The sequence below is a fragment of the Leptosomus discolor genome, chromosome 24, assembly GCF_034619465.1.
Source record: "Leptosomus discolor isolate bLepDis1 chromosome 24, bLepDis1.hap2, whole genome shotgun sequence".
NCBI classification, from domain to species: Eukaryota; Metazoa; Chordata; class Aves; order Leptosomiformes; family Leptosomidae; genus Leptosomus; species Leptosomus discolor.
The window spans coordinates 6,461,345-6,702,284 of NC_141414.1; the positions used below are offsets into that span (position 1 = coordinate 6,461,345).

Sequence of the window (240,940 nt, forward strand, 5' to 3'; positions counted from 1 at the left end):
ATTTTACCCTTAAATAGAACAACTTTATTCAACCAAATCCAAGATTATTCCAAAACTATTCCTTAGCATTGGCTTACAGAATTATTTTTGCTATTTTTCCTATTCAAAATCCCTTACACGTTGCTTAGAAAAAAAGCCTTAGCTTTGAAATTTTAATTTAAAAATAATTTTGCTGGAAAAGCAGTGAGAAGGCGAGAATCCCATTGTTTTAACCATCCTTTTCTATTTCTCCAACAAAACTAATGGAATAGTTAAGAAGGTACACAAATACTTTGCTCAACTTTATAAAAAGGAGAATCAAGAATTGCGATTTCCAGGGACCCCAGACAACGGTCAGACACATCCAGAGCCAGGAGTGACAGACGACGCAGTTCTAAGACACTGGTCTTCGGCCACGCTCCGATTCTACCCCGCACACTCTAAGCTGAGCACAACAATTTAAAGTTCTCTTTATTTCAGTAAAGTTGAAATAATTTTACTCTGAAGATTTTGGCTCAGGGGCCTAAAGGCTCAATCCCCCCAGCAGCACGCGAACCGGCACGCACCGTGTCGTGACACGACTGGCTGAGGAGGACGAGCGTGTCCTGTCCCTCCGGCGTGCCAGGGGCTTGCACCGGAGAACAGGCCACGATCCCAGGGCTGTATTTGGAAAGCATTGTAATCGTTGACTTGATCCAAAAGTTACGTTTCCAGCCAAAAGTCTCTTCCAAGTTGACAGGCGTTATTTGTGGATGACTTTCAAGATCCAAATAACCTAGTGGATGCAACAGAAACAAAGTAGATGAGAACCAGGTACACGCGTGAAGAGCCGCACCAGTGCCCTTCCCGCTCGCACCAGTGACGTCTGGCATCGGTTTCGCTCCCCCACATCAGACCACACAGCTGCGTGGCAGGGCAGCGGCCTGCCTGTCTGAACTAAGCCTGTTCTTTCCAGAGACTATTCTCAAAGCTGGTTCCATTCTATTACTTGGTGGGTTTTTTCCCCTCCTAAAATAAACAAACAAACAAACAAACATCCCAAAAGTTAAACTGGAATGCTGACCCAAATGGCGTTTAAGCAGCCCCCAAAAGGGCACGCTGCGTCTGAGGCTAAACGACTTGCACACTGACAGGGGAGGTTTTCCTGCACTACAGGTGCCCACACTAGCAAACACCTGTGAGGTCGACCAACATCTCTTTGAAGGTTGAAATAAGTGAAATGAAAAGGAATTATGGAACAATGGAGTGGGAGAGAAGGAGATCTGAAAAGAAATATAGGTGCAAGAAAAAGCCCAACATCGATGACCTCCTATAAACAGATGACGAGATGCTGCACAGCATTACTTACACAATCATGCAGAACATCATGAAGACGTTCCACAGCGCAATGAAGATGCGAAAATATCTGAGACTCAGCAAGAACTCTCTGATATTGTCACCTAAAAATCAAGAGAAGCAGCCCTTGATGTGAAAAATACCCGATACACCGACAAGTCCCACTTTCAACGCTGCTTGAAAAACACAAAGCAACTCTGACAGAAAAAACCCCAAAAGGTCAGATGACAAAAAACCTGAGAGTTGAAGTTTTAGGTAAATAATCCACAGTACAGCCAGTGCATCCTGTAAGGGCACATGGCAAAATAAACAGTAAGTGGCAACGAGGGGTGACACGGTCGGAAAGGGAAGGACAGCCCTCTGCTGTGGATTCCAGCCTTCCCGTGACCACCGACCAGCAGAGACTCAAGGAGCAACACAGGTGCCTACGCGCCGAGATAGCAACCAGGCGGTAGCAGAGCGTTACCTCTGTGCACAGGCACCTACGTTCAAAAACACAGAAAGAAACACGCATTTTCATATTTCTTCTCAAATCCCCAATGGGGGATCCGCAGGTAGGTTTGTCAGGCCCGTACGTACACGTCACGGCGGAAAATTTTGGGTTGCAATTTAGTAAAGCAGTTATTCCAGCCACAGAGTAATTCACACCCAAACAAAATGGGGTTAAACTCGTAGTCTGACGCCTTGAAAACGCTTTAACCACGAATTTCCTTCAGAAAACGCCCGTTCCTCAACGCATTTAGGGAGCCCCCAGCAGAGGCGCCCCAGCGGCAAGGGCTGCCTGTGCCCGGACCCCGCTCCGCGGCTCCCGGGTCCCCTCCGTTACCGGTCGTGGGTTCCCGCGACTCCTCGCCGAAGCCCTCCGTGTCTCTCTTCCTCCTGCGGGACGGCGAGAGGGGCCGTGTCAGCTCGGGTGAAGCCCCCCCCCCCCCAAACCGGCGCCCCCCCCCCCCCCGCCCGCCCCCTCGCTCACAGCCTGAAGTTGAGGACGGCGCCGGCGTTCATCAGCAGCGTCCTACGGGAGAGACAGAGAGAGCGCGTCAGGCACGGCCGGGCCGTACCGGGCCCCCCCGGGCCCCCCCCCGGGCCCCGTCCCCGCTACCCGCAGAGCAGCAGGTCCCCGATCATGGCGGCGGCTCCGGCGGCGGAAGCGGAAAGGGCGGGCGCTGCTCGCTCCGGTGCGGCGTCTGCGCTCCCCGGGGGCAGCACCGGGACCGGGGGCGGCTTCTCGTCCGGACACCGTCCGGCGGCGGGAGAGAGAACCGCGCCCGCGGGCCTGAGCCGCGCCGGTCACGCCTCCCGCCGCCGCCAAAGCCCCGTTAGAGGCGAGGCCGCGCCCCGGGGCGTCCCTCCGGAGGCGGGGCCGGGGGCGGGCCGGGCCGGGGCGGGCGGCGGGAGCGAGGGCGGGCGGGCGGCGCTGTCCGCTGGTGCCGCGGCGCCATGGAGGCGGCGGAGGCCCTGCAGCTCGGGGAGCTGGCGGCCGCCTTCGCCGCCCTGCCCGTCTTCCCGCTCTTCGACACGGCCTATTTCATCGTCTCCATCCTCTACCTCAAGTACGAGCCAGGTGAGCGCGGCCCCGCGCCCTTCGGCCGCCCGGCCCGGCCCGGGGGAGCCGGCGGCCGCCGGAGAAGGAGCCCCGTCAGTCAGGGCCGGGGGCGGGGCGGGGGGCAGCGCTCGGGGAGGGCGGCGAGCGGGACGGGGCCGTAGGTGCGTGCTGAGGGGCAGCAGTGACGCTGGTGGCGTTTTCTGAGGCAAAAACCTGCGGGTTTTGTGCACGAACGGCTCGTCCCGCCTGTTCGGGACCGCTGGGCTCTGGCCGTGAGCAGCCGCCGTGCGGCGGGTGTGGGGGTGCGGGGCTCGGGGCCTCGCTGCGCTGCGTTCTCAGAGGTTCTGACACGGGTGTCTAAATGTAAGGCAGGAAAAAAACCCCAGAACTAGTCACTCTGCTTTTGAAATTAATCTTGAACTTTATTTAAGACTGCATTCCAGCCACATTGGAGTATTTAAGTCCAGCCACTTCTTTGCTGCTGTCCCAGCAGAACTTGGCGTTACGTTTCCATCCAGGTGCTTGGCTTTTCTATTTTTGTGGCAATACTGTCCCCTATTTATGTACAAACAGGCTGTAAGTAAAACCTTGGGCTTTTCCCACCTCCCAGACCACGCTGTAATCTGTTCTCAGGCACCCTAACTGACCTTGCGTTGTTTGTTCCCTTGGGCTTATCTTGTGACGATCAATAGATCTGCGTCTTAGCTTTCACTTTCCGCACTGTTGCAGTCTGACTGTGCCTTGGTCTTCCCCGAATGCCACCTTCTCTATGTACTTTTGAGAGTGTGTGCACTCTTCATGCTCTTTTGAACGGTTTCAGTGCAACTGCCCGAGGACCGAGGAGAAAAAAAACCAAACCCACGCTTTGGTCTGATTTTGAAATCCTCCAGTTGTGAGATCTCTGTGCTGCACAGCCTACACACTGTCCTGTATGAACTCCATGTAAACCCAAGTGCCGGGTTTTCGAGGCCTGATCGCTTACAGCTGTCTTCCAGCACGATGTCCTGAACAGAACAGTTAACAGGCAGCCCTTATGAAAATAGCTTCTAGAAATATGTAAGCCCAGTCATCCACGTGGCCTGGGTACGGCTGGAGTGTACTTTTCACTAGACTCCTACACAGCTTCATCCCACAGCTCCTAGGCTGAAGACCAGTGTCAGGACCGTAACGTCCTGTTTCCTCCTTGGAGACAGCGTGGCTTCACGGAGCCAAAGCAAAACAAGCGTTACTAAATTTAAGCCTCCAGCTAAACTTCAGGCTCCTATAGAACCAGCTTCATAGCACGGCTGTTGCAGCTGTCTCAGTTCCACTGTGTTTTCAGCTGGTTCAAATGTCTTTGAGGATGGAGGAGTCTGAGCATAGTTTCAGCATGTGCTGATTCACTCACTGCTGTTTAAGGTTGGCCACTGTTGGTAATGCTGACATAACATTTCAGCATTCTCTCCTTTCACTGCCCGTTACTGGCTTACTGAACAGTTTGGTCTCTGAAATGCTGCACAAAGGACTCTGGAGCGGTTTAAGGTGATGGAACAATCTTACAGAATTGATGCTCTTGAGAGATTTCCCTGAAGAAGTAGAGAGGTGGATGGAAATGGCTGGAGGAATAAAAAAAAGGCAATAGAAAGTTGTGGGAGGAGACCATATTGTGCTACCAAGTAGTAACACTGTTTTAATACCTGGTTGTGTTTTTAGAGGGCATTTCCAAACTAGTACAGGAGCAGGGAAGAATCCTCAAATCCTCTTCTTTCAAATAAAGATTAAGAATTACTGTTCTATTTTTACAGGTTATCTTATGAATGAAAGAGCTGAACAGATTGTTCATGAATTCTAGAGGGCACCTAGGTTGAAGCAATGGAGAGAATGGTACTAGTATGCATTTTATTTTCAGACTGTAAATAGACCTTGATTTCAAGGGGAAAATTGTTCTTTCTGGTTGCAGGAAGTAGCAGCAAATATAGGAGATAAACTCTTAGCCAATTGTAATGACTCAGTTCATTTGAAACCTTACGGGGGGGCCTGCAAGATCACACCTATAATTTCTTGACAATACCTGGTACTCGTTCAGGTTTCGCACAACACACGTCTTTGTATGTTGTTTGACAAGCACTTTTCTTTGACGTTTTGTTGGACAACGTGCACCGCAAGCCTCTTTCTTAGAGGGTCTTGAAGTTTCTGCTTAGTTGCTGGATCCGTCTTCTCATGTAGAATTTGCTTCGCAGGAGCCGTGGAGATGTCTCGTAAGAGCCCTTTTGCCTCCTGGCTTTGTGCGATGCTCCACTGCTTTGGAAGTTACATACTGGCTGATCTGTTACTTGGAGAGCCACCTATTCATTACTTCAGTAATAACTCCAGCGTCATCCTGGCCACAGCAGTCTGGTGAGTCTTTTGCACTTCTCCCAGTTGATGAAGCACGAGCTGCCGCTGATGGGAGGTATTCTGTTTGTGTGACACGCGTGTCTTACCTTGCTGGGATTCACTGGGGAAAGAAGAGCTGGGCTGAGGTAGTCTTTTGTGTTCCTAGACCTAGTTTCCAGTTTCTCTGACCAGTTGTCTGATGCTTTGGTTACATGGGTTGGGTCCAGTCCAGTCACAGGGCGTTCCTGTTCACAGCTGTGGCCAACCCGCAAAAGCAGCACGCGCTGCCCCGACACCACACGCAGCAGAGGAAAGGCACACACCGAAGATTTGGGGGCATTTTATTCATCCTGTTAGTGAAATGTGCACAAATTTACCGCGGTTACTCACTCCCAAGTTTTCATTTCCTCAGTGCGTGCGGGTTGTACGCGCTTTTGCACGACAGAACCGGCATTTCCTTCTCCCTGCCGTAATTCTGGCAAATGCCACAGTACTCTTAGTCTGTCCTCTCTATACGTCCCAGATCAGGACGAACAAAGGGGTCCTTAAACTCTCTGTGGTTTTGCTCCAGGTACTTGATATTCTTCTGTCCCATGAACCTCTTCTACAAGTGCGTCAGCTTTCTGCCTATGAAGCTCATCTTTGTGGCAATGAAGGAGGTGGTCAGAGTTCGCAAAATTGCAGCTGGGGTCCACCACGCCCATCACCGTTACCACCACGGCTGGTTCATCATGATGGCTACCGGATGGGTCAAAGGTGAAACGTGAGATACTCTTAATGCGGCAGGGAGGCGCCCAGGGAGGCACCCAGCCCCGCGGGGAGGGACGGGAGAGTCTGTGAGCGAAGCTTAAGGTGACCACGTCGCGCGGCGCTGACCAGCAGGCTGGCTCGTGGATGTGGTCAGCTGGCTTCGATCCGTCAGGCTCCCGAGAGCACAGGTGTTTACTCGTACTCGCAGAACGGTTGTCAGTTGAGTTGTCACCTAACTTCAACGGAGGAGGAGTCACCAGGAAATACGGGTGTAGAATTCAGGAGTTCGTTACTCTTTCTCCTGAGTTCTGCTGTCTCTGGCCTCGCCTGTCTCTTTTCAGTGTTGAAACGGCCCCAGGAGTTTTCCTTTAGCTTTTGTTTGAGCATCAGTAAATGGAGCAGAAGCAAATGCCCTTTCCCTGCATCAGGGAACACTTTATAGAAAGTCTAGAAAGCGTTTGCCCTGCTCTGCTGTTTTTTAGGGTAACTTCTTTTGAACTGGGGAAGAATGTCCCAAACCTTTTGTTCCCCTTAGGTTATCCTTATCCCTTGGGGATCTAGAAAAGACAGCGGAGCTCTCTTCTGGTGTGGCAGTTCTAGCTGTTTGCTTTTACTGTTTCACAGGTTCTGGTGTCGCCTTGATGTCTAACTTTGAGCAACTGCTGCGTGGGGTCTGGAAGCCAGAAACAAACGAAATTCTTCATATGTCCTTGTAAGTAGGTAGCCTGTACATTCTCTGACAGGCCAAAAATGGAATTTAAAGAACCATTCAGGACTGGATGCAAACTGCCTAGAAAACGTCTTTTATTTCTCTTCTAGCCCTACAAAGGCTAGTCTGTATGGCACAGTCCTCTTCACTCTGCAACAAACTCGCTGGCTCCCTATCTCTGAAGCGAACCTCATCTTCTTTTTCACCATGTTCATGATCATTTGCAAGGTAAGTTTACAGCAGCCTTGCTGCTAACGAATCTACACCACCAGAGGAAGGGTACAGACTTAAACTGGGGGTGTCCACCTCCCTAAGCCCCTATTGAAGGCGTTGGCTGTACATACCAGGAAAGATCTGCTCAGGATATTACAGGCTAAATTCTCCATCATAGTAGGGCAGAAGATACTTGTGATATAGCCTTGAGTCGTGTAGCAATGGGACCTTTATCGGGGTAAGCGGAATGCTCCGTACTAGTTAGGGTTTCATAGCTGGTGTACGTGAGCTTTAACTTTAATATTCACTGTCACATGGCAGGTTTTCATGACGGCAACTCACTCTCACGCCTCACCTTTTGCTCCGGTGGAAAGCTTCATCTGCCCAGTTCTCTTTGGCTCCGTTTCCAGTGAACACACCAGTCATCATCATGAGCCGCATGGGGCCTCCCATGAGGTTTCCCATCCTCCGCCTCCTCCTGCAAAGTCAAAAGAGGAGCTAAATGAAGGCACAAGGAAACGGAAAGCAAAAAAAGCTGAATAAAAAAGCAACCACACAGTGAACAGGCCAAGAAAATTCTTCCAGAGCCGAGTCTCAAAGCTACCTGTGACCTCCTTTATCCTCCAGTCCTTCTCTCTCAGACTCCAGAGAAGAGGTGGAAGCCAGGACACTGCCAGGCAGGTCCCTGAATTTCATTTGTGCTCTCTGTGCTGCTGCTTGCTTCTCGGTCTCTGTCTCTCTATTCTGAGTGTATTTTCAGGGATTTGTAGATTTGTGCCAGGATGGTAAGTGGGTGCCAGTGCCCAAGCTGTCAGCGATGATGATGCAGCATTTTCAGTTGATGTAAAATCTTTCACTGTGTGTGTTTATGAATGGAGGTAATGGTTTGTGCTCCTGCAACTCCTAAGTTCTTTTGAGTTTTCATTGACCTTTTTGATGCCTACAAAACCAACAAACTGTTTAGCCACAATCAGTGTGGGAATTGGATTTCATACTCAAGGAAGTTAAATGGTCTCATATGAGCCTGATCTAATTTTTCCTAGATCCCACATCTGCCATATCTCCAATTCATGTGACATTTTATATGCAGTAAGGACATCAACTCTGGTGTCCTGGCCAAACTCTGTTTCTCTCACCTCAGCTCCCTCTGATTCTTAACGGACAGAACATTGTCACTTTCTTAACTCACCCTGTGCTTGCAAGAGCTTTGAAGCTGTGAGATGCTCCCAGTGCTATGTGTGGGTACTGTTAGGATTCTAAACTGTTGTGTGGTGTTGCTGCACGTCGTTAATAACAGTATGTCCCACCTCAAACCTGATCATATTTAGCGAGGGAAGAAGCATGGTTCTGGTTTGTTTGTCATCCTGTGGGAGACAGGAACTGTGTGTGAGTGTAAATAAGTATTTATTACTATTTATTTGTAATTGCCAGGGCACCTAATTCACGGACCTGAAACTGGCTTTTTTAAAACGTTGCATCTTTATAGAGAGAGTTGACTACTTCTAAGTGTGGTCCTAAGCCCACAGCTACATGCTGGTTCGTGCTTGCAGCAGTGCTTTGGGGGTGCTAAAGGACAGCTGGAACACTCCCTGGATGCAGGAAGGAACATTTCCTATATCCTTAAGTTCAGATATAAAGGCTGAAGAAGGGGGTTTCACACCAGCTCATTAAAGCTACTTTAAAGGACTGATAAAAGCACACCGGATGGAAATACCCGCTCTCCTTTGTGAGTCCTTTCGGCCAAACTACTGGTCTGTGAAAGCAGCTTGTGCCCAATGAGTGAAGAAGAACACGAAATGCTGTGCATGGCTCAGGGAGTCTGTTGGGCCGTTCATGTTCTGCCAAGTGAAAACTAACACTAGACTAGTTTTAAGCTGTTCTTGTAACTGATTTTTGTTCTTAAGTGTCATCGTCCAAGGGCTGGGATCACTGCGGTGAAAACGGCGTGCATGGGGATGTAGCACGGGGCTTTCAGTTAAGCATGTTGCCATCCCGAGCAGTAAAGTTTGCTGCTGTCATCTTGCAACTGGGAATATAAATAGGATTTAAGAAAAGCATTTGTGGGTTTTTTTTTTTTTTGTGTGTGTGTGTGTCCCTGTTCAAAACGAAAATTGACGGTTAATTAAAAATAAATTCCTTGTATACAACCAGATGAAAGCCAGTACAAAAGGTCAAATGATTTGTGGGCTTGGGTTTTGACAGTGCCTTAATTTTGTGAGTTTCCCTCCCCTTCAGTAGAAAACAGGAATTGTACCTGACAACTCAACTGTCTGGTTTTGCAGATACTGGTCTACTGAAAGCTGATGTATCACTAGCATGCACAAGACTATAAATGTTTTATGAGATGTCTGATTCAAGGGGAACTTTGTTTTATAAAAGCTGTCAACAAATAAAAATCGTGTAGTGACTCTGATTGTCTACTGGCACTCGAGGAAATACGTGTGTTTCTTTTACCAGTCTCAGAACCCACACGCTGCTTGACCTACTTAAAGTCTCCTTGACCCCATGACAAAATGATTCTAACTGAAGAGATCCGACTTTGATACGTCCTACGAGTATGCCTGAGCATGTTGTAAATGGAAAGAACATGGTAAAAGGTCTGTTGCTTTTGTTCTATTTGTAGTGTTGTCGTCCAAGCAGACTTTCTGAGGTTTCAGGGAGAGAAATAAGGAAACTAATTTCCTATGTGTTTATACCAGTTGTCTGTGTCTTTCCCTTTGTCACAGTGAGAGGAAGGACATCCACCTGGGACAGGTAAATATACACACACATATACACCATACTCAATTCTAGCATATTTATATGGAGTTTCAGTATTTCTATTTGAAACTGAAAAAAATGAAAATGTTTTGAATGAGTGTGAGTATTTATTTAGCAGGTCCCCTTAGCTGCTGCTTTTTTAGTGCCAGAGCCCTTGCTCTTCAAAGTCTTTTGGAGTCAAATCATAGCTGCTAACCAAGAGCAGATAGGAGAAATATTCCAAGAGACGTTAAAGCTCTGCACACCTTCAAAGTACCTTATCTGGAATGGGCTTAGTACTGAGAAGACAACTGCCATAAAGGAGAGTCACAAGTTTCATTTAGTGAAGCCTTTCATAGTGACAGATACGGAACCTTTCTTGAATTTCCCTGGCTCAGCACTGGTTGTCTCTGGTACAATGCCAGCCAGGCATCCTGCACCCCAAGAAGCAAAGAGGGATCTTTCAGAAAGCAGCTGGGAGACAGGGTTCTACAGGGCTGCTTCTACACCCCGGGAAGCCCTGTTTTACCTGTACATATGCTTCTGCCTTAAGAATGTGCTCCAACCAGGATGAAAATGGTAGCTGGGCCTTTCCTAGAGGGCTGGAGTAACTTGCTGCCGTGGCACAGAGGTGGGAGCGATGAGGAAGCACGACGCAGTCGATCTGCCTGGCTCACTAAATGAGGACCTGCAAAGGGCTATTTATTTTCTGAAGGGTTTCACTTGTCTCCCTCCAGATCTAACTCTTTTAAAATATTAATACTCCTTAATTTATCAGAGCAGCTGAGAATATAAGTTGCATTGGAGTGTGGGATTTACAGCCTCTGTATGCCTCCACCAATGGAAAAGAAGGTCAGTGCAAGCCTCATGCATATTTCAAAAAAAACCTCCCGAAAAAAAGCACTAGAAGGTTTCATGTGGTTCAACCACTCTCCTCTCCCATAATGTCCATTTCAGTGTTACCAAAAGTTTTTGCTCGGGACCTGGACGGAACAATAAAGGAGCAGGCTGATGAGAGGAGGTATTTCAAGTGCTTTGAAGAATCCTACGATGTCTCGGGAGTCCCATGTTGTGCTGCTGTGCAGAATGTTCCCGGCGCCAAACTCCGCTGCAGCCCAGGGCAGGAGAGCAGCACGCCAGGGCTTAGACTTCCACGGGACAGACGTCATTCCCTCCAAAGATGTTCTGATCTGATAACTCCTGATACTAACTCTAGTGAGATGTAGCTAAATTTAGCAAGAGGTTTAATCCTCGAAGAGGCCCTGGTTGCCTGATGGAAAAGGCAGTGTTTCAGTTGCTGCTCTCAGCATTTCTTGATGATTGACAGGTTTCCCTTTTCTGTTACATAGAGTGAGCCAAACCCGGGGTCTACAGCCTTCTCATGGTTGCAGATCAGCTTCACAGATAGGGAAAGCTCTACAGCCCTTACTGCGTTTGTAGAAAAAAAAAACCCAAACCTGTAGGATAATTTTACAGAAAACATCAATAATTCTTCACAGTAAATGGCCAGAAGTTAAAAAAAACGGGAGGCCAAAGGAAAGGATTTCTGTAGGGAAGAGCTTATGTGAGAAAGGGCAAAGCCAGTACACCAGAGCATCAAGCTAGAGCGACCAGCGGTCTTGCTTTCCCCTTTTATTAGCAACGACAATGTGGACATGCTTCCGCATTTTGTCCCAAGAGTAACCACATGACATAATCCAGCTAAGCGGCAAGACCCAGAAGAGAAAGATGGATGTCACCTTGGCCATCTCCCGTGCCTTTGAACACTTGCCAGGTGATTAGCCGCCAAATGCCCGCTGCTTCTTCCCGCACCTATTTCATGGCGGTATGGTGCTTTAAAAAGGTAAAGCGCCAGATCAGTGCCGAGGGCGTCAGTCCAAACAGCATGTAGGACGCACAGCAGCATTAAAAATTACAGCTTTATGTATTTCATAGTAGCACAGCTTTATTTGGGCCCTTAGCTGTAATTGTCTACGGTTCTTGTGCTGTTCTTTAAAGGACTTAACTGGCTACAGGAAGACACAAGAAGGAGGATTCTGTGGGAGGCAAGGCTGGTATGGGATGGCATTTCCTATGACCTTAGATACCCAGCTTTTCGCTGCAGCAAAGATTTTTCTCTCAAGGTATTCTAGTCCTCTGCCAAAATGATGAGAAATCAGAATATACATCTATAAAAGATGTTCCAGAAAGCTCACCAAGATAGTTGGGATTTAGTGTGAGCTTCTTCCATCTCTACTAGGGAGACAGGGCACTGACAGGGCAAAGTACTAGCAACGGAGAAAATAAAATACGCTGTTGGTACCAAAGCTGAGACAGCCCCTCTGTACACAGAGGGTTGATATTTGCCCTTTCTGGATGCTCTTACAATTGGCTCCAAGGAGATCTGGTTTGTCCTGTGCGCCCATCCGCTGTAAGGAAAGGCCAATTAAAGGGGCTTGGATTTCATCAGACACCAACGGTGTGGTTCTTACTTGGTAAACACTCACAAAATTGCCTCCCAGCTAAGAATTTAATCCTGCTCTCATGTGGTCTGGAAAGGCAGCAGTCTGTGAGCAAGCTGTTGGGGGATGACAGCTCACGGAAGAGACAGACAGTGAGAAAACAAGTTCCCTGTCATGCCAGAGCCCACGCTGCCATCGTGACTCACAGTTGCTACTCACTTCACCTCTGTGATGACATTTCTGACAAAAAGGAGATGTTGATAGTGCTAAGATCAACATTCCTGAATATCTTTTGAGTCTGGTCTCCTTTACACTTAGGCATTTGCATCTCTCCCTAGAAAAAGGACCAATTATAAAATCTTCTACCGTGACCCTTCTCTGTTTAAAAGATATTATTCAAATCATATTGATTCGAGAGGTCTCACATGTAACCTGTTAGGAAGAATCAATGTAAGATAATGGTTTCATCTTAGCTTTAGGGTACAGGTAGGCTATAGGCGTGGAATGCAGGCAAACAGGTCTGGTATGTTTAGAGGCTTCAACATTTTTATAGCCTGAGGAAATCCAGAAGGTCCCTGGAAAAGATTTGGTTGGGTGATTTTGTTTGGTTTTGATTTGCAAATTACAGAAAGCTCACCAGAACCCAGAGCTGCATTCCTGCAGAAAGCAAGCTGCTGCTTTTCCAATTATCCCAACCCCTGATGCTTCTCAGTCGAGCTGGCAGGTCTTGACTTCACAAAAAAAGCTCTGCTAGTCGGGGACTTCTGGTCCCACTGCAACCAACTGCTTGAATCAGTGAGTGAGCTAATTTTCTTTGATTTGTTAGTGACAAGAATTGGTGTAATCAGCGATGATGACAGGTATACGCAGTGTGAGATGCATACAGCACGTCACAGATTGCAGTGCCTTGAAGAAGTCCAAAAATCCGTGGCTTTAGAGTCCTCATGTTGGCTAAAATTAAATTTGGAATAATGTAGGCTAAACCCTAATGTAGGCTCTCTGCAATGTTTGTCTCTCGAGGTAGGATGCTTCATCTCCCTGCCTGTTTGATTTATGATAGATTAGGATGTTGGTTAATCTCTTCTTATTTGGCTAGATGACTGTGGAGATTAATCAAGTATTGTCTGCAAAAGCAGCTCATAAATACAGATTACTAATTTTTCCTTAATTATTCCTCTGTATGCTAAAGGGATCCAGAGGGGGTACAGATAAGGATAGACACCAGCCTCTTAAATCTCATTTCTTGAGAGAAACAGAAAAAAACCACAGCATCTGCTCTGGCTGATACTGGTTTTCTCTGACATGCTCAGTTCAGTTTCCTGGAAAAGGCAAAAAGCCACAGAAATAACAGATTATGGTCTCCTGTGAGAAAACAGGGAAGCAGAAAGTGGTTCTGAGTGAATGAATCTGCTTGGCGGGTCCAGCACCATCACTGTTTGCACCGGACGTGGAAAAAGCAGCATTTCTTATGTGAAAAGCTGTACTGAACAAATACAGAAAGACATCCTGAGATAAACTGAACCAGCAACGTGCTGTGAATATTGGAAAACAGAGCAGCATGGAAGAAAGCCATTGAAAAGCACGCTGGGTGAACATGAGGTGGAGACACCGATTCTGCTAGGGCCTCTGCACCGGTTACCTTCCCTCCCTGCGCGTTCCAAGGGCATTGGGACAAAGAAATTCCTACTCGTTCTCTGTTGACAGCTGCAGTTTCCTGCCTTTGAGGTCAACAACTGACACAGGGGTGAGCACTGCAGCAGCACACACTGATGCCCTCGGTGGGGGGATTAGCAGGCGGGTCTGGGATGTTGTCCTGCACTATACAACTCAAAACTAGAAGCAACAGCCAAACAGCTTCTGTCGCTGGAGTTCTACTGATAGCTGTAGTATCCCTCGGGAAGTCTTTTTTCTTCTCCGTTTCTGATTTCTACCTACTTGCTGTTTTTTTGTAAATGATTACATTTTTCTCTCTATCTTTTCCCACATGCTGCTCTTTTGGGGATGGTAGCCCAGTCCAAACGTAGCCATGAAGTAGTATTTTTTGTGCACAGGTAAATTCACACCTGCACAGCTTGACAGAAGACAATAGTGACAGCGCACAGGCATACTGCCTGGGTATTAAGAAACCTGCTTTAAATGGCTGAGAGTCCCTGAACCATAAATGATACTAGTACTGGCAGGCTTATGTGATGCTAAAATACAGAGACAATTATTTCTAAGATAGTCAGGGGTAGTGAACAAAGCGACCTCAGGTGTACAGCACCTGATAGGGAGCACATTTAGTGCCTTAGAAAGAGGCGCTGGGGATTCTGCCCAAGTGACAAACACTGGTTGCTATAGAGATATCTGTCCTCTTCAAATCCAGATGAATCGCGCCAGGATGCGGTGAAGTTTCACTGCATCTCGGTGCACACAGTCAACCATTTCCTACTGTTCCTGTCACAGTAGCTGAAATTTTCCCAGGCTTTCCTTAAAAATGGAGCAAGACAGCTTTCTGGAGAGAGGCCCCACAGACTGGTGTTCACTGCCATTAGTCACCTCCCCTCTAATGAGCAGTCTCTGCTGAGGAGAGCTCGGGGAGTCTGGATAGCTGCATGAGCTTCAGTCCAGACACACACCGGGATCTTCTCCACGGGAAGATGGTGCCTTTTCCTTTCCAGGCCTCCAACCTGATCCGAATCTTCATCAGCTCATTTTTTTCCAGGTAAATATACTGAAAAGTCCTGAAGCTCCTGAAAGCATCAGGCACTCTCTCTGCTAGGGTCTGCAAAGCGTTACGATGCAGTGAGCCCACCGTGCTCAGCAGAGAAGCTGTAAGCTCACAGCTTCATTTGAAAGATGCCAATAATCTGCTGTGTTTTATATACAGCTTTAGTCTGTCACACCCAATTTGCACTTAGGACACGTCAGAGATGGCAGAATTCTGCATTAGTCCAGGAACCGCAGCGAAGCCACATTCAGGCTCGGCACTGCTGCGCAAGGGTAGCTCAGGGCAGCGCAGTGCTTGGCTGCGCACAAGACACCGAAGCCTGCAGGCTTTCTCGAAACCCTGGGCTACACACATTTGATTCCCATCCACCACCGTAACAGCAAGAAATATTTGTGAAGAACTTCTCTTCTTGGACAATATCCAAATATTTCTCACTTCCTCTGCCTACTGGGACGCAGTTGCCAGACTGAGCTCCTACAGCGGTAACTGGCGGTGGGTAGCGATGACTCAGATTTTCAGGAATTACAAAACGCAGTTTCCCCTTCTTCTGAAAATCATTCACCGTCTCCATTTTTAAATAAGAAAACACAGGATTAGATAGGCTCCCAATTCCACAAAAAGTGCCTTCCAAAGAGAGAAAATACTGCAGCATCTCCTCTGGTAGGGTGTCATCTGGTAGATGCTGTTTGGACAGCGAGGCATTTCCAGCCTAAGCAGCTCGGTCAGCATTTATAGAAACAGAGAGCGCTGTAGTTTCTGGAAGGAATGTTGGAGAACTGCAGCCAATCTGAACTTAGTGGGCATATAAGGACACAGCTAGTGACCGTACCTACACCACCTGTTGTGATAGAGCTCATGTGTTTTCAGGGACAGTTTTGGGATGAAGGATGCGACACATGACTGGATTTTCACCAAAAGACAGGGTTATAAGTTAAACCCACTCTCTCACTGTAAGGTTTGGAATTCATGTGGGCTGGACTGTAAAGTGAGACAAGGATTTCCCGTAACTCCTGCAACGTTGGTGAGAGCTAATGAATTATTCCAGGGCGTGCTTGCTCCCTGTTGGACAGCAGCGCAGACATGGTAATTCCTAACCCAAGGGAGCTCTCTCCTCCTCTGACACTGGCCCAGACTTCAGTAGTGATCACTTGTCACTCAGAACGGTCCCAAGGAAAGCTGCAGATACAGCCATTCCCCGACCTAATTTTAGCATTCCCTCTTGTACTACTCTATCACATGATGATGAAGTGCTATGAATGTTTACATAATTTCGGGGAGAGAATATTCCAGTTCTGAAGAAATTATAATCACATATGATAAACGTGACTAAGGAGAAAAGCGTCCTTTATATTCCCCTTGTCTTCTACTTTTGCAGGTGTGAAAAGTATCCGTGAATACAGGCGCTGTGAACAGGAGAGGGTGCATGAGTGCGGGCACTGGGAGCGAGCACTATGCTTGTGTTTGCGTGCATACACGCGCTTACTTTTCTTCCTATTTGCTTTTGTCTTCCTCATTTATCTTAAATTTACCTAGTCTGTTGTTTGAATTTAGTGACTATGTCACTTAAAAGGTGTCACAAAGATTTTTCTAGAAAGCGGTAATCTCTCTTGTAAAAAGCACAGCAGGGGAAGCGGCCATAAAAATTTCACAGACCTGACTCTGTATGAAAAGATTCCCTGTGGGCAGAATTGCCTTTTATTGTGGCTATTTATCACTGCTGAGCCGGCCAACAGCGTGGCTGAGTGGTCTTAAAATAGGACGGAAGGTTTGCTGCAGGAAGATGTAAGAAATACATTTTTCTGGATCAATGCTGTATTGTGCTCTATAGCTACGCAATCCAAAATTTCCAGATCTGGAGTTTTCACATTAGCAAATAAAAACAGTGTGACAAGGCAGTACAGAACCTTGAAAATGCACTTGCATTGGTGAGGTAGTAACGTGGGCACAAGCTCCTTGTCCTGAAAAATCACCTTGCTTACTTGGTCATCCATGGTCCAAATCCCTGAGTCTTTCAAAGGAGAAATCCCTACTGAGAGATTTTTAATATCTCGGCATCTTTTGGAGAGTTGCTGTAATTAAATTTGCATACCACTGGTGTTCAGACTGATCTAAAAATTAAATGTGACAGAACAACTTTTTTTTTCCCCCTTTGCTGTTTTTACAGTAGTATTGACCAGTCGAAGAATCTTAAAAAAAAGTCTTTTTGTGCAGATAATTGCCTTGAGATGGGAATTTCTGGGCTTGCAGACCCTGATCATGGAAACACACACCTCACTCTGGAGGAAACTGAAGCCTGTCAGAAACTGTCAGCTGGTCCCACCATCACCGTAAGTGCTAGCACTGCGGTGCACTCTCAGGCCCTACGGCTCACGTGAGACACACAGAGCAGGCCCCACACCCCCTCAGCAGCTCTACCGGCCAAGGAAGGGGGTTTCCAAAGTCATCAGCCTGCCCAGGCAGCTTCACAAATGAGCTGGCTGACGGGGCTGAGGTGTCAGTAACTGCCTGCGGTCCCTAAAAGACAAAAGGAGCCCCGACACGGGCGCGCACACACACAGCCCAGCCCTGAACGCCAAGTCCCGTCAGAGCAGAAGGTAACCGGTTGTGTGTATTAACTAGCAGATGGAAGAGGCAGATGGAGATACACACAAAGCAAGAAGCTCTTGCTTCAAGCTTGCTTCCTGCCCAATACCTCAATATTGAAGCAGCTTTCTCAGTAACTAAGGAATAAAACCAAATTCCCCATGCAGAGAACCAGAAATGAAAATGCCATAGCAACCAGCAGGGACAGAGCAGGGTGTCACACGGCAAGCTGATACCCGTTCCATGCTTGTGCCCAACTCAAATCCCTCCCATTACTCTTTCCAACCACTGAAAGCTCCCCACAGCAGCAGCCCACCTCAGCTGCCTTCAAGCACTTTGGTGACAGCCCCAAACAGAAATCCACACCCTTGCAGAAGGGGAGAGGAGGCTGAGACACCTGCAGAAGTGCCAGGTTGCTTCCTCAGGTTGTTTTGGTTTTAGAAAGGCAGAAAGTTTTGCTGAACAAAGAGAATAAATATGCAGTCCCAGGGGGCATAGTTGAAGCCACAAGTAAATACATAACCAATTAAGTGTTTGTGCAAGTTGTGCCTGATTTCCCTCGAGACACTTCCACCAGAGGCCAGCAACGGAGGGGCAGAGACTATGAGAGCCTCAGCACAGCGTTACTGCCCCCAGGAGCTCACCATCGCTGAGCTCCTGCAGCTCACCCCTCTGTTCACAGCGCCGTATCGCATATGCAGGCAGCACTAGCAGGCACTCAGGCAGCGTCTTCCTCAGACTGGTTCTCAGTGTGTACCTCGAAATCTCAGCAGAGCCAGCCACAAAGGGCTGACTACTCCCTCTTTGCTTTACGCACGCAGAAGGGCACTGCTCAAGGATTACAGTGGGCTCGGAGCTCATTCTGGCTGTTTCCTGACCGGATACGGGATGCTGACCCTTCTCAGGATCTCACTCGTCCCCAGCCTTCAGTCCTAATCTAAAGTCCCCAGACTCAGACCTGTTCCCTTAGTTCTTCTCCACCTCAAAGCCAACCTCACAGATCCATGGGCCAAAGTCCCCAATCCAACGCTTCTGTTTCCGCTGCCTCACCCCCACCACTCTCCCGACACACTGTAAAAGCCTGAGGAGCAGCTGCTGCAGGGCCACCTCTCCCCGACCACGGGGCAGGCTGGGGCTCTGCCTGGTGGTCCCCATCTGACACAGGAGCCACAAGAGCGCTCTATTTACCAGCAAGTTGTCCGAGCAGCCCTCCCTGGCCATCCTGGGCGCTAGGGCAAGCAGCCAGCCCATGTCCCAGCTGCCACTGCAGAAGCACGGCCCGAACGCTGGACCTTTTTTTTGCCTGTTGCAGGGACTGCTGGGGGACCCCTACGGGCACCAGCCTGTGCCTCGGCTCATTGCGGAGAAGGAATTTGAGGCCCTGACTCTGCAGCTGTCAAGGGACTCTGCCCAGCTCCTGACACAGCGGTACTGGGGGGGTGAGAATGCGCTGCCCACTTGCCATGGGCTGCAGCCAGCTGACGGGCAGGCCCGGCACGGCCTGGAGAGCCGCCTGGCCCCAGCGCTGCGCGTGGCAGCCCCGAAGGCAGAGAGGTGTGGGGTGCTCAGCCCGGGGCAGAGGCACGGCTACCACACGTCAGGTGTGTGCTGGCAGGGCTGTAGCGTCCTTCTAACCAGAGCTGTCAGGGAGGGCAGCTGCTGTTTCCAGACAACATCAGACTGTACACACCAGGAAAGATGCAGGGAAGGAACAGACTTGCTAACTACCTGCTGTATCCCGAGGAGGAGGGTTGGTGCTGACCAGCAAACAGTAATACACCAGAGAGGAATGTTTCTCCTTTTCCTCCCCAATCTCCCTGATCACATCCAGGAGTATGCCTAGCTCAGAGGACACAGGAATGCCAACTTGCTAGCATCATGTGGAATCCAGCAGGACCAAGGGAGGCCACGGTAATGTTGCTGCCTGGCTTTTCCTGTGTTCTGTTCTGAAACTGAATGCTCACGGCGCCTCTTTTTTTTTAAGTGATTGAATGGGAGATTGAACAGGGTCTCCTCAAAACCCAGGAGAGCAATCCGGGAGCTTTCATATTCCTCAGAGTGGCTGAGGGTTCCAACAGACAAATTGGGCAAGGGACAAACAGCGAGCTGTTAGAAAAAGAGGACAATCCCTACAGAAGGAGCACAGCTGCTCAGCCACCTTAAAGCAAGAATTGCAAGCCATTATCCCAAACACCTCAAAGTACACACACTGGCATACAGTAAAGATTCTGGGAACCCTCAGGGCAAGGAGAACAATAAATACCTGAAACAACTTTGTGAGCAGTTCACTGTTGTCGTTCATCACCAGGTTTTAGAGGACCTTCAATACCGACTTTGACTGCCTCACCAGGAAGGTGAGGAGTATCAGCAGGCAATTCCATACTCATAAGCTCTGGACCAGTGCTCTGTCTCTCCAGATTGCTGGACAGGGTCTGAAATCAGAAGACAATGGAAATGATAGTAAATGACACTATCCAGTGCTTTCAATAATAACAAAGATATATATATATGTATGTAAATACGTTTTAAACAAGTATCTCCCACCAAGGAGATCTACAGTCATTTACACACTTTGTCATGCAGTCTTCATGTATGTAAAAAGCTACTGCAAGAAGGAAGGAAGTGATTTATCATTCACATCTGCAGAAGGGCAGCCTGCCTTAGATTGTAGCACGAGAAATTTAGAGTAATGAAAAACACTCCCTACCAACAGGAAAACAATGGAAGTCCTGGAGGTGCTGTCTGGCATACCATGAGACAGCACCTAGCACTGAAGTTGTGAAGGCAAACAGGTTAAACCACAAGCCACATCTCCAATCCACTGTTCTGGTTACTCCCAGGTAGCCCCTCAGCCACTCTGGTTCTCTGACACCGCTGCAACTCTGAGGAAGGGGAGTGAATTGCCGTTTCACTTAATGCCGGATGAACTGGAGCTAAAGCGGGATGTGCTGGGCAAGGACTGGGCAAGAGGTGGCATCCAGGGCTCTGCAGAGGCCTGCTTCATGCCTACAGCCAGAGGTAAGAGCCACAACCCTTCTGCACAGTATCAACAATGCCTGTGAGAAGGAAGCTTGAAAAAGAGAAATAAGCTAACTTTCATGAAGGTATTCTAGAATTATCACCACACTTCTTCAGTAGCTAAAAGAAATGATCTAGATCCTCTCAAAGATGAAAATGAAACATATAAAAAAACTACTTGAAAAAAATAGATAGAGCATTTAAGAGCCTAAAGACAGAACTGTGGCATTGGGAGCCCTCCACTTCTTGACAAATGAGCCCTCGTTCTACTGCTAGTGGCTGACAGAGCTGAGGGGCTCTATCCCCTCCTTCCCCAAAATAGCATGCTTTTATTTCGGTCTTTTCAGAGCAACTGTGCTGAAGTTCTCTGCTCTAATAGTATTTCTTTCTGCAGGGAATACGAACTGGATCAGCTGTAAAATAATTGCCTCTGGAATAGAGAGAGTTCGTGATGACTTTGCCATGTGCACTGAATGCATCAGCTGTCCAGAATTACGCCTTGTGCAGGAGACACTTCTCCTTCCGCAGCCTGCAGTCAGCAGTATACACAGCCCTGATGGTAACAGCTCGATCAGTGACAGAGCGTGAGGCAAACGTTTCACCAGAGGAAAGAACTGGAATTTTTTCCTTTCCAAGTAAAAGTACTTTTCTGAGGAATTACAACCAGTGACAAAATTCTCTGTTCTGGGATCCATCAAAAGACTCATAAATGCCTCATTCTGTTAGGGCCTCTACAGAAGCTGAGGTTTCTTCTTTGCCAACAGACATTTTGTCTATTTGATTAGAGCAGTTGACCACAGCCTGTTGCCCCCTGTCTAGCAGAAGTACCTGTTACCTACCTGGGTTCCCTTGCAGCTTTACAGCTACCTAGGGGAGAGGGTGCACAGTGCTGCTCCTCTGCCTGCTCCTCAGAATACCCACTCCTCCCTCAGGGGAAAAATCCTGCCACACTTTTATATTTGCCCATGTTTTACACTGCAGCCTTCCTTATATTATTCAAGTGCCTGGCCAGGTAAGGCCAGCTCAGTTCACTACATAAAATACAACTATGGCAGCTCTCACGGGCCCACCAGGGGCATGTTCTAAAACGCTTTTTTGTCTCTGCGCTCCTAGGAGTGAGCATAACACAGGCAGAAGTGTGGGCCAGGCTTCTTTTCTTCCTGCCTTCTTACCCGGAGGTAACAGAGAAGCTGTGCCAGCAGGGTTGAAGCGGGTGCAGTGTCTCTCCCTATCCGGTTCTCGTTCCTCTCTGCGGATTTCTCCAGCCACCTGGTGGGCCCCTACACACAACACTCACCCGATTCCTCAACGGTAGGATTAGTCCTGGGGACAGACACAGCCCTAGAATATATCTGATCATCCATCTGTTATGAATGAGATCCAAGAAACATAATAAACAAACTGAGCAAGAAGGACAGAACACCTATGTTGGTATCGATACAGTTTTGCCTGTGAGCTCACACAAAGGCAGGACAAAGGTCCACTTGCCTTCGTGCTCCGTCAGGCACCAGTCCCATTCGCAATCGCTTCAACAAATGAGGATAAAGTAGGTCATTTTGTTGTCAGGACAACAAAAGCACACACTGACCTAGATATGTCGGAGGGAACCTAATCTTGCTCTTGGCACAGGCTATGGGGTTCAGACAGTACAGGGGGGTTCCAGCTGGGAAAACACGGCATATTAACCATCTCAAACCACCTCCTTTCTGTCTGTGGTATCAAGAACAGCTTCTCCTCTTTGTGCACCACGGCAGGTGTCACAGTGATGGCACTCAGTTCTGATTACTGGCTGCTGGTGGCAGGTTCCCAGGATGGCTCAATGCTTGTCTGGAATACAGAAGGTTTTGAGATGCTGCACGCCCTTCCTGGGCACTCTGGTAAGCCCTCTCCAGTTTTTACGGTTGGAAAGCTCTTTTCATGTCTGAAAAGAGCTCTGACAGCTCGGCAGTCCTTGAGCTGTAGGCACACAGACACCTCCTAGCTGCCAGCATTCTCCCAATTGCTGAGAGCACCAAGAATCCTTCATTTTGTGAATCCTTGTCTTACTTTATAGCTGAGGTAAGGTGTGTGAAAGTGTGTGGAAAAGGAACCTGTGCTGTTTCAGCTGCCATGGATCACAGCCAGCGCATCTGGAATTTGATTTCTGGCAGAGCAAGGTTTGTTATCCAGGACACACATATCGAAGAACAGCCCTCACAGGACCTTCACATGGATGAGGGGCACACGACTGTATATTCTTCCTCAGATACAAAGGTACAGCCAGTCTTTAACTTAAAGCGTGCTGAAAGAATAAGAACTTTAGAAGTTACTGCCACAATCACGAAGACTGCAGACAGAAAAGCCACCTCAGTCCTCCCTACTCCTGTCTCTCTTGCCACCGCTTTAGGAGGTCAACGCTTGGCACCTGCAGACAGCAGAACTCATCTTCCGGATTTCTGGCGAGGCGTCAGATGTACGGATGTGTTCTGTGGTGGGCGGCCCAAGGCTGGTGGTTATGACTGTGTCTGAGGGAGGAACACGGAGCCTGTGGAACAGCAAGACTGGCGAGCTGAGACCCAAATGTCAGCTATCAGGGCTACAGGAAGAAACACTGACGTCCAGTGTTCTGATCCAGAAGCAAGGGAAGATGATAGCGGGATCTAGCAGGGGATCTCTATCCACGGTACACATCTATCTGTTCAACTTTCTTACAATATTTCTTATGTTTTCTTATAATACCCAGAGGTTTACTGAGCCAGACAACCGAGCTGGTAACCAACAGGCCTCCCTTCTCCCTTGTGAATACAGCATCCTCCTCAGACTTCCATATCCTAGTTCCCAAATGGACAAGCAACACTTTCTATCCTGCTGCACACTACAGCTTTGCCCAACACCATGCAGCCAAATTAAATTTCATGGCTGATCTATTCTCTGTCCTTCATGAGAGAGGCAGCTCAGCTATCCTAGCTTCATGGCTTACTCTTGCCTTACTTTTGCGCAGTTCTCTTCTGATGCAAACAGTCTGCTAGAGAAGCTTCCTGGAAGGGTTTGCTCTGTGATGGTGTCAGAAGATCAGTCCATTCTTGCTGCAGGTTCAATAGCACCCATTCCCAGGGAAAACGTTGGTAATAGCTGCGCTCTCACAACAAGTGTCCTTTAAAAGGGGCCAGCATGTGGAATTTCCCATTAGCCTGACCTTATTTAACTATTGTGCTTAAGGGGATAACAAAGATCGGGTGAAAATCTCTTTGTGAAGAGTCAGAACATTGCCTGCATACCAAGAGGTACCAGGAGCCCTGTCTCAATGGAGTAAGTGAGATGCAAGTAGTGAAAAGGACTTAAGCTGGCATGATTATTTTCTAGGGTTTCTAAGCCACCCTTCGGGCTCACCTTTAAAGAAATATAGGAATTAAATCATATGTGTAAGGACACAGTGTTGAAGGGGGTTAGAGACTTCCTCAGCTCAATAAATCAGTAACTAACATTTCATTGTTTTAGGCTTTGAGGAGTACGAGCGAGGGTACCTGGGAGACCCAAAGGGCTTCCACAGGCTCCTAGAGCAGATCTGGAACATGAAGGAGCGGTTCATAGGGCTGTCACGTCTGCTGTCACCAGCATCATTGTTACTGCTTCTCAGCCTGCATCTGTCTGGGTGGGGAGGAAGGAAGGCTGGGCAACTTCCCAACCAGAAGCTTCGCTTACAAATCCAGCTTGCAGAATAGGCCCCTGAGCCAGTAAAGGGGTCGTCCTGATCCCCAGCAACCTGTCTGGGGGTTGGATCTGCAGTTCAGAACATGTTTCTAGTGCTGCCACACTTCTAGAAAGAAGATGAGCATTGACCCTTCTCTTTATTGCTTCACACCTTTCTGCTCTCCTTTTATTTTTGACACTGAATGGACTTGTCAAATTTTATCAACTTTACCAATTCAGAGGGCCAGCCTCAAGCCAGTGAATACTATTTCATTTCTGAAGTGTTTTAAATTTGAACTCCCAAAAGCTGCCTTGTTACCCATCCGTGAGCAGGAGCCAGATGGAATACACAGCATCTGGAGCACCATCTCTTGCCAAAGAAAGAGGTAAACAGCCAGCACAGTCCAAAACATGCAGGATCTAATTAGGCACCTTTCAGAGCAAAGGAAGCAAGTGGGCTGAATGGCTCCAGGGGCCCCAACCACTTGGTTTAGAGTAAGGAGGCAATGTTTGCTAGCACTAGGATGTTATCCTTTGACCTCACTTACGTTTCTGCGCAAGTCAGTTAAGGCACATTGTTTTACCTCTTAAATAGGACTAAGGAAAAAGTAGCTGAGGAACTGACGGCTTCTCCCCAACCCTGCCCAGATGTGGAGTTTATCAGAGCAGGGGTCGCTGACCGACACACTGGGGGGGCATGGGAGCACCAGTAACACTCCTGGCCCTGTGCAACGGCACTTTGGTTCCTGCCTCCCACAGCACACCGTTTCTAGGAGCGTGGGACCTCATTTACGACCACCAGCAGAAACCCCAGCAGCTGTCCCAAATACAGGCTGTCCCATGGGGGGAGCGATGTCTGTGTTACCCAGCCTGGAGGCACACATAAAGCCGTCGTCTGGAATGCCACAGAAGGTGAACCGTGTCTCAGAAACACGGCATTAAACTAAGCCTGCATAGGGGGTAGGATAGAAACAGAAGGGGGAGCAAAGGTGGGGTTAGCTTTCGCAGCACATGACAAGCACAGCCTGCTCCTTTCTGCTTTTTCTAAGCATGAGATTTAGGAAAATTTGTTTCAGGCTTGGAGAGCTTTTTAATCTCCTCTCCAAAGTTTTTGTCTAGAATAGCTTATAATTATGACATGGGAAAATTTGAAATATGAATAATATGCAAATTATGTCACAAATAAAGAAGCCGCTCCTGAGCCCCATCTGAGGGAAGACACTCTCGTGCAGTTGGAGTAAGAACAGTCTTGCTGATTTCCTGCTGGTTTACAGGCAAAGTGTGTGACACGTTGGACACCTCTGCCCAAGTGAGATGCCCGGAAATAGCCGAGCAAAACGAGCTCCTTTGTATCTGGAACAGTCCTTGTCTTTCCACTGCGCTCCAGGCAGGATACAGCACGTGTCCCACCTCCAGAGTCGCAGAAACCAGTCAGCGACGTGGCAATCAACAAGCAGGAAGAGCAGCTTGCCACGGCACAGGATGATTTCGCCCTTATGCTGGATATTACCCCTGCAGATCCATGCCCAGTGATCGACAGGCCCACCCACGCCTTTAGAACTCAGATCCCTGGCACTCTGATTTCCAGAGCGGCTGTCCTTGCAGATCACAGAGTCCTCTATGGCACAACTAGCAGGGACTTAATTCCTTTATGACCGCCCTCGGGCCCAAGTGTTTCCTTTGCAAGGTCACAAAAGCCAGATCTCTCGTTTGGAAAGCAGCCACAGAGAGCAGCGGGCACCCAACGGATCCAAAGATTCCTCGCAGGGCCTCTGGGACTTGGAGTCCTCTCAGCAGGAACACGGGATGTGCTATTATAAGGCACTACAGCGGTAAGACAGTGTCAATAGTCGCTTACTGCCCTGAGCTGTCAGGGAGGATCCACTGCCAGGATCGATCCCACTGCCAGGATCCCCAGCTCTCAAAGTGAATACCCAAATCCTGCACAGGGCTGCTCAAACTGACAGGCAGCAAGTTATTCTCAGCCTCTAGGGCTGCCTTTAAAGCATCCTGTATCTAGATACACTGTCAAGGTGTGGAAGCTGTCTAAGTGAACGGGTGCTGTTAACACCTTCTGACACTAAACGGAAGTCATGGGAGTTGTTTATCTACAGCTTATTACTGCTCATTTAGCCGGTGTAAGCGAGATGACACAAACCAGTGAAGAGAATGAGATTTTAAGTTAGCAATAGCAACAGAAGGGGAGAATTGGGTCAGCTCAGGAGAATCCAGTAGGGGAAAAAACAGGGATGGAGGAGGTCAGATCAAAGCTGTTACTCTTTCACCACCGACACATCTGAGCTACTCCTTTTCACAGGTGGCATAATGGGCTTTTGTACAAAAGTCACGCTACGCCCTCTTTCCTGCGCAGCTACAGTGCTTCACAAGCTGGGGGCTTTATTTTGCGATACCTCCCATCCTCCTTCCAGGACCACTCTTGTAAAAATCTTTATCTATTACCTCTACTCTTGAGCATTGAATAACCACTGAATACTCTAAGGCACCTTCACTTCAGCCTGTATTTACCAGCATAATAATCTAATCCCAACCATCCATTTTCAGCCCACGTCTCTCCTGAAAGGCATTTGCTGTGCTTGCGCCTCAGAAGATGACAAATACTTGCACACTGGGTCGCTGGACCAGCCTATTCCAGTCTGGGATGGCGCAAGCGGCGAGGGATTGTGAAATGCTGGCAACGACGCCAAAGTCTGTGCTCTCTCCTGTATCAAACAGGCTTGGGGCATCCTTCATGTTGCGAGGGAAACGCACCACACAGCAACAGTTTGTGCCAGCATCAGAAGGGAGGCTGGGATGCTGACCCCAGAGGCAGCGTGTCAGCATCGCGACTGGAAGCTGCAATCGCCAGACTACAGCTGGAGTACTCCAGCCCATGGCAGAGCAAAAATACTGTGTGTTCAAACACCAGCAGCGAGTTTAAGGGCAGAGCAAGAAAGGTTTCTGAAAGTTTCTCTTATGCAAATCATCTATCATGCTCTAAGGAGAAACAAGCAGCAGGGCTTATTTATTTTCCCCTCTCCTCACTCCTCACGTGACCCAGTTTTACTGAGTTCAAACTGTCTGGGGACCACTTGATGGAAGTGGCATATTTTAAGTCCAGTCCTACTGCACGGTAAATGCTTTACTCTGAGCTCGGTGTCCGCAGGTGCCTTGGTGGCTGTACAGTGCGTACACACGACTGCTCACAAACCGAACCAAGTGCAGACGGATTTGCGGCAGTAACAAAAGCTGGTTTTACACAATTCGTGAGAAGTTTCACTGTCCTAAGACCACCTCTCCTCGCTATAAACCTCTCCAGAACATCGTGGCAACGTGTATGGTAAAATCCAGAAAGAAAAACAGGGAAAGCTCAAGCAAGCAACAGGAACAACCGAGGAAATTCTTCCGGGAGCCCGATTCATACCAGCAGCTCTCTCAAATCCCTTCAGCGCTGTAAAAAGCAAAGCCGAACGGGATAACCCAGCACAAACACCCGGGACTGAGCCTGCGGGTTTCCCCTTCTATCCTTTTGCCTCAGTGTCTCAGAATTACAACATTAAACATTAAAAAAAAAAAAAACCAAACAAAAACCCCAAAACCCACCAACCAAAACCGAACCCCGACCCTACACCCCCATTTCCCCCCACCGCACCCGAGCGGGCACCAGAGCTCCGGGCGCCCCCCGGGCCGCAGCCCAGCCGCACAGCACAAGCCGCCAGCGGGCACTCGGCACCGCTTCCCGCCGGGGCCTCCCGTTCCCGCCACGGACGCCCCGGGGATTCGAGGCCGCCGCTATCCCCTCAGGGGCTCGCCTCCAGCCCCGGCACCGCCAGCCCGCTGCCGACCGCCACCCCCGCGCCCCGCCGGCGCCAGGCGCCCGGTGCTCCCCTCCCTCCTCCAGGCCGCTCACCGGGGCCGGGGCCGGGCCCGCGCCGCTCCCCTTCCCGCCGCCGCCTGAGGCGCGGCTCCCGCCACGGCAGTCGAACGGCCGGAAGCCGCGCGCGCGCTCCCGAGCGGCGCCGACGGCGGCCGCGAAGGTTCCGCTCCGGGCTGGGCCGGGCCGGGCCGTGGCGCGCGGGCGGGCCGGCGGCGCCGTGCGCGCTGACGCAGGCGCTCCCTCACGCGCTGACGGGGGGCGCGTTGCTGCCCGACTCCCAACATGGCGGCGGGGGGCGGCGGCGGCCGGGGGGGCAGCGCCCCGCGCTGGGGCGGCGGCGGCGGCCGGGCCGCGGCGCAGGAGAAGCTGCCGGTGCATGTGAGTGCGGCGACCGCCCCGGCGGCTGCCCCCCCCCCCCCCCACCCGCCGGGACCGCCATGATTTCCCCCTTCCCCGCCCCCCCCCCCCCCTTCCCTCGCCCCGGCGAAGGGCCGCTCCCCGCCGCCCTCGACCCCCCCGGGGCGGCCCTGCCCGCCACGCCGTGACCTGCCCCGCCCCGTCCGCGGCGCCGAACCCGCCCCCCGGCGCCTGTCTACCCCCGCCGGTACCGTGGGGTGTCCCGGGGCCTTCTCCCCCCAGTGCCGTGGGGCACCCCCACCCTCCTTCCCCGGTACCGTGGGGTCCCCTAGGGCCTGCGCCCTTTTCCTCGGTACCGTGAAGCCCCCCCGGGCCTGTTGCCCCCTCCTGTATACCGCGCCCCTCCTCCTCAGCCCGTCTGTTCTCTGATACCGCGGTCATCCTCCCCGGGGACCTCGTCCCCTCTCCCCGGTACCGTCTGCCCCGCCGTGCCTTGCCATCCTCCTCCGGCACCGTGAGGTCCACCCTCCCTAGTACGGTGGTGCCCCACCGGGGCCTGCCTTTCTCAGAGCCTCTTCATCTGGTAACGTGTGCCCCTCCCTGGACTGCTCCCCCTTCCCCGGTGCTGTGGGGCTCCCCTCGGGGCCCGTTCCTACCTCCCTCAGTGTCGTGGGGTGCCCCTGCCCCCATTCTGGGGCCGTGGGGTGCCCCAGGGACTGTTGCCCCTTTGTGGGCCTCACCCATGTTCTTGCCCTGCAGGTGGAGGATGCGCTTTCCTACCTGGACCAGGTGAAGATCCGCTTTGGCAGCGACCCCGCCACCTACAATGGCTTCCTGGAGATCATGAAAGAGTTCAAGAGCCAGAGGTAAAGCCCAGGCCCTGCACGCCAGGGCTGCTCCGGGGAGCTCCTCAGCCTTTGTGGGGGTGTCTCTGCCTTTGCAGGGTCCCCCAGCTTTCACACCATCTTTCCACCTCTGCAGTCACGCAGGCTACCCTGCTGGCCTGTTCCCCAGTCGTGCAGTCACTAGACACTGGAGGTGGAGGGTCTCTGTCCATCCCATCATTTTCCAGAGATGAAATCCACAGGAAAAGGCGAATCTATTTTAACTTCCCACTCTGAAATGCAGATCTGGAAAATAAGTGAAGCAGGTTGAGAGCAGAGGCTCTCTGAGACCTGTCAGCCCTAGAGGTGATGGCTGTCTTGCCCGTTTTGGGTAACCTGCACACTCATATGCCCTCTTGGTGGATGACACTCCCAGTCTGAGGCTGCAGTGGTCATTCCCTCTACTTGGGCTAATTTCTAGGTCTGAGCTTCCCAAACTTGCGTGTTAAAAATTGCATCTGTGAGAAGCCGGATGCTTCACAGACCTCTGTAATTTTCTAGGCTTAACTTGTATTTCTCATTTGGATGCAAGTAACAAACTCTTCTCAATTTTAGCATTGACACACCTGGAGTAATCCGACGTGTTTCACAGCTTTTCCATGAGCATCCCGACCTCATTGTAGGATTCAATGCTTTCCTTCCTCTGGGCTACAGGATAGAAATTCCAAAGAACGGGAAGTTAAGTATACAGTCACCTTTGAATAGTCAGGTAGGTTGTAGAGCTCATAGTCCCTAAATAAATGCTGTTACATGTGTCACTATACACTTCTCTCGCATGGTTTAGGCTATGAAGATTTATGTGTTGCATGTTGCTAAAGCTTTTATGTGGTTTTTGAAGTCTATGATAATGTGTGTAATATAAATTGAAATATTTATTCTCAAACCAGTTAGTTTAGCTTACACAAGAATGATATTCCTGCATGAAGTGCTGCTTCAACTCCAAATAGTCAGATTTGAAAACTGAAATTGTAATTGGCTCGTTGTGTTTACATAGATTCTCAATACGTGATGTCTGTAGTGACAAATTTCCAAAAGAGATCCCGGAAGGACTCTGTTTCCAGTCTGCCCTGAGAAACTGGGAAACATGTTTAGGCAACAGGCAAAAAAGACATGTCAGGTATTGCCATGCAGTTGCTAACACCCGGCAGTGAAAGACTGTAGGATGTATTGGCCTCTGCTTCTGTGTTGTTGTTGTTGCTGTGTGGTTGTGGAGGCTCAAACAGAGCTATTACCTGAATTCTGCTGATAAACTTGTGGTTTAAGTCTAATTAGTAGCAGTAGATAATCTTTTAGATCTCAGTTCCCTTAGATCTCTCTGTTGCTAGAAATTTAGCATCTTTAAGAGCCTTATGTTTTAATATGTTTCTTAAAACTGATGGTTCCTCTGAAATAAACCAGTGGTACCAGCAGCTGTGGGGCTGGTGGCTGGTACACCCTCTCCCGTGTCCCAGTGACAGCAGCAGTAATGAGTCGGCTGGTTCATAAGCCAGATAGGACTTAGGGGATTGGTGTTAACTGAGGGTGTTAATAAGCTAGGTAGGGAAATTTATTGGCTAATTAAATCTCTTCTCTTTCTTTTTCACGAGGTGACCTTTTTTATCTAACCAGCTTGAAAATCCTGATGCGAGATTGCTGTGGAACTTGCACCGATGGTTCCGTACAAGTCACTGTCTTGTGTGTCTTATGCCACTAGGTGCCCTCAGAGCCTGTTCCCAGCGCTCTCCCCGGCGGCGGGCTGCTGTTGCATTACTCCCAGGAGAATTCGCACAATCACAGTGACTGTTCCGAGGAGTTCAGGCAACAGCTTCCGTACAAAGATGATAAATCCCAAATTCCTTTGGAGTCTGATTCTGTAGAGTTCAATAATGCCATCAGTTACGTGAATAAGATCAAAACGCGTTTTCTTGACCATCCAGAAATCTACAGATCCTTTTTAGAAATTCTTCATACTTACCAGGTAAAAAGTCTTCCCTATAAGCGACTGTGGGTTTGCGCTGTAGCTGTTTGAGGAGCAGCTGTCAGATGAAATGTCTGCCTTTGAACAGGCTTGTACAGTTCCCAAGCCCTAGCCTTTGCCCAGCGTTGCCTCGTAGATAATCGCGTGAAATGACAAAAGCTTGAGAATTACAGAGCTTCCCAGGGTCTGAGGTGTCCAGGGGTCGTATCTAGATCTGTCTTTCCTAACCTTTGGTTGATCTAGTGATACTCTGTGTGAAGATCTGTGAGAACCTTGGGCTGTCTGGTAGTTATTTCAGGTTTGTGTAGCATAAGGTTTTTGGCTGAGCTGACGAGTTTTCTGGCGTAGCGGGGTGTGGGTTTGACTCTCTTTGACATCTGTGCGTGTCTTTTCAGAAAGAGCAGCTGAACACTAAAGGCCGACCCTTTCGGGGCATGTCGGAGGAAGAAGTGTTTACTGAAGTAGCAAATCTGTTCAGGGGACAGGAGGATCTGCTTTCTGAGTTTGGACAGTTCCTCCCGGAGGCTAAAAGGTCTTTGGTACGTGTGTGCTTAGAAAAAGGCAGATCAGTGGATGCTCTGTCTGTCTGTAGGGAACATAAAGGAGCTTTAGGAATGCAAAACGTTATGGGAAAATGTACAGCCAGTAGCTGGGCTTTGCTCCTCTTTATTGTTTGGAATTTCACAGAGCGGGTGACTTACCTGCAGGCTGCCTGTCCTGCTCAGACGTGTAGGAGTCTTTACGTGCGCCAGTCGGGAAGAGAACGTTGAAATCATTATTTATTTACTTCAGTTCACAGGAAATGGACCCTGTGAAGTGAACAGCGTCCAGAAAACTGAGCATGAGAAGAATCTGGAGCACAGCAAAAAGCGATCCAGACCCCTGCTGTTGCGTCCTGTCTCTGGCCCAGCAAAGGTATCTTTTAGCAAGTGAAAACTTAGAATAACCTGTAGATCAAGGAGTAATGAGTAGCCTTTGGGGTATGCAGGTGTTAGGTAGGAGAAACAAGATTTCAAAGTTATTTTTAAAGTAATTACTGTAGAAAAAGGGCACTTTTAAATTATGCTTAAATGTATGTGGTAACATGTTGCACACTAAATATCAAGATCTTCTGCACTAAGTGTTGGCCCTGGAAAGGGATGATTTATTGCTTCTACAAAGAAACCTTTCTTTGGAATTCTTTCTCAAATAATCCTTTGTTGTTGTTGTTTCTTCTTAGCTGGGAGTCATTTGATAGAGATTGCTGCGGAGGACTTGACGCAGCAGTGCTAGATCACTGTTTGGGAAATTCGGGGTTTCAGCCTTTGCAGAGAGCTGTTGTGTGTCAGCGAAGTGGAACTTGATAGCATTTGAGTCACAACGTTTTAAGTGAAACTGCTTGTTCTTTTAACAGAAGAAAATGAAGCTGCGAGGTACCAAAGATCTGTCAGTAGCGACAGTGGGAAAATACGGAACGCTGCAGGAGTTTTCCTTCTTTGACAAGGTCGGTCTTTGGCCTGTTCTCACTGCTCTGGACTCATTTTCAACCGTTTATGTGGTTATGAATTGATTTGGTTTCTATACAATCTATGTCAGCGCTTAGCAATTGCCAGACTTTTCAGGTGGTAGAGAAAGACAGACCAATAAAAGAGAAGCCAGGTGGGTGTGGAAGATGACTAGAAGCTGATAATTGACCTTTTCCTGCCTGCTTGTCTCTTACACCATTTTCCAGTGATGTTTCCTCCTGGTACCGCCAGTAGTTCCTAGCCTATTGTTTGAAACTGGGCATTTTTGTGGCTGTTCTCTTTCTATGTTGCAGTGTAGACAGAGGTTTGTCACTGCACCCGTGGTTCAGACTACTTAGAATATGAGCTAAATTAAAGTGGTGTTCAGGTGATCTGATCATTTCGCTCCAAACTGTGCTGTAGGTGCGTAGGGTGCTGAAGAGTCAGGAAGTCTACGAAAATTTTCTCCGTTGCATTGCTCTCTTCAACCAGGAGTTGGTCTCTGGCTCTGAGTTGCTCCAGCTAGTTACACCATTTTTAGGGTAAGTTACTGACTACCTTCTCTGCTGTGCCATACCTTTTAGGTCTTGCTCTGTTACTTTTTGGTAGATGTTGTGAGCTTTGATAATAAAGTTTTGGATTTAACTTCAGAAATATCTCCTAGGTAGCAGGCAAGAAATTGAAGGGTAATCCAAAAAGAGGAATAATGAAATCTGAATCTTTTAACATACCTACACAGCTCTTAAAGAGCATTTTGGGGTGGGTGTTTTCCTGTGTCTGTGCATCCAGTTGAGAGCCTCACAAGCAGCTGTTACACTAAATCACTGGGGGCAGAGAATGTTGCGAATTCTGGAAGGTAGTCTCTGTTCACACGCCCTGTTCTAATCTCTCAAGATGTAATACAAGTATAAACATGAAATCTCCAAACAGAGCTGGGAAAAGGATAAGTAGTTCTAGATCTGATGTGAGCCTCTCACGCCGTTTGGCTTCCAAGAGAAGAGGGAGAGTCACGTGGCAAGGATCAGTGACTCCTCAGGCAGTTAAGGGGAGTATTCGTGAAGTTGTGAAGGGAAATTCTTTTCCTGTCTTAAGCCAAAAAAAACCCTAAAGTAGTGCAGAGAGGATGATAACAGGGGTAGAACGTTGGTGAAAGATTTCTCACTGCAACACCAAGTTCGTTTAGATTTTCTCCCTCACTTCTATGACACACATTAGCCACCCTCAAACTGTCAGAGTGAAATAACAAAATCCGCTTACTTGTGTTTTTGAAGGAAATTCCCCGAACTCTTTGCACAGTTCAAGTCCTTTCTTGGTGTGAAAGAGCTTTCGTTTGCTTCTCCACTGAGCGACCGATCTGGGGATGGAATGAGTCGGGAAATTGATTATGCTTCCTGCAAACGCATAGGGTCAAGTTACCGGGCTCTCCCAAAAACCTATCAGCAGCCAAAGTGCAGTGGAAGAACAGCCATTTGCAAGGAGGTACTTTGGGATCAACCTGTTCAATCCCTGAACACACATTGCGCTTACAGAAGTTGAAGTGGGGTAGTTCGTGCTACAGCTTCTGCATGCGGATTCCCCCCTCTCATGCTGATTAGCCAGCTTTAATCCCACAGCGCTTATTCATCCAATTTATCAAAATAAGACTAACCACGTGCATTTTACTGATTTTATCTAAACCCATTTCGAATCGCATCTTTCACTTCAATGTCTTTTGAGTCTGTGTGCGTACGCAAATGTATTCCTATAGACAGAAAAGAATATTGAATAGCTTGACATTAATTTTCTAGCAGTGGCCTAACGTGGCCTTTAGAAACAGCTTTTCTCCCGAAAGAGCCAGGCTCTTAGGCGCTGTTCTCGCTGAGAACAGGCAGCTGCAGCATAGGTGCTCCCAAGGCTCGCTGTGGCTGGCAACGCTCTCTCCTTTACTTACGGTTGCCGATTGCTGCAGAGTGAGCTCTGTGGTTTGTGAGATGATGGGGAAGGTGCTTTTGAGCTTTCTGAGCAGGGCCCTGGCACAGTTCCACGCAGACATCTAATCTTCTGAGTCATGACAGTGAGTTGTGAACTAGGTCTGAAACTGCCAGTAGAAGCTCAGGGGAGAACTGTGCAAAAAGAAACCAGAGAAGTATCAGACCCCACGAGTACAGCTCTGGGCTCATACGGCTCTGCTCAATGTCGTGTCTTTGTGCTGTTGCAGGTGCTAAATGATACCTGGGTTTCATTTCCATCCTGGTCTGAAGACTCCACTTTTGTCAGCTCCAAGAAGACTCCTTATGAGGAGCAGTTGCACCGCTGTGAAGATGAGCGGTTTGAGGTACCTCTGCTACTGAGCTTCCTTCCTTTCTGCCTGCCTGCCTCCTCCGGAAGCGAAACTTCTAGCTAGGAGGATTTTGACTGAATTAATTGGTGGCCAATTACTGAACGTTCTGTTAGTATTTGTTGGTTTGAGCTAGAGTTTGGTGTTTTCCACTTGCTTGGAGTCTAATTGTTTTTTCTGGGCATGAATTCGGTTCTAAAAAGCACGTTACCTTCGGCAGAACTGGGGGAGGTTTATTTTCCAGTGAGAAACCTTGCAGATGCTTCTTAGCTCCACCCAGTGGGGCTGAAATGCATGCCACAAACCTGGCGCTGCTAGTCTCCATTTTCCTGCTATGTCTGTTCTTAACTGTGTCTTTTGTGGACTCTTAACAGTTGGATGTTGTCCTGGAGACCAATTTAGCCACGATACGTGTGCTGGAGAGCGTGCAGAAAAAACTGTCACGACTGACTCAAGAGGATCAGGAGAAATTTCGACTGGATGATTGCTTGGGAGGAACATCAGAGGTGATCCAGCGCAGGGCCATCTATCGCATTTATGGTGATAAAGCACCAGAGATCATTGAAAGTCTTAAAAAAAACCCGGTTACTGCAGTTCCTGTTGTTCTTAAGAGGTAATTCCCATTCCTCTGTGTTCACCTGGGTTCTTTAACAAACTGATAAAGGATTTTTAAAGCATTTTTAAGCAGCTATTTTCTGTAGATGTTGTTTCAAAGGATAGCTGACCTTCAGGGGTGGTGCTTTTTTTTAATTTATTTGTTGCTTCCAGGAATACTGAAAAGCTTCTGGCGCGTCACAGTTGGCTACGTTAGAAATGCTTTGTGTGTATTTCTGTGGTTGTCTGTTTGAACTGAAGTAGATTGTACGTTTATGCAGACTGAAAGCAAAAGAGGAGGAATGGCGGGAGGCCCAGCAGGGCTTCAACAAAATTTGGCGGGAGCAGTATGAGAAAGCCTACTTGAAGTCCCTTGACCACCAGGCCGTCAACTTCAAACAAAACGACACCAAAGCTTTGCGCTCCAAGAGCTTGCTGAATGAAATTGAGAGCGTCTACGATGAGGTGCGTATGCTGGTAGATAATCCATCCTCTATGTCCTTCATTTATCGTGTGACCTGGATGTCTACGTAGCACCTGGCACCTTGTTGAACTGGTGGTGCTCTGTGAACTGGTGGTGCTCTGAAGAGTTCTCAGTCGGTAACGACTGTCCCAAGCGTAGCGTTAATACTGGCTTATTTCTTCTGGCAGGAATGGCTCTTGAGCATGGATTGGAAGGATCTTTATCTATTTGTCTCTTGATTACAGCATCAGGAGCAGCATTCAGAGGGGAGAAGTTCGTCCACAAATGAGCCTCATCTTATCTTTATCTATGAAGATAAGCAGATTTTGGAAGATGCGGCGTCTCTTATCAGCTATTATGTAAAAAGGCAGCCCACCATCCAAAAGGAGGATCAAGCAACCATCCGGCAGATAGTGCATCACTTCATCCCTGAGCTGTTTTTCTCTCAGCCCCCTGAGCACAGTATTTCTGAAGAATCAACAGATGAGGACAGAGAAAACCATCAGGGGCAGAACCTGGATACTCCTGAGCTACGGAAAAAACATGTGCCTGGGCCTCCAAGCAGTCCTTTGGAGGCGAAAGCAACCTTCTGTGATGTCACGGCTGCTGAGCCCCACAACACTCTGGATGATGTTTACAGTCTATTCTTTGTCAATAATAATTGGTATTTCTTCCTCCGCCTTCACCAGACTCTGTGCTCAAGGCTCCTAAAGATTTATCGTCAAGCTCAGAAGCAGCTTCTAGAATATCGGACTGAAAAAGAGAGAGAGAAACTCCTTTGTGAGGGAAGGAAAGAGAAAACCAACGATCCAGCCATGGAACTAAGGCTGAAGCAACCAAGTAAGAATAATCTGGGGCATAATCCATCCTTAACGCTCTTTTGCTAGTGCTGGGTTGTCTATATCTGGGTAACTGAGACCAGCAGGCGGGTCTGTGAGGAATGGAGAGGTACAAAGCTCCACTCTATTTCTGATTTGTGGGTACAGCTAATCTAACAGTAGCTAGTTTGTGATTTATCTTCTGAGAGCTCTCATGCGTAGAGACTTCATGCCACCCCACTGTCGTCAGATGTTCTCAGGTGTCTCGCTGTGTTAATCCGTGGCTTTGATTTAAAATGTAAATGGCTCCACAACAAAACAGTTGATTACACGGGGCAGTCGTGGAAGTGCCCGAGTTAAAACTGTTCGAGGCTGTCAGCGCTCCTTGCAGAGAACTGTCTGTCTGTCTGTCCGCATGTTCTCAGTACCGAATATCACGGTTCTTGAGCAGTGCTGCCCCTTGGACCTCTTGTCTTCACTCTGCCTCTTACGTGCATTAAGTGCCTGCACTTCCCTTCCCAGGTGAGGTGGAGCTGGAGGAGTACTACCCTGCGTTCCTGGATATGGTGAGGAGTCTGCTGGACGGGAATATTGACCCAACGCAGTACGAGGACACTCTGAGGGAGATGTTCACTATCCATGCCTATATTGGCTTTACTATGGACAAACTGGTGCAGAATATCGTCCGCCAGGTAACTGATCTGAGGGCTGTGCTGTGTGTTTGGGGGGCTACACGTCTCCCTTCTATAGACAGGGAGGTGTCTCGCAGTACCCTGCAGTGCCAGGGCTCACTGCACTTCAGGCACATTCATGGAAAAGCTGTGTATGTAGGGAGTTCAGTGAGATAGTTCAGCTTCAGTACAGGGACCACCTTAGGAAAAGAAAATCCATTGGCCTTCTATTTTTTAAGTTCCAGTCTTTTCAAAATTCGGCCATTCCCAAAATACATCTAAGGCCAAAATAAAAGGGTCCATTCTTTTTTACTCAAATCTGTCTTCTAATTGTAGTTGTGTTACAGTTACGGCACATCAGCCCCTCACTGTTCCTTTTATTGCAAAGTAATGAAAAAGAGAGCAAAGTGTGTGAAGTCCCTGGAGTTCAGGCTTTGGTACTTCTGGGGTGTGATGCTGTGCTGAGCTTTGTGCTCCTTTCATAACACACCAGAGTTAAGTCTCGGCCCAGACTTGCTGACTGAATTCCCCCTTTTTTAATGGAAGCTTCACCATCTAGTGAGCGATGACATCTGCTTGAAGGTCGTTGAGCTCTACTTGAACGAAAGGAAGCGAGGTGCCGCTGGAGGTAACTTATCCTCTAGGTGTGTCCGGGCAGCGAAGGAGACCAGCTATCAGTGGAAGGCTGAACGCTGCATGGCAGATGAGAACTGTTTCAAGGTAAGAACTTGCTGCCAGGGAACTTCATAAAGAAACTGTGGCACTTTACCTGGGAGAAATGGGCTTGGAAGCTCCAAGGCCACAATGGTGAGAGAGCGCAGTGTGGAGAGAAGGTACCAGAGCCGGAGTGTAGACAGTACAGTGGCGTTCTGGCTCGCTGAGCAGCCCCGCTGCTGACTTCTCTCCTAGCTCGTATTTGTTGTCCAAACAACTTGTGAATAGACAGCATTTTGTTGTGAACCCATGTGGCCAATATCTTGTAACTTTATTACAGGTAATGTTTCTCCAGCGGAAGGGCCAGGTCATCATGACCATTGAGCTTCTGGATACAGAAGAAACCCAGACGGAAGATCCTGTGGAGGTCCAGGTAATATCACAGTGGCCATGGAGCCTGCTGTACCACAGACAAAGCAGGTGTCTTAAGAATGCTTTCCTGCTTTCTTGTTCCAAACTGTGAGACTTTGCCAGGAGGATGAGTTTACCTGGGAGGTGGGAAGGTTAAATGTGGGGCTGTGGTCATGGACAGAAATGGGTGCAGTAGTAAAAAAGTTTCAACATGAATCAGCTTCATAAAAAGCGGCTGGGAAATAAATTAGTTCTTTTGCAGTGGTGATTGTTTTGATGAGAGCAAAATCTGACTGGAAATGGGTCTCTCTTGTGTAGCACCTGGCTAACTACATGGAGCAGTACGTTGGCGTAGAAGGAGCTCCGAACAACCAGAACGATGGCTTCTTACTGAAACCGGTCTTCCTGCAAAGGTGAGCGTGCTCCCTCCCGAATCACACCTGCAGCAGCTGGTACTGCTTCTTGTGCTGAAGAGAAAATTTATGACCACTGCATTGAGGTTTGTTCATGAAACTGTGTTTAGAAAGGAGTGGGACTGTCTAAGCAGTCCCTTCTGAGAGGAATTTGAGGTCTAATTTATTTCCATTTCACTAAATATTTGTCACAGAGTGCGTGGAGGGAGATCCTGGAGAAAGTCTGAATTTCACACTTGTGCTGTGAGCTCTGCTACCTTAAGGGAGTGGACAACCAAGTGTGACACGTGCTCTGTAATCCTCGTTTTGTTCTAGAAACCTAAAAAAGTTTCGCAAGTGGCAATGTAAGCAAGTGAGAGCTCTGCGTAGCGAAGTGAAGAGCTCCTGGAAGAGGCTGATTGGGGTGGAAAGTGCCTGCAATGTGGACTGCCGGTTCAAGCTCAACACCCACAAAATGATGTTCATCATGAACTCGGAGGATTACATGTACCGGCGGGGAGCGCTCTGCCGAGCCAAGCAGGTGCATCTCCTATTACTCTCTCTGCAGCTCAGGTTGAGGATGTGAGCCAAAAGACAGGTACCGATAAGAAGTCTTGTGGCTGAACTCCTGCAAACTACACCCAGAAGTTACTACTCTGTGTTGGATGAAACATGGAGGAGAGCTGGTAAATGCTCTGTACTTCGGTTTAGTTTAGCAGCCTTTTCTTTACCATGCAAATTTTAAGGGGGAGTGGCAAACGTTAAGAAATAGAGGTCTTTAAATGCAGTGAAAAGGTATGCAGGTATGGAAAGGTATGCAGGTATGGAAAGGTATGCAGGTATGCAGCTTCCTCTTCTACTGTCTGTGTTGTGTTGTAAAGCATGCACATCTCAGACAAAGAGGTGAGGGTTTGGCTTCTCCCCCAGAGACCTCTCAGTGACCTTTACTGTCCTGCTTTCAGGTACAGCCAATGGTGCTGCTGAAGCACCACCAGCAGTTTGAAGAGTGGCACAATAGGTGGCTAGAAGAGAACGTGACCATGGAGGCAGTTGATGTAGTTCAAGACTGGCTAATGGGAGATGAAGATGAGGAGATGGTGCCCTGTAAAACAACTTGTGAGACAGTGAATGTCCACGGGGTCCCGGTGAACAGATACAGAGTCCAGTACAGTCGCCGTCCAGCTTCACCGTGAGCAGAGACTTGTTCCTGGGACCAAGACAAGCAGGAGCGTTGCTGGTGAAACACATTTACTCTGAGAATAGTGGTGGGAATGCAATGTATGTATTAATGATATTTATCCAAACAGCATTTTACTTTGGATTATGATGTATTTTCCATATGGCATAGACTTGTCTCCTTGCAGTGTAATCCTCCAGCCGTCACGAAGAGACTTTTAGAAGCTTTATGGGAAGAGGGCTCTTGGCATCGCCACACACTTTTTTGTAGTTTCCTAGCTTTAGGCCGCTGCTGACCAGCCAGTACTGGAAGGCTGAGTGAGGGGGGTCACGCTCTGGGTGAACTACTACCAGTGGCTTTGTTGGAGAGATGGAGCTGGGCTGGTGTTCGAGCAGATGCTGGCAGCCGCTTCCACTTTGAAGGGTGTAATGTTCCCTCTCTTCCTGAATTTATGCCGTCTCGGAGCCTGCAGAACTCTTCAGCGTAACCTCTGAGTGCCAGTGGGGCTGAGAGCACCTGGCACGGATTGCTAGCCCCGCTACGGGCTGCTTCGTTATCTGTGTGTACTAATAAGGCAATGAATGCAGTATTTGTTACTGGTGCTCTGGGGAGGAAAATGCCAAAACTGAGACAAGGATGAACAGTGTACTAAAGGCTCTAACTCTCACTCATCAACTAAGCATTTTGGAGCATGAACTAAGGGGAAGAAACTCTCTGAGCTGCAGCGCTGGGCAAGAGAGCCGTTTGCGGCGCAAGACAGCGCAGACAGCCTCTGCAGCCGCGCGCCGGCTCCGCGGTGTCGCTTTGTGAACCTACGACCTGCGGCAGGCTCTGCCGTCGCCGATCCGGAGCTGCTTGGAGCGTGTGCGTGGGAAGAATATCCATTGCGAGGTCTGGCCTATTTTTTTTTTTAATTTTTTTTTTTTTTTAATTTGGGGGTTGTTTTTTATTTGATTTTGCATGTTGATGACTGGCAGCCTCTGGAGACTTGGGTTCTCAGGCGCTTCGCTCTCCTTGTGCGTGCCCGGACTCCGTGGTTCTGCTGGGTTGTACCACTGCAATCCCGTCAGCAGACGGAGCTCTTGCCGCGCAGTGGTCGCACCGGACCTGAGGTTTGTCCCAGAGACTTCGCTGTTTCTGCTGGGTCAGCGCAGATGCTGTGTTTGCAGTGACACATGGAAATCCGCAACGGGCAGCATCAGAGCCAGCCGCAGCCATCGTAGACCAGCTTTTCCACCGAACCGTCTGTGCTTCTATCTGAGCTTTTTTGCCGTGAAACCTAACGAAGAGCCTACCCCGAACCACGCAGAACACTATGTCAATTGTCTGACTTAATCTGTTGAAAAATCAAGGTTTAGTTGTGTCTGTCCTGCAACCCCACTGCGACTCCGCTCGTGTTTTTCAGGGGCTGAGGGCAAGCGCGCTCTCCGTGGAGTGTATTACAAACATAATGTCTTGAGGCCGGTCCAGCCTCCTTTCAGCTCTGCTTCCAACTTTACCCTGGCTTTGGGGGGAATAACCCCCCCACCCTGATATTTTCTGTGGCTTTGATTTTTAGGTTAAAATTTCTGCCAGACCTAAGTAGCAGCCTGTAGGATTTGTCCTGGGTTATTTCCACTGTACAACATTTTGGTTTTGCAATTGTCTCACTTGACAGTAGAAGAATTGGCCTTTGGGGTATGTTTAATAGAAAACTGTACTGACTCTTTGTCTTTTTTGCAAACTAATCTGTAGGAGGGGAGGAGGGAGGCCAGTCTCTGGCATTCGTGGCCACTTGCACAACCACTGCCAGCAGAGGACTTTTCATCGAGAACTCATGTTCTTGTTGTCTGGCTCTCTGTTAAATTTTGGTTACTGCAATGATCCGAAGGTTCTTCCCCTGCTCTTGTTGCAGTAAGCGATAAAGGACGCTGACGACATAGCTGTGTGAGGGCTGGGTGGAGGAGCCGGGGGACAAGCCCAGGGCACCATCCCCCTTTGCTTCCAGACAGCTCGACAAACTGCGCCTCAGTCCTGTTCACCTCTCTGCTGCCTTCCAGTGGAGATGACAACTGTGCCAAATTTTATGGTTTTATGATACAGAAAAATGTTTACTAGAAAATAGGTTGCAACTCGTGGCTTAAAGTGCATTTGATCCCAAGTGTACGAAGGTGTAGGAGGGCAACACACCTGTGCACCGTCCTGTTCCATCTCCCCATTTTTAAGTGTACTTCAGGTATTTTTAAGCATCCTTATTTTGTAAACCTTAATTTATAATCTGAACAGATTAAGACTTTTGCCCTTTACAGTGCTATTGTCTCAAAAATGATAGTAGCAAGTGATGTGAATGGAGTAAGCAGGCAGTGCAGGTTTGAGAGTGGCTTGCTAATGTCCAAGAGTTTAAGCTCAACCGCTGTGTATCTGCTAGCACGACCTTGATTCAAGAGTTTGTTCTTCCGTTTTTTTTGAAGGATCTTTGCTTTTGGGCTTGTAATTGCTTTGCCAGCTCTTTGAATGTAGTTTTTTTTTATATTTATTTGCACATTCAAGTAAAATAAAATATTGATTTTAAAAGTCTGCAGCTCTCACTGTTTTAATTAACTTAAACTTTCTGACAGTCCCTGGAGTTGATTGTCTTGCACCTGAAAAAATGTTAAATGGTAGAAAAACGCAGTTGAAAAGGTGGATGAACTTCCCTTGAAGCAGCTGCAGGGCAGGCTGCGGGATGTGATGACTTAGATGCGTGCCAGCTCCCTGCCAGGGGGCCGGCAGGCAGCGAATCTTCAGCCTTACCCCACCGAGAGGTTAGGGCCCAGGAAGCGCAGGTGAGCTGGGGCACCGGCTGCCGGGAAAGGGAAATGAGTTTCCTGCCCGTAGGTGCGGTGGAAGATCCCGTGCGGGAAGGTGGTGCCTGTGGCTCTGCTTCGTGTGTGCTCAAAGGCCTCCCTTGGGGCAAGGGCCCACGAGAGCCTGGCTGAGAGTGCAGGAGCCCGTGGGGTGGCAGAGTTGCTCCGTGCAGAGACGGGTTTCGAAAGGAAACGTTGTGTGGTGCCAGCAAAGCGTTATCTTTTTGCAGGTTGGTTGGTTTTTATTTCTAGCAGCACCTTTGCCGCGAGAGGTGTGGTGCAAAAGCACGGTCCAGGCCTGGCCCCCAAGTCCTCGCACGCTAAATATAACAGACGGTCAAGAAAAGTGACTGATCCAGTTCCGAAAGCTGTGAGCACATCTGCTACAGGTTAAGACAATACAACTGCAACCATGAACATAACCCTCCACCCGCCTTTCCCTCCACCTCCCCGAATTCCTGGGTAATAACATGTTTAACCGTGTTCCCTGTGAGCTCTGCACAGCAAATGAATGTGTAGGTTTTGCAAATTAAGCTGCAGTGATGTGACCCAGATCTGATAGGAGTCTCCTTTACATCATTCTCAACACTTCCGTTGCCATAACAAAAGGCAACTCTGCTTTCTGTGCAGCTCACAGGGAAACAAGCTGTTGTTCTCCTCATAACAATCCTCTGATGCATAAATTGCATGGAATAATTTGATTAAAATGATGGTAGTGGCGTCCCAGAGGACACAGTCCACTTTACACAAGTCTTCTTGCAGAGATCTTGGACTTCTCACAGAGGACATTCCCTGTGCTCAAGGGGAGGGACGGCCAGATCTGACATCACCCAAGAGCAGCTGAGGGTCTCAGCAAGTGGACAGATTTGGCAACGACAAAGAAAGAGAGCTTAAAAATACCTTTCAGGTTTGCAGGGTGGATTAAGAATTAATGGTTTTCTAAATTGAATTAATGGTTTTCTAAATTAAATTAAGAATTGCTAAGGGGATTACCCGAATTCAGCGTTTAATATTTCAGGACTTTTTTGGTTTACTTGTTTCCAGATCACAGTGACGCACAGAGAGAAAGATGAGGCTACAAACCAGTGAGAGGTAACGAGGAGTGTGTGTGTAAACATGAGTTTTTCCTCATGCTTTAGCCACTCCTCTGGATTAGAACTCAGTAACTCAACCTTAATGAAAGTAGAGTACGCTCTACCTTCCACTCATCAAAATTAAACTTAAAAGACTAAATCAAAAGTGCAGCAATTCTAAACCATGCCTGTGCTAAAGGATGATTCCAAAAAGAAGCATCTGAGACCCACTGTCTATCAGGCAAGGTAGCCCCTACCCCATTATCTTGCTGAGAAAGGACCGAAAGAAGCTATTCCAGAACATCTCGTGAGTCGTGATGCTCGTAAACTTCAAATGTTCCTGAAAAATAGCTTCATGTGGACTTCCTACACTCTGAAGTGAAAGCTGCAAGCAAGCAGAAGAGTAATTCTGAAAAATCCCCGTCTCCCCAAAAGTGTTACACCAGCCTGAGTCTTACAAGGGGTGAGGAGAATGTGAGCACAGAAAGTGTGGCATAACCAAGGGAAAAGGTTGGGGGGGATCCCCGTGGGACAGAAGAACTGTGGAACAAGCAGAAAAGGAGAGGCAGGGAAATTCCCTGGAGCTGTGAAGAGTCTCAGGGTGATGTCCAGAGGCCTGACGGAGTGAGAGGAAGGGAGGCTGGTGTGATGGCAAAGTCGGGGAGAGCGCCCGAGGCATGAAGTCGTCTGGTACATGCCAGAGCCTGCAAAGACAAATCTGAGGTGGGGGGAGCCTGGTTCAAAGGACCATCGATTCTGGTTCAAGAGTCAGCGGAAGCTTTCTGTGCCTTGCTGCTCCTGGAGGGCTCAGACACTTGCACACCCAGCAGCTGGGAAAGGCAGGGCCAGCCCTGCGTTCGTGGAAAACGTGAGGTTGTGCTGACACGGGTGGAAATGCTCCGTGCTGCTGGCGCTAAGGCAGCGCTGCTGCCTCCGTGCTCAGCTGCCTCTCGTGCCTGCATCGCAAAAGCGAGCTCAGCCTGGGGCAGGTATTAGCTGCACTCGGATTTCTGCCTTCACACCTGCTGGCTTGCAGCTGAAGAACTCTCTGGAGCCGCTGGAACAGAGCAGAACTAGCAAGTCCCATTATTTGCCTACCAAAGTTTGCTTTTCCAAGCCTTCCAAGATGTCTGGGACAGGCCAGGTGGTGTTTGTACCCTCCCTCTGAGCTTTAAAATCCCTAGCCTGTTTTCCAGCATTACATCTTTTGGGTTCAGAGCCACGGAATAGAAGAGCGCCTTCTCCCAGGAGACGAGCTCTTGCACAACAAATTACTTTAAAACCAAATTGTTACCCCACAGGGCAGGGATCACACGACTTAAAGAGATGTTAACAAGCCGTGACAAACCTCTGGCATTAGAATTTTCAAGCAAGCTGTTCTACATCTAAAGCAGTCACTAAAGATCACACAGCATCTGAAAAATGAAGGATACAGCAAGGAGTAACCTCTCTCTGCTCCACTCCTGAGACCTGGCCGTAGGAAGCAGGGCTGTGATTCGCACACTATCTGAACCTGATTATGTCTAATTTTTTGCATACAGAGCATGGAAAGGATCCTGGCTGAGGCATGGAAAATATGTGGCCACATGAGTCATTCCGTAATGGTTCATAAATCCTGAGAGAATCACAAAAGCAAAACATCTAACATTGCATCTTCCCTGTCCCTGCCAGTGGAACTCCACCTCTCGACACGCTCGGCACAAGGATGTGGGAATATGGTAAAAGCAAAGGAAATAGGATCATTTTCTCCTTGGAATAGAAGAATCTCATCAAACAGCAGCCAGGCTCAGATTTGCAACCTTCACAGAAGAGGCCATTCATAAGCTGAGGAGAAAGAAATGAACTACTCCTCAGGCTGCCAAACCAAATTTACAGTTCCTACTGCCCGGACTCCAGCTTCTGTCTTTACTCCCTTGCAGAGCCAGGCAGGGGACTGGAAAGCAAAAGCCTAAAAACCAGGAGCCTCTCAAGCTGTGACCTCCTGCCCCACTGGCCTACCCACTTGATGACCACTGGGAAGTGGTCGTGCTGGGGCTCTTACACGGGCGATGGAAGAGGATCTGGGACTTTCCCAGCAATGCTGTGCAAGGCAGAGCGCAGAAGGGACTTACACTCTCAAGGAGAAGCGGGGACCAGGCAGTAAAGGATCTTAAAGGTCCGAGGAACATCTGCCAGTCCCTCTTACAACACTAGGTGAGTCCTCCAGCCAGCCAGCAGGTACGTGGCAGCAGCACGCCGCTGCCCCTAGGTGTTAGCTGACACAGAGCGCTCGACCCTCTCGGGGGGTTTACTGGGTGGAGAGTGCACATCTCTGGAAAAACACAGCTCTTCTTGGGCAAGAGCGACTGAAATTCACCATTATCTACCCAACAGCAGAGACTTCCTGCGCACCCTTGTCAGGCCCCTTTCCTGCTGGATGGAGCTGCTCTCCCCGTCCCTGGCAGTTTATCAGCGGACGCACAGCGTCTCTGTCAAGCCGTGAGGCCTCGCCACTGACCCTCTGTACGTTGGGGCACTCCAGGGTGGTGCTAGGGCAGATTCTTCCAAATGCAAACAGCTCCAACCCCCAGGACTTTTAATCGACCTCTGCAGTGAGATTGAGAAGGTGCAGGAGCTTTGTCCCCTGTTTAGCCAGGGAGCAGGAGCAGAAATAAAGAAAGAGAACTCTGAAAGGCCCAGCCTGATCTGGGGGCTGCAAGGCAGACACTAAAAACCTTCAGTTCCCTTCAGCCCTGTGCAATCCCTAGGAGCTGGGGAGGTTAGTCTGGATCTGCAGCTCTCCTGCACTTTGTTTCTGTCTCTGTGAGGGGGTGTTATCTTCTCGGTTTGCACTACCAGAAAGCGTTTTGAATCAGGGTGTGGGGAAAGCCCTTGAATCTCCTGCAGAGCCACTTGGGTCTCTTGGGTGGAAGGATGCTTGACACGGGAGGTCAGAAGTTCAGCTTCCACTCAAAACCAAATTCAAACTGCATCAAATCCGACCACATTTATTATTTCCAGGAATATTCTGGAGCAGGAAGGAGGCCCAAATGAGTCACTCGAGCCATCGTCTAGCTCTGACGATGAAATACGGCCCCAATATGCTGTGGATCTGGATGCGCACGCCCCTCCCCGTCCTGGAGCTAAGCCTCTGCTTGGACAATGCGTACTCGTGCATGTCGTGACAGCCCCCATATGCCTCATCCTTCACGGGATAAGCCTGGTGCTTCCGTGAGTTAAGGACTAGCCGAAGGAAATGCGCAAGCAGGGTGGCTCACACAGCCTTTCCCACGCAGCCCTGAGCGCAGCGGTGCCCTGCTGGATCCTGCACCAGAATGGAGACCCTCGGGAGCGGACGGCTGTCACACAGGCTGGTGCTGTGCTGCGCCTTTTGGGGACTCTGCCTGGCCACTCCAGACTACGATGGTGAGTGTGTAGCTTTGGGTGAAAAATTGCTGCTTCTTAAATTACCGGGTACTCGGTATCTTCACAAGATCCCTGAAAACTCTTTTTTTAAAGCAATCACATGGGAGCACACTCTAATTGAGATTCGTGCACACTGAGGTTGAAGCAGGAGGTGACAGAAGGTGACAAGGAAAAGAAAGAAACTGGGGTGGAAGAAACAGGGAAGAGAAAGAAACTTGAGAGGAGAAGTAATACAGAGCACTTGAAACCAAAATCTTTAGCTAAAAGTTAAGACTCCCACAGCTTTGTCTTCACCCTGGAGTGGCCCCAGATCTTGGGATGCTTTTGAAAGCTGGGCGGAGGAGTTGCTCTCTGGTTCCCCAGTGTGCAACATCACTGCAGTCGTTTGTGAGGCGTGGGAAACCACAAGACAGAGGAATCGTGTAAATTTTCAGTAAGGTTGCTGATGGTGCCTCCTGCACACCTAATCCTGTTAGCCAGCTTTTTCTGCCCATCACACAACAGCATTTTACAGAACACCCTCACTTCTAGGGACTCCAGCATAAACTGCAAACCCGTAGCCGTTGGGGTAAGCGGTATGTCTGCAGCCTGCTCTGCAAAGCACAAGGGTAACCGCACAAACAGCAAGTAACAGGCTGCGTTTATCCAACAGATTACTCCCAGAACAGCACCAACGAGCAGGTGACGACACCAGAGATCACCCCGTGTCCCCGAGCCATCCCTGGGGAGAAGGCAACCATAAACAACGTCACGTACCTGTTGATACACGAGGCCACGCGCTCTCAGCTGGGCAGCGCGGTCACAGTGCGGCTCATCCCCTGCCTCTACACCCTCGTCTTCCTGGTGGGGCTCCCTTCAAACGGGCTGGCCCTGTGGGTCCTGGCCACCAGGGCTGAGAAGCTGACGTCCACCGTCTTTCTGATGAACTTGGCTGCGGCAGACCTGCTGCTCACGTTGGTGCTGCCCTTCAAGATTTTCTACTATTTCCTGGGGAACAACTGGCCCTTTGGGGAGGGGCTGTGCCGGCTCACCACAGCTTTCTTCTACGGGAACATGTACTGCTCGGTGCTGCTGCTCACGTGCGTCAGTGTTGACCGGTACCTGGCCGTGGTGCATCCTTTCTTTTCGCGCTCTTTCCGCACCCCTGCCTTCGCTGCCTGCACCTGCACGGCCGTCTGGCTCTGCGCTGCCGTCCTCACCCTGCCCCTCACTCTGCAGCAGCAGTCGTATCCCCTGTACGGAGCAGACGTCACCCTCTGCCACGATGTCCTCCCCAGGCACGAGGATGACGGGTATTACTTCTACTACTTCATCTGCCTGATCGTCTGCGCTTTCCTGGCTCCTCTGGTGGCGATGCTGTTCAGCTACTGCTCAGTACTGCGAGTCCTCCTGCACAGCGGGAAGCGGTACTCCTACTCTATGAAGCTCACAGCTCTCGTGGTGTTCACGCTTGTGGCCTTCTACACACCCAGCAACGTTCTCCTCCTTGTTCATTACTCCAGCTATAACTGCAAGCTGCAGGGCAGCCTGTACATCACCTACATGGTGAGCCTGGCCATCAGCACCTTTAACAGCTGCGCCGATCCCTTTGTCTACTACTACGTTTCTGAAGACTTCCGCGATAAGGTGAGAAGGAGATTCTTCAGTCACAGCAAAAAAACCACCACATCCCTAAAAACCTCCAAGGAAACACTCCCTCAAAAAAGTTCCAAAGATTCACTGGTATAAGCCTCCATCCCAGCTCGCTGCTCCCAAGGCACTCACAACATACAGCGGGGATGAGATGAAGACAACGTGGGGATTCCACAAGTTTCATCCAGAGCAGCGAGCAGTATTTCCCAGGAGCCAAATCCTTTCTCTTGTCTGCATAGCTAAAACTGAGTAAACCTGGACCACAGGATTCCTTGAGAGCTAGGGGGTCCAGACAAGATGCGGAGCGCTGACCACGTACAGATCTGTTACTGGGACTCCGCACGCAACTTCTCAGCTGGTTGCGTATTGCCAGGGATGCTCTTGCCAAAATACTCAGGTCTGGTTTTGCTAATGCATCTTGCAAGCTGCTTGCTCTCTATCTCTCTTTCTGCTACTGACTTGCTTGCTGTCCTTCAACACTTATTCCCTTCACCTAAAACTGAAAAGACAACAGGCACTTGCAAATCCAAATTTCTAAACATTCCAAAAGTACTAGCAGGTACCGATGTGAAAGGTACTTTCCTGAACTAAAATGTTCTGTCAAGAGAATACAGAGCACCGGCTTTTCTATCAAATACATTCTTGGCTTGATTAGTAAGCAACACCGTAGTAATGTCAGCCCATTGTTGGTAACGAGTGTCAAAATCCCATTCACTAATCCCTTTTTTTTGTAAGTGACCCTCGGCATCCCTCATTTCTTTGGGGCAAAGAGTGTATTAATGGATTTTGAAAAAAAATTACGTCTCTCAAAGGGAAATATTAAAGAAGGAATTGACAAAACCCTCACTCTAGAACTCCACACTTCTTTTGTGTAGCGTACACACAATCAAGAGCTGCCTCCTATGAAACAGGCGACCAAGCTTGTTGCTTATTGGAACCTGTTGCAAATTTGACAAAATGCAGCCAGCTCATCTCTCAGCCACAACCTGGGCAGCAGCAAGGAAGAAAACGAGCAATGAACTCCTCAGAGTTCCTGAACTCTTTAGTTTTACTGGTACAGACGTGACTTCTGTCCTTACCATAACCTATGATCAGACAACATTACAGCCTAGGTTGTGAATAAGAAGAGGCAGACAAGATTGTCTTAAAATCAGTTTTTAATAAAATATTTATCAGAATCTAAAACAAACCCTTTTCTGGACTCAGACTTGCTAAGATTTGTGTGAACAAAACAAAAATGGTCATAGAACTGTTTGTGTGTACATGTAGGGGCGGGGGTGAAATGCAGGTGAAAAACTGGAGCCTGTCTCCCCTGGGTGCAGTGCTGCACCCGCAGAGGATGCGCCAGCTCCCGAACACAGGAGACCTGGGGTACAGCCAGGGCTATTGCCACTCCGTCAGAAATAGCAAGTACTAAAAAACCCCAGTCCCAATATCCCAACCAAGCTGAGGTTCTCTACATAGACGATCTATCCACCATAATGAGAACCAGGTGATTGTGCATAAATGTCAACAGTCAACGTTGGCAAAGCAAGTGCTGTTGTTTCGCTGGTGTTCTCCAAGCAAGCTGAACGTTCTTCTGGTATTTGTTTTCTACTGAGGCTGCTTAAGAAGGAGGGAACGAGGCAAGACCAAAACACTTGGACAAGAAAGAACAAGGGAACTATTGCTTTAAAATAAATACCATGGTAATGATTACTCTGCATAATGTACAGTTACAAATATATAAATATTAATTTCACTGAAGGATTGCAAGCAAAAATCACTGCTAACTAGCACCGCTGCAGCTAGTCAGTAACACCACTTGGTGTAAGTAGGCACCTCTGTGTCTTACAAACCCACTGGCACTTTTCTCCTTTTGCAATGAGGGACCATCAGGAAAAAGGAAAGGAGAAGCATCTCTCTGACAGAGGGAGGCAAACATCTCTAAGCCAGAAACAGCTCAAAGCCCAAAGCAGCAACAGGTCTGTTGTCCTTGCTGGCTTTCCACCACCGAGTTGGTCTCTTCCTTGGTGGAAAAAAAAGAAATTTAAAAAAAAAAAAAAATCAATCCCTTCTCTCCAAACTACAATTGGCTGGTCTTCACAAAGTTTGAGCCCGAGTTTTCAGCACTGAGCTGCCCTTGTGTTCTCAGGGACGGGAGTGTGCCTGGTAAGCTCCAGAGTCAGAACGGGACCAAAGCCTAGGAATAACATCGAGTCTGATAAGGCTCTGCTGTGGCCAGGGGTTCTCGTGGACCTAGTCCTAAAGAGTTTCCATGTTACAAGTAAGATTTTGAGGAGTGGAGGAAAAATAATCTAGGAAACCTGGGTAATAATTAATGATGATTATGAGAAACATGAACAATAAAATCCGGGCCAGGGAAAAGCGACAGAGAGAGGGACCATCAGCTGGCACGGAGAAGAGGGCAGAGACCTGCTCCTTTACTCCTGGGACAGGGGAGAAAAGGCAACCACAGTATAATTGCAGGTTCCTTTATTCAATTCCTTAAATAAAATTACTTTTTTACCTACAGAAAGGAGCTGATTTGGTGTGGCAAGACTGGGGGGAGGTGGAGGCTGCCAAGAGCCGACAGACTAGTGATTTCCCTGAAAGTGCCAGTGCTGTGAAGGAGCACTCAAGGTGAAATCAGGCTCCAGAAACCCTGGCAGATTACCTCACACGCACTGTCCTGCTCTAACTGTCTCTAAGGACACTAAGGCTGCTCTGCCTTTGCCTTCTGAGGGTCCAGGTCTCTCTGACTTTTCTTCTAGTTGTAAAACAGAAGCAAGACTCCTCTGCCTCAAACAGGCGAGTGCCCTGGCACACAAACCCCACAGAACAAGGCCATGATTGATGGGCTGGCATCACCAGGAGGAATTACTGAGCTGGCAGCAACAGGGAGATGTCTGCATCTTGAAATAGTACATGACACGTACCAGAGCCCGAGGAAAGTGAAGAAAGTCCGGTTCAACACTTGGCTGAAACTCCCTACCTTCATCTCCTTGTCCCCAGTGGTGATGCTATCTGACTGCCCAAGGATCTATGAGAGGACCAAGCAATATAAAATGACTTCAAATATCGATCCAGAACCATACAATGAGACAAGGAAACTAAAGGCAGAAAGGGACAGAGGGTAGCAGGCTGAAGAATCCAGAACATAGGTCCCATCTTCTGTGGGAAGCTAGTCACACAGGATGACTAAATGTCTCATTCTCCCAGACTCAAAGCATTAAACAGCTGAGGCTGGAACCAGCAAACAGCAGGGTTTGTATTGTGCAGCTTTGATATTTAGAAAAGGAAAAAAAAAAAAAAACCCAACTCTTGTTGCAGCTCACACTAGGTCTGTTATTTACCCAGGGGATAAATATTGACTCAGTCCTGTGTGTGTACACAATAGCCAGTGTCTGCCAGGCCAGTTGCTTACAGGAGATGGAATTTAGTTTAAAGGCATTTATTTACCTGCCAGACAGGAATGCAGCCACCAGTGGTTCCGCTGTGCTGGGCGGACACCATGAGGACAGGGTCTGTTCGTGCACACTGAAGAGACGTGGCAAAAAAGCCTCTGCTGAGCAGCAGTGGGTGCACACGGGCAGCCGCCACGTCAAGATCCTGTGAGGAGAGCTCAGAGCAGCCATGAAGGAAGGCTTGTAAACCTGCCAACAAAGCAGTTCTGAAATTTCTGGGAACTTCAAGACCCAGACCTTCATCATGTCAACTACATTCTGCAAATATCTGGCCCCAGACAAAAAGGACTGGAAACTACATGTGCCCAGCTTCTGGGATACCTCCTGTTTTGTCCCCATGCGGACATTTTTCTGGAATAAAATTGCCTTTATTCTGGAATGGAATGTCTATACTGGGATATATTCTTGTCATGGTTCCTGTGTAAACAAGCCCTAAAAATGAATGGAGCTGGGCTTTTTCCTGTTTCCATTCACCAATAAACACCCTCAAAAGGAGTTTCCACCCCACTCTGGGTCCTGGTAACAATAGAAGTGGGAAGATAAAATATTAACACTATTTTGCAACAGGCAATTGCATGTAACTCCTCCAACGAGAACAATGCTGCTCCAGGCAGGAAGGGAAACCAAAAAATCTTGGCTCCTGCGCTTTTGGAAACACAAAGCTTTTGTTTTTAGTTTTACCACATCGCTTGGGGCAGGTCAGTCTAAGAGAGTCCAGCCTCTGTGACACCAGTGAGTTGTACTGGCCAGCAGACCCAGGGCCTATGCAGAGATTACCGTATCCAGAACAACCATTGCACGGGGATCCTAGTGGGAGCAGAATAAAAGTGATTGGTGAAGTCAGGCGAGCATTTAAGAGGACTGAGCCTTGGGTCAGCTTTATTTTCATGCCAGGGTTACAAGGAGGAAAGGGGCTGAGAAGGCTGCAAGCAGCCCTTATCAGCACGTAGTGCAACACGAAGAGGACTCACCCACCTAATCCTTGCCACTGCTGTGGCTGGCAAGCTCCCAACCTGAAGCCTGCAGCCACACGGTGGACAGTCAAGCCTTCCAGCCCTGACAGTGGATTTCAGTTTTCTCTGGTAAAATGTACCTCCCAACAATTTCCCTGAACACAGAGCCACTAGGGAAGTTTTTATCTTGTGGGACAGTGTTGTAGGTGCAGCAGACTTGTGGGCTGGGAAGATTATTAGCCTCTTGCTATGTCATAATTAGCAAAACACACTGATTTTTATTATTATAATTTGAGAGAAAACTTCTCAGCCATCTTTCCTCAAACAGCAGTTCAGCTAAGCACAAGGCCTGGACTTAGCTTCTAAATGTAGCTAGGAAATGGCATTTGCAGTACTCTGATAGTAGAGAAAACACTTTGAAATGGTCTATAGGTTTGAATTCCAGTCCCTATTTTTCTCAGCTAGAGGGCACAGCACATTGGTCTCCCATCCTTGGGAGTACTCCAAAGAAGACGCACAAAAGGCAGGAAAATTGACAGAAAAAATAACGCCGAGTGTCCCCCTTAGCGCTCCAGATCCCCCCCATGGGGCAGCAAAGCCTACAGTTCTGAGTGCATCAGGAAGTAGTCATCGTTCGGTTTCTGTTCTGCAGCAGGTCGTCTGTAGGAACAAACTCATAGAGGAGTTGATTCTGGGCCTCTTCTCTTTACTTAAATTACGGATTTCTGTTGAAAAGAGAACATAATGAAGAAAAGTCACTTTCCCATTACATATCTTTGTGAAACATCACTGGGGCTGGGCAGAGAAAAGCTTAAAAGATCCCTTTTTTATTCTGCTAGGGATTCAGGTCATGAAGGCTTTTACCCGCTGCCCTAGCAAGATCTTGTTCTGGTGATTCCTCGCCGAAGAGGTTAGCAAGTCAGTTGTAAGAACGCCGCTTTTGAGGAACTGGGTACATTTGACCCAACGCACAAGTAGTACGTTACATGTTTGCTCTCCAACCAGATTTATGATCCCCCACTCTGACTCACCATTCTACTGTGGTCACTACTTCCTGAATCTTGTCCCCTTCTTTTAACGTGCTTGCTGTTGTCAGGTCTGCCACAATCTCAAACACGTCGGCTTCTGATGCATAGGGGTCTGGGTCATATTCGTAGGAATAGTACGACAGATCCGTCTGTAGAGGAGGGCCTTCCTCTGCTGGAAAGGAAACCAGAGAGTCTCAGGCTGTGCTTTAGCCAAAGAAACTGCATTGCGGCATCACACATCGCATCATAGAGAAGGGGAATGATGTAAGAGGAAAGGAATTTTAATCAGGGAGGCAAATCAGAAGCCAAACGAGTGCCTTAAGTGAGTAAAGGTGCCTGCACACATCAATGGACCTTAGGGTCACGTGCATGGAGAAAAGCTGCTGTAAAACAGAATTTTCAATTTCCCAGTCGGAGACATGAGCACTAGAAAAAAAAATTAAAGGAATCATAGAGGAAAAACAAAAAGGAAAAGAATAAAGGGCCATGCAATTTGAAAAAAATCTCAGTGTCTCATTTTAAAGTGTCTAATTAACTGAGGTGCTCAAGTTAGGAACCAGTTCACCCCAAGACCTGTATACAGTAAGGTAAAGTAAGAGGTATCTTTGGGAGCACCAAAGATGAGTTACCCTGCACCCTGAAGATCCATCTCTCTCCTTTAGCTGGGTCCAAGCCAAGTACCTCAGTGAGGGAGAGACCAGCCCATACGAGGACGTGCGGTGTGCGCGCTCTCTCAAGCACTGTTTTATAAAAGCGAGTTACAAAGCTAGAGGGCAGACTGTGATGGAGCAGGTTACTTGATGCATGTCGTGAAAAAGATCACTGTAAGCAGCGAGATTTCTCTTCAGCCCAACAAGAACGAAGATTTTTGGCACAGCAGGCCAAGTGCCTACATCAAAACCGTGCGCTTCGCCCTCAGCCTGAACTAGCAGTAGCTGAGAGACATCTGCTTCGGCACAGCCACATGCCACTGAGAAAGTTCCCTGGTTGAAGACAGGAGGAGACACATCACAGGCAGAAACACGTATTTATCCTCCTTGCACTCACTCCAGTCTCTACTAAGACACTGTGCCGCTCTGTGGTGGGCAATTGCTCACTGTCCAGAGGGTAAGACCGCAAGATAAAACTCCAAGGAATATCAATAGATCCCTGTTTTCTAAACTGTTCCTCGAGCCAGCTGAGCTGTCCATCTTTCCCATCTGCTTTCTCTACACATTGCTCTAATTCAAACCAAAGCAATCACTGAAACATAGTTGTTGCAGGGAGGAAAAGTCCCCCTTCTCTGCCCCCACCCTGCCAAGTTGGCTTTATCTAAGGAGAACAGTCATCAAGGCTTTTGAAAATGTTTGTTCTCTAGAAATAAAATATCTGAAGGCTCTTCCCTGTTGCCTCCCACATCCTCCCAGCAACAGGCTCAGCCCTAGGCAAGGGAACGCTTGCCTGAAAGCAGAGTTAGTCTCTGTGTTCACTTCTTCTTGGCCTTCTCCATGGAAGAACCTGCCAGATCATGAGCTTGTTCTATGAATGGATGATTGCTGTCCACCAGGGACAGAATTAACATCACAGACCTCACTCTTCCCAGGAATGCAGCCCTGGAGTCAAAGCAAAGACGAAAGGCCGACATTTCCTGTTGCATACAAACCACTCCCCCATCTCCAAATGTTTGTGCCTAAGCCAACGTTTGCTGAACACTGATGGGGTGAAAGGAAAAACGGCCCATTGCCAGTTCAATCAATCCTAAAAAGAACAGCAGTCCTGTGAATAATGCGCCTGCCAGGGAGTGTTGCGAGATGACTCCACCTGGAAGCAGAGTTCGCTCTGGTGTTCCTGTCAGGAGCTAGCGATGGGTGATGGCATTTATTTTTTTTTAAAAAAAAATAACACCCCCACCAAATAAAGGTATCATAACTCCACCTCGAATTTTCTTCCAGCTGACTGGCCCTTCTAACTGCTAGAGCAGAACTGTCCAAATAACACGGCGCCAGCCGCGGGGAGAAGGTGGGGGGGGGGTCAGACGGCACGAAGCTGGGTGGGCTGCCTGCTCAGAGCAGCACGGGGTACACCACCACAGCAGCACTGATACCACTGAGCACTGCTGCCCCACGCTCTGGTATCACTTTTCCAGCAAATACACTTAGAACCACACCGTTATCGCGATAACGGCACACCGTCTTCCAACATCAGTGACTATACACTTGGCACTTCCAGCAGAGGAGATTGAGGCAACTTCAGAAGAGCGTTAATGATCTATGGAACCAATCAAAGCACCACTTCATCAGAGATGGTATCAGAGCTACTGAGGATCCCTGAGGCTCTGAAATCCACCCCTGTTTCTGTAGCCTAGTGTGACAATGACGTTAGGAAAGCCACAGAGAGGCACTCAAGATGCCAATACTCCGGTTAGCAACCAAAATCCTGCTCCAGGAGCTTTCAGTCCAATTACAGCTGGAGCAGGCTCCGAAAGCACACTAGCAGAGCTTCAATGCTCCTCATCAAAAACCTGTTCCATCCCTCTGAGCCTCAGTAATTCGCCTGTGAGAAAAAGCAGCTAAGGAAGGGGGTTCAGACACGAGTGCCCCTCCTCGGCTTCCATTTCAGCTGAGTCCTGTCAACCTGCACACTTCCCTCTCAACCAAGAGAATATCTCTGAAGATGCGAAGAGGATCTACCCACCTGTACAAAAAGAGGCCACAGTTTTAAGATCAAACCTCAGCCATTCTGCCTCGCTTGCTGCAACATCTGCTGCAGACTTTTGAAAGGCATTTTAAAGTGCTTTGACAACAGCTAGGTGCTGCAAGCAGCACTGCATCCCGATTTTTCAGGACCATCTATATACATTTGCTTATCTGGAATAGCATAACTCAAAAGCTGTTGTTTATTCTAGCAAACTCACTGGTGTGTATGGAACTACGCTGCAAGGCTGTGTGTGCCAGAGGGAGCCCGAACGCATTATGAAGTTCCCCACTGTTTGCTGGAAGGAAGCTGGCGCTCGTTGTTTCCATTGCTGGGGTAACACAGACAAGAGCTAACAATGAAAGCATCAATCAAACCAAGCTGAGCCTGCACAAGTCATATGGCAAATACAGAAGGATTTCAGACATTATAAACACCACGCGGTTCTCCAAGAAAATGGTATTTCCTGCAGATTAACACACTGAGGCAGTTTCACCAACCTGCCCTAAGCTTGATTTGGCTCCTGGAGTTTTGCATCCTTTTAGGAAATCACAGATTTAGACATGGCTCATCAGAACTTTCACTAGAAACCCAGAGCACCTGAGCCGACTTAAACCAATCACATGCTTCAATGCTAACAAACCAGTGAGTCCAAATGAGACCCGTGTACAAGGAGGGATTCATTCATTTGTTAAACTTTGATTCATGCACCGTGTGGTTGACCTGAGAGGAGCCCAGAGGATTAATGAAAATCACATGCTGGGCGCTTTTCCTGATGCAGGATTTAGTCAGTTTTATTTCTGAATGCTCACTCTGCCATGGCTGTTCAGGCAGCTCAGTTCAGAAGAGTACCTGCCTTCCAGGAGACTCTCAACTTGGACACTCACAGATCCTAGAAAAAGGCCAGCTCTAAATGCTTGTGCTTTGACAAACACGTCCTTACAGCGTGCAGGTTTGTTCATCTAACATCTGTACAGAAATGACACACACACAAAAATAAAAGCAGCATTTCCACTTTTGCTCTTATTAGTAGCCTATTGAGCCAACATTGGTCTTGTCTGTTTAGAACAGAAATCAGAGGGTTAATTATCTCAGGCAGATAATTTGATGCAATCATTTCAGAAACAGTGTTCTGAAAATTTTTGGGCTGTGGACTACCAAAAAATTCCACAATTTTTTTCCCCAGGTAGCCATATTTTTACTATCAAATTTTTACTTGAAAATAATGTAACTGTAGTCCCATTTTGTAGACCAGCAGCGAAACACTTCATATGGCCCTGCCTACCAGCAGTGCCCTACAGAGCAGTTTGGGAATGCTGCTTTAAAGGGTCCAGACTGCAAACAAGAGTTTCCATGCTGAGGACATAGCATTTGCACAGATCAAAAGGCAACAAGCATTCATCTCAGTTATTCCAACAGACAGCAATCTGAGATATATATATATATATCTATGTGTGTATTTTCATTCACTGTAAGTGCAGAAAAAAAGGGTGGGAAAACAGGAGAGACATTAAATGCTGTAAGATGGAATGACCTATACAAATAAGTCATAAGGGAATATCGACCATGCTTGTGCACCTCAGTAACAAAACAGTCCATCAACTTTTGTAGAGCCAAGGAAGGGCAGAGAACAGGACGATGTCTCATGTTGGACACATGCTGGTCTGAACTCCGGTGCACAAGAAGGACACGAGAAGGCAAGTCTTCTCTTGAAGAATTAACTTGTTTTACCAATTTGTTAGGGAGTTAGAGACCAGGGGAAAAATTAATGAGTGGAAAGCAGCCAGGAAAAATCTAGTCCAGTTTATTTACTAGAAACAGCATGAAACAAACTATTCTATTGACCCTCCACTGCTTCTTGGTGAGATTTATTGTGAGCCATGAGCAAGTTCGACATGAGTCTTGGAAAAAAAGTGTACGAATATAAGCACCAAATAAAATGAGCAGCCAAATTCCTGGCTGCTCCATCTACTGACCTTAACATTTCTACTCACTAAGGCCCTTTATTCCAAACAGCAGCTCCGAGAGAATCAAGACTGCCAGCTCCATTTTCGCACAGAACTGCTGGAGACAAAGTTAATCCACCTGGATTCTAGTTCTTGCAATGGTTTGGTCTGTTGTCATGTCCTGTTCACTTGTTTGTTGAAACACATTACATCAGCCTGGTTTTAAATGTGATCTGTCCAGCTTTAATATTGAAGCAAAGATCACAGAGCGTGTGTTGTTCTAACACACCAAGGCTGAGAAAACAGGAGGGTCACGCGCCCGCTCCTACGCACAATTACCTAAATCTTGCATGTGCACTGAAGGGAGCAGGTATCATCAAGATTTCCTGAAAGCAAAAGGACTAGAATAGCTAGTCTGTTGTTGAATCATTATCACCCTAAGTTTCCTTCACCTCAATTTTTTTCTGATTTCTGAAATGTTCTGTCTTTTCTAAAAGATGAAGACATTCAGCATCTTTACTTAAATGTGCTTAAGAGCACTTTTATACAGTGATAGGATAAGCTTTAACCTTGCTAAAGAAAAAGGCCTTGGATAAATGCAAGGGTATGATATTACCTGCTGGAGTTTGTTGAACACTGGGTTGCTCAGCTGTCTGGGAGTGTGTCTCCCTTTCTTCTGGCAAATTCTTGGCTGTAAATAAAAAGAAAAATAAATGCATTAGTCATAAAATTTGCTAATGAATCTCTAGAAAATGTTTGCATTTCCAGAGGTGGCACACACAGTTCACTGAGCTACTACGCTGCACATCTTGAAAGCCCATGCAGAATCTCCAAAGAATGTTACATTTCACGGATGTAATTTTTAATCTGGGATTACTCACGTCAGATAAAACAGTATCACTAATTTTCTCTGAAGTTCATTCCGATTGGTAAAACATGTTTTCATGAGAACAGAAAACCAGTTATTCTGAGCTAAGCAGGAAGGCAGCTGCTCTTATAACTTAACCTCCTGTAGTATGAGTAGCACAATAATACACGGGAGGTTTTGAATTCTCCTCTTTTCCCTACCACACACATGTAATTATCATTTCCTTAGATGAGAATTTGCAGTGTCCTGCAACTAGATCATAACAGAGAAGGGAATTGAATGAAACCTACAGGCAGAGCATTGAGACATGGGCATCTGTTCTATCCTTGTATTATTCCTGCACGATGCTACTTCCATCTGGCAGTGGTTCGGGTAAATCTGTCCATCTGATCCACATACAGGCTCCCCATCATAGCCACAGTCTCGTGAACACATGCACTGTTCAAAATACTCATCCTCCAAGCAGCCAAAAATGTTGTTGCATGGTCCAGAGTGAACAAAGCCTGAAAAGTAAACAAAAACATCCAAAGCAATATTTTCGCATAGCATGAGGAAGGGGAAGGTGGAGGGGCAATTTTCTTCTATTTCTCTGATATAAGTTTTCATGTTGAATTCTCTAAGACCTCTCACAGGAATTTAGAAACTTGGTGGAATAAAAAGCTCTGGGAATAAAGCTGTCTTTCTGAAAGAACCATATTGCAGATTCCAGATATAGGATAAAGCAACTATTTGTATGACATGGAGGACAGAAAGGAACATATCTTTTCTGGGGAAAGTTCTTCTGATGCATGAAATTGTTCAATCTTCCTACAGTTAACTGTGGAACTCTATTGTAAGATATTTTAGAGAAAGAAAAACAAATTGCATTTTAAAGAGTTTTTACCTTTATGTTTATTAACATATCTCACTTTGTGCAAGGTCTTCCAGAATTATACACTATCTCTTGCCTCTGAAGCAAATAAGAGTCACTTTGGTGGCTGAAGAGTAGACTACACTGGTCTGTTTGGCTGTCATAAGTTTAACAGGGCTATCCCACAAACCTTTGTAAAACTACTGCTAACACAGATGGTGGAATAGAGCATTTTTCTAAATAGAGAGTTGGGAACTCCTGGGAATTATGGCTGTGGGCTCCATCGTCCAAAAATCTTGCTCAGCTTTGGTGCAACTTACCAACCCACTGGCTAGCAGAGCTTTCCACTTCATTGCACGTTGGCCCATCACAGAGCTCCCGAGCCAAGGGGCTGTTTTCACTCACATTGTAGAAACGAGTTGCTTCAAAAGCTGTAGGCCAGCAAGAAAGAGAAACCACACCTGAGCCTCATGCCTAGAGCTCCACTGCTGGCAAAAGTCAAAGGAAAACAGACACGTACCTGGCTCATAGTAATCATACACCTTGATAGGAACAGGAGCTGTTTTCCCAACTATGTGCTCTCTGAAAGCTTGAAACTTTACACAGGTCATGCACTGGCTAGGAATCTGTAAGAAATTATGTCAAAGAGTCATTGTGACAAAAACTGCACTTGTGAAGTGAAGAAAAAAGTGAAGAGAAACAAATAAACACAGCAGGTGCCCCTGCTGTAACATGCCATGCTGGACACCTGGGGAGAATGAGTACACCTCTGATAACAGGTACAGAGACAAAGATAATGAAAAAAAGCCAGACAGGATGGATTAAAAATACATGATACTTCACTGGCCCTTAAAGGACATACTTGCCATACAGCAATGTCAGAAAGTCAAACCTGAAACTCAAGCTGTATTCCCTGGCTTACCTACACCGTCCTGTCATCAGCCAGCTCGCTAATGCATCCAGCTAACAAGGTACTGCTGCTGACCAAGCCAGGAGCCATCTCACCTTCCACCCTCAGGTATGTGCTGCGAGATCTGAATTCGACTGCATTTTTACTCTCCTTTCAGCAACGCTAGTTTTAGCTGAATGTGGGAATATTTTGAGGCAAAAACTAAGTGGTATCTGCCCAGAAATTCTATATGGGCTGAAGCGAATCACCTGCCTCTATTCTATGTGGTTTGCATCTCAAAAGAGGCTCAAGCAACTGGCCAGTTACAGCTGTATGTAATCCTCATCCGTGAGAGACCATCAACATTAATACACTGTACCTATGCCTGATCTACTGGTCATTTGTCTTTTATGGAAAAGCAACATCATTACAAGAAACAAATTCATTACCTCATCAAAATAAAAAAGGACTTTTCTTCCATCCACTTCGTATCTTTTTAACCCAATTTGCTTGTTCATCAGTAACTGAGGAAAGAAAAACCCAACAGATTTAGTTTAATCTCATTTTATAGAAAACAGTTCAAAATTAGAGAAGAAGAAAGATTTTAGACTGCTTAGAAAACTCATCAGGCACTAAACCCCAGGGATTTCTTCTGCTGGAAAAGGATGTTTCAGCAAGAGAGGGGAAATGCAAAGAGGATTGCAGTTGCTGTCATACAACTGAGGAAAAAGCCATCTGTGTTCTTTTCTGTGACCCGACGAGGAATGCCTGCAAGGTGCACAACGCTGAGTGTTCTTCCTGGTTCCCGGTGCATTTATCTCCCTCAGACTATGCCTGACATATCATCCAGAATCTAACTGAATAGCTCCCAGATTGTTTCCAGTACCAAGGCTCAAGCAAGACCTCAGAGACTCCAAACCACTTGCTCAAGTCTTTTATTTACACTCCAGACTGCCAGGGAATCATGCTGCTGGATCGCACCGGGTATTAAAGGTCCCCTTCTCCCACCAGCTGAAAAATCCAAAACATTCTTCTGCCAGGAAAATTAATCCTTACATTTGAAAAGAGCAGCCATTTGAAAGAGCCCTAGGCATCCTCCCTTTTGAGGAACGGGGTCAGGCCAGGCCTCTGCTGCTCATCTTCTCTCCCTCTGAGGCCCAGGGATTTGTAATTTGCATTGTACCCGTCAGGCCCACAGACCGCCTCTTCCGATGCTTTTTATTTATTGAGACAACCTGCGTATCTAAGGCGTATCAGGACACAACCTAAAAGTCCTTCCCACAGCTGGGGTGCTACTAGGCCCCTAACGTACCCCAGCCATTTGTGAAACTGCTTTAGCTCCTCTCCTCATGCTGCCTGCAGGGCTGCGTGGGCACCGTGATCACGGTCTTCAGAGGAAAGTGCAGGACCCCTCACTGACAGAACTACTGACCACCTGAGAGAATTTAGTAACTATCTCCCTGGTACAGAATGCTAATGAATCACCATCAGGATATAAATGCTATCATCTGATGTAATTCCACAAGGTTTTATTTTAAAATTTCCAAAAGAGTTAATCCTGTCATTTTCCATGTTCAGAATACTAACATCTCAGTATTATAATGCCTGTCATGCAGTATGTACTTATCAGTCAATCATTACTGTATGATAAACTGAATTCAGAACACGTCTATCATGTGAAAACCATTTAATCCAGAAGCTGGGGAAGATGATGGTCTGTGAAAAAGGACTCTAATGTTTTAATTCCAGTTTGGGGAGTGGAGTAAGGGCCAGAGCTGATACTTTAATTCTGCTCTCCAAACTGTCCTATTACTTTAACCTCTTTGACAGACAATCCCATTTGTGACATACAGATAATATTTCCTTGGCTTGCCCCCCCCCCCCCCCCCTTTTTTTTTTTAAAATGTTTCAAAGTTACTTTGAGACCTTAGAATGAAAACTCTATGGAAAGGAGAACAAAGCATTATTATTATTATGTATGATAAAGAATTACATGAAGCAAAAAGCATTTCTACTAAAATTTGCCCAAACCTGCTACCAACAGCTTTAACTGTGAATTTCTTCAGCATAGGGCTTCTAGTTGTAAAACCTTGCACACAGCTTCCTGCTATTACTGTAACAAGCAAAGGAACATGTGTTTAAGTCCCACACAATATGGAAAGGGCCAATTTAATTTGTCCTTATAATTTTAGGGGCCTGATGGTGGCTGTTATTACTCAGCAGTAGATGGCTGCAGACAGTCCTTTTATGAGGGCTTGGAGAGGCTGGCGCCACCGGGAAATGCTCAGCTCAGCTAAAGTTGCATTTTTCTAGTGAAGCTTGATATATACCAGCCTGTGGTGACCTCCTGACCTTGTCGACACCCAGCATTATTAGAAGGATTTGTGGCTGCACAGCCAGGGGGGCTGCCCTCAACGTGCCACAGAGCATTCATTAACCATCAGTGCCCCGGAGCTGCACGTGGGCCCGCTCTGCGCACACTGCTCCCTTGTGAGGGCAAACAACAAGCAAGGAAATCTGATTTACAGCCCTGCCCCTCCTCACCAGGAGAGGGAAATGGCTAGGGTAACAAGAAAATGCAGCAGTGGGAATGCCAGGACTTGCCTCTGCTGAAGGTGGTGCCCGAAATACGTAACAAAACTAGTACTGGGGTCTTCAGCGGAAGAATTTCGGTTTTGTCAGCATGAGCTGGATACACATTTGACAGCTATGAATAAGTCACAGGGTTTGTATCTGCATCATCACTGCCTACCTATATACACACTTGAGCTTTGTCCCTACATTTCATTTTTACAGATGCAAAGGGTTTCTGCAATAACAAAGATGGAATTCAGCTCTTCGAGGGGAACGTTCCCCCCTGAAGATGCAATATCCTTCCCAATTTAGCAAAATCTTCTGCCCAAAGGAAGTCATTCTCCTCTGGTTATGGAAACAGACTGCCCAGTACTGAATCCCAAGTGCAGAATCCTCTCTCCAAACTGAGGCACCAACTACATAGTCTTTTACTCAAAGAACTTTCAAAACGGTGGGTTTTGAACCAGGTTTTTTGTGTCTTACAAGCACTGAAGAAGCACGCACTGCATGAAGTACCTGGCATCCTTCTGAGCTTTGCAAGGACTTAACTCTGATCAACTCTGTGCTGCACAAGCTCAGCCTTACCAGTTAAGAAGGAGAATCAGCTCCTTTTCCTGTTAAGACAGGGGGAAAAAGGAAAACAAACCACCTGCTATTCTATGCCCAGAGACCCCACCAGATCCCAGGGCTCCACTGGGACTCTGTTGCTTCTCTACCTACGGAGGCAGGAACATGAGGCTCTGGCAACAAGATGCCACAAGGGAAAACACGACAGAGTTTCCTTGCAGAAAGTATATCCTAACGTTAATCATATATTCACAATTATCTTCCGTGTTTCCGCTATTTAGAACATAAACATGCCCTGAACACAGGATAGTGTAAACAGTCAGACACAGCACAGGAGCAGATTGCTGCATGTAGCAGCCTTTTCGTAGTGACTAAACACAAAACAAGCATGTTGGGTTTACAAGCCTTTCTCCGGGACACCTGCCTGGCCCAGCCGTGTAAACAAGCCTCACACCAGAGCACAGCTGCCTCGGCGAAGAGGAAAAAGCGGTCAGGGACTGAAGTGACAGAATCTCTCTGGTCCCTTGTGACACAAGCATATGGGACCTTCCCAGGACTCTCAGCCTAGAAATTCTTAACTCTGTCCCCTGCTGAATCCAGCAAAAGAGATATTCACTCAGTACAGCCTGGACAATGGGAGCTCTTGTTTCTGTAACTTCTTGTAGCCTGTTTCAGGAAAAATAAGGAGTGCAGGGATTTGTTACTTAACCTAATAATTTTTCTGTTCTTCTGCAATGAAACCCCCTTTGCACTCTTTGTTTCAACTCTTTCCCTCTGCTGATAAAACATTCCATGGGTTTAACGCCATAAAGACATCCTGTTGTTCTCCTCCTGTCCCATTTTGAGTTCTCTGGTCCTAAGCCAGGTTTCCATCCATATTTTTCCTGTCATTTACATAAACTGCGATGAAAGAGAACTTATTTGAAAGCAGTACCAACGACTGTCACTCTAGCACCTTCAGCAGGAGGAGATAAAACAGTAGCCAAACCCACTACAGACCCCCTCACCTAATTTTCTTCCTTTCTCTTACCACAGAGATACTGGAGACCTCCTACCTGTGGTCCTGCCTCATCTGAATAGCCATATTCACCTTTTGTTGCATGTGAGAGAGAATATCAGACTCAAAGGTCAACAGGCAAATAAAAACGGATGCATTTTACACACATGCATTTGAAAACAGAATTCTCAACATGCAGCTAGGGAACAGATATAAAATAACTTTGGCATTTCTCTTTCTAGCGATAATTTCATATCTGATACCACATCTCTGTGCAAAAGTATTCCAGCACAGCTCCCTAATACTGAAAGGATGCAATTCTTTTCTCATGGACTAATACACAAGTTTCTCTGGCTTCAGTGACAGCCCAGGAGACTATCTGACAGCAGCTTTCGATGTTGTAAGCCCCCGAAGAGGAAAATATTGGTCTCATTTTCTCCAAGAAGATGCAATGGTGTTTATATTCTAGATTTGCCAAATGAAGTGAAATCCTAGAGAAGACAAAGCAATGTGCACTTTTCCTTGAATAAGGATGCCAAATTAAGCTGCCTGGTCCTCACTACTATTCTACCTTAAAATTCTTTCCTCAAATCCCTTCTCCTCCCAATAGAATGAAGATAAAGTCATCAAGACAAGAGATCCTTTGGAAGCAAAATACTTTTTAGCTCTTTACCAGTTCTCAAGGATGCAAAGATTTTACACCTTTTTAGTTCAAGAGTCCTTAAAAACTGTTTGCAGCATAAAACCCACCAGTGAATACGCTGTAACGCTTCCACAAAATATAAAGCAAAGCTAAAGATTACAGTTCATCTCCCCTAGAGGGCTGGCTGGGTAAGAGGCACATTCTGTCCACCTCAGTCTGACTTGCAATAAACATGATGTTCTCCCAGAAGAGAAAAAAAAAAAAAAGAAGAAAAAAGGGGAAAAAATTCCAAGACTCAGAGCCTCCAAAGAAATGGAATCCAGATGTTGGAGATAACACAGCCCACTAAGCAGCCATAAACAGCTCCTGTTCGAGCACATTTTCACTTCAGCATTTCCAAATGGGTCTCATTTAATTACTGTGCTCAGTAATAAACCTTCATTTGGCCACGTTCAGTAAATTTGTGAATCTTGCTCAGAACATCCGTTTACTCCTTTCAGAGAAATATTTTTTGACAAGTGAAATCTCCTGCCCTGCAACCCCCCCACCCCCCCAGTTTTAATTGCATCTTTTCAGACAGTGCTCTAACATTCAATGGCATTTGCTTCCCATTGCCTCCCAGAGGGAATCCCTGCCCACTAGAGCGCCAGGTCCTGGCCCAAGATCATGCCTTGCACTCATCACACCACCTTACCTGCTCTAGGCTCTCAATATCCGCACGAAACCCTGAGAACAATGGCACTTCCAAGACAGCCATGTTAGAAGATCCAGAGTGCAGCCATCTTCCCATGAGAACAAAAAGAGAGAAAGAACGAAAAAAACCTCAGGATCCAAGATAACAAATGGTACATGGACAACTCTGTACAGAGAACAACTGAAACTTCAGAGGAAAAAAAAAAATTAAAAGGATCTACTCTTCTTTGAAGGACTTGTTGAAAGCCACAGTCTGCTTGGTTTTACAAAGTCCTCTTTTCTGCTTTTATTCAACAAAAATTAAGCACAACTCACAGAGACGTAGGAGGTGTCCAGGCAAATGGAGGCAGAAAAGCAGAAGGAAGGACATAGCCTCCTGTGGGGCTGCTTGCCTTATTTTTCAATTAATCACTGAGAAAATGCACTTGGTAAAAGGAAACAACCCCTTGGAGTAGAAGAAACTTCTCTTCTTTCCTAAGTGGAGGGCTGTAAATGGATTGTGGTGTAAGAGGAATGTTACTTCCCAATACCAGAGTCATTCAACCCTGGGGTTTTGTAAATGGCCATTTCCCTCCAGCATCCAATTGACACTGAGAAAACATCTTTGCTAATGGGTCAGTAAACTCACTCTCTAGTTACTAGTGTTAAAGAATTCACTGCCTGTATCATCCTCTATAATATCAACGAAAACCCAAAAAACCCAGTGAAATTCAGAGTTGTTACTCCTGAAATGTGCATAAAAACCCCAAAATAGGAAGGGGTGGAGAGAAAATTTATTTGGGCCATTACAAAAGATTTCAATTTCTTCCAGCATGGCAGAAGAGCCGACATCGTAACAAAGCAGCTCCTGCTAATTCCAGAACAAAGCTTCTTTTCTCTCCACTCACACACAGTCAGCTCTAAACTATCCCTCCTTGGCAGCTTACCTGTTTGCTGTTTAGTTGCACCACAAAGACAACGAGCTTGGACCCAGGAGGGCTTATTAGCTCATGCCCAGCACTGAGAAAGCACAGTACACGGCTTCCAGGACCAAACTGGCCAGATCTAAACCGGCTCCTGCAGGGCTACTTGGAAGCCTCTATCAGGAGACCTCCACAGCTAGGGTGGGTGCACGAGCTTGCTGAAGCACTGCAGAGCCAACCTGGATGTAATGCCAAGCTCAAACGCCCACAGCAGCGTGAAAAGGTCTGCAGGCAGCTCCAGTTGGCTCTGTGTAAGGCAGTTCAGGGCTGACAGTCTCCCAGAGACATTAAGCCTCGTTAATCCCAATCTTAACTCTGTGCCCCTCACTCCCTAAAAAATCCTGTAGTACCCTTTTACCTGCATTTTTCCCATTCTCTGTTACATATCACAGCCCTCCATTTCCCATACTGTTTTCTCCCCAAATCCTCAAAAGTGCCCCAAGGACTTCACTGAGCATGACAACACTTTAAAGAATTACATTCTGAAGAACACCCCCAGCTCAAAATATTTCAGTTGTCATCCTTAGATGCACTCGTTTATTCACATTGGCTAAATAAGATGATGAAGGAGTTAACAGCATCATTACAGGAAGAAGGGGAGGAAAGGGAAGATTTCATTTGCTTTTGTTTTCTTTCCAAGCAATCAATCTCCTTGGACTGGGCTTCCTCTCAAATTTCTGTCTTTGCTCCAGTAATTCCCAGGGCAGAAGTTTCAGCAGTAACAACAGAAAGGTTGTGTTGATGCCGGGCAGCCTCAGTTACAGGCATCTTCCAGGGACTGACAAGACTTCACAAGCCGACCTCCCCAGTACATCCGCAGTGCTTGGGCAGAGGGAGAAGAGGTTGAGAAAGGGATACTGTGATATATACAGCCAGACCGACCCCAGCAAACTTTTGGATGATGAGTTTTGAGTTGCTCATCACTGGCTGTTGTTAGTGGAGGGAGGAAGAATTCAACTAGGCGGAAAAATGCCCGGCCCAGGATTTTGGAGGCTTGTGGCAATCAAAGGCGATGCATGTGCCAGCAACATGGCTATGTGTGCAAGGGACAAGTATGTTGACAGAAATAACAAGATCTCATCTTTGCTGGAGTCACTGCAACTGTTTTCAGGGCTGTAGTCACTGTATGGCATTGCCCCTGCAGGAGGGAAGGAGACGGAAACTGATCGGGGAGAGAAAGTTTTCCATTTCTACGAATTACACTGGAGCTGTACACTTGACTTCTGCTGTTTGAGTTCAGTGAAGCTGTAGCCCCACCACCTGCCCTGCTCCTGGTCACAAATAGGCAGATTAGTTATTAATTTCTTGGGAAGGGTTTCTTCTGTTACACAGTAGGATGCTGTAAGCCCTCCTTATTTGCCTTGATTGCAGCTTTCCCTCTTTTGGGCCAACTTTCCAACAACCTCCTCAAAAATCAAAACATTTTGTAAAGAGATCAGCCAGTCTTGATGACTGCATCAGTGCTAACGTGTTTCAACAAAACGTGTAAGTGGATTGAATACAGGTCAGAAACTATTCTTGCTGCTGTTTCTCTACAGGCTGTTTTCTCTTAATATCTTGAGTTTCCCAATCTACAAAATAAGACAGAACTGCTAATGCCTTTGCAAAGTGCTTTGAGAGCTAGGGAAAAAAACTTTTGGAGTTTTAATATCATGCTGTTTTAAATTTCTTTACATGGAACAAGGAGATAAGCAATGATCTTAAACATCTGCATATATTGTGCTTTTACCATACATTCTAAATTCATACCATGGCAACAAGCATCTTCTGTCAGGTTTTTGGTATCCAAAACTGAAGAAAAAGAAACTCAAAACATTAAAGTCAAGTCAATAATATTTAAAAAAACTATCAAGACATTTAAGATATAGTTAACCAGCCGAAACTGCCCAGCTCTTTTAGGCTTTTAAGGAAAGCCTGTTACTGAAGACCTAGAAAATAATCCAGAACTTCTCTTTTCCTCCTGATATAGGCAAATGACATTCAATTTGTGTTCTTCAGGGTTTGGAGAGGCAATAATGAAACTTAATGATAAAAACCCAAGGTGTTGCCCTCTGTAAATTTTGTTTCTGTTTCTCTACCTTTGACATACACTTGGCACTAAAATTATTAGCACCAGCAGACAGTGCTCATGAATGTCCATGCAGTAACTCTGTCCTACAACCCACAATTATGGTTGAAATTCTGCATTCTGCATGTGAGGTGTTCCATCTTACGCTGTTGGAGACATGGACAGCGCAGCAAGAAAGAATTTGGTATTTTTCCTATATTGATGACTGTATCGGTATAGATGTGATCAGCAAGCTAGCTGGTCTGTGAGAAACAGGCAAGACACGGTGCAGACTGGCATTTCCTACCTAGTGCACGTCTCCAGTATGACTTTGTATTCCCGATGGTCCTGATCTGAAGCTGGGTCATCATCATCCACCAGTGCCCTCTCTCTGTGCAAGGCTTCAGAGCGATTCTCATCTGGAGAGACAGACCGCAGGAGATTTGGAGCTTGCAGATGCTGCTCTGACTTTGGTTCCTTCAGGTTAACCAGGAGCTGGAAAGCTGGTTTGGCAACAGGATCAGGTACATTGTAAGTGACATCAATCTGCAGCAGAAAGGGGGGAAAACCAAAACAAATCAGGGCAGTTTATTAGACTTCACTGTTTCATAGCATCTGCAAACGTTCCCTAAAGACCAGCATAAACACCAGATCTCTTCAGAGAGGTAATGGTGGGCACAGAGGCAATAGAGACTTTACAACACAGTTATATACAGGTGAAGTTGCACCAGAGCAGATTCACCCTGGTACAATCACATTTACTTCTACGAATCAAAGCAACACCACGTTATAGAACTCCTTTGAGAGAAATTAAGTGTAACTCCTTCCTCACAGCAAACTGGGATTAAAAAAGGAGCGAGTAAGACTGTGAGTTTAGAGATCATTTGCTCACATACTTTCTCCAGCCCCACGGCAACTTTACCTGCATCAGACAGCAGCCTTCACCTTTGGCACTCACAAACAGCCCCGTTGGAATACTGGGGATCTGGGGAGAATCCACAGTTAAGACACAGACAAGACATGGCACTCAATAGAAACGAATATCAGTTTTAGCTTTATTCTTTACAAAATATCTTTCCAGTTCTAGAGGAGACTGTAGAAGTAAAACGAGCATGGCTTACTCTTTTCAGTCACCTTCATTTAACAACGGTAGAAACAAGCAGCAGCACAAAATAAGCATCAGGCATTAGCTATAGTGAAAAATGCCTTTTACTTTGAGTGTTGCCCCCTTCACATCAGAACCCACCTGTAAAATCCCAGAAAGTTCGAAGATCTCAGTGTTTAACTCGTGCTTTTACCATTACCAGACCCAGGTAACCCAGCTCACATGGATCACTTGAAAAATTTGGTTACATAAAAAACCAACCACCTACCACTGCAGTCTGGAGGACTTTTTTATTCATCTTGTTAAGTTCAAATGTCTCCTGGTAGTCTAGATTAGTAGAGGCCAAGGAAATGGTAAGGTTGACTCCTCCAACATAAGAAAGGATAGCATATTCAGCCAGTGCCTGCAGGGCTACACACGTGTCCTAGGGATCAGAAGAGGCAGAGATCAGAACAGTGAAGAACACAGGAGCATAGCAAACATACAAACAAGCACTGTGCTGTACACTCATCAGCTTCTGGTAGCAGAATTTTCCTTATTAATTCAGATAGGAAAAGAAATACCAGGTTTTGTTCACTTTTGCTGTCAAAGGCACCTGTAAGGACAAAGTCTAGGTTCCTTTCAAATTATCAGACCAAGAAGGAACCAGTAAAGAGCACTGGAAAGTTTTTCTTCTTACCAGGACACAGACAGTTTCTGTCTAGACTCTAAAGTCAACTCTGCATTGACGATTCCTGAATCAATTGATTTCTACAACTTATATGGACACAAAGCTACCTCTTTTGGAGGCAGCCCACCTGAGTAGACGAGAATCCTCCAAGTGCGTTCCTTTGCTGTGAAAGCCATTTTACTACTGGGAGGGCAGAGGCCACATCTCCTAGGAGTGTGTACGTCAAAAGGGCATAAGATGTCATTTCCACTTCTGCAGAAACAACTGAAAGAGAGGAGGAGGAAAAAAAAAAGAAAAAATCAAAACATCATCTAGAAGTGAGAATCTGGGCAGGTCTAGAGACAGTTCTCTGAATACTCATTAACTGAAAAATAAAAGTTAACAGTCTGTAGAAGCAAACACAGGAAGAAAAAAATGAAGTTAAAAGATGTCTGCACCTAAAATACATCAGCTTCCAAAGATATCTCTCCTTCCCTTCAAACAAGAGACAACCTTCTTTCTACTTGATTGTGTCCCACAGGGAATTTCTCTCCCACTCCAGTTCTACTTTGCTACTGCCCATGCTGTATTCCTCTCTCACAGATTTTCATACAATATCCAGTTAGATCCCTCCTGAACATCGGTGCACCTACATCATATTAGAAGAGTCAATGCCCTTAAGTGACTTGAAAATTAGAGCATCGTTCACTGTGGTTGTGGCTTTGATGGGCAAAGTCTAGGAAATCAGCTGAAATGCCAGTGACTGCCAGTAAAAGCTGGATGTATCATCCCTAGGTCCACTTGAAGACAGAATGCTAAACAGCTCTAAAATTAAATGCTTTTGACTTCTCTCAGATTTCCATTTCAAATGATTCCCCCCCGATGGAACTCCATACGGCTCTCACTTCTGAATCTCCCTATCTTTATAAAACTGGAGTGAAAAATAGTGAGATCGCTGAGGCCAAAAAGACAGTCCTCTCTTGACCACATCTAGCTCTGTCTCTATTTTGCTCTTAACAAGCTCTTTCAGCATAAGGTTACCTGCCTTTTGTGAGCTCTCATTTCACCTGGACCCTGCCCTGACTGGCTGCCATTTTCAGAATACCTTGTATTATATCAAAATTCACTAGAATACATGCAGTCAGCAGCCTGCTGTTGCAGCCTATTCCCTCATCTCTGTCTTTGCAGTACAAGTACCTGATTGAGAGAGACCATCATTAAATCCCATGAAGGTATCTTCATCAGTAACAAGAGTTCCCGTTAAGCTCCAGTGTGTAAAGCCATCTAGAAAAACAGGACAGTGGAATATGTATGTTATTACAACAGGTCTGCAGCTAAGCCTCTGTACATGGGAAGAATCAAATTTGACTTTTGCATTGACTCAAAGAACAGATTCGTGCCCTGAACTGCACTTTTAGACAAACATCCCCTAGGCAAGAGGCTCCCTCCGCAATTACAAAGATGGCTGAATGTGACAAATTAGGTAATTCTTGGATCTTGATTAAAATACACCATCAGGGCACGTGATATGTTACAAGGCAAGCTCTGTCATACGGACAGGAAAGGCACTGCAGAGCCTCTGGTACGCTTGCCTGCCTTCAGCACCAGCTGCAGGCGTGGAACTGAGGTGCTCAGCCCTCTCTACAGAGACTCAGGAAAACTTTTGCCTTACAAAGTCAAATTGTGCCGTGAGGAAGACCTCATCCCACAGGTTCTATCCTCTCCAGTAACTCAAATACATAATTCAAATCGCAAGGGCTATTTGCTTGTTCCTATAAGCGGATTGCCAGTTCGGGGGCTTGCCAAATTGGAGCACAGTACCTTGTGTAATAGCCATGCTGTTCATTTTCCGCAGCGTCACAGCAGCAGAGGGACTGTGTAGCAGTGTCAGGGCATATGCAGTCAAGGCAGTAGTGTAAGGGTCTTCTGCTGAATACAAGTTGGACTCTAAGAAGTGTTTTGCTTTGTCAACAGCTGTTCTTTCTTCCTATATTTAGGGGAAGAGCCCAGACATATTACCAGCCTCTACATCTCAGAAGTTAGAATCACTTCATTTCTCATTACTTTGTGTCCATTAAAAAAACCACCCAAAACCAACAAAAAACCCCCACCCAAAACCCCCAAAACCTAGGAAAGTTGCATTTTGATCTCTGCAGAATGACACTAACACTTTCCTTTCCCTAAGAAAAGCCATGCAACACAAATTCAAAAAAAGGACCAAATAGCATAGTAAGAATGATCTAGACTAACAGAGACACATTTATTCCCCCCTTAAGCTGAAGAAATTTCATGCCCCTGCAAGGCAGCAGATGAACAGAGCAGAAGCGAGCTCTCTACTGTATGTTTGATTGTGTTCCTGACACTCTGGAGCGTCTAGCAGACGCCAGAGGATAATAAAGGCCAAGGTTCCCAGGGGTCCCTGCAGCCAACAAACATGTTTTATTAACTCCCTCAATGACCTCACCATGTAGGAACGTTGCTCTGATAATTTATAGAAACAATTTAATTGGACTTGATGTAATTTGGTTTCCTTTGATTTCCCTGTGGCACTAACCTTCCCCTTCCTCATTTCCTAGCTAAGATCATTAGTAACACTTGCAAATCTCCTCTAGGAAAACCATTAGATGCACATAAACTGCCCTTCCAGCAAATAAAAACACCAGGGCTGTCTTGACACACAGCAGCCCAGAGAGAGCATCACATCACTTCTCAGAGGGGGGACACTGCTGACAAGGAGGCAGAAAGTTACTCTGTGAGAGCATGGGAGGATTTTCTAATTTATTTTTTTGAATAGGGCTGAAGGTCTTCAACAAGAACGGGGGTGAGGGGCGATCTGCTTGCAGTGGCAGCATGGTCTCACTCTTCAAGCTCTGCAGGGATGCCATCAGAAGTGCTGAGATTATCACAGTTTCTGAATAGATGCTGCGGTTTGCACTGGCTGTTTCAAAGTCTCCATAAACTCACTGGGTTTTGCCTGAACGGGCAAACCTTTTGTCCGAGTACAGATCACCCAGACATGCTACAACATCCACTACACCTCCTGTTTTAACCTTCCAGTTCTACCTGTACACACCTACTCGCCCACCACCACTCGCTCCCTTTGCTGTTGAAGAGCAAGGGAAGAACTGTATTCCCGACTTGCTCGGCGTATCTGCGAGAGGACATTTTCCCAGTCACAGTCAGTGGGAGCGTTTAACTACGATGTTATCCGAGCATCCCATTCTAGTGAAACTGCACACAGACAAAAATTCAACAGGAGAGCAGCACTGTGTTTACTGTGAGTTTTAAGAAGCAATCTCCAAATCGCCAGTTGTACTGGAAGTGATTTTTTTTTTTCCTGCTTCAAAAAGTATGCAGTGTGATTGCACGTTCCTACGTAGCTATTCTTTTTCTCTGTAGTGTTCCTGTTGTGTCTCATTACAAAGAACAGAAACATTTTTCTCCAGAGCTCTCCATCCAGCCCATTACAGGAGTGCAGCTCTCCAAAGATACTGTAATCTAATAGCAGTAGCATTTTGGCCACTGTAGCAAAGGCAGACCGCAAAAGCTCTCTGGATCCCCGCAGCCTATGTGGCCCTAGTTAAACTGCTGCTAGCACTAAGATAGCTAGATAAAGGGGGTTTTGAGTATAAATAGGCAAGCTACCAGTATCTGTACAGGCTGCAATCACACCTTCAAATTACAAGGCAGAAAACATTGTCTGCATCCATTTCCAGGAGAGGTTGAGGGAAGGGTTGCAGGGAAGGGTTTTGCTCTGGTAGAATAATCTTTGAGCTGATGGTTGAAGGATGGGAGATCACCCTGAATAACTTCAGAACAGATTCCTTAACTTTAGAATAACCTCAAGGCTTTCCAACAGCCTCTGTTACCTGGATACTATCATTCGAGAGAGCGCGGAACCTTTGAAAGTGAATAGCAGTAAAATAAAGTTTAAAAAGAAATAGAGAGAATTTGTAGAACGTTTAGAACACGAGAGCTATTTTCACTAAGGTTTTGTTACCTCAGAAGTTACACCTGTTTCCAGCAGAGATGCAACCACATAAGCTGTCAGGGAGATCTTACCATGGATTCCACCCTGGAGAGCAACAAACACAAACCATTGGATGAAAACCAAAGAAAAGGATGCAGGACAAAAAGACTCTTGACACAAGACAAAGAATATGTTACAAAAGAAGCGGTGGCATCACAGAACTACTTTTCCTTTGCACATAAGGATATGAAATTTCAGAACCCAACCCGACACAGTCGCTTCGTTCCCTCGCAATAGCCTGATGCACGTGACTTCATACCCGAGACACGACTCTGGAGTGTTTTGCAAGACCTGACATCTTGCTTTCCACTCTCACGGGACAGCACACAGATATGTTCTGACAGAATTTTTCTCATGGAAATTCTCCTGGTTCCTCCTATTGCATTCTAGGCTTTCAAGTGCAATATTCATATCAGGCATAAGGAAACCGCATCATGTCGTGCTTTGATAACCGCTTTAAAAATGCACCTATTGCACGACACTGAGTCTGTACAGTTTTTACCTGAATGTCCTTATTTAGTATCCTGCCCATAGCAGGAAAAGAACCATCTTCTTTCTGGTGCTGGATGATCCAGTCTTTAGCAGCTGTTAGTTCTTTCGGGTCAATGAAAATAAACCCACGAGATTGTGCAAAGGACTTGAGGACAAAAGCTGTTAGCCTGTAAATACGAATTTATCATCTTTACTGAGAAAACAAATTCAGAATAATGTATCAGTAAGGGGAAAAATAACATTCTTAGAAAGCACAAATTTTAAAAAATCCTGTTGGGGAAACATTAAAATATTGTTAAAAAAAATAATGGTACATAAAAGCACATGAACAGTGTCCAAACTTCTGGATAGGAGCAGGATTAAAGGTCAACAAATTAAATTGAAAAGGATAACTGAAAGATGTATTTGTCTTAGTTATGACACTCAGAAATTCAGTTCACTTTTATAGGGGCTCATCTGCTACCCAAATTATTAAAGCTTTTACATTAAGAATCAATATCCTTATAAACATGGAATTATTTGTAAAGAAAAGAGAAAAGTAAATTTACCAATTTTGTTACTGTCTTAAATAATTAATAATAATAAAAAAAGAAATCCAGACCCATTGCTAAAGTCTGAGGCTGTGTCAGACTTTATACAGAATTAAGACTTAAGAAAGCAACAGAAGTGTTTGTGGAATTCTAAACCTCTGACATGCAACAAGTGCGAACTCTGGCCAGCTTTGGGAGATTGAATCATCCATTTTACAAGCCTCTGAGGAATGGGAGGGTAGAAAGCATGCTGCCTGGCAGGGGATTTTTCAAGTGTTAAGTAATTCTGCGTCACCATATTTTACATCGAGGGACTGGGAGATGCCAGATCTGAGATAAAAGTTTTACTATCTCAGAAACAGTGAGGCAGTAGCGTCATAGAAGTGGTACTTCCCCTCAGATGAGTTCATGAAGAAAATCAGTTTAAAGCAAAATACAGAGCAGATGGAGAAGCCAAATGACAGCACAAGCAAATGAATGAAGACAAGAATCTACTACATCGGAGACAGTCAACCAACACGCTAACGTGACGCGACGTACACCCTTAAAGGCCGTGGTTTCCTAAGGGTGACATTTGTGAGACGAGCTGATTTCTCTGTTTCATAATTTCTGGCTCTCATATTGTTTCACTCTGAAAAGTCCTGCACTTCAATTCTCAGGGCATAAATCCATACCATTCCATTTTATCCATGAGGGGATATAAAACAATTGGGAGAAAGACTTCTTTGGGGTTTTTTTTGCAGGGGTTTGTTTCCTACCCTGCCACTTCTAAAGACAGCAAGTTTCTCTGCACATGCTTCAGGTGAAGCTCCATTCCCTTGTGGAATTAGGTGCTTAAATGCCCCAAACATTGCTAGGCCAATTCCAGCAGACCAAATATGACCCTTAACTATAGCTTCTGTGCCTAAAGTCTGGACATAGTAGTTGATGTGACTATTTTAACTGCCCCCGAGTCTTGAAACAACATCACACTCACTAGTGTGGTACGAACGCTCAGCAGCATTGAAACAGTAAGTCTATAGTCACCGAGGATTATTTCTGTTCTCCACTGTGTGTGATACCATGATGGAAGCTGGAAAATTACTCTTCTTTCGTGGCCAATTGTGTATTTTTCCCATTTAGCAAACACTGGATTTTCCAACTCTGTTTTAAATAGCAACTCACCACATACTCCCCGAGGAATCCCTCTCGCCAAAAGCACTGTATGAACCATCTTGTCTCTTGTAGGTCAGCTGGCGCTGGTAGCCTGGATGTCACAAAAGAATTGGGGGAGTCCAAAATCCTCACACAGAGAAAAACAAGTATTTAACGTGAATGAAGACTTGGACCATCTGGCACTAGTGTAAGGGATTCTGCAGCCCGAGGCAACCTCTTGTTTTGCTGTGAGTGATAGAGCCAGCTCTGTGTACGTACATCGTAGCTTATTCAGAAATCCATTCAGGCTAACATCTGTAAGGCTACAACTCCTGCATTTTGGCCAGTAGAAATGTTAAAAATTTGACACCCCTCTGAGAAGATGCCGTATTAAAAGAAAGATTTTTCACTTAAGCATACAGCCATTCTCCTTCCATCTTAGTGAAAGCACCACGCAGATGAAAGTTTTTTCCTTTAACGATACAAGTGGATTCAGGCTTTTCTCCAAAGCTGTTGCTTGGGACAACTTAATGTAACATGACAATAGCAGCTGCGATCGTAATGCATATGAACACATCCAGCTACCAGGGCTGTCTCCTAAGGCTTGTTTTAGACAACAATTACTAACAAGTTGAATGCTGAAGGTAAGAACTCTCTAACGGAACGTCTTTTGAGACTGAAAAATAAAGATAGTCAAAACACTCTTCCCATTAGGAAAATAATTTGCTTTTCGAACCTCTTTGTCTCATAACCGTGAGCTGCCCAGCCTCACCACGCACCCTAAGCCCCTCTATTGATGAATACAGAGAACACACTTTAATAAAGCTCTTAAATGCCCATTGGGAGGGATCAAACCCTTCAGGATGGGTATTTCCAATAGGGAGACATGTCAAACCTGCAAGAAGACCACGTCAAAGACGTGCAGTGCCTGCTTAACTCTGATACACGAATAAAGGTTTCATTCCACACCGCATGACATTTTTATAGGAATGGATTTCGTTTTCATTTCTGGAGGCAAAGTTTCTTTGTTGGCCTCTCCAGATACAGACAGCCCCACAGCCCCTATGGAAGGGCTGCCCATGACTCCTACACTTTTTCCTGTAGCTTTCTGATGCTCCTAGAGAATGCAGCTAGAATGATTTGAAAAATGGGAGGAACAAAGCCCTAGAGATTAATGATGCTCTTTCTCTGGGGGTTGTGGGATATATACAAGTACGTGGCAGAAAGCATAAGTAACAGTATTTTTTTTTCTTCCTCCAAACAAGAGGTGTTACATTAAATCAGATTGCTTTTCTTCTTCACAGGCCTCAGATACAATTTACTACTGAGCACCTCTTAAGCATTCATTTCCAGTGTGTTAGAGACACAAATTAAGTACTTGTACTTTTGTATCAGTCTTATAATTTTCTCTGTTCTTTTATTCAAGTGTTCATTTTGAGTTAGCTTATGCTTCATCACTCTTACATTTACTCCTCTCTGCTTGCTAGGTTGACAGTGGCACAGAACTTTGTGTCTTACTTGGTCTTCTGAAATCTGTTTTCTAAATACTCCTCTAGATGCTTGGACTCACTGGAGAGCTTCACCTTGCTAGTTTTCACCTGTTCACCTGCTTTTGTACAACTGTATTGTGGGAAAGTAGAAAAGGTACCGACTAGCTTAGCTCAGGCCACTTGTACAGATTAGGGAATATATGGGAATTGTTTGGTATCAGCACTTTCTATGATGGATAACTAAGTGACGAAAAAGTTTTCTGGCTTGGCAAGTCACAAAAGCCTTCTAGAGTGAGCAAACAGACTTTCCCATCTAAACCTTATGCTTGGCAGGGCTCTAATAAGCCCAGAAAAGTTTAAGACTCTTGAGGATTTCTTCTGTAAGGGTTAATTAGCGGGCAGAGCTTGGAGCCAAAAACCTGGAAGGTTTGCAGATTCATAAAAAGAAACAAAAGCCAATGATATTGCAAAGGAAACACTGGCCCCGGACTATTAAAAATTCCCTTTGTCTTACTGCTATCAGCAAGCACAAAAAAATTACAAGTCAAACAACTGTAGCCAGGCAAAGGAAGCAGCACTGGGCTTTTGTTGCTGAATATAAGAAATACATTACTTATTACATTTTATATTGATATTTTCAGAGAAGAACCACCTAATCCTGTCACCTCTGATTTCATGACATGACTATTGTCTGACTCATACACAAGACAGCTTTGTCCCTTAGAGATCATTAAAAACAAGAATGACCCAGAATTCTTACTTGTCCTGAGGATTGTATTTAGTTATAAAACTATTTCGCACGTGGCTCTTCCCGAACAAATGCTGAGAAAAACAGTGCATAAAAAGATAGATTGCTTTGAGCTGCTTAGTGAGATAGGACAGGACGCTGAAAGGACAGATAAAAGCCCTTTACATGGCTCTAGGTTAACTACTTTGGATGCTAACTTTTGATTTTGGGTATACTGTTGCTAAGAAAATACTGTTACTAAGGAAATACTGTTGAGAAAGTTCAGAGAAGAATCATGTAGTGACTAAAGGACTGGAAAGACAATTTAAGGCAAAAATCCTAAACATATTTTTACTAAATTTAATCTTCCTTGACTTTCTGAAATGTTTAAACATAGAAATAAGCTGCCTAAGGAAAAAAAAAAAAAGATTAAAAAATTATAAATTAACAAGCACATAAATGAGGGTTGTTGAAGGGAAACACAGGCTACACATCAAGGGAAAACATCTTGCCATCAAAATCTGTTAACCTGTGAGACTATCCTACAAGAAACGATGAATCTGCATCACTTGGGATACTCTTGATTAGAAAGGACAACGTGATACCAGTAAAACTCTCTTCTAACTTACAAGCCTTTCCTCCTTCTAGAAATTGTAAGTGTAATGAGTTACCTTGAACAAGGTAATCAGTAGCTTCACTCTCCACCTCATGACTGAGTTGTTTGGTTTTCTGCAGATATTTCAGGACAAAAACATTAGGAGCAAAATGGATCATGTTCTGCTCCCCACATCCAAATGGTAATCGCAAAAGATTGTCCAAGTTGTTCAACGTAGGACCCATCACATCTCCTGTTTGAAAAAGAGGCGATTATGTTCAGCATCAAGGAACGACGCTCTACTTCCTTTTGATGGCTTACAATTAAAACCCACCTGACTCCACTAATTTCTATTAACTACACACAGTCAGCTGAAATAAACTGTATCGTAAGTTGAAAGCCCTTCAAATGTTAAGTCTTAGCCCTTCAAGCTCTTGCTGGAATACAGAAGTGTCACATTTCAGAGTTTGATTATCCCTTACTCCCCAATTGAGACTACTAGTTTAGAATACAATTAGCACAATTTGTGATTATAATGACTATGAAATGAATACTATGAATTCTAACAGACAGTGCCTCTGCAAAGCCCTACAATGGTATCAACTTTAAGTCGCTCTCAACTCAAACAGGGTTCAAACAAGTGACAAAATAACCCCAACAATTATTTGTCCCACAATTAAGCAGTGTATACCTTTGTAACTGCCTACAACTATCTTATATTTGGTGTGTTTTACTCAAACACTGGTCAGAAGCAAGTAGCAGCTGGACTATCTGTTCGTATTTCATAATTGGTACCTAGTGATACCTCCTCATAATTGATACCTATTATTGAAGCCGTAGCTCTTTCTGATCCTGGAATTATGTTGTGGGGAACTCCAAGAGTAAACGCTTCATTGTGATTTTCATCAGTCTCTTCTTTTCTCCAAATTTTAAACTCTCCCATTGACCCCCAGCCTGTGGAAAAGCCAATGTACTTCACCTCAAGCTGTCTGGGGACTGTCCACTCCACAATAATAGACTCATTTAGCAAGCGAGTACCATGGCCAACCTGAAAGGAACAAAAAATCATGCAGTTCCAAGAACCCGCACATGTGAAGCCAGTCTGCCACGGGTCCTTGGACCTAGTAACTTATGTGTACATCAGGGAACACTGTAAATGGACCAGTACCTTTCTCTTTCCCACCCACAAAACAATCCAAGGGAGTTTAATGAGAATTCCACAGCCTTGACCTCCACCAAGGCCATCAGGACACTTAGCACTAAAACCATCAAAGACTGAGGTCCTGAGAACACAATGTGGCAAGCAGATATGTTCTGATTAAAACAGCCTGATCAAGGCTTAATATAGAAAAAGCAACAGGAACGAAGCTTTCACCTTCTGCAACAAGCCTAATGAAAGTCTGCTGTATATGTGCTCAAACTCGATTTAAGAAAGCAAGAGACTTCCAGACCATTACATAGATAAATTCACTACCTGGATAATTCCATTTTTCCAGCTGATCCAGAAGCTGCGGAATTCATCCCAGGAGAGGATACCAGCTGTGTCCCTGCTTGCCACCGGCTCACCCATTTTGCTTATGGAAATCCATGTTTTAGTATTTTGATGTCCACCAATAACAATCTCAGTCATCTCTGCCATGTCATGTGGACCAGAGGACAAGGCCAGGTGAGCATCATTGTGTGCTTTCACGGCAATGTCAAAGTGTGTCATCTGGGCAGGTTTCTGCATGTATTGGTACTCATATTTGTTAGGTGTAGAAATGTGTATTTTCTCTAGTCAGAAAAATAATGGAATGTTGTAAGAATGAGAGCTTATCTCACATAGTTCAAAAATAACCCATAGTTAACCACTAAAATTTAAATCAGCAGACTCTTCCTAAGTACACATTCTTTTTTCCAGCTTCTCTTAAAGTATATGTGGATGTTTCTTCCCATCTTCTATTTATACCCTCTTCCAATATAGAAGATCCTTCAATTCAAACCGCTCAGCTGGATTTCTTATGAAGTCTGTAAGTGATTTTTCAGTTCTAATCTAGTGGTCAAAAGCATCTCTGTTTAGCTACTGGAGCCAACTCTGAGCTATCCAACTCTCAGGCAGAAAGGACATACTGATTCCAGAACTGAATTTTAAAACATCAGCTGAAAACATAGTACAGTCACAGTTACTGTCCACAGTGCTGAATACTTAAACTGTTTCATAAAGTAAAGGAACTTAATTGCCATTTCCAGAAATCACTTGGGCAGCTAGAGCAAATTCATAATTAGCCAGCCAGGTAAGAAAGACTCTATTCAAAATTTCCTCCTACGCACCATAGCTCATCAATCATAGAGAAATGGAAACAAAGATTTTTATTTTTTTTTCCCCCCCCCGAGATGATGCCACATATTTCTATTTATAACTAAAAATCAAACAAGCTTAATATCTCATTCAAATCATGAACTTACCATTTGGGCAGAAGAACACACTATAGGTGTATTCTCTGGACAGTCCCTCTGGCTATAAAAAGACAGAAATCCATACATAAAAACACAGTGCTTGGATTAGCAGTAACAGCTATTCAGTTTTACCTACAAAATACAGAAACAATATTCTGCTGCTATACAGTGTTTTATATCCTTTATAGAAAAGCTATTACACCGCATTCTATTAGCTAGAGCTATGCTAACCATACCAGCGAATCTCACATCACAGCATATTTCTTAGATCAACAGAGCAAGCTTATCCAACAAAAGTTATATCCCTTTTTCTTCTGGACAGTATTGAGGATTCACCAGCATGAACTCAGAATCAAACGGGCTCTTTCTGCACATGTACCACTAAAATTGGTTCTTTCCAATCACGTAAACATACCGTAAATCAGCTTGAAGATTCTTAAAAACCTATTCGCATTTGCTTAACTACCTAAAAACTTTCATGATTTGCCCAAGTGTTTATCATTTTTTTTGGTGAATTATTACAAATTCTTATTTTCTTACCTCAATAATAACACTACTGCGAACATAATCCACTCCTACTGGGGTCCTTTTGTCCATATAATTGTCCTCCGAGTGCTTGCCATTCTTCAAGGTCTGCATCCCATCCTGACAGCAATTAGTCCCACCATAAGCAAAAGCTTTTGCTAAGAAACAGAAGGGAAAAGCAGCAGAGATTTTGAGATAGGAAGATCTTCATGAGTTCAATGAATCCGACACAGCTGATTAACAATACAGCGAGTGTTTTGTAATCACAGCTCTCTTACACTACCTTTATTTCATATATGAATGGTTACATCTAAAACTGGACAATATTTAGACAAGTCACAAGGCAACAGAGAAACTCCTTCCTCATTTCCAGTGCTGCACAACTTTTACTGGATTACTTGCTTGAAAGACGTACAGAACTTATTGCTATTCTTCTATTTAAAGATTTCCACAGATCTCTTCAGGGAGATGTAACAGGTCCAAACCTTACATGACCACAGATCACAAAACAGAAAAACTGACGCCTAGGGAATCTCCTGAAGTTTGTTCAGACAGACTCTTCAGTGCATTACAGCTGTAGAATCTGTTCTTAAGAAACAAATGAGGTTGAAGAGCTAAGTTGGCAGACAGTGGAACGAATGATTCTGCTTTGGGGTACTAGGGAAATAAGAATTTTCTTCTGAAAGAGGAATAAAAAGAAACACTTGTAAAAGTCCCTCAAGCAGCAAGCTATTTTTATTTCTATACTACCAGTGATGTTGCTCAGTCCAAGCTCATTGAAGGACAAAACGATAGAGGTGGGTTTAGCTTCCCCAGGGGCAACGCACTTCTTCCTTGTCAGATGGTGTTTCCCAGGATGCCCAACAAACTTTATGCCTTTTGGAATAGAAATCTTCACGTGGACCTGGGAAAAATGTTGAACACCATTCATTGCAAATTTCAGCTGCAAAACCAATCGATATACGTGAAAAATCTGAAAACCACAAAGTGGTTAATAAAACCATAGTATGCACAGATTGTTCGTTCTTCAAACCTTCTAATAACATATTTGACTGACAGCGTTACTTTCAGCTCAGCAGTTCTACAAGTAGCACAGAAGGGTACTACTGGAGCCAGACAGACAGTGAGTTTGAGGAGAAAACATCTAGGGAGACAGGATTTCTTGAAAAAACCCCAACATTCGTTCAAAACGAACTAATTTCAGCAGCTTTCTGATTACAAAGGAAATTCTTCTCCGTGGTTCAGCATAAGCTTCCTCATCGCCTTCCCTACACTTTTCAATATCTGTATTTCTCAAGTGTTGCAAGACACTTCAGACTACTAAAATTGCTTCAAGCTAAAACCAAATAAAGCAATGGCATTTATTCATACTGAAAAGCAACGCTTATCGTGTTCAAATCATTTATGCCGAGCTTATCACTACACTACCCCTATACTTTATCCAGCATAACTTGTAGATCACTTAGGAAATTCTGATGACAAACCAGAATTTAGCAACTCAGCAACAGGAATAAAGAGGGCTGTTACCTCCACACAGACAGCTAAGTAATTGTAGACAGTCAGGGGGATTTTGGTCTGCTCTCCCCGGATGACATGGTACGGCAGGGTGAAATCGATGAAGAAAGGTTTAAATGTCTTCAGCTCTGTTTGACTGGCAATGCCCAGTCCCTTCTCTTCCGACAGACCCACAGCTTCGGTTATCCAGGTCGTGATGGAGTCCGGCACTTCCACACGCAGCTGTGCTTCTCCCGATACGTTACTACCAAAGAGAACAGGGAATAACTTGGGTTGATCTGATTAAGGAATGGAGCTAGAGCACACGGAGCCGAACACTTTGGGGGGTTGCCTCCAGATCCAAATTTACAACATAGCATCAATGTCTGCCTTGAACAACAGCTTATAAAAGTCTCAATGTTTTCTATCCATTTTTTTGAGACCTATGCACATTTACAAGGAGCAGAACAGCAAGGAGTTGCTTCTGCAAAACACGGTCTAACACAGAAATTCTTGCTGGATTAAAAGCTTTACAGGCATTTGCAGCCTCATTACGGAGTCACTTAGAGGCAAATGTCTGCACTAAGTCAAAAAAATAAAAAAAAAAAAAGAAAATTAAAGAAAGAATCCTAGACTAAGGTCCTGGATAAAAACATTTAAGCAATAATTTATTTAACAGCTACTGTTGAAACCCATTGTCCTTCTATACATTGCCACATTGCAGACTCTGCTTGAACATAAGGGCAAATGAGAAATTTTCCAGACACTAAGTTCAGCAACTGCTTGTCCAGGGGAACATATTTTGATTTAGAAACATTTTGGTTAGTTGTTTTTTGGAATGCCTGGCTCAGAAAACTTCCAAACCCAGCATTTTCTTCCAAGAAGGATTGAAACTAATTATTAAAAATCAAATTTCTATTCTGAATATTTAGCTTTACTGTGCATACCACAACAGGATATCATAAACCTGGTATCCTCTTCCATGCTTTATAATAATAGAAATTCAATTTTGTTCTGCAGACTTTGCTATTTCCCTCCTGCAAAGAAGCTTTGGCCTTGCCTGGAACAGAAAACATTTCCTCTAAAGCAAGAACAAAAGCTATTTCATGGCTCAGCTGGCAGGATGATTGGTGCAGTTATGAGTACACCCTGAGGTTGTTTTCTCTCGAGTTCTTATTTATTCCGCAGAGCTTGATACACACGCTGCAAGCTCTGTAATCTTTTGAGAGCAACATGCATCTTAGTTGGCACGGAAAACGAGAAAGGAAGATCTTCAGAATCAGCTCTGCGAGTCTGCAGCGTAACACGGCGTCTTTCAGCACTGCAGTACCGCCTGAGCCACACCAGGACAAACGGAAGAACTTCGCTTTCGCTGCTTTTCAGCTGACGGTTATTCGCACTTTAGGCACCAAGGAAGTATCTTTACTTTCATCGTCTAAATCAACTGTTTGTAATTTCCAACGAGCCTAAGCTACTGTAACTGTCAGTAACTAGGCAGCGTACCTTGTACTGGCCTCTGTATTTACAGTACAGTAGGGAAAGGACTGAAACAAAGAGTTAGATAAAAAGCTAGAGATCACTATGCCTTTGCCCAGGCAGGCTAGGGCTGGTCAGTCTCCAAGCACTCTGGCGAACGAATGTGCTTCCCCAGCTCAAACTACAGACTGGAGAGCCTGGGAAAAGCACTTGGCTTAACAGCACCAAGTTATTTTAACTTCTTTTAAGGACACTAGTTTCTGAATATTTAGGTCTTCTTCCTAATTGGAGTTAGGTAGCTGGTACCTGCAATAAACTTCAGCCCTGAAGAGTAGGCAGAAGGGTGTCCTAGCTCCAGAACTGGCAGCATTCCAGTCTGTTTAACTGGACAATTTGTTGCAGCTGATGTTCTTTCCACTGGGATTTCAGCCCATAACCAGCATTAACATTATTTTCACACATGAGGGCACTTACTCTTCTGGGCGGGGGTCCAAAGTACACACACATTTCCAGCCATTAGACCCTCCAGCCAGGCTTTAGGAATTTTTAGAATTGGTTTGGGAAGTTGACATTAGGCTTTTGTTTCTTTTTTTTTGAGGACTGTATATTATAATTGTAAATGGTAGAAGGAAAAAAAATAATAATAATTCTTCCTGTTCAAGAGAGTGGAAATCAAGGAATGCTCAGCTTAGTTGTTTCTAATGAAATGAAGTGGAGAAAACACAATCTGCAACTTTTTATTTCACACTCTCCCACTTACAATTAACTGCCCCAGCTTGCTGAGGCCCAAACGGGCACTTCTGGAATTCTTTGTGTATTTCTACAAAGCATATTTCATGCTCAATTGAACAGATTTGAATACACTTGCTGCAAGTTCCTGTCAAATTTAATTTATAATCATGAACTGAATGAAGTTTACTTGCAAACCTGGAGAAGCCTTTTAATAATTACTTCAAATTATCCTAGATGTGCTGTTCCTGGGAGAGACTAGTTATCTGTTTATTAATTTTTTTAGTTCCAGCTGTACCCAGTGGAAACCATGATTTATTAGGCAGTAAATTAAGGTTTGGGAGAGATGCTCTTGCACCAGATGAAAGAGAAAGAAGGTCTCTGTGCAATTTAAAAAGTGAGACAAATCAATTGATGCTAGAGAAGGGTGGAAAGGAAGAAAAACACTAGCACTCGCTGAAGTTGACATTTCTGGATTACTCGAGGCTCCAAACACAAATCCAGACTCAACTCATCCCCCATCATAAAGGGAAACTGGCACTTCCGAGTGGCTGGGCTTGCCTCTTGACTGTGAACTCGAGCAAGACTTCCCACTCTCCAGTGGTTACACAGAATTCTGGTTCACACCAAGATTTCAGCATTGAGCTACAAGTGCATGATCACTTTCTATCTTACAGTCCCTTCTAATTGCAAGGGCAGTCTGACCTGCATCTATTGTGAGGCAAGCTCATGCAACAGGTAGTTCCTCACAGCAGCTCATCACTGCAAAACTGTCTTCTCACTTGCTCTTCAGTAACTTGTCGACATACCCTTTCCGTAAGCGAGTAAAGCCTAGAAACGTGTTGAAGCAAAGCATTGCTCCTTTCCTGCCCTGAAGATACTCCTCTGCCTGTGACACCGCGGTGAGTTACACATGGATTGCAACGCAGTCACAACCGACGGGTTCAACTTTAAGTGAACACCAGATGAAATGTTGCAAAGAAAGATTATTGGTATTAAAGCAGTAATGAAGAAAAGCAACAACAGTAACAAATATCAGAGCATGCCAGTGTAACTCCAGTAGGTTTTAAAGAGCTTTGTTTTCTGTAGTTGAAGAGGATACAACCCTCTGGATACAATTAAGGGAATTCCCTTTCAATACCTGACATTGAGGCAGTGCCAAATCCATGTTTCAGGAAAGAAGGTCCTTTTTCTCTTCTCTGCTCGGCTAGAACAAGAAATAAATCCTTGAAAATGAATTCTTTTAATAAGACAGTTTTAACAGTAACTGATAAATCAGTGTTAGCACCTGAACGCAGCCCACACGACGAGCCAAAACTCTACCTGGTATAGAATCATTAAAAAGCGAATGGGTGTATTGCTCATAACACGAATCACACAGCCTTTCCAAATGATTCTGTTGTGCACACACACATCAAAATCTGGAGATGTAAAAGAGAATCTAACAAAAAATCTTATGAATAAGATAACCTTCAAAACTAGAGTAAATAATATACTCTAAAAAATAATGAAGGTTTTATGATCCAAATTCTTTCACCAAATGAAATCAAAGGGAGCATATAGAGCACGTGACTTCCCATGGTATCATGATAAGGCCTTAATAATAGCAGTTACTGCAATCACTCCTTCATATTCCCCTCCATTTCTTCTCTTGGAATTGTCTTGATCTCTAATATTTTCATAATTTAGTCCATTTTTCTACACCTGTGATGCTTCATTATCTTTTTCTTAACTAACCGCCAAAACTTGCTCTAAGAGAGGCCACCAGGTGGTTCAGAACACAAAGGCACCTCCTCAGTGGCAGCATTAGTCATGGTACTTCCCGACTTTTTCCTCAGGTAGTCCCTCATTTTATTTATTTTGACCACCAGCAATGGTCAAAACAACGAGCAACTCTGCAAAACAAGGGCTAGCTTGCAAATACTGAGAAGCAGCAACTATTTCACAGAAAACAGAGATGTGCCAAGAGTTTCAGATGATCATTTGGAAGAATATTACTTTGCATTTTTCTAGAATTAATCTAAATTTAACAAAGCAGTGTCAGTTACAGTTTTTGTTAGGCCTGTCAAGACTATGCAAGAGAGCTCCCCCACCACGGCCTCGTCTAAACCAAGCAATTGCCTGGGGACATGGAAGTGGAAAACAGCTGAGAACACAGAAAACAAAATAGCTAAGAGAATCACAGACAACATGTATCACAACAAAAATGTTACCTTGGTGCTATTTTAGAATGCATTGTAGCCACCAACGTCCCAGTATGGGGCTGAAAAGCTGGGACAGCCTCATCCGTGTACATGCCTCCATTCTGCCTGTGGTTCAAGCTGACTATATCAGTCATTACAACCAAGCCAGTTTCCTGGACAACCAAAATGAAGACCACAAAACAAAAACCAGCAAGGAAAAAAAAAAAAGAAAAAGAAAAGAATTAAATATGTACCAATAAAAACTTTTCTGAACAGAATCCCCCAACCCTATTTCAACATCTACGGGGTAAATGTCAACTGAAAGTTGAGGGTTTTTTTAAAACTTCATGTAGAAATGACTGTTAATGTGAAAATACGTAGGCACTTTATAGGCAGAGGTTTTACGAGAAAGCTCTTGTTTGCTCGAAAAACGCACTTAAACCAGTATCTAACATTACTGGGCATGTGTAACTGCCAGGCAGCTACAGGTGAAAAATTATTACACATATTTTTCCTCTAGAATATTACATTACAGCTTTTTACCCTTCCTAAAAGTTTCCAGTGTGTTCTGCTGCAGTTAGCAGGCAGCTCGCACATCAGACATCACCGATTCTGCACGACCAGGAATGCCAAGCAAAATGGAAACTGTCCACACAGCTTCACAGTAAAAATACAGAATTCATAAGAAAGCTGTCTGCCAGCTCTGTCCCCTAAATGCAGTTATTCATAAGAGACAGCAGCTCCCAGACACCAAAGGAGTATGAGCTTTGTTCTCTTTACATACACATCCAATTATTACAAATGAGGTATTCAGCAGTGCGTACATACCAGCTCCTAACGTATGTATCTTTTCCCAAGAGTTTACACCTCTCAGCAAGAAAAAAAAACATCAGAGCAAAACCCCTAATGTATCACAGGGAGAGCAGCAGCAGTGACTCCTGCAGCAGTGGGCAGTAATGAGGATTTAGAGTTTATGACTAAGAGATCGAGGCATTGGGGGGAATACATGGAAGCCTGTGGGGTTTAAGACAACACAATAGAACAGTTTAGCTAAAATTGCAGAAAGGTCGAAGAATGGAGAGAGAGGAGAGGGAAGCAAGGATCATTGTTATCAGCAGTTATGTGGATTAAAAGTGGAAAGAACATAAAACATTAGACCTGTGACACCGGTTCTCCAGGCCAGTCTATCTTTAAGAGCAGCCAAGTAGTAGAAGCCTATGTAAAGAACATATACATGTATACACATATATACATATAACACGGACAGTGTGGCCTTTCTCGTGGCGTGTCCTTACAGCTTCAGGCAACGAGGGAACAGAGCTTGTGTGCTGCAGCGCTGTGGAAGGCAAAGGGGTAGGATGCAGCAGAGCCTGAAAGGGCGGATGGACTCTGCTGTGCGACTGTCGGAAGGGAAGAAAGAGGCTCACAAGCAGAACTTTTCAAATAGATCAGGTAACAATTTTAATCAAAAGGAAAGCAAGAAGCTAATGGCAACACAGTAGTATGTCTTTTAGAGCTTACAGATGACCAAACTGTTCTTAGCTTAAAAGGACTGCATTGTTAGTATCCAAAGCAATGAAGAAATGAATTAGTGCACGAGTACACTAAAGGAAGCCTAACTTGTTTTAAATGCTCAACTTGAAAGTTGATGCAAATACACACCACAGATCAAAGGAAATAAGATTTTTAAAATCTGGTCAAGTTTAACTATTGAAAGACACCAAACAGACATAATTACTCAAATACCTGGCATTTAAGTAGTAACCTGATCAAGAATGCAAAGAAAACATCACTGATCTTTCACACAGATGGCCATGGAAGCTGGCAGAACCGGCGCAGGAAAGAATAAAGGATTTCCAAAAGACAGTCTAAAAGGGAAAAGGCTATAAGGAAAACCTCACATTCCACGTTCCTTCCCTGTCAAAGTAACTGCAGAAGAGATCTGCAAGCTCACCCACGACTAGAGGAACCTTCTGGTTCCCTGTCTAATTCTCCAGAGCATCAGCATGACTTCCTTCACCCAACAGGATATCTGGCCCTCTCACCAAGATTGGCCAAAATGAAACGACGTTTCTGCAATATCTTTGTGGAACACTGTACTCCCTGTTCATGGAAATTACTTTCCAGCCTACCCCCCTGGAGAAACAGCTCTGATGTGAAAAAAAAATAAAAAATAATGGCCTATGGAGCTGAAAATTATCCTGCAAACATGAAAGTAGAAAAGACACTCCACAGAGAAGTGAGGCTGATTCTTCCTACTGTAAACGCGAAGCGAGCATCCTTGGTGATGTCCCAGTGCCAGGGAAAGACAGAAGATCTACGGCGTCTACGTGAGGACATGCCTGGCCACCAGAAGTGCCCTTCTTCCTTCAGAGCTCCAAAAGCATCAGACACATCATACTCTGCAAGCTCTTGAAAAACCTGCAGGGAAAGGGAGGAGACTGCTGTCCTTAGGTATAAAGCTTGCTTACTAAAGGCGAAGTGCAGATACCGGTATTAAGAAAATCATCAGTGCTTTAAGCCTCCTTTTACCTGACTGGCTGTCAGCTGAAAACCTGTCTTCAGCAAGTAGACACTCTTATCCACAGTGGCAATGCAGACACAGCTTGATTTTGCAGCTCTGACCTTGATGTTCACCACATCACCAGGTCTGGTCTCGTTTGCCGAGAGCGCCACTGCAACCTAGGAATTTAACAGTAAATCCCATTATCTCAGCTCATAATCAGCAGGCGAAACTACAAAGAGTACGAAGACACCCCCCTTCCTCTCCACTAGCTACATTGCCAATACCTGATTTTCAAAGGAGGACTTCACCGTGAACTGCAGGCTGTCTGTGACCCCTTCTCCGTTCTCCCTGACGTAATACACCAGAAGCCGGCCCAAGGGAGCCATGTTGTGAACCACTGAGAAACGGAGGAACGTCATGCAGACTTCAACCTCTGCTGCAGGCACACTGGTAGGTGCTAAAAAATACATTGTAAAAAAAGACAGGTTTATTTATCAAAATCACTCTCTTCCTGCTCCATCCAAACGCTGCAAGGCACAGAACTCTCCATCCAGGACGTGCATCCTTCCCTTGTTCCTGTTGCATATGTTCTTCTTGAACTCAGAACCTTTTCCCTTCCTTTTTCTTTTCGTTATGAAAGCTGATAGGCAATTAGCACCTGTAACATAACGAGCAGTATGGAGAAGGTGGACAGAGAATGACTACTCAGTAGTTTTCCTGCCATAAAATCAAGGAAATCTACAATTACGTTATCAAGCCATTCAAAATAAACAAAAAAAGGGTATCTATTGCTGCAGAACGCTGCTGAGAGAAAAATTTGTAAATGGGTTTGGAAAAGGATTATGCGGTTTATAGAGCATTGTATCACTAGCAGCAGTTAAATAGAATCACAGGAAGGTTTGGGTTAGAAGGGACCTTTAATGCATATCATTCTTTATCCCCCTGTTCCCTGAATTCACCAGATTTGTATCTTTCTCTTATTCCCTGTACAACTAGGAGCCCACACTTCATTTCCCTTCCTCATGCTAACCACATGATCTTCTCCTTTAGCCTGATCCGTGTTTCCAGTCCATCTCATGTCCTCCTCTCAGTTGAAGCTCAATCAGCTTAGTAAATTACCCCAGCCTCATCATATGCTTCCCTACCACTCAGCTGATCCAAGCCAAGCATATTAAGTGTCTGCTTAACAGCGAAAGACTACAGAAAGACTAGAGAAAACTCCCCAAGGGTTATCCCTCTTGGAGAAATTTATCTTTTTTATATGACTGTGTGTGCAATGGATATCACTATTTTTCTTGCACAAAATTATTCTATACCCTTTAAGGAGCATCAAATTAAAAAGAGGGTACTTAGGTTTGCCAGAAACATTGTTTTTCCCTGAAAATATGGGCAAGTTTGCATTTCTGATGCTAGCTACCTGTTCCTGGGAAGCGTGTGATATCAATGTTCTTCTCCAAGGGAAAGGCGGCTCTTTTGCTCCTCTGCTGGGTGATGTTACTGGGCTGTAGTCCTGAAAGCACAATGTTGCCTCGCGATGCCACTTCATAATGTAGAGTGAAGTTGCAAGGACAGGTGGACTTCACTGCAATCCAAGCCTCCTCTCCTACCTGCACCCAGAAACAGAAAAGCAGAAGATCTGGTCTGTTACAATGCACATGTACAATGCTTTTTATTCATAAAGCACAGAAATCTATTTGGGTTTCAGTCCACAAGAGACGTGACCCCTCTCCTAAGAAATGCATGCACTGAAAAGTCTATGTCATGAGCACTGTTTTCATGGGCTTTCTTCACAACAAGAAGGGGCCTGCGTTCAGCTCTTCACTCCCTGCAAATCTACCAGGAGAATGGGCTGGGGGGTTGTATGCATTAATGAAACAATAAAGGAATCTCTGGAATCCTGAAAGTTAAGCCTTTTGGCACAGAGCAGCTGTCAGAATTGGTTGAATTTTAGACACCCCTTCAGTAGCCCAGCCCAAAAAAAGGGAAGAGATGGGTTGGGGGTGGAAAGAGATGTGCGTTTGATAGTCTTTGCAGTTTAGTTGTGATTATACATGGTGATTACTTTCATATGGCAAATACTAATTCAAACATAACCAATGTGGCATGAAATGATTTGGAATAGATCTGAGGGAAAATGCTTTCAAATTACACAAGTCTTGATATTAATTTGCAAGTCTGGCACTCAAGGAGCTGTCAAACACACAAATAAACAAGAGGAGAGGTTTTTTTTTTCCTCTGAGTAAACTCATCCGATGCTTGCAACAGGCTTCGGAGCAGCACACTGACTTCCTGCACTTTCTGTGCACTGAAGTCCTACACCCAGAGGTACTCGCCAAGTACTGAATACCCTGGAGACAAAATCCCCCAAATCCCACCAATCCCAACAGAATATACATCAGTGCTCAGTTGTGGGATTAGGACTGGGTCATGTCTGGCTGAGTAACAAGCCTTCTGTGGAGCAGCAGACTTTCCTAGGAACACAAACTTCTTGCTCCTGGGATACGAGGGGCAGCTAACACTTGTGTTAAGCAGGATTTCTTCAGCAACTTCCACTCCTGATCCTCCTGCCATTTAAAGCATAGCAATGCCCAGCTAAGACTGTTAAGGCTGAAGAGCAATGTTAAATCCCAACGAAATCTTTTGAAAAACCTCTTTCTTCAGCACTAACAGTGTTATTTTTCCAGAACATACATACAGTACAAACCAAAATAGCAAGGACTTGAGTACAAGGAGCTGCTAATGGTTAAACACAGTGAGAATGCCATGGAGTCCAAGAAGTGCCTCGTGACATTAAATATTTGAAGTATTAAGAATTCCCCAGTGCAAATGATGAAACAATTCATTAAAAAATGAATGTAGCTAATTGGAACACCCAGTAAGAGCTGGCAAAGCAGGGAAACAGTTCCCACATCAGCTGGTCATCCAACTCCTAGCTTTCCCACAGAAGAATTAGTTCTAATCAGGTTATAATAAGAACAATGTGTTCAGATTAGCAGTGTATAATCCCCTTTCCATACCTCAGGAAACTTGTAAAAGATTAATTAGCCATTAAACTTCTATGAAATGCAATGATAAAAAAAATGCTCTCATTTGGATACAGAGTCTGAAACCAACCTGACGGATCTGCTTATAATAGAAATCTAAGTGTGGATACTGCCAAAACCCACTTTTTTTATTTCTTTTCACAAGGCAATATGCAGACCCTTGGAGCATCTCCTCAGGTAGAGAACAAACCCTAAACAATGCCCAGTAAAACAATATGCAACAGGAATCATGGTGAAATCGGATCTTTCCTTTAGGAGAGAGATCATGACAACTTTTATATGGAAAGACTACATTTTTAGAGAGGCTCCTACAAAAACTACAGAAGACAACAAGATAACTACGCTCATGGTTCGGTAATGGGAAGACTAAACAGATCCAGCTGAGATTTAAACTGGAAGTTCCAGTGAGACTACATAGCCCTAATTTGGATCTTTAGTAATTAAGCTACTCCCACTAATGTCACTTCCGATCTTTCAACATTTGTTGACTCAAACTAAAGCACATCATTTTCACCAAACCACTCACATGTGTATATCATTGGAGGTGCACAGAACGGGCATTCAAATATGAAAAACTAAAGTGTTGCCACTGCCTATATCCACCCTCTCTCCGCCATCCCCACAACACAAAGCAGAATGAGATGCTGCATCAGAGGCCCTTTGCTTAGAACCACGTGGAGCCCACATTGAACAATTATTTGGTGGCTGAATTGCAGCTACTTCAACCTTTGTACTGGAAACAGTAACAGTCCAGGATCCCAGAAACAGAAACGGCTAGAAATATGTAATCAGAACAAAATACTTCAAGCCAAGAAACACAGTTGCTGCCATGATGGAATACGAAGCCAACATACCTGGAAAGGTTTATCTGGTGCCTGGAGCTGGATGTGACACTTGCTGGGCGAGTACCAGCTACTGATGGACAAGTAGTTTGGCAGATACTGATCCCCACACGGTTTCCCATCAATCGCTGTCACTTTGGTCTTAACAAAAGTTACATCTGAACGTTATGGATGCACAGAAAGCCTGATTTGTACTCTCTTCTTACGCTGTATCCCCATCTCCCATTTTATACTTTCCAGTTGTTCATCCCTTGTCATCTTTACACAGCAACGGTACTCTCCAAATACTGGACCCGTACTACTATATCAAGCTGTATTTGGAGAAACATCTTTTCACAATGGTTATCAACATCAGTTCTATTGGCAGCAAGAAACAAAGCAAGTGTTTGCTGCATTTAAATCAAGAAGTTGAAGCTAAAAGGCACCAATTTCCTGTTTGTAGCACTGATTTATAAAGTGCAGGTTTGACAAGATTAGTTACATTAAAGCCCACTAATCCTATAAAGAGCTTTCACCCACCTCTAGCCAGACATATTGGGCAGCTGTAGGGATGGAGGGGATTTCAAACTCCACCAGGCCATTTCTCGATACCAGTTCACTTGTATAAACGTTGTCTTTTGGTGTGAGTTCAGCTTTAATTCGGATAGTGACTCTGTCAGCTGGACTTCCATCGGGGTAAGTGACTTCTACCTACACAGTGTTTCATTTATAGAACAACAGGGTTTACTTTATAGGCAATTCCAGCCAATGACAGAAACAGCAGGTGGGAAAAACACACCAGAACACAGTGTAACATCCCAGGATCTAATCAGTATAACCGTGTATCAGCCACACGTCAGTGTGTCTACTTCTAATCTTACCTTTCCTTTGTAAGGCAGTCCAGGTTTGAACTGTTTTCTGGTGTCCTTGGAGTACTTGATATCAATCAGCTGTTTCTGAACGGGCGTTGAGTCATCAAACGTAACCTGCTTGCTCCCATCAGAGCTGATCACTGTGGCCCAGATATTGACTGTGCCTCGGAAGTGCTCTGGAACATCAGCTGGCATCATGTCCTTCACACACACGTCAAAAACAGCAGAGCCATCGATCTACGAAGGGTGTTGGGGAACAGAAACACAGGTTTGCATTCACATTCAAAAGGGTCTAGAAAGCAAATCTAAAGCACAGGCACTTGATAGGAGTTTGCAGCAGGATTTTTAAAGGATGTGGAGTGGAGGGAATTAACTGGGGAGCAGGTGAAGGAAGGAGGAGAGAAAGCAAGTTTCGTTTTCCTCCCTCATCCATAGTCTGGACCAGCTCTGTCACAGTGCCTCATTCTCATGTTCTCCCTCAGCCCCATATGCTCTAAAACCAGATTAATACCATGCCACAAATTCTTATCCCCCCAAACCATAAACATACCATGTAAAAATATGTAATATTTTTATTATGCTGGACCAAATGATCACATTTATTTTCTGATCTCCCATCAGTAACATAAAACAGATTATAGGCCAGGCACTTTATTGCAGCTGACTCAATGGTCTCCCTCACCTGGGTGGTCTTGAGGACAGGGTGTCCCACTTCATGCCTGTAGTACCCGACACCATTTATAGTCATATTGACAATTAACTTTCCTGTCACTGGTTTTCCAAATGTATATCTGAAATGGAAAGAAGATAACTTATAACTTCCAGCTGTTTTCTGTTTTCCTGATTATATCATGACTAGTACCATGTGAGCTGCACATCTAGAAAACAGAAAAAAAATATCACAGAAGGTTTCCCAGCCTGTTATTGTTAACGTGTTTTATGAAGGTTCTTACAAAGGAAAGCTTCTGACAACGACCAGAAATCATCTGAAAAGTCTGCAGTAGACGAGATCCAAGCTCCAGTGACTGCACCACAATCGATAGTAAGGAAACTTTGTGACATGTTCCTACCTGGCATGGACAGTTCCTTTTTCACACAGTGAAAGGTCACGAATGTAGCGAGGGGGGTCAATCAGCAACTCAAACTTTGGTAATACTACAATGAAAAGAGACACAACAGAATCTTTTCAAGGAGATCTTACTGTCCAGATTATAGCAAAAGCACACGCAGCTCTGACAAGATCACTGCTCATGGTCAGATGAGGGCAGTGTAGCTAACATTAGGCAGGACAGCACTCAGCAGAGAATGAATCGACAACAGTGGCAAACCAAGACCATGTTGGCAAGATGACCTCAGCAAAACAGTCTCAGATTTTCACTTCTTTTCAGAAGGATCTGTGTTCCAGGATTTGAGACCAAGCTTTTTCTCTTAGATACAGGGTAAAGAGGACAACTACTGACTCCCCCACAATGTTGGGAATAGAGATGAGGTATTGGCAGTTGTCAGTGTCTATAAATGCTTGTGCGATCAGGTCAGATATCATAGAGAGTGTGCTGGGTGTAACGATGCCCACCCTTCATCAAACAGAGGGACTCTGGGGCAGCAAAAGAAGGATTCACAATTCCAAGGAGGTCTCTGGGAAAGGAAGGAAAGCACTGACAGACTGAAAGCATCTTTAAGAGTTTTCCAAAGCAAAAGTAAATTTTGTTACATGAATAGATCGTGCAATATGACACTTCATTTCAGGTCCTTTACTTTACGAAGTGTGGAGGACAGGAACAAAGGGCTCGGTTAAGTCGCAAGTGTCTACATCCCCGAAGTACACAGCCTCTAAGAATTTTCCCTCGTGACATTTTAAATGCATTATTTCTCAGGTGTTTCATCTCAAGTGAAAGCATTTCCTAATGCTTTGTTCTTCCAAACGCACTTGGGTTATAGTCAAAGCTGATTTGGATACAACTCACCGTATTTCTGCACTTCAAAGGATTTGTTGTATGTGTGCCCCTGCATTTCAGCAAAGATGAGCCATTCGCCAAACACTGGCTGATCAGACAAAGGAAAAGTCATATTTACAATACCTGAAAAAGGAAACAACACACCGTGACTGCTGTGTCGCTCACCAGCCCCTGTCAAGGCTTACTGAACACAACTCGGTATAAGCAGAAGCAAAGGCAAGTTAACAATACACTAAGAACAGTCTGAAACTTACCACAACAAAAGGGCTTCAAATTGCTCCACTCTATCATACGAGACCCCCGAGGATCCTGCAGAGCGGTTGAGGAACGAGAAACATCACAGTGAAAATGAATATCACTAATACATTTAACTCAGCTTGCAACAAAGAACTTCATTTTGAAATACATACACTTCACTAACGGCTCAAATGTAACTAACAGCTGTTGAAAACTGTCTGAAGATCCTTTACCGGGGGTATTTGCTTTCTAAAACTCAGGACTCATTTAAGGACACTGCTGCTGTAAACAATGCACACAAGCAAGCACTGTCAGGCAGCAGATCTTCCACCTATCTTCAGACCCCTATTTTGGATGGGATGAACTGGCCTCTGAAGATGCCTTCTTTGTACTCAGAAAGGCAGCTGTACAACTAGCAAGACAACTTTTAGATGACAAAATCAGATGAAATTAATCCCGTTTTTTTTTTGTCAGCATTAAATGTGTAACTGAATGCAAACAAGAGAAGAGGGTGAATTCTTCTGCTTGCTGACAGCTAAAGAAAACACATGGTTTAAAAAAAAAAAAAAAGAAAAAAAACACTAGACACAGAAGGAACCTCTCATTCACCTCATAAGGAAGAAGACAGGAGCACCCTTTCCTTGCCATGAATTTCTATTGTCCACTATCATAATGTTTGGGTGCAGAGATGAGAAGGGCCCTGCTATATCAGCCCAGCCAGATGAAGGATAGGAGTGTGTCTGCATTGAAAAGAAGGGAGAAATTGAGTGGGACTGTCACATTTATAAACCCCAGTGAATCTAGCCAGTTCTTCTTAGGCTGAAAAATGGGAGTGGATTTCTGTAACTGAAGTAGAAAACAAGTATATTTGTTGGTGATAACAAAAAAGCAAGACACAGAGATCAGTTAAAGACACAGGGACAGAGATAATTGCATAGTTACAGTTGGGAATGGCCATAATGGACTTGAAAAGGTACAGACGTGTGACTCGTTTCTCTTAAGGCTACAAGAATCTTGTGCCTCTACAGGATACATGCTAGATGATTGGCAGACAGATACTCACCACCACATAAGCTTCAATCTGAAAGAGAAAAAAGAAGAAGAAAAGGCTTTATGAAACAAAGCTACTTTTCTGCTTCTTGTGATGAACTGCTGAGTCGACATAAGCACGGTATAATGCACAAAGTGACAAAGTTTAAACATCTCTTCTTTGGTAAAAGCAGCCTGAGAAACACACATTGCATTCACACATCTATCTGGAAAAGCAATGCTTTGCGTATCTGTGCGTTACCCAAAGAGAGTGCAAGTCTCTGAAAGAGTCTTCTAACTGCTTTGGCAAAGCCACATTGCATTTGCTAGCACTGCAAAAGTGTGTATTCTCCTTGAACAGTAATGTGACCAAATGAAAAAACCCTAAATTGTAAATAACAACAAGCAATTGCAAGATATGCCTAAATAGGTTAAAAAAATCCAATTATATTTCTGCATAAACATACATTAGAATAAAATACAGTTCGCCAAGTATTCCATCATGTTTTACAGTGTGAAAGAAAACAGTTTTCTTTACCCTGTCATTGACTGGTCTCAAGTCAGAAGTCACCATAAAGAGGTTTATCAACACTAAAAAAGGAAAAGAGGAAATTTATTAGTCACCACTGCTGGCAATGAAGAGAAGATCTCATCCCAGCATCTACCCTTGAAAAAGCTTGAAAGCAGCCCTAGCATCTGGCAGGTTCTCCAAGGTCACTTTACCCTTCTGCTTGGGTTTATAGACAGGCTTATCAGTCTGGATGAACACTGACGATCCTTTGCTGTCAACGGTTACTGTGGTATAGTTGTGAAAAATGTAGCCTTCCTCTGCTAGGTGCCGGTTGCCCCAGACTTTGAGATGCGCTTGTCCACGCAGTCCTGAAGGCACCTAGAAAACAGACCATGAGGTGAGGAAGACACAGAAAAGCCTTTGAGCTTTCTGGGGAATATTGACACTGAAGTGAGCAAAGAGCAGCCACCTGCTGCATTTCAGTGTAACTATGTGTTAGTAATAAAAAGAAAATGAAGAACATACTAGATCTTTTACAATGTACGAACTTCAAAGGAGGCAAAGTATTGCTAAAAACATGGCAGGAAATTCTCTTCTAGCCTTTCTTTATCACTCAAGCAAAGTGATATTTGATCTACATGCACAGCTTCCACTAAAGAAGGTGTGTTACATGGGGAAATCAACCACGCTATGGAAGACACAGCTGTACTGGTAGAGGAAAAAACCAAACCAAAGCCCACAAAAATCCCCAAACCAAAACATGCATGCTTGCATATTTTCAACCAGCTCAGAGAAATAAAAGACTTTTAAAAGGACATTAGATTAAAAATTTCAAAGTAAAAAAATCTGATAATACAGAAATACTTTGATAACAGGTCATAATTTGAGAGTGAAGCTTACCCTTATGCAAGTATAAGCTTCATTTTATGGACTGTGCTGATGGCAAAAATATTACTAATGTCAAAGTCTAAAATGTCGACAAAACTAGTGAAAGCTTATGCTTTTGAAATAACACTGTAGTACCAGAATAACTAGCAGAGACACAGTGTTCAATAATCTGGATTTCTGTGGTCTGTCCAACGCTCCACACCAGAGCGCATGTACTGTCATCCTTATAACATAATCCCAACTTTACGTCGAGCAATGAGCCACAGATTCAGCCATTGATTTCCTTCAGTGGTGTAAGGGCCTGACAGACGAGCTGGGGTGGAGCAAGCTTTGTTCTTTTCACTCTCCACTCTTCCTCTTGGGAAGGTTGCTTCCTCCTTAGTGTGTGCACCAGAATGTGACCTGTATTTGTGCTGCAGCTGCTCAGAAAGCAATGCCTGATGTAGTTGAAGGCAAGTCCCTCATGTTTGCACCAAAAACCATCTTAAAATAATTGACACTTACCTTCAGTTTAATTGTTCCTTTATCTAAAATGAGAGAGAGAGAGAGAGAGTGTTATTCTTCTCAAGCTAAGGTACTAAACATTTTAGACATTTGCAGCTGAGTGAAAGGAGACCCCATGTCACAGAGCTGCTAACTGCGATACCCCTTCATTATGATTTCACCTGCATGATGTAAAACAATCTGCAGGGTTAGCAGGTCAGACCTAGGAGAGTTCTCCAGAATAAACTTGGGCCACATTTATTTACAATTTTTGCCCAAGGTAAATTGCCAAGTGCCCTGTGGTTAGAGAGTAGCACCAAGGCTGAGGCTTCCGCACAGGGCATCCTAGGCTCACAGAAGTATTTGCTGTAAAAAGCACCTGGCCTCTTTCGGGACTTGAGTAATCTTCCAAACACTCATAGCACGTATTTTGATTGCTGGATACAGCCATACCTAAGATTTCTCTTTAGCATATGTTGTCCACATGTGTAAGCATCACCCCCTTTGAATTACTTAGCAATTGTCAGCCAATTTCAAAGACAACAAGGGGAGGATAAAACCAGAGACAATCTGCTCCAAAAAAGGAAATGGCTTTTATATAACTCCCAGTTTTTACACACAGAAGAGTTAAAGCATGATGGTTAAAGAGCCTGATCACCTGAGCCTTGTCTACATTACAGTTTACACCACTACTAGCAGCGGTAGAACAGCGCTACTGGACTTCACTTTCACTAATGTACATTCATTCAACATTAAGTTGGACATAATCAAAACACTTTGTTTTTACACACAGGACAGATGTACCTGTCTTGGGTGTTAAAGACTTACCCAACTGCACAAATATTACCACTTCTCTCAGCAATACTTGGTCCTGAAGATGGGGAGATTGCATTTCCAGCACTCATTTTAAAGTAAGGGTAGAAAACTATGATGTTTTTGTAGATGTTATATTTTTCTTTAAAGTCAGCTTATCTTATTCCTTACACAGCTCCCCAGTGTAAAACATTCAGGTTTCGAAAGGAAAGATATTCACTATAAAACTCTTGAATATCAATTATCTAGAGCGTCTGTATGTCTTGGAGTTGCAAAATTATTGGCCTTGGATGTTTGAGATCACATACATCAAAGCCACATTAGCACCATCAACTGAGAACGTTTAGCAGCAGTCAAGGAATTAAATAGTAGTTTGGTTCCAGTTCTGTTATCACCTAAAGCAATTCTCCAAGAGATATCCACGTGCTCCCACAGCACCTCAACTTACAAACTAGTTCTCAAGTTCAGAATTACAGGAACTTACCCAGAACTGTTCCGTGGCCTCGTGACACTGTTTCTCCTTTGACTACTAACTGAATCTGGACTGTTGTCTCCTTGACAGAGTTGAAGATGGTTACGCTTATAGCTTCCTCGACACCAGATCGGAAAACAGAAGGTGCTGCAATCAAATAGCCCCTGAGGAGCAAAATTGGAAACGGATGGTCAAGAACAGCAACAAGAGTGTGATCTTTATTTGTAAGCCACTTTATGTATAGCAAAGGGAAAAGACCAGACTACGCTGTAACATATCGGCCCCTGTAGGGTCACGTTTGTGACCACCAGCAGTCTAGGCCTACAGCTAATATGCATAAAATGGACACAGAATGCACAGAGAAATGAACAGAGCCTGAGTGGCGTACAAATGCTTAGTATTTAAATAAAGACAGTAATGTTGATGCTTATTGCATATTATATAATTTTTTAAAATGTATTATATATAAAAATAAACTAAATATACAAGTAGCTAATCATAAAAAGCTGCAGTTGATGAAAGAATAAGGAGGTACCTGAACCTCCAGTAAAGTTTTGTAGATAATGCTTTGTTTTGAAACAGTTTAGATACTTCCAACATTCTTGCCTCAACTATTTTTCTTGGCTCCATTTTCATCGTTCAACTTGATACACTAAAAAAGAAGCGACTCTCAGTGCTGACACTCAACACTTTCTAAATGTCAGACTCGCATACATGTAACGTCTCTAAATAACCAATTTATATAGAAGCAGCCCAGAAACTGGAGTTACAAGACTGGGCTCAAATTCTCAGTTCCGCTACCACATTTTTGTTCAAACAATTATATCCTGCAAGTTTCAAAACCCTGGCAAAAAGGAATTATTTTAGCAGGCACACACAGTTTTAAAGCCACCCTAGCTGACCTCCTATATATACACCACAATCCTTGCATTTCTGAATGGAATCTGTACCATTCTTCTGTGCTGAATGGCGCCGTGCCATGAACTTGTCAACTAAAAGCATTACAGACGCTGAGCTCTTTGATGCATTCGGCTGTAAGCAACACATTTATATTCTCTTCATGACACACCTTTCTGGGTTTTTTTTTACCCAAAAGGATTTTTTAAAACAAGGCAATTCCTCGCACAACTCTAAGCCCAGTTTCTCAGCCCATGCCTTTCTACAGTTCCATGCGCCAGGTTGCTTTAGCTCATGATTAATTATCACTTTGGGATGAGGATGGTGGTGTTTTACAGCCCCCAAGTCATCTTTTATCAAATTCCAACCCCATGTTTCTCTCTCAGCAGGCCTCATTGCCATGGAGATCCCATTACCCCCAAAGGAAGTTCAGATCTCTGTGGCATTCGAGTTAAATTGCATGGGGTACTTACAGATTCAAAACCTTATGGTTGCCAGGTTTGAAAAGTCATTGGAACAATAATAATAAATAATAATAAAAAGTTACTACTTAGCCTGCAGATTCTTGGTAAGAAAGACCTAGCTGATCTAGTTGCAGAGGGAGAAAGCATACCATCTGCATCCAGTATGAAATGATTAGATTCAAACTGTCACATAAGCACAGCACTACAGTGCCATATGTGAAGCACATGTATTCACATTGTTCTAAATTGCTGCAACTTTCGCTGAAGTATCGGTTTGTCGATATCACTATTTAAATCACTTAATAAGTGGCATTTGAAAATTAAATATTTAACTCGGCAATTAAACAGTTAACTTGACAGTGACTGGACAGATCCTATAAGCACATTTGACTAATAGCTCTGTCAGGTTATACCAAAACTTGGCAGGACGTGAAATATTTTCTAGTAAGCAAGTGAAAATAAGTTCCCCATGGCACTCAGTTAATGCAGCTATTCACGATGTTGATGGGCTATAATAAGCTGGGCATAAAGAACAAAGCAAACCTTAATCAAAGTGAACCGAGACACGTTGGAACGAGCTGTGGATTCAATTTCTAAAAGCCAGAGAACTTTCCCCGCAGTAAAGTGTTTCTCCTCGGATGATTTTCCCCACAAGAATGCTTCACATGCTCTTCGGGAGCCACCGACGTTACCTTCAACCACCCCAAGCACAACAGCAGCCCCTGCGCAACACCCCGGATTCCTTAAATAATTGCTCGCAGATAAAAGCTTTGCAGCCGCTCGCTGGAGGAGCTAGAGTCAGGTATTGCTGACTTTTTTTTTCCCCCCTTGTGCTATGCACTTTTGCACCGGCGAGTACAAACGTGCTGCTGGGCTCGGGAACCGCCGCAGCTCGCCTCCCCGACCCCAGCCCCTCCAGGGGACTTTTCTCAGGCTTTGTTAAGTGGCTGGTGCAGCCTCCCCCGGAGCCCCTTGCAGAGCAGAGGGGTTCGTTCCTCCACCACCACCCTCCCCCTTTTACGGGGAGGTTGCCCGCGGGCCGGCGACCTCCTCCCGGTACTTACTGCCGCTCTCGGGGCTGGGCTGCGCTCAGGCTGCAGAGGGTCAGGAGGACCCCCCAGGCGCAGCCGGGCTGCTTGGGGGGCATGGTGCTCCGGAGCCCCAGGCCACGGCCGCTCTCTGCGGGCAGGAGGAGCCTTTTGTTCCCGGCGAGCGCAGCCCGAGCTCCCCCGCCGCCCCGCTCCCGGGCTCGGCTCCCCGGTGCCTCTGGCCGCCGCCCCCGCCGCGTCCCCGCCCCCGGGCCGCCCCCTCCTGGCCCCGGTGCCCGCTCGGCTCCGGCCCCGGCTCTTTGTCTGCGGCTCCCCGCCTGCTCCTGACAGCATGCTCCGGGGGAGGGGGCCGGGCCCCGCACCTCCGCCCCCCGGCCCCGGCCCGCAGCCTGCCCCCGCCGGGTCCCAGGTGCGCTGCCCGCCCGGCGCCAGGCCCCGCCGGGCTCCCGGCTCCAGCCACGGCTCCTCACCTTCGCCACCCTCTCCGCAGCCCTGACAGCCTAGCCTGGCCGGCCTTCTTCCCCGGAGGCTGCTACGGCACCGGCCCCTCTTCTGCCGAGCCCCGGCAGCCCCGGGAGACCACCCGCCCGAGCTCTCCGCCCTCCTCCGCGGGGCCCCGGAGGTGCCGGTGAGCCTCACGCAGAGGCAGGAGCTGCAAAAGCTCAGGTTCCTAAAGGTGCCATCAGCCTGGACCAGGGCACAGCACCCCCCCGCACGGTCCGGTCCCGTTAACGGAGCCTTTGCAGGGCGAGGCACCCCCCCGAGCACCGCCAAAGGACTGCTTTCGGACTCAAAACCCAGCGCCAGCGCCGGTGCTGCTCCGTCCTCCTCCATCCCCAGGCCCTAATCTACTCATCTCCATCCCTCCGTCCTAGCCCCTGGTTACAGGAGCTGGAGACAGGAGGGGGAGCTCTCACTACACCAGTCTGAAGGAGAGGGTTCAGCGGAGGAGAAGAGCTTGCCCAAGCCAGGGAATAGCATATCCAAAGGAACAGCAGGCGTTCAAGGCGACAGAATAAACGCCGTGTCCCCCAGCGATGGATTCAATGCCACCTACAGACACCAAGGAAGGATTCCTCCAACCCTTGCTGGAGACAGCCCAGGCAAGTCAGGATCCCAGATGGGCTTCAGCAGAGCTGAGCTCTCCCCCCAGGACTAAACAAAAACCCTCAACGTCTGTAGTTTGGGTCATATTTTTCCCCCAACACCACACACCTGGCTTAAGGTAAACTACTAGGAAAACAGAAAATAAATTATAAAATACTATTTTTTTTTCTAGGCTAGCTCCATTATTTGAACCCCAGTTCTTTTACTTCTAAATTCACTGATATGGAGCCCAGCATTTTATTTAGCAAAAATACAGATTTGCTTCCAAAAGCCAACTTGATAGTTTACCACAGGCCCTTTCGTCTAGCTTCTGACATGAAAAACAGGAAATCAAGCTGCTAAACTTTAAAAACTATTTTTCTCCTTAAAATTATTTCAATCACCATGTATTTTAGCAGCATCACTACTGGCTAACATATTTTCTGCAAGTCAGTCCATTCCCTAAAAACACAAAGTCATCAAAAGGACTGAGGTTTCCCTGACTGCTTCAGCAACAGGACTTCAGAGGCTGATTAGTCCATAGCCAGGAGAGCAACACAATGGTGCCCAATTTTTTATGTTGTTTGGAACTTACACTGATTTTAATACAACTTCTCTTAAAAAATGAAAAATCTTAACTCGGTAGCTTTTTGGTAAATTCAGATTACCCTCAGTAATGGCTAACACTGCTAGACGTGGCTACATTTTCCTACCTAAACCTGTCTTAAACCAGCATTGTCTTATTTGTGGAGAGGCATAACAAGTCTAGGAGAGAACAGACGCTGTCAAATTAAAAAAAAAGCTAGGCTAGGGTATTAAAAAGTATATCTCACCTGAAAAATCTTTACACCAGACAACTTAAACAGTCTCAAATCAAAAGGACAACGTACTTTGCAAGGCTCACTACGGTTTTTAGGATTGGACACGACAGTTAAAATCATAGCCAAGCAAGTTTAGAAGGTTTTAAAGAAATCACCTATTTAAGCCACTTCTATTACATCAGCAATTCTTGACTAATGGTTGTCTGCAGCTCCTGTTTTAAGACTTGCCCTAATTGTCAAGACCAGGGCAGAGAATTGAAGAAATCAGATCAGAACTCTGCGTTCACCACTGAACAAGAAGTTTTTAAACACTGTTCGCCACCTTGGGAAAGGTTATTTTTTGTTTATTTTTAATGGGATTTTTCTAGCTCTAGCTCATCTGTGGGAGGAGTTGCAGGACACCTCGGAGCAGCTTTTTCAGCTTTTAATATTACATAAGCTGAAGCCATTTCGCTTGCTGCTGCGCTGTTTCGGAACAACTGCTCCTCTCCTGCTCACTTCATTGCTCATGTGTCTTCACATGACAAAACCACGCTATGAGAGCTACCAAGGGACTCTCTCGTTTGCCCCAAATTGAAGACACATGCACAAAAGCATGAAGTCAAGAAGAGGCCCTCCTACATCTTTAAAGCATGTAGGGTTTTTCCTCTGATCTCCCATTCCTCAGAAATGTATAGTTGTACTCAACTGGTACCGTCCTTCTTGCACTGGGAGCTGTATTAGCTACGCACTAGCTGTGATGGGCAAGGACCTAAGCGAGGCTCTGTAAGAACAGGCAATGTATTTCGCTAGATTCTGTTCATTAGTTCAAGACGTGAACGCTCTCCACAAGCCTTGCCCGACTATTCTTTGGGGTGAGATCAGGTCAAGTTGACCTTACACTGGTTTTACGTGGAATTAAACATAATGCCCACCATTCCGATTTTTAAGAGCTGTATTTTTCTGCAAATGTTTCCCTAGAACATTAGTTTTGTCCCTCTCTGTACTAAACGCAACTACGGCACAGGTGAGATCAACATCAACTTGCACCAACTCTGTCAAACCCAGGTATCACTCCAAACCGTTTACGATACTCTGTTTTATAAACACAGCTCGCCCTCTGCAACTTAACTAGAAATGGAAGTAGCTGGATTGTCTACCTTGAAAGGAGTGGGTTCTTCCTTACTGCTGCATTCTCCTTCAGTTTATCCAAACTCTAGAACCAGAGATCCTCTCCCAAGCAAACCAGCCAGGCTTTATGAGAAGCAACTTACTAGAAAGTACACTGAAGTGCAAACGTTTTGGCTTTTTTTTTTTTTAAATTGAGACAAACCGAAACATGCAAAGATAAAGTAAAATCTGGTAATTCCGGATTCTTTTTCAGCTTTATCATTTTCTCAGATACATCCACAGAACCCTGCATGCCTTGAGATTTTTTCTGTCTGCAAAGCAGCAATGTTAAGGTCAACGTCTTCCTAAAGGTAACACTTAAGAGCACGTTGGAATCCCTTGATTAAAGATAAGGAGGCAAGACAAAAATGAAGCACCTCTGCTGTTCTCACAGTAGAGCAGCCTATAACTGATGTACAACACCTCAACAATCAAACCAACGATTTTAATAATAGCCCTGCAGTGATCAGGTCTGGTTTGGGTGAAACAGCACCATGCTTTCCAAAAAAGAAAAAAAAAAAAAGGAAGTTTGCTCTACACTGAATTCATACCTCCTTATAGAGCAGACCCACAAATGGTTCCTTACAGACTCATGCCCAAGATCTACGGGGTACATACAAACAAACCCCACAAAGTGCCACTAAACACCCAGTTATCTTGGAAAAAGCTCTGGGAGTGGACCTTGGAAAGGCAACATGATTCAGCAATGACTTGATGAACACAGCAGAGTACACCCCTAAAATGGAGCTCCGTCATCTTCAGCATAATGATATAACATTTTTCAACACAAAACTGTATTCTACATTTTAGAAATCACAGCTAGAAGTTATCATGATGTGGGGTATAGCCCTTTTAAATCATTGTTAGCTTTTTTTAAAGCAGAGATTTCTTCCAAATTGAAGATTTTCTACTTGATTATTTACTGGCTACAAGAACTATCAGGCAATTACAGTCTCTAAAGACTGCAAGCCATCTTCTAATTATGAAAGTATGTGAAATCCTGTAAATAAGGCTAGAATCAGCTTGGTCTGAAAAAAAAAGGAGGCTTTAGATATCATTTCAAACTATTTAGTTACTAAAATGGAATTTTCTGTGCCTGCCAAAATGAATCCTATTCAGTGTGATGCAACAGGTGTTGGAATTCCAGCAGCCGCCTGCAACCCACATCTGGTAACAGTTAGAGTTTAAAGGCAGTTCTGTAAGAACTCCTCATGTATAAAAACTATTCATCAGTCAAATCTGAGGGCCATATTCACCCACCCGCTTGCACTGTGCATAGTTCAGATTTTTATTTCGTTTACAAAAGAACACAATTCTGCTCCTCATGACATTTTAGGAATCTCAGGCACTTGCCCAGGTTGTAAGCGTGCGGGGAATTGGGGCAGCTATACTGGTGTGGCAGAAAGGTGAGGGAGGGACGGCAGTTTACAGAAGAAGGTGTGAATCCGTCTATATGGGTTGTGACTAGATCTAATTGACACCCTGACTGCTTGCACATTCTCATCATTACTCTGCAGAAGAAACAATTCCCCCCCTCCACCACAGCCCATCTACCTAATAAATAAACTATGGGCAATGTTAAAATTATCAGACAGGTTATGTGTCAAACAAAAAAACCAAAGTTAACATTAAGCTCTAAATAATACTAATTTTTGAGAACTGCTACTCTCAGCTGTGCCTCCTCTTGCTTTGGCTCACCTCAATTGCAAAATTCGAATGAGTAAGACTACTCACAAGCATCAAGTGGTAGGATCACGTCATTAATAATTAGCCCTTGTTAACTGCCTCAGCATGAGTGTTATCACCAACTTGTCACACATGACCAGACCTAAAGGCACAGGAGGTAACACTCACTTATTTAAAGATTTTGAGAACGCCTGCGTAAATTGTGCACATAAGGAAAGATGCTGCAGTAAAAACAAGGTTTGTCATTACTTAGTTTTGCACCAAGCCCTGTACACACCGGATTTCAGTAGAAGGTGGGCGAAAAATAAAACACAATGGACAAGTCACCAGCTTTAGGGAAACCAGAATCATTTGTTTCCCCCTTCCCAACGGAAAAACATTCATGTCAGTCGTTACATATCACCAGACAGGAATAAGGCCTTCGTTAATTTTTACAGTATTATATTCACGGTTAAAAATCCACACACATTTCTTTAACCCCCTGTTTTGTTCTCCCTTTGGGTTTCTGTGACAGCTCCTTTCTGTTAGCCAAACATAGGTATCTAACACAGAAACTGATAACTGCAAAACAAGTCTTACTGGCTCTCTCACACTACTGCAAGCTTACCAGCAACGGGGAGACTGTCTTTTAACAGAAACTACATCAGTCCAGACACAGAGCGGTAGAACCAAGACTGATCCTGCCTCCCAGGAATACAAGCATCTCTAGAACAAAATTACAAGGAAAGGATAATTAAAGAGCACTTTTTAAATAAGAATGTAATCAGAGTAGCACATAACAGGATAACGATATCAAGAATATAATTATTAAATAGTTCTGTCAAAAATGCTTATTAACTATCTATACAACAGGAGAGGCTGATCTTTCACAGTAGCGTAACATTTTAATTCCTGACAAAATGACTGAAATAGTACTAAGAAATCATTCATATGGGCAGATGCTGATTTGGAATGGGAATAGAGGACTGTGCTTAATCAGAAGCGGCTGTCATTAAGACATTTAGTAAGAAATTACTTCCCAGTTTTCTTCTCAACCTCTACATATGACTGATGCAACAGAAGTTTGTGCATAGCCTAATGTTTGGTGGAAGTTATATACATCAGGGATCGAGAGAGGTTGTGGTCTCCACACTGAAGAGTTACTAAAAATTCAGCTGGACACCTTTATAACTAGGAATGGGTAGAGGTGTCCTTTTGTCATAAAAATCCTGTTGATTTGAGAAACCAGGTTTTGTTCAGCTAGGCAAAGACAGATTTCTCATGACAGAAAAGGCAGCAAGAAAGGGTTAAGGGCTCCCAACTCTTTGGGCACTGCCTCTAGAGGTCCTATACTCACCCTGTCCACAACCCGCTGAAGCTGTGGAAGTGTACTGACACTGCTCTACGGGCAAGCCCATAAGCTTCATCCTGGTTCAGCTGGGGATCAGGGCTGCACTCCTCTAGTTACTTGTTCACCATTTCACTTACTGAAATAGAGTCTAAAAAGTTCTGAAGAAACACACACCAAAGCCTGACTGCTGAAAGGATTAAATGTCACAGACAGAATAACTTTTTGAGTAATAATCCTGAAAACTCTACTGTTCCATCAGCTGTTTAACTTCCTGCCCCCCAACACGCAGTAGATATTAAGAGAAGGAATTAAGTTTTTATATCCTACAGGCCATCTCCAAACACACGTTACCTATGTAAAGCAAACATTAGTTATGCCTTAAGAGGCAAATTGGGTCTGCTTCCCTATCATAGGGAATTTAAGATCTTGAAATAGTAGGAAACTTTATAGGTCTTGCATATACATTATCACAGAAATATTTCAAAAGAAACTGATCAGAGGCATTTGAGACCACTCTGCAAACCTCGTCCTCCATCCTCGTGCTTGCTTTACCGACCACACACAAATGCAGCGGAAGAAACAACTTAAAATCATTTCTGTGAGTTGAACAGGAATGCTCACATAATCACTGGAAATGCTCTTAATTGGTGTGGCTCAGTGGTGCATTTCAGAGCCGTTAGATCTTCTGCTGCTGTGGAACTCTTTTCATGTCCTGGCAATCACAGTCCAGCCAGCAGTTTGTTTATCATATTCAGTATGAGTTTCCGGATCTCCAACAACGTGGTATTTACTCCGAGGCAGGGAAGACTGCAGTAATCCAATAAGTTCTCATTAGCCTAAAATGCAGAAACATCTGCCGGGGTCATGAGCTGCTTACCGGCTGCTGATGAGCAAAGACTCCGCTCCATTTGAAGCTAGTGTGAACAAAGAATTGTAGGGCTGGGGGGCTGCGCTGAAGAGACAAACGGGCCTGGGTTGTCTCCTGGGCTGCGGCTCCACCACAGGGCACCACAGGCAGAGGGATGCTCCCTTACGCTGACCCCTGGTGACCCTATCGCAGAGAGCACAGGAATGACAGCAAAAAATGCTTTGACTCAGCCCTCCTGAGCTGGCGGTCAAAAGTCAGGCGACACCAGTGTAACTGAACAGAACGTGGTCAGAGCCCCCCAAGAAACACCAGAATCCAGGCAGTGCAATCTGTGCAGCGCAATCCTAGCTTAAAATGATCTTTGCCAATTGTTTTTTTAGACAATTAAAAGAATTTTGCTGGGGACAAATATGGTGCTCTTCCCACCCAGGCTCTCAGGCCTCGCTGGCTCATTTCACAATTGCTTTCAGTTTTTGGAAGAGGGAAAAAACCTCCCCCCCGCCCCCCCGTAAAAAAAAGCACCTTAGGACACATGAATGAACAACTGGTTATAAGAACTTCTGGCCTAAAAGATGAATACTTAGGTACATAGGCAGTACGTACTGCCCAAGTTCTGACAGAACGAAACTAAAACTACATGGATACAAGTTACAGAATGCAGAACATTATAAATGCAGAACATTATAAATCCTAGGTAAAAAAAAACAAAACAAAAAAACAAAACCAGATTGATAACCTGAATAAAAAGAGCCCTTAAGTTGTTTAGGGTTCCAACCGGTTCTGAGCAAGTTGTTTAGGGTTCCAACCGGTTCTGAGCATGTGACACTGTCAGAAAATAAGTGGAAAATACAAAATAAGTGTTGTCACATCTGCTTAGCTCCTGCTCCAGTGATTCTGCAGTTCTTTGTTGTTGTTTGTACAGTGTTAAATATGGCAGCATCTAATTCTGCAGCCGTTTCAAGGTGGAGGAGCCTAAAACAGCAAAGAGCCAAAACAGAACCACTCAGGAAGAATACTCAGGAAAATCAAGATGGAAAAGTCTCAGCTCAAAATGGTTTAAAACTCTTCCCTGGAAAGGCTGAGCTGCTTTAGCTAACATTTGCTCTACCATTTGCACGAAGAATTACACAAGCATTCAATTTAAGGAAAAGGATGGCCAGAATGCTCAGGTCAACGCCTACGGTTCTTCTGAAACAATAACTACACATCCCCAAGCACTTCAGTGTTTTGTACATGCAGCGAGTGGCCTCTAGCTCCGGGACTCCCACTGCCTTGCTGTAGACAGTGACTGCCACCTGGAGCAGCCAGGGGGAACTGCTGCCCCACAAGATGTGGAGCCTCTAACGGTGATCACAGCAGGCAGAACCTTTCTCTGCCACCCGTCTTCAGAGGAGAGGACTAACAGCACTTCATTTTTAGTGAAAATCTGTATTGCCATCTGTTGCTTCAGTAACATTTGGGTAGATAAACACACACACACTAGTGTCTCAATGGTAGAAAGTCCCCTGACTGAAGGGGATGGCTTTAATCTAAAAGTATTTCTTAAAAAAATATTTTTTTTGGACCAGCAATGAGGTCTATCATCAAGAAATCCTAGGAAAGACATTGTCTTGAGTCTGTGCAGAGGCATAATTACCAAGACACTATAAACTCGATTTTCATTTCTTCCCTCCTCCCTTGTATTTAAGACGACCCCTCTTAACTTTGAGTCTCGGAATGACGCACTTAGGATAAGCAGGTGAAAGGCATGAGGACACACACCCTGGCAATTATCCAAACCTAGGAAAAACAGTTGTTTGATCAGCAGTTTCATCATACAAGAGCCGTTCTACCGACATCTCCATCCACCAAAATAAAGACCACTACCTTGCAGCTAACCCATGACTGCTTAGCAGAGATCCCCATCCAGTGGCCAACTTCATCGGTGCAGCTCATGTTCCTGGCCCAGAGCATGATCCTGCTGCGTGCAGCACCTACAACTCACAGCCTGAATGGCATCACACACAGGTGACCTGTCAGCTGCAGATCACCTAACATGTTTGAGGAAGAAGAAATAACAGATGAACATCTTAAAACAACTCATTGCTCTCTCACTGGATAAGTTGCTGTGAAAAAAATGCCCCTGATATTGTACATAAGGAGAGTCTTAATATCGACTTCTTATCCAGTGCACTGCATGTCTGACTGATCCAGTTACTACAGCTTAATTTACTCCTAATTTTTAACAAAAGGAGACAAGTATCTAGTTAGACCCTTAGTAATACCAGAATAGCACTTCAAGAATTGCAAGGAGAATGGTCCAGGCATTTTTTGAGCAGGTCAAAAAGCTCTATAGACACAGCTTAAGCTGGAAATGTAACATTAAGCAGACAACACAAAGCAAAGCTTTTGAAAAACCACCACAGAAAGAGGTTCCACAGGTAAAAAAAAAACCCACAGGATACAGCACGTGTTTCAGAGCGAAATGCATTCCATGCTCAAAAATGGAAAGTACATTGAAAAAACCTGCCACACCTGGCACGTATGTTCACAACAGGCACTTACTCAGTAGTCAGGTTGGAGGTTTCTCTCCACATTCACACTCTTCTGGCCTCAGCACTTTGGGTGCCAGTGGGTCCTGGCTTGCCTTTGGGACTGGTTAGTGCCTGTAAGTCCATCACTGCATTTATTGTGTAGAATTAGCCCTACATAAGCCCAGGTGGAAACAAAAGCTTCTGTAGGGGATCAGTGAAGATATTCAGACATGAAGGCTATTGATACAGCAGTGGAAAACAGTCTTTATTATTAAAAAGAATAAAGTCCTTAAAGAGAAGTTGTCAGTTTAATACAAATTTATGACTTCAATAATGTGTTTCCAAGACAATTAGGCAACAAGTTATGGAAACTTTCCACTTGTTACAAGTAACCAGGCTCCTTCCAAGCATCAGCCTCATTATTTGCCACCCACGTAGCTTTTCCTCTCAGCAAACATAGAAATAATGGACAATTAAGAGTTCCTCCAGAAGCTGTTCACTGAGTGACCAATGATCATGCTGTACATTCCTACAGATCCTCCTGATGAGATCAGGAAAAGCACCCTACCACCTACACAACTCCACATCTATATTCTGCTATGCTGCCCTCTAAGAACACTGCTTGGGAAAGAGATGCAAACCACTGTGCTTGAAGCCAGTTCCACGAAAGTAAAACCAGAAGTTTAGGAACACAGAGGTCACATTTGCCAAGAATAACATTTCTTATTATTTACCTTTCAGTATTGTCAAGGCAGAAGGTGATGAGAAAGGAGTCACAGAAATTCATGTTAAAAAAAGATGACTCCTTATGGGACAATATGCAGAAGAAAACTCCTTTTCTTACTAAGCCGCTGGTTTCATATTCTGGTGTAACTGAAAATTTGGACAAGTTACACATTCATACAAGAAGAATGTTGGCCCTACATCAGTAAAACAATACACAAACTTAGTTGAAGTACCAGTGTTTTACAACGTCTAGTCCATGATTCTCTTCACATATTCTTTGGTTATGCAGAGAAACTTCTTTACTGACTTCGAATGACAGGTTCTGCACTTCTGTGAAGCTCCTGGAACAAATGAAGCAACTAAATCAGTTACTCTGGAAGATAATAACTTCTGATTAACCCCAAAGGCCAAGCACCTGGATACTCGCATCATTCTCCTACTATGGAGCCACCAGAAGAAAAAATGTAAAATGTGAATTTTCTTCCCAAAGGCTAGAATTTGGAGGAGGGGCAGTTTGCAGGAGGGGGAGATGCATGGCTTTATGGCCTAGCAATCTTCAAAGATTTTAGCTGTAATCTCCTCCAGGGAAATAAAAGAATGAAAGAAGGAAATTTATCCTGCTTTATCTTCCTCATGCTCTCAGCGATACTTTGTATTTGTTGACACAACATTTGAGGAAATAAACCTTTTCTGCAGTCCTTGTGCCCCCCAAGGATGATATATTTCCATGGTTATCACTTAAGGCACAGCGCTTCCCGTTTGCTTTTCTGTCTCCTGGAGTTCTCCCCTCTCCTACATATTTGCACTTTACCAAGGCTATTCTTGCTCACTGAACTTCTCAGCTGAAGTGCCAGAGGACGGCACACTGAAGTAGTTCACTTCGACTGCACAAACAAAAAACCCCAAACATCTTTTCTTTGGCTGTAGGTGGAGCCAGGACAGAAATACAGATGTTTGTATACAGACAGAATTAAACTTAATGCTACATCCTCTCAAAGAATGCTCCTCCAGTATACATCCTGGATATATCCTGGCAAGACTATAGATTTTCCTCTGAACATTTAGCCAACGAGTCTTTTCACCTGGTTGTTGTAAATACCTTTGAAGCTCTTTATCCAGTTTCTGAGAAACTTCTTTAAGATCCTTCAGTACATTAAATGCTTTTGCACTTTCTTCCAAGGAGCTTGGCATAACTTCTGCCAGAAGCTCCTGTGTGATAGTTAACTGCTTCTGCAGCTCATCTACAACATGAGATGTTAAAGAGATTATTCAAAAATGCATGCAATGGCATCAGTTAATACAAGATTACTCAATAGCTGCCATACCCACAGAAAACAGGTGAACCAGACGATGGAAACTATTGTTCAGCTTTCAGAAATTTTTCTCACTATGAGAAAACTGTGAAAGCCAGATTATTTTTAGCTATGAAGACTAACACCAGCAACAGGCTATTAAAATCGCTAATCAAGCTCTCAGAGGATGTCAAAGGTTTTTACAAGACAAATGCAGGAGAAAAAGCAAGTTTTAAACCCAAAATTCCCTGGTCATTTACATCTACTGCTATCAGCATGCACCCCCAACACGAAATTTATCCAGTCCTCTCCTTCAGCATTCACAAACCACACGTATTTATTTCCTTTCAAGCCTACTTACAAGAATTCCAAATCCTTCAATAAACCTTTTTCATTTGTTTCAAAGTGTAAGCAAGAATCTAATCTCTTGCAGACCAGAAGTTTAAAACATGTATTTTGTATTGAAGTCTGTACAAAACATTACAAGTACTAATTTATTAAACAAACATTCTCTGATTCAAGACATCACACAATATATTTAAGCTCTCGTTCTACAGGAAACGTGAGCCAGTCTCTTCACGCGACACTCTCCCTGAAACACAGGAACAGATCACAGTATTTCTACAACTCTACAACTTTCTTACCTGTTAGGAAAAAGAAAGGAGGAGGAATGCCAAGAATACAGTGAAAAGATACAGAAAATTGCTCAAGAAAGTGTGTATGAAAACTGGCCTAGTTTAGAAAGTTAATTTTTTTTCCTGTTGCAAGATAAAAAACTTGGTCAAGTTCAGTTTACAGGTTAAATGGAGACAAGAATTATTCACAGCAAAACATGTGACTCATGTCGCAGCCCAGCGTCCACAAAAGCTCTAAGAGCACACAAAATTCCTCCAGTGGCCACAGATAGATCCAGCAATTACAATGCAGGAATTTTAGCACGCCAAAACCCACTATTTTTGAAAATAAATGTGATTAAAAAAATTTTCATACCAAGGTACGTTAGTACATCTCCTTCTATGTGAATATTCTTTATGGGTAATTGATGTCTAGTGGCATCCAGGGAAACTGCAAAGCTTTTATATTGGTCTTTAAACTGTTCACAAACAGGAACAAGGGGAGAAAGCACTTCCATCTGAAAGAGACACACGATGAACCAACACGTCTTCAAAGGCAGCTGTTTTGTTAGTACAGACCTGGCACAACACAGAAAAATAATTTATAAAAAAACCCAAGTACCACTCTGAAATGCTTGCTGGCAGAAGGATTTGGGAAGTTTGTGGTACGATACTCCTACCATGCTGTTTAAGGTTTCCTCTACCTCCTCGAAACGCCTAGGTCAACACCAGTTTCTTTGTTACTGCAGCTCAGGGATATCAGCCACGTAGCAGGCAAAGGGTTCTATATACGATACTTGGACTGCAGTTAACAGGTATTCATCAGAAGACAAAAGTCTTGTTTAATTTTTGCAATGCGTATTTGTTAAAAGCAAACATAGGCTCAGTTTTGATAACTAATTATTCAAAATGTACCACCTTTTAATTTGACACAACAGAACTAACAAAATACTGAAAAAGAGGGGAGGGTTTAGCTTCCAAGATCACCTGTTATCAAGAAACTTGCCTTCTTACAACCAGGCCAGACCTGCCACTGTCTAGCATACAAAACTACGAGAGAAGAACAGCAGATTTGCACTTCTCACCTAAGGGTTAGTCAGCATCTCAGCTCCAGCCATAACCATGGCTGTGTAACTGCAGGATGTTCACGTGGTTTAAGGTACTTGCAGCTCCTGTGCATCAACTGCAAACTGCTCTGGCAGCCGGCGCACTACTGCTGCCTCTCGCCCAACAGCTCTAACTTCTCCCGGCCTGTCCCCGAGGGACAACAACAAAGTGACATGTGCTGAGGTTACTAGAGAGCGTCATGTGCCACAACAGGGAGTAGATACTTATTTTAAGATGCACAAAAGTGTACCCCAGCAGGCCACAGGACTACTTCACAAGTGAACTTCTTTAAATATAGAAGCATAGTTTCTAACAAAGCTGACCTGTTTGTCCAACGCATCATCAAGTTTCTGCTCTCTCTCTTTGAGTAGAATTTCATGCTTCAACTCGCAGAGCTTCTTCTGTTGTCTCTCCTTTTCTTCACACAACATTAACAAGTTTTTTTCCGCTTTCTCCTCCAGCTCAGCAAGATTTTTTCCTGCCTGTTACATCCAAAAAATATTCCCAGCTGAGGTCATGCTACATCTACATAATTAACATATTCCGAATAAACAAATGTAAGCATCAGGCCAGGTCAGAGAGCTTCAATTAATGAATCAGAGACCTCATGCAATAAGCACAGCACATTGTACTTAAAGCCCCCCCTCAATATTCCTCCTCTGCTATGCATTTTTCCTCCCTGCTAATATTTTTTGTAAAGGCAAAATATACATTTACAGCACTGAGTGAGCAAAGCCCCTGCTACAACCTTGAACTCCAATCACTCTCACTCTCAGTTCTTCTCACAGCTTCTGCATACCCCCACCTCATGAAGAACCAGCACCAGCTTAATAAAATGGCCTGAATTCACTCTAAGAGTTTCCAAAGCAAGTCATACAGTTTTACAACCGTAAACATATAAAGTCACAAAAATCTAATTTTTACCCATCAGAAAGTATAAACAAGAAATTCAACAATTTCTCAACACAAGTTCTATCTGAAACACCAAATACTTGACTGACTCTCACCTTTACTCTCAGGTAAGTTAAAAGCAGTGTCTGAGATTCCAGCTCTTCCAGAGCATCAGAATTACGTCCCTTCAGAAAAGAAAAGAATATATTAGATCAAATTTAGTATTTAAACAATTATTTTTCCAATGTTCAAATAAATTACTGAAAGCCCAATTCTGACTGAAAACAAAATATTGAAAGTGCCCAGAATCATCATCAACAACAGTCAGCTCGATGAAAAAAGCTTGGGCTTCTAAACAACACACGTTAATTAAATATACCTCTTTGTTCCACCACTTTTTAAAACATTTTCAGCAGATTTTCATAATACTGGTAGAGAACTTGACGTTTCAGTGCTACGTTGAATGAAATTCCTAAATAAGGCACATCAAATTAGGTTGAATCAATGTTAGTTTTCTGAGCAAAAATGTCAGAAAATATTTAAAGATAATGTGCTCTAATGACAAAGTATGGGCAGGAATACAGAAAGAATCCACTTGAGGAGAGGCTGCAATTGGAGCAGATTCTTTACCACGTAAATGGAAGCAAAGCTTTGGTTGGTGTTGAGACATCTGATAAACATCACTAGAACAGACTTATCCTCTGACTTCTGCCAGAAGGCTTTAGATCATCCCAGGACTTCAAAGTTGTTATCAAGATTAAAGATAAGCAGAAAATCTTTATTCCACACATTTAAAAATAAATATGTTTAACAAATTAAAACAGTGAGACTCACCGCTGCTTTGGATTTTTGACGTGTCTTTGTATCTCCTATATGAGCAGATTTTGAAACAGGAGTCTTTTTGCGGACAGTTTTATCTGTATCATAACAGAAAAGTTATCACTCTCTTCCACTAAAGTATATAGGTGGGTCAACATACCATCAGGCTCTTCAAAGACCAAGATAATTTCTAAAGTATTATGTGTACCAGTAAAGAAGACTCGTGCTCTATTTCCGGCTCTCATGATACTCATGAGATGTGGCTCACATGAGCATTTAGCTTTAAGTGACAGCTACAGATCGATGCGATACTGTTTTCAGAAGGGCTGACGATCTAACACCCATCTGTTACAGAAACAAAGACTGGAGAGTACTTTGTTCTTTAATAGTTGATCTTAAACAAAAGGAACAGAGCACTCAAAAGATACTAAACATTGAGAGGTTAATTTAAACCCAAAAGGACTTAATACCTCTGCTTAAAGACACTTGAAATAACATTCACCTTATTTAACAAAATCCTTTTGCGACTATAAAAGAATACAAGGGTTCCTTGTCATCAAGTTACAGCACATACATTAAAAATAATAAAAGAAATTGAGTATGAGTGGAAGCTTACCATTAATAGCTGAAAGATCAAGGTCTGGTCGACTAATTTTATCTTCACCTAATAAAGTGGACTGCAAGTCACCTTTCTCAAAACTACTCTGATTTAATGAGCAAGTGACACCACCTGTAGAAAGAAACAGTTATCAAACTAAGAGAATTAGAATAGATTCTGCACAAGTTCACAATTACATATGCTTTCACTAATATCTGTCAACCTTACACAAGGTTTTACATGTTTACTTTATATATACCATTTGTGTAGTCCCTAACTCACCTAGAGAAAAGGTAGTTCAGAATCACAGAATGGTTTGTGTTGGAAGGGACCTTACAGATCATCCAGTTCCAGCCCCCTGCCATGGGCAGGGACACCTTCCACCAGACCAGGTTGCTTCAAAGCCCCATCCATCCCGGCCTTGAACACAGCCAGGGATGAGGCATCCACAGCTTCTCTGGGCAACCTGTTCCAGTGCCTCACCACCCTCCCAGTGAAGAACTTCTTCCTTACATCTAATCCAAATCCACTCTCTTTCAGTTTAACTATCATCCTCTTGAACGTTTCACAGTTCAACAACACTCAGATGTGAAAAGGGAATGATGTTATTTCCTCAGGATTTTCAAGTTAAGGTCTTACAAGAAAATTCTTTTCCAAAATAAAATGTTTTACAGATGGGATTTTCAGTCATTTACATGGGGTTTATTAAAAAGATTAAGTAAAAAAAGCAGAGCAACAGTTAAGGCGCAGTAAAAGAGTAGTCCAAAGCCTTGTGCAGAAGGCAAGAGATATGCTTATTTTAGAGAACTCAATTACTCAATTCCAGATTAGTTTGCTATCAGAACATCCAGACAAGAGTTTAATGCACTTGAGTTTCCACCTCTTAATCCCACATCAAGTTTCTTAATTCCCTTCGTATACAGATAATAACTGGCAGTGATGCAAACAATACAAAATATCATCTCTTAACAACATTTTAGAGTTGCTAAGGATTCCACAGGTTGGAAATACAAATTCACAGAAGAACAGGTTTGAAATTCTGGTAAAACCTACCAGCAGAAGTTTTACATTTCTGAGAAAGAGCTGATCTTGGTTTGGCTGCAGAAGATGTTTTAGTAACAGACGTTGAAAAGGAATTTGCTGAGGTGTCCTGACAATCACAAAACAAGTAAGACTGAACACGAGCAGTAATGGTGATCAGCAACATAGCTGCCCTCCAACTTGAACGCTGACAACAGCTACAATCCCAAGGCGCCTCGGTGCTTTACAAGCCACCCGACTACAGTCCCAAGTTCCCACCCCAGTCTGTACCTAGTAACACACCACGACTCCCTCATAACCCCAGCAGAGTCATTTTTTGTTTAGGTCTCGCTGCCACAATCCGAGCCGCCCCTCACACCATTTCCACCCTTTGCTGAGCGACGCCTGAGCCCAGCAGCGAGGCGTCCAAGTACCTTCTTGGTCTCTTTCTTATCGTACTGCAAGTACCGAGACTTCACGATTCTTCCTCCTGAAAAAGGAGCAGAGCGAGCTCAGCGGGGCCCGCAGCCGCGCTTCCCGCCTCAGCGACCCGCAGCGCCCCGGTCGGAGCGGGCTCCCCCCCCTCACACACCTTTCCGCTTATTCTTAGGCGCTTCTTCGCCCGCCACCGTATCGCTGGAGCCGCTCGCCAGCGCGGACATCCTGCAAGCACAGAGCGGGAGCTGACAACGGCAGCGGACGACGGGTGAGGAGACGGGCGGCGGGACGCTCCCCCTCACTCACCTTCCCGCCGCCCCAGCCGCCATCCCGTTCGAAACGCCGCGCAGGCGCAGCACCGCCCCCGCGCTCCAGGGGACGAAGAGGCTGCGCGCCCCCTGGCGGCGCGGAGGGATGAAACGAGTCGCCACCGCCGGCGGCAGCCACTCGCCACACGGGCAGGGGGCCCTCCCCGGCCGGGGGGGGGGATGCCTCCCACCCGGGCCGTGCCTGCAGTGGAGCGCTACGCTCCCCTCAGCACCAGGGCAAAGGGGGGCCCGACAACACCTACAGCATGGCCGGACCCAAACGCTGTTCTTTCCCCAGGCCTTTGGTGGGAGGTGGCCACTCTCTGCGGCTTCAGCTGGTGGCCCTCAAGAACGCTCTGCTAGGGATGGCCTGCGCTGCCTCAGCGCTCGAACAAATCGCTAGAAAAGGGCGATGAGTGCGAGCAACGCCGCCGCCTCTGCAACGGGAGGCCTCACAGCGCCGGGAGATGACGCTCCCGGCTGAAGAGCAGCGCTGGAGTTCTTTGGTTTTCACAGGAATCCACCCACTCCCGCTTCTCGCCACAGGGCCCTGCCTCAGAAAGCACCTGGCACCCAACGAGCACCCGTTCCCGACTATGTATTGGGAGCCGCGGGCTGGGGTGAGGCGGCCGGGCCGGGCCGAGCACTGTCCGCCACAACCGCGGGCGACGCTTCGCGCCTCACCGCCCCGGCGCGTCTCAAGGCCCCGCCGCCGGGTGGGGCGCATGCGCAGTGCGCGCGCGGCGCTGAATGGGCGCCGCCCTGCCTCCCCCTACCCGGAAGTGGCGAGCGGGGCCTGTGGCGGGCGGCGGTGCTGGTCGCCAGCGCTTCACCCACTGGCTGAGGTAAACGGCGGCGAAGCGCGGCCCTGCGCCTTCGGTGGGCGCCCGCTCTCCTTCCTTTCCGCCTTCCTTCCTTCCCTTCTCTGTGGGCGACCGAGCTCTGTGCTGGCGGCGCCTCAGAGGGACGGGGTCTCACACCGAGCCGGGGCGGCGCTGCCCGCCGAGCCCCGGGGCCGCTGTGGCGGGGCGCTGTGGGGCGAGCAGGGGAGTTCGGGGGGTAGGGGGGGCGTCTGGCGGGTCGGAGCCGTGGGGCTCTGCCGCTTCCCTCGGGAGCCGGGGGGCCGGGAGCCGTTCCTCGGGGCGGTGGGCGCTGGGGCGGTGCGGGCTGAGGCGGCGGTGTGCCCGGCTGCGGGGCGGCTGCGTGGGCTCGTAACGGACGGGATGGCAGCGGCGTTGCCGCCGTCTCGTTTCGCATCTGATGTGCCCGAAGCGCTGGACATGCCCTCGGGGAAGGAACATGCCTCACGGCCCGTCTGCGCCTCCCGTCTCTCAGGCGATGTGCAGCGGGAAGGTCTTGCCGTCGGTCAGGGCACGGTGTTAACTTCCATCTCCTGCTTACTGCTCCTTCAGGCACGCAGCGTTCTGCTTTCTCACGTGATGTCTCTGACTCTCGGTACGAACAGCCTGTGAGCTTTCATACAAATATCTCGGCATCTTTCAAAAAATTGGATAAAACTCTCCGGGGTCTTTTGTTTCTTTGTTTTATTTTGGGGCGACTCTTGACAATATCAGTGCCGCTATTTCGTTGCGGTCGTGCTTTATCGTGGTGGCCGTCATTGCCAATTGATATATGCCTCCAGCTGTTTGTATCTTGGTAGTGCTGGGCATTTTTGGCAAGTTTGGTTTTGCAATCTCTGGAAAGTAAAAACTTTTGCAACCTGGGAACATCCTTTCATTACATGTTTGCCGACTGAAAGTAGCAGAGTGCTGTCCTGGTTCGTGACTATTGTGAATGTGCGGTTGATACAGGTATGTGTAATCCTAACATAAGATGACTTCCCAGTTTAATTTTTAGCCTTGTTTGCTATTACTCAGTAAGTGTTTTGGCGAAGTTCTTACCCAGCTTTAATTGCAAGTCCTGTTTATGAAAAGTGAGAAGTACTTTGCATGTAACCGACTTCAGTACTCTTTGATTTCACCTTCTGGAAATGGGTGACAGGGTAGCAGAGCGCTGGAGATGATCTCAGGCCTCTGGCAAATGCAATTAGGCTTTCAAAGATGTCATCAACATCCTCCCACGTAACTCCTAGAGGTGGATTGGTATCGGTTTGTCTGCTAGCTGTTTGCAAATAAGAGTTTGTCATGGGTAATGAGAAGCTCTCTGATTTTAGGTCTGTTAGCTGGAAGATAGGACTGAAGTACTTGCCCTACAGTATCAGTATGAGGTAACCCTGCATTCCTGTTTAGTATATTGCTGTCACACCCATCAAGTTTTAGTAAGTCTTTGGTGTCTGTAGCTCAGAATCTTGTCAGGAGCAAACTCATTTAAAGTAGGGGAAGCAATAGGGGGAACTTCTAGTGCGTATGTACGTTCATATTAACTTCAAGATTCATTGGGGCTCTTTTTAGAAAAGACTTAATCTTGATTGTTGTTGTCTTTGAACTAACAACGAGATTCTCTGCCTGCTCTACATGTAAAGTCCAGTAACGTTGTCTGTACTTTTCAGGATGATGCACCTGAGGCCACTTCCTTAGTCATTAGTGTTTACTAACTAGCATAAAGCTCAGGAGTTACTGCAGAAGTGTGATGGAACTGTTTTTGTGGAACTGTATGATTTGGGTTGTTTGATGACTATTTTTTGTTGTTGTTGCCATGTTTGAACGCGTGTCTCAACAAAAAACTTTTCCAGTAGTTGAATGTTGTAGTTTCTGTAGTGAGAGGGCAGCTGTCTGTGCAAATGGATAGTCTAATCAGAGGGGGAAGACTCCTAGGTTTGTGTTTTTCTGTGGAACTTAAAACGCTTACAGAGCTGAATAATTTAGGAAGAGTAAAGGCAACTGATGAAAAATTTAACTGAGGTTCACCTAGAAATGCTTTGTACAGACTGAGTTTTCTGGCAAATAATGATTCAAACATTAGGCCTCTGGCATAATCCTGTGTATGAATAACTGTTTGACTCATATGCACGTAGTTCAATATTACCTAGGCTAAATATTGCCTTGCCTTAGCGAGATGGTCAAATACCATGATTCACATATCTTAGGCATTTAAAAAGGGAAAATTCCTAAAAGATGCAACAGTGTTAGTTATCTCAACAGTCAAGGAAAAGAGTGAAAAATTATCGTTCATCAAAAAGTTTGTGGTTCACTACTTTTTTGTGAATTCAAAAGTTGAAGGTATTTATTAACCACATTTCTAAGGAAACCAAACCTACTTACTCTAATATCAAGGAAAAGAAAAGCCTGAGATGCTGACAAGGATTTATTTTTTTCCATAGATGGCTACTCCAGTAGCCTTCTGAAAGGATTAGGAGGGTCTTTATTTCAGAAAATGAAAATTAGGAGATTTTCTCTAGTTTATCATGTTTTCTTGATGGATCAATTGACTTCAGCGTGGCTTGTAGAGTTGCTTTCATTGAGGTTTTATTGTGTTGTTTGTATCTGATTACCAAATGAAACTCAATGCAGGTCCTAGAAAAATATGCTCTTCATTTAAAGGCCAGCAATGTTTAACAATAAAAGTGTTTTTAAAGGTATTTTTATGTGTACATTTGACATGTGTACATCTGTCATGTTCTGCTGATGAACCCCACTTTTCTTCTAATTCACATGAAAGTTCAACCTAAAGTTTCTTAAGAAAATTTATCAGTGTGAATGCAGTGAAATTTTTACTTGTTTTGTTGACAGCTGTAATGCTATTGAGGATAAAGTTAAGAAAACTGCGAAAGGTGGTAGAATAGTCTCCCAAGATTCTTCTGGCTTATGTTCTTTGCCTCTAACATGCTCAGTTGTTTTGCCTTCGTTCCTTGTTTCCTCAACAGGGCCGCAGTTCCATTTCCTCTGAATCATACTCAAGTCTACATCTGTAACTCTTGACATCACACTTTTGTAAGGTAACACATTACAGACCTTTAATGTCACTGTAAGCCTGATAAGGTATCCTTGCCTTGAGGGTAAATTGTGCATCTGAGTCATTAAGAGGAAGCAGAGGTCTGCCTCTTTGGTGGTTTGAGGGCATAGATGGGGATCAGGGTCTCAAGGGCCATAGGGAGTGGAGAGAAGGTAACTGAGAAGGAACTGCCTGTAATGAAGGTAATTTCTTTGACTTTTTCCTGTGTGACATTGCGTTACTTGCGTTGCAGTCCAGCTTCTCCTTTGTTAGGCAGGCTGCGGCAGTAACTCCTCTGGCAGGGTGTATTACAAAGGGTAGTAACAAATGTGTTGCAGATTTATGTGCTCCATTCCAAACAACTGCTTTTGGAGCAGAAAAACCCAAGAGCTTTTAGATAAAGCAAACCGAGGATCCGAAGTTGTTGAGTCCAGCAGAATTTTTGAAGACCAAGATACATGTTGAAGTGTTACTAGAGCGCTAAGCAATTTTCAGGTAATCTACAGTTGTCTGGAATACTGGGAAAAAATAAAATTAATTATGCTCAACTAGCGGCAACTGTATGTCCTTGTGGCGTGAGGTAAGACAAGGGTTGAGGCCTTTCCCTTACCCATCATGCACAATGTTAGGGTGTCTCTGTAGCCTGTTATCTTGCTGGAAATTCCTTGCTTTGGAGATCAAGGATAAGTAATAGCTGAATATTTTTCAAATTGCTAAATGTTCTTGATTTGATCAGAGGGGTCTCTTGTGGGGATGGGCATTGGCAATTCTCTTATTCAAGAATATTAAGAGGTCAAGTACTTGTGATATGTTTCTACTTTTGTGTTGAAAATTACTTGACAAACAATGGGAGAAGCTTGAATCTTTCAGTCTGAGGAATGCAGCACTGGAAATGTACATGAAAATGTGAAGAACTGGAATATTATAAAGTTCATCCTCAACAATTTTGCTGTAATGGTAGCTTTCCCTTTTTAGCTTCACTGTGATTCATTGACTAAATATGTGGCTTCAAATTATGGCCTTATTTAAACTAAACAGATATCCTGTGCTGATTTGGGCGACGTTCTCTTCTAGAATTTTATGACATTATTAAGTGGACAATGTTTGGTTTAATGCATATTAAAAATTAATTGGCTTAATGGAGACTTGAAAACACTTAGCAAATACTGTCAAAATTACCGTATAGAATTGGAATTTTATATTTTCTGTGTCTATTAACATTGTCTAAGCAAAAAGTAGAATTACAGATTGATGATAAATTGTGTAGCCCATTGCATTTCTTCTACAAAGTATTGCAGTAGTTACCTGAAGTGTTGCCCTACTTGGCGATTTAAGTGGCAAGTATAATCAGTCCTCCAGTGAGGGACCAACCAGTACAGCCCCATGTTCGCTTAGATTATTGTTTGGTAAGCCCAGTGGGGTTTTGGTTTATGTAAGCAAATGAAAGTGCTAATTGATAGGTAATATAAAAATAAATATGGCATTAGACTGTTACCTTCTAAGCTTGTTAACGTCAGTGCTATTAACAAATACACTGGTTGTAGAACTTGCAAAGGATGGGGTAGAAGAAAGCAACAAAATCCTGAAGAGCCGCTTTTGATTGGTTAGTCTTGCTTCCATTTTTCTAGACATGTTGGAATTACCCTTCTAGGATAGTTGAGTAAAGGTGACCTTTAACTTTATGTTTAAATTTGTCTAGCACTACTCCAGATTTACTTCTCTTCAATCTCCCTTGACATAAGTACCATTAAATTGTGTATGTTATACTGGCACAATGAAACCACTGTCTCAAGGGTGCAAACTGTATATCGCTGTATCCTTTAACACCCTAACGCCGTGCAGTTGTTGCCCCACTCATGCCCATAGAATTAATACAGTCTAATGTTTTATTTAAAAGGTTAGAATCAAAAGCTTTGCATGTCCAGCTTTTCTGACACTTTTGTCTCGCCCAGCTTGCCTGACACTGTGTTTGCATCTGTAAAGCAGGACTATGGTGAAAAATGATGCTTTGCTGTGTTTCGTAGATGCTGATGACTGTCCTGTACTATTTTAAGTGCTATGAAGATACATACTTGTGTTACAAAAGGCTTGTGAAAAGTGAAACATTTTAAGGAAAGCAGGAAGCAGTCTGAATGCAAAGTCTGAAATTACTTGATGTGCACTTAGTGCCAGCTCTGCCTCCCACTCACTAAATTCTCTAACACACAGCTTTGGTTTTTCCCATGCATTGGAAAGGGGCTTCTTTTAAGAAAGGGCATTGAAAGAAATTGAGGTAACTTTGCAGAATTTCCATCTACAGAAAGAACTCAACAGTGGTTGTTAGGCTCCTGTTTTGCATGCTGACCAGCATGGTTTCATTATTACCTTCTACTCTTGTATTTCTGCTTTTTCTTACAGTATTTTCTGCACCTGAATTCAGGCTTGTGCTTCCTTTATGAGCCGAATTACACTGAATAAATATTTCAATTGCTTAAAATTTTTCTGATTAATTAGAGATCATAAAATTAGAAGGAATCATTGCAATCGTTTGTTCAGACAGCTCTTGACATACATGAGAGGGTGGTACCTAATTAACTTCTGTAATGAAGAGTCACATCTGTAACTGGGGACTGGCTGATTTTCTAAAAAGAACTTCAGTAATCAGGCCTCATCATGACTGTCTGTTAAGGTTTTGTGGTGTCGTAGCCTTCTGCTGACATTTATGCCTTACATTAGCCTCAGTTTGTCTGGCTTTGAATTCCAGCCACTGGCTTGTGTTAGAGGTTCGTCCTTCAGACTGATGATTGTTACCAAACTCTAGTTCCCCGTGCAAGGACTTGAACTGATATCAGCCTCCTCCCTGTGTTTCTCATAAACAAAACTTTTGCAGTATTTTGCTGTAAGGGGTTATTGTCTAACAGATTATTTGTTGTTGCGGTTCTTATCTCAGCTTCTTAATTGAATTTCGAATATGTTCTAGATGCAGTGTTGGTCACGTACCTTCTGAGTACAAGGGTGATACGACTGCCTAACTAAATATTCATTCGGTGTTTGGGGGTTACATTGACTGTCATGCTTGTGGTGTTACATTAGAACACAATGTTTAAATGATTGCTCCCGATGGTTTTCAAGCCTGTTTCAGGGTGGCTCCCATTCTGTCCCTCTAGTATGGGTTGTTTCTTGGATAAATTTGAAGTTATGTATCTATAGCTGAAATTTGTTTAGCATTTGTTTTCTTCCTCCTATACTACTGAACTATATAATTGATCCAGTTTTTTGGTTACTTACTGCCTTCTCAACCACTCTGTGATACCTTCTTTATCGGTAATTCCTTCTTGTAGAACTGTCTTGAAAATGTTTACTTTGATGCCAGGAATCCAACTTCCCTAGAATCTAATCCTCCAGTTGCTTGATGATACCCTGTCCTTAGTCAAATACTGGGACTTGTTAGGTAACCAAATTATAATCTGTGTTCTTTTGCTTGTATGTTCTAATTTGTGGCTTGAATTGTTTAGTATGAAGTGGGAGGTCTGTCTCTTTTGGAGCAGTATTATCATGGAATAAATTTGATATCCTTTCTAAGAAAATCACAGGTAGTCAGAGACCATCAGGTTTTCCTCAAACTTTGTAATGACTAGATATTCTCATTCTGATTCTTGGATAGAAGAATTTAAGCATAATGTTATTTCTTCTGGGACTCATTTAGTGCATTTTCAGGTAAATAAACTGGAGGTAACAAAAGCAGAATTGGTTAAAAGAATTTAAGAGGAATTGGGTGCTACTCTTCCTTAAATGACTTTTAGAATTTAATATTTTTTTTCTTTGAAAAGCCTCATAATCAGTATTAAATGATTCAAAGTAGCATATCTTTTTTAAGTTGTTGAGTGAAACAGCAATCTTAAAGCTCAATGCTGTTGAAAACAAGCAAGTAGTGTCTGGATTTTGTATCTGGTTAAAACGGGGCAGTGTTACACTGACTGTCTTTCTGTTTGCTGCTGCTGTGACTGTGCACTGAAATCATGTTTCATCAAGTTCGTTCTTATCTTCCAAATCGTTCCTGTAAGCGATGGATGCCTGCTTGAACTTCCATCAAATTGTATGATGGCTGCATGATTTGAAAATCTGTATGTAGCATAAATACATTAAGGCTGATGTCTGCATGTTGCTTTCTCAGAAATCTGTTATCTTGAGAATGAGAGGTCTTTCTAGTTTTTCAGTCCTACACAGCTGAGCAGACACTATCAGCTATCGCATTGCTGCCTACTGTAATTGGCCAGGGGTTTTCACCAGTAGAGAAGAGGCCGTCGGTGTTCCGGTTTCCTCTTTGGCCAGTGTGATATGGGCGTCTTGAGCAACGTACCACGTGTATCTTGGTAGCCGAAATGAGATGAGGTTAGGAAATGTATATAAGAGATCAGCACCTAGGTTTAGCGCTTCTATGTGGCCAAAAAGTTGTGCCATGTATCTTAGGGTACTGTTTTGGCAAAAATGCTTGCTGAGGGGACTTCCTCTGTCATACCAGACTGTGTGTCTGAAACTAATTGCTGGGGGAAAAAAAAGGAAGTCTTCACAAGACTGTCTCCCTTGAACTGGCTGGCTAACTTGAGAGGAAAATAGTTGCTGTTGTTCTTTTTTTCTGTCTGCCCTCCAGATTCCTCTTCCCCATGAGCAGCAGCCTTCTGTGCATTCTGCTGTATGTTAAGGTGTTTGAGCTTCCATTGACAAAGAATTTACACTTGCATAATTACTTCAAAGTACTTCAGATTAATTAGCTGCTGGTCAGTGATAATTAGAGGAAATGGAGAGGGGACTTTGAGCTCACTGGTCCATCCTTCTGTATGACCAAGTTCTTGCAATAAGCTGCTCTTAATGAACAAAGAATGAAATTTAATGGGGAAAAAAAAAAACAAACAAAAAAAGGTTCTTGGAGGGATCATAGAGCTTGACCAGAGATGTGCTGTGGTTTGCCTTGCTGTCTGTGGCTTGCTCAGCCTTCCTTTTGATGAGTGGCCACTAAAAATGCTCCAGCTTGCGTAACAGCGTCTTCTGTAAACTTACTATTCAGAGTTCCCTTAAAGCACAGCTCTCTACTCTGAGGCTGCTCATGAGGCAGAACTATGTCATATGTTTCTGTGAAGTGATTCATTACTTGCAGTGGAAGTGGCAGCTAAATGCTTCCAACTCTACTGATTGTAATTTGAAATGATTGCTCTCTGTGGCCTTATGCAAGTTCCTGTGCCGTTGTTCAGCGGCAAAAAGCAACTTCATTGTCAGTTCTCTTTTTTTTTTTTAATATATATTCAGCATTTACATGTATAATTAGAACACTGTTCTTGAAACAAAAATTGAACTGATATTCTGGGTATGAAGTTTTACAGACTGTTAAAACAAAGGGGGTACTTCATTGTCCTCCTTTTACTACCTATTGATAAACTAATAAACAGTTGAACTAAAGCAATATGAGCAAACCCAGTCCTGGTGGTCTGTGTGTACTGAATTACGGTTGGGAGAAAAATCACCAGCAAAGGCACAGAATGTTACGAAGTCTGGAGGCTTTTGGACTTGGCAGTAAGAGGAGGTTGACTTCCCTGAGGCTGATGTTAGGTGGAAGTTAGATTGCTGGCCTGCATGGGGGTAGGGGGAAGGAGGAAAAAGCGATCCGAATGAATGATTTCTGGAGACTCACGCGTGAGGTTCCTGAAACCCAGCAAGGAAAGCGTCAATGTGACAGGTATAAAGGCTTGTGAATGAAGTGGGTTATTTGGGATCTTATTAGCTGACCTGAGAAGTAGTTGCAATAAGACCGATTTTACTTTATTACCTAAAATGGAAGATAAAAAGCATGTTCAAACCTTTCTGTAGCAAGGATGTGGTTCACTCAACTGAAATTAGCAGTCTCTTGTCTGGGTAAGTTATGCATGTTCAAGAAATCACTACGGTGTGCAGGGTTAGAGGGAGTTGACAGGAGTGTTTGCACTGTTCAGCTATAGGCCCTGTAAAGTCGAGTGGGGGTAAATACTGTACCTATCCCGTACCCCTCATGAAAAGAGATCAGCTGGGAGAAACAAAAAAAATGTGTGGATATCGGTGTCAGGACCGTTGTCTTCCTTGCAGCTGTGCACTGTCTTCTGCCGCAGTTCATGGCTGCTCTAAACAGGCACTGCTGGCTTGAGAAGTGATCAAACCCTGCTTCTACATCAAGCTGCTTTGCAGCTTTAAGGGAGGGTTTACGTGGGAGGATGAATAAATGTTTGTGGAGCCACACAGTGAAACGGGTCAGAGAAATTATCTGGGTTAAAACTAACCTGGGGAGACAAGGAAGTTTCAATTTGGACGTTTATCCCAGTTTAGTTTGCTTTGTGGCTGTATGAATGCTCGTGCTGCTGTAACAGGGAGGAAGGGCTGGCATGGGACTAGAAGGAAAAGTGGAAAAAGGGTAGATGCTGTGGCAGCTGGCTGAAATAATATGATGTGCATAAATGGTGCATTTGTTCTTTAATATAATCATTTCATTCTTATCTTCCAGAAAATAATACCTTGCCCTAATACCTCTTGTACACTTTTTTTTTAACATCTGACTTTTTTTCTTTTTTTCTCTTTTTTTAGACGATGGGCACTGCATATTAAGCAGGGGTGGAAGACTGAAGTCCATTTGGGGACAGAATGAGTTTAAAAGATGCTGACAGTGCAGTTTGCCAGGCAAAGGCAGCCTATAATCTTCATATTTACCCCCAGCTCTCAACAGAAAGTGCTCCCTGCTGCAAAGTGACAGCAACCAAGGACAGCACATCTTCAGATGTCATCAAGGACGTGATTAATATCTTAAACTTGGATGTCTCAAAACATTATGTGCTTGTGGAAGTAAAAGAATCGGGTGGTGAAGAATGGGTACTTGATATAAATGATTCTCCTGTTCATAGGGTTTTACTTTGGCCTCGTCGTGCTCAGGACGAGCATCCGCAAAAGGATGGGTACTACTTTCTTTTGCAAGAAAGGAACACTGATGGGACCATCAAATACGTCCAGATGCAGTTGCTTTCCAAGGAGACAGATGCTCGGCGACTGGTTGAAAGGGGCTTTCTTCCGTGGCATCAGGAGGACTTTGATGACTTGTGCAATCTCCCCAACTTAACGGAGACAACACTTCTAGAGAATCTCAAATGCCGCTTTCTGAAACACAAGATTTATACTTACGCAGGGAGTATTCTGATTGCAATTAACCCCTTCAAGTTCCTGCCCATTTATAACCCTAAATACGTCAAGATGTATGAGAATCATCAGCTTGGGAAGTTGGAGCCTCATATTTTTGCCATTGCTGATGTGGCTTATCACACAATGCTTAAAAAACACGTTAATCAGTGCATAGTTATATCAGGTGAAAGTGGGTCTGGGAAAACTCAAAGCACAAACTTCTTAATTCACTGCCTCACAGCACTGAGCCAGAAAGGGTACGCAAGTGGTGTGGAGAGAACTATTCTAGGAGCTGGACCAGTTCTGGAGGTAAATTTATGCTAAAATTGCATTCTGTGAAAAATATTTTGTGAAAACTTCAAGTAACTGCTGTCGAATACTGCTTTTGAGGGTCACCTGCTTGGTTTAGGCTTTAAATCTCACTGGGCTGCATTGGTGTTTGGCTGTGGTGCTTGACTGCTTCTAATTGATTTTCCTTAATTCATCCTTCCGTTCACTGAACTTCCTGTTGCTTTTAATTTATATTTGACTAAACTTTCCACCACTAAACACTAATATTCTGGGACAGAGGTTACCTGTGTTTCCATTTTTAAAGTTTTGATGGCATTTGAATCAAATTGTAAGTAAATGTTTTCATAAAAAGATTGTTCCACTGAAACATTAACTGCTTGGGGTAATCGTGCTTTTGTGTGTAAGCATGTCCTGCAGCATTTTATGAACTCGCTTTTTGAGGGAGTGAGTTCCTTTCTATGATTGTTTTGAAGAGAGCAACATTGTCAGTTGGGGAGAAAGTGACTGCTCTCCTTTCTAGCAGAAAGCAAAACTAGACACGTGAGAAGGGGTACAGCTTGGCTTGCGCGAGATAACGGCAGGACAAACTTAAACTGATCTTTCAGACTTTTACTCTCCCTTTTACACTCTCATCTGAAAGGAAAAACTGAAAGCTTGGGTGGGGATAGTTGTCACCCATAATAAAATCTTCCAACATCAAGAAGCTTGAACATGGCCATTGTAATTTTTTAGGTTTAAGTATTCTCAAATGTAACAGCACTTTCATTTAAAAAAAGTAAGCTTTTTTTTTAGCTTTTAGATAAAAATGTGAAAAAGCAATGGAGTTATAAATGTAACACATTTTCAAGTTTAAATGTGATTTGAAAGCTTTTCTGTAAAGAATGAGGAATATGTGCAAGTTCTTTTTTGCCTTACTTTCTGCTGCTTGAAAGAAGAAGTAAAATTGTTTGAGGTTTGTTGGTTGCTGGAGTTCAAGTTTGCAGTTCTAAACAGAAAACAGGAAGGGGTCACTGTGGAAAGCACTGTTTGATCAGCTGATCTTTCTGCCTCTGATAAAATTAACTGTTTCAGATCCTAGTCTGCTGGATGTGGTACAGCTGTGCCAGACCAGGTAGAGATGTAAAATCTTGTATTGTGGTTTGTCAGTTGAACGAGAAATGCGTGTATCCCTAGATTCAAAATTAAAATTAATAACTTTGCTGGGGTCACAGGTAGGTGTTGTGTATGTCCAGGAATGTTTAGGAGGGGGACGTTTGTGATTTCCTACAGGGAGATCAGTTGTCATAAGTACTGCAGGTCCTTCAGACTTCCACTAAGCATTTAGTAGTGCATTGCACGAGAAAAGTCTCGCTAGCTAGAAATATGATGACTGATTGAAAGCTCAGCTTGCAAAATTGCCAAATGGATTCCCACATGGCTGTTGGAGTACGATTGTCTAAAATGAGAGGCTCTCCTCTGAAATTCTCAGAGAAAGTTCTCGCTTCTTTGAGGGTGTTTTGTCAGTCACAAATTGATTCAGTGTAAACTTGTCCTCCCAAATATTGCAAAACCTAAAGGAGTTTATGACAACTAAATATAAAAATTGTAGGAACATTGGAATCCTAATGTCTTTCAGAATTGAATATATGTTTCTGTATTAAAAGTGTTATTCATTGACTTGAAATGATGGAGAAAGAAACATTTTTGAAACTTGCAGGGGATAAGATTTGTCCAGGCTGGAATAAATCACTGGGGTGCCTGTGGTTTTGTCAAACACTAAAGGTGGTGGGAATGTACTTCTCTGTTCACATAACTTCAGCAGACATCAAAAGTGGTGCTATGGTAGGATTAGAACGTAGAGAAGTAAAGTCAAGCTGTCCTACTTTGTGTGCAGCAGAGCGGATTCGGCTGACAGTGAAGCTTCCATGTTTCCCGATAAGGCTCTTGTGCAAGTCCGGTCACTAAGTGTAATTTTAAAAAACCAAGTCAAGTCTTGGTCTCGGGGAGGAATTCAGGGAAAGCTTACTCTGCTCTGTGGAAGTTATACTGACGACAAAATCTTCTGTTCCAGTTGGTCATTTCTAAATCCGAATGTGGTGACTCATTTGGGTTTTTACTTAAGGGAACTAAAGTGATACAAGGGAATTTTTCTCAAATGGATGTTTCAGGGGTTTTTTTGCATGAACGGTTTTGTAGTGTGCCTAAACTATTTGAGAATGTTCTATTTAATGTTGGGTTTGAGTCCTCATGAAAGGTGAAAATGTACTCCCGACTGAAGTCTGTTTCCCTGACTTTTGTGATGTAGAAGTTGGTTGCATTTTGGCTCAGAACTTCCCCTTTTTAGTGACCTCTTATTTTCCTGATGCCTAAGTAAAATGTGTGTTTATAGGCTGACCTTTTGTAAAAGTTCAAGGAGTTAAAGTGAACATTTCTAGCACAGAGAGGTGAGCACTATTGGTGTGTTATGAAAGTGAATTTCTAATTTTATCATCACATACTTGGTGAACTTGGAGACGTAGTTCTTACCGAATCCTGCTTCTGTGTTGGGTAACTAATGTCTATTCAAGTCTGTTAGTAATTTGCAGTTAAACATTAATATTTTAGTTCCTTGTTCACAATTTTTAGACTTTGAAGAACGGAGTTATAGCTGTACCATGAAAGGAGATTTGACCTTAAATGTTGCTTGACATTGCCTTCTCAAACATCTGAGAAATTAAATACATGATACTGAGACAGCATAGTTAAAAATTAAAATATTTAATTATTTAACACAATTTAACAATATTTAATTATTTAACACAATTGCTGTCACATGCGCTAGTGAAAGGAAAGCTGGTCACGGGTTAGTCTCTGATCCTCAGATGCTTCTTGCTCAACTTTGGTGTCAGGGTCTGAGCTGTTCATAAGATTCCTTGTTGGGGTTCTAATAAGCAGCGGTAACTTGCACTACCGATTGCTTTTGGCACTGCTTGCAGCTTTCTAGGGAAAAAGAGTCGGAAAGGCTGGCTGCTTCCCTGGGACAGTGATGCTTCAGCACAGCCTAAAGCCGTGTTTTGTGCTGGTTTTTGTCACTTCAGGAGACACACAGTTGCCGTAGCTGTATAGGATTTGCTCTCAGATTTTTTTTTTCTTTCATTGTTTCTCCAGGCTAGTGTAGATCATCTCTAGCGAAGAGCAATTTCTTTAAAACTGGTAGGAAGATAAAGATAGGCTCTGTTTTAAGATACTCCTGACTTTTTCATCCTCATCTAAATGTAGTGATTAAAGTATAGTTCCGTGACTTGGAGGTTTGCTTTCCTGTATTAACTGTCCGGTTCAGTTTACTTGTGGTGGAAGTCCTAAGAAGGGATTTACATTTTGGGGAAGGGAACTATTACTGGGGTCAGATTTGGAATAGTGAATCAACCCTTTGTTTATTTTATAGTCTTGAACAAGAGAATTAAGCCTTTCCATACACACTGAAGAAGTTTCCAAGAAATTTGTATTTCGCTTTCAGGGAAAAATGTCTTAAAATGCATGTTTTGGGTATAAAATGCACAGTGTGCAATCTAAGCTTCTGAACTTATTTTGGAGACCGAAAGTTAACTTACCAGATTTTTCAAGCCAATTAATTTAGTAAAGTGGCAGAAAACTGAGCAAGGGGACGGGAGCATGTGGTGAGGGACGTAGTAAGAGGGAATTGGAGCTTCCTCTTCTGGCAGCAAAGCTCCTGTTGGCTTGCTGGGTGTTGTTCAATGTAACCCTTGGAATCCTGGTCCGTTACAGAAGTTATTTTCTTGCTGTGCTGACAGTTTATTTCCCTTTGAAATGGAAGCTGAGGAGAGGCAGGACAGATGGAAATACTGGGCTTGTCATAACTTTTTCAAGTATTATTTTGAAACGGATTGCTTATTTCCGTTTGGATATGTTCTTGAAGATTTCTTAGTAGCACTGAACCATTCTTTCAAAAGAATTAAGGCCCAAATGTCCAACAGGAGGCATTCATTAAGTGGCGTTCTAAAAAAGGCAGCTGTAAATAGGAATGGATTAATATTGACAGCACAATTGGGTGGGTGGGGGGATAAGGTTTTCTAGAACTTCGCGTATTGAAAAGCTTGTTAAATTTCATGGTAGAAAGTAAACTTTTATGCTTTACCATTCTGTGGAAAACAGAGTAGAGCAATTTGCTGTCAGCTCTGTTTTCTTTATTACAGTCCCATTGTGCTTGTGGTTTTGGTATAAGATGGACTTAAGCTGAGTGGTGCTTCAACTCTGGTTTTCATTTGTATTTGCCGTAAAAGTCTGCATATATATATTTAGTGGGTGTAGTCTGTTCTATTTAAGGGAGAGTAGTTGTTTTGAGGCTATTATCTGCCTGTGTTTGTTTTAAGAATCATAATCAGAGGAGGAATGGAACTTCCTTTTTCCATTTGGTTGGATGTTACTAGCTTTTTTGGGAGCAATGTGTTGTTGCATACTTTTCCCTCCTGCACACGTCTCTTGGGGAAAAATCCCCTTGTCCTTTATACAACCTTACCGTAGTGGATTGCTGAGACTTCCCCAGGACATCGTACAGCATGCAGAGTTGCAGAATTACCCTGAACACTGCCACTGCTGTGTTGATGAGTGGGTATTTTGCAGCATGTTTGTGGAGACCACTGCTAAACTGGGTTCAACTCTGAAGCAGTCATTTCCTCTTCCAGGGTGTGTAACTTGAGTCTTCGATGTCATTTGGCATGTTAAAAGGTCGGTCTGTGCAGTGATGGTTCTGCCATGCACCAGAGTGGTTTACATAGAAACTCTGATAGCTTTTCCAGATTTTGGCAACTTTTATGAAAGAATTAAATGAGATTTTTAGTTGTGTTCCTGAGGTAAATGATAGGAGGATGTATGTGGTTCAGGGTTTTCTTTTTACAACAAATAAAAGGAGAACTTGGCATTTTTCTGAGTACTTTTGAAGCTGTCACTGTTGTAGGAGTTTTGAGTAGCAGACTCCAGTTTATGCCTCTTGCATTCCAAGGTAAGAGGATGGGTTGGATGACTTCCTGACTCCCGGAATAGGCTATCCCAGCTCTGGTTCCTGCTGGCCTTGGTCTGCTGTTTTTGACTCACCCTTTTTATATATAGCTGGTGTTCTGCATTGGAGAGATTTAGGTTTAGTTTTTCGGTTTTATTTGTCTCCTCATGGACTCACAAGGGAAAACAGTAAATGGGTTTGGTTATATAAATGATTATTTCTCTTAAGCTGAAATTGTTTCTTGACCCTTCACATCTTCTGAATTTATTTTGTAAAGGCTTAAGTGGTTCTCTAAAGGCAAACCAGGGAGATATTTCAGTGGAATTTGAGCTTTGTATAGAGTACCTGGCTACAATGATCTGCAAAAGATGCTTTCCATGCAGAGCAATGGCTAGGTGGTATGGGAGCTTAATTCTTATCTGTAATCCTTTTTTTTTTGGTAGGATAAAGCTACAGTAGGGTAAAGATATTTGACTGCTCAATACCAAAAATTTTTGCACTTTCCTGATTTGAGGCAATATGTTGAAAAATATGGTACCAGTGATTAGAGTTTAATGTTATAAAAAGCAAGTTCCCCACTCAAAATGTTAAGCGATTTGGAATGTTCTTTAAAAAGTTGTAGATGTTAAAGGCTCTTATGAGAAAACCATTCAGCACATGAAAACTTTCCTAAAAACTGATAATATTAGATCAGCTTTTAAGAATTTGCTGTATGCTTTGGCTAAATACCAGACACATGAGATCATAAGAGCCTTTAGTTTTAAACTGTATTCATTGCTTACATGAGTAATCACTAAGAAAAATTTTTCAGGAAGCCTGGGTTATGGGATTTCTTAACTCTTATCATGCCAAAATAGTTACTATTAAAAAATAACGTGGCAAATTTAGCTATAGTGTGTTCTGGTTTCTTGAATAAAACTAGCAAACTGATGTTAGAAAGTTAGAAAACTTTCTAAAAAGAAGTTTTTCCAGGATCAGTTTGCAAGCCCGCTTCTGCAGCCTGGCAAAGTTCACTACAGCAGATTTCTTGATACGCTGAATGGGAAGCTGGATGGTGTTCTTCAGAGCCGCTGTTGGTGGGAGAGAAATAGGGGTTTTGATTTACGAAGCAGACTGTTTGCTGTGCTGAAGTTACTGACCTTCCACTTTTGGTTTGGTGTCATTTGGTAACTGTAAAGAGTTGACTTGGATTTTATGCAGACATTAATGTGCATGTGTATGCAAAATGGGCTCTAAAAACCAAATCTGGGTGATAACTTGTTGGATAGTAGCTACAGAAAGATATTGATGACTCTGGTCAATGCTTGCTTTGAAAAATCTGAGTGGGGATGCTGTTTGCATTATAACACATGTAGCGTGATCTCTAGAAGGCTGAACTCAGCCCCAGCCATCTGTGAGCCCTGCTGGACACAAACCCTCTCTCTTTAGAAACCTGTTGAGTTTTCTGAAGTTACAGCAGAATCGCCCTGTGGGTTTTCCCCCTGTGCAGGAGGAGCTCCTTGAGCTTATTCCCTTAGGTCAGAAATAACGGTTGTCTGAAGAATTGTGGAAATCCTCCCAGTTTGTAAGAAGTTTCTCGGATTCTCTGAACACCAGGCAGCTGGCAGTAGGAATTGAGAACCAGTTTTGGAAACAGCGATCCAGGTGTCACACTGCAGTGCAGCTGCAACCCTTAAGGTAGTTTGGGGGAAAAAAAAAAAAAGCAGAGAGGGAAGAGTTTTAATATGCAGACAATTTGACTGTCATGAAAACAGTCCTCCCCTAGGATGTACACGGTAACTGGGCAGCTCTGTGTATAAGCAGTTGGCTCTGTTGTGTACAGTGCGCACGTCCATCATTCTCCGGATGTGTGAGTGTGTGTGCGGAGGAAGAGGGTGGCATTTTTGTGAAATCATTCCATGAATGTTCTATATTAGGGGAGGCGGATTTCCTAATGGAGGCCTTAATAGCTTGGAGCTTTAAGAGGAAATATCTGTGGCAGGAATTGCTGGTGATAGTCTGCACCGAGCAGTGTGTTTTTCTAAACAATTGCGTTTTACACAGGGTTTCTTTTATATGCTGGATTGCCTCGTGCATGTTAGCAGGACGACATATTTCTCTTAACCTAAGAACACATGCTTAACAGTTGATAAAGTTAAGGACATTCCCAAGAATGAATTCTACTGGACCTTTAGGTGTAGTAAATTATCTTCATAGTTCTGAAGCGTGGCTCAGGCAGAGGACATTCTGTGTGATGTGTGTACTAGCAACTATCAGAGGGCTCATGATCCAGGCAGAAGTATAAAAGATGCACGATGAGGATTTGTGCCACACCTGATTTTTTCCCCTTTCCTAACACCTTGCAATGAAACTCCATTTTTCGGTGTAGCGTTTGGAGTTAGCTGGCCAGTGGGTGTGACGTGGTTCTATAAACCAAAGATGGTTTTTTTTTGTTGCCTTCCTGTTTTTTGAATACACAACTTTGAAAATCGATGGGCTAACTTTATGAATGAGATCTTAATGTTCTGTTCTCACTTAGAGAAAAACTGTGTTTATTGTGAGATTTTTGAGTGGGAGCAGTACGTTGGGGAGTAGGACGTAGTTTGTGGCTTTTCTATGGGAGAGGCAATTTCAGGGTAGTTGTGCTGCTGTCTTCCTACTGAATGTCCTCTCTAAGGTCATAATTGTTAGTGATTGGGGCAGATTTATGCTCTTTAGCTGTGATAACCCCTCCTGTACTCTTAGAAATATCTAAATCTGTTATTCACTTTCCACAGTCCCTCAAATATTGTTGCGTGAGGCAAATAATACATGTATATAGGTCCATGAGGCACAGCGGAGGCTTCCTAAGCCGTCGTTTTGGTATCTGTAGGCTGCCAGTTCCATAGTAGTTCGAGTTTATACTGCAAGCTAGCAGGGGGCTGAACAATGAACAGGAGAGCTTGAAAAGTTTATGTTGGCATAGTTCATTTAATTGAAAACTAACTCATTTTGCTTTATTACAGGCATTTGGAAACGCAAAAACAGCCCATAACAATAACTCCAGTCGGTTTGGAAAGTTTATTCAAGTCAACTATTTAGAGAATGGTATTGTCCGAGGGTAAGTACAGTGTGAGGTTCTTCTGAGGCTGATCTCTGTGCTTCGGGAATTGGTGAAGAATCTGTTGTGTATAAAATGTCTTACTGAGGCTCTTTTCATGTGAGAAGAGCTTCCCGCTGTGGAGTTTTCAAGATTCCCGAACTCAGCTTTGTGGAATCATCACGTGATGCGTAATAGTCTTACCTTGCTGTACAACCACACCAGGTTAAAAATTTGGCTGCTGCTGCATCTTTACCTTCATGCTAGATGAAGGCTTTTTTCATAACACTCATTGTCCTCTCTGTTTTGCAATTAAAAGCAGAAGATCTGAATTTTTAAGAGGAGTTGCAGAGAAGTGAAATAGATTTGAGGAAGCCATTTTAAGGAAACAATTTAACGACCAGTTAGAGATAAAGAAGACTATGGAATTATGGTTTTACTTGACCTAATTGAAATTGCATACTTCTATCTGAAGGTCAAACATGAAATATTCTATACTTGCATTTAGTTTTTAAATATATCATAGTCACAGCTGACTCTTAGAATTGTATTTATATTTTTCACCCCATAGTAGATGCTATAATCTCTTACTTGTGTAGTTCCTTATTATTAAGCAAAGGTTATGTGTTGCTTTTAGTAGTGAGCACTTCAAGTTAAGAATTTTGTCCAAAAATTTTCTGTGATATTAGTAATTTGTGTGCAAATACCTGTGTAGTTACTTGTCTAATATCATGCCATAAAATCATTTCTTTCAGATCTTGCTTTGTAAAATGCATCTTAAAATTTTTAATGCTTGTGTCTGCAAAATTCACAGCAGCGTGTCCCACGTGTTGTCAAGATGTACCTGTGCTAGTTTCGGCGCAATCCCGTAACACATAATATTGGTACAGAATTGTGCCTGAAGCTGCAGCTCGCTGCACTGCGGTGTGTCACTAGCGATCACTGACTTGTGCTCCAGCGTGTCTTTCCTTTGAGTCTTCTTCATGCTTGCAGTTCTCAAAATGGTAATAGCATAGATGACTGGGAACTCTGTACCACGTTTGCTTTCAGTGTTGTTCTGAACGGAATTGGCACCTTTTCAGATGAAGTGGCACTAGCTCAGGAGATTGGTACAACTCAAATACATTTGTTTGGTCTTCAGCATGAGAAAAGCTGCTCAAACTTTGGCCTCATTCATTGTATCCCATGTCAAGGAGTTTAGATTATCATTTAGGAGATTACTTTATCAAACTGTAAGGAGCTTTCTGTCTGTCTGTCTCCCAATTTAGGCTGACATATATACTGTCATAAAAATGTAGCAAATTTACTAGATTGAGATCAGATAGTTATCTAGTATATTTTTGGGGTCTTGTAGTCCTAGCATTCCTTGTCAGGTAACTGTTAATCTCAGTAGATAAAATACTGTTAGCACTCTCCATATCTTGTATCTGCTTACAATTTTTCATCAGCAGTTTTCTAGCTTTGTCTGGCTTTTTCCAGTTATGTCTACTAAAACCAAGCACTGAAGATAGGTATTTCTTAGGTATTTCTCTTTGTTCCATATACAGTTCAATGTACTGAATTTTTTTGATTTAGATTTAAGACTAAGCTATTTTCTTGCATATTTTTGCGCACATTTCATTATTTGAACTGTCTAGGCAGTTGCTGTCTGATGTTTTGTGAGGTCTTGTCTTTTGCCCTCATGCCTTTTTCATTTTTTTGTGGTTCTTTAGGGCTGTTGTTGAAAAATACCTGCTTGAAAAATCTCGTCTAGTTTCTCAAGAAAAAGATGAAAGGTAAGAGGTTAATACAGTTTACTAACACAATTATGATGAGTACAAGAGTTTAAGAGCATCTAAATTATATAGAATAAACGAAAAATCCTTCTATTTTCATGAGAGAAATATATTGACTTTGTAGGAACTACCATGTCTTTTATTATTTGCTACTTGGAGTCAATGAGGAAGAGCGTAAAGAATTTCACCTCAAGCAACCCGAAGATTATTTCTACCTCAACCAGGTATGAACCAACGCGTTGACAACTGTCATCTGTCTGTTGTGTTAAAGATGGAGAGCAGAATAGATCATACTTGTTTTCTTGTGGTGTTTTGGCTTTGTTTTTTGCCTTTAATTTTTGATTTCTCTTCACAGCATAACTTGAAAATTGAAGATGAGGAAGATCTCCGACATGACTTTGAAAGATTAAAACAAGCCATGGAAATGGTTGGCTTCCTTTCAGCAACAAAAAAACAGTAAGTAGAATCCTTTAAGCTTCTGTTACTGACAGCTAGTTAATGTTCATGAGTTGCAGTAAGCTGTGTATGTGTTGGGATCACATTTAGTCCAGTAGGAAGCAAGGAGAGCTGATTTGAGGGCTTACAGACAAATCCTTGAAGTAGAATTAATCTCTAACTTGTTATGATGAGCTCGTAAGAAAGACTCTTTAAAAATTCAATTTTTCTTCCTTAGGATTTTTTCAGTACTTTCAGCTATTCTTTATTTGGGCAACGTTACGTACAAGAAGAAAGCTACAGGTCGTGATGAAGGGTTGGAAGTGGGACCTCCTGAAGTGTTGGACATTCTTTCCCAGCTTTTGAAAGTAGAGTATTTCTCTTGAGCTCTCACGTTTGATACACCTTTTTGTCGTGCTCTACCTCAGCATTTTACTTCAGTATCTTGTTGCCCAGTTTGCTGTATCCAGATCTGGTTTATGGTACTTCCACAACATTTACCTTATGGGAGGGGAAATGGATGAGATTGGTGAAATTATTGGGTTAGGGATGGAATATAGCCCGTAGCATGGAAACAGGATTTGTTTACTCACTGGTCATAGAGCTAAGCAGCAATAAATTTAGTGGAGATGTGTTCTTCGCCACCATAGGGAAACATCTGAGTGAATCTAAACTGAGAATAATGGAAAGAAGTTGAAGAACTTGTAAAGCTATTGATGACTCATAAACATAGCTGTTGTTAAAGAGGTTGGGCTTCTCCGAGGAAATTGTATGTCCGCTGTTGCTATCGGATTACTTATTGGGGACTTTGAGGGTGACATTAACTCTTGTTCTTGCTTGTTTTGAAGGTTAAACGAGAAATTCTAGTAGAAGTGCTAACAAAAAGAAAAACTGTGACTGCTAACGATAAGCTTATTTTGCCATATAGTCTCAATGAGGTGAGTAAACGAACACTAGCAGAATGATGTTAAATAACTGAAACTTGCTTTTTTGGATAAAGCAAGCTAATGTGGTACACTTTTACGTTTAGCGAGGGATGTTTGGAAAGTTAGACATTAGTGTTAAAGGAAAAGTTTGGTTTTATTTGTCTCTGCTAGGTTTGTAACCTTTGAGGGACACTGGTCTGAAACAGAAATGCTTTTTTAAAACAAAGTTCTGAACATTGTTTCATCTGCAGGCAATAACAGCTCGTGATTCAATGGCAAAGTCCTTATACAGTGCTCTGTTTGATTGGATTGTTCTGCGAATTAATCATGCACTTCTTAATAAGAAGGACATGGAGGAATCTGTTACAGTAAGTTTCTCACAAAAACAAGTCTTTGTTTTTCTCACAAAACCACGTTGTGTATTTAGAGCTGACAGGCAATGCTATAGATGACATGTTCAGATATCTGGGATAAATTTTGATTCTTCTGAAGTCCATGGTGAATTTCTTGGTAATATTTAATGGTCTCTGTTTTCACCAGAGACATAACTGTTAAGTATTCATCATCTATTAGCATACACTAAAGTGCTTTTTGTAATGGTTAGCTGTTGGCGGTTGAGTTGCTGCAGGACAGACTGCTTAACTACATTTCCTCATCTTCTTTTAGTGTTTGTCCATTGGTGTACTTGATATTTTTGGATTTGAAGACTTTGAAACCAACAGCTTTGAACAGTTCTGTATAAATTATGCAAATGAGCAGCTGCAGTATTATTTCAATCAGCATATTTTCAAATTGGAACAGGTAAGAAATTAGAGTTGCTGAAACAAAACCTTTTTTTTTATCAAGTGCTTATATATTATCAACCTTAGCCACTACTCTGCAAAACCCCATGGCATAATTTTTGTAATTGCTTGAATATATTTCCTAAAGTCTCATTTTTTCATTTCGTGTTTTGTTATCACTTGTTATTGTGTAACAGTTGTAGCTTTGCTGTATTTAGTGCTCTACAAATGCTAATGATAGCGGGGTCTTTCTTCAGAGGGCTGGCGTTACGTTTCTGCTTGACTGCAAGAAACTAAAAAGACATTGAGACAATAATCCCAGACAGAAGTCAGATGAAACTGTAAACTTTGAGATTGAAAGTCTGTAGGTGAGGTGTTTGTTTCAGGGGGGTTTTGGGTGGGTTTTTTTGGTGGGGTTTTGTTCTTTTTGGAGATGAGGTGTTTGTTTCAGGTTTTTGTTTTGTTTTAATGGTGGTTTTTGGTCAGTTTGTAAATATTTAATAACCAGTCTTTGTTGCTTCTTCCACCTGACTGCATTTGGGAGATAGAACTGTATGTTGATATTGGCAGGAGTTCTGAAATCCTGGTACTGCTGGTGTGTGTTAATTTACTTGTTTGCAGATGGTATCATCTTACAGAGCACTTCGAGTGCTGCAGGATCTTGTTTCCAGGCGCAGGTTTGGGGTTTTTTTTTTGCTCTAGACTTGGATTTTTTTCTCGTTTGTGCTAAAGTGTTGTTCTCAGGTCACTCTGCTGAAAGAAAGAAGTCATTCTGCAGTGTGTAGATAGCTTTAAACAAGCATTTTAGAGAGAAGAAAATTACCAAACATACAAACTTGGTATGTAAACATAATGTTGATGTCCCTGTTTTGTAACTTAAGACAGAAGTGGCTTTCCAGGAGTAAATAGTTACATTGTTTTATTTTTTCTAATGCCGTTTTTCCAAATAAGCTTAATCCTTGAATGACCCATTTCCTGTATCTCTTGCAGCATGAGGGCCCTCGGGGGGATCTCGATATCTTTTTAAAGAAAGAGGTTTTTGTCCCTGGAAAAGGGCATTTCAGTTCTGTAATGTGGCGTGCACACTGAGCAGCCTGTCATTAGGCAGACTGAATTCTACCTACTTAAAAACAATCCAGTTCTTATCATCATTGTCGTCATCATATAGAACAGTGAGAGGTGCTCTTTGTCTTTTGTTAAACGTTAAACTGATTTAGTTAATTTTCTGTGCAATATCTTTTTTTACATTAGTATCTTATCAATAGGGGTTTATTTCTGTGGGCATTTACAGCATTAAGAAAACCTGGTATTTTGGTTCCGTATCTTAATGGCAAGCTTGCCCTGTCAAGCATTTGGTGCGTTGTCATTTCAGCAGAAGAGCTTTGTGCTCTCCTGTCAGAGAGCTCCAAGTTTTCTGAACCAAAGCGATACGCGTTGCTTCCTTAGGGAAGTTCTGCTGTTGATGTTGTGTAGGGTTTAGCTGCCTGTTTTGAAACTGCTGTTGTTTCGTCTGACAGGGCAGTTTGGAAATTCTGGAGCTTGATATTAAATATTTGTCATTTCCCGTAGTAGAACAACTATGGCAGAGAAAAATAGAGTTAAATTTCTCCAATATACGTCTGCGGAGGGTTTTAACGTAACGATGTACATGCAATGTCTAACTCCACGTTCATAGGCTGCCAATTGCTGGGAAGGCACAGCAAAACATTCTTTCCACTGTTTTGGTTTTTAAATAGTTTTACCCCAAGCATCCGCTGTTGAGTCACTTGCCTAGGTGGACCTTTGAGCTCACCCAATATGCCTGCTGTTCTCTTCTTATTTATAAATTTTCCTTATTTTTGTTTCTGCTGCCTGAACTAACAAACTCAACTTGCCATAGCTGTTCAAGGATGTCTTTTCAGCACTTAGACCACAGGACATTAAAGGTCAGGGCACTGTACTGATGAGGGAATTTTCTTGAGCTACACAGGAGGAATATAAGAGTGAAGGGATCACTTGGCACAATATTGACTATACTGATAATGTGGCCTGCATTCACTTAATCAGCAAGAAGCCCACTGGCCTCTTCTATCTTCTGGATGAAGAAAGCAAGTAAGCAACAAACATCTTCTGAAAAAAAATGTGTGGCAGGGAGGAGGGAAGGACTGTGCAAGGGAACAGGAATACAGCACTTTAAAAAGGAGAGGAATGTTGTGGGAAGCAAAGGGTCGTCTTATGACTATGATCTGCACCCTAGTTTGCTTCTAATGACTCCAATATGGTGGTGATTTTAATTGATGCTAAAATTGAACTTTGGCTTAAGCAAACATAGAAACTTTCACCTTTGTGTTTTACCACGGAATTACAAGTAAAGTAAAATGCATGTGTGTAAGTCTTTGGAACATTAAGTAGCAAATGTGGTAAATAGTTAATGTGGTGCTAACTAGACGTGGCTGGTGAAGTGGGAGGAAACACTGATGTGCACTTGAAAACTCTGAATATTCTGCTGTATGTGGAGATGTTTGATTTTGGTCCAGAAATTAATCCCACCTCTAAGATTCGAAGCAGGTGTGTAAGTCTCAATTAAAGGGTAGAGATCTTGGAGAATACGATACTTTCCGCAAGGATCAATAGGTGTTCTTCACTCTGTCACCTTGCACCTCAGTAAATGTATTTGGAAAATAGCTGACATCTTTTGTTTTGTATTCCTAGTTTTCCGCATGCCACCAACCAAACTCTACTTGCAAAATTCAAACAGCAGCATGAGGAGAACAAGTTTTTTGTTGGAACCCCAGTGATGGAGCCTGCTTTTATTATTCGACACTTTGCCGGGAAAGTTAAATACCAGATAAAAGTAGGTGATAGATCTGATGGCCGCAAAAAAAAAAGTATTCCTTACCTCGCTGATAGTTTTTGTCAGGGTATGGAAAATTTGCTGGGAGTGGGCTGGATCAGATGTGTCCTCAGATGTACTTTAGATTTTTTTTTTCTTGGTGGTGGTGTAGACTGGAGGATAATGCTCACTATAGTGGGAACTATTTAGAATAACGAATTCTTCTGGATAATAATTAATATCTTGGGTCAAAACACAGCTTTCCTGAGGGCTTGTGGTTCAATGTCCCTGTTCTGCAGGATTTCAGAGAGAAAAATATGGATTACATGAGACCAGATATTGTTGCTTTGCTACGAAGCAGTGACAGCGCTTACGTTCGGGAGCTGATCGGAATGGACCCCGTAGCTGTGTTCCGTTGGGCAGTTCTGCGAGCAGCTATTCGAGCGATGGCTGTCTTTGCAGAAGCTGGGCGCCAGAGAGCTCAGAAAACTGCAGGTATGGTGTGAAAAAAGGGTCTGGAAACGCTTTCAAATACTGTGGAGTTGGTTAGTGCGTGTGGACAGAACTATCAGACTGCTGACAGAACCTTGTCATCCAGATGCGATCTTAGGTTGGTCCTAAGAGCTAAACTGACTTGTGAAAATGGCTTACCATTCCCACACTGAGGAGTTGTCAGTGTTTTATCTGAGATCATTCAAACTGTGTCCTCCAGTAATTGTACCATTTCCAGTAGGCTGTGCCAAATTTGAAGTCCTATTTGTAAAAGCTGGGGGAGATACTACTAGTTCTAATATGCGTGCTTGTTGTATTGCTGGTTTTGATTTTCTCAGACCTCCCTGAAGTTTCAAATAAGTATTCGGGATTAAATACTATTTTTGAAAAGCTTTTCTGAGCAGCTGCAATTTACCTTCTGGTAGTAGGGAGTTTGAGAAACAAAGTGGTCTCGCTCGATAGCTAAAGTACTAGACAAAAACTCCAGGCCCTTGGATACGTATTCTACTTGCTGCAGTTGGTGGGGTTTTTTGTTTGTTATGCTCATGTCTTTGTCAAAATGCAACTTGTTGATTATTTCGTAACAGGAGTGGTACGTCAAGGACCCAGAGTTCCCCTTGGAGAGCTCCAGAGATCAAATACACCAGTAGAAAAAGTTTATCGGTGAGAAACACATACTTAACCCGTATGAGGGAAAAGACCTGAATTGCCAAGTCGTGCTTTCATATATCAAATGTCAACTAGATTTTTCCACAAGGATAGCAAGTTTTATTTCTACTGTCTTGTTTTGTTTAGCCTTTTTAATACTATCAAAACAATACTCTAGCTTATTTTATGTAAGACCCAGTGCTACCAAATGTCGGTGACGGCCTCAGTTCCGTTAACAACTGGGGTTTTGAGTTCTCTGTCTGTGCCTTGTACACACTGCGTTTAGCATCGTGTGTTCCTCTGCAGCCAGTCTGTGTCACTGAAGGACTCGTAGGAGCACTTGTGCTATTTGCAGCCTTCTGACATGATTAGGAGGCAGGGCAAGTCCTGCAGCACTGCCTCCACACGCTGCTCTATATAGGCATATTTGCCTCTCTATGGAGTATTTAGGTTTTATACATGTTCCTTTTGCAGCTGCTCAGTGCTTGATTTCTCATTTGATTGTTCTGAGGATTTCGATATAAATGCTTTTGAAGACATCATTTCTTTTTATGAAAACAAGAAGTAAGTAGAAATAGGCCTGCGCTTACAGGCCAGGGAGGCACATTCCTGTACAGACTGACCTTCTGAGCTTGCTCTGTGTAAAAGCGAAGCCATGAATGCACCTAAAGTAGTGACTTCGTGCTGCTTCGTAACTGCTTCATCCTGGACAGTCTGTCACTTGTGGCAATTAAGAACTAAAGATACAATTCAGGTGAAAGGATTGGACGTAGCGTAACCTGTTTCCCTGGGATATTTTAAACCAAAATCTTGATATTCAAAAATATTCAGCGGTACCAAGGGAAGCAAGCAACTGTCTGTAATAATGTTGCTGCCTCAGCGAGCAGCTCAGAGTGGTGATAGCTTCTAACAGTCAGAAGTGATTCTTAACGCTTCTGTTATTTTTGGTTTGTGCCTCTCTGGAGAGTAAAGAAGGTAAGTTCTGTGCCAAGACACAACACTTCACAAGCACGGTGCATGCTTAAAATAATGGAATCTGCCACGAATTAGGGACCATCCCAGGCTTACTTTGAAAAGGTAAACATGTGAGTAAGTTTGAAATGGAAATGAAAAACAAAATTTCATCAAGTATTTCTGTAATAGCTACTTTTTACTTACTCTTCTGGTGTAAGTCTGCTTAAGCAGCCTCATTGTAGTACTTAAATCTATATAAAAAAAAATTACTGCTTGATTATGAAGAAGCTTTTATCTGTCTGAAAAGGCTACTTAGCTTAACAAAAAAGGTTCCTTGCCCATTAAGGACATCTTGCTAAATTTCCCTCTGTTTTCTGAATTGACGGCTCAAGAATTTACATTGAAAGGTAGAATTAGAGATTAAGTTTAGTATAAGGCCCTGGTAATGAAATTTTAGGGCACTGACAGAGTAGAAAGTGCTGACTTGACATCAGAATCATTCATGCTTAGGAAAAAGTAGTCTGGGATTGACCTGCTACTGTTTGGAGCACACTTGGTGATGGGGTCTCTTGGGTTTTTAACTCCCTTTTTCCACCTCTCTCATGGCTGTGTATCTTTGTTTGCCATCTTTGTTTTGCTGTGAATCATTTTAGAGACATGCATGAACAAATCATCGCAAGTATTAAAGGACTTCCATGGCAGGGTGATGATCCCTGTAAGCTGCTTCGGTCACTCAGTCGGCTTCAACACCGCTCCCACTTCATGTGAGTTCTGGTGCTCTAGGTATTGCTTTGGAAGTGCAACAGTAACCAAGCAGTTATTCTAGTCCATAAAAAAATATACTTGTCCCAAGTTTGTCTTCTGCAAAAAACTGAACAAGACAGTTAAGTATAAAATAATTCCTTCTAAAAAATATAAAGGCTATAGAGAATGCTTTGTTACTTCATTGCATTAGCTGAAACGTAAACCTACTTGTCATGGAAACTTGCTTTAAAACCCAAGTGTGTAGTATAGGCTTGTTGTTGCAAAATGTTGGGTACTGAAACCTCTCACAGGTTATAACCAATGGTTTCCTGAAATTCAGGGTGCTGATGCTGGGTATGCTCCTGGGTTAAGACTCTTCACACGTGCACACCTCTGCACGTGTAAGATGATCAGTCTGTGGCCCAACGTACAATAAATAAATGTGACGTGGGTGGCATGGCGTTGGAGCATGCCTTACATCGTGGAGCTAACACGCTTGGAACTAGGAGGCTGTGAACTACAGCCTTGTTTCCGAGAGCTTCCGCTTCTAGTCACTGTCTGGGTGTGGATGAGAGCAATGCCAGGAGGTTCTGGGGATGATTCAGACATCTCAGAATTTGTAAGTGGAGCCTGAGGCCCGTGTTGTCCTTCTGTGAGCAGTTAAATACTTTCACAGGGGTTCTGGTGCAAGCAGCAGTAACTTCTGACTCAAGTATTTTTATTTGATAGTGCCTTAGTATTATCATGTGAGTTCAAGGACTGCACAGGTAGCTACATAGAATAACTTGCACAAAAATAGTCTATGTAACAGTGCAGGTTCTAATAGCTTTAGCTCTAGAGAAAATGTTTCACTTTTGAAAGCTGCTAATACCTACGGAGTTTATTTCTTAAAAAAAAAAATTCTCGTTACGAAGCAGTTTGCATTTCTTGCATTGATCACTTGTAAGAGATGTGCATGAACACACCCTGATGCTGTTGTGCTAATTTTCCTCTATCCTTCATCTTGCCTCATAAATTGCACCAACTTATGGCTTGCTGAAATAACCAAAATCCTGTGTATTTTTTTTTCTTAAATGATCTTTAATATCTTAACAGGAAAAGTAGAGGTATCAAACAAAAGCAGATCATTCCCAAGGTAAAGTTATTTAGTAAATTTAAATTTCTCTTGGGTTTTGTTGGTTTGGTTTCGGGTGGGGGTTTTTTCCACTGTAAACATTCATTTTGATTGACAGAACTCGCTTCAGAAAATACTGTTTCATAGTGTAGGGAAGCTGTATCATTTATCCTCTAAAACTTCTTTTTTGACACTATAAGGGATAGGTAAATGTTCACCTTTATCAGAATTGCTGAACAGGAAAAAATAGTGACTTGGCATCTGTTTAATTAGACTAGAGATGCCATAAATACATAAAGCCGTTTCTAATCAAGTCGTGGGAGGCAAACACAGTCATTATGTAATTCTCCTTGTTCACCTTATGCTCTTGGGATGGGGCAATGGAAAAGTTTCACTCTTAAGAAGGTGCTTTGGTCCAAAATAGAAATAATCATGAAGTGTAACAAGTCGTTGAATGTCGAGCTCTGGGTAGCTGGTTTCATTCTTACTCATTTTGATGCAGACAGAAGTATTTCCCTTTCAGCTAAGAGACTTGCACTGTGTTAATTTTGAAAACTTTCTTCTAGAACTTGCTGGATTCCAAATCTCTGAAGCTCATAGTAAGCATGACTCTTCATGATCGAACTACGAAATCCCTCTTGCACTTACACAAGAAGAAGAAACCCCCTAGCATAAGCGCACAGTTCCAGGTAGGTGACTGATGTGGTGTTACGCGCCTCAGTGCACCCTGACCTCATGGGAACAGACCTTCCTGGTCTGATCCAGGCTGATCTTGCTGAAAAAACAGCCGTTTTTATTCTTGGGGTTTGTCTGATGTCAGATTTATTACTTGATTAAAGTTAGACTACATTTAGAGACTGCCCTTGTGCTATGAAATGTGTTGGGTCTCTGCACCAATCAGCCTCATCCTTGTATGCAGGTTTGGTGCTGCTGTTACAGCATATGCAAACCCCACTTCTAATTATCTTGAGAAAAGGTAAAACCAAGAAGCTGTACTGCAGTCAAATGCAACTCCAAATGCCCATATCTGAAGAAAAATGTTTCTGAATATTTCATTTCAGACTTCACTTAATAAGTTATTGGAGACACTGGGTAAAGCTGAGCCGTTCTTCATCCGTTGCATCCGCTCCAATGCTGAGAAGGTAAGTGCCTTAGGAGCTGAGCTGCTCCCACTGCTGAGGACCTTAAGTCTCCCAGCCCTGTCATACATCTCTTCCAACTTGTCCACTGTCATTCTGTATGAAAGGGAAAGGTAACTAGGGTGTGACCGCAGACTCTGCTTGCTCTACTGGACAGACATAGGACTCTTCAGGCATTTACTAGCTGTTGGCTGCTGATCTTTTTCAGAAAGAGATGCTTTTTGATGAGAGCTTGGTGCTTCAGCAGTTAAGATACACTGGCATGCTAGAAACCGTGCGCATCAGAAGATCTGGCTACAGTGCCAAATACACATTCCAGGTATGTGAGGAACCAGAAGTGGATTATGCTTTCAGAAATATCTGCTGCTCTTGGAAAACCACGCGTTGCCTCAGAGTCTTTGTGTCTCTCTTCACCCGAAGCTCACACCCACTTGGGATGAATTGTAAAAATTCACTGTAGTCTTGACAGAGCCCGCATGGTAACAAGTTGTAATCTAAACTATTGTGAGAGTCATTGACCAGTAAGTTGTTCTACTTGTTGCATGAAGGAAAGCATTCTGAGCGCTGTGTTGTGAACATAAGCAGTCAGTGCTGCACGTTGCTGTCCCCATATGTGAATCGATTTGCTATAAAATACTCTGTATGTGTCACTTCATAGATCACATATAGGTGTCCTTTACTAACTGGTTAACTGGAGGCTGAGTGAAGCCTGCATTTACAGAGTAGGAAAAGATAGCTCAGTTCGGAGTGAGAAATAAGTACTTTCAAACCCCCGTAGCTTAGGTGTCTTAGCCATGTTTTAGAAATCTAGTTAAAACTCCAAACTTGTGAGTTGCCTTCTAACTTTGATCTCTTGCTGTCTCTGCTTTTCACAGGAATTCATAGACCAGTTTCAGGTGTTACTGCCCAAAAATGCCAAAGCCTCTAAGGAAGACATTTGTGTTTATTTGAATAAACTAAAACTGGATGAAAACTACTATCAAATAGGGAAGACCAAGGTCTGTGAAACTTTCTGTAAGCCAGTAACAAATGCTGATGTACACGGCAAAATTTAGTGCCGTTCATTTACACGTGTTGCTCTTTTCTGCGTTTTGTATTTCAATTAGCTTTTTAGCTCTCATGTTTTAACACTTGTGACAGTTAAAATAGCTGATTAGTAGTTAGTAGTTGCCTCCGTGTTTGTGATGTCAACCTGTCGTCTTGCAATACAGTACAATTCTGTATTATATGGATATTACTTTTGGGAAATGGTTGCTGTTGACGTTTGTCAAACAGGTCGATGTTTTTGTTTTAGAAGGGTTCTATGATTTGAAGGCTGTAAGTACAGTTGTGTGTTTTAGAATCCAAACACTGAGATTTGGTGAAACAGAAGAACTTTTCCTTTTTGGGTGTGCTGTCAGCTGATAAGGTTTGCTTCAGTGATAAGCATTAGCGCTCTCATCTTTTGGCTTGTGGAGGTACCTCCAGTGGGGGCTGAAAGGCTCCTATTAACTGTTTATTGGTGGATCTTTCTTTAACTGAACAGGTTTTTATGAAAGAGGCCGAACGGCAGATGCTACAGGATACACTACATAAAGAAGTGATCAGGAAAATCATTCTCCTTCAGAGCTGGCTCAGGATGGTTTTAGAAAGAAGACGCTTTCTCAGAACACGGCAGGCAGCCATTGTTTTACAGGTATCTCTGAGAATTGTCAATCTTCTTTTCCTGACAAACAAACCAACCCTCTCAAATAATACTCCCCAACTTCCAGTACCCCTTCCTTACTTTCCTCTCCTTTCTTAGGCTTGCTGGCGTTCCCGTTGCGTTAGGATGGCCCTGCAGAGGAAAAATGCTGCCATTTATATTCAGTCAGCATGGCGAAGATACAGGGAGCGAAAACGCTACCTTCAGCAGAAGAGGAGAATTTGTCTCCTGCAAGCCATGGTCAGAGGGCACCTACAGCGCAAGAGGTAAAGGCAGAGGAGCACTGTGATATGAAAACGTGCATTTTAACCACTTAACTGCTTGGCTTCACTTGCCAAGCTCAGTTACGCTGTGATATGTTGACTTAGTAAACAGCATAGACAGAGTTATTACCATGTGTTACCGCCAGTGGTGTGTGGAAACTGGGTAAGTGCTTAGTACCTGAGCATTACTCAGCTGAGCTGCACTGATGCATGCCAGTCTGAATAAGCAGACCTCCATGCAGTCATAAGGGGACTGTAGGTGTATTTGTACTTTGTGTCTGTATTTAGGCTGCATTTGATCAGTTGGGTACTTCTCTTGACCACTGGGCACTAAATATTTGTGTTTTCATCTTACAAATTCTTAACAGATTTCAGAAAATGACTGTAGAAAAGCAGAAAGCTGAAGAAAGGCAGAGAGAAATGCAGGAAGATCAAGCCAGAGAGAATGATGAGAGCAAGGACGAGCACAGTGAAGCAGCAACAGATCAGTTGCCTGTGAAACACAAGTCAGAGCTGGATCAAGCTGTTGGAGACGGAAGTCAAGCTCCAAATGAGCAAGCGGAAAACCTGAGCTCATCTGAAAAGGCCACGTTACCCCAGAAGAACCTGACAGAGGGCTCTGAGAAAGTGACAAACAGCCGGGAGAAACGCGAATCTCGCCGGCAGAGGGGGCTGGAACATAACGAGTTACAGAATAAGCATGTCTTGTTTTCCTTCGAAGGACCATCTTTACTGTGCCATGAGGAACAAACCTCTTCAGAAGAGGCCCTGGACACTGTTCCAGTGCCAAAGAAATCCACAGCACAAGATACTGCCCTTCAAGGAAGCGGTGAGGGAGAGAAAAGTCCAAGTGAAGAAAAAGCTCTCTTGGACACGCCACTGTCAAGTGAGATAAAAGAAAGTTCCATTCCTGAGCAACCACCTGTATCGGGAGTCGATGATAAGGCAGTTGATAGAATGCAAACACAAGGGAATCAAAATAACCAGATAAAAGGCAGCCAAAGCTTTAACTGCCCCGAAAGGCCGACAAATCTTGCACTGAATCTCCGTAATACACTGTCTGCTACTGGGAGCTTTCAAACTTCAGCTGAATGCTGGGCAGATAAAAACAAACGTCTTGTTCAGAAGGCAACCAAAGATCTGGATAGTCCCACTTCTTCTGCAATCCAGCGATACGTGGATGACCCAGGGAAGCTAAAGTACAAGAGAGAGAAGTGGAAAGGAAAGCGACAGTCTGATGCCTGTCAGAATGATATGCTGAGTCAGTCTTTGGATGAAAGAACACGTGCAGATAAGTCTCCTCAGGACCAGCTCGAGTAAGGGCAGCTTCTTAATTATTTTGACTTTTTCTGAAAACGGAGATCTGTAATATTTTAAAATAGAGAACTCCTGAGAGCCTGTACCTCTGGCCATGTTATGGGAGGAAATAGAGCTGTGAACAACTGCTGCTCTTCTGTGGCTCCCAGTCCTGCAGTTGAATCTGTTACGGGTAGAATGTTTTCAGAAGCTAACAAAAGATACAAAGCCTGCCTTGCTGAATTAAAATGGAGAGTCAGGGCTTTAGTTAAAGTAGTGTCTGGAGTTTATTTTCATGTGTCTTTTGTGCACCTAAAACAAAGTTTTAGTGACCTGCAGTTTGCCAGCATCATCCCTCTGATATGGCAGGAATCTGACATCCCCCCCCCCTTTTTTTTTTTTACTTTTTTTTACTTTTCCAATACACTTTGTATTTAAAAGTGAGTTGCAAGAGTTGATCGGGCTTCTCTCTCAGATGTAGTATTGATATGTTGGTTATTTAAAAGGTGGTAAATATTAAGAGGCTACAGACTTCTGTAAAATATATATATTCTGAAACTAATCTTGTAACATTACAGAAAGAAGGGGAATTCATCTTCATTAAATGATCTCTCAACACTGGCCCAGTCTGTTGCCATAAATCAGGTACTGATGCTATTATGCATATTTATACTTAATTATCCTTGTTTATAAAGATTTGTGAATAATTACCTATAGTGTGTTCTGTATGCCTGTGTTCCCTTCAGGTTGATTTTTTTGACTTGATACCCATGTAAAAAGATTTCATTAGCAAATATTATACAACAATTTGAAAATTAAATTTTTTATAAGTGAATCCTTGATGAAAGCATTAAATATACTTGGATCTTACACTAGTAAGCTAATTATCTGTGAGTGAAGTGCTTCGTCTTGATGAAGCAAACTTTTCACCATTCTAGTTTTTAAAACCATTTAAAGAATCTTTTTCACTCAACGTGTAGTTTTTTTGACCCCTCTCTACTGTAGCAGTCACCAGATACAATAGAAGAAAGAGGCAACAAGAAATATCCTGTGCAAAAGAAGCCCAGTGAGCTCTTACCTACCTTGGATGCAGCTGTTTCCATGCAGCCAGCAAGTCAGCAAATAGATGCCAAGTATGTATTGGGTGTGACTGGCCTGCCTTTAGGGAAATGCAACAAGGAGATTTTCCACTGGTACTTGGATTGGGCATCTTGAGACTGTGATTGTGGAGAAGCGTGTTGACATCAGCTACATGAGTGGCTGTGTTGTCGCTTCGTGTTGATGCAAGCATGATACGTGACCCTGTCGAAGAGCAGATTCTCTGCTTCTTACATAACGTCTTTGAACTGGTTCTTTTTAATTTAAGAACCACCATAGCGGCTCAGATCAAAGGTTCATGTAGTGCTGTCATCCAGCCTCAGAAATAAGACACCAAGAGAACAGCTTAAGATCCCAGCAAGCATGTCATGCTGTTTCCCTGGCCTGCTCCTCCAGCTCCTGGCGTTCTGCAACTCAGGGGCTTCTTGGGTATGGGATGGGTTGTCTCTGTGTGCGCTGAAGGTAGTGCTCTGATCCAGTAAGTGTCAGACTGTCTGGATGTGCTTTCAGACTGTCTTTCCTTTTTTCTGCTGCTCCATTTTTCTGCAGGTTGGAGCTTAGAAGAAGTGTGCACAAGAGAGGTTAATCCTACTGTGGGTGTTAACTGTGCTGTTAAAAGAACCTTTTCTTGTAGTGGAGCCAGCTTCGATTACTAATGTGACAAACTTGTGTCTGCTTTTATCTTCAGGTCTGCTTTTAAAAGTCCTTTGCGTAGACTTCTGGGGAAAAAGCCAGACAAGAAAATTCCAAAGGAGAGTCCTGATGTGATCGATGAAGGCGATGGCCTCTCCCTGGTATCTTGTGTCCTCTTTCCAGAAACAGGAGGAACCCAGAAAGTTTCGGAAGGTGACTTTCTCTGGCTTAATCCCCAGCTTGCTAATATCCTTTTTTTTTTGTTCTGTAATGTTTTGCATAGAAGCAAATACTGCAGAATTCAGTCATCCTGCTTTAATATACAAATTAATTTCATTCCCAGCTTCTGCTGGACAGCCAAGCCGCCTCCAGGCAGGGGAGCGCCACGTGAAAGAGAGCAGTAAAACAAAGAAGAACCGTACTATAAAGATCAGCAAGATCTCAAGCGTGTCTCAGAATTGGCGAGCTTCCATGGTCCGCGAGATTTCAAATGCCAATGAACTGAAACATCTTGATGAGTTCCTCCTAAACAAGGTAAAAGGCACTCAACTATGACAAAATTCAGGTCTACGTTCAGTGTTTGCGTGGAATTTTAAAGACTACTTTTCTAGGAGCAAGTTTATATTATGATTTAAAGCAAAGGGGATTTGATTTGATGACTTGACTGAATTAGGTCTGTCTTAAGGCCCTTTCTATTCCTTCCTTTAAGAGTCTGAATGCATTATATTGCATTAAATACTTGTGGCATTCGTGTTAGTTCTTTGTTTACGAACAAGTGGGCAGCAAAAGTTGTATAAAAAAAAAAAAGAAAGCATGAGTTGTAAGGAAATAGGTTGTTGAGAGCCGAACTACCTGACTGTCCTATTTTGTATCATCATCACAGTGCATTAAGAAATGTTGTTTTAAATACCTGGAATGGTCATAGATGACTAAGCCCAGCAACTGAAGCTTAATACTGGTTGGATGTTCTTGTTTTAATGAAATCTGATGCACTTGTATTTGCTTCTAGATCAATGACTTACACTCCCAGAAGTCTGGTGTTGAATGTTTGTTTTTTGAAGCCACAGAGAAATTTAGAGGAAACATCAAGACCATGTACTCTGCTCCTGTAAGTAGTAAGTCTCAATAAAGCGAAAAGTTGGTAGGTAATAAAGGAATTGAGTGTGCAGTTTAAATGCTTGACCTACAGCTCTTTAACAAAGCAGTTCAGCAATTCTTAGGCACAGAATTCAAAGCTGGATGTTAGACTTGAAAAAGAACATTTTACAGTTCTGCAGTAATCTTGAGCAGACTGTTTTGTTTCCCGTTTCTCATTCACTCAGCCGTAACTTATTTTTAGAAATGGATGGACTTTGCTGTCTTCAGCCTCTTAATGTTGCTGTGTTTAAACACCAAAGAGAGGTGCCAACAGCTTTTCCAATCGTCTTCCAGCACTGCCTTGTCTCAGCCAAGTGCCCTTCTACAGTGTAGTAGGGAAGTGTGCTAACTTGTTTCTGTCGTGGGCTGTTATCTTTTACTTTAATCATGAGCATGCTTTCTCACCTCTGAACTTAAACACATAAAATATGAAGCTGCCTCAACAGTATCCAAAACCTCTGTCTTCTGAATAATATTTTTTCCTTCTCTAGAATGGGAAAATCCATGTTGGCTACAAAGATCTGGTGGAAAATTACCAGCTTCTAGTTACAAATCTGGCCAAAAAAAGGGAAGAGAAAGAAGTCAAGCTGGTTTTGAATCTCTTCCAGTCGCTTCTGGATGAATTCATCAGAGGATATACAAAAAAAGGGGAATCTGAGCAGCCCAAGGTATAAAACTTACTCTGTTACTGGTTTATGGGATGATTAAACAATGTTACTGTCCTAGGAACCTGTGTTACCTCAGAAACCTTTTCCGTAGCATTCTTCATGATTTGGGAAACACTTTCCATACACGAATCGTGTGTATAACAAATTCTGAATGCTGATACACCTTTTTTGAATTGTTCGTTATTTAACCTACTCTTAATTCTTTCAGAATCTTAAAGTGTTTGAGCATTTTCTTTGGTGAAAACTTAGGAGTTCTCTGAAGGTTTTAGAGATGGAATTGCTTTGTCATCAGGCAGCGAGTTCAGCTGATTTTTAGCAAGTTGACTGTGAGCTCGGACAACGCGCATGCCAAGCTGAAGCTACAGTATCGTGTCTCAGATGTCTGGTGGTGGAGTCTGGGAAACTGAATAGGAAAAAGAAAGGGAATGGAATGTCTGAATCTCAAAGACTAATGCCAGTTTTGTGTTCCACTGCAGCAAACCAAAGCCCAGAAGAAGAAACGAAAACAAGATCGTGCAGTAAGTACTTTCTTTTTGCAATAATCTAAGTCCTCAGCTGCGCTCACAGAACACAGACAAAAATGCTCTTGAAAGAGCTTGATTTGTCCTTGAAGTTCTGTTTTATTTTGCATGCGAAATCACTTACCTCGGGTACGAAGATGTGACACACTATAAAACTGTTTTCCATAAGTGGGCGATCTTGTTTATACAGTGATAGGTGGTACTTGAGCGTTTTCTTGCTTGTCCACAGCATCTTTTAGAACCCAGTGGCTTTCTCAGTTTAAAGGAAAACTACTACTGAATATTAATAACAAACCATAGCTAACGTATCGCACTGATGAACTTCAACCAAGGCAGCAAGTCGATTAGGAAATGATCCAGCAAACCCAACTGCCTTAAGATAGGGTGAAACTGGGTTTCAAGGTCAAAGCGGTCAGATGTAGTTGTAAAATAAAAGTGGGAAATCTAACATAGGGTAGATAGTTTTATTAAAAATAATAATTAAAAAAGGCAAAAAAAGAAGTCCATTAGTTTCTTCCTGTCTCCCACCAGATTGAAGAGCACAATGGCCACGTGTTCACAAACTACCAAGTGAGCATACGGCAGTCGTGTGAACACTGCTCGTCCTACATCTGGCCCATGGAGAAGGCCTGTCTCTGCAGCGGTGAGTGACAGCGCCTCGTTCCTGCCGCGTAGTTTACGATACGCGCAGAGCGCTTGTGACTTGGATGGGGCTCGGTGAACAGTACACACAGGTTATTTGTAAGTGAGCGAGACAAGATACGCAGCATTTTGATGTGATTCGCAGTGTTTGTAACAATTGCTCCTCTCTCTAGTTTGCAAGTTGACTTGTCACAAGAAGTGCATGTCCAAAATACAGAGCAGCTGTACGTCCTGTGGAAAAAAGGTAAGAGCTGTAGATTGGGGATGTGGTACTGTGCTGCGAGTCAAGCGTGCAAAATGATGCCTTTTTTCTTAGTAAATGAACAGTGGACTGAATAAAAGTTGCTTAAACATTTAAGTTCGCTTCTCTGCCTGCGTATAGTCAGAGCTAGGCCCTGCAGCTGCAGAAACAGAACATTCTTCTAAAAGGTGGTAGTCCAGCTAATTTGGGAACTCTTCCTTAAGACTACGTGTGCTGCCTTGGCCAAACGGTTAAGGGAATCCTGGGATGTGTACCATAAAGCTTCTTTATTGCTGCAGCTCAGGAAATCTGCCTTATGATCAAAGGCTTGTAGCAAGCTAGAATAAAGCACTCGGCTTTTGTTTCTGGAAGCATAAGCTAATTGTAGCATGAAACAATGGAATTTTCTAGCTTGGGAACAGGTATTCACAGTGTTTGACCTGTATCGATTCCAGAATGAACAGGATGCAGAACCGCGTCATTTTGGAGTGTGTGTGAGTTCCCTGACCAGCGAGAGGAATTCAGTCCCCGTTGTCATGGAGAAGCTGCTGGAGTACGTGGAGATGCACGGCCTCTACACAGAAGGCATTTACAGGAAATCGGGATCGGCAAATCGTATGAAGGAGCTGAAGCAGTTGCTGCAAGCAGGTCAGGCGACGTTGTCCACCCGTTTGACTTCCTTGCGTGATAGCAGTTTTCCCTGTAATTCTCTTCCACTGAAAGTATCTGCCACTTTTTAGTGTTTTAAAAACAGCTTTTTGGTGGCCCTGCAGGCTGTATTATTTTTATTGGCTGGAAAAAAGCTGCTTAGTACATAGAAGTGACTCTCAGCAGACTTTTCTTTTTTTTTTTTTCTTTTCCTTCTGAATTGCCACTTTAATTCTGTGAACAGGAGATTAGAGTGTTTCTAATCTTACTTCTTTGGGGTCCCATTGTGTACATGAAAGGAATGACCTGCTCATAATAAAACATTTCTTTTCAGATCCAAACTCAGTGAAACTGGAGAATTACCCTATTCACACTATTACGGGGATCCTTAAGCAATGGCTACGGGAATTACCAGATCCGCTGATGACATCTGCACAGTACAACGATTTTCTCCGAGCTGTGGGTAGGTTTTAGAAACGTTTGAAGTAATGGTTTTTCTTTAACTTACTATGTCCTTGGGAGAAGAACCTCTAAGATGCTCATGTTGGCTAAGCAGCTTCTTTCCAGTACACTTACAGCAATGATTTCAGACATTTTACATAAAACACTTTTCAGTGTTTCAGGGAGTTTCTCCTCTACCTCATTTGAGCTTGCTTTGGGATTCCTTTATTGGTAGCATAACACTGCTTTACAGCTGCCCTTTCTGAAAACAGCGAGCATGTGAATAGGTTTCCATTCGTACAGTGTTCTTTTCCTTCTCCTTGATATTCTGGACCAGATCTAGCTAGCCAGATACCTCAAACCTTTAGATTCATTTAACTTTGGTGGGAGTAAGGCACCCTAAATACTGTTGGAGATCCTGATGTGTCGCTTGGTGATTGCTAACAGCAGCAGCAGCTGAAAAAGCAGAAAAACTGCAGAGCCACGAGGGGTACTTTAGCATCCAGTTCTAACGATTGGTAAATGAAATGACAGCGTGACTTCTGAGAGTGTAACCTCTATCTGTTGCAGACAGCTTGAGACAATGTCAGTCGGTGCTTGGTGGCTTTCCGCTGGTGTTGCACAGCAATTATGATCTTGTGCTTTCTCCCCTTGTGCAGAACTACCAGAAAAACAGGAGCAACTCTGTGCCATTTACAGTGTCCTTGAACAGCTTCCACAAGCAAACCATAATACCTTGGAGCGACTCATCTTCCATCTGGTCAAGTAATGAGTTTAATTACTTCATTTGGAGAGAAACTCCATGTGACTTTCTTGAGTCCCTCTTGGAAGCTTTCTAAAATCTTAAACCCCTTGAGTGTCAGTGTAGGGATTGTGCTGCTGGTCTAGAAATGAAAGAATTGGAGTGGATAGTTGTGCTTAAACCCAGACACACGCTCACTTCTGCCATCCGGCGTATTTGTATCGCATCAGGTAAGAACAGCTTTAGAGACGAGGTAGATCTGAAAGGCTTAGCGAGTCACCTGAACGCCAGGATTGACACGGATGGGCACACAGTGAGCTGAGGGTGTTAGTGTGCTGGGTGGGGACTGCAGAAGGATTGTAAATGCTTGCACATGTGCTAGTCTTGGGAGCAGAGATAAACGGTGCTGGTACAGGGGCTGCTCTTAGCCAAGGCACTTGAGAATTTTCCGAGTCACCCTCTGATCATGGGGAAAAGGGATTTTTAAAGAGGAGGCACTGAATCGCCAGGCATCCTTTGAGAGGCTACCAAACAAGCTTAACCTGAGTGGCTTCCCATTCCTTTTTCTGATGCATGGAACTTTGTCTACTTTGGAGGTGTGAAATAATTTTAAAACCTCTTTGGACTGCTGTTAGGTACTTTGTACCCTAGAAGCCTCCTTCCATGTTACTTGGGAGCTCTGGCAAAGTTTGATCAGATTGCTTGTATTCTAGAAAGGTTTGCTTAAAAAAAAAAAATCTTTTTTTTGTTCTCAACATTGAATTTCAGAGTGGCTTTGATAGAAGATGTCAACCGTATGTCACCAAATGCCTTGGCCATTGTTTTTGCTCCGTGCCTCTTGCGTTGTCCTGATACCTCTGACCCTTTAACCAGCATGAAGGATGTTTCAAAAACAACCATGTAAGTTTTAGTAGTCTGCTGTGAAGTAGTACTTTGAAATATGATGGAAGGCCAGTACAACTACCTGCATTTGTTACAGCCTTATTCATATCAAGCTGAGAAACAGGGTTAAGAGTTGCTCAGTTCTGGCTCTGCTAGTGCTGCCAATTTATATGCCCTTCTCTGAGTCCTTCCACCTGCCTCAAGCTTACAAAGCATAAAGTAGGATGACTTTTAAATCTGAAGTATCAGGTTTGCTGTTTACATCAAGATAAATTTTTTGGGGGGGTTGTGCACTAATCGTATATATTTTGCTGAGATACATGCCATAATAAACAGTAGGCTATAGAATTTAACTGTCTCCTGCATACTTGGAAACCCCTGATAATTTCTTCTACATTGTTCCTGGAATGGAAGAAGGTTCTGTTCTTGATCCTCTTTGTTCTCCACATGCTCCAGCAGCTCTGGCTCTCTGAATGCCCCTCACCATCCTTACTGCATGGCTGGCCTTGCATCTGCCTCCAATGAAAACAGAGTTTGAAAAATGGCAGCTTTTTGTAACTTCTTACTGACCCACGGGGCCATAGGGGTGGAAAAGGGCAGTCACGGGCTCATCCTGTATCTACCAGTGTGTGCCAGCACAGGGCAGACAGGTAGAAGCAGCAGTTAGCAGCGATGGTCGTGTGTGTGTGTGTGTGTGTGTGTGTGTGTGAGGCTCCGGTTATCCCAGGAAGATCATGTGCCCTTTAACAGTCTGTCCTCTTTTGCTTGCTGTGTCGGACTCCTCACCCTGTCACCCGCCAGTGCTACCCCTTGTCAGACACGCGGTGGGGCACTTTGGTTGCAGGCCGTCCACGTGTGTGTGCGGTGAACATCCCCAAGCCAGGAGAGGCATCTCATCCCACCATGGTTGTCCACGGAGCTTCGATAGTATGAAGCTGCTGAATAAACTCTTGCCCTTTTGTTCAGGTGCGTAGAGATGCTCATAAAGGAACAGATAAGGAAGTACAAGATAAAAATGGATGAAATAAATCAGCTGGAAGCAGCGGAGAGCATCGCTTTTCGACGACTCTCGTCGCTTCGGCAGAATACGGTAAGCATTGAAATAAACCACAGAGCCGCACCGTCCAGCAGAAGGCATCCCACCAGCTTCCTCGGAAGGGATGCGCTACTTACTTATCCTGTCCATCCCTTCCAGTAAGTCAAAGATCAATTGCAAGATAAGAAGAAAAGGAATTTGGACTTGCCCAAAGCTGTAGGTAGGAGCTAAATATACAGCTGCACTGCAGTCTGTCTGACAATGGAAGGGCGCAGGGGTGGGGATCTGCTCTTGTAGTGGTCAAAATCTATTCCCATGTGTTTCAATCAGTAGAACTAAGATTGCTGAGACTCACACGTGGCAAAGGAGTTCCTTCACTCCAGAGGTGGATGGTGGACAAAAATATGCTGCGTTCTATTAGGGCAAATACACTTTTTCTTTTGTTTTTGTTGTACTGATTAAAACAAACCAAACTCTGACTGATCAGAAGCTGCATATAGTGAATTTGATCTTCATCTCTCTCTAGCTGTGGCCTGTAAAACTTGGGTTTTCTTCCCCTTATGAGGGGGTGCTGGTATGTACACTGCCTGTGTTGAGTGCATGGTTGTTCTGGGTTTTTTCTTATGGTACTATTGCATGACTAAAATACTTACTACACGGTTTTAAATACTCCTTTGAACAGTGCATGTATTGGTGCAATTTTCTCCCCAGGCTGCATGAGGGGCTGCTGACCTGTTCTGTCATGGCTGGTATTTTACAGACATTCTGAATGTAACTTGTATTGGATGTAGTAATATTACTTACAAGTGACTACTAAAACTAAGCTGAGGCTGGCAAATCAAATTACTATGCTTGAAAAAAGGTAACAAAACCTCAGAAATCAGGTGAATAGAAAAACTTCTATTTCCGTTTTTGAAACGTGTATGGATAACTAACAGCTCTTCATCAATTCTGTCAGCCTTTCATTTGGCCTACTCATTTGTCTTCCACCTTGCAACTAGTAAACAGTCAAGACTTGTACAGCTTCGTATGACTGAGAAGCGTTATGTGTAAATTTGTCTTGCAGAGTAAAAGCTCACAGGTCAAGGGAAATGACAGCGGCAACTCAGAACTAGACTCACTGCACGAAGAAGAGGAAGTTTCTGAAGCCGATAACCGGGAAAAGGAGATTCTCATTGATCGCATACAGTCCATAAAAGAAGAAAAGTAAGTCACCCTTTATCTCCATAGGTCGTGTCCTTTGCAGTTGCAGGTAATCCAGATAGTTTTAGACAAAAGGAATACTGCTTGACTATCTAGTTAATTCCATTGTATAAGCCTTTATGAAGGTGAAAAGGAAAATACAAAGGACAGCTGAGAAAAAACACCATGAGAATTAATATTTAATGAGTGCACGCGGGAAGGTTTACCTCTGAATATGAGCTGCATGGAGTTGCTTGTATCGGAGCCATTGTCTTTCTGGAGTGCTACAGTCTCTGTTTTGATGTAGGGAAGATATAACTTACCGGCTACCTGAGCTTGATCAGCGAGGCTCTGATGAGGAGAACGTAGACTCTGAGACCTCAGCAAGCACAGAGAGCCTGCTTGAAGATAGAACAGGACGGATGGATACCGAAGGTCAGTATTAAGGTAGCGTGTGTTTTTTTTTATTCTACATCTTTCACTGCATACAGCCAGGTGACCAGATGTTATCTGGTCACGGTTGCGTGTATCAAGTTACATTTTTATGCATGCTTCCAGTATCTAAGTATCTTGTTTCTTTAAAGCAATTATTGGATTGCACTGCCGTGCTCAGAGCTCCAGTATGCCTGCCAAAGACATTTGCAAAGTGCCTGCTCTTTTGCAAACCTCTTCAAATTCTTCCTCTGCATCCCTGGCTTCAAGGCGCAGATCATCTTTAACGCTGTCCAAGACTAAAGTGCCCCGTCGAACTCCAGTGATGCCAACAGCGAATATAAAACTTCCTCCTGGGATTTTCAAATGTACAGAATCCCAGGGCAGGACTTTGGACAACGAAGAGTCTCTAATAATGGTGAAACGAAGGGAGCAGCCAGCAAGGCGAACTGATAAAATCCACTCTGTATACATTGCACAAGGGTCTGCAATGGCCCATGCTCAGGAACTCTTGGATGAATACGAACCAACAGCAAAAGTACAACGGAGGTTTTCGGACCCTTACTCTCACATTCCCTCTGTAGACAAGTGAAAAGCTGTCTGAACTCTGAACTTTTTTGAAGTTGACTGCAGCTTTGGCTTTAACCCCTTGAAGGCTGTGAACTTGTTCACGTTCTTTTACGTGGCTGCTGGGAAGGCAGCCTGGAAATGTACAGTACTGTAAGGGTTAAGCAAGGTTGTTTAAAGCAAATATTCTTCACTTTAAATTAAAAACTTGCAAAGAAAGTAGGACATAAAACTTACATTGAGTAAAATACATGGCTTGAGTGTACAGGAGGAAGAGAAGTCTCCTGGTTCTGCTGCCGTGCCTTTTTCCATTTGCCTTACAATGGACTCTCATGGGACCAACAGTGAGTTTGGGTCAATGTGTGTTGCCTTAATTTTTTTTTTTATGGTTTTATGACAACTTTCTGTGTGGTTTACAGAACTGTTAATGTTGTAATAGCCCTAACTGAGACCAAAATATATGAAAACGTTTATTAATACATTGCACTTTTTAAAAATACATGTGCTAGTTTATCAATGTCTGTCTTGTCTAATGAAAAATTTCTTGCGAAGGAAGCCTTTAATCAGAATCCTGTGTCTTTGTCAGTACTTCATAAAGCACTGGGAAAGCTCTCTGTGCAGAGGAAGCATTAATGGCAACCCCGGGGTGTCACCTCGGGGCCTTTTGGTGCTCTTGGAGCAGCTGTACAAGCCTGCACGGAGCCATAGTGCTGGATGCTGGTGCTGTGCGGAGCTGCCTCTGCTTCCCCCCACTTCACAGCTGTGGAGTAAAACCCCCTGCAGGCGAGGTGCCATCACACAAAATGTTCTGAAGCAGCAGAATCAGTCTGATATCCCTGGTCGCTTGGCCCGGCGCCATGTTGAAGTGAAGGAAGAGCACAGCTCGGGCCCTCTCGGGTCGCTGCCACAGCGGCCCCGAGCAGCAGCCACCGCTGGGGACGTCCGTGCGGTTGTTTTTGTTGTGGTTTTGGGGTGGTTTTTAAATAAAACGGCGCTCAGAGCCCTCCCACCGCCTCCCCGCCCTCCCTGCGCCCCGCCCCAAGATGGCGCCCGCCGCCCGGAAGTGCCCCCTGAGGCAGTTTCCGGTTGCGACCGTCCGCCATGGCCGCGACGCGGCTGGAGCTGAACCTGATGCGGCTCCTGAGCCGGTGCGAGGCGCTGGCGGCGGAGCGGCGGGACCCCGAGGAGTGGCGGCTGGAGAAGGTGAGGCGCGGCCCGGCCTTCTGGGGACGACGCTCCGCGGGGTGTCGGGACGAGAGACCGGCCGGGAAATGCGCGGGAGCCTCCTGCCCCCCAGTCCCCGCGGCAGAGCGGCCCGGCTCCTCGGAATGACCTGAGGCAGCGAGTGGTGTGGAGCGTTCGCAGTCACTCCTCGCTCTCAGCCAGACCGACTGTTTCTCCTTAATGCTGTCGCTTAAAGGCTTTTTTTTCTCCTCAGTACGTGGCCGCGCTGGAGGACATGCTGGCAGAGCTGAAGAAGCAGTCCAGGTGAGCCGCGCTCTGGAGTCCTGGGCCAGGCGGGTGTCTGGTTTTGTCAGTCCCTTACCTGCACGACAGACATGGCCTGCAAACACCGCAGCAGGGCGTACGCTGCCCTCTGGAAGTACCTGTCGGTGAGGGAGAGGCTGTGCCTGCAAAGCAGCTACGAGAGGAGCTGGGCAACTGCTGCCGCGTTCTCCGACACCTTTCCCTGCGTGTCCGCCTCAGCCCTGGGCAGCGGGTCCCTCCCGCACGCTGTGCCCAAGCTGTCTGTGCCTTGGGAAAGGTGATTTGCAGGGGGCTGCAAGCACTTCCTTAGCCTGAGGCTACTTTTGTTAGAAGAGGCTTCTTTGAAAAACCATGTGGTGTTGTTCATTTTATTTGGAAAGTCACCTGAACAATAGAAAATGCCAATAACTTCTGGTTTTCATATTATTATTTTTTCAATTCCAATAGCAAGCCAGCCCCAGAACTGCTGAATGAATACTCTCGCAAAGTAGAATTCCTAAAGGGACTTTTAGAAGCTGAAAAATTGGTAAGATCTACTAGTTCAGCTTGAAAAGACTTACGTGTTCTATGCTTATATTCACCTTATTGTCTTATTCCTAGATTTGCCTTTCTCTTATGTCTTAAAGCAACCTTTGTTAAAGTCTCATCAGGCAGTCCTTGTAAAAATGTGAATAAATATATTGGATTTTCATATCTTGCTCAAAGGGGTTATTGTATGAAATCTGAAATGTCTTTACTCCTTTTCAAAAGCAAAGTACGTTTTGCCTCTGCACCCTTCTCACTTCTTTGACGTGAGATACAGGAGCAGGCACTGCCCTTTAGGCCTCACGCCTCTCTTGCGTGGTATCACGTGCACGTGGCGAGCTATGAAACGCCGCTAAGCTGTATGGCAGTGCGGGTACAGTCAGTGCCGCTGTTCGGCGGGAAGCGGCTGTGCAAGTGCTCCCTCCATCCTTGGTCACACGCCCGGGTGGCCTCGCGCTGCAGAATGCGATATTCATGACTTTTCGTTGCTTCTTCCTGCCTGCAGTCTTCATCAACTGAAAAGGCTCTGGCAAATCAGTTCCTGGCCCCTGGACGTACCCCTACAACAACCAAAGAGAGAACCCCAGCTACTAAAACAGTTCATCTGCAGACAAAGGCTCGTTGCACAGGCAAGATGAGGAGTGAGCTGCTTGGTACAGTATGTTTTGGTGCTGCTGTTTCTTTACTGCTACTTTCGAGATTGTCCTTTGTTGCGTTCAGCTGCCTTTGGTGGCTGTGCCGCGGATGTGTCCCAGGCTGGGTGGGGAGTCACCTTTTTCTGGTTTGGGTAGTCTGAATACTGGGCACAGGCACTGTGCTAGGCCTGGAGGACTGTCTTAGGTCACTGGCCCTTTGTAATCTGTTTTGTTTCTCTTTTCTGCCTCCCAGGACCCCTCAGCTATCGATGGTAAGTTTAACCTGTTGTTATTTTCTCTAACTTTAGTTAACCTGAGTCTTACAAGGAGAGGAGGAGGAAGGTCAGGCATTGGAGATTGGCCAAAAGTGTACTTTTAATTAAGCGGCTCACTTCTTTTCAAGATGGCAGATTTTAAAAACAAACAAAAGCAGAAAACCTAACCGATGGAAGCCTGAGTGGTGTTATCAGGACGGTAGCAGGGACTTGCAGCAACCTTTTTTTCTAGAATCTGTACAGAAACAGACATTCTAATTATAGAATTAGCAAGGACAATTTACTTTTATTGTTGCTCCCGTTCTCTTCTGCTCTGAGCAAAGCATGTGATTTTAGGCGCTTAGAGTAGGCGTTGTTCAATTCCTCTTAAATATACAGCCATGTTATTCATGTAGGGAACTGGCAGGAATTAATTTGCGGTTTCCATAGCTACTGTTACCGTGGCTGGATTTAGGCCAATCTAACGTATCCCCAAAGAACACCAAGACACAGGCTTAAACCATGCCCTCAGGGATATGATTCATCTGGGTGTTTTTCTCTCAACCGTACTTTTGATGTTCTGGGTTGTCTTTTTCCCTGTGGAAAGCAGGTAGGCATTTGAAACCCGTATTCCCTGGGGTAGAGGGCCAAGTAGGATTTGGACATCTGAAAATCCCTTACAGAAAACTTGTTTCTTCAGCCTATGATTGCATGGGAATTTAGAACATGCTAAAACACAGATTTAACTCTTTTCTTTTTTTTTTTTTTTCCCCAAGATTCTGAGGAGTCAAACATAAGGAAGCGGAAGTAAGTCAAAATTTCTCAGTGTTTGTGGAACTGCTTTCCCAGTGATCTTTAAATCACAGCTCTGCTTCCATTTGGGTGAAGTGCCTCCCGGTAGAAACCAAAATATATTGACTTCAGCTGACGTAACTGTTGTTGTCTTGTCGCAGTAGCAGAGTCTGGGGAATCCTTGGAAGGTGGACCCACAAGGAAGTACAGATCCCAATTAGTTTTTTTCCCTTACGCTCTTGCAGAGGCTTTGCGCCTGATGAGAAGCAGTCGGCAGTCGAGCTGGATGCTGTGTTACAGCACCATCAGGATATGCAGGAGAAGTTAGCCGAAGAAATGCTCAGTTTGGCTCGCAGTCTCAAAAACAACACTCTGGCCGCGCAGAATGTGATAAAACAAGATAACCAGGTAGCGCATGTTAAAGTCCTGAACTCTCCTTTTTGCAGCCCAGAAGGCTGAAGTGCCAGTATGGTAAATGCTAGACCTATACTGGGATTCCAGGTGAGACCGGAGTGGGGAGACTTGGAGGCAATACCTGTCTGCTTCTGTAGTGCAGCTGCTCCTTGTCTCTGTTGGGAGGAACAGCGGTCAGAACTTGCAACTCTGAGTTTGAAACCGGTTGTTCTCTTTGCTCCCCAGACGCTCTCGCATTCTCTCAGGATGGCAGACCAGAACTTCGAGAAGCTGAAGGATGAATCTGACCGCCTTGAACAGCACGCAAAGAAATCGGTCAACTGGCTGTTATGGATAATGTTAATTGTAGTTTGTTTTATATTCATCAGCATGATTCTCTTTATCAGAATTTTCCCCAAACTAAAATAACTTCTTTTTTTTTTCCAAAACTGCCAGGAGTGCAGTTGGAAGGCTCAGCTGGTATCGTAACTGTCAGCATTCCATTTCTTTGCCACCTATCCTGTCCTTAAAGAGGCTGTCCAAGGTCTGCCCTTCCGTTTCTTGGGCCATCGCTGGATTCAGTGAAGGGTTGCACAGGGAAGGCTTTCTACACGTGGTTTCTTTTTTTACTTAGTCAATATTGTTGCCTGTTGAGGGGAGAACTGGGATAAAGACGGCAATTTACGCTCAGCTGCTAACGAGTTCCTGAGTGGATAGATACAGCCCTCTGCTTTTAACGCAGCTATGGCAAATGTTACGACTCCTAAAAGCCGTTTACACAATGCAAATGTAAGTAACGCTTGAAGTCTTACAAGTTTTCCTGTCTCTACAGCTTTACTGTCCTGAACTAGGACCTTGCTGCCAGCAGGATATTTAATTACCAAGTTATGTACGTACACAGCTGTAGGGTGTAGGAGGAGAGCGCTGCCACCGAGTGGCTTGCCTGGCTCAGATTCAGAGAGTATCGGCAGGTAAAGCTGTTCTCGGGCTCACCTTTTTCCCAGATGGCTGTTTGGGGCTTTGGACTTGGCAATCTTCTTCCCGAAGGGCCGCAGTTAATGGCTGTTGCAGGGTTTGCTTCCCTCTTTGTACGCGCAGGCGGCCTCGCTCATTGTTCCGCTGATCAAGACAACGCTGTGACCCCGACACCGCAGAATTGCACACCCAGTGCTCTCCGTACGGTATAGACCTCACCTGTGCAAACATTTTTTCACCATCAGGAAGCTGGGGTCTTCAAGACAGAAATAATTTAAAAAAAAAATAAATAAATCAGCCCTCACCTTTTGAGACAATTTATTCTGGTCAAGAGTGTTCGTGTCACTTGTATTCTTAAGAGGTCTCTACTATAAAGCAGAGATGAAATAAACTAGAATGAATATTTTTAAAACACTGATACTGCTCGAAAAATTTAGAGCCTGTAGTAAAGCAAGGTTTGTTGTTTCTAAGTGCTCGTGATAAGCTAAAAGCAAAAGATTCTGCATCTGTGCTGTTGTTCCTGGAGTCTGGGAAGTGTTGGTGTTCAGGTGTGTAGTGTGGCGTTGAGGAAGCGAGGAGCAGCAGCGCGGCCCCAAGTGCTCTTTTGCCATTTCTGTTGCTGTTGTGGACCAGCAGATGGGGTGTTTGGGGCCTGTCTGGTGATCTGCACGGCAGCCCCGGGCGAGAGCAAGGTGGGCGCAAGAGCTGTTTGTCACAACAGTCGAGTTCTTAGGAAAATCCGCCTGCTGCTGCGAACACTGCCCAGAGTAGCAGGCTCTGTTTCAGAAGTGTTCTTTGTTTACAAAACCAGCCGTGTTCATGAAGACAGTTAACGTGCTTTACATAAAGTATTTTTGTTCATTTAACAGGATGTTTGCAAGCCAGCATGCCATCCACTTAGGGCTTATCGAATGAGTGATTATACTATGAAGTACAGCTTTTTCTTCTAACGACTCATCTATGTGACACGCTCGTTCTGTTCGAGCTCGCTTGGCGCTTACCTTGAACTTTATAGACGTGTAGTTGTCGCAGTCTATTTATGGACGTCACTTTTTGCAAAAGTTTTTCTTCAGCCGAATGTTGGACATTTTGCTGTGCTTCATTAGTGAATGCTGGGTAACCAAATTATTTCTTAATTCTGGTTGTTTACTACTTTCCCTGCAGGCATTTCGGTGCTGAGCTCTTCTCTTAGAGCAGAGGTTGAGTGTAGTGCTGGAATGGTTTTTGTGTGTGACATATTGGAACGATACAACGTTAATGCTTCCTTGTCTGTAACATTTTCCCTTTTATTACTTGAAATAAAGATTATTTTTTTGGCGCTTGTAAAAGACTTGGTGCGTCACTGCAGACAAGTTTAAAGCTGAATTTTGCTATCAGCCATGTGTTGGCTGTAACTTTTTGGCACTTAAAAATTAGAAGTTCAATTGGAAAGACCTGAATGGGAACTACTAGTGATGGCTTGCCCCCAAGAAAGTATCCCACCCTCCAGATCAACAGCAGTTCCTTTACAAAGAAGCCTGCTCGGGAATCCGTTCAGAAGCACACCCTATTTAACGTTTGACCATTGACACTTCAGGGGTGTCTGTGATTGCGAAGGACAAAATGCCAGAACAGAGATTGAATCCTGTAACTACCAGCACCTTTTGTGCTCTCGCCTGACCGTTGAGCACAGTGCCTCCAGCGCTGCCCTGAGCTTCTGGTTGCCTCTGACCCGGTGGAAGAATGTTACCTTCTGCCCCGGCAGCCCAAATGGATTAATTGCCTCAGTGGCCAGCAATCTCCCCGCACGCAAGGGCTGTTTTGTCAATTGGCAGTTGCAGTCTTTGCTTTTCTTGAGTTCATTTAGTAATTACAGTCATTCAGAACCACTTTGGAGCTCGGTGCTGGTAGTGTTTAGAATAAAGAATCACTCAAGGCTTTGTGACGTTTCATAGAAGGAGTGACAGTTCTTATTGTGGGCTGATGTGGAGGGGGGGGGGTGGTTTTACAATCAGCTGCTTCGGCCCTCGGCTCCACTTCATAGCATGGGGCTCTGATGTGCTTCTCTCCGCAGAATAACGTTATATATAGCAACAGCTTTCTGCGAGAGTTGTGAACATTGTGAAGTGAGAATTGCTTAACTTTCCCAAAAGCTTGGGAAATCCAGATGGAGAGATGTTTATCAGGCATCGGGCTGGGCCTTGGTTGGCTTCTTGGCAGACTACCTACTTTCAGACAGCAAGTGGAAAAAAAAAAAAAAATTAAAAATCTTTTGGAGACCTGGGTCACGTCAGGCCAGCGAATGCACTGGTTCTGAGCCTGGCAGCGGCAGTAACTACAGGTCAGGCTGAGCTTTTCTGGCAAACATCCGTGGTGACAGAGACTCCTTGTATTATAATACTTAATGTTTAAGCAGTGTCCTCGATCACAGCTAGATTTCATGCTTTGGAGGGACTGTTTACAGGAGATAGGCTGCACCAATGGCAGGAGCAGAACGCTATATACAACTGCTCCTGTGGCTGGGTCATCTCAGCTTGTTTTGGGCATCTGTTCCCTGGGCTTTATTTTGCAAAGCCTCCGTGTGTCAGACTTACAGGCTGTGAGCAGCTTTCCAAAACTGGCAGCTATTCTGCCAAAAGGGGGTGTCTTGTAAAAGGGCAGAAATGATGGAGTGGACAGACCAGGGTTCTGCCCCTGACTTCACCACGTGATACCGGGCGAGTCACCTCCGTTCTCATTGCCTCTGCTGTAAACCTCACCTGAAACCTCAGAATCAAAGACTTGTGATTAACAGTTACAAGCATGAAAAAAATTTTAACTCCAGATAGGAGCAGAAGATACTAATCAAATTTCTTGGTCTACAGCAAAGTGCTGATGTCATTCCGGAGTCCTACAGCCCAGCGCAGGGCTGGCTGGTAGCTCTTGTCCTGATCTGCCACATTGCTGAGGCTTGGTGTGCGCTCGCCGTGTGTTCCCGCTGAACGAGTGACATTAAAACCCGACGTAGCTAAACCAATACCCCCTGTCACATGACACTGCCGTGACATTTCTGGCACGAGCGCTACCTCCTAAGAGGAGATGGAAGTGGGAAGCAGCAGCCGTTAGTGAATAATGGATCAGATCTGCCTGATTTGTAACGTTGACAAAGAAAGGGCGTGTCTCCTAGCTACGGAACAAACTGGTTATCAAACCGGGAGCTGGAAGTTCTGTGTCTTCCAAAATGCAAGACGTGAGATAAAGCAGCGTGGAGCGTAGTTACGGTTTGCTGAACTCCCCAGAGGGCTGTCCCTCCAAATTTGACTCTGGATCAGCAAAAACACGCATTAGCGTAAAGAAATAAAATGAAGGACAAAGAAAGGCGGGGGGGGGGGGGGGGCGGGCAGGGGTGGTGAGCTGTAGATTGGAACTGGTGGAGCCAGTTGGTTGCCCGGAGCACGGCGTGCCCGTACGACGTGTTAGAGGGTGACACTGCTGCCGCCGCTACCTCACACGTGGCGGCTGATAGAGAACAGCATGCCTGGCAGCGGGGCGCTCGGTCGTGCAAACCAGGCGTGGGGTTGGCTTAGGCGTCCTGGGAGAAGCCGTAAGAAGGAGCGATGGATGAGGAGGCTGGAGGGGGCTGAAGGCCAGAGATGGATCTTGCCTGGCTGTTTCGCGGCTGGGCCCCGCTTGCTAGGCACAGGTTGGGAACGCCGACTGTTGTGTGGTTCTTGTGGCAGCGAAGAAAAATCTGGGCTCTTCTAAGTTGAAAAGTTTGATGCTGAATTGGAACAAAAATGTTCTGACAAGGACTGGAAAGGAAGTCCAATATTGCATCTGCCCCTGTGACATCCAAAAATCAAACTGAGCAAAACCAGAACCTGGACAAACAAAGATAAAACGAGGCAGCGCAGGAGTAGGCTGTGGAGAGCTGTGATTTCCTTTGCAGCCTTCATCTCCAGTTGCTTTGAACTGCATGTGGCGGGGAGATGCCCTCTGCCATTTTCCCCTTGGGCAAAGGTTGCGTTTGCTAACGTGACAATAGAATTCTCCAGAAGGATCTGACAGTGTTTCCTGTTTCAACAGTAAAAAACCCTGGGACTTCTGTCTTTAGCCCATAAAGTGACCGGATCTTCATCCTCTGAGCTTTTTCCCGTCAAGAAGAGAGCAGTCACTTATCGGATTTGGTGTGGATGGGAGGAAGGGTAAGAAAGGAACTTTGTCGATCTGTGACGTGAAATATTTTATATTAAGAAATTTGGCAAATGGTTCTGTGTGACTCCAGACAGGATGAGATAAATTTTCCAAGGTCAGCTCTCCTGTATTCGGCTTTAGGTTTAGTTGCTGAGAAGTCAGTGCTGTAACCTTTACAGCAACATCCTGCCAATGATGCAGAGACTGAGCTATTGTTGGCTTCAGCAGCAACTCTTGTGCTTCTTCAAAGGACAGGAGGCTGAATAATGTGCATACTGCATGGTGAGAAACTTGTGAGCAGGAAAGTATGCTTGACAAATCAATAAAAATAGAGCAACCTGAGCAACAGGGTAACTATTCTCCCAGGCAGTTGCAACCTGTTGTTAAGAAAAGGCCATTCTGAACAGTGGATGAAGCAGAAAGTGGGAATTCGGCTGTCTGGCTTGCTGTGTGGCTTTGGCTCACTGGACTGGTTTTCAGCTGTTTTGTGCTTAGAACAGAAATACTGCCGATGTACCTTCGTGGTGAGTCAACTGCTCTAAAGCTCCTTTTGGGCACAAAGCTTCGCGTTCCTTGAATATTCCTGGACTGATTAATTCGCACGGAACTTCACTTTCTTATGGCTAAAAAAAACCCCAACGCAAAACCCATGCACCCACACGTGTGTTTGGTTCCAGTGTGGATTTCATGAGAGAAAGAGGTGTTTCGTTGTCAAGACACAAAGCTTGCAGCAAGCGCAGTAGCTCGGTGGTCGGGAAGCCAAGCTGTGCTTTCCCTCCGCGCGCGGTTGTGTCAGCACAAGGACGTGCCTGCGCCCCAAGGGGAGCGTGCAAACACGGATGCCTTTGGCATCCCCGTGGTGCTGCAGGCAGCAGGCCCTGGAGAGGAGACTTTCTTGGTGCCTGAACAGCTCGGTCTGTCTTAGCTTTGTTAACTTGAGCAGGGGAAAGCTGAGTGAAAGCGCTGAGAACGCTGGCAGCTTCGGCCCTTTCAGAAGGTAGGGAGTGACATCAAGCTGGTTTACAAAGTCACCTCCCGTTAGTGCAAAGGTGGTTCCTCCTCTAGGGACGCTGCTGCCGGGGTGGGCTTCCGAGGACCTCCATTCCTAGTAGCATCGATCCGGAGGAGCTGGGATCTGGTTAGGAAGTCGGTACACTTGGGGTGGCTCCGTGTGGAGGTACTTGCAGGGCAAAGCAGCAGGACTCTGTGCTTCAGGTCTCACGGAAAAGGAAGCCTGGGGGGACGGCTCCAGAAAGACTTTGTGTTTGTTCATTTGTTTTCCCTCAGCCCTTGGGGGCTACAGCAGACCAGTGCACACAGAATACAAACCCACCCCCAAACCAACAGTGCGAGGTTTGGGGCCCCAAATTTCTTTTTTTTGGAGACAATATATGTCAAAATCCTTCTTCACGACTCAAAGCCATGCCAGATGTGCCATGTACAAGGAACATAATCTGAAACGGCTTTGGGCATGGTAACAACATGTCCATAACCCTGGACTATTTTAACCTTTATGGTTCTGTATGGTTCTGAACGAGCAAAGAAGGGCCTGCATTTATTTATTTTTAGACAGTGAATGCCGTTGCTCGGAGGGCGCTGACCCCCCAGCCACTGTGCACCTTTCGTAAGGCGGCACTAGAGATACAGCTTTAAATTGCTGTTTCTCTGGCTTTTTTGTTCCCCTTTAGTCTGTCCTGTGATTCTTGGCAGCTGTGAAGCGACTGTAGAGCAAAGATGAATCCATGGGACAGCTCTTCTTTGGGATTTCAAAAGGAACAAGGCTTTTGATGGGGCCTGTAAACTTACTGCATTATCTTGTAACGTACTGCTTTCATACTGTACAGCACACAGCACTTCTACTTAGCATCACCTCCGCTGAAACGCCAAAGCGACAAAAACCAAAGCGTGTTTTAGGTGGTCTTGCTTTGGCGGGGAGGGGTTGGACTAGATGATCTTTGGAGGACCTTTCCAACCCCTGACATTCTGTGATTCTTTGATCACCATTTGGGTTCCAGCTCTGAAAGTACAATAAAAGTTTTGTCACTAATTTTCTAGAGAGTCTCAAAAGGAAAAGGTCTCTGTCTTCCAAACGCACTGATGATTCTCTAGACACAAATGGTAACCTGGCTGATACAAGTGTACACTGTTCAGGTATGTAATTATAGGTAATTTTCTGCATCAAAGAGAAAAAAAAAAAAGAAAAGGAAAAAAGGTTAGAAAACTAAAACTAATTCCATACCCATTTTCCTTGCCTTCCCTGGCAGTTGTTACTTAAGAGCTTTCTTTTAAGTAAGGAACAGACCAAAACACAAAAATAAGTCTTTGTGGGGTCAAAGGGGTTGATACCCTCTACTTCAAGTCTCTCTGTATTTATTTTCTTAGGGGGATTCAGAAATGAACCCCAGTAGTTTGCAAGTGTCACAGTTCACAGCAGAAACTTACCACTGCTTAGTTATCAGTTATTTTAACTAAACCATGAAACATCTGTGGAGGAGAGAAAGAAATGTGAGTGTTGGCGAAGAAAGGAGTCATATTTGACGTATCAAACTACTGATTTTAGTAGTTTCTTGAATCAGAAATTAGATAAGAGCCTGCAGTGCAGCTATTAGGAAAAAAAAAAAAAAAGAGTAAGCAGGTGCTGGCTTAGTTTCTTAGCGCCCACATTGCTACTGTTGGTTTATCTGATTGCAAACCTAGTGTACTGTAGCATGATGAATATGGAGCAGTGAGTGTATGGGAAAGATGCTGGAAAGATTGCACCCTGATGTTCTTAATCAGTAATTAGAAACTAAAAATAGTATTTTAGGGAAAGATAATAAATCTGTAGCCTTTAATCCTCCTGTGCCAATCTGTAAGCTGATATCATTATTACATGAAAGGCAATGAGAACATAAGTGAGTAAGCAAAAGTAGGTTGCTATTACAGTCACATTATAAATTCCACATAGCCCAAGCTGTCTAGATGATGTTTGGCTCTGTTTTATGCAAAGTCTATAAAAGCAGGTTAATTTGCAAGCAGAGAACGCATAGTTGTGTTGTTTATTTCCATTCCTTAACTGCCCTTACTTCCTGAAGCATGGTGAAATGAGTTGGGTTCTGAGGCTCTTCTGCACTCGTGGGTTCAAATAGTTCATGTACATTTGAGAAAATGGCAGCAAGAACAGAAACGTGGGGGAAATTTGTTCCCCTGATGGCAGTTCTGATGCACCAGCAGGCTGAACCAACAGCTCGTCTGCTGTGCGGACACATCTGCTGTTATGATGACAGAGAAGGCATCCCCCCTGAAGCAGGACCTTTCATCTAAGCATTTACACAGTTTGTAAATGCTAAGAGGTATTTAGTGTTACACAGGGACCATCACGGCTCCCACTGCTCACGCTCAGGTGATTCGGTCGAATCAGGCCATCAACCTCAGCCCATCCAACTGGGAAACCTCAAAGAACATGGGAGAGTGAACCATACCAAAATAGATGTGATTTCATGGCCCAGTCCTCCTCCTGTTCACAACTCTGTAATATCCTTGTGACAACTGCAGCAATTCTTTAAATGGAAAAGCAACACAAAGTATTTCAAATAGTGCAAACTCTCTTAATCAGTGTCTAGAAAAAGGAGCCAGCACTAAGTGATCTGCTGGTAACCACTGGCCCATTGAGCAAGAAATGTAATACAAAAGTGAGATCTGTTGTAAGCTGAACATGGTGGGGGAAAGATTTGAAAGAAGAATGTCTATTTACCAAGTATTTTTGAATCGAAAAGGCTTTATTCCAGCAGTTTATAACTCAGTATCTTGCAGAAATGGGTGTAAGCAAGTGCCAGATAAAATTACTGGAAGTTGCCAGGAAACGTACTGTCATGGCTTAGCACGACTACAACACAGAGATGATTAAAGAGGGAGAAAAAGTCACCACGGGAAAACAGACAATGAGAAATTTGAAATGGCTGTTTGGACCGGGCTCTGATGCTGCCAACGGTACCCTTCAGTAGGCAGTACCCTCTCCTCAGGTTCCCTTGAGCGAGTCTCTGGGGCAATTCCCGATTCCTCTCCCAAAAGCAGAAGGCTGAGAGGAGAGGATGGAACGGTCACGGATCTGGACGAAGTCCCGCTCTCACGCTGGGCTTTGGGCCATCAGGGCCAGCGAGCTGTCCCATCCCCACCGCTGTCACAGAACTCCTCACCTCCCCAGCTGTACTCGCTCAAAACCTCCGAGGCCAAAAAAACCCTCCCTCGGGCAGCCCTCCCTCCACCCCCAGCGGGTTTTACACCAGGCCAAAGCTCGCAGGAACCATCCCGGCCTCCCCCGGCCGCTTGCCTCCCCCCGCCGCCAGGCGCTGCCCGGCCCGGGCCCGCAGCCGCCCCAGTGGGGCCGCCCCCCGGCAGGTGGATGCCGCCGCCCCTCCCCCGGGCCCGTCCCGTCCCCTGCCCGGCTCCGCGCCGCCTCTTGCCGCCGCCCCGCTCCGCTCCCAGCTGACGGGGGCAGCCCCTTGTTTACTGGCCAGGGAGGCAGCCGCCAGCCCGGCCTGCGCTGGAAGGGGCCGCCGGAGCCGGGGCCGACACCGAGGGGCAGGGAGAGGCCGGGCGCTATAAAGGGGGCCGCGGGGCCTCTCCGCGTCTCTTACCGACGATGCGAAGCCGGGCCCGGCCCCCGCGCCCGCCCCGCGGCCTCTGATTCGCCCCCGCCGGGACGCGCTGAGTCCGCGGCGGCTCCAGCGACGCGGGCATGGGACCGAGAGCGGTGGCGGCGGCGGCGCTGGCCGTGGCCGTGGTGCTGGCGGCCTGGTGCGGCCGGAGCCGCGGGGAGAGTGAGTAGGGGCCGGGGGCGCGGCCTAGGCTGGGCGGCGGGGCCCGGGTGGCGGCGGCGGCCCGCGGCCCCGCGCCGTGAGGGGGCGGCCCGGCCCCGCCGCGCTTTACCCTTTGTACCTGCTCGGGGCGAGGCGGGGAGGGGGGGGGCCGCCGCGCCAGGCCGTGCCGCGGGGCCGGCGGCTGTGGCGGCTCGGCCGGGGCCTGCGGCGCGGGGGGGAGCGGGGCCCGTCAGCCCTCCCGCGGGGAGCGGCTCGGGTCACCTTCATCCCTGGGTTCGGCGTTTTCCGCCCCAAAGCGCGGTGGGGCAGAGCGGGCCGGGAGGGAGGGCCCGGCGGCGGCCGGGATGGCAGCTGGGACGGTACCGGGAAGGGCTGCAGCTCCCCCCGGTTCGGCTGAGGATTTACTCACCGGCGCGTCCTGACCCTCCGGGTCTCTCGCTCGACCGGGGAGGGTACGGCCGTGCCGGCGGTGGGGCCGCTCCCCCGGGGCTCGGCCTGGATGAGGTGCGAGGACGGGCACGGCCCCCGCCCCGGGCCGGGCAGGGTCTCGGCTGCAGCGCCCCGGAGCTGCTTCCCTCGGCCGGTTTCAGAGCCGGCTCTAGTTTCAGAACCGGGTTTTGGCGCGGTGAGGCGTAGAGTTGGCAGGTTTTGTCTTTGACCGCTTTTTACGGTCTTTCAAATCCCCAGGTACTGAAGGGGGACGAAGCTCGGAGGTAGGGATCGGTGTTTAAACAGGGTCTTGCAAAATACGAGGTGGGGATACAACGAGGTTGTGTTGCAGCTTGCAAACTTGTTAAATCCACGGTTGACAGGAGCTTAAGCCTTAAGAGCTGTTTGGGTGGGTTATGCCAAATAAACTGGCTTAGGAAATTCTAGTTGGAGGTTTTCATTTTGGATGGTGTTTACAGGTGTTTTCTAATAAAAGGAAAGTATTTATTTAAAGAGAGCTAACTGGAAGCATAAATTGTCTGCCCCATAGGCAATCCTATAGACTATCTGTTAGATTTCCCATCAGAAAAGGCAAGAGAATCGTTTCCAGTGTGGACAGTGCAGTGATGGGCATTTTTGAGATGTGTGCGCTATTCAGGGAACAAAGCAGGATGTACCCTTAAGACAGCCTCTTTTTTTTCCAGCAATCAGACAAATTACATATTTCAAAAATACCCCAGTTTCTCCCTCATACATGTTTCTGTGTTAGAAGCCTTGAAAGAGGCCAGTGGTACGGTTTTAACTTGGGAGGGTAAGTTCCAGCTGGCAAGCGTGTACAAACCTGCCCGTTACCAATAGAGAAATGGAAAAGGAAGCTGACATATAGCACTAATAATAAATACATATACAGCTTTGGACCAGCAGTTCCTAATTTGAAAACATTATTATTACTGCTACAGTGAAGCTTCTTACTTATTTATTTAAATCATATTCTGCTTTTTGGGTTGCAAGTGTGCTTGTGATCTTAACTCCCTAATCTTTGCTGTATTACTGTGTGGTAGGAAGATGTGTTCTGCAATTTGTGGATGGAGAAACAGCAGCGATGCACAAGATAGCAAAGCAAAGTCTGGGGTGGAATATTTTTATACCAGTGCAAATACTTTGTAAAGTATTTTGCAGACAAGTTGGATGATAAGGTCCCTAATTCAAAAGCTTTTCAGCCCCTTTGATGTTTGACTCCATTTTCTGAGAATGATTAGATCACACAGCACGACAGTGCAGATGGAAAACAACACACGAACGCGGAGGCCTGCATCAGCGTGGCTCGAAGGGTAAATGCACGTACGATAGTTGCATAAGCAAACAAGTTGTTCCCTGAGCAACGGAACTAATGAAGTCTGCTTTCTTGGAGATTTGTGTCCTGCCTTCTCCGCAAACATGCCCTGTGATAACGCTGCTCTCCAGTGACAATGTCCCCCCGTCTCCGAGCCCAACCATACGTAGTTTTCTTGTGCCCTGTATCTTTCTCTTCCCTTTACTTTTAGAGAACATCAGGTACGAGGCTGGGCAGCATGCAGTAGATGTGTAGGTGGCTCAGTAGGCGAACTGGGTGGATGGTTTGAGTTCATGCTTAAAGCGTCCTTTGGATGGAGACGCTGAATTTTTCCTCCTTAACCCACCCCCAGTTTTCCAAAGCCTTTTAGGAATATGGTATGTGAGAGCTCTCTTCCTTTTTTACATGTGAGTGAAGTGAGTTGGTGAGTTCAGAAGTTACTGAGAGGAGTAGAAGCAAGGCTTAGGGAAAGGAGACCGGACCTGTGCATAAAATGAAGATACATGTATCTTGTTTTGTGAAGAACAACAGGTTTGTGTGTTTTTTTTAATCGCTGTGTAGATGTAATGCAACTTGTTGAAATAAATCTCACGCATGACTCATGCACGTCAGTCCATTAGCTGTGGTATTTGGGGTGGGATTTACCTCACCTAGTTTTAGGCATCTACCAACAGGGGAACTTTGGGATCCTTTTGTGATTAGTAGAAAACTAATCAATGCAGTCGCTAGAGTTTACAGTTCCTCCCCTTCTCACCTCTTCACGTAAATTTGGGTGCTGCCCATGTACTCTGTTGCCTGTTGCTGATGGAGTTAGAAATCCAGCTGAGATCTCTCTGCCTAAATCATCAGGTGGGACAAATTTCACTTTGTATTTCTTTAGTAAGAGCCTTTTAAAACAATTTGCTTCTTAATTATTCTTTCTGGCTCATACAAATTTTTTTTTTGCTCATAAACTCATTAAGAAACTGGTCCCTCGTTCCACCTCAACCCTGTGTTAATTTTTGATGTTGGGACACTCGGTCTTAGAAGGAAATTTTGCTCCCGAGAGTATAAAGTAGAAAGAGTAAGTGCAGCAGGGCAGGGCTGCATCAAAACTAGGCAACAACTGCGTCTCTCAGCTGTCCCAGTGTGCCCTCTTGCTATTTTAAAGAGAGGTAGGACACTACCCATCTCTGAATAGTCTGTAAAACCCGTAAGCTTTCTGGAGGTCAATTTTGGGGTGACTGTCTTGTGGGATATAAATTATGTTGATATTGGCAACATGTAAAACCTGTTCCTGCGCCCTTTGAACTAATGAGGCTCTTAAAGTCTGTCGGTATTGACTTCTGTCCGTTACCCTGAGTGATCTCCCGTGGTCCTGGGACGCTGCCGCTTCGCTGCCTTTTATCTGCGCATGGGAGGCAGAGCAGCCTGAGTCGTGTTTTCTGTTTATGTTTTGAATTGAGTGAGAAGAGCGTAATGATATGGCAAAGCAGGCTTTAGAGGCCAGCCCGTGAGGTTATATATCCTTTTGGCATTAAAGAGGGCAACCTCCGTGCGAGGTTTGCCCTCAGCTCGGCAGTGCTGGCTTGGGATGTTTCTGGAGGGAGCTGGAGGCTTCTAGCCAGGCTCGCTTTTGAGTCCGTGCCTCAGTTTGCTTCATTGCTCAGGTCTAAGTGGCTGAGGCAGAAAACTGAAGTTTAGACATTAGTATTTCACAATTAGCTATTTTCCTGTTTATTAAACTGTTGCTACAGTAGGCTAGGAGCTGTCTCACAGTCCCTTCTACTAACCTGTCACTTAACATGGCATTTTCCTGTCTCAGCAGTTATCCCAAGAAACACCCAAAAGTCCTTTTTCCAGTTTCCTAATAACCGCTTCTGAAAGTCAGCCTTATATAGACTCGCAAAGCTTTTGACTTGACTGAAGTGAGCGTAATTTTTCCTAAATAATTTGTTTATTCAAGTAGGCAGCGAACACTATAAAAATGCAGAATGAACTAATAGTTACCTCAAATGGTTTGTGATCTGTGCAATGCTACGTTATTCTGGTCTTGATTGTTAAAGGGCCAGAGCTCTGAAGCAGTGAATCATTAAGGTTTGGTATCCACATGGTTTACTATAAACAAGGCTTACGTCCCCCTCGTTAGAGACTATCTTGAGAACTAACCTCTGACTTCAGATCTAGTTTCTTCATTCAGTACTTTAAGGTTGTTACCAAACTAGTTTGTTCAAGACGCTTTGGCATATTGGGATTTTTTTGGGTTGTTCGCTTTTATAAAGCGCACCTCGCAACTTTTTTTCTGGGGGGGTCTGATGAAACATGTCTGTAATGATGCTTTGGTTTTTTTAAGTTACTTTAAATAGCCTGGTAACGAGGGATGGAGGAGTGTTTCCTCGCTGGCAGTGTAATGCTGTGCTGCTGGACATTGAGCCTCCCTCTGCTAAAGTTTAGGAATTTACGTTTAGTAGAGGTTTTGCCAGTAGTTCGAACAGGAATAGCTTTGGGCCTACTGCTGGAGAATCAATTTGAGATTTTTATTTTCCTGAAAGCTGATTTATGTGTTTTTTGAAACCAGGTTGTCTGTATTATAAATGACTGCTCAGCTTTGCTCTCCTTCTTCTGGGATCAGACCTGCCTAGCCTTCATACTGAATTGGTGATTAATTCCCCTGTCACTGCAGAAGAAATACTATTGAGAGAAGCTGTGGAAAAAAACGCTTATTACTTTGCTTAAAACTGCTTCTTGTTGTCTTGGTAACAGTAAATTTATAGGGTGACTTAAGCAGCTACTGCATGAACAGAAGATACAAACTGCTGAACAGAATTGAAAAGCATGAAATGATTGAGAACCCTCCAACAAAAAAGCGTATTTTGCTTTGGATGTTCTTAACTCATTATTATCCTTGATCCTTGAGGTGGTAAAAGAAAGGAGCTCAGATACCATGGTGGTATTCATCACCTAAAAACTAAACTGAAGTAAAAAATAGTTCTTAAGTGTGATTTTCTCCAAATGTGGAAAAAAAATCTGTATAAACCCTTTTAATCTTTGTACATTTACAATTATATTAGCCTTTTATTCAGTGGTTTATTTCAGAAACAAACCTCTAATGTGTGTTAAATTCCTCCTAAGTTTCTATTTCAGGCTAACATCGGTGTGCGACGTTGCCTTCTGTTTAAAGGGCTTGTGCAGAAGCCCCCGGTATTGGAGCCCCTTAAGCACCCAGACACTGTGCCAGTGTATTGCGTTGCTGTTGCTCAGCTTTGAAAGCAGCAGAGTTTGAATAACTGGGGTCACAGCCTGGTTGTGTGGAATCTCCTGTCTGGGCTGTGCTGGCGGCACTAATTACAAATAATGCATTCTGTATCAGCGTTTGGAATCGGTGGAAAATAGAAAAATAGTTCTAAAATGCAAACAATTGGGTTGTGAATTAGAGCTGGCGCTTCCAGCTCTTTGTAGGATTATTTAAGTCTTCAAAATGCTTTTGCAGTTTACTCCCAAGCTTTACCTGTCTCTTTTTAGATCCAGCTTCAGCTAACCTTTCTTCTTTAACACGCCTGGTCAAAATATTTGGCCGTCTTAGCCTCTGGTCACCTCCTCTGTGATCTCCAGCGGGCGGTGCGTTTCAGGATGGGGAGAGCTGAAGGCGAGGGAGATTTAGACCCTGCGTGGGTGTTTAGGTCGTTGCATTTTTGGGGGAGCTAGGAAGATCTTTGAGCAACCTTCCAGCCACTGGGACGAGGAGCAGCACTACGTGTGTCGTCAGGGATACGGGTCAGATTCACAAGTCACTGCTTTTTGAGTATGTCGGAAAGTGGCGAGTGCTGTGAACTCCAGGGGCGCAGAGGTGCTGAGGATCGGGCTGTTGCTAGACAGAAGCAGAGAACGCTCTCCAGGCAGCCTTGCTGGATGCGTAGCCCTTCCTCAGCCAAACAGGATCACGGTTTTCCTTGGTGCTTGGCACCTCTGCTGCGTGGCGTGGGGCTGCTGCGGCAGTTGGCCACCCAGGATAGCTCCTTCTGACCGGGTTCCTCAGCTTTGTTACTGGATGATGGGAAGATTTTTGTAGCCTGAAGTGCAGCTGCAGCACTTGGAGGACTTCATCCTGACTGTACCAGACTGCAGTTCTTCTCATTTGTGCTCGAGCGTTTGTGGTCTTCTCTTCCCCTGGAGCTGAGCAGGGATAGCTGCGTGGATTAAGGGGTTGTCTGGGGGCCAGGTTGTGGCCAATTTCTAGTGACTGACCTAATTCTAGTTGAAACGATGAAAGACTCAGGTAATTATGCTTAGTGTATAGATGCATTTTGTGGCCTTGAGCCACAATAAAAGCCTAGAGCTTTTAGTGCTGAAAGTAATTCTTAGCCTGTAGAATTGAGCTGTATTTTTTGACCTTTCCTTAAGGGCAGCTGTATACATGCAGATTACTCTAGGTAGTACTTCATACTGTGATACAGCAACTGGTCATGGGTACCACCTCAGCTGGCTGCATTTTACCTGTGTGCTCAGCAAGCAATAAATAAGAACCAGGGTGGTGGATATTGAATTTATCAGATAGTTTTAGCTGCGTGGGTGGCTTGTACATTGAATTTCAGTGTTTGAGTTTTATTTGTCCTTCTGTTGTTTCTCCTTTCGTGAAGAAACTACTGGCCTGCCCTGCCACACGCTCGCTTCCTTGAAAATACCTATCTTAATTGTTTAAAATTTAGTATTCAGAGTACTTGAACTGAATCTGTGGCTCTCCCGGTTCCTTTAGCCCACAGTTGGGATGTGCAGCAAGACAGCTTTCTGGGTTGCTTCCAGTTTGGCTGCAGTTTTTCACAGGGCAAAGAGGTTGCTGCTAGTTGGTCATCAGATTTCCTTTCCCACTTTTAAAAAGTACATCCTTGATCTTTGAGGCACTGTGTACATTAGCTTTTTCTTCCAGAAGGCAATTTATGAAACAACTTGGATATGGTGCCAAAAATTCCCATTGGGCAATAACATTGCTTCAAATCCTACCTTAGTGTTGCCAGATTTATTTTTTTTTTTTATTGCAGTGGAGCAAATTTTTGAATAATCATTTAGATATTTGCATAGAATTTATTTTTAACCCACACAGCAGTGGTCTGTGTAAAACCATGAGGAGTCAGACAATTGTAAGTATTAAACGTCTGTCTCTGCATCAGTTTTGTGAGGCCTGATTGTTGCTGGGTGATTTCCTGAAGCTGTGATGGGGTAATGTTGTAGTTGGTGAGCTTTACATGGAGTGAGAAAAAGAGTAAAGCCCCTGTGCTTTTAATTCAGGGGAGCCTGTCTCAGCTATAGACAATAGAGAGAATCCCTAATGGGGATGCAGTCTTCAAAAAAAAAAAAAAATTAAAAAAGAATCCACCTGGACAGGACAGGGAAATGGTCCGTTTGCACCGCTGTACTGCCAAGCAGGCTTGCCTCTCCGCAGGCTTCTCCCTTGAACATTAAGGTCCGGCTGAATATTTCTGCGAGGTTTCATTTTAAAAGAATTATCACTGGGACTTTGGTTGTGCTATACAGGCGTGAGGCTCTAAATTTCCTTCTTGATTTCTTATCTGTGCTTTGAGTTAAAAAAGTATTTCCCTACTCAGACTTTTTTGTTTCTGGCTTTTCCTGGTGTCTGGATTCAAATTATTCTGCTTACCTTCTAATTTATGTTTCATGTAATTGTTCACTTTGCTGGTTCTATGGGTTACTGGTTCTACTAAATAAACTGTCTGGACAATCAAGGCAGGGAGATTTGCAACCTTGAGAAAATAATAACAAAAAAAGCCCTAAAACCTAATCTGAGAAGAATGCTTAGGGCAAAAATTACTAGTGTAGTAAATTACTTCTGTCAGTAAAGTCTGGGCAAGAGCGTAGGCTGTGCTCTCGCCTGTGTGTATTTCCAGGTTTTCCTGCTCTCTTCTGAAGCACTACCATTTCCGAGCCATTATTCTTTTCCTATCTTCCCCTCCCTGCAACCATTCTAAATTACTTCCTCTAATCCACTGGCATTAATTGCACAATCTGAGATGAGGTAGGTGTGTCGCTGGCAACCATCTAAAGAAAACAGACTCTTGTTGCATAGACATCTCTCACTTCTGTAAACGCCAAATGACGTCCAAGGACTGGTGCTACAACTGCAGTCGTGACAGAGGTGATATCCAGAACTCAAGATGGCGGAAAAAATGATGAAATACTCTTTTCAGGCGTATTGTGTAACCATATGCCAGGGACCGTTCCCCGCAGTGTATTTCTTAACGCTTGAAGCCTGCGTTACCAAAAAGGACCTGGTCGTGAATTCTGAGCGTAGCTAGATGTTTACGGTGTGGCTGGACAAAACTGCGCCTTTAGAAAACTAAAATAATTACTTTTTCTTACATAACTAACTGACATTGTTCGTTGCCTTCCAGTTTGCAGAAGCATGGACATTCGCAACAATCTGACCCGGCTGAACATGCTGGAGAACTGCACTGTGATTGAGGGCCACTTGCAAATATTGCTGATGTTTAAAACCAAGCCTGAAGATTTCCGTGAGCTCAGCTTTCCTAAACTGACTATGATTACAGACTACTTGCTTCTTTTTCGTGTGTATGGCCTGGAGAGTTTAAAGGGACTTTTCCCCAACCTCACTGTGATTCGAGGAACTCATCTGTTTTTTAACTACGCGCTGGTCATTTTTGAGATGGTTCACCTGAAGGAGATCGGCCTCTATAACCTGATGAACATTACTCGAGGTGCTGTGCGGATTGAGAAGAACAATGAATTATGTTACTTGTCCACAATTGACTGGTCAAGGATTTTGGATTCCGTAGAAGATAATTACATCGTGGCCAACAAGGATGACAAAGAAGAGTGTGGAGATGTGTGTCCGGGAACTGTGAAAGGGAAGAGCAACTGTCCGCCTACTGTGATAAATGGCATTTTCATTGAACGCTGCTGGACACACGATCGCTGTCAGAGAGGTGAGTCTGCAGAGTGGTGTGTGTCAGCTGTGGGTTTGCTGTCAGTTTTTAACCTGGCCCATCTATTGGAAGTCTAATAGGTACCTGTTAATTGCTACCTGTAAGCAGATGTTCCTAAAAGCAAGGCTTATTGACCTCTTAGGTGAAGAGAGGACCTTTGGGATGGGGCTGTTGTAGCAGTTCTTTCACCTCTGTGAATAACGTATCCAAAACCGTTGTGTTTGGGTTCTGTGGAAAGTTAGGGACTGCCTAGAGCTCACAGTTTAACGGACTGTGAGTGTAACTGGTGTCTTGTATAATATTTAAAGTGATATTAGTGTCTCTTGTGGGGCTTGGGTAGGGGAATTAAAGTCCAGATTGACTGAACGGCCGCAGCAAGCGGAATCAGAGTGGTGGGGAAAAGTCTTTATGGAATAAGCCCAACTCTAGAAAGGTGCAATTACTTTTTTACTGAAGCCTCCTGCCATAAAAAGGTGTAAGAGACGTGGATGAGCGAGCAACATTTGCACAGAGTGAGAAGCTGGAAGCCAAGTCAGACCTGAAGGGAAACGGAGAAGGAGGAGAGAGGATCTGGATGGGGTTGCCTGTAGGAGGAGTCCTGGGAAGGGTGAAGTAGCTGGGCTTTGAGCCCGGGGCTTTGGTTCAGGGGAGAAGGTGTATTCAGAAAGTTAACTGCTGTTGGAACGCCTGAACTCCAATTCTTAAACTGCATTAGGATCGCTTTTAACTTCATACAGATTTGTGTTTTCCAAACTTGGAACTGAGCTTAAGTTTAGCTTTAATTATATATTTACTTTGATTTATGTTAAATCCAACTGACGGGGAGCAAAGTGAATTGAGGTAAAACTGAACATTAGAAGTTGTCTGTCTTTCTGGAGGTAGTGCATCCAAATGAAGCAGTGTGTCCTAAGACGAAATTAGGAGACTTGCGGGCTGGAGAGAATTTCTTGCCAAGCTTTAAAGGGCAATTCTGAGTGCTAAGTGCCAAATTTGAGAAGGAATTCCTACCAGTATGCATAAACTAATGAAATTAATGTGGTTTCCCCTCTGCTACTCCTCAGCCCAGAATCATCTAGCTTCCTTTTAAAGAAAGTGGTTATTTTTTGTTGCCAGAATAACAGGGTATGAGCAAGAAGATGCAAACACGTACGTGTGTTCTTTTTTTAAAATGAAAAATAAGGTTATAAAGCGTTCTCATTTGTAAACTCTTTTGGTGTATGGTGATCTGGTTATCAGCAGCACTTAAACCTGGTTTCTTATGCATTTGTGTTTTATGTGTTCTGCTATTAAAGATCTAACTGAAACTTTTTCTGTGGCTAGACCGCTCGCAATGTCCCCCGTTCCTGTGAATTTTCCGGGGCTGTGCTATAGCAGGCTGGAATGTATGGGTTCTCTCCTTCATGTGACTGCCTAGTTCCATGAAACCTGTAGGAATGTAATATTTTACCATTGGGGCAGAAATCTCCGCTCCTGAGCCTCTCGTACAAATTCAGCTCGGCTTAGTGGAGGATGCCCGTGCAGTGTCACACGCTAGCTCAGCTTCGCTACCTGAGGAAGCCGAGCTAGTAAGGCCACTTGACTTGAATCTGAAATTGAAATTTGAATTTGAAAATGGTTTCAAAAGTAATTATACGCAGATGCTCCCATCTGGTTTTCTGTGTTCCTTGTAGAAGATTTAGAGAAGCGATGCCTCTACATATTTTGGCTGTAATTGCTGTGCATTTTCAAAACCACTTAACAAGCCACGCTTATCTTTGTTTTGAATGCTAAGATTTGTACTTTTCTTTATTGGTAGCTGGTGTTCTCAACAAGCTGGCATGTGTATTATATTGTGCCTTGTGACACCTGCCTGTATGCCTCTTGAGTTATTGTAGCAGCTTGAGTAGTCTTTTAGACTTCTTTGAGCAGCCTTTAGACTTCCAGCACACACAGTAACTATGGTAGAGATTCAGTGACATTTCTTTAGTGAACCCGTTGGTGGAATCGCAGTGTTCTCTGTTCTCGTGCCAGCCATAACGTATCCTCAGCGTGTGTAATGGTTTTGTCAAGATTATTAAGAGCTTGTGTGAATTGTACTTTGGCTTTCCTTAGCCTGAAGAGCCTCGTAGCAGCTCCCAGGACTGAGGGTATTAATGGCACGAAATCTTTCCCTCTGCATTTTTGCTGCTTACCGAGGAATCTTCAGCAGCTAATGCTGTGCTGAAGTCTCCTGTCTCTCTGGTGTTAAGAGTATTCCTCTCTTTTACTTTTGCTCTTTGTCTTTTAACTAATGTGAGAGTGAAATGTAGCAATTTCAGTATGACTTCCTTGGGGGAAGTTTGTGTTTGTGTGGTGTTTGTTTTAATGCAGGTTATCTGTGTTTGTTTTATAAAACTTGGTGTAGAATCTCCTGTTTGCTGTTTTTTGTTTTGCATCTCTGGATGGGAAGTGGTTGCTATCTAAACCGACAGCGCTGCTGGATCGTGCTACTGCCCTGGGACTGCAGGCCAGGATATTTTGTTTGCTGTTTTGTCTACCGGAAGAAATCCATGAAGAAAATGTAAATATTGATTGTTTTGATGTTACAGAGTGTGTGTCAATTGACAGAGACAAGTCCCAAGCTGACAAGTTTTTTCCAGCCTGCAGAGCTTTGAGTCTTGCTGGAGAAAATAAGGAGATGGGCAAGAAGGTTGAGAGAGGACATGTGGGAAGGCTGAAAGATGTTGCAGAAAGGGAGATGGCAATGGCTGGGGTTGAAGTGGGGTCCCTGGGTGAACCCCATCTCTTCCACCCCAGTCCCTGACCTTCCCCTGCCTCCTCTCTGTGGTAGCTTCCTTCACGTGATCCCTGCCACACCTCATATTGATCATGGGATATCTTTATTTTAATCATCACAGATATCCCAGTTAACTCCAAAACTAACTTCAGTTATAGCATGTAATTATCTGAGGCACACATCCAAGTCTCTGACTCATCCTTGCAGCTATAACTCAAGCCCAGAAATTTTTTCAGTTGGTGATAACATGTTCAAGACAACAAAGTAAAGGATCTTCTTACAGACGTTAGAGCTAAGGTTGTGGATGAAACCGGCTGGGAGGAACTGAAATGATTTGTGGGCAGCTGCACACGTTGAAAAAAACAGTTGCGATATTGAGGAATCTGTGTCTGAGTGCAAAGATGTGTAGATGGATATACCATAGACTGAGGTTGGTCGGGATGCGTGTCCTGGAAGTTTTCTTTTCTTTTTTCTGGATCCCTTGTGTGGTGTGAAAAGCGAGTCGGTTCAATTAAGGCCAACTCATGTTATATTTTGGGTAGGAAGGGAGGGAAATATGTAGTCTGTTTGGAATTTGGGTCTAGCCTTATGCTGTTTATGGCAGCCAAGCGCTGTTCCTGTTCTGGAGGTTTTGTAACTCTTCAGCCCACATTTTTCTAAGGGTTTTTTTCTTTACATACGTATTTTTATTGCCGTAACAACGTAGTTCTTGGTTTGGTGCAGCATGTTCACGCAGATTGCGACTTTGCTGAAGAATGCAGACAACAAAAATGCTGGAAATGCTACGTCCTAGACCTCAGTCTGGATCTGCCAAACATGGTTTTCATATTTTGCATTTTTTTCCACATTTTTTTTTTTCTGTAATAAAAATGCTATATGTCTGTCACTCCGCTTGCGGAAGGAACAATTCCCTCTGAAACGGGATTTCCTGCCAATTCTCTTCGCAGTCTGTCCATACATAATTTGAAGCAGTCTGATGGCTTTGACAGTCTAATTATAAAGGCGAGTTCAGCCATTTACTTGCATATCGGGTCATCTGGAGGTGGGGTAAGGTAATAGGAAGGAAAAGTGTGATGGCCAAGTAAAAGTGACCAGGAAAATGATCTGCAATATCAGACACTGAATATTGAAGGGCAGCATTCCTGGAATATAAGGATGAATTTCTGAAATATAGGCTTCGTTCCTTAGAGGATACGATGAAATTCAAGTTGGCCTAATCATCCTGAATGAGACCTTTGCAGGAGTCTGTTGTCTGCTTGATCTTGGGACTTCACGCTGCCAGGGAATTTGAGTTACTCAGAGTGCAGGCCATTTCAGGTTTGTTGATAGACTCGTTCTTCGATCTGTTATCTTGCTTTATGCGATAAACCCAAAAGTTGTGTCTCTCAATTAGGGCAATCTAGAATTTGTTGCAAAATATTAACCTCACAAAAGGAAAGTGGAAAGTGTATGAAACCATCTGGACCAAGTGAAGAGGACAGTAGAACAGCTGACAGAAGGGTTGAGAGTCTGGAGTAATTGACGTGCAGAGGAGCTGCTCCAGAAAGGTACTGTATGAAAAGAATAATGTTTGTCTGGATTTTTTTATGATGTTGGGGAAGCAGGTCTGGAGACTATGGATACAGCAGAATCTCACTTTAATTTTCCTGTGATTTATCCAGGGAAAATTCTGGGACAGGTAAGGAACTGAAGAGTAGCTTCAGTAGCTTGCCTTGTTTCCTAGTACAAGCAACACAACAAAGCACGCGGAAAAACATTGCTCAGCCCAAAATGTCTTTCAACTGCTATGAAACAGCACCGAGTGTTTTTAAAGAGACTGGTGCCAGAAGAAATTCTGCAACTATGAACATCTTCAAGGCAGGTTTGAATAACAAAGTACAGAGGTGTGTGTGGGAAACGTTTTGTGATGTTTACTTAGGTAGAAATATTACTTAGCAACAGCTTCCTGTAATTTTTATGTGCTGGGAATTTCTGTAACCATAGGCTTAGTTTTATTACCTCTGTATGGGAAAAGGGGTCTCGAAGCACTGAACAGACTGAGCCGACCTCAAGGGCGAGATATTTTTAAAGCTTTAAACAAAAGAAACTTTTCCAGTTGCTACCACATGAAGTGGAAGTGCTTCTTTTATTTGGAGATCTGATAAGAAGTGCCTTTTTTTTTTTTCCCCAGCTCTGACAAATGCCAGATGGAAGTTGACACCCGATAATCTCACTGGGGTGTCTGTTCTGAACCTTGCCAAGCGACAGCTTTATTGAGTGCATGTAGTGCTTGTGGTTGGGGCTATTGTGATGCTTGCAAACGGCTAGACATCCTAAACTAATTCACTTTAGCTTATTAAGAGTAGTTAAGAGATTTATGGTGCTTGGTGGCGTGATGCAGCCCAGAATTGGGGGAAAAGGGGTGGAAACAATCACTCCATACAAATGGCTATTTAAGATTACCCTACTTCAAAAACACCAAACAAAACTTGGGGCTCTGAAGAAGCATCTAGTTCGGCTTTCTCCACTGACCTGGGGTGACAGAAGACTGGGATTTCAATGCTTAGTTTCAACTTGCCGAGAAATCTCCGTGCATGCAGCTCCCGTGGTCTCGCCACATTTATGTTTCTTTGGCTTCTTCACTGCTGCACCTTTACTTAAATGCAGGGGTTGAAGATTTTCTTCCCCTGCCCCAATTCATGACAGGCACTGTAGACAGAAGCCACTGTCTGATCCGTTCCATCTTTAGAGCATTTGAACAAGAACTAATTCCTAGCTCATCCAACAGTTAATAAGCAGTAAATATAGAGAATTCGCTCCAAAGTTAGGAGATCTTAATTTCTGTACAGAGTTCTTGTCAAGACAAAGGGTTTTGATTAATTAAAAAGGAGAATGAGGTATTTTGCTGCTGATACGGTGAAAATTGGAGAAGTTTTCATCTGGCTTAGTTTGGGTGGCCATTTTAATTCTTTCATCCTTAGCCCCTTCCCCAAAGTTAGTTTAGGTTAGTGCCTGGGCTGAGGAGGCTGAGGAGAGTTGGGACACTTCACAGGCAGTGGTTCAGCACTAGTGTTAGTGGAAGATGTTTGAAGGTCTCTGTTCAGTCTTCAGTGGTGACGTTGACTGCTTGTGATTCCGAAGGGTGGTGTGCCAAGGGTGCTTCAGGTAGAATACTTATTTTTCCCACTTCTAGAACAGTTCCGGGTTACCTTATATTTGCTTGAACAAGGGAACCTGCAGTACCCCTTGTTAGATAAAATACAGAAGACTGACTGCACTCGGCAGACATACCTGTTGGAAAACGCTGCTGTCTGGGCATGGATGTGAAACGGGAAGTCACAGAATGTTTAAAAAAAAAAAAGTACTGAGCAACAGCGTTAACCTGTGTTAGTAATGCATGAATGGGAGAGCTGCGAATGGTTCACCTGCTGTGATGTGTTTGCTCGGGGAGGAGGAAATTTGTTTCATTCAGAGCAAATCCTGCTGATTGTTGGGAGTGCTTTGGTGCTGTAAGTGAAGATAAGGAACTGGCCAGCTTATATATCCTGTATGTTTTCCTCCCTTCACCCCTCCTCCATGAAGGCAGAGCAATGATTCTGTATTGTAAATCTTAAAAATTTTAATTAATTGTAAAAATATTCTAAATCAAATGTAATTCTGACGCCCCTTCCCAGATTTCAGCAAATAGAGCAAAATAAATCTTAAGCTGTGTGCGACGGTATAACGTTCTTTCGATTCATGATGAAGAAACTGGAAATCTTTGTTGTAGAAGGCTTCGAAGGGATTGTGAACCGTTGAGTCCATACAAAGAAGTGTATTCAGGGCGTGTGAGAAGACCAACCGAAATATGTCACTTGGCAAAGCTCTCTGAAACACGTTTCTCTATCAGGAACTGGATTTGATGGGGATTGCCTCTGTAAATAAATTCTGTGTTTAAAAAAAAAAAAAAACCCAACCACAGAACAAAACACAAAAAAAGGTCAAAAAAACCCCAGCTGTGACCAGTGTAAAGATTGTTTCTAACTGAAAGGTTGAGAATTTCAGGACCTTTTGATTCATTACAGAGATGGTGAATAACCAACTGTGTCCTGGAGGAAGCGACACTAACCCTTCTGTCAGTTTGTAACAATAGTTGGTTAAAAGTTCAATGATCATGCTTCCCAATTATATCCTATAATTGTGTGCAAGTTCCTATTGGAGGGATGTGAATGAACTTGCTGGGATGTTTATGCTTTGTAATTACAGCTGTTGGTTAACTGAAAAGAACCCAACGATATTGGGTAGGGGAAAGTGGGGGGGTACTGGCTGGGACGGTCCAGCAGCCTCTCAGTTCACTGACCCCTAAGCGTGTTCCTCATTTGGTGTTTCGTAAAAAGTGAATTGTCTGGGGCAGGGAGGGAGGAGGTTCGTCTCGGTTTGTTGATCAGAACAAAGCCTGCTGGCCCGGAGGTTGTGAGGAAGGGAAGGTTTATAGGGCAAGGGAACAGGCATGGCTTGGAGTTGTTCAGCTATAATTTCTGAATCAATTTTGATATTTTCTCGCTCTCAATAATGTGAGTGAGATGCTGTTACTGTCTGAGTTTGTTCTGAAATATCTGAAAATAGAAACTGAGATTTTACTAAGCAACCTGTGGCAAAAAAAAAAAAATCAAGTTCCAGCTATTGCACTGAACTGAGCATCTGGAAATCTCTCACTCAGAAACTCCAGACATCATGCTAAAACTCTGTCATATCAGCAATTATTTATGATTGAGAAAGTACGTAAAGAATGCTTGCTCTTGAAGGTGGGCTTGGACCCTGCTGGGCCATGAAAGAAACGATTAGAAACTCTTCGGAATGATGCAGAAAGCTTTACCGGTGTACGTGGTTTCCTAGAAATAAGGCACGTGCGATTCAGCAGACATCCTTGGATAACTAAGCATTTTTCTGTTACCACTTTGAACTTCCTTAGGCATCCCTGTTGCACTACGACACTGCCAGGATTTTAATACTTTATGAGCGATGAAAGTATTCAGTAAAATTTGAGTATCAGACGAATGTTACTGTTGTCTTTTCTGCAAAAACAAACCAATTAAATTCTATGAGTTGTGAAAACACAACAGCAGTGATTGTTTTTCCTGGTCTTCGGTCTTTTCTGAATGTCATCTTTCTGAAGTAAGGCTGATCGCCCTGAATGTGTTTACACAGCTTCAGTTCGGGATGAATGAGTCCAAGAGCTCCCTTGTAAGTACCCCTCAAGAGCTCCCAAAAGCCAGAGAGGAAATGGAGCTCCTCAGTGTGATGTCTGACTGTCTGAAAGTCTCGCCCAGCGGAGCCTTAACGCGGCTTAAAGGAATAAGGCTTTTGTTTTGAAACTGTATTTGAAGGGAAGCCTTTAAAGCTCAATAAACTATTTCTCTGTTCACTCAATTCTGTGGGTTTTAGGCTTGGGGAAGCTGCACGCTCTGTGTTTCTGGCAGAAGGGAAAGCGTAACGTGCAGTAGCAGTCTTACCTGGAGACTTGCTGAAAAAGTGTTTGTGTGAAAACTGGTGCTTTATCTGAAACAACCTCTCATCTCAGCGGCAGGTTTCTACAATTATTAAATTGGCAAAAGAAATGTCACGTGTCGATAACTTTTTCCTTGGGTTTCTCTTCCATGCTCCAATAACCTTATCTCCAGGGCTGCTTAAATAATTTGTATAGTGTTTGGCTGCTCTTTCAATGCTTAGATATCAAGTTTCTAGTCTGCAACAGTAGTCCACAAGTCTACTAGAACTAGATATCTGCGTCAAGCGTCAGGTTTTGTTCTGGGGAATAGGAAATATTCTCCTTAGAGCCTGTACAGTGTGTGAATTCGGTGGGTGTGATAAGAAAAATGTCCTTGTGTTTTGGATGGCTCTCTTGGCGAAAGGAGGAGTTGCTGCATGACGGTTCTTGTTGACGAGCACAGGGGAAGAGCGTGTTGTTTTTCCACATGCGCTAATCTGTGATAACAAAAAGAACTCCAGATTGTGTTTTTCAAACGCGCTTTAGGTCTCTCGGTGCTCAGATTTGCCAGTGACTAACCACTGCGGTAATACATCCATCCACCCAAAGCCTAATTTGAAGTGGCACCGTTTCAAATATGAGCCTTGCTTTGATACTGAAGGAGGCTGAGCAGGACTCAGCAATAAACTGTCGAGTGTTTTGCTTTGTACGACGTGTTTTGCTTCGTACAAAGTATTTTGCCGAGGATCGTGCGCTGGATGTGGCCTTGGATACCCCTGATCTCCTCTCAGCACTGCCATTGGCCTCTTGGGTGATTCTGTGCCCCTCTCTGTGCCTCAGTGGTTGTCTGTAACGCGGAGGCGGTCAGAGCGACTTGCCGACGAGCTTGACTTCGATAAACTTCAGATGGCAAATGCAGGAAGTGCCTTGAGGCAGATTTTAACTTTAAGATGGGTTTAGACAAGCAACTATCAGAAATGACTTAGGTAAAGTATTTGATCTGGCCTTGGACAGGTGGATGGACTGGTCAGCATCCTGAAAACTTCTTCGGCTCCCTTCCAGTGGAAGATTGCTTTCAGTAACGGCAGCTCTGTGCTGAGATTTGAAACCTCCAGAGTTTGCTTAAGAAAAAGACTCTTTGTCTCTGGAGAAACTGATATGGCTTCAGGTTTCTTCTGGAGGAGAGTCCCATCTCGTTTTCTTGCTAGATAATGCTAGTTTGTGTAATTATTTTTTTTCCCCAGAGGACTCTATCCATTGTAAGGTTATTTCCGCAAGTTTCCCCCCCACACACACAGTAATTACCCCATTTGGGCTTTGGCAGGTGTCGTGGCTCACGCGATGGTATCAATTAGACCAGCTCTGAATAGTTTTAATTGCTGTGAAATGGACAATGCTGATGGTAGCTCATGATTAGACCATATCTGGACTCTCGTGCTGATAAACATCCACAAAGCTGAAGCTTTTTAGCAACCGTGGCGCAGCCTGCACGGTTCGTGTTACGTAGCAGATTGTGTTTCTCTCGATGGCCGAGCGTCGTTTAACGGGCGGATAATGAGGCTTTTGCTAATACTGTCCTTCCTCGTATTGAACTAAGTGACTTCAGCGATGGTTGGTTTTATTTTAAGAGCTTACCACGGCAGAGGCATGAAATAAAAACAGAATTTTCACGCTTCTGACAATTGACAGTTGGAGCTATTAACTGTTGTGGGAGAAAGATGGAGAATTCAAGATCTCCCCTGAGTTTACTGTAACTTCAGAAGATTCAGTTCCCACATTGTTGGCCTCTCCTTGTTGGGATGGCAAAACTAGTTTGGGATTAAATTCCTTCAGATTACAACTTTCTCTTGCATAATTTACGAGGAGAAATAGATTAATAACCTCTAAGGGTGGCTTGTGCAACGTAGTTAATGGTTTTTGTACTAATCTGTACAAAGAAAAATCCCATTTTTTTTCCTTAGGGTTGTGTTTGCGTGGCCTTTTGTGATTTTATTTTAATTTTTTTTTTTAATATATAATTTCTCATTTGGCACTTTGATTAGAGAAGCAGAGTGATGTGGCGCAGCACACGTCCTGTAGATCAAAAACTGTACGGATCAGTATGTTTGTAATGAGAAGCGATTAAGGAGAAATTTATCTGGACAGAGCTGAGCTGGATAGTTTGTGCGGGGCTACATGTTATATACATTGAATTACTTGAAATTGGGCATTGCTGGTATGCCAAAGATGACGAGGGCAAGTAGTAAATACAAATACATTTCATAGAGAGGTTTCAACTGCTGGGCTCTGGGACTGCAAGCAGACAGTATCTATTTCAGTACTGCGAAGTAAATTCTTATACCTAGAAATAAACTGTGGAGAGCACCCTCACAGCTTTGGGCAGAGAGAGAAGGGTGTATAAATTAGTGGGCATGAGCTGATGAGGCCAAAAGGACTAGAGTGGTTGAGAGAATATTATATGGGTGCATATAATCTATGCATTTGATACTAGTATGCCTAGTAATGAGATACTGCGTAGATTTCTGCTTTCCACAGTTCAAATATGATTTTGAAAAAAATTATTGTAGGTTCAGGGGAAGCCATGACACTTACTAAATTACCAGAAGACATGCTTTACAAAACTTAGTTTTGGATGTATCTACGTGGGCAATAAATCTGGTAACAGAAAGATGTGCCTGTTAGCCCTTTAGTGAATCCTTGTGTGCCCTGGCTGCTCGCATGGGGTGTAACTGCTCCGGTTTGATTCCTGCCAGGGTGCCTGCTGCCAGCCTGGGGTTATGTTGGGGAGCAGGCAGCTGACCAGCAGCACCTCTTCCAAGGGCGCTGCCTGCTGAGGGAGGCTGCTCGAGACCCGGAGTCGCCTTCCCTCTGCTGCTGTCTCCGGTAGTCAGCCTCTCTTGGCACGGAGCGAAGCCCTTTGCCCTTGGAGAGGCTGCCGTGGGACAGAGACTGGCATTGTGATCAGAGTCCCACCGCAGCCGTTCCGTGTCCAGTGTGGATTTGGGCAGCGTGCTAAACGACCGAGCACTAAAACAGTTTGTGCATCCTGGTAGCTTAAGGGAAAAAAAAAAAAAAAATCTGGTTGGTAGAGCTAGTTAGCTCTCCTTCACGGGAAAATTCATCCTCCAGATATTCCTTTGCACAGCTGGCCTTCAGGTGATACTTCACCCTTCTCTCTCCTCATCCTCTCCAGGAGGTGAGGCAGGAAGGAGGGGTCTGGAATAAGTTACGTTCCTTCTTTCTCTCTGCTTCCTTTCACTATCTTCTTCCACAAACACAAATTCAATTTCAGTGTCTGTTTACAATTCATGACTATGCCGTGAAATCTGTCCAGATTAAAATCTTAACCTCTGTCTGACATTTCTGCGTAGATCATTAGTTATCAGCTTAATCTCCTTGTGGTTAATCTTATACTTCCGCCCATTTCATTACCTTTCTCAGTTATGGACAGCTCCGCTTTCGTATTTGCTGTGAGCTCTACGTCCTTTCTGGTGTAGATTTACTCTTATTTTGTGCGTCCGGGTTACGTTTTACACATCTTTTCACATAACATATCTAGAATGCAGTCTTCCTTATCCCCACACAGCTGAATGTGTCAACTTCGCTTTCATTCTTTCATGCCTTGTTTACTACAACATCCTTCTCTATGGCCTTGAGAAAAGCAATCTTACCCCTCCCTTCTCTTATCTTTGCAGAAAGCAAAGGTTATACATTTCGCCTCATGCCTCCGCCTCATTTTCAGGACAGGGTTTGTAGGTAAAAGTTACAGCTTGTCGTAGACCTACGTATGGAAAAATTAGATGGACCTTGTTCTTAGACCACCACTGTACATTGAAGCACTTCTGCATGTCTCCATTTGTCTCTTTCTCAGCAGGGCAGACGCCGACTCCTGCGCTTCTCTTTTATGGCTTGTCCTGATGCAGCATCTTCTCTCGTTCGGCACTAAACTGCTGCCGCCTTCTCCCGGTCCATGCTGCCGATCATGAAGAAATAAATTGGTCTGATGTGAAGCTTGCCCCCAGCACTGTGCTGCTGCGGTCACCTGGCTGGAGAGGGAGGTGGTTCAGAGAGTGGAGATCTGTATTCAGAATAAAGCATGGATAGAGGCTTTACATGCAGTTACACTTATTTTTAGGATATCCGTGGCTGCCTGGGCCACTTCACTGTGGTTCTCTTGGGTCTTCTGGGATTGCAATGTGAGTGAGCAGGTCTGACAGGAGTAGGTTAAAGTGAACAGGGATGTTTGCAAGATGCTGTACATCAGAAAGAGTAATATATGGTTAAATATTAACACAAAGCTTTCATGAGTCTCCCATGTGGCATGTCAACCGTTGAATGATAAAAACAAATCCTTGGGTTGTAATAAGGATTGAAATTTAACAAACCATAACGACCAAAAAACACCCTCATAGTTGTGAGTAAAAGCATCAGCAAAGCTTTACAGAAAAATTCCCCAAATTAACTGTAAAGATTCTGATCTTGGTCTAAATTACAAATCAAGTACAATATGAGGTGCTAGTGTCCACTTTAAAATTAACTGCTCCTTACAGATCTCCATGTTCCCCAGAGGTCAGGTATGCTGAACATTTCTACCCCTTTTTATCGGGAGACAGATTTCACTCAGTGGCTCTTTTGCAAAAAGGGTGGAAGCTCAGCAACTTCTGGCTTCCCAGTAATCCTCAGGTGCCTGAGGGGTAGGAGTGGGTGTGGTGCTGCCTTAATCTTCAGTTATAAGCCATCAAAGGGACTGACAGCAGCAAAGCCTGGAGTTAGTATTTATTTGCATGGGAGCATTCTATTTAGTGATAACTGGCTGGGGACTCCAGGTTTTGCCTGAAGATGTAGTGTCATTTGGGGGGCTTGCACACTGAAGAAAACCAAGCAGGCAAGCAGAGGTCGGTTGTTGTTTCTGATCCCTTATGCTGCGCTAAGCTCCCGTGTAATTTTGAACACAAAGTACAAGGAGCAGGCTTGATCTCCTTGCCAGAGAATGGCACAACAGCAGTGTTGTAGACACTAGGTAAAGTATTTACAACTTCATCATCATCGCTATCCTTGGGTGCACTTTGTGACACTTGTTCCGCCTTTAACAGTGCTGCTGTGTTTTCAAATCAAACTCCATGTTTTGGTATTTTGAGCTTGATTGCCAACAGTTTAGCTGGATTTCTGCAAGTTGTTTTTACCTGCTTGGTGAATCGGCTTGATTGAAAGGTACTGGGAGAATGAAAACAGACCTAGTCTGGAGTTTTAATTTTTTTATTATTTTATTTCAGCTTTGTTCCCGAGCTCTCATCAGAGAGCGACGCTTTCAGTTCTTAAGGGGCTTGCTGCCGTGGCGTAAACACCACGTGCACTGCTTGAAGTGCATGAAAGGAAAAGGTTTCTTTGATCTTTATTCTGGGCAATATGAGGCATACTCGAGTGGGAGTCATCCACTTCTCTGTGTAAGTAGTTGGGGTGACAGAGGAGAGCAGGAGTGAAAACCTTCAAGAGAGAGAAACAGAAAGGCCTAGAAGATCTGTGAAATGAGAGCCTGCCCTGAAGGTTCGATGGGAGAAGGTGAGGGACTTCCATAGCTGAGGTTTGTAGCCCAAGAAGATCCTGTCCCCAAAAAGAAGAGGTGGTAGTTGGACTGTTACTAACTCCAGCCAGGGAGGTGAGCTGTCAAATCTGAAGTTCCACAGGGCTTTGTACACCTGGGCACGGGTACTGCGTTGTGTCCTTGGTGTGGTAGCTGGAGAAGCTCCTTGCAAAGGTTATAACTTCTTTAGAATATAAAGAGCGAGAGACCAAAGGCATTCTGGATCCGTTGGTGTTGATGCCTCCCTTCAGGCTTCATCATATTAAGATAACTTATATATAAATATACTTTTGTATATTATATAAATAAAAGTATATGTGTGTAGGTATGTATGCGTATGAGCTCCTCATAGGAAATTTCCTGTATTCCTTGGCATAGTTCACATACGAGTACGTTTCTCCATTTCCAGAGAAATACTTCTCCAGCAGTTGTAGCACAGAAGATAACAGATTGCTCCACAGTCTAAACAGCAGAAGGTTGGTGTGGAAGAGATGTGTTTCTAGAGAGACCTCCCTTTGGCCGCCATTTTCCTCTATCAACAGCAGAGCTCAACCTTTTCCCCCTATCTCCATTCAACAACTTCTTTCACAGACCTCCATATCCTCCGTTATCGCGACTGGACAAGGTGGCACGCAACTCCAAACCTTTTTATCTCTTCTAAACTCACGTTTGCTGATCTAAACAGGTCCATGCAACAGTACCAGCATCTCCATCGGTTTTCGCTGTGACGGCTGTTCTTGGCTGGGAGGATGCCTTGTGGGAAGCAGCCAAATACACGGGGTTTGCAAATGGCACCGGTCCCGTTTTGGACTATTTGAGACGTTCCCCGTAGCTCCAAGTGAGCACGTAACTGGTGAAAGGGTTGGAAGGCGAAATAAGTTTTTTTTCTTGTCCTTACTGATAGATGAGATAAGAGTTGTAACGTTGTCCTGAGAAATGTCAATGGGAAGAGTTTCCTTTACGTTTTAGTAGCAGTGTGTTGTTTTTGGAAGTCACTGTCTATGGGAAGGGAGGCACCTGCGGTTAATTTTATCTGTTCCTGTGTAAATACGGACCTCCTAACGTTCCATTAGGAGGGGTCGTGGCATTATGTACTGTAATACCTTATTTTATAAGTAACACTTTAATTTTAGTGCTGATTGTAAAACTTTGAATTTATTTGGCACTTGCTCCTTCCCGAGTTGGTGCTAAGAACTGAAGTCCTGTGTGTGCATAGCAGCGTTTGAGTCGATGCGTTTTCAGAGGGTTGTTCCTTGGTCATTTTTGGTGTTGGGGAAAAGGGAAGGATAAATGTTGTTAGAGCAGTTGAGCACTGTGAATAAGTGGCATAAAGTTTTCTTGAACATCTTGTGATACTTCCTGAACTTTGCTTGGTAACTACAGCCACTGTAGGCATTGCTGGCAGGCTTTTTGTAGAGGCATGTTAACATCTTACATTTTGTTCTGTTCTAGTTTCTCCATTTATTTTGTAGATTCAGGAAGGCCTGGGAGAGCTACTATTGGTAGTCACTGAGGCGATCAAAAGTCCTTGTGCTCTTTACAGTCCGGTGGATCTCTATAACCGTGTTCTTCCCAGGCACGTTACTGCCGTCATAATGCCCTGGGAGCAGTTTGCCCTGTGCAGCCCAAGAAGTGCCGCTGGTGGGGTTTAGGGTTTAGGTTTCTGCCTCTCCGGTCTCGGTGACGTGAAGAAATAATTGAAGGGCATAAGCCACAGTGCAGGGGGGCTGGCAGCACACTTTTTCTTGCAGCAGCCCTCCATCAACCCGCTCTGATAGGGAGTTTTAGATTATACCTAGCCTCCGCTGGACACAGTGTTATTTAATTTTTAATAGCTCTTTTCAACTTTATGATACACTAAAGAACTCAGATTAGGTGTCGTCTTGACGTGTTCAGATCAAATAAATGCCCACAAGAAAACAGTCGATCGTGATTTAAAAAAATTAAAAATTGTTTTATGGATAAAAATTATGTTACAGAACTCTGTAGCAAAACTGCTTAATGACTTAGTGAATTTGGAGTCTTCTTGACAGGAAGAGAATTAGTTAATCTTGAGAAAAAGTGATCAAGTACAAAATGCTGTGTACATACAACATGGTTTAATGCATAATTTTATAAGGAGGTAAGATTCATATGGATTTCAATAGCAGCGATGCCGCTCAGCACTTGCAGATATTCAGGAAACAAACACAAACTCTGTCGTGCTAAATTAAGATCACATGCTTGCAACACTCACTCAGAGGAGTTGCCGCCGTGGGCGATTAGTCCTTGGGTTTCCTTTTTTTTTCCTTGTTGGTTTTGTTTTTGTTTAGAACCGCAAGAACCCGCTTCTACGGAGGTCATTATCGTGACTGTACAGTTAGGAAATTAAATTACAGTTCCCGCTGCAACTGTAACTCAAGTCTGATTAAATGTGCATGTGTGCAAGACTATTCATGGATAAATTTATATGACAGATCTTGCAGCCATTTACAGTAAGAGAAAAAAGCAGGGGGAAATGCAGAGCACTCTGATAGTGTTTCTGTGGGACTCTGGCTTTGAATTATATGCGTGTGCACGTCATATAACATTACACTAACCTAAGCTCTGGCATCAAGCGATACGTATTGCGGCCAAAACAAGCCATTTTAAGCTGTGTCAATGCCGGGTTCGTACTGCCTTCCTCCTACGGTTTTCTCCTGGTTATAAATATTCCTCGCGAGTTAAACGCTCGCCGTGACAGAAACCCTGCGGCAGCCGGTTGAGTTGCATTCGCCTCGTGAGTTTTTGAGGCTTCGTGTGCGGAGAGCGGCGGGGGCTCCCGTGCGAGCGGTGGGAGGCGAGGGCTTGTTTGGGGAGCCCGTTTTGGGCGGCTGGCAAGGGGTTAAGGCGTGTTTGCCTTGTGCAGATAGCGGAGCGTTGGATGCCTCCCTGCGCAGGCAGCAAATGCATTGGCTGAGGTTGAGGGCGGTTCTCCTGCCGCAGTTGTTTTCTGTCCTGGACTTCGTTGGATCTGGAGCCTCCTAATTGCCTTGTCTGTAATCAAAATACAGCTCGTGGAATTCATGAAAAAGGACCCGATGGTTGCAAGGCGGGTTTGCTCCTTGCCGCTGGCTCATCCGGTGGCCCAGAGGAGCGGCTTCCACGGGACACAGCTGGTGGCCCCGGCCGGCCGAGAGGACCTGTGGTGGCCCGGGCTGCCTCTGCTGACCCACGTTCACATGGACAGGGCTTGTTATTGCACAGGAGAAAGATCATGCTGATTCATGACAAATTGGTCCCCAAACCACGTGGGAACATCTGTCCCTGTACTTAGGCAGCATCTTGATGTTCATTCCTGTGGTTAAGAATTTCTTCTTAATGAACTGTGTACCTCTTACCATACCCAAGCCATTGTCCATTTGAATACTCAGTTCAGCTCACCGAGGACATTGCTATTTAAACCCATCCAGTAGCAGAGGATCCCAAAGGAACAGGAAAAACTTAGCAAGAGTGATTTTTATCCTTTCCCCCCGTCCCCCCCCCCCGCTCTTTCTGACAATTCACTGCTGTTGTTTCGTTAGCAGAAAACAAGAAACAAGACCGAATACAAATGTTTTTCACCATACTTCAGTATTCAGACAAGCTGTGTTTATTAGCTGAACAGCTTAATGCTTAATTAACTTGCCTGTTAAATATGGGTCTCCTGATTACCTGTGTTGGCTCGGGAATATGTTTACAGTATCAGTGTGTTTTGTTTCCACCTGAAGCACAGGGAAGTGGTGGAACGACGGGAGCAGTCCACAGAGGTAGAAATTCCTTTGCGCTGACTCTGCTGCCTTTTGTCCCCCCCAGCTGGGCCTCAGCAGCATGAAGAAATGTCAGTTTGAATGTATAATCAGAAAGGTTTGTAAAATGCATTGTTTCCTAAGTCTTTGGAGCCACTCTAGCTGGCTGGTTAAATATTTATTCACCTCTGGAACAACAGGTTTGAATCTCTGTGTCTGCTCTGTTTCCCCCCCATCCAGGGCAGATCAGTTAAGCGTTATGCTGTTTGTCATCTTTGGGACAGGGATTTTAAAAGCCCCGTTCTTAAAGATCTGGTGAGGAGGCTTCGGGGCTGTGGTGAACAGCTTTGCTCTGGTGCCAGTGCTGAAACACTTTTTGCTGCAGCAGCTTTTACGGGACAGCATGGTGGCTTCTGCCCCTACCCCAAAATAGCTGTTTCCTTCTCCCTAACTAGGATTTGTGAAGTTCCCTTTTTGCTTTCTCCTCTCCTGTGAGGAATGAAGGGAGTTGACTTTTTTTCCCTATGCTGAGAGGGAAGCACTGCATTGTCCAAAAGTCCCACAGCATTAACCAGGGGCTGGGGCTGTGCAGATGCTGTGTCTAAGCACACCCTGTGCCTCCGCAGTTTGTACCCGACCATGCCACAGCTCCTAAAAGTGCCATCTCATTGCCAAGAGGCAAATCTACATGCGTCAATAACAATTATTGGAGTCTGCAAACCTTGATAATGAAGGGGTAATGAGGTGTGCTTGATCAGCACAAACCTTTTCGATGTTATCTTGCAGTGAAAGCGTAATGTAGCAGCAAAAAAACCCAACAACCAAACCCAAACAAAATAGCCGTCTGACCCATCCAGGGTCCCATAACCTGGGTGCTCTAGTAGTAGTTGTAAGAAGCAGTCGTGAAGATCTGCTGGAGAGGTTTCTTTCAGATGCTTTCTAACATGCAGACTTTGATAATGTCAAGATGACATTGATTCAGGATCTTGTGTAATGAGGATTTGCACAAATAGCGATTGACAATTTCTAGTCTTGAGTGCTTAATGGAAAAAAAGATGTTGCCTTGGCTGCTTTGCTCTCTTCAAGCTGTCTTTTAGACATCAAAAGCTTGTAGAACAGGAAAAAGAGAAACGTTAAGAACAGTTTAAAAATAGTTTAATTGTATCTTCTAAAAACCTTTAGAGTTGAGAATTTAAACGGTTTCTGCCCTGTGAATATTTGCAGCTGAGTTTGAAATGGGTAAATAAGCGTAGGACTTTGAAGATTAGTTTCCATAACAAATTAAAAAAATAAATCATGTGGCATAATGTTGAATAGGTGCCATGTGTCACTGGGTGTTTTGCCTGAGGGCCAGCTTCTCCAGATCACCTGTCTGCTCCCCTGGCTCCTTGAGAAACAAATATTTTCTTTTGAATATTTTAAACTTCGTAATTCTTAAGCGTGAAACAGCCTCTGGAAAATACCCTTTTGCAGGAAGCGCCGATGATGAGCACTGTGACTTGTGCTGCCAGCGTCCACCCGCCAGCTCGCACGAATCATCCCCGCGTGCCTTCGCCGTCGCAGTGCCCTCCCCAGCCGTGCTGACCCCGCGGCAGGGAGCTTTGGGCTGCAGCGGGCGCTGGTACCAGCAAGCGTAGAAGTCCTTGCAGGACACGGGTGTGTCAGTGCTCACTTAGGAACAGGGGGATTTGATCGTCAGAACATTGGTAGCGCACTGTACTGTGGATCCCACAGGCCACTCAGTTGAATAACTAGACCACGTTCCACTGTTGGTCTGCTCATGCCCATTAGCCAGAAATCAAAAATCACATTTTAGCCCGTGAACATCGGTGTGCCTGGGACCTCCTGCTTCAGCACTCAATATTGGATGGAAGACTTGGGAAATTTGAGGCAGATGGTGTTAATTCAGTGTGAAGCTACTTGGTCTGGCCAGCGTAGATCGCAGGAGGACTTACCTCTGTCTTCCTTCACCGAGGGCGCTTGGGCGGGACATCAGAAGCTGTTCAGATGTGCCCTCAGACAAAGCTCTCCTGTTGGGTGGGAAGAAGGTGATGTCTTGATCTGTGTCTTGGCGGTTCACAGCTGTAGCCTAAAGGTTGTACGTCACCATTTGGGTAAATCCAGCCCCACGTCCCCTGTCCCTCATCTGACATTCCTTCTGCTGTTTAAAAGGCTGCATCGAAGCCATACTTGGCGCTGGTGCTTGCTCCTGTAGTGGTGATTTCAGCTTTATTGCCTCTCTTCTGAATTGAAGTTGTGTGGTGTGTTCTGGATTGAGCAGTTGGATTTAAATTGGTTCAGCCTCGTTTGAACCATTAAGACCGAGTGTGAAGGTGCTGAGCGGCAGAGGGGCAGGACTGTCCTTCCCTTCAGGGCTTCTCTGGGTTTGCTCAGCCTCTCCTCCAGCTCCTTGCTCAGTGTTAGTCATGGTGTTTGCTCTGAGCTATGCTGCTGCTGGGTTTCTAGTTCAAAGCCCAAACCGCTCATTAAAAATATTGTGAGGTGCTAAGTAATAGGTAATTAAAAAGTAAACCATAAAACCCTCAAGCAATAACACTCATGGGTGCCCTTCTTTTTGGACTTGCTGGGAGAGTCACTGAAGAGCTTGTGTTGGGTGCCAGGGCAGCAGGCTTCCTCCAGGGAAACTGGTGACAGGTTGATAGACAGATAGGAGACAAATCCTGATGAAGCTGAAGGGTTATGACGTGCGTTATTTGCAGCATTACTGTGGGAAACTTAATTTCTTAAGGAATTAGAATCTTCTGGCTGCAACTGGATGTCCCAGGCTGGGAAGCTCTTGCTGTAGAGTCTCATCATTTCTGGGCTTCAGAAATAATGTTGGAGTCACCAAAGCTCTCCTGGGAGCCTCGTAGTGCTGGGCTGAGAGAAGAACAAAAATCAGTTTTGCTGTTTTTGAAGATGAGCGTAGTCAATTGTGAGGGTGAATGATAACACTCTTCAAAAATGTTAATTAAAATCTCGAATTTACAGTGAAAGGTGGAGATGAGGCCGACGTCTGCGCTTCATGGATGCCTCTCTGAAAAGAAGGTTGCCAAGCCAAGCAGGATGAAGTGTCTTTGCTCATAAGCCTTTCACGGTCCTACATCGTCGAGTTGTCCTGTGATACTCAGTTGCCTTTGATCTTTTCTCTTCACAGTTTGTCCACCTGCCTGCAAGTCCCAAGGCTGCACCTCTGACGGTCAGTGCTGTCACAGCGAATGTCTTGGGGACTGCACGGAGCCGAACAACCCTGAAAAATGCGTGGCTTGCCGCAACTTCTACCTTGAAGGCAAATGCGTGGACACCTGCCCCCCTGGTTACTATCGCTTTGAGGGGTGGCGTTGTGTGACCTTCAGCTTCTGCCAGGAACTGCACAACAAATGCAAAAACGCCAGGGAGTCGGGGTGTCACGTTATCCACAATAACGAGTGTGTTCATGAATGCCCGTCAGGGTACATCATGAATTCCAGCAAGTAAGTACAAGAGTCTGCAGGTAAAGAAACCGTGCTGTAGTTTTCATCCTGTGCTTTCCTCTCACTTGGACAGGGGCTTGTGTTCTGTGTCAAGACCAAGAAAAATTTCCAGCGTTGGAGCGTTTGTGACAATTACCTGGTCTGCTTTAATATGATTTGCAAACTAATACCTTGCTAATTCAAGCCATTAAAAGGGGACAGGTCTACCTACCATGTGCCAGTAGTTTGCTCTTCCCTTGGCTTCCCTTATTTCCTCTCAAATATGGAAAAAGTGGGAAAGGGAGACTGAGAGAGAGGACAAGGAAGAGGAGAGTCCTCAAGCTGGAAGGGTCTTTCTGTAATTGAGTGGGATGAGGGAGGTGGGCAGTGGAGAGGCTTTAAACGCCCTGCTTCCCTTCTCCTCCAAAGCAGGCCTCAGACTAGAAAGCCTTGCTGTTAAGCAGAATAGGGAAAAGTTATGTCTAATGAAAAAAGCATAGCGTATTTTGAGTGGGTCGTTCTCAGAATATCTGTCCCTCGTCCCTGTAATTACTTTCATTGAGCAGGTTCAGGCTGTGCCAGACATAAATGGACAATGTAACAAACAAGCGTAGCACGAGTCACAGCAGGGAACAGCCATTCTGTCTATTCCCAGGGCTTTTTGACAAAGGAATTAAATAATTTATGTTGCTGAGCTGTTTATCACTGAAAACTTTGTTGTTTGTCTCACAATAACATTATATATTGCAATGAGTCAGATTTCCTATGAATATTGGTAGCTTTGTGCTCACATGTATTTGCTCCTACCGTAATAATTTCAGGGAATTCACTGTAATAGGACTTTTGATTCCATTTCCTGTTTTGCTTTTCGAAAGAATGAACTAGCAGCCCCCAAAGTAGATATGCTGCTTGTGGAACAGCAGCCGTGCCCCTCTCCTGTGCTTGTTCCAGGCTGCGATCAGTAGGACCTCACGACACTACTCCGTGCTTTTCCTAGACCATTTATTTCTCTGAACTAGTTGGGAACACATTCTTGTGGTGTTACGACCAGGGCAAGCAATCATCTTGCTGCCATTTAAGAAGTATTTCCCCAGAGCACAAAGCACGTGCTTGATTGCCTTTTTTTTTTTTTTTTTAAAAAAAAAAGCAACTTTATGTACAGTCCTTAGTCAGAGGATTCCCAGATGAATGGCCAGCTCTCCGCTCATCAATTACATGCTTGGTTAATGAACTTGGGATGGAGACTGGGCCTGGGTTTCTTGATCTTGAAGCCCCTGGTACGTATAGCACTGAGCAGCGTCGTGGTGAATGGGCTGTTCAAAATAGCCAAAATCACTTCATTCTGGTTTCTATTACGTAGGAAGGGACAGAGCAATTAGTGTTTGAAAGGTGGAAATGACAATTGAAAGAATTACCAGCAGTTACTTGGAGTTCCTAAGAGCTGCACGCTGTCAAGTGAATCCCATGAGATATAGTCAGGACACTGTTGTGTGGAATTGATTCTGAGAATTGCTGGGGATGCCCCAGATGACATTCTGCAAAAGCATCACATCCCCTTTCCTGCCTCTCTGTTTTTCAGCTTGCACTGTACGCCCTGCGCAGGGCCCTGTCCAAAGGTTTGCGACTATGGGAAAGAGAAGACGATCGATTCGGTGACATCGGCCCAGGAGCTCCGCGGCTGCACAGTTGTTAATGGAAGCTTAGTTATAAATATCCGTGGAGGAAGTAAGTTCTGCATGAGTGAGGGGGTAGGGAGCACTGGGTGTCAGAGCAGTGAATATGACACCAGCCGTGAGCTGGGGCACTTCTCTTTTGCTTTGACCACTTTGAATCTTAGAGTGTTTCAGAAAAATACCCGCAAAGCGAAGGCTCTTGTGATGTTCATTTGGGGTTTTTTTGCTGACTGATTTTTGTAAGGTCTGATGAATTTATGTAAAGCAGTTCTATTTAATATGTTTGGGCTCCGATACCAGTGTTTCTGTGATATCAGAAAACTAAAACTGATGTTTTCCTCTCCACAGATAACATAGCAGCTGAGCTAGAAGCAAATCTTGGCTTGATAGAAGAAATCTCAGGTTACCTAAAAATTCGCCGGTCTTATGCCTTGGTCTCTCTTTCTTTTTTTCGTAAACTACATTTGATCAGAGGACAAACACTAGAAGCTGGGTGAGTTCTTTCAAAAGATACTTTATTTTAATGCCTTGAAGTATAAGGAGTGCCAGTGCTATCCGGGTGATTTGTATTGGTAAACAATTCCTAAGTTATTTTTAAGTGTTCCTGTGCCTATGGCTTGTGGCCTACTAGGGAAGATAGTTTGCATTTATTTTGCTTCAGTGTCTGAATTAGTGCATGAGAAAAAAAGTTTTCTGTGGATTCCCCCTCCACGATCCACATTTTCATTCTTTTCTTTCAGGAATTACTCATTTTATGCTTTGGACAACCAGAATCTTCGCCAGCTCTGGGACTGGAGTAAACACAACCTCACTATTGCACGAGGCAAACTCTTCTTCCATTATAATCCCAAACTGTGTTTGTCAGAAATCCACAAGATGGAGGAGATCTCTGGGACTAAGGGCCGTCAGGAAAGGAACGACATAGCCCTGAAGACGAACGGTGATCAAGCCTCATGTAAGAAAGTCTCAGAATGCAGAGATCTGCATTGTTCTCCTTTCCCTCTGCCTTGCTAACCTCACACTCTTACTTCTCTCAGCCCAGCCTATGATGTTTTTCCAGGGACTGTCCTTGTCCTTTTGGTAAAGCACCAGGCGTGTGACTTGCCACTTGCTTGTGCACTGCAGCGACGCTGTCAATATGCCATGAGTAAAAGTACTTACGGGTTCTCCACCTGGCCAGGAGCCTACCTTGCCAACTTTGGTCCTCAGGAGTTTGCTCTTTGTGTGCTCAGGTGTGAGTTTTTCAGGGTTGAGTGTATTGCTGTGCCTTTTTGAAGAGTTCAGCACAACATAACCTCAGTCCAGACTGGGACGTTGTGTTACTGCCCAGTACCTGATTAATAGTCATAATCTCCTTTTCCCATGTCGTGAGGCGACAAGACACAAGCAGAATAAACACAGTAGAGAAACAGGATTTCCTCCCATCTCTGGAGCCGTGTGAGGGAATTGCTGTAACAGTCAGATCAGTTTTTCCAACAATTTTTGTTATGCTTCTCAGAAGTTTTTAAGCTAACAGCTTTCTTCAAGAACATCGATAAGGCAATGCCTGTGTCAGCGTGACTGAGGAGCACCCACAGCGTTGCTTTATGCTCCAACTGAAGTGGTGCTACTGAAGATGGAGTTTTGCAGACGCTTACTTATGGCAATACTGCCACAAGCGCATCCCTTGGGCACCCCCGACGCTTCTGTTTCTTCCCAGTCTATGCCACACACATTCCCCCTTCCCAGTTTGTGCCAGTAAAACTCTTCCAGGGCTGCATGGCGAACCAGACTGTTGAAGTAATATGGGGTAAAAACCAGCAAGCCATTTCTGCTTTGCTGTTGTTCTTGGGTTGTGTCATCTCTCTGCTCTGGTTTATTGTCTAGCCCCACAAAGTTTTACATGCACACAGGAACAGGAGCGTGCACAGGTTGACACACTAGATGCTTAAACAGGTATTGCCACCAAAACTCCCAGCATTAATTAAACATGATTTCAGTTCCTTGATTTCAGTTCCTTGTTCTTTTCACAGCTTGCAGTGCAGCTTCGATCACCCTGTGGCTGCACTGGTTTTCTGCATTTGGCGACAGCACTGCTTAAATAACCCCTTCCCCAGTTCTGCCCTTGTTATGCTGATGTAGCTATTTGTGAACAGACTGAAAAAGTTAAGATCTTCCAGCTGAATCAGTGTCCTGATCCGGTTTGCCACATACCAGCCATGGCAGCGCAGTGGGGAGGAGGGAACGTAATGACTGCCTACCTAAAAACTGGCAGGACCAGTGAAAAAACCTACATAGAGCTGTACCCTCAGGGATGTCACAGCCCTATTTGGGGCAGAGTGAAGGAGATACAAGGAGTTAGCTGCCTGTAAAGGTCATCTCCTCCCATGAGACACTAACAAGCTCTTCCCACATTTGGGGATGAGACTGGGTTCAAACCGAGCTCTGTCGTGTGGTTGCGTGTGGCTCCTGGGCTGGCTGGTTGTTTTCTTTAAAGGCAGCTGGAGGAGACGGTTGCGTTTCTCTTTGCCAGCTTTAACTCCACTCTGCTGAGCTGTTCTCTGTGCCATCCCCCCACCTCAAACCACAGGTTGCCAGTGCGTTTGGCTTTTTGTTTGTTTTTACATTTCAAGTCTAATTTTCGCATTGGCAGCATCCTGTTTACTGAAAAAAAAAAAAATAGAAAAGGAAAAAAAAAGCCCTTGTTTGTTCTGGATGTGGTGCCAGTGAAATGACTGTTCTTCCTCCCTTGTGCAGCTATTGCAGGAATGGCAAGTCCAGTCAGAGCTACACCATTGGTCCTTCTTGGGCTGCTTGGACATACCGTATCCTAACGTGTCCCTTGAGCCTCAAAGTTCCGTCCTCCTGCAATGGGTTGTTGTCCTTCCCTCCTGCTTGCAAAGGGACCGTGCTACTCCCGGGCACGGCTGGGAATTCACACACTTTGTTTTGGTAGCCTCTGCCTTCTATGCAAACCGTAGTACTGGGTTCAGCTGTGGAGGTCATCATGAATTTTAAAATATGTTGCCTTTAGATTTCCTACTCATTAGAATTTAGGTCAGCTCTTCCACAGGGTCATTTTCATAAAATCAGAGAAAATTTAAGCTGGCAAGAACCTTAGGAGGTCACCTATTCCAACCCCTGGCTTAAGGCAGGTATAGTGTCAAAGTAAGACAAGGTTTTAATGAGCAGCTCTTCTCAATGCCAGTGTTCTCGTATTTACCTGTGGAGAAGATAACTTCCAAGATAATTAAAAATAGAAACCACTGGTTTTTAGCACTAACAGAATTATTGTTGCTTCTCTTTTGTTGCAGGTGAAAATGAATTGCTGAAATTTTCTTCCATTAGAACATCTCATGACAAGATCCTGTTGAAGTGGGAGCCGTACTGGCCTCCTGATTTCCGTGATCTTCTGGGATTTATGCTTTTTTACAAAGAAGCGTAAGTGATCCACCATTAGGTTACAAAATAATAGCCATGCTGGGCTTCCACAAACAGCAGTTGGCATTGAAGAGTAGATATTAAACCTGCTGTGGGCATAACTGTTTAGTCTCTGTGATTGTCTGGCTCCTACACTTATTTTCCAATGTTACTTTTATGTGAAAGTGTTCATTAAGTGACTTACTGGGTTGTATATAGTCGAAATTCCTCATTTTTGAGCAATCCACGCATTAGTTGTTCCAACTATTCTAAACATATATACTGTAACCATGGAGCTTGTCGTCTCCCCACAATCTCCATGGGATGTTGAGGTATTTATTTCCTCTGAGGTGGGAAACGTTCTTTTAGAATCAAGGTTACCGAGCTGATTTTCATAAAACTGAAAATAATGAGGCTGGATTTAGTTCTTGGGATCATCTGTGGAACAGTACCTCATCTGTGATGCTGTTAGGAGACCGGGTTGCAAAGCTCCCTATGCTTCATTTTCAGAACACATACAATGAGATAGTTATACTTTCTCCAAAGGGTAGAGGATTATAACTTTCAGTGATGTCTTTAGAAACGTTGTTTTTAAAAGCTTGAATTAGGATTGGGGTTGGACAAGGTGACCTTTAAAGGTCCCTTCCAACCTAAAACATTCAATGATTCTATGATTCTGTTAACTTGAAGGTTGTTTTTTTTTTTTCTCCTTCTAAAGTCCATACCAAAATGTGACAGAGTTTGATGGCCAAGATGCTTGTGGGTCAAATAGCTGGACAGTTGTGGATGTTGACCCACCCCCACGGTCAAATGAGCCCAAAGCCCAGGCCCAGCCGGGTTGGCTTCTGAGGGGCTTGAAGCCATGGACACAGTATGCCGTGTTTGTTAAAACTCTGGTCACCTTCTCCGATGAGCGAAGAACATACGGTGCAAAGAGCGAAATCATCTACGTCCAGACCAACGCTACTGGTCAGTATCATCGAATTAACGTTGCCTTGCCAAGTGAAAAAGAAAAATAGACTTAAAAGAGTCTTCTGCCTGGGAGTTGTGGTAGTCCTGTGTCCCTGAAGCTTCCCACTGCCATTGCTGCTTCACTTTGGTAGGAAGGTGTAAATGGAAGGATGTACGCTTCCCTGCACGGGGAGATGGTGCCAACGTGCCCTTTTTCCGTCAGGCTCGTGTGGTGGCGTGTGAGAGCTTGTGTGCACACGCTGGTGTAACCTGCTGCAGGATTGTTGGGTGTCAGTGGACCTGCCAGGGAGAGCACTGTTCCTCCCCAAGGAAACTTGCCTGTGTGTGTCCTTTGTTTTGTCAAGCTCTCGCAGAGCGGTGGAAGTGACCTCTGTCTCTTTTCCCACCCACGCAGTTCCATCGGTCCCATTAGATCCGATATCTGTTTCCAACTCTTCATCCCAAATCATTCTGAAGTGGAAGCCACCCTCGGAGCCCAATGGAAACATCACGCACTACCTGGTGTTCTGGCAGCAGCAGGCAGAAGACAGTGAGCTTTATGAACTTGATTACTGCTTAAAAGGTGAGTGTGTTCCTCCCTCTGTGCCTTTCAAGCTTTCTCAGAATTGTCTGGAGATTTTTCACACACTTTGGTGGTGGTCTGGATGCCTAATTTTGCTGTTTTCGAGACTGTTGTTCAAGAAACAGGCTGAGATGCAGCTGTGTTCTCCCCCGGTTCCGTTACATTATACGTTAGGCGCTGTTGCCAAGTTATGTGCAAAAGCTCTCCAAAAACATTTTTTCTACGAAGTCATCAGATACTTTTTCCTTTGGGGATCTCCCTTCTGCACTTGTTCCTTTTAAATGGAGTAATAAGTTATGGAGACAGTAAAGGAAAAAATTTCCATGCTTCTGGAGATCAGTGGCCAAGTTCTGAAGGCGTCCTGTGCCTGTTTCGGAATTCTTTCAGAACAGAGTTTCACTGAGGACTCCAAAATCTTACCTGCTGTCCTGGGCTACCTAAACTGAGGAAAACTGGGGTAGAACTCTGTTTGACTACAGCAGCATCTGAGCTCTGTTTCAAAGACAGCACCGTTTTGAATCAAAGGCCTGTCATAAGAGGAAAATCTGCTCGGCTTTTATTGCTGAAAGCTCGGGATGCCCAAATCTGCTTTGAATCTTGTGTAGACTAGTTTTGGATCTTTGTAGGATCAAACATCTGCTTCTGCCTGTCAGGCGTGAGTGAAACTGAAATTGTTTTGTCCGTAGGACTAAAACTGCCCTCAAGGACGTGGTCTCCTCCTTTTGAGTCCGAAGACCCTCAGAAGTATAATCAAAGTGAAAATGAGGATGTCAGCGGAGAATGTTGTTCCTGTCCTAAAACAGACTCTCAAATACAAAAGGAGCTGGAAGAGTCTGCTTTCCGCAAGACATTTGAGAACTATCTCCACAATGAGGTTTTTGTCCCCAGGTACGAATATCACACGGTACTGCCCAGGTAGTCGGGAGGCAGGGAAATGTCATTGATTAGTAAACCGAAGTGTTGGACTGGACACACGGCCGCATTGCCAGTCTCTCTGGGCTTCCACGAGGCTGTCTAGTCCAGCTGAATGTCCGTGGCGGAGTCTGGTGAGAGCTGAGCACCTACAACTGGTGTTATTACAGATTTGGAAGGTCCTGCTCTTGTTTCCTGTCCCTGAATTCTCCTCAGCTTGAGCATGAAGTGAGAATCCTTAACAAATAGCTAAATGCCTGCAGCTCATTTAAACTTGTATGGTGCCAAAAACAGCTTTTTTTTTTTTTTTCCTGTCCTCAAATTTTGTGGTCTAGCGCTTCATCCAGTTGAAAAGAAAGGAAAAGAAAAAGGGAAGTTTACCATGCCACAGCCTTGTCCTTTAGCGCGGTATTTGCGGTCTTCCTTGCACTTAGTCTGGGAAATACCTCCAATACCATGAGGAATGCAATGGCTGTGGGTGGTGAATGTCCTGTTTTGAATGGCACACACAGTGTCACATTAAGTGGTGTTGAATGTCTTCACACTTCATAGGCAACTTACAGAGGAAGCACTGGGAATCAGGGTAGAGCCTGTAATGATTCACCCTCTTCACCGTCACGCATTTTGTGCTCTCAATTTATTCTCTGCTTACTGCCCTCAGCTAACAAATACTTATTTTCAGCTGCTTGACAAAAGCTACGTTGCTGCACTGAAGATTTTTTTTTATTGTTGAGTGTGTCAGACACTGTCTCTTCCCTGCGAGCCTGGTGTGGTGCCTGCGGTTGTCACCTGGAAGCTTGTGCAGAGTCGCTCATTTTGGGTTTCTTTGCTGTCAGTGCTGATCAGAAGGACAAGTTTCAGTGTGCAAAATAATGCCAGGACACGACATATTCAAAAGCAGAGAAGAACCAAGCCGTGTACAAAAGCCGGACTCCCCTTGATGTAGGCAGACAATTCTGACAATCTGATTTCTTTTTTCTTTTTTTTTTTTTTCTTCTTTTTTTTTTCTGATTTTATTGTGCAGCCGGCCCAGGATGCTTCTCAGGCCAGTTTGTGCGGTATGTATTTTAGGAAGAAACCAATCACCAGGATGTGCCACCTTGTCAGCCTGCTCAGGAAGAAATCTCCACTTCCCTAGGCTAACTAACCCTTTGAATACAAGCCCCTTTTGCTGTTGCAAGTCAGCAGTGAAGATACAGCCCTGCTGACGGGCATCCTGCTTGTCGTTTCTGACAAGCTCCAGGCTGTTGCAACGTAAATCAGAAGTAGTTTTCCTGTGAATACTGTGCCTCTCACCTGCTCGTAGGGCAGCCTGTCCAGAGCCTGACAACTGAACATGAAGTGTGTGTTACTTCAGGTGCTTTTTATGTGGCTCCCGATAGTTTGCTGACCTCTCTCGAGGTCTCTGTGGACTCCCCTAGAGGTAAGAAGCCTTCTGCCAGTCATGGGGAGGAATCTCACAGATGTGGCCGACAGGGAGTATGAGATGGCAGGGGTGCAGAAGACAGAGCAGTTGAGAAGTTGCTCCCCCTATGTCTTGTCTCCTGCTTTTCCATGTACCATGTTTATCTCCTCCTGTCCTGTTCCCAGCTCTCTGAGCCCCCTGCAGCGTCCGGTCCGTACGAGGCTCTGCCGCAGATCTGCCGCGCTCTGTCTTAGCCCAGGTCTGATCTCACCTGACCTGCTCTGGAAATCACAAAAGCTGTTCCTTAGTGTGGTTGATTAGCTACTCTAGCAGATGCTATCACAAGTTTTGGGGATTAATTAGCTCTGGCATTAGCAAGGCAAACGAGCTTCTACATGCTTCTTGCCATGCCCACCGTCGCAGTCAGAGCTAGCAGCTGTCGGTACACCACGTGCTTCGTAACCTCCCTTTGTAGCTGAACAAAGTGGCCATCAGAAGCTGATGCTTTGTTTCTTCTTTCCTGTGTTATTTGCTCTCCTATTGGAACGAGTTTTGCACAGATTGGAGCAGGTGGGTGATTGCACGCTGGAACAGGTTGCCCAGGGAGGTTGTGGAGTCTCCGTCCTTGGGGATATTCAGAACCTGACCCGACGTGGTCCTGAGCAACCTGCTGTAGCTGCCCCTGCTTTGAGCAGGGGGTGGATGAGACAATGTCCAGAGGTGCCTTCCAGCCTCAACCACTCCATGATTCTGTGGAAAGCATGGAAAGATTTCAAAAGTAGTAAAAGTCCTGAGAGGCAGAGGGGAACTAAGTGGCTGCTATTCAGGATGTAATTTCGTGTGTGCTCTCCACCGCTACGACTGCAGAAGCAGCGCTCTCACTCTCTGTCTCTGTCCTCTCTCTCTGTCACACACACACTTGTGCCGTTACAAGTATTAGGGGGTTACAGAGCGAACAAGATCTGGGAAATGGCTCACAGTAAAAGTGACTTTTTCCCTGGGTTTCCCAGTTCAATCCAGTTAATTGCACAGACAAATACATAAATGCTTTTACCAGCACAAGGCGGAAGACAGGACAGCGGTTCCTGGGCTAGTTGCAGGTGTCTGGAAGAACTTAGCTTAAGCTAGCTAAGGCGTTTTTAAAATCCCCCAGCACAGGCCATATTGCATGTGATGAGTTGTCGTTCCCATCCTTCTGTGAACTCACACCCGCTGGTCGTCTCTGACAGGAGGAGGAGAAGGAACCTGAGTCTGAGTCTGTCACAGGGAAGGTCGTTGGGGTTGCTGAAATGGCCATGAGTGGCAATGAAAGTTGCCCTGGAACAACCATGGGAAGACGTCAGATGTTTGAAAATACAGAGAATTTGACAAGAAAATTGCTGCAAATCCAGGAGGATAAATGTGGGAAGATTGGGGTTTACAGCTTCAGAAGTTTTTCTTGCTTTCCGTTACTTGAGAAAGGAGAAGTCGTTCTTGCATTTTACTCAGTGTTGCATCAGTGGTCAAATTACTGTTTTACTTGTGAAAAACAAAATTCTCTCAAACATGAGCAACAGCTGAATCCACACTTTGTAAACAGTGGCGTGTAGCTTTGCTTTTAAGTCCAAACAAGGTTCTGGTTGACCATAAAGAATCTTTCCAAGGGAGGGAGGTGGCATGACCCAGAGCTGGGTCTCTGAACTCTGACCCATTGTTAGGGGACACTGTTCAGAACAATGCACAAGCTGAGAGAACAGCAGCTCCAAAATCAGTTAATTAGTAATTAGAGAAAGAGCAAACTAGAAACCAGAATGTGCTGTGCTGTGCCTGGCATCCCATTTTGTCATCAGGTGGATGAATATGTTTACGCCGTTGTGTACAACCCGATGTTTATTTTGAGGAAATACTGAAGATCTTTCCAGCTGGTTGTATTTGCTGGGGGAGGAGAAATAACACCAGGGAGTGGAGCTGGGGGTTGCAGACAAAGACCTGATCTGTGCCACCCCCCGCTGTAGCTGTAGTTGGCCAATCATTTGCCCGGCAGTCGGAGGGTGGCAGCGGAAAGTTCAGTTCAGCAGCAAAGAGTTGCTTCAACAGCTTGTTACATTTTTAGAGGCTGGAGGTGCCTCAAGTGTGGGTTCAGTTCAGGTCACTCTTTGTACCCTTTAATAGCTGCACACGCCTGCACACACACAAAAAGATCATCATCCCCTTAAAATACACGGTCCGGCTTTCAAATGGCATCGATTCCTTTTGTGTAACTGAATACTATTACTGATTCACCACCTTGGTTAGTTCCCAACCTGGAACTCCTCGTGGCAGATGTGTGGCAGGGTGTAAAGTGTTAGAACGAGGAGTTTTGGTTTGGTACTTGTTCCTTTTTTTTTTTTTTTCCCCTGAGAAAATGAAATTTGTGAATGTTTCTTAATTCTGTTGAATTTATTCTGTTTATTTACTGACAAAATCTGACATTAAAGTTGTCTGATAGCGCTCGCTTGCAAACAGGGGAGTTGGCGCTGCCCGTTCTGTTTTTACGACTGCACAGACTTGATTTTCAGACTGAAGCGCAGTAATTTGAGAGGCAATATTTGGTTAACAAACCCACACAACTAATACATCGTGTGAATCTGTGAGTTTTAAATGTGTCTGTTGAAAAGAACATGATAGATTTGGTCTGTCAGGAAAAGGTTAAAATTACCTGTCTACCTGTCTATCTCAATCCAGCCTTAGGGTTCAGGGTGGCAGATGTATTCCAGTGAGCTGTGAAACTGGTCTTACGCTTTATAAATGCAAGTTTATGACACTTGGAATATGTGGCACATCTGAGGTCGTCAGAGTCGGGGGCTGTGATATGACCTCGTTTGCTGGAAGCTAGAATGTGTAGGAGATGAACTCCAAAGCATTGCAACACTGTGCCAGGCATCCGTGAGGCAACCTAGCGAAGTTGTGTTCAGCTGAGAGGATCCAGAAGAACTTGAGTTCTCAAGCCAATACGTTAGACTTGGGGTTTTTTTTTTAATTTTTATTATCGTTAATTTTTTCCCCTGTATGAAGTGCAGGGAGAGAGTCTCAGGGGTACGTAGCGTTAAAAAGCTGTGTGTATTGCAGGGGGTAAGACAGATAGCTTGTTTTAAAAACAAACCCAAAGAATCCTGCGTTTCTGCGTTCCATTGCAAATACGAGGCTTGAATTTGAGTTTTCAGAGGCACGCTGAGCTCTCCCGTTTTAACTCTTCCTTTTCAGATCAGTGTGTTTCCACTGAACGTAACCAGTGACGTTGTAACCTGTGTTATTTAATAGGCCATCGAGGAAACGAAGAGACCTGGGCGCTGTGGCAAATGCCACTGTGGTGATACCCACCGTCGCGTCCTCTCCGAACAACTCTGCCGCGGCATCCGACAGCGCGGAGGAACAGAAACCTTTTGAAAAAGTGAAGTCGAAGGAGTCGTTGGTGATCTCGGGCCTGCGGCATTTCACCGGGTACCGCATCGAGCTCCACGCTTGTAACCACGATGCTCAGGAGTCCCGGTGCAGCGTCGCAGCTTACGTCAGTGCCAGGACCATGCCGGAAGGTAATTGTCTTCCCGAGCTTTGCTTCGGGTTGGCGACCGTCCTCAAAATGCTGCTTGTCCTATGGGAGCCAGCGCGGTACAGCAACATCGGGTAGGACTTGGGGTATCTGCGTGTCCTGATGGGAAGGGATGATGGGTGAAGTATTGGCAGGTTTTAATTTTGCCAAAGACGTGAAATAAAGCTATTATTATGATTCTAGCTAAGGCTGATGACATCGTCGGTCCAGTTTCCCATGAACTGGTTGAAAAAAATACCGTGCATTTGAAGTGGCAAGAACCGAAGGAGCCAAATGGTCTTATTGTGCTGTATGAAGTGAATTATGGACGACTCGGGGAGACAGAGGTGAGAATTTCTGCTTGTCCCTTAACGCAGCACGTCTGGAGAAGTAGCTGCGCCTGCGAGGCTGGGACTGTTCAGTCTTTCACAGCCCTCGTGCGTACGGTGGTGTGTCCTCTCTGGCTTCCTTGTGCACGAACCGACGTGACGTGAAACTTCACTAGTGAGTTTGTCTCCTCTGGAATTCTGTCTGGGGTGACATCGAGAACTAAAAATCTGCCTCTACGGTGCCTGTTTGCCAAACAAGCGTATTGAAGTTGCCCGCTTTCTGTGTGAGTTTCTTGAGGAATTTGTTTCACAGAAGGACAGAAACGGTACATCTGAATTGAAGTTGCTTAGAGAAATCAAGAAAGCGTTGAGCGGCCGGAGAGCTTGCGGGCAGCGCTGCTGCCCGTGCAGAATGCCAGCGCCGTGTGGGCAGGAGGGCTTGCCAGCCCCGGTCGGGTTTCAGGGCTGAGGTCTAGTACAGCAAATGGCATCTGCTCTCTGTAATCTGAACTACTAAACTGTAAAATGCAAATCCAGGACAAACCACTATATTGGAGGAGACCTCAGCTTGTGAAAGCCCTATTTGTGTACGTTTGCCAGACCAGGAGGCGAGGTAGAAATCCCAGTATGCTGCTACGGAGCTGTGGGTTGTTGCAGAGGTAGCGTGATGCAGCCTTCCTCTTCCCTCCTCCCGCAGGAAGCCCACTACTGCGTTTCCCGCAAGCATTTTGCCAGCGAGCAGGGCTGTAAACTCCGTGGACTGCAGCCTGGAAACTACAGTGTCCGCATACGAGCTACGTCGCTGGCTGGAAACGGCTCATGGACAGAACCTACGTATTTTTATGTGGCTGATTATTGTGAGTTCAGTTGATTTTCAACATTTAATTCCTGATAGAAACCCGGGTTATTTTTGGAAGGTGAGGGTTTAGCAAGCAGTGTGCTGAGAACCGTAGGGGCTCATAAAATATTTACCAGTACATCTGCTTTCAAGAAACTGAAATTACTTAGAAACGTGTCGCTTTTCTTCCTGAGTTCTCATACTGACCAGCCCCGCATCCTGTATCTGAAATGGCCTTTAGTTGCAGGTTTGTTCCTGTTTATTCAAGGGGGAGATTTTATGGAGGGGGAGATTTGGATTTTGGACTTGTGTAATACCTCCAACTCTCTCTTTCTCTTTTAGTGAATGCTCAGCCTAATATTGCTGTTATAATTGTTCCGATTATTTTTGCCATAATAATTGCTGGAATTATTGGAGCTGCTTACGTGCTTGTGAAAAAGAGGTGAGTGCAATTTTATGTCGTTTTCACCACAACAAGCAAAACTTACATCCAAAGGTTCTGTTTATTTGTTGGGAGTAAGTCTGTGTTTATTTCCTAATTTAGATAATGACTGCAACGTTAGTTTAGGAAATATTTTGTGACTTTGGAAGTTGGGACCGTTTGTGTTAATTCCCATACTTGCTTTGGGAATTAATCGAACTGCCTTCCCTTCTGATGTGTCAAAGGCTGCAACGTGCTGAAGAATTTGTGTCTCTCTTCCAGGCAAACCGAAGGACCAACCGGACCACTCTACGCATCCTCTAACCCGGAATATCTCAGCGCCAGTGATGGTGAGAGCAACAAGGGCTTCCTTCAGTCGCTTATTTCTTGTGTAGTCCTTCAGTGCGGCAGGATGGGATTGGTGGTGTCTTTCTGGAGTTCTCTAGTCTGTCTTTTTTTTTATTTATACCCATAGTGTCCTGTGGCAGTGCTAAACAAGGCTGCTACAGAAATGTCTTGTTCCAAAAGATACTTGCTCAATTCAGAAATGCTTCCCTCTGCTCAACAGTCTATGTCCCCGACGAGTGGGAGGTTCCACGAGACAAGATCACTCTGCTCCGAGAGCTGGGACAGGGCTCCTTCGGCATGGTGTACGAGGGAATCGCCAAGGACGTAGTGAAGGGAGAGCCGGAGACTCGAGTCGCTGTGAAAACTGTCAACGAATCAGCCAGCCTCCGCGAGCGCATCGAGTTCTTAAACGAAGCTTCCGTGATGAAAGGGTTCAGCTGCCATCATGTGGTAAGTGTCGCTGGGCGCCTCGGGTGATTAGCAAGTCCCATCCCGTCCCTGATCGTTCCTTAGGGCTTTCAGAGCTTGACGCTCGGGTTGGAGAGCAGCCCGGCTCAGAGGCAGTTGATCAAAAAGAGGTGGGATCTTCCCCTGCCACGGTTCATAAAATGCTTCCTGTTGCTTTTTGGGCTTTCAAAACTCAGCGTGTACGTGGGGCCTCGTGGGGCTGTGCTGAGCTCCTTCTCTTTGGCTTTGCTGCAACCCCCGCTTTTCATAGCTGGGCTCTTCCCAGTGTGGACGCAGCCTTCAGGGAACATCTCACTTATTTTCCAGGTTCGCCTCCTCGGGGTGGTCTCGAAAGGGCAACCGACCCTGGTGGTCATGGAGTTAATGGCACATGGAGATTTGAAAAGTTACCTCCGCTCTCTGAGACCTGATGCCGAGGTAAAGACAAGGAGAGAGGGATCTGTTGTGCCACAGAGCGACTTGATTCGGTGGTTAATTCTTGTTTCTTTATTGTAGAACAACCCCGGTCGTCCGCCGCCGACCCTGAGAGAAATGATCCAGATGGCTGCCGAGATCGCTGACGGCATGGCCTACCTGAACGCCAAAAAATTTGTTCACAGAGATCTCGCGGCTCGTAACTGTATGGTTGCAGAAGACTTCACCGTAAAAATCGGAGGTATGTCGTGTGTGATCAGAGGGTGATCCTGTGGGTCCTGTTTGTTGTAAAGGCAAATATACGAATCCCAGGACCGATGGGGCAAACACAGGTGCCTTTGGGAGCGCAGCACCGTCCTCTTTTTCTTACCTGTGAAAGAGCTGCGTGGACTTCAGTAAGAAAATCATCTCCTTTAGAGCCAGAGCAGCTTTTCCCACCTTCTCTATTCCCAAACCTCTACCCAAAAAGTTGATTGCCTTTCCAGCCTAAGCTGCCTGGGGTTATCTCACTGGCTTTGCTTTCACGAGGATGGTGACAAAGAAGGTGTTGGGTACAACAGACCGAGTGTTGGTTATCCTGTTGTGAGGTCAGGTGCCTTTTAAAAGAAGTCATTTATCCTCCACAAGAACCAGTTTTTAACCCAAACCCTTTTAGAAATAAGTAAATACAACATTTAAAAATAAACCAAAACCCCACAGCCTGATGGCTTTTCAGACCTCTTTGGACTTACAGCCAAGGCAGCGGGATTGCCGGGCAAAGAGAGCTCTGTTTTATTTAAAGAGGATGAATAAAAAATAACGTTTAGAATAGAAGCTGTCACTAAAAATTTTAACTCTGGAGTGTCTATCACGGCTCTGTAGAAAAATACAGGGAGAAGGAAAATGTTTCGAATGTTAATCACAGGGGGACAAATGACTGCAAGTGGGGCCACAGGGGGGTGCGTGAAAATAGCCCGGTGTCAAAAGAAGGAAACGTTCGTCTGGAGATGTTGCTCAGTAAAAGCAGCACGGAGGGAGACGTGTAACACATCCAATTGCTTTTCCCAGACTTTGGCATGACCAGAGATATCTATGAGACGGATTATTACCGTAAAGGAGGCAAAGGACTGCTGCCTGTGCGGTGGATGGCCCCCGAATCGTTAAAGGACGGTGTTTTCACTGCTTATTCCGACGTGTGGTAAGTTGTACGCTGCAATGCAGCTCGAGGGCTCACTGTTTTAACACACATAGTTTAAATTGTGAGTTGCTGACTTCTTCGGAGTGCAGACAAAACAAAAGCGTTGCTTTGAAACCCTCTTCTTTAAAATATAGTCGTGTTCTTTTGGAGTATGTGTTCTCCAAAATGAGACACTCACTTGTAGATCTCCAGGATGGTTTATTCTCACCAGGAGTCTTCTCTCTCTTAGGTCGTTTGGTGTTGTCCTCTGGGAAATAAGCAGTTTAGCAGAGCAGCCGTACCAGGGACTCTCCAACGAGCAGGTGCTAAAGTTCGTAATGGATGGAGGATACCTGGATCAGCCGGACAACTGTCCGGAGAGGCTGTAAGTAGTAAAGCTGGGGCCAAGCGAGCAAGCTGCGCTCTTCAGCTGACGTGTGGCCAGCAAAGGGGGCCCCACATGCGGCACCTCTTAACCGCTGCTGTGCTGGGGAGGAACAAAATCGAGTTTAGTAAAGCACCTCTCGCAGAAATCCAACCGACGCATCCGTAGCCATCCAGGAATTCAAGCTGAGCCCTACGCCAGCCTATTTCCCTAGAAGGGAAATTAAACCAACCTCAGCCTTACGTTGTGAGTACAGACTTAAGAGGAGGAAGTACAAAGCACAGGAAAAGCTTAAAATACAAATGAGCGCTGTATCAGCTCCCCAAACGAAAAGGTTTTCCTCCGCTCCGGACTAGTGGATGGCAGTTGGCTTATGTCAGGTGGCAAAGCCTGGCCACCCTGCAGCCACATCTGCACCCTCGTGGCTACAGAGGCTGGAGAGCAGCTTGTTAATCCCAGGTCTGCCGAGGTTTTCTGTAATTAATCTCTCTGTATTACATAAATAGTCTTGAGGATTCGCAGCAACTTTTTACTGCTGATCTTCAGAAATCCCAATTCATGGCTAATGAGGAGGGAGAGGCAGGAGAGCGCGGTGCTGAGCCAAGAGCTGTTTGTCATGTCCGAGGCCTTTTCGTTTCTGTTCCAGACTTGTTGCCCCACTTAAAGTACAAGGCTAGGGAGAAAAGAGGGCACTGTGTGAGGACAGTGAAAAACACCTCGCAGAGATCACAGACTGAAGCCAGACGTGACTCCTGCGCCGAGGTTAAGGGTTGTTCTCTGCAGCTGCTCGTGACGTTTACTGTCTGGAGGTTGCTGCCTCCCCAGGTCTGCCAGCACGGCTCCATACCCAGATGCTCCCTAAGCTGCTTCCCTCAGAGTAATTAAAAAAAAAAATCCTGTTAGTGGGTGTTTAACCAGAGCTGGGGAGTTTTGGCAGCAGGGTGTACGGAGCCGCTGCCGAAGCAGCGTACGGCAGTGAGGGGCAACCTGGTAACCTCTTACCCCAGCCCGCTCCTGGCCAAAACGGCGCTTCCAGGGTCAAAAAATAAATGTGTTTTGTGAGTATCCGTATGAAAAAAGCCTGCTGTCCTGGACACTTGTCTCTCGTGGCCAGTTACAAACTCCAGTTTGAAACTTTATTTGTACTTGTAAGTTCTGTCTCCGTGGTGTCTGATAACATATGACCTCTTGCCGCAGCCTTTCTTTTGGGTGGGATGTTTACAGGACCTCTGTCCTCCACACAGCCTCCTATTTTCCTTGAAGTTTCAGGAGCTTTGTTATCTTTCAGGCTGAGTTAAAATTAAAATTGAATGAGTTAAAAAATGGTGACGTGGCTGTAAGTGCGTGTGCGCGTACACCGAGTGTGTGAACTGCAGCCCTGTTTCCTTCGGGAGCCGAGTTAAGAACAATTGAAGGAATTGGAAAGAATTTTTGATCTAGACAGAAATAGAGAAAAAGGAGTGTCAGGGTCTGCGGGCAAAAGCGGAGACTGGAAAGAGAAGAAACAACTGGGCTGGGGTGTCGGAGGAGTGGCGTGGGCGGCGGGTGGGCTGACGTGGATACGGTCTTGGTCTGTGCCAGCCCCGCTCACGTGAAACTGTTTCTTCCTGCTCCTGACTCCTGTTTGTCCTGACCTAGGCACAGCCTGATGCAGATGTGTTGGCAGTACAACCCTAAAATGCGCCCCACCTTCATCGAGATCATCGAGATGCTGAAGGAGGACTTGCACCCCAGCTTCCACGAGGTCTCGTTCTTCTACAGCGAGGAGAACAAACCTCTGGAAACAGAGGAGTACGAGATGGACTTTGAGAACATGGAGAGCATTCCCCTCGATCCCTCCTCGTACTCGCAGAGGGACAAAGTCCTGGGGCGGGACAATGGACCCTCCATGGCCCTCAAGGGGAACTACGAAGAGCACATACCTTACACTCACATGAATGGTGGCAAGAAAAATGGGCGGATTCTCTCCATGCCCAGGTCAAGTCCTTCCTAACGCTTCCTGTTTGGCCCAAGGGTTATGTCTGCTTTTTTTTCCCCCCTCCACAAATCTCAGGACTCTCGTTATTGCTGCCACAGTGTATGACACACAGCTACAAACTCTTCAGATTTTTAATCATCTTATGATTAATACTTTTTTTTTTTTTTTGCCAAGTTGACTGGTTGTCAGTGGACTTATCTGTGAACATAAATGGAAGAGGTTTCCATGGCTGCTGTCCCTCCTGTAACCATGGCTTCAAAACAGGAAGCGACCGTGAGAGTTCAACTGAAGGAGGAGCATCCACGTTTGCCAACAGGAGACATGAAACTTGCTGGTATCTGAGCTACAGCGTAACGGTGCGGAACAAAACTCCTGCAGGACAAAAGCATTTCCAGTAGAATTCCAGGCTTTTGGGCATACTCGTCACTACAGCTGAAGGATTCGACACATCAGTGGGACGCGCCAGATCCTCAGATTGACCAATAGCTGCTGCTTTCGTACTTTTTAAAATGGGTTAAATCCCAGGGGTGCGTGTGTGTGTGTGTGTGTGTGCGCGCGCGCGTGTGTGCAGTATATATATGTGGGGTGTATATGTATAGCAAAATATACACTTTTTTTTTTGTACATAAGTTTTGTATGTTCTCACAGAAGCTTTCCTCTTCTCGGAAGTGTGTACTTATCTTTTTTTTCCCATTTCCCTGGAGTGACTGAATCCTAAACAGATTATTTTTATACTGAGGACTCTTGGGAGTAGGTTTTCTCTCATTAAGAAATGAGGAAAACGTGCTGGGAGCCAAAGGAGCAGAAATCTGAGATTTGTGGGTACTTTCAAGACCAAACGAAGTAGGAGTCCCCTGACCTGAGATACGGAGTTTTCTGTCCTTACAGCATTGAGTATATATATTGTTTGTTGTAACATATTTAAAAGTGTCTTTAGTTTAAATCTTAACTTCATCTAAATTATTGACTGTTTATGATCCTTTCGGGGAGGGGAGAATTTGGGGGATTGTTTGGTCTTAAAGTGGTCCAAAGATTTCAGAATGAACTAATTTTAGCCGATTACCCTTTTAGGAGCTATGAAGCACATGTTGAGTTTATACTTGACAAGGCTTTATACTACAGTTTCATGATTTATACGATGCAGTCAGTTGGCTCCAATCGAAGCCCTGAGATAAAGTAGTTGGGGCTTCACTTGATTGTTGGGGGCTGCAGGACACCAGAACATCCCAGTCCCGAGTCCCGCTACCCCTTTGCCCCCCGCGTCCCTCGCTTCGCCTTCTGTGCGCGCCGGGCCGCAGGAGCAGCCGGCAAGAGAGGACGAGCAAGGACTCGAACCGAAAAAGGAGACGCTAAAGCCACTCTGCCGGGGGGGGAGAGCCCAAGGCTCTTGGCTCTGCACGGGAAGCAGAAGCTGAACGTGACTGTGGGGAGCTCCCCGCTGCCTGGCTGCTGCTGCTCGGGCGTCTGGCCTCGTGCTGCCTGCAGGCCTTCGACGTTCTCCTGAGACACCCGCGCTGCTGCGTCCCGCAGACTTCCCCGGGCGCCCGCGTTAGCCGCTGCTTTCAGCTCGCCGGGATGTGCCAGCTTTCGCCGTCTGGACTGTGCTTTGTTTCGCTGCCGTTTGCGTCAAAGACAGAGCTGATGAGCTGTAAGAAAATAATGGTGAAACTAAACGTGTCTCGTAGTGATGAGGGAGCGTGCTGGCAGGGAGAAGTGCTAAAGAAGAGCTGCTGATGGATGGTGTAGGCCCTTGTCATGCAGGAGGTGGTTTTAAAAGCGGGGAGAGGTGCTCAGTCCTCCACTTCTCCTCCTGGAGAAGTCCGAGAGCCAGTTGGTGCTCTCTGCCAGGAGAAAACGAGATTTTCCCAACTCGGTGAGAGGGAGGAGGCCAAGCTGGTGCGTGGCTGCTTATTTCCCCCCGGGCGGTGCTGCTGATTCCTCCCGGTAACCGAACAGGAGGGGCTGGAGTCCGTAGGGAAGCGCCTCTCGCAGCCCGCTCGGCTCAGCCACGCTGGAGCTGAACCCACAGCAGGGGAGGACGACGGACTCCTCGCACCGCCACGAGGTGTCGGGCCTTTGCGCTGGCCGAATCTGGGCGGTTCGGACAAAGGCGGAGGGTGCAGGGCGCGAAGGTGGATGGAAAATACACAGTCCAGGCAGGGGTGAGAACCTTCGCTTTCAAAAGGCCTCGTTTACATTTCTTCTGCTTTACAAAGTAGTAACTGTTTAGCAGCTCTGTACTACACTGCAGGAAAGAAGACATATTCTCACACTTTTCTAAGGAAGAGAAGTTTTTCTTATTAGAATTTTTTAATTTATTTTAATATATAAAACACTGTAAAAAAGAAAAAAAAGAAACAATTTGTTTTCTTAAACACGCGGAACATGTCAATTTGTATCCGTAAAATCTCGGCAGGTGGATGTGGTGGGATTATTTTTGTCCTGTTCTGGTGCAGTCTACCTCAGTGTTTCTTAAGGCTCTTTTTAATACTACGCACCTCTAAACCTGTTTAAATATTCTGGTCTGGACCTATTGTGGATCAGGGAAAATCAATATCAGCTGATTCCAATACTAGGGACCATTCACCGGAGGGAAGGGGTAGGGGAAGGGCTCGTCACTGTTTATTGCTAATCTGAGCAGTAGTGACCGAAGGAACCAAGTTACAGATTTGGATCTGATGTTCTGGTGTCATCCTTGTGGTTGTGTTTGGGTAAAAAAAAACCTCAAAACACAGAAGAGTCATTAAAATGTTTGGACTTTAGTGAACTAATGACCTAAAAGGAGCAGCCTGCTTCCTTCTGGAGCAGTGTTTGCCAGCACCAGCAGGTCTGTGACCAGCCCTTGGTGTCAGAGTTGGACGGGGGTCTCGTGGTCGCTGCCCATCTCACAGGTAACCCCGAGTCCTGCCTCTGGCCTCCTGAAATAAACCTTCCCCAGCACGTCCCTGTTTTGGTAACGTTTTGAATGGCAGTGATCGTAACTGTGGGAATAGAAGAGCTTTTTTTTGTATAAACAACCCTTGGAACCTTGTATTGGGTCTGGCTTTTCAGTGCCGTTGATATTGGTTGGCCCTCTGAGCACACACGATTTGCAGCGCTCGGATCACGGAACGAGGGAATCGTGTTTCGCGTTGTGGACGGACCCTCCGTTCCCGTGGCTCACGTTGTCGTCTTCACTCCGCGGTTGTTCATCCCCGATACTGTCTGTAACGATTATTCCAGTCATCCCTCCTACATCGTGCCAAGGGTGAGGAGAGGCGGATGGTACGAGTGGCGAGTCTTTCCCCTTTTTAAAAACCAGTAACAGTAGCAGTTGCCGCTTGGGGCTGTTAAAGGTTACGCTCACTTGGCTGTAGAATTGGGAGGAATAAACAAACATCACCCATGAAGCCCAGCTCTCACTTTGGGAAAACCCTTCGCTCTCAGCCCACAGCTCGTGCTTCGGTCCCTGCTGTTGGAAGATCCTCGCCCTGGCGGTGCTGAGGTCCCTCCCTTGGATCTCGCTGAGCCCTGGCCGGAGCCCCCGGGCCCCGCGCTGGAGTTGAGGTGGCACGTGCTGGCCAGAACCTTCTCGCTGCGGGGTGCTGCCAAGGGCTCCCGCCCAGCAAGGTGTTGCTGTGCGAGCGAGTGCTGTGCCTTGGGTGTGGGAGCTGCTGCCGTTCGCTCCGGCCGGGTCCCTGTCGGGGTGAGGATCCCGCAGCTCCAGCGGGAGCCCGAGCACTTGCTGCTGCTGCTGCTGCTGCTGAGGAGCCAAGCGACAGTGCAGGGAAGCAGGTGGGATGGCTGGAGGAGGGCAGCTGTGCCCGGCAGGTGGGAAGCTCGCTCTTTTCTTGAGATAGTGTTTGTTGGAGAGTTGAGTCCTGCCCTTTGTGGGCAGAGAGCTTCCCGCTGGCAGCACAGGGCAGCAGGACAGACTCCTCAGCCTGTTCCAGAGCAGCTGTAGCCTCCTGGGCACGGTCTGGGGACACGGGGGTACCAACAACCAGCCAGAACATCACCGCCTCTAAAGCTGGTGAAGCAGGAGGGATAAGAAACAGCTCTCTGTGCTCTGCTGTGTTTTGACTGAGCAAATGTTCGAAGCGTGGGACTGGAGAGGTTTCTCAGAAACGTTTGCAAGTTAAATTCAGTTGCCACTTCCTGACCGCCTCTTGCCAATCTGGTGCTTCTCTCGCAGCACAGCGCGGCGCCGCAAAGCTCGGCTCCTGGGTGAGAAACGCGTCCGTCGTGGCTGCTTGTAAATATTGTGTTGTAAAATAGAAGAGCTAATAACGTCACCTCTGTGCCAGCACCGGGTTGGGCAAGGTGACAGGAGCTAGACCGTGCTGCAACAAGGAGATTTGCTGTTGATTGTAAAGCAGCTGTGTTGGTGTGGAAGAGGCTGCTCTTCGGTAGCTAAAGGGTACTCTTAACTTATGGGTAGTGTGTCTCTTTCCTCCTAAACTTGTATTATAGCGATGGGACGCTTTGCTTAAGTTTAGTGTGTTGCATATAACGTCGGTATCTCTTTGGAAAAATCTCAGAGTCGCTTACTGTGTTACTGACCGAACTACGATGGAGGCAAGTAGGAAAAGACAGGAGCGAGAAGGGGGCTGTGTCGGTTACTCGTGAGCCTCCGTTTTAGGGGAGGGAGAGAGGCGCTCGAGTTCCCTCTAAACATCACTGTGATACAAAGACGGACCCTGAGGTACTCCGGGCCCTTCACTGCGAGCAGTGATTGCTGATCCCAACCAAGACTGGAACCTTGTTTTACAAGTCAGAAAGTAAAATATCTTTGTGCCATAAAACCCTTGCTCTCAAGGCTGTGCTAGGTGCTCCCGTGATCCGTGTGAGATCGGTTCAGAGCCTGGAGTGAGAAAGAAACTGCAGATAAACCCTCCGACCCTCTGGCCGCGTCCCAGCCTCCCTCAAAGCTGCCGCCACCATGGGGAGACTCACAGGAACCCCTTCCCCTCCGCAAAACCGCCGACGCCCCTCGTAGTTCCTTGTGCGCGTGGTCCAGGGAAAGGAGCTGTTGAATGGATTGGAATCGAGAAATACGTTACTTCAGAAATACGTGAAATTCCACATAAGATTAGTTTGGTGTTTGTACGAGCTGAATTGAATTTGGCCTTTTTATTACCTTCTGCTTGGCTCTGCGTTACCTCTGCTTGGGTTCTGTACGCGACCGCTGGTGTAAGAACGCGCTCAACCTGTTCTCTTCCCGCTTGCCTCGTTACGAGCGTCACAAGAGTGAAGCCGATCGTACAGTTGACTTTTGAGGGAGCTTGACTGCTCAAAAGCGATTCTAAAGCTACCATTTTTAGCAAACCTGCTGTCATTAAATGTGTATTTCTTTTTAAAATGAAATTGCTTGTCCTTCTCGAACGTAAGCACTTATTCTCGCCGTTTCAGCAAATTGGCTGCAGCACAATGCAAGCTATAAGGGGACAGGTAGAGAAATGACTTTTTAAATATTGTATAATAAAGTTAGTATTAACTCCTACAGCGGTGTCATTTTTTTTGCCAACAGATTGGCAGTCGGTAAGAAACAACGGTTCTGGTGGTCGGTTTGTTCTGAGTCCAGTGTTGCAACGGGTGGAACTAAATAGTTTCTTTTCTCAGTCCGGAAGGTCCCTGTGGGAGCCGGGCCCGGCCGCCTGGGGGGTCCTGGGGTAGTTCTGGCACCTAAAGAGGAAGCGTCCCGGCCCTTCTTCAGTCCCAGCGTCACCAGTAAATCCTGAGCTTGGGACCAGTTACCTGTCGGTAACGGTTGGACTTGATCGTAGAGGTCTGTCCCAACCTGATGGTTCTGTGATCGGAGCTGGGCTCGACACCAAAGCTCTTCTGTGAATCCAGGTTCTCCCAGCAGCATCCAGCAACGCTTCCACCACCTCCGTTTCCGAACGCTTCTCCCATAACCGCGTCCCCCGAAAGCGGCTGAGGGAGCGTTTCAGAACGGCGACTTGTAGATCTGAAAAGCCCGAATGTTACAGAAAAAGGAGAAGCGTTTCCTTTGGCTTCGGCTTGGGCAGGGATTTCCGTCTGGGGCACCAAAGCAGTGGTTTGTGTTGGAGGACCCGCGGGGACGGGGGTGCTGGACGTCGGCTTCGGCAAACGCAGCCAAAAGCGGCTGCTTCCCGCTCGCGCTTCAGTAAAGGAAAGATGGTTTCAGTTACACGTTAAGGGATGTTCTGTGAGGGGTTTTTTTTTTGTTTTCTCTTTAATCTCGCTGCTCCCACCTTTCTCTCCGCATATCCAAGGTTCCAGAGTAACAATAGTATTGCAGATGCCTCTTGTCTGAAATAAAGGATCAAATGTGCCATGATTTTTTTTTTTTACAAAGGAAGAAGGAAAAAAAAAAACGAAAAACCTTCCCCCTTGGTTTATTTGTTCAATGTTTTCATATATAAGAGCCAAGCAGTGACATGTACAGAAAGTGTCTTTGAATATTAAGAAAAAAACGAATCTTGCTGTGTGCAGAATATTGAACAATTAACTGTTTATATTAAAATTCTGAATAAATTATCCAAGAATAACCGTTCATTTTGTGTCTGCTGTCTGCGCAGTGCTGAATGCTGCTTCACCACAGAGAAAGCGCTAAATTCGCAGCTTGGAATAAGCAATACTCTCAGTTGCAAAATGAATGGCGTTAAGAGAAAAACAAAAAAATACCGATCTGCCAATTACAGGCTTGTGGTCTGAAGCCAGATGAACTCCTCCGCCTGCTGGCTTGGCCGGTCGGCGCTGGGCTGCGTCCTCACCGTGGGGCTCTCGGGAGCCCGATGCCAGCGAGTAGACGTTGGTAAAGGGATTCCTTCTGCCTCAAACAGCGGGAGCTGCTGCTCTGTAACGTATTTTCTGTTACTTCCACGTGGACAGACCCAGGCTTCCCTCCTCGTAGGCAATTTTTTTTTAAAAAAATGAAATCTGAGGATCTGCTTCATCCCCGTCCTGCGGCCGCAGCCACACCGAGAACCATCTCACCTTCTGTTCCGCCGCCCTGGGAGCGTCAAATCTTTCTAACTTAAATCTTGTTTTCTTTCACCAGAGGCGAGATTTCCTTCCTGATCAGCGGCACCGACGAGGTGGGGGACTCACCGGTGCTGGTTTTCTTCTCGCTGTGCTCAGGCGCTCCGTGACGGCCGCCTGCTTTCCTTCCAGTCACCAAGCGGCCCGGTGTCGCGCTGCTCCTCGTGGCCGTGGGACTGCCACCGCCCGCGGCTGCGGGGGCTGATGGCCAGGCGGGAGGGTGCAGCTGGTGGAATGAATAGTTTTGGCTTAAGATTTCCTTCCCCACGGCTCTGCCCGGCCGCAGCGCGCTTTGCCCAGCCCCCCGGCTGACAGCCTGCGCTGTAGCCCCGGCTCTTCGCACCTCGGCCCTGGCGATGGTCTTCCCTTGCTCAGCCTGAACGTGCGGTTTGGGGCTGCTTTGGAGCTCTGCTCTCCCACCTGCCCCGCGGGAGGACCCCATCGTTTGACACTCGTGTGAGGAATTGTTATAAAAGCGAGTAGCGTGATCTTCTTTTTGCAGAAAGTGCTGCTTTTTTCGGAGGGGTCAAGGCCAATCCTCACTGCGCTCCTCGCCCCTTCCCTGACAAATGCCAGTAACTCGTTTCCTCAGCCCAGGGCTGGGATGGGCTGGGAGGGAGATGGTGTTGCTGGTTGAAGAGGAAGCGTGCGGTGCTGATGCCACCTAGTGCCTCTGAACGTGGGACTGGACACGGCAGCCGGAGCGGGCCCTGCTCTGCCCGCAGCCCCACGCCCGTTTCGGGCACACCAAGGAGCTCAGCTGGATTTCAGCCCTTTTCTGAGCCCATCTGGAGTTCTCTTACTGTGGGGAGTGATGAGATATAAACTGGTATTTTAAGACGTTTTGGAGTTGCCTCTTCTGGCCCAGGCTTGTTCTTTGGGGATCCTAAAATGCAAAATTAAGCAAAGCCACAAAACTTGACCTTGCTCTCACGGGAGGCCTGCTGCCCGCTGGGCTCTCTGGGACGCTGTGGAGAGGCTGCCGAGGCTCGCCCAGCCCTCATGCTGTTATCCCTCAGCGATCTTCCACGCTGCCTCCACGGCTCCACTGCAGTGACCCCCAAACCATGCCAGACACTGGGCAGGAGGAGAGAAGATCTCATCCTCGTTCGAGCTGAGGACAACTCACCATCCCGTCAGCTGGAGCAGCTGCCTGGTATTCAGGAGCAGCCCTGATCTCTGATACGAATCGAGCTCTTGTGGACTTCAGAGAAATTAAACCTTAATTCCTCTTTGCTCTTGTGGTTTCCTGGAGCACGGGGTAATTGCTATTCCAAGCGCTGCCAAAACTGCGGTCTCTGAGTAATTGGAGTGTGAGTGGATCTTGTTCTGATTAGGGCTTGGCTGGGGCTGGCGTGTGCTCGGGGCAGCGGGACGAGGAGCGTGCGCTTGTCCGCCCACGGGGCTTGTTGGGAAGGAGCGAAGGGCTGTGCCGAAAAACCTGAGCCTGGGCTGCGCTGGGGGCTCTGCCTGCCGGACCGCAGCGGCGAGGGCAGGGCAGGGCGATCCCCCCGCTCGCTTCGGGAGCTGGAGTGCCCGGCTCTCCCCTGCACGGATGACTATGGCCAGCTCAGGCGTTTCTGTGCTTCACCAGCGCTTCACCTCACCTAAGACTGAGACCTGCTGGGCTCCGGGGGCTCTGTTGCTGCTCAGGGTCAACCCATGAGACCGAAGACAAAGGATTCGTTAACAGGAGCCCTGCGTGAGGCCTTGCTGCCCCTGGCAGGGGGCTAACGAGCGATGGTGCAACGAGCCCGTGGGCGCAGCCCGTGTGCCGGGCTCTCACGGCGCACACCAAGCGGTTTTTCGCTGAACGGAACAGGAAGCAGTTTGTGGCAGTTACTGCCCTCGCAGCCATCGCTGGTTCGGTGCCTCTCCGGGCCCCCGCCCCGGGTGCTTCGGGGTCCACAACCCCCTTGGGTGATTCTGCTGGACCTTCCCAGAGCCCCGACCCCCACGAGGGTGGGAGCGAGCGTCGGGGCAGCGCCGGGGCCGCCATCGAAGGAACTGCAGCATGGGAGAGGCAGGTTTGTTTGTGCCATCAGAAAGGGGAAGCGGTGAGATGGTGGAGCCAGAGGCCTCCGTGAGCAAACCAGCCGCACGGCTGCTGCTTCCCCGATGAGTCTCCACTTCTTGCTTTGCTCCAGCAGCTGGAGAAGACGCTGGGGCTGTCAGGTGCGAGTGTGCGCTGGGAACCCACCAGAGAAATGCCTCCAGCCCTCAGGGTAAGTCGCTTTCCGCACGGGTTCCATCCCACGACAACGGGGTTGTCACTCATCTTCCTCAAGGCCTTGTGAGGAAGCAGCTTACCTCGAAGCCGAAAGTCCAAGCGCTGGGTTTGGTTCAGCCTCCTCCCTGCACAGGCTTGAAGGCAAAACGTGGGCTGGGGGAGCCTCAGCCTACCCGGAGCTTCGCTCTGCTGGGAGTGAAGAGGAGACGAGGTCTGGGTTTAACCCGCAGTATGTCCCCATGGCTGGTGCTGGGGCAGTGCCGGGGGGAAGCAAACACCCTACGGGTGCTGCTCGTGGCTCCTGCTGCTGCTTGTGCCCCAGCCGAAGGTTTGCAAGGACACCTTGGCACTGCCCACAGCAGGGTTTGGCCTGGGTGCAAGAGGGGTCTGTGCCAGGGTCCCCCAAATCCTCCTCCAAACTGCCCACTCCAGGGCTGGGCACCCGCGTTATCGGGGAGATCGAAGCCGAGGGGATGTGGGGAGGGTTGTGTGGGGCCGGTGACGCTTTGGGGTTTGTGGCCAGGCAAGGGAAATGTTCCTCATCATCTGCCTTTGCATAACACCAGCCCAGCGAGGGCTCTGTGCCACGGAGGTGCCTGTGGCCGTTCCCAAACCGGCCAGGCTCTGCTCAGCGAGGCCGCAAGCGTGAGCTGAACAGCGGGGAGAAGGTTCGGGATGGCCCAGGCACCCAGCAGCCACACGGGGGTAAAACTCGGCTTCTTCAGCCTAAAGGAGAGGTTGGGAGCAAAGTTTAGAGCCAGTCTGGGCTGTGGGGCTGGTGCCAATCGGGAGCAGGGGCTTGGAGACCTCAGG

At 45.0% G+C, this 240,940-nt stretch overlaps 10 protein-coding genes across 13 annotated transcripts; 7 read left to right on the forward strand and 3 right to left on the reverse strand.

Moving 5' to 3' along the window:
* Window positions 1-433: 433 nt before the first annotated feature.
* On the reverse strand, window positions 434-2,448 carry SMIM7 (small integral membrane protein 7). 2 transcript variants are annotated; one of them, XM_086477486.1, is made up of 5 exons: window positions 2,417-2,448; window positions 2,288-2,329; window positions 2,141-2,193; window positions 1,328-1,418; window positions 434-754 (listed from the first exon to the last, which is right to left on the reverse strand). In XM_086477486.1, the coding sequence occupies exons 1-5, from the start codon at window positions 2,440-2,442 to the stop codon at window positions 739-741; spliced, it is 228 nt and encodes a 75-aa protein (XP_086333612.1). In that variant the 5' UTR covers window positions 2,443-2,448; the 3' UTR covers window positions 434-738. The 2 variants fall into 2 exon arrangements, with proteins under 2 accessions (XP_086333612.1, XP_086333611.1); XM_086477485.1 differs by lacking the exon at window positions 434-754 and having other exon boundaries at window positions 1,376-2,193.
* Window positions 2,449-2,754: 306 nt separating this feature from the next.
* Window positions 2,755-9,277, forward strand: TMEM38A (transmembrane protein 38A). The gene is made up of 6 exons (XM_086477339.1): window positions 2,755-2,878; window positions 5,080-5,236; window positions 5,787-5,971; window positions 6,590-6,677; window positions 6,785-6,902; window positions 7,209-9,277. The coding sequence occupies exons 1-6, from the start codon at window positions 2,755-2,757 to the stop codon at window positions 7,428-7,430; spliced, it is 894 nt and encodes a 297-aa protein (XP_086333465.1). The 3' UTR covers window positions 7,431-9,277.
* A 1,293-nt stretch (window positions 9,278-10,570) lies between these two features.
* Window positions 10,571-28,002, forward strand: NWD1 (NACHT and WD repeat domain containing 1). The gene is given in 17 exon segments (XM_086477757.1): window positions 10,571-10,841; window positions 16,153-16,204; window positions 16,942-17,104; window positions 20,201-20,378; window positions 20,773-20,937; window positions 21,492-21,689; window positions 22,133-22,255; window positions 22,432-22,631; window positions 22,768-23,040; window positions 23,359-23,478; window positions 24,696-24,737; window positions 24,739-24,901; window positions 25,322-25,394; window positions 25,396-25,690; window positions 25,692-25,879; window positions 27,106-27,177; window positions 27,702-28,002. Coding segments are annotated over 17 exon segments (2,877 nt in total).
* Window positions 28,003-28,203: 201 nt separating this feature from the next.
* On the forward strand, window positions 28,204-40,807 carry SIN3B (SIN3 transcription regulator family member B). The gene is made up of 19 exons (XM_086477370.1): window positions 28,204-28,299; window positions 29,038-29,144; window positions 29,718-29,871; window positions 30,856-31,119; window positions 31,515-31,658; window positions 31,912-32,034; window positions 32,513-32,602; window positions 33,027-33,145; window positions 33,875-34,082; window positions 34,801-34,917; window positions 35,295-35,533; window positions 35,796-35,979; window positions 36,223-36,817; window positions 37,318-37,487; window positions 38,013-38,186; window positions 38,461-38,553; window positions 38,850-38,944; window positions 39,260-39,464; window positions 39,886-40,807. Exons 1-19 carry the CDS (start codon window positions 28,204-28,206, stop codon window positions 40,114-40,116), a joined length of 3,408 nt encoding a protein of 1,135 aa, XP_086333496.1. The 3' UTR covers window positions 40,117-40,807.
* A 6,463-nt stretch (window positions 40,808-47,270) lies between these two features.
* Window positions 47,271-50,224, forward strand: F2RL3 (F2R like thrombin or trypsin receptor 3). The gene is made up of 2 exons (XM_009946341.2): window positions 47,271-47,403; window positions 48,056-50,224. The coding sequence occupies exons 1-2, from the start codon at window positions 47,313-47,315 to the stop codon at window positions 49,129-49,131; spliced, it is 1,167 nt and encodes a 388-aa protein (XP_009944643.2). The 5' UTR covers window positions 47,271-47,312; the 3' UTR covers window positions 49,132-50,224.
* Window positions 50,225-54,461: 4,237 nt separating this feature from the next.
* On the reverse strand, window positions 54,462-105,905 carry CPAMD8 (C3 and PZP like alpha-2-macroglobulin domain containing 8). The gene is given in 42 exon segments (XM_086477758.1): window positions 54,462-54,661; window positions 59,698-59,772; window positions 60,240-60,452; window positions 61,120-61,230; window positions 61,320-61,425; window positions 62,138-62,212; window positions 67,164-67,251; window positions 70,479-70,717; window positions 71,094-71,156; window positions 71,545-71,700; window positions 72,074-72,210; window positions 73,123-73,209; window positions 73,747-73,912; window positions 75,926-76,000; window positions 76,458-76,614; window positions 78,142-78,223; window positions 81,000-81,176; window positions 81,746-81,971; window positions 82,398-82,696; window positions 83,369-83,420; window positions 83,900-84,042; window positions 84,635-84,788; window positions 85,412-85,643; window positions 88,725-88,790; window positions 89,797-89,939; window positions 92,026-92,187; window positions 92,299-92,448; window positions 92,557-92,729; window positions 93,690-93,879; window positions 96,171-96,299; window positions 96,678-96,848; window positions 97,019-97,246; window positions 97,692-97,800; window positions 98,080-98,164; window positions 98,974-99,087; window positions 99,219-99,273; window positions 100,265-100,282; window positions 100,769-100,821; window positions 100,954-101,119; window positions 102,134-102,156; window positions 103,410-103,561; window positions 105,823-105,905. Coding segments are annotated over 42 exon segments (5,583 nt in total).
* Window positions 105,906-116,086: 10,181 nt separating this feature from the next.
* On the reverse strand, window positions 116,087-123,094 carry HAUS8 (HAUS augmin like complex subunit 8). The gene is made up of 11 exons (XM_086477759.1): window positions 123,072-123,094; window positions 122,920-122,990; window positions 122,762-122,817; window positions 122,361-122,457; window positions 121,326-121,439; window positions 120,725-120,807; window positions 120,007-120,075; window positions 119,323-119,481; window positions 118,269-118,410; window positions 117,086-117,227; window positions 116,087-116,327 (listed from the first exon to the last, which is right to left on the reverse strand). The coding sequence occupies exons 1-11, from the start codon at window positions 123,092-123,094 to the stop codon at window positions 116,207-116,209; spliced, it is 1,077 nt and encodes a 358-aa protein (XP_086333885.1). The 3' UTR covers window positions 116,087-116,206.
* Window positions 123,095-133,606: 10,512 nt separating this feature from the next.
* MYO9B (myosin IXB) lies at window positions 133,607-168,943 on the forward strand. 2 transcript variants are annotated; one of them, XM_086477376.1, is made up of 41 exons: window positions 133,607-134,443; window positions 142,385-142,479; window positions 144,171-144,233; window positions 144,358-144,457; window positions 144,589-144,689; window positions 144,907-145,036; window positions 145,517-145,606; window positions 145,846-145,962; window positions 146,261-146,395; window positions 148,346-148,467; window positions 149,068-149,209; window positions 149,488-149,683; window positions 150,268-150,343; window positions 150,803-150,892; window positions 151,936-152,046; window positions 153,122-153,161; window positions 153,707-153,829; window positions 154,202-154,282; window positions 154,488-154,598; window positions 155,155-155,277; window positions 155,805-155,954; window positions 156,063-156,229; window positions 156,595-157,542; window positions 158,101-158,167; window positions 158,528-158,655; window positions 159,309-159,466; window positions 159,597-159,787; window positions 160,263-160,361; window positions 160,882-161,058; window positions 161,535-161,576; window positions 162,111-162,222; window positions 162,395-162,465; window positions 162,918-163,110; window positions 163,445-163,573; window positions 164,211-164,316; window positions 165,062-165,193; window positions 166,142-166,265; window positions 166,738-166,785; window positions 167,278-167,417; window positions 167,701-167,828; window positions 167,978-168,943. In XM_086477376.1, the coding sequence occupies exons 1-41, from the start codon at window positions 133,607-133,609 to the stop codon at window positions 168,415-168,417; spliced, it is 6,633 nt and encodes a 2,210-aa protein (XP_086333502.1). In that variant the 3' UTR covers window positions 168,418-168,943. The 2 variants fall into 2 exon arrangements, with proteins under 2 accessions (XP_086333502.1, XP_086333503.1); XM_086477377.1 differs by lacking the exon at window positions 150,803-150,892.
* Window positions 168,944-169,493: 550 nt separating this feature from the next.
* Window positions 169,494-173,771, forward strand: USE1 (unconventional SNARE in the ER 1). Of its 2 annotated transcripts, XM_086477360.1 has the most exons (8): window positions 169,494-169,595; window positions 169,831-169,880; window positions 170,328-170,406; window positions 170,911-171,063; window positions 171,294-171,312; window positions 172,071-172,101; window positions 172,332-172,494; window positions 172,726-173,771. In XM_086477360.1, exons 1-8 carry the CDS (start codon window positions 169,494-169,496, stop codon window positions 172,906-172,908), a joined length of 780 nt encoding a protein of 259 aa, XP_086333486.1. In that variant the 3' UTR covers window positions 172,909-173,771. The 2 variants fall into 2 exon arrangements, with proteins under 2 accessions (XP_086333486.1, XP_086333488.1); XM_086477362.1 differs by lacking the exon at window positions 171,294-171,312 and having other exon boundaries at window positions 170,911-171,067.
* An 8,552-nt stretch (window positions 173,772-182,323) lies between these two features.
* On the forward strand, window positions 182,324-231,948 carry INSR (insulin receptor). The gene is made up of 21 exons (XM_086477602.1): window positions 182,324-182,405; window positions 190,551-191,102; window positions 211,788-212,103; window positions 213,662-213,807; window positions 214,104-214,248; window positions 214,496-214,710; window positions 217,049-217,175; window positions 217,873-218,123; window positions 218,521-218,688; window positions 219,375-219,576; window positions 224,285-224,556; window positions 224,757-224,899; window positions 225,579-225,738; window positions 226,062-226,161; window positions 226,423-226,490; window positions 226,709-226,938; window positions 227,263-227,373; window positions 227,452-227,611; window positions 228,418-228,547; window positions 228,777-228,911; window positions 230,550-231,948. The coding sequence occupies exons 1-21, from the start codon at window positions 182,324-182,326 to the stop codon at window positions 230,902-230,904; spliced, it is 4,068 nt and encodes a 1,355-aa protein (XP_086333728.1). The 3' UTR covers window positions 230,905-231,948.
* Window positions 231,949-240,940: the final 8,992 nt, after the last annotated feature.

Coding starts and splice junctions, on each gene's coding strand:
- SMIM7 (XM_086477485.1), bottom strand. CDS start 2,442: ATGATCGGGGACCTGCTGCTCTGCGG. Junction 2,330..2,416: donor GGGGACCTGCTGCTCTGCGG/GTAGCGGGGACG, acceptor TCTCTCCCGTAG/GACGCTGCTGATGAACGCCG. Junction 2,194..2,287: donor GCCGTCCTCAACTTCAGGCT/GTGAGCGAGGGG, acceptor GCCGTCCCGCAG/GAGGAAGAGAGACACGGAGG.
- F2RL3 (XM_009946341.2), top strand. CDS start 47,313: ATGGAGACCCTCGGGAGCGGACGGCTGTCACACAGGCTGGTGCTGTGC. Junction 47,404..48,055: donor GGCCACTCCAGACTACGATG/GTGAGTGTGTAG, acceptor TTTATCCAACAG/ATTACTCCCAGAACAGCACC.
- HAUS8 (XM_086477759.1), bottom strand. CDS start 123,094: ATGGCGGCTGGGGCGGCGGGAAG. Junction 122,458..122,761: donor ATAAGAAAGAGACCAAGAAG/GTACTTGGACGC, acceptor TGTGATTGTCAG/GACACCTCAGCAAATTCCTT. Junction 120,808..121,325: donor TGATCTTTCAGCTATTAATG/GTAAGCTTCCAC, acceptor GTTATGATACAG/ATAAAACTGTCCGCAAAAAG.
- USE1 (XM_086477360.1), top strand. CDS start 169,494: ATGGCCGCGACGCGGCTGGAGCTGAACCTGATGCGGCTCCTGAGCCGG. Junction 170,407..170,910: donor TTTTAGAAGCTGAAAAATTG/GTAAGATCTACT, acceptor TCCTGCCTGCAG/TCTTCATCAACTGAAAAGGC. Junction 172,495..172,725: donor TGATAAAACAAGATAACCAG/GTAGCGCATGTT, acceptor TTTGCTCCCCAG/ACGCTCTCGCATTCTCTCAG.
- SIN3B (XM_086477370.1), top strand. CDS start 28,204: ATGGCGGCGGGGGGCGGCGGCGGCCGGGGGGGCAGCGCCCCGCGCTGG. Junction 31,659..31,911: donor CGGAGGCTAAAAGGTCTTTG/GTACGTGTGTGC, acceptor TATTTACTTCAG/TTCACAGGAAATGGACCCTG. Junction 34,918..35,294: donor GTGAAGATGAGCGGTTTGAG/GTACCTCTGCTA, acceptor GACTCTTAACAG/TTGGATGTTGTCCTGGAGAC.
- TMEM38A (XM_086477339.1), top strand. CDS start 2,755: ATGGAGGCGGCGGAGGCCCTGCAGCTCGGGGAGCTGGCGGCCGCCTTC. Junction 2,879..5,079: donor CTACCTCAAGTACGAGCCAG/GTGAGCGCGGCC, acceptor TTTGCTTCGCAG/GAGCCGTGGAGATGTCTCGT. Junction 5,972..6,589: donor GGCTACCGGATGGGTCAAAG/GTGAAACGTGAG, acceptor ACTGTTTCACAG/GTTCTGGTGTCGCCTTGATG.
- INSR (XM_086477602.1), top strand. CDS start 182,324: ATGGGACCGAGAGCGGTGGCGGCGGCGGCGCTGGCCGTGGCCGTGGTG. Junction 218,124..218,520: donor CGTCCAGACCAACGCTACTG/GTCAGTATCATC, acceptor CCACCCACGCAG/TTCCATCGGTCCCATTAGAT. Junction 228,912..230,549: donor GACAACTGTCCGGAGAGGCT/GTAAGTAGTAAA, acceptor GTCCTGACCTAG/GCACAGCCTGATGCAGATGT.
- MYO9B (XM_086477376.1), top strand. CDS start 133,607: ATGAGTTTAAAAGATGCTGACAGTGCAGTTTGCCAGGCAAAGGCAGCC. Junction 163,111..163,444: donor GAAGCAGTTGCTGCAAGCAG/GTCAGGCGACGT, acceptor ATTTCTTTTCAG/ATCCAAACTCAGTGAAACTG. Junction 167,829..167,977: donor AGGACGGATGGATACCGAAG/GTCAGTATTAAG, acceptor GTTTCTTTAAAG/CAATTATTGGATTGCACTGC.